Source organism: Oreochromis niloticus, linkage group LG23, assembly GCF_001858045.2.
Source record: "Oreochromis niloticus isolate F11D_XX linkage group LG23, O_niloticus_UMD_NMBU, whole genome shotgun sequence".
NCBI classification, from domain to species: Eukaryota; Metazoa; Chordata; class Actinopteri; order Cichliformes; family Cichlidae; genus Oreochromis; species Oreochromis niloticus.
In genome coordinates, this window is record NC_031986.2 from 12,733,530 (window position 1) to 13,016,814 (window position 283,285).

The 283,285-nt window shown below is 40.3% G+C and overlaps 19 protein-coding genes, 2 long non-coding RNA genes, 5 other non-coding genes and 1 pseudogene across 36 annotated transcripts; 11 read left to right on the plus strand and 16 right to left on the minus strand.

Annotated features, from left to right (window-relative positions):
* Positions 1-3,156: 3,156 nt before the first annotated feature.
* Positions 3,157-47,079, minus strand: LOC100703109 (semaphorin-5B). 2 transcript variants are annotated; one of them, XM_003455898.5, is made up of 23 exons: positions 46,951-47,079; positions 37,021-37,081; positions 24,957-25,145; positions 20,165-20,264; positions 19,664-19,709; positions 19,471-19,533; positions 19,218-19,316; positions 18,516-18,729; positions 18,139-18,424; positions 16,592-16,727; positions 15,265-15,472; positions 14,960-15,167; positions 14,273-14,390; positions 13,926-14,110; positions 13,556-13,699; positions 13,304-13,451; positions 12,260-12,485; positions 11,089-11,310; positions 10,232-10,402; positions 9,135-9,284; positions 8,786-8,821; positions 6,944-7,155; positions 3,157-6,844 (listed from the first exon to the last, which is right to left on the minus strand). In XM_003455898.5, the coding sequence occupies exons 3-23, from the start codon at positions 25,099-25,101 to the stop codon at positions 6,683-6,685; spliced, it is 3,279 nt and encodes a 1,092-aa protein (XP_003455946.1). In that variant the 5' UTR covers positions 25,102-25,145; positions 37,021-37,081; positions 46,951-47,079; the 3' UTR covers positions 3,157-6,682. The 2 variants fall into 2 exon arrangements, with proteins under 2 accessions (XP_003455946.1, XP_013119957.1); XM_013264503.3 differs by lacking the exon at positions 46,951-47,079 and having other exon boundaries at positions 37,021-37,193.
* A 2,299-nt stretch (positions 47,080-49,378) lies between these two features.
* On the plus strand, positions 49,379-60,310 carry kpnb3 (karyopherin (importin) beta 3). The gene is made up of 26 exons (XM_003455881.4): positions 49,379-49,456; positions 51,632-51,712; positions 52,925-53,117; positions 53,320-53,422; positions 53,504-53,600; positions 53,733-53,837; positions 54,374-54,496; positions 54,587-54,707; positions 54,795-54,882; positions 55,000-55,106; positions 55,241-55,365; positions 55,473-55,562; positions 55,644-55,817; positions 55,904-56,122; positions 56,231-56,314; positions 56,404-56,536; positions 56,895-57,016; positions 57,099-57,195; positions 57,443-57,615; positions 57,699-57,810; positions 57,954-58,009; positions 58,148-58,270; positions 58,359-58,578; positions 58,665-58,893; positions 58,978-59,119; positions 59,206-60,310. The coding sequence occupies exons 1-26, from the start codon at positions 49,379-49,381 to the stop codon at positions 59,290-59,292; spliced, it is 3,282 nt and encodes a 1,093-aa protein (XP_003455929.1). The 3' UTR covers positions 59,293-60,310.
* A 632-nt stretch (positions 60,311-60,942) lies between these two features.
* atg13 (ATG13 autophagy related 13 homolog (S. cerevisiae)) lies at positions 60,943-70,122 on the minus strand. 2 transcript variants are annotated; one of them, XM_005460641.4, is made up of 18 exons: positions 69,967-70,122; positions 68,882-68,962; positions 68,530-68,610; positions 68,304-68,423; positions 68,070-68,116; positions 66,901-67,041; positions 66,762-66,802; positions 65,662-65,758; positions 65,444-65,551; positions 65,020-65,113; positions 64,726-64,824; positions 64,168-64,251; positions 63,278-63,378; positions 63,005-63,146; positions 62,844-62,921; positions 62,612-62,719; positions 62,348-62,476; positions 60,943-62,233 (listed from the first exon to the last, which is right to left on the minus strand). In XM_005460641.4, the coding sequence occupies exons 2-18, from the start codon at positions 68,948-68,950 to the stop codon at positions 62,156-62,158; spliced, it is 1,617 nt and encodes a 538-aa protein (XP_005460698.1). In that variant the 5' UTR covers positions 68,951-68,962; positions 69,967-70,122; the 3' UTR covers positions 60,943-62,155. The 2 variants fall into 2 exon arrangements, with proteins under 2 accessions (XP_005460698.1, XP_003455930.1); XM_003455882.5 differs by lacking the exon at positions 64,726-64,824.
* A 123-nt stretch (positions 70,123-70,245) lies between these two features.
* harbi1 (harbinger transposase derived 1) lies at positions 70,246-74,773 on the plus strand. Its single transcript, XM_003455883.5, has 7 exons — positions 70,246-70,393; positions 70,920-71,085; positions 71,170-71,372; positions 71,528-71,615; positions 71,732-71,939; positions 72,021-72,196; positions 72,693-74,773. The coding sequence occupies exons 2-7, from the start codon at positions 70,921-70,923 to the stop codon at positions 72,891-72,893; spliced, it is 1,041 nt and encodes a 346-aa protein (XP_003455931.1). The 5' UTR covers positions 70,246-70,393; position 70,920; the 3' UTR covers positions 72,894-74,773.
* On the minus strand, positions 73,799-113,304 carry creb3l1 (cAMP responsive element binding protein 3-like 1). The gene is made up of 13 exons (XM_005460642.4): positions 112,937-113,304; positions 99,583-99,715; positions 96,553-96,639; positions 85,781-85,935; positions 85,601-85,682; positions 84,846-85,042; positions 84,029-84,175; positions 83,744-83,802; positions 80,162-80,230; positions 78,202-78,304; positions 77,430-77,616; positions 76,187-76,355; positions 73,799-76,098 (listed from the first exon to the last, which is right to left on the minus strand). The coding sequence occupies exons 1-13, from the start codon at positions 113,045-113,047 to the stop codon at positions 76,062-76,064; spliced, it is 1,536 nt and encodes a 511-aa protein (XP_005460699.1). The 5' UTR covers positions 113,048-113,304; the 3' UTR covers positions 73,799-76,061.
* A 7,290-nt stretch (positions 113,305-120,594) lies between these two features.
* Positions 120,595-130,935, plus strand: LOC112843888 (uncharacterized). The gene is made up of 6 exons (XR_003216426.1): positions 120,595-120,759; positions 127,139-127,268; positions 129,525-129,649; positions 129,828-129,994; positions 130,259-130,476; positions 130,699-130,935. It is a non-coding gene; the product is annotated as an uncharacterized LOC112843888 (long non-coding RNA).
* On the minus strand, positions 122,310-129,930 carry zgc:110699 (ras-related and estrogen-regulated growth inhibitor). Its single transcript, XM_013264512.3, has 7 exons — positions 129,833-129,930; positions 128,766-128,822; positions 128,570-128,643; positions 127,135-127,273; positions 126,743-126,836; positions 126,041-126,112; positions 122,310-125,592 (listed from the first exon to the last, which is right to left on the minus strand). The coding sequence occupies exons 1-7, from the start codon at positions 129,882-129,884 to the stop codon at positions 125,484-125,486; spliced, it is 597 nt and encodes a 198-aa protein (XP_013119966.1). The 5' UTR covers positions 129,885-129,930; the 3' UTR covers positions 122,310-125,483.
* A 290-nt stretch (positions 130,936-131,225) lies between the features above and the next one.
* ndufs1 (NADH:ubiquinone oxidoreductase core subunit S1) lies at positions 131,226-137,461 on the minus strand. The gene is made up of 19 exons (XM_003455884.4): positions 137,338-137,461; positions 136,368-136,444; positions 136,120-136,211; positions 135,410-135,517; positions 135,196-135,272; positions 134,991-135,072; positions 134,766-134,896; positions 134,165-134,350; positions 133,932-134,066; positions 133,697-133,811; positions 133,406-133,551; positions 133,182-133,310; positions 132,950-133,079; positions 132,519-132,679; positions 132,273-132,427; positions 132,005-132,180; positions 131,784-131,918; positions 131,622-131,694; positions 131,226-131,512 (listed from the first exon to the last, which is right to left on the minus strand). Exons 2-19 carry the CDS (start codon positions 136,438-136,440, stop codon positions 131,421-131,423), a joined length of 2,196 nt encoding a protein of 731 aa, XP_003455932.1. The 5' UTR covers positions 136,441-136,444; positions 137,338-137,461; the 3' UTR covers positions 131,226-131,420.
* A 466-nt stretch (positions 137,462-137,927) lies between these two features.
* On the plus strand, positions 137,928-142,280 carry unc50 (unc-50 homolog (C. elegans)). Its single transcript, XM_003455885.5, has 6 exons — positions 137,928-138,076; positions 138,921-139,186; positions 139,373-139,493; positions 139,601-139,740; positions 140,016-140,123; positions 141,591-142,280. The coding sequence occupies exons 2-6, from the start codon at positions 138,925-138,927 to the stop codon at positions 141,725-141,727; spliced, it is 768 nt and encodes a 255-aa protein (XP_003455933.1). The 5' UTR covers positions 137,928-138,076; positions 138,921-138,924; the 3' UTR covers positions 141,728-142,280.
* Positions 142,281-144,210: 1,930 nt separating this feature from the next.
* On the minus strand, positions 144,211-149,525 carry LOC100704193 (inosine-uridine preferring nucleoside hydrolase). Its single transcript, XM_019351343.2, has 8 exons — positions 149,443-149,525; positions 147,123-147,305; positions 146,855-147,034; positions 146,620-146,731; positions 146,368-146,504; positions 146,138-146,215; positions 145,852-145,944; positions 144,211-145,761 (listed from the first exon to the last, which is right to left on the minus strand). Exons 2-8 carry the CDS (start codon positions 147,300-147,302, stop codon positions 145,609-145,611), a joined length of 933 nt encoding a protein of 310 aa, XP_019206888.1. The 5' UTR covers positions 147,303-147,305; positions 149,443-149,525; the 3' UTR covers positions 144,211-145,608.
* A 23,912-nt stretch (positions 149,526-173,437) lies between these two features.
* LOC109196804 (uncharacterized protein in ribF 3'region-like) lies at positions 173,438-173,952 on the plus strand. The gene is made up of 2 exons (XM_019351225.2): positions 173,438-173,787; positions 173,869-173,952. The coding sequence occupies exons 1-2, from the start codon at positions 173,608-173,610 to the stop codon at positions 173,950-173,952; spliced, it is 264 nt and encodes an 87-aa protein (XP_019206770.1). The 5' UTR covers positions 173,438-173,607.
* Positions 173,953-175,234: 1,282 nt separating this feature from the next.
* LOC112843962 (5S ribosomal RNA) lies at positions 175,235-175,353 on the minus strand. Its single transcript, XR_003216529.1, has one exon. It is a non-coding gene; the product is annotated as a 5S ribosomal RNA (ribosomal RNA).
* A 354-nt stretch (positions 175,354-175,707) lies between these two features.
* On the plus strand, positions 175,708-175,826 carry LOC112844007 (5S ribosomal RNA). Its single transcript, XR_003216562.1, has one exon. It is a non-coding gene; the product is annotated as a 5S ribosomal RNA (ribosomal RNA).
* Positions 175,827-177,146: 1,320 nt separating this feature from the next.
* LOC102079245 (gap junction Cx32.7 protein) lies at positions 177,147-183,050 on the minus strand. Of its 2 annotated transcripts, XM_019352177.2 has the most exons (11): positions 182,861-183,050; positions 182,453-182,537; positions 182,193-182,371; positions 181,790-181,861; positions 181,604-181,684; positions 181,166-181,478; positions 180,697-180,869; positions 180,440-180,511; positions 180,035-180,112; positions 179,474-179,659; positions 177,147-177,375 (listed from the first exon to the last, which is right to left on the minus strand). In XM_019352177.2, the coding sequence occupies exons 2-11, from the start codon at positions 182,520-182,522 to the stop codon at positions 177,265-177,267; spliced, it is 1,335 nt and encodes a 444-aa protein (XP_019207722.1). In that variant the 5' UTR covers positions 182,523-182,537; positions 182,861-183,050; the 3' UTR covers positions 177,147-177,264. The 2 variants fall into 2 exon arrangements, with proteins under 2 accessions (XP_019207722.1, XP_019207721.1); XM_019352176.2 differs by lacking the exon at positions 182,861-183,050 and having other exon boundaries at positions 182,453-182,845.
* A 9,217-nt stretch (positions 183,051-192,267) lies between these two features.
* LOC102083259 (uncharacterized) lies at positions 192,268-194,122 on the minus strand. Its single transcript, XR_267296.4, has 3 exons — positions 194,030-194,122; positions 192,474-192,727; positions 192,268-192,388 (listed from the first exon to the last, which is right to left on the minus strand). It is a non-coding gene; the product is annotated as an uncharacterized LOC102083259 (long non-coding RNA).
* On the plus strand, positions 193,703-196,793 carry LOC100704461 (probable uridine nucleosidase 1). 5 transcript variants are annotated; one of them, XM_019352178.1, is made up of 9 exons: positions 194,168-194,184; positions 194,259-194,313; positions 194,444-194,624; positions 194,706-194,885; positions 194,949-195,060; positions 195,150-195,286; positions 195,981-196,058; positions 196,365-196,481; positions 196,580-196,793. In XM_019352178.1, the coding sequence occupies exons 3-9, from the start codon at positions 194,445-194,447 to the stop codon at positions 196,730-196,732; spliced, it is 957 nt and encodes a 318-aa protein (XP_019207723.1). In that variant the 5' UTR covers positions 194,168-194,184; positions 194,259-194,313; position 194,444; the 3' UTR covers positions 196,733-196,793. The 5 variants fall into 5 exon arrangements, with proteins under 5 accessions (XP_025759079.1, XP_025759082.1, XP_025759083.1 ...); XM_025903294.1 differs by lacking the exons at positions 194,168-194,184; positions 194,259-194,313 and adding an exon at positions 193,703-193,783; XM_025903295.1 differs by lacking the exon at positions 194,168-194,184 and having other exon boundaries at positions 194,198-194,313.
* Positions 196,794-199,612: 2,819 nt separating this feature from the next.
* Positions 199,613-199,731, minus strand: LOC112844044 (5S ribosomal RNA). The gene has a single exon (XR_003216599.1). It is a non-coding gene; the product is annotated as a 5S ribosomal RNA (ribosomal RNA).
* A 357-nt stretch (positions 199,732-200,088) lies between these two features.
* On the plus strand, positions 200,089-200,207 carry LOC112844033 (5S ribosomal RNA). Its single transcript, XR_003216588.1, has one exon. It is a non-coding gene; the product is annotated as a 5S ribosomal RNA (ribosomal RNA).
* Positions 200,208-200,986: 779 nt separating this feature from the next.
* On the minus strand, positions 200,987-209,343 carry LOC102079568 (gap junction Cx32.2 protein-like). Of its 4 annotated transcripts, none has more exons than XM_019352173.2 (11): positions 209,284-209,343; positions 206,243-206,327; positions 205,983-206,161; positions 205,407-205,478; positions 205,224-205,304; positions 204,786-205,098; positions 204,311-204,489; positions 204,053-204,124; positions 202,538-202,615; positions 201,963-202,148; positions 200,987-201,756 (listed from the first exon to the last, which is right to left on the minus strand). In XM_019352173.2, exons 2-11 carry the CDS (start codon positions 206,310-206,312, stop codon positions 201,646-201,648), a joined length of 1,341 nt encoding a protein of 446 aa, XP_019207718.1. In that variant the 5' UTR covers positions 206,313-206,327; positions 209,284-209,343; the 3' UTR covers positions 200,987-201,645. The 4 variants fall into 4 exon arrangements, with proteins under 4 accessions (XP_019207718.1, XP_019207717.1, XP_019207719.1 ...); XM_019352172.2 differs by having other exon boundaries at positions 201,951-202,148; XM_019352174.2 differs by lacking the exon at positions 201,963-202,148.
* Positions 209,344-212,509: 3,166 nt separating this feature from the next.
* LOC102079673 (gap junction alpha-3 protein) lies at positions 212,510-217,564 on the plus strand. The gene is made up of 12 exons (XM_025903231.1): positions 212,510-212,536; positions 212,660-212,740; positions 213,055-213,139; positions 213,221-213,399; positions 214,076-214,084; positions 214,191-214,271; positions 214,397-214,709; positions 215,005-215,177; positions 215,363-215,434; positions 215,762-215,839; positions 216,206-216,391; positions 217,246-217,564. The coding sequence occupies exons 3-12, from the start codon at positions 213,070-213,072 to the stop codon at positions 217,378-217,380; spliced, it is 1,296 nt and encodes a 431-aa protein (XP_025759016.1). The 5' UTR covers positions 212,510-212,536; positions 212,660-212,740; positions 213,055-213,069; the 3' UTR covers positions 217,381-217,564.
* A 6,517-nt stretch (positions 217,565-224,081) lies between these two features.
* LOC100704728 (interferon-induced protein 44-like) lies at positions 224,082-236,941 on the minus strand. The gene is made up of 9 exons (XM_019352215.2): positions 236,807-236,941; positions 236,645-236,692; positions 236,170-236,190; positions 236,016-236,049; positions 227,833-228,028; positions 227,435-227,587; positions 225,425-225,596; positions 225,225-225,325; positions 224,082-225,020 (listed from the first exon to the last, which is right to left on the minus strand). The coding sequence occupies exons 2-9, from the start codon at positions 236,679-236,681 to the stop codon at positions 224,817-224,819; spliced, it is 918 nt and encodes a 305-aa protein (XP_019207760.1). The 5' UTR covers positions 236,682-236,692; positions 236,807-236,941; the 3' UTR covers positions 224,082-224,816.
* A 16,232-nt stretch (positions 236,942-253,173) lies between these two features.
* Positions 253,174-254,070, plus strand: LOC112843873 (uncharacterized; the record flags this gene model as incomplete). The annotated part of the gene is made up of 1 exon (XM_025903084.1): positions 253,174-254,070. A coding segment is annotated over one exon (897 nt), but the record flags the coding sequence as incomplete, so codon positions are not given.
* Positions 254,071-265,238: 11,168 nt separating this feature from the next.
* Positions 265,239-265,345, minus strand: LOC112843991 (uncharacterized; annotated as a pseudogene).
* A 355-nt stretch (positions 265,346-265,700) lies between these two features.
* Positions 265,701-265,819, plus strand: LOC112844018 (5S ribosomal RNA). Its single transcript, XR_003216573.1, has one exon. It is a non-coding gene; the product is annotated as a 5S ribosomal RNA (ribosomal RNA).
* A 1,028-nt stretch (positions 265,820-266,847) lies between these two features.
* LOC100704999 (ETS translocation variant 5) lies at positions 266,848-274,904 on the minus strand. Its single transcript, XM_003455905.5, has 13 exons — positions 274,760-274,904; positions 272,372-272,437; positions 272,198-272,282; positions 271,848-271,895; positions 271,715-271,765; positions 269,622-269,730; positions 269,242-269,502; positions 268,811-269,088; positions 268,572-268,637; positions 268,426-268,494; positions 268,176-268,327; positions 267,959-268,060; positions 266,848-267,497 (listed from the first exon to the last, which is right to left on the minus strand). Exons 2-13 carry the CDS (start codon positions 272,417-272,419, stop codon positions 267,264-267,266), a joined length of 1,503 nt encoding a protein of 500 aa, XP_003455953.1. The 5' UTR covers positions 272,420-272,437; positions 274,760-274,904; the 3' UTR covers positions 266,848-267,263.
* A 3,671-nt stretch (positions 274,905-278,575) lies between these two features.
* LOC100705266 (gamma-crystallin M2-like) lies at positions 278,576-281,162 on the minus strand. The gene is made up of 3 exons (XM_005460671.4): positions 280,947-281,162; positions 280,266-280,508; positions 278,576-280,095 (listed from the first exon to the last, which is right to left on the minus strand). Exons 1-3 carry the CDS (start codon positions 280,962-280,964, stop codon positions 279,823-279,825), a joined length of 534 nt encoding a protein of 177 aa, XP_005460728.1. The 5' UTR covers positions 280,965-281,162; the 3' UTR covers positions 278,576-279,822.
* Positions 281,163-282,108: 946 nt separating this feature from the next.
* Positions 282,109-282,995, minus strand: LOC100705534 (beta-crystallin S-1-like). Its single transcript, XM_019351385.2, has 3 exons — positions 282,888-282,995; positions 282,488-282,730; positions 282,109-282,381 (listed from the first exon to the last, which is right to left on the minus strand). The coding sequence occupies exons 1-3, from the start codon at positions 282,930-282,932 to the stop codon at positions 282,109-282,111; spliced, it is 561 nt and encodes a 186-aa protein (XP_019206930.1). The 5' UTR covers positions 282,933-282,995.
* Between the last annotated feature and the right edge of the window lie 290 nt (positions 282,996-283,285).

Below are 283,285 nucleotides of genomic sequence, written 5' to 3' on the forward strand. Positions count from 1 at the left end.
CGGCGTTTTTTAGCCGCAGATTAAACTCTCAGACAGCAGAGCAGAACTGTTCACTGGACTGTGAACAACAAACACTGGAGTGCCATCTATTCGGGGCAGTGATGTGAAGTAAAGCATTTGGGACTTGATGGGTAGACGCTGGTCTTTTATTAAAAATGTGAGCTAATCAGCGGTTGGTGCCTTTTGTAAATAGTTATTCAATTATTTAATATATTTAATAAAAACAGCATATGTAAGTGCATGTATGTATTCAAACAGGCAGGTGTTTATCCTGGTAAGCATAGAAACAGCATGCATTTATTTAATGTGCACAAAAAGCACGCACATGTAGAAAACATCGTTGTATATTATGTGTTTTAAAGATTTTTCTTTCCACACTTTTAATCATGTGTCATGTACTTTGGGGCAGGAAGGTGTGGCTTCTCCAACAGCAGACATAGCTGTTACTGCCATGATCCAGCAGCACTGCTCTTACAGTGGGAAGCACAAACAGGATTACAGCCTCAGTCACAGAAAGCAGGATTTCTAAGAACTCGGCCTTGCGGCGCCTTTTATCTTACAGAAGCAATAATCCCACAAAGGCCGCGGTAAATTAGCGGTGGGCAAGCAACAGACCTGACTGGAGCTTTGAAATTTTAGCTTTTGAAATTTGCCACTAATCAAGAGCTCTTCAGCGGTGACTATTCCCAGACCACATTCTGCATAAATCAACATTATGAAGGCATGCAGAGAGTTGTGCATACTGTTTATTGAGTTAGTTACTTTTTTTGACATTGAATATACTAATTGTTCACATGAGTACCAAAGGATGCCCCAGTACATTTCACACTGTCTGCTTGTGTACATTTACAGCAAAAGTATGCAATAAAAAATAAAGTTCAAGTGCTCGAAGTAAAGGTAGTAATAATAGTACTATTTACAGAAGTGCTAGGTAGATAACAATGTCACACTATTAAGCATTATTAAGTTATTATCAAGTGCTCATCATTTATATATCATTACTCCTCCTTACTATGCCATTTGTAAATACAGATATATTTATAAACATATCTGTATTTATAAATGAAACACACAGGAGGTGTAATAACATATAAATGATAAATTAAGCACCTGCTAATGCTTAATAGTGTGGCATTATTATACAGTGCTACCCAGTGCTGAAATGGGTAATGCCACCAATTTACCACATTAAATGAAATTATGTCACTGAAGTTATTAACAGTCAGATTAGCAGTGCTAATTACTGGTTAATTACCAATGGTTAATACATCAGTATGTCCAGTTTTTGACTCACAAGGATTTTTTTAATGCTAAAATTTATTAATTGTTATCCATGAATTTACAAATCTACTGTTTTAAGAAAAAAGTAAAGCACATTATTATTATTATTTTTATTTACTTGCAAAATTACAGTCATTTACTTGCATTCGTGAACAGAGGAATTACTTTCAGTGATGAAACGTTATGCTTGATTAGTCCAGTAACATGCCCAAAACTGTAGATCTGGTTAAGTTGCACTGTGAATATGCTGGTGCCAGATATTTAATCAAAGCTAAAGTCAAAACCTTAAATCATTTCAAATTGCCCATTGTGAATTTTTTCAAAGTAAAAGTCTGCTTCTTTAACAGATTAGCAACGTGAGTAAGTAAACAAACAGAGGACATAGTGCAGGTAACGTTTTCAGCTTTACTGGCACCTGCACCTTCCCTCCCTTCTCCACCTGCTCCTGTTGTTTGTATTATTTATCAGTTATACTCTGTTGACCTGCAAAGATAGAAACATATTCACCCTGGTATATCAAATGGTAAAGTTACCATTTTGACTTACCTGTAAGCTCGTCTGCTCTCAAACAATGTCAAATATTAAAGACATGAGGGAAGTGGAGGCAGTGAAGTCGCTAAAAGAAGAACACCTTGTGACCCTTTGCAGTCAAACGACTTGAAGGAAATAACACCTGAGTGCACAGAAAAGCTATATCAGCCATTATTTTTATGCCTTTGAGCCCATTTGTTTTATTTCTAGTCTATTTTGGGGGCTGGATAGTGATGTCACACTGTTTTCATGACTGTTCCTCTCTTATTTAAGCTTATATTTATTTGCCCAAGCCCATGCTTGGAGTTGGAGTGATTTTGTGTGACATCAGAAAGAAAACAAAGTAAATACTAGCTGTGCTTGCTCATCACTTAGTCTTACCTCATGACTCTTTTTAGGTACCAAAATTGACCAAAATCAACCACTTCAGAGGGTCTAATACAGCAGGACACATAGAGACTGCCTGGTTCTGCTTTCTCAGCATTTGGCCTGGCACTCTGACAGCAGCATTTTTCCTAATAGCATTCACAGCTGAAGAAACAATCATTTTTAAAAACCAAAGTGCTGACATTTCAGTGGTTCTCCACACCTCTGCTGGGAATATTGATTTTGGTTTAATACACAAAATAAATGTTATTACAGTTAAATCCTTTGTGCAGTTTCCCCCCCCAAATTCCAATATCTGTGATTTAAATTTGCAAAATATGTCATCATCATGGTCAGTTTCTCCAGTTTGATCTCGTATCCTCGGGTACTACTGCCTGGACTTTATCTTACTCAGAAGCAAGGCTAAGGCTAGTGTGAACATCATATTTCTTCTGATCTGTTGGGCATTCAGCAAATTCTCTAACCTCTAAACTTAAAGCTCCAGCCTATGTTGACTTGTGCTCTATTCAACTTTGCTGTATCAGCTCAGTCTTCTTTAGTCCATTTGCAGACAGCTGTAAAGTCAACATACTGTAGAGTGGTGTAGAGACATCCAAGATATTAAATCAATCAGAAAGATCGACTGAATAAAATAGTTCATTTGATCTTTTTGAACTGAATAGAACGGCATAAAGAGTCTTAAAACTGCACAGTCCTGATCTTGTCGTCTGCAAGGTGTACTAGGCATTTGCAATTTTTACTTCCTCATCCTTAAAAATCCTAAAATCCATTGTCTCCGTTTTAAAAGAAGACATTTGTAGTCCAAAACGAGCAGATTTCAACATAAGTTTGAAAGATTTTTTGCCCTTATTTGATATATTTTTCAATAAATCGAGTGGTTGTTAGCATATAGCAGTATTGTTATTCGATTTTTACCTGCTGGTGATGCTGGGGGGAAAAAAGCAATGACAATCAAACTATTGGCACCAAAATGTATTTTTTTCATCTTCATTGTTTTTTTCAGTGTACATTATAGAAAAATATAGAGTAGCAAAAGTTCACAGTGTCCAAAAGGCAGTGTTAAGTCACATCAATCATATTTAACACAAGCGTTTTTGGGAGCAAAACAAATCAATTTCGGGGACTTTTCTTAAAATATGAGGATAAATTGTGTCCAGTGTGAATCAGATTTGACACCAAAGCGGCCTTTAAATACAAAACTTCACTTTCTCTGCCGCATACAGGGTAGGAACACCGTTTTTAAAAAGACATTTCCATTTTCTTGGTTAAATACATTCAAACATTTGTACACTTTACACAAACATGGACTGTATATTCATGAAAGAATGTCAGTACATGCAGTTACTTGTATATAAACACACATATTGTACTATCGGGGCTTTTTGTTTCATGCTGTGTAAAAATGCTGAGAAACCGGTGCATTCACTTCTTGGTATTTACAAATTAGAGACACAAAATATGCAATATACGTTTTATCATTAACAACACAGTGCTTGGATTTAACACCAAAAAAAATCACTTTACTTTATTGTAAAGTTTATTTGTTTTAAAATAAAAATATACAATTCAGTTCAAATTTGTTATGATTTAGAGGTTAAGGGTGCAAAGTGTTTTTGGTATTACTAGAAGCCAACACATTTTTCAATTTCCTCTCATAGTGACTTTTATGTGGGAAATTTTCAGCAGTGCAGTTTGAGGTTGGGCTTTAATTGAAATGTTTTCGGCAAATCAAAGCAGAATCTGGCACAAATCATCAGGAAACCAGAGCCAGTGATCAACCAGTGCACCTCCAATCCAGTTATGTTAACAGCTTTTTCAGCTAAAAGCAACGATTTTGTTTCCATGTTCCTTTCCGATAACAGTGGAAAATTAACCGAGCAACCGTGCCAAAGATGCCCCTGTTTATTTACCTAATAATTTCCCCAGGAAATGTATTACGTTATATTTTATATTATGTAAAAAAAATGGCACATTGTAAGAAAAATTACCCACCATTTAAAGAGATAAGCAACAAATAGCTGAAAAACACATTTATACAAGTGCCTGCAATGTTGTCCAAGTAATGAGACACGCCATCACGAGACAAAATGTGGCTAGACAACGTAAGTTACACTCACCGGCCACTTCATTAGATACACCTTACTAGCAATAAGTTTGACTCCCTATTGCCTTCATAACTGTCTTAATTCCTTGTGGCATAGACTCACAAAGGAGCTGGAAGCATTCTTCAGAGATTGATGGGTACAGTTTAGCGATGAAGGGATGAACACGGTCAGCAACATTACTCAGGCTATGGAGTTTAAGCAAAAGACTGTATTAAGGGGTCCAAAGTGTCACAAAAAATGTTCCCCACACAATTCAGCTACCTGCTGAGGTTTGATTAAAGGTAAATTCTGACCCTGCCATCTGAATGTTACAATACAAATTGAGATTCGTCAGATCAGGCAACATTTTTCCCATCTTTTGCCCCAATTTTGGTGAGCTTGTGTTAATTGTAGCCTCAGTTTTCTGTTCTTAGCTGACAGGACTGGCATCCAGTGGTCTTCTGCTGCTGTAGCCTATGCTCGTCTGCATACTTGGTTTGAGTTACTGTTGCCTTCATCGTTCTTCCTCATTCTGTTGCTCAGTTTGAACTTCAGCAGCCTCAAAATTTGATCAATATGGTTTGAATTAAGAGACGTGCAGGGAGAAACCAGTTATTTTCTATGTTGTCTTCCTCAATGGAAAACACCAACGTTTAAGCAAATTTTATCATCTTAAAGTTTTACATTTTAAATTTGTGCAGAACCAAAACATAAACCAAAACATTTTTGTATTTTTGGGGGCAGCAGTTGTTTCCCAGTCACTTCAGTATATGCTATTAAATAAAAACAAAAATTGTAGCCACCATAAGCAAGTTAATCACAAAAAAGTTACATTTTGTTGCATGAAATTAATATTCATTTGAAAAGTCTAACACTGACTAATGAATTATTCACATTCTGTGAAATATACATGAACAGCTGTATTGTTTTTGGTGATTTTTGAACAGTAGCCTTGTAAAATCGGGGCGGTACGCCCCCATATTTTTCCATAGCTGAATCAGCAGACAGAGACACCAGTACAAACAGTGACATCTGTGAACACCCCTAAAATAATTTGTTCATTCTGCTGATAGAAAAGTTGGCAAACATGCATTTTCTTTTTTTACCAATGTACAGTACGAAGTCAAGCGTGTCAAAAATGTCCTCTTCAGGATTCCTGTCCATCGTTTTGCCAGCTAACTATGAAAATTAAAGCAAATAAGCTGCAAGTCTGTTAATTTCTTAGCTTTATTCAGAGTGGAGATGTTCCTTAATACCCATCATTTCATGGATCTGTTTTTTTATCATGGAAATCAGTCTTTACAAACTTAGTGCCCAAGCCGTCTAGAGAAGGTGCTGGCCAAAATTGCATAAAGGCCTCATAACCAGCGTAAAAGTCCAGTGGATCCAGTTACACACAATGTCAGTGGAGTTCAAGCCCTGGAGGTTTGGGTTCTGCTTTCTGGCACCCTGAGCACGACCAGGGCACTTCAGGGAGGGTGAAGTAAGTAGACAGGGGGGATCCCTGTAATTGGTGGTTTCATCAGAGAACAAACGAGCCTTAATAAAAAAAAAAAACAAGTCCTCCTCTGGGAGGTAAAAGTTGATGCACTGTGGCTCACGAACAGATGCACGCACAACATCTGAAACAAGGGCCGGATCGATCGGACCACCCACAGCTCGTTCTTGGTGACTGGCTCATAGTCTCTGCAATCAGTAAACCAGTCACCTCTCATTCTGGCTCTAACAAAACAGACAGCTACATAGTGAAGAAAGGGAGGAAATGAAAAGGCTGCCGGCTTTTGTGGGATACCGTCAAAGTACCATCAAAATATAAGAATTTAAAGAACTTCCTATAGATGCGGAAAACTAAAAAGACACTCAAGATGTGCTCTCAGTAGCTTCTTTATATGTGAACTGTGATTTGGGATCACCTTTGTTTCGGTTCTTCCTTTATATTTACACAATTGACCTTATTTTGAAGATTATTAGTCCCCAAATCTGGGATTAATAAATTAAATCTTCCCTAGTTACAGCACCACACAGTCCACATTGACTGACTGCGGGGTTTTTGGGCTGACAGACATTTATTCTTGTTAGGGTAAAATGACAAATCGTGCAGGGAGATGATGCGCAGACGGGTCAGATTTTTAACAGGAATTTTACATCTGAGTGATTTATACTCGAAATCTTTATAATCTCAGTGCTATGGTCAATAATGATAATAATAATAATGATAAAGCAACGAAATAGTCCAAAACCAAAATGACTTGCATGGCCAAAGATTTGGGTATTTCATGAATAAATCTAATAGAAATCATTTTGGTGTTTACCTTAAGACTATTTAAGACTTTGCTCTGATTTTTGAATGACAAGCACATCATGGTGGATGAGTTTGTTGGCTGAAGCCCGGCCTCCTCTCAGCTGTGCATGTAGGTCCTGCAGGGCGAGTCTGGATGGAAGTCGTACTTGCTCAAACTGGAAGGGTAGTAGGTGGTGGCAAACATATTACCTGAGGGCACCGGGGAGGGGAAATGGTTGCACGTCTCATCGTTCACATGAATGTTGTTCTTGTTCAGCATCTGCAAAATGGCAAACCGTGTTTTTAAAAATCCTCACTTTAAAAGCTGTAGAGTCTATAAACCATTTAGAAATGTATTTAAAGTAATGTACAAGCCCACCTTGAACTCCATGGGGATGTACTTCTCATTCTTTGGCGTGGCGTTGCCCTGCTTGTTGTAGGTGAGGTGGTTGGGTGTGCTCGGGTGGATAACCGCTGACTCTGCCGATGGTCGGTTCAGGTGGTGACAGTATGTGAAGACCAGAGCTGACAGGAGGGCTGCTGCAAAGAAACTGGCTAAGCCCACAGCTGCCAGCTGGAACAAGGTAAAGGCTGTACACAGAGAGGCGGGGAGGGAAGAGCGCAGAAACAGAGCCATTGTTAAACCAGTGAGAAATGTAGCCTTGTAAGGGGATGGGCAATGATAGGCTGAGATGGCAAACAATCGAGGACACTAAATAACACTGATGAAGTTTGAAGTGAAGTTTGCCTCAAAATGTTACAAATGCACACGATATGATCCACAAGCATAAACTAAGTTTACGAATGTGTGCAATTTGTGTGTAACTATTTATGTGCACAGTCTGATCCAGATGCAAATAAGCTGTTTGACCACACAGGATCAAACAGCTGTGTATCATTATCGCTTGCAAAAAGCTTCCTTCCCTCCAAATTCGAGAACACATTGACCTGGATTATATTGATATTCAAAATATACAGAATTTATATTTCCTAGTTTTCCACTTCCACTTGAACGCAGCTTACATTTGTGGATCTGTGAAGAGCTGGCAGTGTGAAATTTGTTTCAAAAACCCAAGTGGGCATGTTGCGTGATCTGTGCGTATCGGGCGATTTGTATTTGTTCGTGAATTTAAGGTTTTGTAAGTGAGAGTAATAAAAGTCACAAATATTTTTAAAGATTTGTACAAACAGGAAGGTTTTTGAAAGCGAAAATGATCAGATTTGTGAAGCTGAACTTAAAATCATTGTGTGTAAATGATTGCGAAATGTGCGGTGGCCCTGAAAGGTCGAATGCATAACAAGATAACCAAACAACAGCAAGTAGAAAAAAGCTGCAAAAGCACACAAAACACAACAGAACAGAAATAGAAAAACTAAAATAAAATAACGGAGGTTGAATAAAATAAAACAGGTCGGAAATAAAAAAAAAAATTCTGATCCGATTCTAAAAAAAAGAAAATGACAAAAAAATGTGATAGAACAGCTGCGGAAGTGACAAGCTAACAGGAAACAGCTAATAGCTAACATGTATGTACAGTTTTATATGAATGGTATGATTAAAAGTGTTTTCTTCAGTTGCATTTGACCTCTCAAGGCCACCATATTTTTATTCACCTTTGGGTATACACATTTGTAAAATAGTTTTACATGAGGACAAACTGCTTTGCATTTGTGTCTGGCTCATTTATGAGTACACTGTACACATTTGGAAATCTTAATTTACGCCCGTGGGTCATGTCGTATGCATTTGCGGCACTTTTGAGGTCAATTTTTCATTGTAATAGGAAATAGTCTGTCTGTGGTGTAAAAAATTTGAGCTTTTGTTAGAAGGGAAAGAAAGCGAGGAACTAAAAGCAACTGAAAGTTGATGTCACTCCCTGAATGGGACCAATATCGATTCCACATTTTCGGCCAATCCCGTGCCACGCGGAACCGAAGTCACAAACAAAAGTCAATATGGTACCAACTGTGTGGTACACATCAGGAGAAGAAGAAAGCCAATAACTTTTACAAGAATGGCTAGCTGTTGCTACATCCTCCAATTAAACCGAGGAGATACTGATTTGGTTTGGATGCAACGCTGGAAGAAAAGCAGGAAACCCTGCAGATATTTCATGCTGGGAATTGAAGAGTGCAGGAGGTGTGTATGTGTGTAAGCTGGGAACAATGTGTAATTATTTGGGGGAGAGTGAACAGAAAGACATCAGTTGTTTTCACTCACTTCCACAGCTCTGGTCCTCCTGACCGGGCAAAATGACTGCAGAGAGACAGAAATGAAAAAAGAAAAGCCATCAATGTAGAGAAGAAGAAAAAAGAAAATCACAGCAGCTCCGAGAGATCAAACAAGACAAAAGTAGTTAATTTCTCACAAAGCCTTCCCTGTTCTCAAGGTAGGCACGCTGCTGACATCTCCGCTAATTCATCTTTTTAATTTTCTCCAAATGCAGAGTGAACAAGTCAGCATTTAGCGTGCCTGATTAAACTTTTCGTGTGGACGGAAGTTAACTTTTCCAGCTTATATCTGCAACAGTCTGCAGCGGTCCTGTTTACATGTACGATCATGCGCTTACCCGGCACCTCGTGAGGCTGGCACGGCCTAGATTGGGTGACGTTGCCCTGGCAGAGACTGACCTCAGCCTCTTGGTTCTCATCGCAGCGGCGGGTGCGATGCTGCAGGCCCTCATCGTCACAGTCCCCCCACTCTGTCCATTCACCCCAAACTGCAAACACAGGAATGAGGGAAAACGACAAACGTCCAAATGAGAAATGGGAAAATAAATGCGCATTTTTCCAATCACCAACAAACTCAACCTCCTCTGCAAGGAGAGGAACTGTGTGGTAAGTCACCAAGAGTGCAGCCTGAGGAGTTCTGGCCACAGTGCATCAGTGCAATGGTCATCATCATCAGTCAGCAACCTTGTGTGCCTCCCGGGATCGCTTTGTTTCCTGAACAAAAGCCTAAAATGGACGAGGAGTTGATTACACCGATTTGCCTCCCGTGTCTCTGCATTTTTTTCTTCTTTTCAAAGTCCAAGGGAATAAAGATATACAAGAAGCTGCTCCCATCCAAATTCAGGTCGATAGGGAAATTTGGGGCTATTTCATTAACTGTTTTTCCGTTCCTTCTCCGACCTTCAGGTGACGCATGCTGGGAGAGGCTCCAACAGCCACATTGTTTTCCTTCTCATCACAAATATTGATTGGCCTGTGTGGGGGAGATTTCCCATCAGTGGCCAAAGAAGAAGCAGTTATTTAATCTAGGTAGACTGAGAGAATCTAGAGAGTATTTTTAATGGTGTAATAATTGTAATGAATTTTAAAAAATGTGCATATTTGGATAAAGGGCCTGTTTGCAACAAAGTTATAAGCCGACTTTTATCTTTAACTTCACAACATTAATGTTCAAATCAGATTAACTCAGCAGAAACTGCAGTCCTTTGTAGTGAATTCCCCACCTAAGACACAGAAATTCATATTATAACTGCTGATAATATCTGTACCATAATTTACTCATCTTCACTTCGGTTAGAAAGCTTTTATCTTCAAACCTAGACACAGACAAAATCTGCTAGTGATGTAATATGTTCAACTGATCCATCTGTGACCATTACACATCTTTGGTTTGTCTGAAACCTTCCATAGTGCAGCTTCACATATCCCTTCATACCCTCACAGGCGTGTATATTACAAAGGGCCTCTTCAGTATGCAGGCCTATGCAGATATCTCCTCCGTTGGCAGGGGGTGGGCTGCTGCATGTCCGAGTCCTCTGGTAGTGCCCGCCTCCACAGCTGGACGTGCACTGGGACCAGGCAGACCAGCAAGACCAGGCTCCATTCACTAGATTTAGAAGAAAACCTCATAATAATGTAACACAATGTAATGCAAGCTAATGATGGTATATAAAAGTTGCATGTAGCTGGGACCTGTTTTTAATTGGCATTTTTTCCACTGGCCACCAGGGGGAGACTCATATGGTAGCAAAAAGTCTAACTGTGCAGAGGTCTATAGGAAAGGACACTATTGCGGAGGGCCATGAATACCAAAACGAAATAAATATATCATTAAATAATGAATCAAATGTGTCATTAATAAATTAAAATTGGGAAAAAATATTTATTAAATGTTTTATATTAAATGAATGAATATTCAATTATTTATATACTGAATTAATTAATGATTTCCAATTGTAATGAATTGAATATTTAATTAAACATACAACAATAAATGAGACATACAACATACATTCATCTTGTAAACGATCGTCCCCACTAGAATAAAGACAGACAGGAAATCAATGTATGCATGCTTCAGGATGTGGGTACCTAATGATTGTTAGCCGCTAACACATGAGCGTGCAGTGACCACAGTTCTGCAGTCAGATCCACCACCCAATCAATATACATGCTCAGCTCTAGGCTTAATGCTTAATGGGACCTCAGTGTCCAGCTGGTAATGTCACTGTGGTTGTGTCCATCATTTATATACAGTCTGTGAGGTACAGTGCACTAGAAGCTCTCTGTTACCTGGACACGGTTGAGTGTTGCAGTCCTGATACTCCACCGGCGATCCCACACAGGCGCTGGGGTTGATCCTCCCCTCTATCGTCAAGCAGCTGCGTTTCCGAGTTCGGAAGCCTCTGGAGCACTGCTGGGAACAGCTGGACCACGTTTCCCAGGATCCCCATCGGGCACCTTGTGGCTGGGATGAAGTTCGGACACTTGTCTTCATTAGGTCTTCAACCAAAGCTGGCAACAAATATAAAACACATTTTGTTCTCTATCTTAGAATCCAAACAAGGGAAACAAATTACACTAAAAAATATGCAAGCCGATCACAACATCTGCCACAATCTGCTGAACAAGTCAGAAATTTTCTCTGAATTCAAATCGGAATTGGATGGTTTTATTGCTAAACTCAGCAGCCAGCCTGTTATGAAACAACAATTAGCGAGGTACAATGCAGACACAAAATGAGCTAGATTTCCCTGTACGCTGACACACACATACAGTTGGTATACCCACAATTGCAAATTATTTACATATGAATCCGAACTGCTTCCTGAGGCTTTTAAATGAGGCCACCAGAAACATTTCATTAAGACTTTCTTTTCTGAGGATGACAACTTGAGAGCAGTCACACAAGCTATGAAAAACAATGCCATTTCCCACTTCCTCAGCTTTACTTATTTTGGAGTAAATACCCAAAGGGTGATACAATCCAGATTCTATGAAGAGAAAAAAAAGAAAAGCTTAGATGACTCTGAGGGATGAAGGAAGAGGACATCTGCTTCCCCACAACAGTTCAATGATGTTTAATCAATCTGCTGACTGATGTCCACAGACAAGGAACCAGCTGTGTTTAGCGTGGCATACTGGGAGATATGCCACCGGCAGTGCTGATAAAAGCTCAGACAGATACAGCTCTAGGCAGATAGCGTGTGTACGACTGCTGTATGGAGTCGAGAAACTTCACAAAAGTGATTCAAACCTTACAAAATTTACCCCCACTTACCCTCCCTGTGGAATCCGGGTACACCTGCACTCTAGCAGGTAATCACAGCAACAGCTGTGTTTGCACATTTACAATCAAGCACATCTGCTGCGACTTACAAACAGAAAATATGGCAACATTTCTAGTTTCCCTAAGTTGTTAAACTCGTTTTTCCACATCTCCCAGCTTATTTCCAGTACTCACAGTCAGTCTGGCAAGCTCCAGATCCGTCGTTGGGGCAGAAACGGGTCTCCACCTTCTTCCTGCCCAGCTGGAGCTGCTGGGGGTCCGGCAGAAGTGCCCGGCAGGTGTACCTGAATCTCTGCTCCTGCCGTGACCCGTCTTGGCTTACATTGACGGGCATCCACTGGGTCCAGGGGGTGTTACGACGAACTTCAGGGCAAGCCTCCAGGTTACAGGCTTTGTACTCCTGCAGAACAGGATTTCCATCCAGCAGCTCATCAACTTTAAAGGTAATGAAAAGGCAAATCCCAGCAGGCTACAGCTACTGCTGTCTATCCTATCACAGCTACATCTCCCAATTGATTGCAGAGAGAGTCTGCTGCATTATTATATCCTGCCAAACAACACAAACATTACAGTTTTCCTGGGAGGGGGCTCTATCATGCAGCAACTTACTGTATTTAATAGGACATAAACTTGAGCTTTATTGAATGCAATGAAGAACAAAACCCTTTTTAGACGTGAGATTTCCCCAGTTGCAGACATTAAAGTTTAATGCAGAAGGACTTCCAGCCCTTTAATTGGGTAGTGCTCGGAAAGTTTTTCCCTGCACCAGCTAACTTTGACTAGCACAATTTTTTTTTTTATTTTGCCCTCAAAAAAGTAAATAAATAAATAATTCTGACAATACAAAATGAAAAAAAATGTAGAAGCTTTGTAGAAATAGAATAGCAGAGCAGATAGACTGGGTTGGATCAGATTTCCCAAGTGTTTCCAAAAATTGGCGGGGCTTCCACCTATCAGAGTTCAAATGTATACCTAATAAAGTGGCCTATGATGTGGATAGATAGACCGATGTTTTTTCCCAAGTCTAGCAGACTGAGACTGAGCAGAAAGAGCGGGGACTGTGTGTACCTGCCGTACGATCTGAGGTTCTTGTGGGGAAAACAAACGTCCTTTATCTTGTTGTGTAATAAAAACAGACAAGTAGGTCACTCACGTCTGCAAATCAACTCGGATATTATTTTGCCTACTCTCTTCTCTTCACATATAGAGCAAAAATACCGTAGCACATCCAGGACAGCTGTTTCCGTTCTCACAGGTTCTGGTCCTGGAGTGGACCCCCCCACCACAGTCAGCACTGCAGTGAGCCCAGGGTCCCCACGCAGTCCACACTATGGGAAGTGGGCATGGCTTTTTCTCATTGCACAGCCTGGAAATACAAAGAGGAACGCACACATGCACACTCACTCACACACAGAGCTTTATAATGCAGTAATCGGGCCTGATCGCTAAATTCTGAAGCAACCTCCTCACCTTTCCTCCCGTCCCTGGCCAACACAGACTCTACCGCCGTGGCGAGGTGCGGGGTTATTGCAGGAGCGCTGCCTCACCTCAAACCCAATGCCACAGCTGCTGCTACACTGGCCCCACGATGACCAGGGAGTCCAGCCGCCATTCCTGAGAAAGAGAATGTAAGAAAGGATGTGACTGAGCCTGATGTTTTAAAATGAACGTCTCCATTTTTAAGCAAACTGTCTCCTTTTATGAGTGTATTAGTTGTTAGAATATAGTTGAACATAAAGGACTATTTTTAGATTTACTTACATAACAGTGCATTTTGTCAAAGATTGATTTCAAAGGATTAGTATGGGAATAATGGATGTCTGCATGAAAACAAATATACCTGGAGCAGTTTGCCACCTGGATCGTCGGGCCCTTGCATTCGATCCCTCCACATCTGGCCACCGGTCCGTCGCAAAAGCGCGACCGACACAAACAGCTGCTGATGGAGCCATCGCCATCATCGTGGTTACAAGGCTGCCAAGGCTTCCAAGGACCAAAACCACCATCCTGAGTCAGGTTCCTCACCTCCAGAGAGGATTAGAGAATCACATATGATAATTAGCATGCTATATTAAGCTAGCGATAATGAGTTTTTGTTTTTTATTATCAAACAGGGAACTTGTGATGAAATTCTTATTAGAAGTGAGACAATAAAGATCAATACAACAGACAAACCCAGTGTCTTACGGGGCATTCAGTGATGTTCTGCGTCCACTGGTTCATGTTGGAGCTCTCCTCGATGGTGGTGCACCGCTTCTGTTTATGATCCCAGCCACAGTAAGGGTCCCGGGCCTCCATGCAGGAGCTAACAGGTATTCAGACAGACTATCAGTGTCTGTAGATGCCTTTCTTTAGCAGTGTGCAGATTTTTAAGCTGACACAAAGTCGGACGATCTACTGATTTTTGTGTTTCTGCTCATAAAAGATCTCCTGTTGTGTTCTGAGTGAGAAAGCTGTCAACTATTCCAGCAGTGTACTTATTGTCAACAAAATTCATAAAAGCCTGCTTGATATGTCTGCTCTGAGTCTTGCCGAACTGTACCCTGACAGTTCAAAATGTGTCTCTTTGTAGGGAAGATAAATAGGGCTCTTAACATAATCATCTTTGTCAGCATTTGTTCGAAGGCCCTTCAGACTTGGACACCCGCGTGTGTTTGTTAGTAAATTTGCCCACTCATCACCAGCACCAGAAATCAATATAAAATCAATATATGAGCAGCCTCACACAGAGTAAAGGCTACAATTTTTAATTTGCTTCATACTAAATATTTATATTCAGTCATACTTATGGTTCTTATGTTCATTAATCAGTAGGTAGATTTGTTTCTATTTGGTATAAAGACTAAAAGCATTTTAGAAAATCTTGGACCAAACCGTTCAGTCGGGTAGCTGGAGCAGCGCTCTAATGGGATCTTCACCAATCTGTCATCGAGGCCCACAAACAATGATCTGTCATTGTGGAGGATTTGCAGACTCTTTATTGGCCCCACTTTCCCTTCGGGCAGGATCCTGAGCTCCTCCAGGTAGCAGTCATGCAGGCTTTTATTGGTTGTGGAGAGAGCCTTCAGAATGGTGCCATATTCTTTTAAGACAAGAGGAACAAGAGCAAGCTCTAGGATGGCAGATAAAAAGCCAGTTCGAGTGATTATTTTCTCATTTTTAATTAGAACGTGTCTCACCCGTGCCGATGTACATGACGTGGTAGAGAGAGTGTCGGCCCTGCACGATATCCACCACCAGCTTAGAGAAACGCAGGTTGTCCTGGGTGAGCAGGGGGTTGACGGTGACTGGCTGGACCACGTCGTTCATGAGGAAGAGCCGCTGGGCGTCCTGGAGGCTGCGCTCTGTCAGGTTTCCCCCATTGGCGCCCTCCTCTAATGTGCCACACTGAGCAGTCAAGAAGGAGGCAGCAGGAAGGTGTTCAGTGAAAGGGAAGATTCTTATACTGTGTTATTATGGACAGTCTGCATAATTCATAATCCAGAGAACTCTTATTTGTAATATACTGGCCAATTATGCAGTCTCTTAGTTCTTCGTCTAGCTGAAACATGCATTTAAACACATGTCTCTTAAGATTCTCCCCCTCAAAAGCCCATTTTCTTCTGATGAGCTGCTCCTCATTCAGTGTTTGTGCATTGCACCTCCACATAAGGCAGGAGTGTTAAACGTAAGGCCTGGAGGCCAGAACTGGCCCAGCAAAGATTAAAATCTGGCCCACTGGAAGGCGTTAGAAAATGTGGATGAGATAAATTTGGTACATTTAACTGTATTTTCATAAATTTTATAGCTTTTTCAACTGATAAAGACCTCCCCTACAGCCATGCATGCTACCCCAAAGTAATGAAGTTACAAACAATTAAATGACAGAAAAGTTCCCGTTTTTTACAGTGTGTCCACAGTAAAAAAAAGAGTAAAGTCCTCTGATAGATATCTTATTATCATTAGGCATGTAAATAGTTTTGTGCATGCTAGCTTAATGACACACTTACAGGCAACAGATGCTTCATAAGTTTTTTCTTGTTTTATATTTAAGGACAAAAATTCAGGCAAGATCATTACTGTTGCAAAAGGACCATTAGCGACAGTGTTAATTTATATTAAATAAATGCAAGTTTAAAATTACACATAGCAAAACACATGCTTATATACAGACATTATACAACAGGAAATGTGACTACAGTTTCCCTGTAGCTCAAACTGAATAGCACTTTGCAGATGCACTGAGAAATTTGCCAAGCACTTATTTTGGGGACATGTATTTGTTGGAGCTGAGCAAAAATTCTCTGCTGCACTGCATTTAGATATCTGCAATCAGCACAGAGTGATGAAGTGGATGTCAGTCTTTTGAAAATTTCTTTACAAGCCTTGGTGGAATTGCTCGGCAACTGTGGCAAGATAAAGCTGTTTGCTTTAGCGTCCTCACCAACCTCATGTTCTCAGAGAAAAATACATATGTATAAAGAAGTCTGAATTCTTTGTCATTGTCCATGTTTTGAAATGAGTTACCTGAAAGTTGGGTATAGGGTTTGGAGTGGACAGCCAAGCAGTGCGCGGGTTCTCCTGGTATCGAAATGGTCCATTGAAGGCTTGGGTGATGGCACTCAGATTAAAAGCACAGACAGCAGAAGCTGATATGCTGTTTCTAGAGAAGCACAGGAAATTACAATGCTCAGGTCTTAGCTAATGAATGTGAAGGAAAGCAAACATTCTTGAGCACATCTCTATAGAAAAGCACATATTTCCTGAATTGTTAAATTTATAACAGTAAAATACAAAGATAACCTTTTAGTTGCCTCAGTTGAAACTACTCTATGGATTAAACATTAGTGTAAAGGTGTGTAGTCTTAAAGCAAGCCCCAAAGGCACAGCTGATATGTGAGGACACATTTACCAAAAAAATACCTTTCATACAAACATGATAAGAGAGATTAATAGTTAGTCCTTTTGGTCTAAGTTTTATTAAAAAGCCTCAAAGTGCTGTCTAGGTATATTAGCCAGAAAAAGACTGATGTACTCAATAACACTGTAACTTACCAAACCAAGTGTTTTTTACGAGGCTTTAAAAAAAGGCAAGTGCCAAAATAATCCAGTTCCTTTAATGGCCAATGTGTTAACATTTATGACTTTAAAGACGAAATAAGCACATTTCTAGCACGGTATAATAACCTGTCTTGGTTTTTATAGACAATGACAAACTGGCAGCTGTCCAGGAACAAATGCTTATATATCTCACCATTTTAAAGTGACATAAGGCTTTAAAGCTATGCGTAATTAAGGTTGTGTAGACCTGGAGTGACGGGTAGGTGTACAGACAACTGTAGCTGCTAGCTATAGTCTCACCCCAGCTAATTTATGCCCATATTTTTGACCAATTGTGTGAAATTATGTGACAGACGGTATTGCCTTCTGGGTAGTTCATTGTACTAACAGGCTGTCTAACTCTTTTATTGAGTTTTGAGTCAATTCTATGCATTATTGATTGTATTTAGCACTAATTAGCTAATGATTACTGATGCAAAAGGACCATTAGACCATTAGCGACTGTTAATTTATATTAAATAAATGCAAGTTTAAAATTGAACATAGCAAAACACATGCTTATATACAGACATTGACAGTGTGTCAGTGTGGCAGAATGTGTGTCAGTGGAACACAATTTGCTAACCTAGCTAGCTTTCAATAGCTAGCTTAGCACTCCATCCTTGTGTCTATATTTAGTCACGTTAAGCAAGCTGGTAACAGCAAAAACACAAAATTTGTTGGTGAGGCTACAAGTTTCTTACATTGTAACTTTTTTTGTGATGTCCTGCCTATTTGGCGCTGAAAGAGGCCACCCAAACACGTTTTTGAAAACAACAGGACTTATCAGGTTACCTCAAATAAGTCAAAATATATGGACCAAAAACAAACATCCATTAAAGAGGACATAAATGAACAGACTGGTTCTCAGGAGGATATACTATATATATTTAGTATGCTCTGAGTTAACTGACTTTGGTATGTAAAGTCAATGAAATAGTTCTTTAATGACATTATTAACAAACAGAACTCACACATTAGTGGTAAAAATGCCATAAATCAGATCTTGCTCAGGTAAGTAGAAGGTGCTCTGGAGCTCGTTGTAGTAAAAGGGGATTTCTCCTGAGCGTGAGCAGTTGAGGCGAGCCTTCATGAAGGTGGTCCAGGTGTCCTCCAGTAGAAAGCGTCCACCCATATCATTCTTACAGACCCGAGCCACTCGAGAGAACACCATTTTCCCACAGTCATTTTCCACCGCAGTTTCCCTCAGGAAGAAGTAGGCAAAACGACCAATTTCATAAACGGACACAAAATGAGGCTCTAGAAGAATAGAAGAGGCAGAGACACAGGTCATGTGATGGATCAACAAAAGAACGATGAAAAGGACAAATCCGTGTGGTGCTTTGTTAACCGTTGAGCCATTTAGAGTTGTACTGGGCGGTGCGCAGGGGCGGCATGTTGCCCAGGCTCCTGTAGATCACTGGGTCACGTCCAGAGAAATCAATCACTGTGGCAGCATACAGCTCGCCCTTTTCTGTGATCATGGCAGTGGAGTTGTGACGCGGGTCGTAGGGACATCGGGCAACACCATTCACAGTGTCTAACACCTGACTGAGGTTAGAAATCTGACAGAAAGAAGGGAAAACTGAACTAAGCATTTCCTGCTATTTTAGGGGATTGACAAGCAATTTTGTCCTTACTGTTTTTATCGCTTTATTCACATTATTTCAAAACTTTTAATGAATTTCAAAACTTTTAATAATGTAATCTTCAGTTTCTACCATTTCCCAAATGCACAAAGCTGCTGAAGACATTTGAGGATCACAAAGGCGCCAAAACTATTTATAATTACTAAATATAATTACAAAATATATAGAGAAAAGATAAATTAGCTAATCAAAGTGACTAGAAAAAAATGACTTTTATTGTTAGATTTCTTGATTTTATCCTTTTAAAATTCCATGTCCTTTTTCCATTTTACATTGGGATCTAGCAACTTATAATTGCCTTTCTTTTAATTACCCCAAAAGGATTTTAGACTATAAAATATGTTTTTTCTTGTCATATAGTTTCATTAATTCTACTTAAGTGCAAAAACTGGCATTTTACTAACCTGCCTGGTTATGCAGATAGGGGTAAAAGCATTGGTCCCACATGTGAAGAGCGTCCTTCCGCTTATCAGCAAAACCCGTACATAGTTTTGGCATTCACCCTGCAGACAAATACACTGGGACTCAGTTTTCCTGTTTCATGAGATGCATCAAAATGTCCAGTATAATATAATCATGTAATAACATAATCCAGTCTAACGTAATATGTTTCTGAATACACAGACAAATATCTGTATTTCAGTCACAGCACAATACCTCCGATTTGCCTTTGCTCTGACATGAGCGCTTTGTGTCTTCATCGGATGCCCAATCTGTTGCCTGAGGAGAAATGTTTAATTGTAGAATTTTTTTTATATTGGAACTTTATATTTAATAGCAGATACTGTTAAAATGTTTAAAAATAAAATGTCTTTGACAGTAGTTCATTTTTATGTAGTCTTAACCTTACCTGTATGAGGGAGGTATTATTCAAACTCAGTCTGAAGAGGAAATTTCTGTAAAAGATATTTTATTTTACAGCTAAAACAACAGACTGCTCACAATAGCAGTGTACAGCATATAAATGTTAACCTCTAGTATCTCCCAACTTCTGTCCAGACACAGTTTGATCAAAACACATTTGTGGCGCCTGTGCAATATAATTGTATAGCTTGTGTAGCTGGATTTTTTCGTCTTCCTTTTGGGTCTTTTTGCTCCATTTAAGAACTGTCTTTACCCTTTAGTGCCGTCTTTGGGCTTTCAGGACTTTGTGTTTTTATTTAAAAAAATGTTGCTGTGTGTATTTTCCTTGTTTATGTCCAGAAATATCATCATTTAAGAATTGGGGGCTTGTCCAGGATATGAACTCTGGAACGCTTCTATGATGACACATCATGTATCCACTTTACACCACTGTATGCTAGTAACATGCTGTATGATTACTGTTTGAGTAATGCATGCTATTTGGTACCTTGCTCCTACAACAAGCTGGTTTCGTCTCAGGTCCAAAGCAAGTTGGGAGAAGTCCTTTGCACCTGGATGTGAGAACTCAGACACCCAAGACCTCAATGCTGGATGCACAAAGAATTAAATGATGAGGAGTGAGGGGAAAAAATAAGAAGGTGTTAGGAAAAAGTGTATAAAAGTAAGTGAAAACAAAAGCAGGAAAGGATAACATGAAATATGAGAGACAAGAGAAGAAGAAGATGAAAAAGATCCATTATCCAGTGTTTGCCTTTTGCCAGCTTTACAACTCATCTTTAATCTTAGGGCCTAAGACCAGAAAGGAGGCTTTTAAACAGACTGAAAGTACTGATTTATTTTCCAAAATTATAGGGTAGGACATAAAGATCTGGAAGTCTCCCAATTTTCATATTATATTCCTTGTTCTAATTAATTAGCAATCTCTTGAAATAATTTATCTTGAATTCAACAACATAAATTTACCATCACATAAGACTGCTCAATGTCAAAGTAATAAGATGAGTAAGGCATATCTATCAGGTCTTTACTTTTTTCTCAACTTGTGCAGTTGTCTCAGATTTTTTTAAGGACACACTGCATACCATACTGAGATATTACAGACTTTTACATTGTAGCTCTTTGGGACACACCTTGTTGGTAGAAAATTCAATTTTATGTCTTTCCATTAAACAAATGGGAACAAATTATTTGTTTTGTAACAGGTTGCTAGTCGCAAAGTGCCTAAAGATACACAAAGAACTACTTTAAATTTTGATCTTTCCTAAGTTGTCCATTGTGTGTAGACCCAACACTGGTTCATTGCTTGAGTAAGGTGCCTTTTTTGCCAGGTCAAGTACAAGAACTGAACTAAAAACATGTGAAAAAGACACCATCCAATCCTGAAGCAACATTGCTCAAAACCAATTTAAAAGATAACAAGTATGTCTGGCTCCCTTTAAGCAACACATAAAGAAATGAGGGGTGGCTTAAGACTTTTCCATCTTCTCAAGAACTTTGTTTTGAAAGTTTGTTTATAACTTTAGTTTATCATGGTTGACAGTACATGCCCTTAATTGAAAACCACCACCTGAGCAGTATGACAGCGAATCAGAACTGAACGGTAAATACAGTCGCTTTAGCTGTTTTACATGAGCTTCGGGGAGTGTGAACAAACCACATACAAATTAATGCTTCCTGCAATGTTTCAGAGCAAATTACCGCTGCTGCCTCTCAGGAATAAATGCCTGTTCCTCTCATTTGATAGCCAGCTTGTGGGAAAAAAATGTATCAACAACAAAAGCAGCACGGTTTGCCAGGCAAACACTTTGAGCTGAATGTAAACTGACATCCAGTCAAAATAATGACATCAAAGGCCCTTTCACAGTCATTAGACAGCTGAAGAAGAGCATTTAATGAGGCCATGCTGCAGACACAACATCAACACCTTTATTAATTTCACATAAATCTTTACATTCAATTATTTTGCAGAAATTGCCAAGCACAGTTCCAACTTTCAACGTGTCTTTTGTAAACCTCGATGCATGAGATAAACACAGTTCCAACAAATCCTTATTAATGCAAGTTAATTCCAACTAAGAGTTCATAGTGCTGCCAGATTTCACAACCTTATATTAAAGTCACGCTTCACACTTTGTATTGGTTAATCTCAATTAATGTCACATAAAACAACAAATTGAAAGGTTATGAGCAACCAGCGTGTCAAGATGCTTATTAGAAACTGAACTATCATTCTTGTCTGGTCTCAGTTCTGCTTTGAATAGCTCTGAAAGAGGGCAACAAAACAACATGAATACAAACCATCACTTGAACAGCAGTGATTTTCGGAGAGCTATTGAATCCAAATTGCTTTTGTGCACTTGCCTGTGCACATAATGAGCTGCTGCAAAGCGGACAAGTGCAGGCAGTCTAAGTCTCTCATTCAAAATACCAATCTGACAGCTGACGGAGAAACGACTTGTTCTAATTTCTTGGACTTTCTCTTTTAAGTCCAAGAAATTAGTTAACTACAGGGAATCAGAAATCGACACTCATTCTTGCAACAAAAAAGCCATTAACTAAGAGCGTCTAGTTTCATCGGCCTTATATTTCAGATTTCAGAACTGTCTACACTTTGCATTATGTAAGTTGGCGTCTGCTGCTTGTGAACTTCTTTGCATTTTAGCAATTTTATTTAACAAACTGAGCAGACACAGGAAAGAAAATAAGATTACAGCAATTATCATTGTTATTACTGAACCTGGATCCTTTATTAGGGATACCTTGCTGGTGTCAGGTCAGACCTGCTCTTGGCTTCAGAAGAACTTTAATTCTTATGGCATAAATTGAACAAGATGCTGGAAACATTCCTCACAGATTTTGGACGTGATCGAGTCATACAGTTGCTAGATTTGAAATCAGTGTCAGATGATATGAGCTTTATCCTGTTGGGAGCAGCCATCAGACGATGAGTCTACTGTGGTTATACAAGGACAGACATGGTGAGCAGCAAGACTCAGGTAGGCTGTGGAGTTTAAACAATCAACTGGTATTAAGTGTGCCACACCATTATACCACCATCAGTCTGACCCATTGTTACAAAGCAATGGGTCATCGTGGAAATGGAAATCGTGTTCACAATTCTGACCCTACATTTGAATCAATACGCATCACATCAGGCGATTTTCCAGTGTTTCCACCTGTTGTTAATTTTGGTGATAATTGTAACCTCAGTTTCCTGTTCTTAGCTGACAGGAGGGTTTCCCGGCGTGGTCTTCTGCTGCTGCTTCTGAGGGTGCAAAGACGCTGTTCTGCATGCCTTGGCTATTTGGGAAAATCCAGCAGATCGGCAGTTTCTGAAATAATCATCTTTCTCAATCATCTTTCTTCCCAATTCAGATGCTTGGTTTCTTTGGTCCATTTCTTCTGATTTACTGTGTATTTCCTGTGTATTCTGTGCTTCCTTGTCTGCTCTTGTGTCATTTCCTGCTTTACTTTATTGTTTGTTGTTTTCTTGTGTTCTATGTACCTCTTGTCTTTGTCTTTTTCCACCACTACAATGCCCTGATTGCTTCCACCTGTTATCGTTTTACCTTGCTATACATGGTGGCTTTTTGTGTCTCCCTTTGTCAGTTGTTACTTTTTGGTTTCTTTATAGATTTCTACAATTTCTATATCAGTTAAAACTCACCTTTTGCTTGTTATGTCATCTTCAATCTGTGTCCTGTGTTTTTCTCTTCTTTTCAGACGGAAACATAACTTGTCCAGGATAAGGATAATTATTAGCTAATATTGCTGTTCCTTGTCTATTTCCATTTCCAGTGGCATTTAACAAACATATTTTCTCAAAAGCTGTAGACTATTGTGGGTTTTATGGTAGGTTACAATATGGCCGTGATAGCAACAGAATAAGCCGTGCAACAGCGTTTAGACAGCAGTGATTAGAGCAACAAAAGTTGGTGAAATGACATTCTAAAAGTTTAAAGCTTTTATGGATTTGGACAAGACTTTTGTGCAAGCACCCAGGCTGCTGTGCTGATAAATTTTCATGAGAACATTTTTTGAATGCAAACTAATCAATCGCTGTTGCTGTGGTGGAGATTGTTGAATATACAAACCCAATAAAAATCAGTTTTTAAAGAGCGGCGAATGAAATGTTGAGAGATGGCATTGATTTAAAGTTGGTGGATAAGTGAAGATTGTTATACAATTATGCAATCGTTATTTAACTTTACAAAGGATCATAAAATGTTTGTGACCCAACCAAACCTCCTTCACAAAGATACCATTTCAGCTTCAGTGACTCTTTATTGCTTGTGTAGCAGGGTCTGGCCAGAGAACCTCCTTGTGTTTCCAAGAAAAAATTATACAAAGTTAAAGTAAACATTACCAAGGGATCTTTAGATCCATATATGTACGTTCTTATTCAATGAAGCACTGGAGTAAAGGCACTGTTTAGCAGCCATGGTTTGACATGAGAGTATGAACAAAATGTTGGGGTGATAAAATGAGACCACACTGTTATTAGAAGGGGCAGACATATATACAGGGTTTTTTTCATACTTTAATTTAAATCGAAAATGTATATCTTATGTAGCCTTTTGCATACAGTTGGTCCTCATACAACCCTTAACCCATAGCCTTTACGCCACTTATTCAAGCAAAAGATGCATTATGATTTACAATAAGGCTACCACACTGCTTGCTCACAACAACCTGCTTAAAGAGCCTGAATTTGAGAACTGTAGACAATCTAGGAAATGCATGCATGTCTACAACTTTGCCTACTTCTCAACATCAGCATGACAACCCAATCGTTGTGTGATAAGGTTAAGATCTCTGATCTTGATCTTGGTCTTGATCATCAATCACTTTAAAAGTGGGCTCAAAGAAACACGGCCTTTGTGTGCGTGACTCTTTTCAATTCGCCGACTTTCTCATATATTTGTGAGTGTGTATTCTTACATTAAAAAAAACGACACAAATTATGTTGTTTAAAAACAGAAATTGTCTTGTGGAAAATAGATACACTGACCTCTTTTCACACTGGGTAAATGCGCAAGCAACGCAGTCTCTTACTTCAGCTAAAAAAGTGTCTCCCTTCAGCATGAACTTTGGTGCTAGCTTGGGGCCTTTGTTCAGTTTGGCATGTGCACACGAGATGCTACGATGGGGTGGGCCTAAACTAAAGTGATTAAAATTTACAAAGTTCCTGATTTTGCAAGCGTGCCTTCATTTTTGAGCCCTAACTTCATTCGTGGGCCTCCCTCCCCACTCTATGGGTGGTGTGTTTCTTTGCTCACCTTGGTAGGAAACAACAGGATGTTCCTTTCTGCTGCAGTCTGCAGGCTTGATGTGAGGCTCCTCTGACAGACACATGGATAAAGAGATGACCAGCACAAGGCCACAGGGGGAGAGGGCCCATACCCCCCACCCTGATGTTACCATAGTTACAACCGCATCCAGTCTTCTATCAGGACCTCAGGAATCACCTGTCGGAGCAGAAGTGATATCTGTCAATCAACCAGACAGTAATTTCAGGGAGAGTAAACCAATCAGCCTTGTGACAAATAAATATCCTTATATTTTTTGGCATTTAGATAATCACTCTAGAAAACTCAATACATCAGTGCTGGACTCTAAAAATCCATATCCACTCAGTAATAGCTTACACTTGCACACACTCTCTTCTCTCCGTCCTCCTGCCCATTCATCTAAATTAATTTTGCCAGTCGACCGGCCCCGCTGTCCCTGCTCAGTTTCTGTCTGTCTGCTTTTGGTGTCCATCGCCTCAGTGTCAGCAGGACTCGGTCATGGCTAATTCACCTCAAAAGGCCAGAGCCGCCAATCTTCACTAAGGCCAGCTCTCAAACTTTGGGTGCCTCTTTCTGACTGAGGGGATCCATTCAGAGATGAGCCCCGGGCACAGAGCCAAACAGGAGGGTGTGCCACATGAAGGGTCGAATTCATTTTATATGAATCAGAATCTGCTCAAAGGTGATGATCTGATGGTGACTTTAGGCACAAAGATCAAAGGCTCTTTTATGTAGTTTACAAATTTCCATCCAGCTGGGTCAGACAAGTATCAGACTTTTGCTTTCTCGCGTGCAGCACACAGAGGGATACTGGAGGCAGCCTTCAAGATACTCTTTTAGGTATAAGTAAATGCAGCCACATACTAGCTGTAGCATACATACTGACGCTTTGCATACATACTGACGCTGGCAAGTTAGTTACAGGCTAACGTCTAATCCAAATGTGTTGGGTCTTTGTGTTTTCACGTGCACTTCTGTGGGGCTACGTCTAGAAAAGTTCACGGATGCCGCCCACGTGTAGAAATGGTTTACCTGTCCTGTCAGGATGAAGTGGATCAATGTAGGCATTGGGTCAGGCTGCTAAAGAAACAGCAGCAAGTCCAAAGAAGAGGCCACAATCTGACCCCCAGTGTCAGCAGATTAATTATTGCAAATACAGATAAATGTCACTTTTTGCTCACCACTGTGAGGTTGCTGACATGGGGACATCCAGGTCAAACATTCAGGTTTTCTACTCAACTTGAGCACTCAAAGCCCTTTACACAACATGCTTCATTCACCCATTCACAGAAGCTTTTTTTCCAAGTGCTTTCTATCTAACATTCACACTCCAATGGAGTGGACTTCCTGAGCTGCAGCCATCCAAAATGGAGGACCATACTGTAAAAAAAATGAATGCTTCCTATTTGTTTTTATTGTTTTAAAGGAAAAATGTCTGAATATAGAGAAATAAACTTGTTAGAAACCTTAAAAAGGCATTTTCTCATTTATTTAGAAATTCACAGACTGGAAACAGAGCAAGACAGGAGAGAAGAGTGACACCCACCAATAAAGGATGTTACTATCACTTTTCAGTAGCTGTATGCATTCATCAAGATATTTAACGTTTGCTAAATTTAAAAAAAATGTGGATGCAAACAAGGATAAAGACCTTTAAATGTTTTTGCATGTGAAATTACTCTGTGTATGAGCTCTGAAATGGAAAAAATGTCTTTTGAATCATCTAATAAATTTCAGTTTTAAGCTCCATTCCTGGACTGGCCAGTGAACCATTCGGATGTGAGCAAGCGTTTAAGTAGCAGCTGAAGACTAACTAAAGGAGACACCTTCACCATGAGAGCATGTGAAATGCCTGAATCTAGCTACACTGTCGCCTGAGGGTTAGGCGGTACTAGAGCACAAATTTGACTCAGAAAATGTCTGAGCTGAGTGATAAATGAGTTTATGGAAAAGGCCATAATGTTCCAACTATGTATTGAAAACTTTTGAACATCCTCAACACTACAGGGCAGCATATTTCTTGCCCATTCACAGTGGCTTCTTTTTCTTTAACCCTTAAACCAGTCTCAGTGCAGCTGCTACGCACTACAAAGAATGGAGGCGGTGAATGTCTGCCTGTCTACTGCTCACTGGGAGGACTGAATACGTGTGGAGGCAGAGGTTTTTCAGCCTGCTGGGTCTTACATTGCTGCTTAATGAAGCGACAGGAGCAGAGCCTCCACCGCTGGCCTCGCCTTTGTTACGGGGCCACGGTCCTCTCACCGCGCAAAGGCTGGCCAGTGAGAGGCCTAATGTTCTGGGGTTTGTCTATTCAGGCCAACGAGGGGGAGCGACAGTGGACGTCAGTCAGATTCTTCGGGGGCAGTAGGAAATGTGAGGACGCAGGCTCTCCCTTGGTGATTAGCCTTAGTTAAAGACAAAGAGCGCATATTCATCATCCTCTGTCTACATGACAAAGTGTGCTAGGACCTCTGTATGGTTTAGTTAAGTTTAGTCAAGTAACACCCAGACTCTTTAGACACACTATGAGCCCAACTAACTGCACTGATATTTTCCAGGAATGTTTTTAACTGTGCTTTAACAAAAGCATTGTGCTCCCTTCTTTGCTTCTGAGAGAAGGTAGTCACCTCTAATATGACCATGAAAGTTCACTTGTCGCCAACACTATTCCTAAGTACTGCCTCCCAAAGCTGTTTAGCTGTGGCTGTATATTTGTCCTGTTTGCACATCTTATATATTAAATGTACCCTGTAACAGGGAAATTTGATAAGTTCTCTCCAGAAATACCCTGATATTTTACAGTAAGCCTGCTAGTATCCACAATAAAACTTTCAGTTGATGCTGTGTAGAATATAAGCTTTACACTATGATGCTGTCAGCTGGTTGACTTTCATTAGAGTCTTATTTGAGTATTGCAATCTCCAACATCATAGCTGTGTGTCCAATCGTGTTTGTGAACTATAACAACATATTGCTAATACAGCTTCTATTCCTTGTACTGCCAGGTTACAGACTGTTGCTGCACCAACATTTTGACAGCTACAAAAGGTGGCCATACCAAATATTGACTGTACTGTACAGATTCCTTCTGTCTCTTATATACTGTAAATGTATACTGTAATGTTTAGTAAATCAGTGCGTCTCTTTCCCAATTTTCCTGAAAAATATAAAGGAATGAGTAGAAATGAGGGGTGGCTAAAGGCTTTTATTCAATACTGTATTTAAACAAACAAACAAATACTTTTTTTCTGAAATGTTTCAACATAAGTCATATGAATTTAACATAATCTGAAAAAAAAAGGTAAGCAGATTGCTGCCCCTCCCTGAGCCTGGTTCTGCTGGAGGTTTCCTGTTTAAATGGTAGTTTTCCTTCCCACTGTCGCCAAGTGCTTGCTCATAGGGGGTGGTCTGACTGCTGGTGTTTTTTCTGTATTATTTCAGGGTCTTTACCTTACAAATATAAAGCGCCTTAAGGAGACTGTTGTGATTTGGCAGTATATAAAAAACATTGGATTAGCTGAGTTTAATTGAAATCTGAAGTAAGCAAATGACCGCATCAGTACAGAGGACATATACTACACATAAAATAAGCAGATGGTCGTGTGATGCTTCTAAATGTGGTTTGAGTGATTAGATGTAATATTATGGACCCGACAGTGGCAGACGGACCTGAGCTACAGACTTTTGACTTTGTTATAGAAAGTTGGAAGTAAATTGCTTCAAAAATAAAATCAGAGAGCTGTTTTCCCAGAGACGGAGCGTGTCTGAACATTCATTCATTCGTGTAGCTGGCTGCGATAGAAAAACACCATATAGAAATAACAACTTGTGATGGGATTAGAAACACAGAGTCTGCAATTCATGTGACCGGTCCGTGTTTGGACTGTGTGGGAAAAAAATCCCCCGGGAACACAAAGTGAACATGTGACCACCACACTGGAGCAACACAGCCAGGATTTTAAGGCAGGGCCATGTCAGCAAATAAAGCTGAGGACTGGGCCGCCCTGTATCAACACAGCTAAGCATGACAGGTGTATACTCAAACCCCTGCTGCCTGCCGATTTGTCTCTCCTACTTCACTCTCTCCCTGTGATTCCTCTGCAACAGCAAAAGCTGATTCAAACATCTCGCGGACAAAACTACACACTACAAATCTAAGATGCTTGTGCGTCTGCTGAAACATGAAGAGAACTTCATTTTCCTGCAGCAACTCCAAAACCTCACACAAAGACATTAAACTGTAACCTGCACTCAAATTCTGCAGCAGTATTTAAGGCTGAATATTTTTTCTGTTTGCTTTTCATTTTATTGGGATGCCTTTTCACCATAGATATATTAGTAGATTACATTTGCTCTGGAATTGTTTCACGATTGCAAACTACTGTATTGATCGTTCTGCAGCTTGTTGAGGCAAGACTGAATGAAACTGCATCTGTTAAATATTTAAAGGAGATACACAGCAATGCAATCAAGCATTTGCTGCGTTATCACGTGACCATCTATATGGATCCAAACAAGCGGTTAAGGATTGTGCTCGTTACTAGCAAATGTGACATTGAAAGTAACTTCTCCTGACCAAAGTAGTCACTACAAGTGGCCTCAGAGTCATTAGCAGCACTAGCCTGGGAGACGGGTCTGTTGTCCATCACGTCCTGCGATGTAAACCAACCCTGCAAACAGAATCAGCTCGTGGCTACCTTCCACTTTCACATCTGTGCCCATATATAGACTCTTTATCTGCCATTGTAATTTACTTTGACATTTATTGCTGGCACTTGAGTTGTAGAAGTTTCTTAAGCTAAAAAAAAAAGAGCTTTATGTGGCAAAAAAGGTTAAACTAATTCCCCTTACACATTCACACCAAATGGCACTCAGAGTCAATACAGAGCTTATTAAATGTGCTTGAACTTTTCCTGCAGTACAGATAGTTTGATTCTTATATTAAAATCTATCATGATATATGCAGGCCACTTTAATCGGTATATCTTGGTTGGAGCCAGACTCTTACCACTGTTGGTTCCAGAACGGACTTAATTCTTCACGGCACAGATTCAACAAGGTGCTGGAAACACTCCTCAGGAATTCTGCTCCATATTAACACAGCACCATCACACAGGTGCTGCTGATTTGTTGGCTGCACATCCATGATGGGAATCCCCCATTCTACCACATCCGAAAGGTGCTCTATTGGATTGAGAGCTGGTGTGTGTCAGGACTATGAAGGCCATTTGAGTGCAGTGAACTCATTGTCATGTTCAACAGGTGATTTGAGCTTTTGAGGTGCTTCCAGCCATCAGAAGATGGGTACCCTGTGGTCATAAAGTGATGATCAGCAACAATACTCAAATAGGTTGTGGTAGATAAACAATGCTCGGTTAGAGTGTGGCCATGCACCATTCCAGCACTGATAGAAGGATGGATCCATGCTTTCATGTTTTTCACACTAAATTCTGAGTCTACCGTCCAAATGTCAAAGCAGACCAGGCAACATTTTTCCAATCTTGTGTTGTCCAATTCTGGTGAGACCGTGCAAACTGTAGCCTCAGTTTCCTTTTCTTCTGCTGTAGTCTAGATGAGTACCGCAACATTAACAGACAGAAACACAACAAAAATCAAATGTCTGGCACAGCAGAAGACCAAGAGCTTGTCCCTCAGAGCAAATCATCAAACGTTTGGAAATACTTTGGATTTAGGGCAAGTGATGTTAACTAATAATAAGTTACAGTGTCTGCACCATAACTTATTACAACTGCTTGAAAACGCACCATGAACTGCAGGATTATTAACGCATGAAGGCCAAGAGACACAACGCAATAGTTGCAAAAGTGAATCATCCGCCATGCACTCAGGCGTCCATAAAAGCAAGCCTGTACAGCGCGTCTGCATATCCATCCAGCTCACAAAGACCTATTGAAATCATCGAGGCAATCGCGTGCTATTTGGCCAAAGATATGTGTCCACTAAACATGGTGAGTAATGAAGGATCATCGTGGACAAAAGATGTTTTCCCCTCATGCAATTAATTTTCTAAATTGGCAAAACCGACATTGTACACAAACTATCATAATGGTTTGGAAAAAACTGGAGTGGAAGACTTTATATTTTGCTTCTAGGATGCACTCAATCATCAGTGCAAATCAAGTAAAAATAGGTTTTTGTGAAGATGTTTTAACTAACTGACTAACCAAGAAGTGCAGCACAATGTAAAAATGAAAGTAGTGCCTTGCTGATTTAATTTCATGTTAAGTTTTAGTAAAGTTCATTGTATTTACATATTTATGGTATTGAACATCAGCAGGATCGTACAGCACAATTAAAACATTTCTGTCACTAAAATGAAAGGATAAATAACTTAACTGTAATGTTAATATCAATCAGAATAACAGTGATAATCACAATCGTGCAGCTCTAGGTTATTTGCGTTACTGTTGCTTTCCTTTCAGGTTAAAGCAGTCTGGCCACTCTCCTCTGACCTCTGACATCAGCGAGGCATTTTCACCCAGAGACCTCCCGCTCATACTCAGAATGACCATGCCATGTTCAGAGTGAAAAATGTTGGGGAAAAAATTCCTTCTCAACAACTTTGCAGAAGTGACCCACACGGGGTATTATTACAAACCTTCAAACAGAGGCTGTGTCATGTCTTCAGAAGCCAGACAGTTTGTTTTCTTTCTCGGGTTGTTTGAAAATGTAAAAGTGACCCAGCAACTCCTTAGAAAAGTCAGGAAAAGTATATAAAAAAAAGTTCCCCCCCCCCGTTTTCCTTCCCCTTACACGCTACAGCTACACAAGTAGAAGCCGCTGATGTTTCTCCCCTGGTTCAACATTTAAGTGGAAATGTGTGTAGTGACACACTGACAAGTGTTTGGACAGAGCAGCAGTGCCTCTGCAGCACTTTGTCACAATTGTACAAACTTCACACAGCAGAGGCCTTTGTCAAATCCTCCATTTTTCTTTCTGGACTCTTTCCCTGCTGCTTTTTATTGTGAGATTTCTTGAATATAGTGATTTTTTTTTCTGTTTCTGAGCAACAACTACTTCTGCTGATGCCAGAGTGATTCGCAGTGGTGTTCATGCAAAATTTAAGAAACATGGAACTTCCCCTCGCCTCTATTTGAGGAGCCATGCAAGCTCACTTTGACTTTTTCCTCTTAGAAGAACTAAACAAGCGTATCCCGGAGAACTTAGGAGGACTCTGATAGAGGCCAAAGAGATGCCCCCTTCATGGAGTGTGGGCCCAGAGCTTGAGTTGACTCTAAGTAAAAAAACAAGTCATGGATGAACCTCTTTTGTGAGCCATGTGACCGGCAGGTTATTAAGCTTTAATACGTCAGCTCGGCAACTGTGAAGGGGCCGTTTCCTTTTCTGTCAGCATGAGTAACCTCTTCCCTCATTTCTTGCAAAACAGCTATTATAGGTAATTATCCATGTCGTGATCTGCCTACAAAAAGACGCACTACAGAAGACCTTGAAACTGCTTTTTAGCACTTCCGCTACACCGGCTACAAACCGAGCACCCGACAACACTGGGTGCGCGCGTTAAGTGTGCTTCATTAAAATCCAGACAAGTCCTCTTCACGGAGGAACTCTATGACAGCGAAATTAATTACGAGTAATTATTTCTTCATTCAGAAGCCCTGTAATTTGTTCCTGCGTGGCATCAAAAATAAAAGGAGGGAGTCCAGCATCTGACCCTTGTATATCAGCCTCTTGTCTAAACTCTCTCCACCCGAATTTTTGGACAGCGTCCAACTATCATGAAAAGAAAGAGTGAACACCAACCCCCCACCCCACCCCACTACACCCCACTACAAAAAAAACAACAAAAAAACTGGATTCCAAAGTCCAAATTCCTCCTTGAGTAAAAAAAGAAAGAAAGGACAACATCAAAACACTGAATCAGATTGCTAAAATTTTCTTTCTGACTGCAGCTCCTGCTCGCCCTCACCTATAAGGAGCACTGATATTGATTACCAATGAAGTCAGTTGATGGAGATTTGTTAGCTGGAGCAAATGGACACTGAGAGGGCACCCAAAGTCCCTCCATCAAAATATTCAGAGAGGACCATTTCCGAGGCAGTGTTCTCAGCTCCTTCCTACCGGGGTGAATGGCCTCTCTGTGCAACCTGCCAACTATCTGCCAATGGCTGCTCTCTTTTACAAGTGAATAGACTGAGTTTAGCCACAGTTAAAAAGACACACTAACGTGCCATGGCTGCGCCACAATGGCCGCCCGGGTAATTTGCCAAACCTAATGATGCCGGTTTGGCCCGGGCGAGAGGAGGTAGAGAGCAGGAATCCTAAAGAGGCACACAGCTGCACTGATCCCTCTCTTCCTATCTCTCTCCTCGCTCCTCCCCGTCTCCCTCCGTCCTCTTATCATGATCTCCATTTCTTTTGCTTTGCTTTTTTGCCAGATGACACGACTGGGATGTATAACCAAACACGTACAGCTGCAATCACTCTCTGTCAATACCCGCTGCCCCACTTGAAGGGAGCCGCTCTGTCAGTAGACATGATTGAAGATTATTGGTTGGACAGCTCATTCCCTGTAACATGAATTTCGATGTGAAGCCAGGGTGATGGAAAAATCACAGAAAACAAACAGGAAAAAAAAGAAAACGGCATCCCATGGCCTTAGCTACGCTTGAACGGCACAACAACAATTTATTTCACATTTTTATGCATCAAACTTGTAGTTTTATCCATTAAGCAGTTGTTGAAGAGTTGTGGTGTCACTGATCAAGATGTTTATATCAATAATTGGTTAAATTACAGCTACATTATAGCTACTTTAATGCCAACCGAAATGCCATCTGCTCTATCAAGAGATGCATTTTTTATATACTTAGCTCTGAATGGCAAAAAAGTTAGTTCATGTAGTATGCATGACTGCTAATGATTATCTCAGAGTGGATGATGCAGAAACGGAGCTCTGCTCTAATGCTTGTATTGATCTAAAATTTTTAAAAGACAGTAGTTGTGTTTCACTTCACGGCAAGACTGATAATCAATATTTAAGGAGCTGTGCAGAAGCTACAAACACTCTTGATATGGAGGAGATGGTTTGCAAAGGTGCCAAACTGTGCCAAGAGTGCTAACCACCACACAACAGGGGTATTCAGCTGCATGTTAAGTTAATTTGTGATTCTAAATTACATCTAGGGTTGAATGTGGGCGTCAGTGTTAGGCCTGTGACAAAGTGGTGAGCTGGCCAGGGTGTACCCTGCCTCTTGCCCTGTGACCTCTGGGACACTCTGAATTTGGAAGGCAGAAGATGGATGCATTCAACAAAAGTCCACCCATAAAGAAAAGAAATACATTAATTCACATGTTATAAGAGTGCAGACAGCACTGATGTGTTAAATTGTACACATCCTTTATGAGTGTTTTAACATTTGGTATTAAAATCTTTTCCTCCAGGTGTCCAGTTGAACTCTGTGTACAGATTTTCCTGCTGGATGTCAAATCAGCTTAATAAGGAAGGGCTAGATGAGAAGGTGAAGAGAAATGTGCCCCAGACCGCCTCGGCAAATAGTCTGAGTGATCTGATCACAGAGAGTCTTAGCGCTTGTTTACATTTGTATTGACTACTGTCCACTTTTGATCTGATCAGCCAAGATGAACTTTAAACTCAAGTGTTAACAGAGTTTAGATTACAAAGTGCAGCTGCCAAAACAAATCATAGAGATCAATCCCCATCTCTCTAATCTGTATTAAGAGTTCCTTCACATACTAAACAGTCATCTGTAGACAAAGAGCAGTATTCAGGCATAGAAAACATTCAGAAGAATTTCAGAAAGAACATTATTTGATGAACTTCCAGCACTGAAAATCAATCTTGCCCAACAAGTCTACCAGGACTGAAGCAGACTGCTGGTCACAGAGCTATAGTTGTTGTTATTATACTATTTCTGGCCTGGTTGGAGGAGATTTGTACAGTACTGGTAGTAGTAGTAGTAATTGTAGACACCATGGCCATAAGTGCAGTCAAAACAAACTACTGTCAGACTCTTCCAAGCAATGCCTAGTGATTTGACTGGTAGACGACAGATGGTGCACAACGATATGTTGGCAAATTAATAAAGTCTATCTAGATGCCAATCCACCCAAATTTTTCTCCCAAAAAAATCTTATTCATGCTGTAATGAAATACCAAATGACAGCCAGCCTTTATGGTCAAAAGATGTAAAATAACGAAATTAATATTATGTCTTGGACCTCAACTGATTTATGAATGGGCCGATATTAGCCAACAAATGAAATGAAATTTAAAAAGTAAAGAAGAGATATAAGAAACTTTAACCATGTTATGAGGATTGATGTTGCATAGTTTGTCCACCAGAGGGCACTCTGCAAACTACCCTGTAACACACGTGATTGGAACGCCACAAACACAATAACCAGAACATCTGAACAGAGTTGGGCAGAGTGTAACGCTTGAGTGTAGGTATTTGGCTACATAGAGGGGTTTGTCAACCTACGCAAAGGTGCTGGCCCTCCAAAAACCAAATTGGGTGTAGCTCAACTCTATGTCAGTCAAAAGTTGATTGGTTGACAAGCCAAAGGAGTGACAGGAGAAGCGTGAAAAAACATCAAAGACGGGTTTCACTTTGTTCGTTATAACCTTGCTCGTCTCCATGGCTGACCAATGGTACAACAACAGCACAAGCAATAGTAGCCCTTGTTGTACCACAAACTTGGACACTGCCTCCATCTGAGAAGAGATGATCTCTGCAGGTAGACGGGCAGCCTGTAGCTCCCTACAGTCTTCAGAGAGACATGCTGAGCTCATAAAGGAGTACATAAATAACTACACAATAATTTTAGGGAAATCTTTTTCTGTTTCATGTGACCTACAGATAAAAATATTGCCTGTTATATCTGACTTTTAAATCACCAACTACTGATATTGGTCCTAAAAGCCCTATATTGTTAAAGCTACTGCGTTCTACATATAAGCCCTTTACTGATAAAACTATATTCCTAATGAATCCATTTTGCAATCACCAACATTTTGATTAGCAACTTTAATTTCATTCATAGTAACTGATTAAAATGACTCGTAAATATCTTACTCCCCAAAACTGTGCACGGCAAATACAAACTGAGTTAATATTATTATTCCAAATACGACTGTCTTGGGTTTTGAATTTCTTGGGTGGCTGACAGTCTGAGCATTTTAATTACTAATCCACTGCACATAACCGATGCTGCTGTCATGGAAAATCTCATAAGACCTGGTCCTTATAACCCACCAGAACATATTTGTGAAAATTATCATGGCTACTATTTTCCACTAACGACTAATTTCCATAAATGATGCTCAAAGTGTAAAAACACCCCAAAGACATTAATCAGCAAACTGTTGGTGCTGTGATTAACTAGATGACAGCATGATGTCAGTAATTAATTGAAGAGTAAAAGGCGACTAATTGCAATTTTAAATATAAATAAATAAGAATGCTGCTCTGTGGGAAAACATCAAACAGGAACATTACACTCGCACACGTGCAACATGTGGCTTTTGCTTCAGAAAGGCTTCATTACTGAAGTGGAAAAAAAACCCCAAACCCACACACACATTCAGACATAATAACCCAGACTAAGGGTATTGATCCAGGGCTGGGAGTTTCCTCTGTCTCCCCTGCTTCTCTCCACCCCATTCCTCTGTCAGTTTTAGCACTTATGCCTTAACCAGAACAAAGGAAACATCCACTACACGTTACACAAACACATCCCCACATGTAGTCTCCAAAGTCACAGCTAGGGTGATGTACGCTGAAGATGAGCGAGGGGGGAAAAAAAGAGAGGAGGGGTAGGTGAAGGGTCATATTATAGATGATTAGAGAAGAAATGAGCCCGCAGTGACATGAAAACTGACAGGCAGGCAGAAAAAAAACCAGGCAGAAAAAAGTAGACACAAAGACAGAAAGGACAGGACAACACAAAAGAATAAGCAGTTGCAGTGATGGAGCCAATCTCCGCATGGGATACGTGAAAGCAATGCACACACGCCGCACAAATATCACACAGAAGAAAATAAACTTACTAGTTCACCATCAGCACCAGACAGATTCGGCAGATGAACGAGCGTGGCACAGATCCCGGCGCTTCACATGGTGGGAGAGAGCGCGAGACAGAGAGACAGAGAGAGAGAGAGAAAGGAAGAGGAATGAAAAACAAGAGAGGGAGAACTTGTTACACATCGGCACACAGTGGCACGCTGACCAGAGAGTGTGCAGGGAGGTGAGGGGAGGTAAAGGGGTGTGTGAGTGTGTGTGTGTGTGTGTTTGTGATGGGGGAAAATAAGGGAGGGGGGCAAAGAATTTCTATTTGTGCAGAGCAAACTGTTAACTCAATAGACAGAGATGTTCTGCCCTGTGTGAGATCCAGTTTTAGATTCTCTTAAAGAATTAGGTCACAGTATGGCGGGAGCCGGCTTGAGCATTTGAATTAGTTGTGGTTTGTCCCTATTACAAGCTCAGTATTGCTGTGCTTTTGCACTGCATTTAAGACTGATGACTTATCGACATGTCCTGTTATTTACTAATAGTCACCTCAGACTGATGCACTGATGGAGAGTAGCTGATTAGCAGACAAAGTAACTGCAGACCAACACTTCTTTATGAGTCCTAAAGAATAATCGAAAATACTGAGCTAGCATCTTGAGCATAGAGTGTATATAAAATATAGACATCATCACTGTGGTGTCACCTGTTGATTAACAACAGGAGTGTTTAAGGTTTTTCAAGCTGGGATGTATCTGACTGTGAAAATGAGAACGCCGCTTGATTTAAGGATGGGCATGTCGTTAGCCAATGAGCATGCCCGGGATAAACCTCCTTTCTGGCTCTGATAATAACCATAATTTACAAAATGTACTTGATGTTTTGTTCAGTGGTGGACCAACCAGAAACACAATCCTCTGCTTTTAAGGCAGATTCCACTTTGGCTTCACTTTTCAGACTTGGAAGCTACGTGCATGTTTTATTCAGTCTATAATCTTAAGCTAAAGCAAATGGCATGTAAATGCACACCTTTAATCTTGAGTTAAAGGGGCTGGCTTTGGATGAAAGCAGCCATACGCCAAATCAATCGATCATCTTATCATGCAAGCACAAATAACTCAAAAGCTGGTGAAAATCATGATTCCCAGATAGTATTGGTAAAATACATTAAAAGGCCAAAACAAGCAATAAGAAAGCTGAGCACAAGCCCACCATCGTGATCAATGGTAAATGGACTGGTACTTACATAGCTCTTCTTTCCTTTAACTGAGCACTCAAAGCCCTTTTGAGCACTTAAAACACTAGGAGTGCTCAAGAGATAAGAGTCCCGCTGTTGCACTTCTCTCCTTTGCCCTCTTTCATGTGTGCTCAGTGGAGCAGAGGAAATACATGTGGTGAAACGGTGAGCAGAGGAGAGCAGCAAAACATAAGCAGAGACCTCGCACGGAAATCAGATGAAAAAGGTGCACATAATGGGTGAGCAGGTAGGTTTCCAGAAGGCAGCAAAGCAGAAGGCAGACTTCCAGAATCTGACTGGGACACCTGTCAATCAATGTGACCACACCCCTAACTCAGTTATGAAGGTGGATAAGTTATTTAAAAAATGCCCTTTTATTGTTGTAAATTTGAGCATTTTAACATGGTTTGAAACCACCTTAAACACACACCTAGTGTTGCTGGGTTTGCTATATTATATAGTGTGGCAGAAACAATCAGCAACAGATAGATAATGGATGATAGAAAAATGTTTAAATCTGGATTTGTATGGTGAGTCACTTCTATCTGAGAAGCATTCTGAAGTAAAAGAAAATGTGTTTACGGCAAAACCTTTTACGTTAGTGCTAAGAATTAAAACGCAGCGACGCACGCACTCTCAAACTAACTATTTATGCTTTAATCAGCAGGCACAAAGGCAGACAAAAAAGAGGTTAAGTGCTCTCAGCTACATCTGAAATCATCTGGATACTAAAGTGAGACTTGGTGTTGGTTGAACACAGCTGCAGTCGCACCGATGTGTAAATGAATCAGGAGACAGAGTCAACACCAAATTCCATTAGTTCAGACAAACATTTTGTTTGCCTAAACAAAGAAATCCAGACTTCCCTCTTGAGAGACCCGATGCCCAGCAGAAAACTGTGATAACATCCGCTAATAAATTTAACTTACTGTGACCCATTAAGGGCAAAAAAGTTCAAACACAAGCACGAGTACCTTTTCAACTGAATACGAATACTTTAAATACTCTAAAGAAACTAGCTGTGGATTTTTTTGTTAGCTGTAGAATAATTAGAGATCAAGTCAGAAAACATGAGCCTAACTCTTTAACTCTTGATGCAGTGAATAAATTTGATATTGACAGCTGTGAGTCAGCCTCATTTTCCCATCAGGCTTTACAGAAACTTCATCCAGTGGATGTTAGAGGCGGATGGATCAATCCAAATATCGATAGTTGATACCACTGGTATCTTGTTGTCACTGGTCTCAGATCGATAACAGTGTGATAAGATTGATGCTTATCATACCCCGAACACACTCTATGAAAAATATCTGAACCTGTTTTATTAGTTACTTGTTAGTTAGACAGTTACTTGGTATCGGATCGATACCAGAGTATCACTAGTGGATACCTGGGAATTACACTTGCCTTTGGCAGCTCAAATGAACATGGAAGTAAGCAATGAGGAGTGGGAGGAATGTCCGGAGAGTAGGGCTGGGCCATATTATACCTTTCACGGTAATACTGGTACAATGTTAGGCAACGATAAAGAAATGAAATATTGCGCTAGAATATAGGTAAAATGTGCATGCGCAGTGCCTTTGTTTTCATACGCTTATATATAGATAGATAGATATAATTTATTTTGAACATGCAAATATAATTGAAATAACAACAGAAAAAAATCAAAAAACAAAACTTAAAAATCATCAAGTTTTCATGTATATATCTATGTCTACAGAATGTGTGTGCTCGAAAAGGAGTAGGAATTTTTGTATTGATGTACTTGTCTTGATTTCATCTGTACAGGTGTTCCACACACTAACTCCTCTGACTGTAATGCTCTGATATTTTACATTTGTCCTTACTACTGGCTTGCTGAACATAAGGATTCCTCTCAGGTCATGAGTATTTGGTCTTATCTGGAGCAAGTTCTGAATGATGTGGGGCAAAGATTTATTCACTGCTTTGTACATTGTTTGCGCAGTTCTGAGGTCAACCAAATCTTTAAATTAGAGAATATTTAATTTGATAAAAAGTGGATTTGATGGTTCTCTTGAAGTAGTTTTATTTATTATCCTTATTGCTCTTTTTTGCAGAATGTATATTTGATGGGTGTGTTTTATACGTGTTTCCCCACACTTCCACACAGTATGTCATGTACGGGAGTATAATAGAACAATAGAGAGTATATAATGATGTTTGATTTATGAGATCCTTGACCTTATAGAGAATTGCCAGAGACTTCGATATTTTGCCTTTGATATGAGTAATGTGGGGAATCCAGGATAGTTTGTGATGTATTATCACACCAAGGAATTTTATTTCAGATACTCTGTCTAATTCAGTGTTATTTATTGTCAGTTTACTGTTAGTAGAATAAGTGCGATTCCCAAATATTATGAATTTCGTTTTGCTCAGGTTCAATGTTAATTTATTATGGTCAAACCAGGTCTTCAGATTATTTAATTCATTTTCTAGTTCATTCAGAAGTTGTTCCAAGTTACTTCCACAGCACAGTAAGTTTGTATCATCCGCAAATAATATTATTTTCAAAGACTTTGAAATAGCACATATCTCATTAATATACAATATGAAAAGCAGCGGCCCCAAAACTGATCCTTGGGGAACCCCACACACAACAGGTTTCAGTTCTGACTCCATGGCATTTATTTGGGTAAATTGTTTATGGTTTTTAAGGTAACTGTTAACCCATGATAATGCCACCCCTCTGACCCCATATGTACATAGTTTGTTAAGTAAAAGGGACCAAAGAAGCTGACTCAACAAACAATCGGCGTAGCTTTAAATAGCTGCATGCCTTATGACAAAGTAGCAAAGGCTGGGAGGAACTAACTAACGCAGTGATGCACTGTTTAGCCAGGGATATGATGCTCATTCAGCATGTGGAAAGAGAAGTCAATTATATCGTCAGTTATATTGTTATCGCAAATTTTCAAATATATAATAAAAATTTAAAATTTAAAATATATAATATTGGCCATATTGCCCTGCCCTACTGGAGAGTATACATAACTGTTCAGTTACGAGATACAGGCTTATACAATTAATTACATTACCATAGACTATCGGCTACACACTCTCTCCCCTGATATTCCACCTGTCTGTCATCGATGCAAATCCACCACTGGTAATTTGGCTCATTCTTTCTGGTCATGTAGTTATTGGAAGAGCATTTTTTACTGTTGCTCTGAAGCATTTGTAAAGAGCTGGGAACCAGACACATTTACAGCTATCCTTGGGGTGACCAGCTCTTTGACGTGTGTTAATAAGTATGAACAGATTGCAATCCGCTTTGGAATGGGAATTGCAAGAAAGTTAATAGTACGGCAGTCGGGTGGAAAAAAAAAGACTCTGCACTCACATTTGAGCTTTGGATGGGAAAAATTGTAAATATGTTGCATCTGGAGAGACTGAGGCTTCTCAGTGATATGAGACTCAATATATTTGAGAGATCCCAGCATTTTAATGGCATTTTTGAATGGGGAAACTTAGTATGCTGTGTGTGTGTGTGTGTGTTTGCTTGTGTCTTTACTGGGAAATACTCGAAGAAATAAAAAGAGGTAAGGGTATTTGTTTGAATAAAAATGCAGAAATCTACATCCAGTGCAGGAAATAAGATATACATTTTCCAATTCAACACGCAGCGTCTTTAAATTACAACCTTAGAAATGGCAATGCAGTCCAATCTTTCTGTTGTATTAATTTACATCTAATATCTTTGATGTTCCACTCTCCACCGCTGTGTGCTTTATGATCTTCGCCCGTCCAGGTTCCTTCAAACTTAGAAGCATAATCACATTCTTTCTGTCATTCCTGAAAGGTTTTTTGCTTCCTTATACATGTGTGATATTTGCTTAAGCAAGCGAACACAGCTGCTGGCATGCTATGGACAACTTGCACCGTGCTGCCACTGACCACTGCTGAGTACAGGAAAGGCCGAAACCCACCCACCATAAAAATTCTGGGCATATCTAAGTACATCATGAAATTTAAGGACTAATAAATGGAATGCAAAAAGGCATAAATGATCGCAAATACTGTTTCTATCGTTAAAATGATAAATACAGAAATCTTCTGGCTGTAATGAGCCTGATCAGCCAGCTGTATGACGGACCAAGATCAAATAGCTCTCCTATGGATGCACACCATCATATCTGCGCAGTGCTTTACCAGCTCTGTGCGGACGCTCTATCAAGCCAGCAAGCAGGAAATATGACAGCTCCTCACACTGTTGACAGAGACAGCAGCCAGGCGCGGCTGTACAAGTGGTTGCCAATCTGATAAGGTGAAGGGGTGACCTCCTGTTCAGAAATTAATGGCACCAATAAATCAAACACACTGAAAAACGACAGGCTCGTTTAGCTTCTCGTGCGCCCGGCGGAGCCTAAGAGACAAATAACACTGTCCAGCCTCATCCCCAACTTTAACAGGGCAGGATATTCATCTCTCCCAGCCTCAGTCTCACCACAGCGGAGAACCAAACCCCCCACCACCGCCACCACTACCACCACCACCCCACCCCCGGAGAGGATGAATGGCTCGCTCCTGTGCAAACTTCAGGATGACCTCCTCCGGCTGTGTTTTTGCAGCCCCTCCTGTCAGCGCTGAGGCTGAAAGATTGCAGGCACAGTGAGGCGGCAGGGGCGCCCTCAGCGAAAGCCGAAGCAGCACCGGTGAAAAACGACCGGCTCGGAACATTATAGAGGACAGTGGGCTTTGGGTGGGGGCTAAAAGACAGCCAACAAACTGTCAGCTAAACAAGTGAATATGAACTTCTGTATCACCTTGAATATAATGGCTGAAAGCGCCTTCAGTGGCTTGGGATTCCCAGCATTCTTGAAAAGCATCTTAGTCTCAGTGTATTTGCTATATTAAAGTTTAGTATGTGGTACGTTTGAACATTTTTGCACATATTTGCTCACTTTTTACCCCCTTTGATGAACATTTAATCATTTAACCTGTTGTTAATTTGAAATTGTTGCATAAGTAAGTCAACTTGAATACAATTTTTAAATGCTATGCCATTCAGAATATGCATATTCTTACTTATGAATGTGTCTATTTTATGTCTGCAAAAACTTCAACTAGCAGCTTAGGTTGACCGAGCAAAAGTCAGTGGATTGATCCCCAACTACTACAATCCATGTGCTTCATTGGGCAAGATACTGAACCTCAAGTTGCCCTAGATGCATCCATCTGAGTGTGTGTGTGTGTGTCTGTGTGTGTGTGGGTGTGTGTGTGTATGAATGTTCGATAAAAGCTTGGGTGAATGAGACTTTGAGTGCTCAAATTGAATAGAAAGGCACTATATAAGTGCCACTCTGTTTACTGTTGGATAAATATGCGCTCATAAGTTTAGAAGAACTTTATTTATCCCATATTTGGAAATTCTGGCATCATTATGTCAAAATTTTTCTGAAGTTCCTGTTTAGAGGCGTCATCAGTGCTTGTGAAGTCAAGCAAAATGGTTCGATAACAAAATAAAAACCTATTTTTTCCATGTTTTTGTGTCTTTGATCTCAGAATATTTTCAGATTCTCTTCTTACAAATTGAATTTGTATTATTTTATATATTTTAACTTCATAATATTAGACAATATTCCATTTTTGTACCACTTTAATATCAGGGCAGCTCCAGGATGTTATTTCCTTGTGAATTTACAAAGTTAATCTCAGAAAATCTGAGTTTTTCTTTAAATATTACACAACTTTTTTTAACCTATGTTTCTGAATTAATGTGCTTTTATGCACTCGTTATCCACTCCTGTGTTTATGTGACCTGTGGTACTTGTAGCTGAACTCATGGAAATTAGATCTTGGCGTTGGTTACATTTAGTAAAATCAACTTCAGGAGCTCAAACTAGCAAACTTATTTTCCAGTCATGCACACTGACATCTGTCCCGCAGCTTGCCTGAGGTATTAGAAAGCATTATTTCCACTGTCAATTAAACTGCCAGTTATGTTCAAGATCAACTTATTGATCATTTTGTTGATAAGAAATCTATCACGGAGCAAAACTAAATTTGCCTATAATCACATTTCCTCCAAACTTATTAGCAAATATTAGCACTGAATATCACAATATCAACACTCTAATATTGTCACAATCAGTTCATCCAAACACTCCAGCCAATCCCCAATGGGCTCCATTAATCAAAGACCAGCTGCAGAGGAGGGCTACAGTGGTAACCCAACAACTCTTAACCCCCAAAACCAGCGCCACCGCCACCCCCCACCTCCACCACCACCACCCACGTCACCGCCTTCAATGGACTCCTTGTGCAGCACATAGGGCTCCACTGTGAAGCACGTCTGCGTGTCACAAAGAAATATTGACACTTCAAACATTCAGCTCGTTCCGTTTTAAACACTGGCAGTGTTGATTTTTGAAAACCCTGCAGTCACCGAGGTTTACCTTTCTACTGGAGCTATAAAACAAGACACACACACAAGAAGAAACGGGGGCTAGGTCCAGTTTAGAGGTTAGAGAAGAAACCCACTGACACTTACAGTGAGTCACTGAGCAACATTCTGGGAAATTTGCTAAAATCAGATCTCAAACACATGTAGATTAGCATAAATTGTGTTTGGGCCCAACCTAGATTAGCATGCAGCTGGTCTTGTTCTGTCAAAAACAGAGTCTGGCAGCTTTTAAAATATCATGTTTACTCTTCATATCTTGTTTATTTACTTGTGCAGAAATAGAAATGCAAAAATGAGAGATGGTTTTAGCAGCTGCAAACTTTTTTTGCTATTTATCGGGTAAACTTCGGGAGGGTAAGCATCTCTCACAGCGGCACGAAACCTCTTACCGAAATTCACATGTCATCCAAAGGTCGCTCCTTTCATTTCCAGAACAAGATAAAAATGTGTTTAAGAAAACTTTCTGCTATTCCTCATAATTACCACCATTGTCCTACTGTCCTACAATACAAGGCACAAAATGCAGAGATTTTTATCAAGGTTTTTTAAATAAATAAAAGTTAGGCACACAGACACAGTCTCAGTCTGTCCATCAGGGCCTCGGGAATAAACTTGCTCATTTGCTCTTTTTCCACTCCAGCCCAACCTCATGACACTGTGGAGGTCTGTGGGTAACACATTCAGGGATCCAATTTAATGATTTAATGCCACTTGCATTTCAGGGGTTATACATTAGCAGCAGAAGGGCTGTTGCATATAGTCAGGGATCTGAGAAGCCCTGTCTCTATTTAGTGCTGAGGCAGAAAGAAAAATTAATTAGCAACTAAAACTTATTTATTTGAGTATTATATAGCAATAAACACATTTAATACTTCCTGCACAGTCTAACTGTAAAGCTTGTCATAGATTTGACATGTTTGACTCCGCTGCCTGCTGTAAGTCACACATTTAACCCAGCAGTAATCATAATAATGATAGCAGCACGTTCATGTTTACCAGTTAAAGTATGGTAAACTTAGAATCTGAACAGTCTGTCTGAAGGAAATATCTGTTAAGTTCTTGACCTTTTTTCCTTCTTCTGTCACATGGATCTCTTTTTATTCGGTGCAGTTCGATTCAGTTTTATTCATAGCGCCAACAACAGTTGCCTCAAGGTGCTTTATATTGTAAGGTAAACACCCTACAATAATACAGCGAAAACCCCAACAATCAGACAACCCCCTAGGAGCAAACACTTGGTGACAGTGGGAAGCAAAAACTCCCTTTTAACAGGAAGAAACCATTGGCAGAATCAGGCACATGAACAAGTTTTTAGCATCACTCTGAAACAGGATATTTCTAATTTTAGAGATATTGTGCAAATTCAAAAAAGCAGTCCTATAACCTAACCTTATAACAACAACAATACAATAACCACCTTGTGTTTCTGCCCCATCTTCAATGACAGCAACAACAACAACAACAACAATAGTGCAGGCAAGACGGAAGTCATGGTGTGCTCTCCTCCCAAGGCGGTGCTACAAAAATTGTTTTAATGTATTTTTGCAGTGGTTTGCAGTTGTCTGCAGTTTGTTTGGCTGGTACTTTCATACAAATCAACTACTTGCAGAAGGCTGGATACACTCTGAAGCAAAACCCATTTGTCATTGTCCTAAAAGGAAAATATTCACTCACTATATCATCTACAAGCACCAGGTTCACAGTCCGAGGTGTATACTGACTGAACACCTGGAGGAAAATTACGGGCTGATGTGAAGCCAATCCATCATGTTATCCACTTGCAGTACAGTCACTGTAGCTTTACTGTTGCACATCAGTCCACCAGAAATGTAGTCTACTTCTAAAGTTTGGTTAACCGGTCAAAACTAAATCCTGCACCGACGACACTGTCTAATTTTACTTGTGTCCTAATCTTTCTGAAGATATTAAAATGCATTCACAGCAAGTGATGCAGTGTTAAGAAGTTCTGACTTACAAAACAAATAATGTCATCAAACTGTCAACTTCAAAGCTTTAGTACTTAATGCTTCCAACATGTGATTTAAATAAGAAAATGTTAGAGCCGAATTTGAGGGGGAACGCCAACTAAAGGATACTTCACGGTTTTAAATTGAAATGTGCTTTCCAGCTTTCCAGACAGCCCGCCAATACAAATTTTACATTTGTAAATGGAGTTCGGTGCTAATTCGTTCAACGCATTAACGACAGACGGGCTGATGAATTCCACGAGCTTGTCTATGAAATAAAGTTTAAAAATGGAACAAAAAAAGAAAAAAATGTTAATGGAAGCTCGAGCTTATCTCTCACCTTTGGGTCATCACAGGATTCACGGTGAGGGAAGTTATGCGGGCTCTGAGACAGATGCAGGACTCGCTGCAGACCCGCCGTCCACAGCTGTGCACTCTGCTGCAGCTCTGTGATGGCAGGGCGAGGCAGGCTCAGACCACTAGGGGCGCTGTGTGATAAACTGAGTGGTTTCAACGTTTAATACCGCAATAAGTGCGATTTTTACAGGCGTCTTTATGCATGACGGAAAAGAAAAAGAGAAAGAAAACAAGAAGAAGTTATGCTGCTTTTTTTTTTTTTTTATAAAAGTCAGTCTCAGGCCCGTATTGAGTCATTATTTGTCCAATGACTTCCCAGAGCCTCGCTTTTTAAAGAAACTTTAAAAAACTTTACAAAAAAAAGTGGATCCACTTAGCCAGGAAGGTTGTGCTAAAATTAGCCTTGGCTAAGGGTTCCCTTCTCTTTTTTTTATTTTATAGGTCTGAAATATCAAGAAAGAGAAGGCATGTGCCACTTTACTGGCACATGGATGAGCTCATTGAGAAAAAAGAAAAATATAATCAAGAAACCACTGAGCAAAGCTTGGCTGCCACCTAGCGGGAGAACATTACGCAATCCCACTGCAAAACATAAACCTAATCATGTACTCCTATGGAAACAATGAAAGGACTAAAGGACTACATTTTGCATTTCAGATAAGATATGAATATTTCCAAAAGCCTCAAACACGTTTTTCAATTAAAATAATCAATTAGATGTTGGAACGAGCAGCTGCAATGCAAAGTTCACTTACTGGAACTTCAACATTATGCACTCCATACTGTACATAAATGCCACTATGCCACTTGTTTTGCACATTTCCAACTGCCGACCTCTGTATAGTTTATTTTTATTTAATTTTATATATATGTATACACACACACACACACACACACACGCGTAGATATACATATTTACTATACATATTCAGTAATGCGCATACACTTTATATTTGCACATATATTTATTGTTATAATCCTCAGATTTACCCATTCTTATATTTTGTTTGTTCTTACGTTATTGTATTGTATTTTGCACACCTCTGTTGCTTGTGAAGCTTGTACACAAGAATTTTACTCGCATGTGCTGTACCAGTGTACCTGCACATGTGATGTGACAATAAAAGTGATTTGATTTGATTTTAAAAAATAAACACATAAAAACTCAGTCAGAAATAGAACAAGTTCAACATATAATACAGTTAATGTAAGATGAAAAATTAGACAATTTACCTTGCAATCTGTATTCAGGTGTTTCTTCTGATTAGACTATAAATATAAAAATGCAATTTTCAATCATAGTTTGGCTTTAAATCTAGAACAATTTCTTTCTTACCTATTTCTAGTTGCAAGATGTGAACGCTTTTGGATTTGTAATGGTAGATGTTCAACATAAAAAAGCATGTGAGCATATGACATAACTAAATGAATGAATGAATGGTGGGAAACATGACAGAACAAAAAACTAAACAACGACAAATCAGCTACAAATCTAATAGGGCAACAAGTGTATTGTTTTTCTGCCTCTTCTTCTTCTCATTCTTTATGATCTGCATATAATACTAATCATCATCATCATCATATTATAGCACTTTTTTCCTGAAATGACAACGTAATAAATAAAGCCTGAACCATAAAATAATTGCCAGAAAATTATTTATTTATTTATGGTATTTAAAAAAAACTGGACTGTTCCTTGAACCTTCTGACTAATAAAAAAAATGAATTAAATATTAATTTGCATTTATGAGTTATAATCTACATCTGGCATTGTTGTACAATTTATTTAGGTTTTCGTGAAGAAAAAAAATCATACGGATTATCCACAGGTCTCAAAAACTCCTGTATGAACTATGATGCATTTGGCTTCATATGGTTAATTCTAACAATATGCAGTGATTGAGGAAGCATTAAGTTCAATTTCTTTTGTAAAACTACCAAATCATGCCATTTCTAAAGTCTTCACTCAAAGCTCTACTTCACTCTTGTTATTTAGAAAATGAAGGAGAATATATTCATCGTTCAGTCCTATCTAATCGCAGATTTGAGTATATCAGAGTAAACCTGTTTGCTTTTTTAGCTGTGATAACGCGTATGTGTTGATGAACTGTTGCTCTGATTGTTTCAATTTTCTCAGCCATGACGTAATAAACTCCCGCGCTTTAGTAACTCACCGGCAGCTAATAGAAACAACGCGTTCACGTTCCCTGTGTCAATTTCAACCAATAGAAACAGAGAGTGCGTGCCAGCCAATGGCGAGTGCATGCCTAAGGTCTTCGATCCAATGACCTCTGAGTAAGGTCGATAAAGCTAGCCAATAAGACGCTAGCAGCATTGTGTGACCGAGGTAGGGTCTGCCGGGTTCATTACGCCGCTCCTCCACCCGGCTGCTCTTTTTGGATCTCACTGCAATGGCGGAACAGCAGCAGTTCTACCTCTTGCTGGGTAACTTGATGAGCCCTGACAACAACGTCAGGAAACAGGCAGAGGTAAGAAGAGAAAAAAAAACAGTTTTTAGTGGCTGACAAGTTCGGCGAATGCTGGAAGTCGTGTGGCCAAGTTAGCAGAAGCTAACCACTTAGCTGTCCAGCCTGGCCGCGCGCAGGCTCTCACGTCAAGCTCGGTAGCCCACGTGCGCTGTGAAGCCGAGTACTAGTCAGCTAACGCTAACTACCACCGTGTTGCGTAGTTATACGTGGACATAATTTCGATGTCACAGATACCAGCGCTGTCGTGACACCATGTAGCCGTACGTGTCTCGGCAAAGCTCGGGCTGTTCGGTAGAAAGTGAACGGACCCGTTTGTCGGAACCAGCCTCCAAACCTCCAGCTGACAGTGGCGCCTATAGAGTACAGGAAGTAGCAGTAAGCTAATGAGCTACCCACAGTGCTGCTAGGTTTGTTAGCTAGCACGCTAGGCTCAGCACATTGGCTTGCTAAAATATTAAAGCGGAATATTGAGACGGAACGTGGCACATATGCTGAGTTACTGCTGCGGTGATAAACAAACCCTCAAAAGGATAGGCTGTAGATGGTGAGATAGTTCATTCAAAGGGGCGAGTACTTATGCAATGGCCTCCGGTCGTGTTAACTAAAAGTCAAGTCTTAACCAGACAGTTTTAAACTAGCTGCCGTGTTTCCCTTCGTGAAGCTGATCATCTCAGTTTCAGACACGTCAGTAGCTAGGCTCGTCTCCCCGGATTAGTTTCTCTCAGAGGATTTGTTTAGGCTGTGTCTAGCTCGCCTATTCACTCTCTCCCCCCTCACAACCACCATTATTAGCCTCTTGTCGCCGCAGAGCATTGTTACCAACGTCCCCCCCCTCCTCTCTCCGGCACCCCGACTTTTGGATGAGGTGGTTGAATCTTATCACACACCACTGTCTCTCTACCAGTCAGCGTTTTTCTTTGATAAACTCAGACTGTCTGCCGGGATGCTAAGCTCATTGGAATTCATCCTTTATAGGAACTCCTCCCGTTCTGTTTTACTCACATAATAGGAATTGATCCACCTGTATGGGACCTAAACTCACATTTTAACAGTTGAAAGATACAGTTAGTCACCATTTTTTGTAGTTAATCCCATCACTGGTTCATCCAAGTGGTGGTATTGTGAGAACCCATGAAGTGCATTTGAATTTGTGTGGCAACCAAACTCATTTAGGCTTTAGGTGGACAAATGGATTAGTGCAGTAGCTCAAGTCAGGTTATAAGAGGAGTGGACTTCGCAGATTGATTTGCAGGTAATTCAAGGGTTGCTCAACGTGAGCGCTTGGTCATTCTGATTCTAATTGTTTGGGATTTGATTTCAGCCCAGTCTGTGCTCCTCCCTGTCTCGTTTTGTCAGTTCGGGAATCCATTGAAGGTGGCTCTCCCGTGCAGTTGTGTTAAGAGTTCGTACTCGATCCTTCCACATGATGGGAATGCTGAAACTACATGCACATAGTGACTTTTACCAGAGTGCACACCAGAGGTTTCACTGTATCCCTGTGGAGTCTCATTTAACTTGGGTAAACTAGCTTAACAATGGTAAAATAAACGGGTGGCTCTTGTGTATGAGTCCATTAGGGCTTATGTTCAATTTATATACATATTCAGTACACTTGCACACATGTCACTTTTACTGCTCATTAAAATACTGGTTATCTTTATAGCAAATGTCAGTGATGTACAGGGTTTTTCCTGGCTCAGAACTGGACATTTGGGGTGTGAAACACAAAGAAACACAATTTGAGTTGAGGCAGAGTCTGTTACCTTACCTAACAGATGTTTGTATTTTCCTGTGTTGTTGTTGTTGTTGTTGTTGTTGTGGTGTGTGTTTTTTTTTTTTTTTTTTTTTTTTTTTTTTTTTTTTTTTTTTTTTTTTTTTTTTGCCATTTTATAAGGAAAATATATTCATGGATCTGTAGCTTAACCCTCCGTAAAAAGGGGAAAAGTAAATATTCAGTCCTGCCTTTATATTTCAGGAAATCCCTGATATGACCTCACTGGACAGTCCTTATCATTTTGACCACAGCATCTGTTTCAGTTTGAATGTTGGGGGGGCGGGAATTGCATGTTTCTTTGTAACTGCAGTAAAGGGAACATGATGCTGTATTAGCAGTAGAAATTAATGTTGTGCATGGCCTGTCTGATCCTAACCACGGTGCTTTCATTTTCTTTTCAGGAGACCTACGACAATATTCCAGGCCAGAATAAGATCACATTCTTGCTACAGGCTGTCAGAGATGCGTCTGCTGCAGAGGAGGTTTGTACACGGACTTTGAACATATCTGTGGCATGACATGGTGAATTTTTTCAGCCTGAAGCAGGGGAACTGCAAAAACTTGGCGACTTAAGAGCCCATCTGAGACATTTATGATCTGCCGTATTGTGCTCGATGAAGTCTTGACACACCCAAAAGAGACAATTTAGGCCAAAGGTCAGACAAAGTTGACATAATTCTTTCACCTTTAGAATCTTAAGTTGTCAACAAATGTTGTGTATGAAATTTGTTTTTCACTCGTTCACATCTCCGTGGGTTTTCCAGGTGCTGTGTCACAGTTAATATGAGACATTGCATGCTAAATAAATGGATGACGTGCATTTTTGCCATATATGAATAATGTACTGAGTGGGTTTTAATACACATAATAACTTGGAAAAACAATCATCCAAAGTCATCAGGGATGTGCTCCAGCCTGTCAGAATCTAATAAAAGGATGGTGAAATATTAAATCCAAATATTCTAGCAGTGTTATTTTTTTTTTTTTTTTTTTTTTATATATATATATTTTTTTTTAAATAAGCTCCTCATAATCTTGTCAAAGGGATACTTTGCATTATACTAAGTGTAGTAATTATTTCCCATTCAGACAGCAGTACACATAGGAAAGAGTGATGCAACGCATGACACTGAAGCCTGCAATGCCTTTTATCTCTTTAAAAGGTGCAACATTGCTGGCATTTCAAGTATGTAGTCCGGCTATCACATGTGAGGGCCTCGGCGCTGCCTGACTACGGCTTGTTGTGAGTCACAGTTCTGGCATTCAGGCAGTCATGTTTACTCTGAATCCACCAGCTGCTTGGGCCCTCATGCTTCCTCTGCTTTACTTTACCTCAAGGCTGATATTTTTAGAGGCTTGAAATGGGAGCAGGCAGAGAGGTGCTTGGCCCAGTGAGAGTGACTCTGCCTTTCTAAGACACTCGGTCTGGTTTTATGTTTTTTTATTCCCCTTAATGACCACTCACGCTAAAGGTTTCGGTTTACCAAACGGGTAACATGTTTTTGCAGAAGGAAACGATTTGTTTCACAACACTTGTTAATGAGAGAGCATAAACTATCAAACTAGCTGGTCCAGTAAGACAACTGCCCAACTAAACTGAAAAGTGAACACTTGTGTATGGGTGTCTGACATGACTGTTTAGGTATGACGTCATGTTGAAAGCAGCATTGTATTTATCTTTTTTGCCCCCACAGGTCAAACAGATGGCAGCAGTGCTGCTGCGGCGGCTGCTGTCTTCCTCTTTTGAGGAGATCTACCCAGGCCTGACCCTGGAGATGCAGACAGCCATCAAGACAGAGCTGCTGTCGGGCATCCAACAAGAGACCTCCCCAACCATCCGCAAGAAGATCTGCGACATTGCAGCCGAGCTGTCTCGGAACCTCATCGGTGATCTATTTTTTTTCACTCTGTTCTGGTGGCTGTTGATTAAATACTGAGGATGAGCCATGACTCGGTATTTCCCATGTTATACAGGAATAATGGGCAAACATTCTCATGGGTCATTAATGAAATTCTCAGTTTGAATGTCATTTGATCAACATCGAAGTGGAAATTACTGAGGAATGTTTGGTATTTTTGTTTAATGTAGATGACGATGGGAATAACCAGTGGCCAGAGGTGCTCAAGTTTCTGTTCGATTCTGTCAACGCTGAGAATGTCGGCCTCCGAGAAGCTGCCTTGCACATATTCTGGTGAGCTCCTGTTGCATGATGAATTCAAACTCTTACTCAGGCGGATGCACTGACTAATGTCTTCCAATGATATCTTTCTAGGAACTTTCCAGGAATCTTTGGCAACCAGCAGCAGCATTATATGGAGGTTATCAAGCGCATGCTTGTTCAGTGCATGCAGGACCAGGCAAACCCACAGGTAAGGTTTTAGGATGGGGCGTGGCCTGGTAGCTGAAATGTGATGTCATTTAACTATGTGTGGATCTTTCATATCACACGCCTCTCAGTTCCCTTTCTTAGCTGCTTTTATTTATTTAAATTAATCTCACAGATTCGTACCCTGGCAGCTCGGGCTGCAGCATCTTTTGTTCTGTCCAATGAAAGCAACACAGCTCTGCTGAAACACTTTGCTGATCTCCTGCCGGGAATCCTGCAGGTAAGCTATAACACATTGGTGTCTTTGTGTGATTTCAGATCGGATCACTTTGTACTGTAGATACGGAACCCGTCAGTACTTATGTTTTTGCACCGGTAATGGCTTCTGAGCACTAAGAGCATCAGTCATTTAAGATCTATTAATTAAAGTTTAATGTCGGATATCTGCAAATGGAGGCTGGAACTTCAAAGTAAATGCTCTACTGCTTACTTGGAGTGACATAATGTTTTCATACTGTTATGATCGATTCTGATGACAGTCTCTGCATTGAGAGGTTATTGAAGTCATGTGAAAGCAAATACACATGCAAGTGTTTGGTAGCTTTTGTTCCTGCAGCTTATAATAATGCAGCATCATTATGAAATATTGGGCATCTTGGATCCTGTAGCAAATCTTCTATTGCAGTAGCATATTTTATGTTTGACTCATAAAGGTGGAAGAGGAAGTCAGGAGGTCAGAATGTGGCATTGAGTTTGCCACACCTGTTGAATATATTTGCATTACAAACCTACCTGTTTGTTTGATTTACCCATCAGGCAGTGAATGAGTCATGCTACCAGGGCGATGACTCTGTGCTCAAGTCTCTGGTGGAAATTGCAGACACGGCACCCAAATACTTGAGACCCAACTTGGAGGAAACACTGCAGCTTTGTCTGAGGGTAAGCTGCAACATCTAAATGGTGAATATCTCTTTACCACTGATTAAGACTCGAGGCATCGTTTCATGTGCAATTGTCCTGTGTCCTCAGCTGTGCGCAGATACCAACCTTACAAATATGCAACGGCAGCTGGCATTGGAAGTCATTGTCACGTTATCGGAGACGGCAGCGGCCATGCTAAGAAAACACACGGCCATTGTAGCACAGAGTGGTAAGCGTTTGATTCAGCAGCCCCTATATGATGTGCCCAAATAAGATGAGTGGAGTAGTTTTGATAGCAGTCTGTGTTGTTTATTAGTGCCTCAGATGCTGGCGATGATGGTGGATCTCGAGGATGATGATGAGTGGGCGATGGCTGATGAGCTAGAAGATGAAGACTTTGACAGGTACGTTCTGATGCACTAATACATTTCCATCTTTGAGTGTACTTAAAGTACTCTGAAGTTCAGTAAATGTGTGCATGTCCTTATTTAAGTTCCTGGATGTTTCTTGTGTTTCACCAGTAATGCTGTGGCTGGGGAGAGCGCGCTTGATCGAATTGCCTGTGGTCTGGGAGGAAAGATCATTCTTCCCATGATCAAACAGCATATCATGCAGATGCTGCAGAATCGTATGTCAAGCTGCACATTACTGCAGCACTAATTTAACTTTAATTACGCTACCATTTGTTTTCATAGAGCAAAATTAACAGCTGCTTGGGTACTAAAGTGCTTAAATTTGTGTCAATTATGCGTTTCCTGCTAGCTGACTGGAAGTATCGCCATGCTGGGCTAATGGCGCTGTCGGCCATCGGTGAGGGTTGCCACCAGCAGATGGAGGCCATCCTCCAAGAGATCGTCAGCTTTGTCCTCCTGTTCTGCTCCGACCCTGTAAGGAAACGGCAGCCGTCGTATAAAAGTGCCACTGAGTTTACTTAACTGTCTTAATGGGTAGTTGATCAGTGTTTCTTAATCATTTGCTCTTTTTTCCTTCCTAGCACCCAAGGGTGCGGTATGCTGCCTGCAATGCTATTGGACAAATGGCCACAGACTTTGCCCCCACCTTTCAAAAGAAATTCCATGATAAGGTATCTTAAGTGACTTAAACAGCTGTGCCAGCACTTTCATTTTCTTCATGGTTACAAAGACCGTTTGTTTATTTGTTTTAGGTGATCTCAGCCCTGCTGCAGACCATGGAGGACCAGAGTAACCCTCGGGTGCAGGCCCATGCCGCCGCCGCCCTCATAAACTTTACAGAGGACTGTCCTAAATCGCTGCTCATCCTTTATCTGGACAACTTGGTGCAGCACCTTCATGTCATCATGGTTGCCAAGCTACAGGAGGTACAGTAAAGTGTTCGAGGAGATCGTGCATTCACAAAGTCCGTGTGTGTGGTCTGTCTCATGCAAATCATTTCTTCAACCTTCAGCTGATCCAGAAGGGCACAAAGCTGGTGCTGGAGCAGGTGGTGACATCCATCGCCTCAGTGGCCGACACCGCAGAGGAGAAGTTTGTGCCATATTACGACATGTTCATGCCCTCGCTCAAACACATTGTAGAAAACGCCGTGCAGAAGGAGCTCCGGCTGCTGCGCGGCAAGACCATAGAGTGCATCAGTCTCATCGGCCTGGCTGTTGGCAAGGAGAAGGTATACTCTGACCATCAAAGCATACCATGTGCCAAGATCCTAAATCAAGGTTATTCCCTTTAAATGAAGCTTTAACACTCATAGTCACATATCTCTCTGCTCTTCTAGTTCATGCCAGATGCATCGGCTGTCATGCAGCTGCTCCTCAAGACCCAGACTGACTTCAACGATCTGGAGGATGATGATCCCCAGGTAGGACGACTTGAACAAAACTTAAAAAAAAATCTAGTTCAAGGTGGTGGTCACACGCAGTCAGCTGCTATGGTTTGTTCTCGGTTTAGATCTCCTACATGATCTCAGCCTGGGCGAGAATGTGCAAGATTCTGGGGAAGGAGTTCCAGCAGTATCTGCCGGTGGTGATGGGCCCCCTGATGAAGACTGCCTCCATCAAGCCTGAGGTGGCCCTGCTTGACAGTAAGTAACAGACAGCTGCCGCCTGCACCACCTTCACTGACTTCTGATGCGTGTCCAGTTTGTTCTATAAGCCTGAAATGAAAGTCTGCAGGCATTTAAATGAGCAAATACCAAAGCATGCTTTAAACCTAATCCAGTGGTGAATAAAAGCTGCAGCCATGTACCTTTACCCACATTGCAACAAATCAGTGTCCGTAGATTAGTAGTCACAAATCTCTCTGAAGAATATCTGCTCACTGTCATGTGTTCAAATTTAATATTGCAGTAATGTGCTGCCTGCTGGGACTTCAATATGTGATTCTTGTATGTGTAATGTAAAGAATTCACTTAAAACTCTTTCACTTTTCTTCTTTTAAAGCCCAGGACATGGAGAACATATCAGAGGATGATGGCTGGGAGTTTGTCAACCTGGGAGACCAGCAGAGTTTTGGAATCAAGACAGCCGGCCTGGAGGAGAAGGCTACTGCCTGTCAGATGCTGGTGAGAAGAAAATGAGACTGAAGAATGTCCTGTGAAGCTGTGGATGCGGTCATCACTCACTCTTCCTCTTTCTTTTTCTCAGGTGTGTTATGCCAAAGAGCTGAAGGAAGGTTTTGTTGAGTACACCGAGCAGGTGGTGAAGCTCATGGTTCCTCTGCTCAAGTTCTACTTTCATGATGATATCCTCTTGTTATGACATTTTGAACTGCAGTATAATTGAAGGGTCTGATTCTTATATAGCAATTTCCTATTCTCCCAGAGCACTCAGTGCTTCATGATTGGGGGAGGGGGATTCAAACATTCAGGAACAGGCAGCACGATCAGATTCCATGTTTAGATGGTAAAGTCTTCAGCATGAACCTCTCTGATGGTTCCACTGTTCAGATTATGTGAAAATACAGGCGACGTTGGCCTTAACTGTCTCACGTGTGCGGGTGGCGGCAGCTGAGTCCATGCCCCTGCTGCTGGAGTGTGCCCGGGTTCGAGGACCAGAATACCTCACCCAGATGTGGCACTTCATGTGCGACGCCCTCATCAAGGCCATCGGCACAGAGCCAGACTCTGACGTCCTGTCAGAAATCATGCATTCGTTTGCCAAGGTAGCTAAATTTTGGGCTTTTTCTTTACTCTCTCCCCATGAGCCATGTTGATTTGTGGACTGACAAAAGTGTGTTTGTTAAAGTGCATAGAGCTGATGGGAGACGGCTGTCTGAACAGCGAGCATTTCGAGGAGCTGGGCGGCATCCTGAAGGGGAAGCTGGAGGAGCACTTTAAGAACCAGGAGCTGAGGCAGGGTGAGACTTCACAAACACAAATATTGTTTAAGGTCTTATTTGTCATAAGACCATGACAAATGACACGTCACAAATGCCATGAGGGCATGATTGTTTTAAATGCTGGTACAAAATCCTAACACGTACTTCATTGTGTTATCCAGCTAAAAGACAGGATGAAGATTATGATGAGCAGGTAGAGGAAACACTACAAGATGAGGTAAATATTTTTGCTTTGTGTGTTAACCTTCAAAAATGATGATGATGATGATGATCATGATGATGATGATGATGATGATGATGATCATGATGATGCTGCAAGACACTTCAAGCCATCGTGGTGTTTGTTTTCTCCCAGGATGAGAACGATGTGTACATTCTGACCAAAGTATCTGACATCCTGCACTCGGTGTTCAGCAGTTACAAAGAGAAGGTGCTGCCTTGGTTTGAGCAGCTGCTGCAGCTCATTGTCCAGCTAATAGTGAGTGATTGCTGAGCACTGTTTTTTAGTATAATATGTACATGGAAACTGGAAATGAATACTACTAAACTGTCTCACTTGTCTTCAGTGTCCTAACAGGCCCTGGGCTGACAGACAGTGGGGTCTGTGCATTTTTGACGATGTGGTGGAGCACTGCAGTCCCTCCTCGTTCAAATACGCAGAATATTTCTTGCGGCCGATGATCCAGTCACTCTGTGACACGAGCCCTGAGGTCCGGCAGGCAGCTGCCTATGGCGTCGGCGTCATGGCTCAGTTCGGAGGCGAGAACTACCGCCCCTTCTGCACAGGTATGACCTGGTCTTTGCTTTACCTGCTGGCAGTTCAGTTGCTTAGCGACACCTACATGATGTGCTCGGGTCTTTCTTCGTCACAGAGGCCCTCCCCCTGCTGGTCAGAGTCATCCAGGCAGCTGACTCGCGCTCAAAGGAAAACGTCAACGCTACAGAGAACTGCATCTCTGCTGTGGGAAAGCTCATGAGGTTCCAACCAGAGTGCGTCAACGTTAACGAGGTCCTTCCCCACTGGCTCAGCTGGCTACCGCTCAAAGAGGACAAAGAGGAGGCAGTCCACACTTTTGACTTCCTCTGTGACCTCATTGAGAGGTAGGGTACCGTGACTTCATTTTCCTGACTGTCTATGAACCCCCTCCACCCTGCGCACCTGACCTCTCAATCCTTTCTCCACAGCAACAACCCGATTGTCCTCGGACCAGAGAACGCAAATCTTCCTAAAATTTTCTTCATCATAGCCGACGGAGTCTCAAATGAATCTATCAAGAGCGAAGACTCGTGCAGCAAGCGGCTCGCTAACGTGATCCGTCAAGTGCAGGTAAGCCCAGAAATGTAGACACAGCCTTCAAATCTACTTGATGTTTAAATGCTTTGCAGATTACCCATTCTTGTCATGTCTTCCAGACCTCAGCAGGATTGTGGACACAGTGCATATCGACACTCAATGAGACGCAGCAGAAAGCCATACAGGACCTCCTGAGTACTGCCTGAGCCTGAACCCCGCCTCCGTCACCTCCCTTCTCTTTAAAAATTAAAAATCAAGCCCATTAAGAAAAGTTGAACTCCTGAACCTCCTCCAAACACTCCCTCTTCTTCCTCCTGCTCTGATCTGTAGTGCATATGGATGCTGGCTTCACCCCATCCCCAACCACAACCCCCTACCAACTACATTACTCCACCTACATTCAGCTGACTTGGAGCAGGTTGGATATGAATGACGAAGGAGGACTCTGGCCATCCGCTTTGAAGACTTTTTACCTGTATTGACGGGAGTGGGATAAGAGGAAAAAGTTTTGTCTCATCACCGTTACAGTCTTCTACTCAGATGTTTTTGTTTTCAACCATTCCCTGACATGTGACCGGTCTCGTCACGCCCAGACTCAATCACAAAGTCGCCCTACACAAACTCATCGGACAGTCGGGCTCAGGAGGAGCTACAGTGGGGGGGGACGTGGGGACAGGACAATTCTAGTGGACTGAGCAATTGAACGAGGTGGAAATGCACACTGGGCAATCACTGCCTGTCTCCTGTGAAATTATTATTATTTTTTTTTTTTTGTATTTTTATTCTTTTCTCGTTACATCACCCCAGCATTTCCTGGGGGGAAATGTCCTCTGACTACTGCAGCTCAGAGCTTTCAAAAGTAATGGCATGTTTAAGTGGCTAACCCTAGAAAATATTCATAGTTAGGAAATTTACGTCATCGTTGTCTGGGAGAGTTGACATCGACTTTCCTCCATAGCCTTCCAGACAGCTGTTCACAGGAAGTGAAGCATTTGAACGGTTAACAGCCCTTTTTAGGTAGCAGCATAACGACTCGGGGCTCTAAGAAGTTGGTCACAGCCGTAAAGCCTGTGGCGCGTTGGTGAAATATGAAGTGTAGAATGAAATGTGTTTAAGTGCTACCTTACTCTTAACTTTACAGTTCTGACCCTTTGCAGTCCTGCAGGTATGTGATGGAAATCCAGAAACTACCAAGAATAAAACTACATTTGAGAATTCTGAAAAGTGGTCTTTTCATTTTAATTCTGCTTGCAACTTAGTCTTCGGCATCTTGGACAACCAGGGGAAACTGTCATCACATGTCTACACGTGCATATTTTGAAGCTTTGTCTAAACTGTCTTTAATTTTGCAACACATAAGATGTTGATTCTGCCAATGGTCTCCTGATTAACATTTTCTGTAAGCTGAAATTATCAGTTCAATTCTAACCAAAAGTAGAGTTTACAGCCAGGATTAAAAATTTAGTTCAAATGTGGAACAGCTGAAAGTAGTTTCTGTATAAAATCAATTTTAAAAAAGAAATTTCCTCCTGCATCTTGTGTCTCAGAGGTTTTGAAAGTTCCCCTTGAGGTTGTACTGCTCCAATTCAGGATACTTTGTGTCACAACTCAAACTCTTGCAGTGTGTTTACAGGTGCTGTTACACTGAAATGGCAAGAGAACTGCTACAGTTTATTTAAAAAATATATATAATTTTTTTTTTTTTAGTGTCTATCCATTATATTATGTACTTATTTACACAAGTGTGGGTTTTTTTTTTTAAAATATATAAACTCTTAAATTATGAATTATTGGGTAATTCTGGATCCTAGTAAAACATCCCAGCCACTGAAGACACGAGTCACAGGTTTTCCATGTAGTTTGTACAGAGCAGCCATGCTTTATTGGGACATCTACACCAAAAGAAAAGTTTAAAGCTTTCAACCAAACTGAACGGTCATGGATGTTTCCCTCTTTTAATCAAAAAAAAATATCAAAATATACATAAGCATGTTGAAGAGTGCACGGTAAACACCAGGCTACTGGAGAGCTCAAACTAACATCCTGCAATAAAATCCAGTATCCACGCGGGTTGTGTTGACTTCTTGATTAAACTGGGGCTGGTTAAACCTCATGGTCATTTTCAAGGCTGCGATTTAAGACGGTGGTAAATTTTATTGAACTGGGGGGGTCCTTCATTCCCCTCGATTCACAATTACCAACCTTCGAAATGATCGTTAAGTTTCAACAAAAACCAACGTGTGTTATCGCAGGGGTGGGATGCTGTATTAGTTTCAGCTAGGAGTACATGGTTTAACTGGCAACTGAGTGTTGTTGCAAAGCAAACTGAAGCGTGGAAATGTTTTCTGTACAGCAGTTAATTCGCTTTACATTCCACTGGGGACGTTTGCAAACGCTGAAGTTGGCAGTTTAAATCCCCAGACCAGCTGGGAAAACCTGCTGAGGGACATTGAAGCGAGCGCCGCCTTCACTGTAAAGCAGAGCACAGAAATCTTCTTGCAAGGCCATGTGCAACTTTCTTTGTCCAGACCGGCTTTAAAGAGAAAACTCGTAATGTGAAACGTACTCGTTCGACTTGTAGATCCGTCAGCTTCAGCTCAGATATGATCAGCAAGGCCGTGGTGAGTTTAGTGTTCGGCGGTGAGCTACAGTTCTCAAGAATGCAGATAGCCTGTCCTCGGATGTGGGCGGTTGTCTAAGTGACTGAAAACGCCACGATCATCTGATTTGATTACACACTGAAAACGAGAGCCGATTTACGCCACAGAGAAAATGAAGACCTTTGAGTTGGATCAACCCTACCGGACCACAGAGGGGTGTGTGTGTCAGTGTCACAGGAGATAACATAGTATTTACAGTGAAGATGTACAAGCTGTTAAGTGTACTCGACAGGAAGGAGAGGGAAATTTCACATTGAAACACGGTGATTTAGTCAGAGTAATTTTCACAGGACAAACAACCAGAGGAGCCTCCAGTCTGCTTCTTCCTTTCATTCATTTTTCAGTGTCCATTTCTTTGTCTCACAGGAAGTCCTTCTCTACTTTCAGCCTTCACCCCCTCACTCCTCGTCTACTGAAGCATGTCCACGAAGGCGTCAAACTCGTCGATGTTTTTCTCATAGACGCGCAGCTTCTCCGGCAGAGAGTCCTGCGGAGGGATAACGCAAACTCACGTGACTACTGATATTCATTTCCGTGCTGTCAATTCTGTAGGCGCCAAAAGCTTCGCCGTCAACACAATTGCAAATAAGAAGGTATTTACCAGGTCGTCAGCCATCGATTGGGAACTGATGTGAAGCGAGAGACTGGCCAGTTGTGGAGGATTCTGAAACTCTCTGTAGAAGGTGCCCAGATCCATCGGCAACAAGTCGTCTTTAGAGAAGGCCGGACGCTACGTAGACAGGGAGAGAAACCGCTTCAGCTTCACAATAAAACACCTTGAATCTTGTTTGCTTTAAATGACTTCTTTTGTTTAAACCCAGCTGTGCATTGTTTTTTTTTTCTAATAAAAAAAATAACTACATACAAAATCAACCATGACAAAGTCGTCCTGCTGCCCTGATCCCTCTGAGCCCTGAGAATGAAGGCTGCCCTGCAGGGGGGACGGGCAGGGAGGAGAATCTGGAGGGTGAACCTGAACATAAACACACACGCACAGCAGAAAAGGTGTCAGCCTTAAAGTGAACCTCAACTGTACTTGTTGTGCAAGGCGAGACGTTTGGGAGCATTATTTTTATCCACAATAACACTGAAGTTACCATAGGATCATTCTCCTCAGAGTCCAGGCCTCGAGGAGCAAACGCAGCAAATGGCAGGTCCAGACTGGCTGCTGTTATCTACATAGATACACACAGAGCAGGGTTCAGTGTGGTGGGTGAGAAACTAAAATTGGTGTAAAAAGCAGCTTACGATGACGTACCTGTGTGCTGGGTTTATTAACAAAGGCTCCGACCTTCCTTGTGAACGCATTGAGTGACTCCACGGGGTCCGAGGGGGAAACGCTCCTCCGCCCTTCTTCTTTGCGTCCTTCTCCGCTCTGCGACAAGCCATCATCATCGCCACTGAGAGGAGAGAGAGACAGGAAGTTTAAATTTCAAAATGATTTAACAGACCTACGGACCAACACCAGAATTCAGGGAATAAAAATAGGTTACAGTTTTCACTGGTTAATGCAAAGCCAGCGGACAATCACCTGCTGCTCGGTGTGTTGGGGGCATGCTCTACTGTCAGATGAACATCTGCTCCATGAGGAGGCATCAACAGAGCCCCACCTTCCTTCCCAGCATGCAAGACCTAGAGAAGAAAAAACAATGGGGCAGGGTTATGAGAGGACATAAACAGAAAGACATAAATAAAAAGAATGTTAATCAGTAAATAGAAGAAGTCATAGCTGCAGACCTTCATTAGGCTTTCTGGAAAACAGAATATCAAACTATGAAAATAAACCACCATCATTATTTATAACAGTCAGTGGTGAAGTCTTTGCTTCACTGATCACATCGTCCTCATCATGGTGGGACATTTTATGCATTTCTGCAATCACCTCAGAAATGGAGTTCCACAGGGTTTGATTCTTAGTCCACTGCCATTTCTTTCTAATCATGTTTATTTCTAGTCAGTGTTTCAGTGTCAGTTTTCTTTTTATCTGGAACTAATTTTATGAACTTATTTACACTTTAATCATGGACTAGTTTTAAAATGTTGCGGGTTTAGCCTTGCAGTAAGACGGTCCTCTTACTATGACCTACAAATATGTAGGAAGTTGGAAGATTCTTGTTCAACACCTGGCTCAAAAATTAAATATAAAACACGGCTTTTTGTTTAGTATAACCTGACCTCTTCCATCACAAAGAACTTTGATGTCTTTCCATGGCTGCTGAGATATTCTGAACTGGGATGCTGCCTCGGATCTTAAACCTTTATTTTCTGACACTTCTTCAGATCATTGTAGCCGCTGGTGATTCTTGTTTAATTGAGTTCTGTTGTTTCTGTCTTCCGATTGTGTTCTTGTGAAGGGAAAAATAAACTAAAATCTGGGCATAAAACATAATTAACTGCTGATGGTGTGAATGGCGTTATCACCTGGTTTGGATTGGAAGCAGGGTGACAAAACTCTGCAGCTCCTGCTAAAGCCGTTGGCTGGTAGGATAACCTGGAGGCGTACAGCTGAACAGGAAGAGACACACACACACACACACACACACACACACACACACACACACACACACACACACACACACACACACACACACACACACACACACACACACACACACACACACACACACACACACACACACACACACACACACACACACACCAGGAACGATTAAGCATGGTGGAGTTCAAGTTTATCATATACTGTGTGACTTTTAAGGGACATGCTGAACCGTCACAATAATAGATTAACTGAGGTGGTGATGTGGATGATCAAACATGTCTAGTGATCAGCAGCAAACTGAAGCTGTGCACTGAGTAGTGGAAATTTAAACAGAAGACGGAAAGAACAGGATTAGATGAACACACGCCCAAAAGCAAATGTTAAGTCAGAGAAAACAGATCTGTTCAGTGCAGCGTCAGGTTGTGTCTCACAAAAACACAAAGAGTCACACTCCCTCTCAATGGTCAGTATAGACTCACAGTGTGAGTGACAAGTCCAGGAGCCAATGGGAGCTGCAGACTATCCAGCGGAAGGGGCTTGGGCAGTTTAGAGGGAGACGGGCTCAGCGTACACACACACTGAGCCAAAGCACGCACACACACACACACACACGCAGAGACAGAACGCACAACAAGACAACAGGAAAAGAGAAAAAAAAAAAGACAAGGAGAGAAAAAGAGAAAGCGAAATGAAAAACAGGAGTGAAAATGGAGAGAAGAATCCACAGATTAAAGAAAGAGACGATGCCGAAGAGCGAGGGAGCGTACGCTCACCTGAGAGGGAGGGGAGGTGGAGAATGAGGTGGCGCAGACCTCCTGTGAGTCCTGAACGCCTGCAAACTGCCCTCCGTCCTCTTCATCGGGAGCCCTGCACACAACAGAGATATTTGTAGTTGAAGTGCAGAGGCAGGAAAGTTATAAGCTGATGGTGGACACGTATACATTTGTTTATATTACTGAAAGATAACAGAAAGCCTGAGGTCAAAGACACAGAGTGGTATTAGATTAAGGCGCTGTATGTTTTGCTTCTGATACACCGATTCGACTCTCACAGAGATAAAGGAGAGGGAGATAAAGTGTGACCTCTGAATGATGGATTGCATCACCTTAAATCTTACTACTCAACTTCTGCACTTGGAGGTCATTTAAACTTCTCTGCAGTTGTGGGAGAGAAAACCAGACTGAGTGGCGAAGCTACCTGTAATTGCAGGGATGGCCCATGTTTGCTGGACGCTGGCTGCTGCAAGGAGGATCCACAAAGTGATCCACGATGATCCCCATGATGGGAGCCGACCTTTCGAATTGCCTGAAGAGGAGGACGGTTAAACTGCTCATAAGATGCGTTTCCCATCGGAATAAATATATACAAGAACATTCTCTGAAGGACAGCTGTTGTGGCTTTGATGTGTTGGTTACCTGTTAGACATGAATGCCAGATTGGTGCGGTAGGCGCATGAAAGCGTGATTGTACCGATAGGGGTGCCAACAACTCCAACGCGCACCGTTTGGAAACCTTAAAAATAAGCACAACATAAGCAAATGTAATCAGCCCTATAGTGTGAAAGTACTTACCCCCATACTGTAGTGATGAAAGCTTACTTTTGACAAAATGTTTACAGTACAAGCAAATCAAACTGCTGTGTGCTAACTGGAGCAGAAAACATGAAGAGACGTGTGTTGTTCAGTGTTTCTGTATTGATTTAATAAATGTCAGTCATGGAGCCGAGTTAGGCCTGATTTAGACTTCTGTGGTACAGCATTGCAGAGCCAACATTGTAACCTATGTGACTGGCCGATGTTGTTGCAGACTTTTACGCTCGTTCAGGTGCGTTACGTGTTAATTACCATGAGTCCTTATGTTGATGCTATGACTATTGTTCCTTATATATCTCTGGAAGTGCAGGTCAGTTTTCATCATAGATTTCCCAGTGAAGCATAAATTGGTGATGCCTCAGTTGGAAAACACTGCGACATATGGCACAACCACAAACACCTCTGAACAACAGAAAATACAACATAACCTGGCGCACACCTCCCTAGAAATTTAACCACATGTCAGGTTGTCTGAGTAGGTTCTCAGTCACCCAGGTCATAGTAATCTAAGGAGCTTGGAAAGAAAAGTGACTGGACTTCTTTAAGTTTCTTGAAGACGTTTCAACCTCTCATCCGAGAAGCTTCTTCAGTTCTAAGTGCAAATGGTGGCGAGTCCCAGGTATTGAAGCCCTAGTGTTATTGTCCCTTAAAAGGATCGTTGACCCACTATTGATCATGTGCCTCATCACATGAGCCAAGGTCTGAAAAAGGGTCATTACATGTCAGGTTGCAGTCCACAACTACTGTGAATGGCCTGTTTAGCACCATCAACTCCTCCTGGGCATTTACAGTGACTTTTTCAACGCAGTTTTTGAATTTATCAGAGAAAGAACAGCAATCATTGTGTCAACATAAGGACTATTTAACTGTCATGGGCTCTACAAAGCTTTTTCACAGAAGCTTAAATCAGGTCTTAAACTTACCTTCTCCTAACCCACTCAGCTGGACCTCTCCGAAGTAGATCCTAGACAGAAGAAGCAACACGCAGTTTAGAAGAATGGACTGAAAACAGCACAAAGATAAAAAGTGAGATGATGCATTCTGGAAGTGAGGACAAATCACCTGTAGAGTATGACATAGTCGTGTCCCTGCTTTCTGGACAGTTTATAAGCAGGCGTGACTCTGGTGATGGCCAGCAGAGACTTCAGGAGGACAGACAGACGGTTATAGACTGCATACGACACCTTGATTTCCTTATCACACCTGCAGCAGACAGAAAACACAGCGATGTGTTACAATACAGCAGCTTAAGGGGATTTTAAATAAAGACCAATTGAATATAAAAATATCTCTGCAATGTAGCTTGTTTTCGTGCTTCCAGGTCTGCTTCTCCCTGACTACCTTTCTTTGATATCCCTCTCTAAATTTATCTTGTATGAATAAAGCAGTGTGGTGCCTGGGGAATGAAGCTTGGGAAATGGAAACCATTACTGATCATTTTGACTGTACTTTCAAAAGCACAGGTGCACAGAGTAATACCAAAATTAAAACAGTGTTTTGTACAGTACTGGTGGACCTGTCAGGGTGCTGACAGGCTCACTTTATCACCTACAGAAACAAAATAGTTCAGACACAGTTTTCAAACAGAAACACTTCAGCAATTAGGTCAAATTATCATTCAACTCTTCTAGTTTTAAAAGAAGTCTGTTTTTAAAGAGCTTTAAGGGAAACTAATACCACTCGTCACTGACCCACTTTACTGATGTGTTTATGGGCTCAAGCGCTGACTTCACATCTCACTGAATACAGCAAGACACTCATTTATTCTAAATTACGGTTCTCATTAGAGAAAAAAGCCATGGAGCAGAGTACGCTTACAGAGAACTCCCTTCTGATTTACAAGTTCCTACAATGAAATAAGCTTCAAGACACCAAGAAGGTGAGGGTCAAAATTCTCAGCTTGAGGCTTGAGGATGGGACCTCATTATCCATTAAAGTGGGTGATGTCCAGTTGTTTATATACGAATTATTTTACTCAAACTGCTGGTTATTACTGTATTTCTAAGCTTCTTCATGACTTGGATGCTCACAAAGGTCTACGTTTAGTACGGGTGTCTGACAGCCAAGTTTTGGCAGAGACAATCAGTTACAGTACTGACTCAGATACTATAGTTAAAAGATTTGTGGTCCTGCTGGCTGATACTGTGCAAACATGGAGGAGCAAAATCAGCAACCCTGAACCACATGGCCTACAGAAGACTTTTACTAAAGCAAAAACAAAATCCACTCACTTTTCATTCATCTCCAGGCACCAAGTCTCCAACTCCATCGAGTCCCCCTGAGGGAAGACAAAGCAAAGAAAAACTAATGAACACAGTGACATTAAAGCAGCTGTATATTTAGTTAATGATGTGGTCTGGTTGGTGTTGCAAATGTGTAAAACAATGATAAATCCCAAATCCCAGTTTTTACAAAACAAGAAAACAGGATGCAGGGTTGTTTTTTTTTTTGTTTTTTTTTTTTACCTCTGATGTCTTCAGAGAGATCTCAACACACATGGAGCGCCCAATGCCTGGAAGCTGGCCAGCCAGTGCCTTTTTGGCTTCATGGGTAACCTCTGGGATGTCTTTGATGGCCAAATTAAACTAGAAGGAACATTAACAAGGAATATCCATAATCCATGCCCTGAAAAGATCCACAGTTAACTTGAAAGCAAAACAATTACGACAGAGAATGATTAAGTTGTTTTACCCAGTCAGATCCAGTAGGCGATGATGACGAGCGAGTGCAGATCTTCTCTCCCAGCCTGGCTTGGACTATCACCTGGACAGTCTACAGATACACAAACAGGCTGCTCAAATAATGAACTGGTTTCACAGAAACAATCCATAGAAAACTGCTGACAAGCCTGTCCAAAATATAACAGGCACTTATGGTAAAAGACATATGCTGGAAAAGATTATTTTAATTCCAATGCTTTGAGCCACACTAATAAAAACCTGGCTTTCCATTGTTTATTTATTTATTCACTTCTGAAGCCTCAAATTTCCATTTAGAAACCTGCAATTACAGATGTATGGAAAAAGTTATGTCAGTGTCTCACCTTAAGTGCAAAGAACTTAATAAACTTGTCTAAGTCCTTTTGATCCTGGGGCTTCAGGTCACTCTCCATATTGTTAAAACCCTGCAAGATAGATGATCAATAGAAACTTATTGAGGCAACAAGGGAAATTATTGTGTTATAGCACAAAAAAAATAATACAGCCTACAACAAATAAGTAAAAGTGTAAAAGCATAGTGAGGGCCCTAAACCGAGGGAGTGCAAAAACTTTACATGTAAAACAGTGATAAAAACAAAGAAAGTAAAAGATAAGACTGAAATTGTACAAGTATTCCAAATTACATTAACAAATACAATAATTAATAAGTAATATGTGCACTATAAATCTAAGAAACAGCTGCAAGAAGGTAAAATACAAAAATACAGCTTTTTAAAACAGATTTACGGTGTATATATTCAAACAAACAAGAGTGAGAAACAAAACGTAAACTATTCATGTACATGCGCAATTACATGTGTAGTAAGTAAAAGTGACTGAAAAACCCAAACACTGGGGAAAAGCTGAATTCAACCCCAATTATCGCCCCCTTGTCCACGTGTTCGGGGGTTTTCACGCAACAAACCCCCATTTCAGGACTACAGTTCCTAAGAAAACATCTCTATTACTTAAACAAAATAAGTATTTTTCACCACACTGGCAACAGTTTAGCGTTTTTAACTGAAAAACGTGGACAATATAATAATATATAAAAGGTATTAACAGGAAAACTTTATCACCGTGGTCTCAGCCCTCCAAATAACAGCTGACTAAAAAAATAATAATAATAAAAGCAGGCTAGCAGGTTAGGCCTCCACGTTGAAATTGTCCCAATTATAGTTAGAGGTCATGTTACACAACAAAAAAAGCCTGACAGCCTCATTACCCTTTACACAACAACCGATGGTAAATTCTAATTCTACAGTACCGTCTTTTTTTGGACAACTACGAAAGGTTTAAGGTTCGCAAAGGCGAAGCTGTGAAGCATGAGGATACTGATCCACGGAGCAACTGGCGTTAGCCTGCAGCTAACACTAGCTGTCCAGCTCAATAACGTACTTTAACTTAATCGCGAAACAATAGTACTTACATTAGCTGTGACCTTAACAACGGAGCTTCAATAAAATGCAGGCCAGTTTAATGCAAGCGAGACCAAGAGCTGTGTTACACAGACATTTTATACGCCCATTTGAGATGTACACAACGTCAGCAGCTGCTGTGCCACTTTTCTGTTTATCTTCTCCATGTCGACGTGTTTGTGTAGCGGCGTGTTCACCGCAGCGTTTTCGTTAAAATACAAAACTGTTAAATTTAGAGTAAAAAACCCAAGCTTTTGATAAAATAATTAGGAAGTATTTTTTACGCGATTTGAAAAAAATTATAACCACACTGAACTTATATCTAAAACATAAACGACAGTCTGTGTGGCGAATCTGCGAATTGAGAGCCGCAGGTTAACATTAGCTATTTCAATGACTTGTTTTTGTGGTTCATAAATGCTTTATTTTTATCTGAAGGTAAGAGTGTTGTCCTTAATCGCGCAAAAATAATTTAACAGTGCTTTCAATTCGATTTGCAACTGTCCCACTACTACATGACAGTGAAGTTATCATCTCAAGTGAGCAAAGAAAAATAATAATAATAATAAAAACGCAAGCTAGCTAGGTAGCACGTTAGCACGCTGGCTTGACTTGGCTCACATGTACTGGAGCTATCCCTAAAGCTAATGATTGCTTGCTGATAATAACGTTTAAAACATCAGGACAGTACCCCCCCGCCCTAGTATTAAACTCTCAGTATCTAATGGGTTCTTGTATACAAAGAACGTGGATTTCCTGGTTCTCCTTAGCGAAAATATAATATCAACAAAATAGGACATTAATAATTGTAGCAATGTTTAGTGGACTAATATATGCTGTAAATTAATGTGTCGGAAATCTGCATGTAAAATTCCTCCCAGGCGTGAGGAAATAAGGCCATACCAAGTATTTAAATTGAGTTGCACTTATTAGCAATTAAATGGAAATGTTTTCTTATCCTCAGCATGGCCATCCCTATAGCCATCTTGGACTGTGATCTCCTCCTTCATGGTCGAGGCCACAAGACCCTTGACCGCTTTGACCTGGACTCAGTCTCAGACAATTTCCTCCTCACACAATTTGGCTTCCCCAGAGGCTTTATCTTGTATCTGGTGGAATTACTCAGAGAGGTGTGTGGGCCTTCATGTCGCATTAAGAGATCAGTTTAACTTTGTCTTTATGAAATATGCAAACACTATTCTGTTGTGTTCCAGGGTCTATGCAGGCGAACCCAGCGCTCCAGAGCCATCAGTCCTGAGGTCCAGGTGCTGGCGGCACTGGGTTTCTACACATCGGGTTCATTCCAGACATCTATGGGGGATACGATCGGTATCAGCCAGGCGTCAATGTCGAGATGTGTGTCCAATGTGACGAGAGCCCTGGTGGAGAAAGCGCCTCAGTTCATCACGTTCAACAGGTACGATGATGTTATGCCACTTGATGTCAGGCAGGAATGACAAAAAATTTGAAACTGTAACTTTCTGTTCCCAGAAACTTGTTTTTACTTCAAAAGAGCTTGTGTAAGCCTCTCAAAGTCTCACTTGAGTAATAATAATAATGTTTTCCAAACAGAGATTTATCCACCATAGAGCAGTCCTTCCGGGAGTTTCAGAGGGTCGCAGGATTTCCTGGAGTCCTGGGGGTGCTGGACTGTGTTCAGGTTCATTATATGAGATTGTGTAACTAATGTGTGTGTATGTGCGCGCACGCTCGTGCGCTCATTTGTTTCTACAGGAGGTAACCTAGTCATCTCTCTCACTTTACTTTCATTTCCAGGTGGCCATCAAAGCACCAAACAGCGAAGACTCATCATATGTGAATAAGAAAGGCTTTCACTCTGTGGCCTGTCAGCTGGTTTGTGATGCCCGAGGACTGTTACTCAGCGCAGAAACGCACTGGGCAGGTGGACTCCAGGACACTGTTGTTCTAGAAAGATCTGCTCTTTACAAAGAGCTGCAGGACACAGAGCAGGGCTGGCTGCTGGGTGAGCTCTGGACTTGTTATTCCTTATTAGAAGTTAGCTTGTGGCGTTGGAGTCAGAGGTTATAAGTTTTCCGATTTTCAGGTGACAGCCGTTATCCTTTGAGGAAATGGCTGATGACACCGGTTGACTGCCCAGAATGCCCTGCAGAGTTTCGATACAATCTGGCCCATGCAGCTACACGTGAGATCGTGGATCGAACCTTCAGAGCCATCCAAACCAGATTCAGATGTTTAGATGGCACCAAAGGATACTTACAGGTACTATATTCTATAGCAAATGTGTCACAGCCAATAATCAGGCCCAAACATATTAGTAGAAATAAACCATGAAACATTTTTTAACCTCCAAACAGTATAATATTTACTTGTTCACACTCTGCCCAGCAGAGTGCCCTCTGGTGGACAAACTGAAAAGCTGAAGGATCTTTCTCCAGTGTCCTCTTTATTTTTTTAATTTATCAGATGTCATAAAAGCCAATACTGATAGATCGGCAAATAGGTGATATCCGCTGATAACATCTGACAGTCTACTGAGTTCATGGTATTAGAATGATACTGGTGATACACCATCAGTACCAGAGTCAAACAGGCCACGGTCATAACTGAAAATGGGACCTTTACCTTATTTGTGAGTGAAATACAGCAATGCTTCTGGCATAGTATTGCCAGTAATGAGTTGGTTTTTGCATCTGATAGAATATTTGCAGTGAACTGATTCAAACTGTAACCGCTACCCCTCCTCTCCTGTTTACAGTACTCTCCAGAGAGGAGTTCATCCATCCTGCTGGCCTGCTGCGTTCTCCACAACGCCTCCTTGCAGTCTGGATTAGACGCCTGGACTCTGGAAAGAACAGAGCCTCTCGAGCAGCCAAAGAGCCTCAACCAGAGACCCGAGGACCGCGACAGCCAGGCAGAGGATCTTCGAAGGCAGCTCATATTCAAACACTTCAGCTGAAGCTGTGGGGGTTAAAGGGGACGAAAACTGGGACCAGTGCAAAGCAAGAAACACATTTAAAGCAAGAACGTCCACAGACACGCTGTTGCTGATGCAGTTTTTTAATATTTTGCTGGATTCTACTCTACTGACTATACTAAGATAACGTAGATATATTTATATATTTATGTATGGAGGAACATGCAAGACGCTATACAGCAAACCAAGGTGACATATCCATACACATTTCAAATAACTGAACACTCTGGAAATGCTTGATTATTCTCTCAGGACATTCAAATAGTTTCCAAATATTCATGGAGTGATTGGAATAATCAAGCACCTCCTGGTGTTTTACAACTATTCAAACTGTGTGCAGCTGTTTCGTCATCCAGGTTTCTTTACAAGTTGAAAAAAATTACCCGCCCCATTATTCCTTTTTTTAAATCCCACCCCGCTAATTTTCTTTTCCCCATTAGATTCCACAGGTTAAGATCTTGGACTATGTCACAATACAAAAACAAGACCCTTATTTACAACAACTGCACATTAAGTTGTCTTTTTTTTTTATGTACATCGGTGCATTAAGACTCACGGGTGAAAATGACAGGCTGCAGTCACATGATTTTCTTCTTTTTTTCTTTTTTTGGAGCATGTGCGGCATGACGAAACAGTCACAAAGTGAAACGGATACAGACGACGTGAGTAAGAAAAGCAGAAAATCTGTGGTAGCTAAATGTTTGGCGCTTAAAATTGATTTTGAAGTGGCAGAACGTTCTTAAAGGATTTGAATAATGGATAAGGCTTTTATTTTGAAGGAATACCAGTCATTAAGGGTGTTTTTTTTCACTGTTTCTTGAACCTTGTCAAAATAGTGGTGATGATATAATAAGGTTTTTTTTTTTAGTCAGTTTTCAACCAAGTTATGTAATTAACAAAACTAGTGGTGTTTTACTGCCTGGAATGTATTAGTCCTTTAAATGGCTTCATCAATATATACAAACTTTCTACAAACAGGAATAAATACAACATACACTGCTGTCGCACGACCACATTTTTATATCAGGATTGGTATACTTTTTGTGTTGTTTATTCAAAGTTTACTTTTTACATTTCATTACCAAAAAAAGAAAAAATATATAGAAATTAAACCTTTTTTTCCCAAATATTTTGTTTTCTTATATTCTGGAGATTATTTTTGGTCAAATTACTGGGAGGAACCCTCAGAGATTTTCATGCGACAGCAGTGGAACATAAACACTGTATTACAGTTAAAAGACAGAAACAGATCATGTCAAAGCTTTACACCTGATGAATCAGCGTGTAAAACTTTACATCATCCTAAATGCCAAAACACAACGTAGCACTATTTCCTCGTTTCCTTTTTTTTTTTGCATAAAATAAATATGCTCTTTTTTGATGCTCAGAATATATTATAAGTTGTATTTTTATGCTTTTTTTAAAACATTATTTTAAAAAAATGGAGACAATAAGATAAAGTAACTTTTTTTTTTGATGCATAAATTAAATATGCTCTTTTTTAATGCTGCAAATATATTACATATACATTTTATAATTTCATAAAAATACTTTTGTCATGTTTCCCCAACCTCTTTATGATCCCTCGGTATGAAAATATGATCTCTCTCCCAAAAGAAACAGAGCAGAATTTTGGTCAGAGCTGGAAAAAATAATTCAAATGTCAGATGTAAAAAAGCTGAAGCGTAATGCAAATGATTTTTTTCTTAAAGCCAGATAAAAGATCCACACCCTGTGTTGATTGCGCTAAGCTAAACTTTTTTTGATCTGTAAGAGAGATCTTTGTCAAACAAGTTGTGACTCTTGTGATCTCAAATGCGTAAAGGAATGTGAAATAAAAAGGTTTCACCCAGATTAAAAAAGATGATTCATCCATTTTCTGCAACAGAATAAACAAATAGTTTAGTTAGAGGAACATTTTCAGGTCTGTGTTTCCATGCGGGACTAGGTGTAAGGCCAAGTTGGTCATATTCAACCGAGCGAAGTGGAAGGCACTTTCAGAATGGCACGGCTTCCAAAAGCATATGTTGATGCCTAGTTTGTGTTGGTGCTTACACATGCTGTTATCTATTTCACACTTGGCTTAAATGTGTTTCCTATTACAAATGTTCCTTTTAGGTCAACTGCTCTGCTCCACTCTGTGTGTACAGGAGGGGCTTTCATGTATACGGTGAAACAGAGAGCAGAGGAGAGATGACCTAAAAACACAACAGACTGTGGAAAAATTACTATTTCTAAATGCATGTTAATTAATAAATCTACACACTGATGACATATTAAGCAGATGCAGCCCTTCGTGCTTTGTTAACCAACCTAATGTGGTACATCAGGAGCATCTTGGACAAGAACTACATGATAAAAACTAGAATCCCACAGTGGACGTCAATCAAGTTTTCACTGTTTTTAAATGTGCACTGCCTTTTTTTAAACATTTCTTTCAGCCACATTCCCATAATTCTTTCTGTTTGCTCTTGCAAAAAGACCGTGTTGCTTTGCTGTGAACAGGAATGCTACACTTCATTTGTTTTGGGGAGGAATTAAATATATTTCTGGAAACAGGAAACAACTGTTTTAGATGGTCATCTTTAGGGCTGTCTGACAAAGTAACACAAAAGGTCTTTACGCATGATCACAACATAAGTGGCTCATATACGCCTTTCATTTTAGCAGCTGTGGCTATTTTGTGCTCATGGCCTGTTTAAGCCAATCAAATCTATAAGCTCTGACTGCAGGTTCTTTAAAGTTTAGTAAGGCGACTGTGTTTTTAATGTTTTGTGGGTTATAAACTATTTTTTAATAACTAACTATAAAAAAAAGATTAGTTGAGTATTTAAAGTGATGCAAGATTCTTTTTTGTGCATAACAATGGAGATTCCAGCACGAAGGTCTATTTAAAATCGAGAACATTCAAGTACAACAGAGTCTGTTAAAGCAGAGAAGTGAAGCTGTAGATAAAGGCATGGTAACAGAGGTGTAGGATGGGAGCCTTAATCAAAGCTCACTAGAGGAGATGATGATAATGGATTTTCTAACAAACTAACAAAAAACGTTTTTTGGTCCAGCTGGATGTTGATTTCAGCAACCTGGAGCATCGGGGTGCTTTGGAGGGATTCAGGGCTGAGAAGTTAGATGAGGAGAGGTTGAGCTGTGTCAGAAAAACTCAGAGACTCCATCTGGTTTTGTTTCTCTGAGGAGAGGAGAAAGGCAGAGACGGCTGGTTAATGTTTGACAAGTGGCGTGTAAATATTGCAGCATACAGTGGAGTTTGTTTGTACCTCCGCTCTATCTTGGACCCGCTTGTCTGGTTGCTGTGGCCGTCAGCTGTGTATCGGCTGATCTGGTTGTGGGAGTGGCCTTCTGACTGTAGCCTCTCTCCTTCTGATGTCACTAAACTCTCCTCCAGTGGAGCCTCTTCGTTGTAGAAGAGCAGGCTGCGGGAGCGGACTACGACACAGAAACATGCACCGTTCACTGGACATCCCTCGTGAGCCATCTTTGCTTTTAATTATGTGAAACCAAAAGCCTTTTGTACATATTTCAAAATATCTTCCATTTCAAACAACATCCCTGTTACATTTTTTAGTCCTTTCTCACAGTCAGGGTCAGGGCCTGACTATAAGACCCTGACCCTGGGCCATTAGAAATGATCATATATACATATAAATAACATCAGTGAAATCCACATTACTGAGATACACACATCACTTTTTAAATTTCCAACAACTGTGAAACAAAGGAAATTCTATGCTGAGTTTAAAGTCAACTGGATGAGCTTTTCTCATATTTTTTGCTAATAGCTGTTTCCTATTGGTTGACTGCTCTGTTCTGTGTTTGGTGGGAGGGGCTTACACACGTGTGGTGAAACAGGGAGCAGAGGAGAAAATCTAATATGACCACAACTCTTAACACTGAATTGAAAACAGTCCAGATACTGAATTTTTGTGACTCCAGTTTTGTTTTTAATTATTAACTTATGTGTTTTCCGCTTTTAATTATTTGTATGGGGAACATATAACTGTGCCTTTCTCTCCCTGGACAGTTGCAGAGGAGTCTGGTCAACTTTAGGGGGTTACAGCCTATTAAACCTCACCACTTAGAGGATGGCTGCTGGCAGAAGGAAGCTGCACTTAATTTGATGACAGCCTAACTTCTGGTTTCAGTAGGGCTTTCCCAGGAGTGAGTTGTTAAAGGAAGTGAATTTATAGGGAAGTGGAAAACAGCTCGGAAGGAAAGTCAAAACCTGTATCCACTTTCCAAACTGGCTTTCATTTTGAAGAAAATTGTAACAGTATATATGAGAAGACAGAGAAAAATATATTTCTAAAATGTGATGCCGCTCTTTGTCTGTCTAATAATTGTAAATGCTACAAGTTCACTCTTACTATCCAGAGGAGAACATTGAATGCATTAGACTGGAGCTACAAAAGGAAACTTCAGCAAAAGTTAGACACCTTTAGATGATGACAAATCCGCCATATACACTAAGATGCTAAATACTGAACATATTTCTAGACCTACCTTGACTGGTGGTGTAGAGGTCCGCAGATGGAGAAGAATGAGAAGAGGGGGAGGACTGAGAAGAAGCGGGGGAGGACTGAGAAGAAGCAGGGGAGGAGGGCAAAGAGGAGGTGTGAGTGACCAGGGAGAGGGGAGAAATGCAGGGAGAGAAGGAGCCCAACACCAAGACAAAACACAGGGCCATCATCTGCGGAGAGAGGGGAACATAACACTCGTGTTAATAATAATCACCAGAGCGCTCAGACTGTGATGCTCGTGATGTATTGGACTCATGCAGACACTTCAAACTTATTGAATTCTGAATTTCAGCGCATATTCCAAATTAAGAAAAGAAAAAAAGAAGCAAAAAACATTTTTTAAAACTTCTTAGACGGTAAAAGGAAAAAGGGGGAAAAATGGATCCATTCGACAGAGACTGATGGAAAAGAGGAGATGCATGTGATATACTCGCTCCATCATCACAATCAATGAGTTTGCTTGATATGAGTAATATGACCACTACAGTCGTGCTTAGCATACATATAGTAATAGGATACGATCATTATCATTGACCGCTTTAAGATGATTTAGCATCTTTTTATTTAACGAGAATGCATCTTCTAAACTTCAAATGGGAGGCAGGTAGGCTAACTTCATAGAGACATATTAATTGTAATATTTATACAGTTACAATATATTCAAATGCTGTCCAAAAGCAAATAAAATCACCTCAATTACAACAAAAATATTAACATAAATGTGTGTGAACAGCAACAGCAGCAGTAGTATTTACCATGAGGCATGTTCCTGTCTGAGTTGAGGCCATTTTACACGAACGGGGGAGGACCTTCCCTGAAATCAGCGACTGAAGCTTCTGCAGCTGCTGTAGGAGAGACCTGGAGACAGGAACAGAGGCAGAGATTAAAGAACAAGAAGGGCAGTAGTCATTATTTAGTGGTACAGAGAAGACTTTGACTCTCACAGGTTGTGGCCTCAGCGCGTTTGGGAATTTCAATCTCTATAATATGTATATGGCTGCACCCACAACGTGCACGCATGACTTCGATCTCCACCCAACCCACAACAAAGGTCTCACACAAAAACTCAGACGTATAGTTTGTTTCCCCCGAAAGATGCGCGGCTCTCATTATCGGGTTTATTCTACATCAAAGAGAGCTGTAACCACCTGATTTACTTTTGTTTTGTGAGCTCAACAAAACAAGCAGAGAGCAGAGCTAAGCTGAATAGAGTGCATGAATAAAACCACTAGAAAAGAGCACATTAGTGGGATCTGGGGAGCAGGGCTCTGATGGTATGAGCTGTCTGTGGCTGTAAGGACACACTCTGACCACTAAGTGGAGACAGAGATCAAGTTTCTGACACACAAACACACACACACACACACGCAATGCAAACCAGAAAGTCAGTTAAACGTTTAATAAGTCAGAAACTAAGCCAGACGCTCAGTCATCTGTTGCTGCTTTTATAGTTTCAAATTTCCATGCTGAAATCGGTGACAGGCCCCAGAATAGAGGGGAAACTGCGACCTGTCAGCTGTAGTAAACTCATGGAGGGATGATGCTGACCTGCATCACTCGCACGAGTCTTTGATGTAAAACCACAGCTTAAAATACACGGCAGTGAGTGAGTAAACGTGTGTGAAAAAAGCAACAAGGACAATGGAAACGTTTGTCAGGTAATTAAAATTCAGTGCTGGAAGCTAAGCTAAACTAAACATATCCTAAACGTTTATCTGATGCGGATATGCAGACGTTAATCCAAATCCAACCCCGAGTGCGAGTTACGCGACTAACAAACCGGTAGTCCTAACCAAGTCCTGCGTGGATCCGACTAGACGGAAAGAAAACAGCACAGGGGAACAAAATGACCACTAATAACTGCATCTGGGACACTTTTAGGAACTGGGAGCTTAAATTTAGTGCGTTTGTTTAAAGCCTTTTTTTAAACTCACATTTACTCTTATGAGAGTGAACGGGGCTGTGTGCTGACTCACGTTTCCCAGTTTGCGCCAATTCATTGTTCCTCCCTGCAGTGGTTTAACATATTCATCGGTGTGCATGTGTGTGTGTGTGTGGCTGGAAGGGAGGGGGCTGCCTTCCATGATGAAAGCTGCTGTTAACTCGCCACTTTAATGACAGGCTGAGTGTGCCACAGACAGACAGACAGACAGACTCTCCTACCCCCTCCTCCTCAGCCATCCAACCCTCCACACCCACCCACCCTTCTAACCACCCACTCCAGGATAATAGCAGATTGGTTTCATATTGTTATAATAACAGAGGAGACAGCGGCACCTCGGTGAGTCTACGCTTTGCTTATAGAGCACAGATAAATTTCACTTCAGACTCCTTTAATTCTCTCACGCTGCATAGATATTAAAATCCCGTAAAGGTTTTACCCACAGAGTGCGTATGAGTGTGTGTGTGTGCATACGCTTGTGTATAAGCTACAGTCCTGTTTGTAGTTTTGCATCTTCATTCTGTCTGGGAGAAAAACGAGAACCATCTTCTTCAGGCCTTCTGCAGCTCGTCCGGCTCTCAGTTTACCAGGGTGCATTCTTTGCACACTTGTTGCTGCTCTCAGTGATCGCAATCCAAACATCATTACATGAATGGTGAGTTTGTATTACTGGTGTGTGGAGCCAGCATAAAACAGCTTCAGTCTGTTCAAAGCTGGAAGATAAAGTAAAGTATGCTGGCACACGTGTGCGTGCATGTGTGTGAAAACCTCACCTGTTGGCTGTCTCCAGGTGTTCTACTTTTCTCCACAGGTCGCTGTTTTCTGATGTGTAATTCTCCACCCTGATACACACACAGACAAAGATACACACATTGTTTTTATTGTCTTATCCCTGCACATGTTGCTCTAATGAAAAACAGCGCTATCCCCAAAGGCTGGAGTATCATGAAAGGTACATTTTGACCACTAATCCACAACATTTTGACCGGTAATTGTCTGTTATTGTTGAGAGGGCACAAAAACTAAACTAAACTTCAGCCAAGTGAAAAACTTCTTCTCTAGACTGCTCCCTTTCAGGTCAGCTGCTTCCATTTAACCCTATCCCGACACACCAACCCCCCTGCATGTCCTTCTACACTACATCCACGGATCCTAAAAGGTTTGTTCACCTGAACATAGCGTGTTCACTGGGAGAAACGTTTTGTCCCTCATCCAAGTGACTTCTTCACTCTCAGCTGACTGCAGGTTTCTCCAACCTTATAAACAGTACATGCACAAAGAGTGAAACTAGCTCCACTGGAGGACAATGGAAGATACAACCATGAATCTTCTTTCTGGGTTTCCTCTTTTCCTCCTGCCTGGCATCTCCATCTTAAACATACTTTGAGCAATATAGCCACTATACTTCTTCTGTTTATCCAGACCATCTCAGCTTGGCTTCTGTAGGTGGTTGAAGGTTGTAGTAGGAAGAGTGACTGTGGATCATCAAGTGACAAACTTCATAGCTGACAAATGAAGGCAATGCACAAGTGCCAAAAGCTGCAGTTCCCCTACTAGCCATGGCTGTTGAGCTCCTGAGCTTCCCCTCGTTGCTCATTTTAGTGACTGAACTCTTGATAATCTGATAACTTGGCTCTCCATCCTTGGATCCAAATGTGTCCCAATTAAAGCAATGGGCAGTCATCTTTTAGGTACAGTCTGTAGCTACGACATGATTTAACCTAGCCTAATCAGCTAACCTGACTTAAAAGGAGGTGAACAGCCGATTGCTGATTCATACCAGCTGTTCTAAGTTACTGTGCTAACAGCTGGAGCTTTGGAAAAACTACATGATGCGAAACATGAAGGTCCTGATTCAGAACTATGAGGTCAATAAGTTTATCGTAACCGACAAAGCCTCCCAAATTCATTTAACCAGCTCATCATTTCACAAGAAAAGAATCCTTTGCTCTGCTCAGATGTACTTTAACCACTCCGTGGGTCCCAGTAATGTCAACACCATTTTTTTTTACTTTGCACAGTGTCAAACTAACATCTTTGAGAACACAAAGATGTTACAAAGTTTAAGAAAAATGCCTCACTTGCAAGAGTTTCTCCCAACCCCATTTTCCTCCTCTGTCTGTCTTCTACTAATCCTACTGATCTCCATTATCAGGGTAACATCTCGCTAATCTCTCGCATTCTTTAATCCTCCCGATCTCCCGCTGTGTGTTGCTTGGAATATAACTCATTCATGCACACTCCTTTGAGGAAAGCATCCCGCTGTTTTCTTTTTTAAAGGTTCGTCCAATAATCCCCTCCTCATGTCCGAAAAAAAAATAGAAGGAGATGGATTTCTGTTTTTACGCACATCCTCTTATGTCTCTGCTGCTTTGGTTGCTTTGATTCAGTTAAAAGAGGCTGCACTCTGACACACCTCTCTCCCCTCGCTCTAATGGGATTAATGGGGCATTTTGTATACCTGTACAAATCTTTTTTGGCACTTGTATTTGTCGCAGTGGAAGCTGTGTAAAAGAAAACCCATATTTTCAACTCTATTTCACTGCCCCTGTCAGGAAAGTCAGTGAATCTGGCCCATGTGTTAAGCAGGTTATTGGAGTCCTGCCATAGCAAAGAATGGCTGGAATAATGGAAAGTAGAGAGGAGAGAAAAGCAGTCTCTGTTAAGTTTTGCTGTTCTTCAGTGAATCACAGTGGAGGAGACGAGTGCTGATTAAATGCTTTGCGTGTTTTGCTTGTTTTTAATTCTCTATCAGACACAAAGATATATCTATATATATATATATATCTATACATATATATATATATATAGATATATATATTTATCTGACCTCACAAGGACCTGCGTTTGCCTCCCATTCCCTGGCAGAGCTCTTGCGTCTGTTACTGCGCTCAGCTCCAGAGCAGTTAGGGAAACCTCTAAATGCGAAAAAAATAAAATAAAAATCTGGCTCTTGACTAAACTGCAACTGCCAAGCTCACTTTGGTGTTACACAACGCCACCGTTTTTTCTCTTTGGGCCCCTGAATCTTTCTGTTTTTTTTTTCTTTTTTTCTTTGCCAGTTATGCATGCAATGACCAAAGACAAGATTTTGCATAAAGAGACATGTGGTTAGAGTCATCTTGGGAATAAAACCCCACGAAGCTCACTAGCTAACATGGCTTTTAACACTCTCAAATACATTGTAAGGTGAAAGACGTGGAAGATTCTGGTTAGATGTTGCTCTAACTAACCGTTCAAAGGGGACCTGTTGTGCTTGTGCTAATGTTCTGTAATTTACACGATTCTAACATTTCAAATAATAAAACTTTTGGTTTCACATGGCTTTTTTTTTTATATCTCGGCTCTGTGCGATGTCATAGAGAGGGGATGTCCTCACATGCAGCTCTAGCCATGGCCACAGAAGCTTGGTGTGTCTGCCGTTTAAACCTTCTGTGTACAAGGGGAAGCCAATGATTAGAAAGCTGGCTTAAATGAGAAGGGGAAAGAGAACTAAAAGGTCTTGTTTTACACAAAGAGTGAATTGAGGTGCTGCACCAAGGGCTGGCTTAACATTACTAAGGATTATTCTTCCCCCAAAGGGAGGGAGAAGGTAATCGTATCCATTTGTTTGTCTGTCTGTCTGTCTGTTTGTTAGCAGTCTAGCATGCACAGTTTTCACATTATCATTTTCAAATTTTGTGTGATGGTGGATACCAAAAACAGCTTGAGCTGATTTAATTGTGGTAAAAATCGGGTCAAGGTCACACCATGCGAAACTCATTAAAAACGCAGCTTCTTATGGATCGTCTTCAAACTTCACAACAATAAACGAGGCCTTGGGGAACATGAGTGCCTACTGTAGGTTAGCTAAGTGTTTGACCTTCATTGTTAGGGCTCAAGGTCAAGTAAGAATACATTATATGAAAAAGGATGGAGAGAGGAGTTCAACACATTTTTTATTTTTTCAATACGACGCCCTGTGATTTCACAATGATGCCTTAACAGGCTGACGTCAGAATTTTGTAATAAAAACTCCATATAAATAAACGTTTTAGTAAAGCCCTTGCCCTTCGAAGGAAGCTGCACTCTCTGAGTGCTCTTGTTTTGAACTGTGAATCATGCTAAGCCAGTCTAGGAGAGTCATGCACAGCTGCTGGGCTGGCATGACAACAGCAGTCAGCAGTCGAGTCGAGTCAGCAGTTTAAGGTGTGAAAGTCTTCTAAACAATGACAACAATGCTCTTAATATAATTTTAAGGAAACTACAATGATTTTTTTTTTAAAGGCTTTGGAAAGCACAGACGACAGTTACAAATGTAAACCAAAGGAAATGTGCATGGAGCGGAAAGATAAAAGATTTTTTTCCAGCCTTACTTTTTCTCCAGACATTCCACATACTCTTTCTTCTTCCTCCGACTCTCCTGAGCTGAGATCTGGAGAAACGGGCACAAAAACAATCATTGCTGCACCACAAAAACGCATTTCTAATTGGAGAAAAATGACATTTTTGGTAAACGTGTTACTATTTCTGTTTGAAATAGTAACACAAGGCAGTCCAAGATTCTGGGAATAGCTCACGTTTTTGTTTTTTTGGTTAATTAAATGTTCAGTTCAGCCGTGCACACTAACAGAAGACAAAAAGGTGCAGCGCCTTCTTACCTTATTTTTGATCTTTCGTCTGACTCTCTTCAGTGCCTTCTCTTCACTCTTCGTGAGAGGAAGTTTGTTAGGTACCGGGTAACCCTCTGCAACCAGGGTCCTCTTCTCTTCTTCTGTTAGCATGAGGGGTCCCGAACCCTGCAGTTTCTGCACAGTGAAACAAGCACTTCATCAGCGCATAATGCTAATAAGCTCTCATAATTCAGTCTCTTATTTATGTCGGTCTGCTTTTAATTTGCATGTTGACAGCGAGCACACCAAAATCTCACATCTCTCTGTGCTTTCTGATGTTGAGTCAAGTCATAACAGGATTGCATTACACCCTGGTACAAGAACAACACTGTTGGAGTTTGTGCGATGGTTTAGCTGTTCACGTGTTCCATTAATAAAAATGAAAAAAAGAAAAAAGAAAAATGTTGCTGACACTGAACAATTGTGAGTAAACAAGATTGGGTCACGATGGCCTCAGTGCAAATGTGATTCATTTATTCTAAGAAAAGCTGCTGAATCAGACAAACAACGTCCAGACGGACGGATTTTCTGACTTTCTGTCCTTTCAGCAAATTATGGGATGTATTTAATCCCAAATTAAGCTGATTTACAGATCAAAAATCCCAACTCTACAGTGTCTGCTTTCACAATAGAAGGGCAGCCTATGAAACTCACAGCGCTATATAAGGACACAGTCATTTGAACATTTCTTATAGCAAACACCAAACCACTGACACATTTAATCACCCACATGCGCTGCAGAACGGGCACGGAGAGGAAAAAAAAACCAACAAAGGGCACAGAGGGTAGGCGCTCTTTAACTCACATGCGGCGCGGTGAGGAGGGGCGAAGAGGAGATGGCCGAAGAAGATGAGGACGAGGACGAGGCGCGACCTCCTGGCCTCTGTTGTGGTTGAGGGGAAGACGGCGGCAGAGGGAGGTGTGGGGAGGAGGGGGGCAGTGAGCCATCACTGTCGCCGTGGTTACTGCTGGGAGGGGTGGGCGGCAGCTGGAGAGCATCATCTAAAAAAGAAAGCAGCACGCGAAAGGAATCAGTGCTTCTACTTTAAACAAATGACCACTGAAGATATTCATCGCTAATGTAAGGCCATTCTCCCAGACCCCAAATATTATACTGCTGTGATTATTGTGGCATATGCATAGACAGCTGGGTGAGTATTTTTGCCCTGATTATGGTCTGTAAGGTAGTAGTGGCTCTAACGCTGGGGTGGGGTGGTTAAGCCCTCGTCATACTTAAAGTGAAGGCTTTTTTTTCCCAACAGATGTTTGAGGTCATTTATTTTGTAATATTTTAGGTGAAAATGTGCACTAACTCATTCAGCTGCTTACTTCCTTCACAAGGGGTCACCACAATGGGTGGCTCCACATATTTGATTTGGCACATATTTTTTAGACCAGATGCCCTTCCTGACTCAGCCCTCCCAGGGATTTGTGTCTCCTTCTGGTCTCAAACCAGGGATGTTAGGTAAATGTCTTAACCACTACACTATGAAGCCACTTCTAACATTGAAATATTCTGAGTCAGACAAACCACTATAGCATTGTGAGTGTGTCTGTTACCGCTGGGCAGGCTGAGGTACTGTCCAATCTCTCTGGGTTCATCTTTTATAGCAATGGGCTTCATATCCTCTTGACTGCGCTCCTGTAGAAACAACAAACGTAGCTGACATCAAAAACACCACCCATTTTATTTTTTTTTAAATGTTTCATCACTGAGACAAAGGACAGATGGATGCTAACCGTGTGTTTCCATGGTGAGCCTCTGTGTGGAGGGGCGGGGCTTAATATGAGAGGCGGGGCTTCCAAAGGCTGAGGATCTAACCTTTGGCCAACATCAGGCTCTTCCTGCTTCACCAAGATAGCTGATAGGTCCTGGCTGAAGCTCCACTCAAACTCTACAGAAAAGACAACACAGACACAGGCAGGGTCACAAGGGGCTGGAGTCTATCCCATTTATCACATGGTGAGAGGTAGAATACACCCGGGACAGACTGCCAATCTGTCGCAGGGCGAACACATAGTGACAGGCAACCATTAACACCTACGGCCAATACTGAATCATGAACCAACCTAAACCCCAGGCATCTCTTTGGACTGTGGGAGGAAGGCAGAGTACCTGGAGAGAATATTTCACACAGAAGGGCTTTCTTGCTGTGAAAGAACGATGCTAACCACCACACGATCATGTTCCCCTAAAGTCATCCTCAGCTTTCTTATACTGAAGTATTTAATCTGAACCAAATGGTTTGATGTGTGAGAACAACAAAAACACAAAGAAAAAGCTAAAGCAGAGCATAAAGCTGCAGAAATACCTGCAGATGTTTTCCATGTGTCACAACCGAAAGGGGGGAAGGGGCAGTCACATTGTTTTGATGTCATAGCAGTGCAACGTGGGAACACCATCCCATCACCACAAACCCTGGCAAACCCTAACCCTAACCCCATGACTCCAATACAACCATATACATACAACCACGACTGTACCCCAACCCTAACCCGACTATATGGCCCTGACTTTTGCATTCACAATTAAAGGCCACAGTGTTATTGTGTATTGGACCAGACAGTCCCAACTAAAGGTTCAATCGCTAATTTCTTCTTTCAACTATCAAATGAAATACTAGTGCAGGGCTCGCAAAATCGCTAGCCCGACGTCCCGGGGCTAGCGATTTTTCCAGTCGGGCTACCAAAATCTATCTCAGCCCTGCCCGTCGGGCTATCATACGAAGGAAAAATATGTGTCAATGCTTTTGCATTTTCTTTCGCAAATGTAGTTGAGTAAGTATGTTATTGGCATCGATGAGCCTCTGTCAATATGTGACATATTGAAATCGCGTTTGAATTTGTGCTTGTTTTTTGCTTTCACTTTCACTTTGCGATCGCGCGAACGGTGTATAGAGAGCGGCAGGACTGATTGGTGAGTGACGATTAATTGCGCACCAATTCCTCTGACATCGTCTTATCACTCATTAGCTTACTATTCAAACGTGACAAGTGAAATCTCCCACAGCAAGCTTAAACATGTGAGAGGTTGATTGCGCAGAGAATCGCTGACCGTTATGTAAGTACGTGTGTAAAAGCAGCAGGATTTACGCCGGTATTTTAGTTCTGCTGAGCCAAATAAGACAGGTCAGGGTGAAGAAGGGGCAGCCAATGAAAAGCCTACCACAAAACGGAAAAGTTATGACAAATCACACTGAGGCAAAAAGAAAGCTCAGCTTTTTTGGTTTCATGGACAAAAGAATTTATGTGGCTGGAATATGACGAGATAAATAACATGATGTTCTGCCAGGTGTGTTGTGAGTTTCCCTCGATATCTGAGTCGCCAAGCGCCTTTGTTACTGGGACCAGTAATTTTAAGAAAGACCCCATCAGAACCCATGAGAAATGCAAGAAATGCATTATTGCCCAGTCTGCAATATCTTTCCCAGAACAAACAGCAATTGCAAAAAAACATACTAAAAATAAACCAAGCACAAGAAGAAGTCCTGAAAAATCTTTCAAAAGGATACTATGTTGCAAAGAGTGAACTACCATTGTCAAAATTTAGCAGTCTTTGCAAACTTCAAAAAGCAAATGGCCTCGATCTTGGTTCCACTTGCCTCTTACCCTTGACTTCAGTGGAAATTTCAGATTCAGGATCTGACACAGACTGATTCATGTTCTACACAGTTCTTACAAGTTCATAGAAATTTCTGTTCAATTAGAAACAAGTATTCGAGTTGATGATTGTAATTTTTATACAGTTGTGATTTGTATTTTAACAATTTTCTGATTAATTTTTGTTTCCGTTACAATATTATACTTTAATGTATAATATTGTAAAGGAAACAAAACTTTAAAAAATTAATTGCTCTCTTTTTTATTCGGGCTACTTAAATTTATTTTGGGCTACCAAAAACTGAAGAGTGCCTGCCCGAAGGGCTACCAGAGATTTTGAAATTTTGCGAGCCCTGTAGTGGCAATAATGAAAAACCACCACCACCAACAAAAAGTGTCAAGAATTCAAGAAAAGTGTTCCTATTCTTTAGAAAAGAAGCTTCCAGTTATCTGAGAAACTTGAGCAAAGTTAACCTTATTTCTCTTCAGGGAGTCTTTGCTGTAGGTCTTCCAACGGGAAGTAATTGACAGCTTCCAAATCACACTTTGAAGGAGCTCAAAATATCTGAGCTCTTCCTGACAAGGCTGGACAATGTCGTTCTGGCAACTGCGGTGCATAATTTCCCTCCAGCTAGTGTATATACCCTGAAATAAAAGATGGGCTGAACCGGCAACTCGCCCTCATTATGCTTCCTGGGAAGAGAAACAGTCGCCGCCTTTAAACACTGAAAATATGCATAATCGAGTGACCCGGCAATGAGGCGAGAGTGCAATTTCAAAGGAGGGTTCACCTAAACACGATGTGGGTATATTTCTAGAGGAGCACAGGTAAATCGTTGTTTAGTCTGCTTTGAAGTCCAGAAAGTATTTTTAGGAAGTTTTAGTGTGTCCGCAGAGATGCCAGTGCATCCAACCTCCTGAAATGACCTGAGGCAAGACAAAGCTGACAAGGCCTGACTAACATCATGCTGCTTGTTAGTGACTGATGATAGCTAATGAGGAACTTCTTTCTTTCCACTCTGACAAGCCTCATATCTTTGCTGCTCTGTTTCGTTTGTCTAAAACGTCTTAAACAGTGGTATGAAAGCAGCATTCAAACCTCTGAGACTGTTTTAACTAAACATTGAAGATTTTGAGCGATCTTAAAAGAAGGGGATTGACAAGACTGTCTTCAGACGACAAGAAAAAATTCACTGGAAGCTTTGTTAGATACTGCCATGACTCATGAGGGGTGCTGAGTCAGAAGGATCCTGCAAAGAGAAGAACGAAGAGTGGAAAGGATAAATAGATAAACAGCTGTAACCTCATCGACCTGTTCCTCACGTCTGCACCCCCGGGACCAGATTTCACATTCTTACCAGTACCTGAAGCAAGATGATCTAAAATAGACGTTGACTTTTATTTTTAAAGCCTTTTCTAAGCACAAGTTCTGCTAACTCCCACACAGCACAGTAGCCCTCTGGAGATATTTTGTCCCTGAAAGAGGGTCGGAGGAAAATCCACAAGAAAGTGTCGTGTCTCCTGAAGCCTGTCTCACAAAACAAAATGACCAAGTTAGCTGGATAACTGCACAGAACAAAACCTCAAACAGCTGTTTTGTTTTGTTTTGTTTTGTTTGGCTACAGATTTGGTTGGTTCCAGATTTTCCAAGCTGGCCTATCCAACTAACAAGATTCCTATTTGAGAGTCAGAATCCAGATGCTGCAATCAACAGCATCATCTAATCCAAAGATACATTACTCGGTGGTCTTTTTCTTGCAGCTCAACTCTAACCTTTCCAAATAGGTGGCTTTAAAGTAGCGTTCCACCAATTTTGCACGTGGAGTTCAGTTTACTCTGAATTAGAGGCAATTGTGCCAGATTCATCTCAGAAGTGTGTGTGTGTGTGTGTGTGTGTGTGTGTGTGTGTGTGTGTGTGTGTGTGTGTGTGCAATAATTTATAAGTCATGTGACACTGTGGTTGATGAAAGAGAAATCCAATCGTCAGTTAAATGTTTAGATTGAAAAAAAAATGGAGCCATTCAATCAATCCACTGCCTTCTGTTTCTCTCATTCGCAATTGTATGGCAAGTTGGCAGCTAACATAGGGTGAGAGGCGAGGTACACCCCGGACAGATGGCCAATCTGACGCTAACACAGAGAGACAAACAACCATTCGCACTCACATTAACACCTATGGGCAATTTAGAATCACCAATTAACCTAACCCCACTAAGTGTATGTCTTTGAACTGTGGGAGGAAGCCGGAGTACCTGGAGAGAACCCACACAGTCACTGGAAGAACATGCAAACTACACATGCAAAATGCCACACCTCAGCTTATGAAGGTAAAGAAATAAAGAAAGAAAGATTAGGTTTTGTCACCTTTTATTTCACCTAATGTCTCAGAATGGACGCATTGGTGACAGGGACCTCCTGGCCTCCCTAGTTCTCGGGATGCTGATCAGAGCTTAGGAAGTATTTCTTAGCCTTAGAGGACAGGTCCTATTTGTGCCTTTTTCCTTTATCTTCACCTCTGCACATGCCCGCACCATCTTGTGCCTCTCTAACTTTGTCTCCAGACTGCTCAAACCTGAACTGTCCCTCTAATGTACCTATTTCTGAATCTACTTGTAAGAGTGAGTGAAGGTCTAAAAGTTCAAGTCTAAAAGGCTCCGCGAGCTTTCAAATGGAAATTTTCAATACAACTGTCCTGTTTATTTGAACAGCGCTTATAACCCTGGGACATACGAGTATGTCTAACCAGAATTAAAGGGTCAGCTGCACATGCTTTGAATTAAGGCCCTTTAAAGGTGAGCTGCTCCACGGGGCATAATTAGGTGAAAGTCACGCATTAAAAGTTTTCTTCCTTCAACGTTAAAAGCGAAACCACGACACAAGTTTTAAAGAGTTAACTGCGGGCAGACAGGGAGGAGTGAGGATGTTTCATTATGTCAGCACTGACACACGAACGCCACGCCAGTGACTTTGATGTTTGTCGCATCAAACACACGTCCTAAAGGCTCCCCTGGTGCATTGAAAGAGGGCTTTTGCTTTTTCGTGCGTGCGTCTGTATGTGTGAACGTCACGTTAATCACATCCTGGTTTCCTAGCAACATTGTGCTGGTAAAAAACGGTCTGAAGTTTACAAGCCGTGAGTGTGTGTGATTGGTGAGAGCAAAGAGGGGGGACGGAGGTGTATTCCCAATCAGACAGCTGCTTGCGTGCTTGTGTGTCTGTATCCTGTCCATTACTACAGCAGAGAGAGAGAATAAATCACATGGCTGCTGACTTTGGGCGTGTGGGTAACGCCCAAAGTCAGCAGCCATGTGAGGCATAAACACCGTCCCTCAGGGCAGTGAAAAACAATGATAAGAAGCATTATGAGCAACAATATATCTAAATCTACTTGCTGCTGATTATTTGAACCCAATACTTCAATCACAGTGGGCACAAACATGGATAGCCATTTGCTTCTGAAATCACAAGGGTCTCTCAACCCTATAAAAATCTGCCTTTGAGCCTATACTTGACTGAATGTTCAAAGCGATGATGGCAATAGAGGAAAGAAGCGATTTATCAGAATTATTGCCATTAATGGACCGTGCATCATCTCGGTTTGTACATCAGTAGGTAGTACATGAGCGTAGAAAATTGGGCTTAATAAGTCCAATGTCATCACAACTGCAGCACTCCCCCCTTGAGCTGGAAGAGCTGAAGTCCAAGGCTGCAGCTAACAATCGCTGCGCTTTTATTCCTAATTTATTCAATTATTCTACAAAAAAGAGGTCGTTAGGTCTGCGAATTGACCCAAAATGAAAAACATCCCTGTTATTACTTCCTGAAGGCTGAGGTGACATCTCAAAATGTGTTGTTTTGTCCCATCAACAGGCCCCTAACTCCTCAAAAGTCAGAAAAAAACAGTTAAAAGCAGGAAATCCTAACATTTTGGATTTTTATCTGATTGCAGTGAAGCAAAAAGCAAATGCCTAATCAGTTAATCGCATTTTTCCACGCCACGGCATCGCTGTAATAGACGTCTCTTTAGCAAGCGTAACTGCCATAGAAGTGATGATAATGTAGCTGGATAAAAACCTCCACTGGCAGTGCGAGGACCCCACCCCAAACAGCTCATTAGTCCCACTTTAGTATTTTTTTCCATGCTGCCCCGACTCCTGCATGATCTCACACTCATTACGGCTCAGCTACCTGTGAAAAATATCATTCGCCGCTAATGTTGCTGATTAGCAGCGTGAGCCTGAAATGTTTTAGGAAATCAACGAGCGCACAAAAGGCATCAGGAGGAAGACAGGAATCCAGTTTTGGGGGTGGATCCGACATTTACCTATGCCACACATCCTGCCTATCAGAAAGAGGCCTCTCCTTAATGAGGCCAGTCCTGCTGCTCGCCTGAGCCTCGTTAAGCCTCCTGCCCTCGTTAAGCCCTCTAACACTGTTTTTTAATGAATACCAGAAGCTCTTAGCTTTTAGCCAATGCATAAGAAAATGGTCCTGAACACAGAGAGGCCACTGTGATATTTCCACTGACATCACAGTGACACACTTGTCTAAATGTAAATGTAAGGTTTAGGACAAGTAAAACCAATTGTTTCACTATCCACGTTTTGGAATTTCGTTGAATGTTGTTAATTAAAAAAAAGAAAGAAAGCTTAAAAGGTCTTCCTGTGTGGGTAAATTGCTGTAAGCTCAGGTAAGAAATCCGGCGTTAATGACCAAACGGCTCCCGGCAGTCATCACAGGGGGTTAATGGAGGAGAGGTGGTGGCTGTGTTTGATCTCAGCGGGGCAGCAGTAGCATTAAAACATTCAATGGATCAGCGCAAAAAGGAGCTGCAGTAAAACACCGAATAAGAGGCACAACAACAACAACAAAGACCACACGCTGAGAGGAAGAAAGAAAGTTTAAAATGACCACAGACAATCTGTACGCTGTTGTGTTCTGCTGGCAGTAGTGTGAGTCCCGCAGTAACAACAAAGCAAGGCAGCCAAGTGACCCTTGAAGACCTCCAGGAACCACCAAACCACATTTGATCACTACTGATTTTAAGCAGCAGAGCTTTCAACTTTTAGGCCCCTCTTCTATGGAACCAGCTTCCAGTTTAGATTTGGGAGACAGACACCGTCTCTACTTTTAACATTAGGCTTAAAACTTTCCTTTTTGATAGAGCTTGTAGTTAGGGCTGGATCAGGTGACCCCGAATCCTCCCTTATTGATTTTCCAATAGCCCTAAGCTGCTGGAGACTTCCCATGATGCATTGAGTGGTTCTTCTTCACTCACCTCTTTTAACTCTCTCTGTGTTTATAAGTTAATCATTAGTTATTATTAATCTCTGCCTGTCTTCCACAGTGTGTTTTTTGTCATGTTGCAGATGACTGTCCCTCTCTGAGCTTGGTTCTGCCAAAGGTTTCTTCCTGTTAAGAGGGAGTTTTTTCTTCCCACTGTCACCAAGTGCTTTCTCATACGAGGTTATCTGAGTGTTCTGGTTTTTCTTGTATTATTGTAGGGTCTTTACCACCTTACAACAGGCGTTCCAAACATAAGGCCCAGGGACCAGAATCAGCCCTACAAAGACTTCAATCTAAATAATCTGGCCAAAGACAGCTTTGGAAAATGTGAAGGAGATAGTAAAGTTTGGACTTTTAACAGCATTTTTATGTATTTTACAGCTTGTCCTCCTGATAAAGCTGTCCACCACAGCCATTCAGATTAGAATAGACAATTAAATGACAGAAAAATTGAATTTTTTCACTGTCAGCTACATAAATTTTGAATTTTTACACTGTGTTCACAGTGCAATAAATAAATAAATAAAACAGGACATTTTTGTGAATTAACAGTCTGGGCAGTCAGCTGCCAAAATTTTTGCTGTAATTTTACACATTTATTTCTTACACTTTAAGCCCAAACAGTCGTGCTGACAGATTTCTTTTGTTTACTACAGCAGCATTTCTTTATCATGTACAAAAACTAAAAATGTGCTGGTGAAATCGCACTTCTGTTTCTTACATTGAGATAACTGGGAGATTAAATTGAAGTTAAACTTCTTTACACTGATCGAGAGGGCAGTTTCACCAGTGTGCCTCACCTAAAATCAAAGTGGGCCACGATGTAAAATGAGTTTGAGGTGACTGCTGTTGCAATTTGGTGCTAAATAAATAAAATAGGATTGAACTGACTTGATTTGTTGGGAACCGCCCACATAGGAGGACATCATAATCTTTTATTGTTACAGTGATACGTTGCTGTTGTAGACTGAGGCTAAGTAAGCACTAACTGACTTTCACTAACTGATAGACCTTCCATCTATTGTGTGCTGTGTTCACTGTATGTGATGGGTACTTTGAGACAAAAGTGGCCTGGATGCAGTTCATCTGGCCATTAATGGACACACAGGCTAATATCTGATCTCACTTTTATCAACCACTGTACAATTCAAGCAATGGAACATGGGTGATACTTGCTGAGGCAATAGGCGCAACTTTTTCTGTCTTTATCAGGACGCTTCTCGTATAAACAGCCCAGCAGTGGGTGTCAAATAAGTCTGATCTTGTCTGTGAGTGGTACATGATCCTTGCATCCACTGTTTTACCCATCATTGTAATTCTAATTGGACAGGACCTTCTTGTCCAACAAAGCACACTAAGATCCACAAATCCCTTCATTCAGAACTGACGGGCTTTCTGAAAGGTCAAGAACGTCTAACACCTCTTGGTGCCTAATTAACCTGACTCATCGTGACAAACAAGCAGCTGCTCTACTGCCGTGCTCTCGTTTGAAGCTGGAAAGGCCTGCAAGGATGTGCGCATCTTTGGCAAGGATGCAAGGATTAGAGTTTGATTCTGGGAACTGAGATACTAGGATTTATGACCAAGGCTTGCCGTCTCAGAAACATTTTAGCATGCATGCTAAATGGCCTGGAATCTCACAAGACACCACATGTGCATTTTTTTTATTATTATTATCAAAGTCCCCTTCTCCAAACTGCATAAGCAATACCACACAGCAATGGAACTGTGCACAGAAGTCCAACCCTGAAACGTCATTCATGCAGCGATACCGCAGAACTTCTCAGATGCAGCAGTCTTGTCAAAACACTGCTACATGCCAATATGACAGCTAATAGTCCAGGAGTGCCACAACATATCTGTCATTGTGAAAAGTGTCAAATCTAGAAGTGAAAACGGAGCATTCAACAAGTGGCCTAATCTGACATGCAGCTCTTTATTCAACAGGCACAGCACTGTGCACAAAACAGAGCCTAATATAATAGCTAATGCTAAAAAAAAACTTTTAAAAAGCTTCTTAAACCGCTGAGACAACATGTATAACCAGCTGCATGCAAGACAGCTTTCACCGCCGCTGCACACAGTAAAACCCCTTTTGGTCATCCTCTCCAGTATAACCACGTTAAGGTTAAAAGGAAATGCTGGAAAACAGAGACTAAATCCGTTTTATGATTATTTATAACACATTGCTGGGTTTGCCATTTGCTTGCCAGAGACGCTTTGGAGACCTTTTTAACATTCATGCAAAAGCAGAGAAGAAGACAAGATGTTGTCGTCCTAAAAGAAAAGCAAAGCAACATTAAAATAGTCTTGCAGCGTCTTATTTTTGTGCCAGTGTACAAGCGGAAAAGGCATGTTAGGACACAGTTGGTTAAACGATATTGTACCATTTCCCTTTAAAAATTTCGAACGCTGCCTCTAAAGCGAAATATTAAGGCACCATGCAGCAGATGCGGGTTGTAAAATGCATGCATGCACATGTCCAATAACAAATGCATACAACGTGGGTTTGTCAATGTGTGTGCGCACCATATGTGAACTGATAGTGCTCCAACTGCACAGTGAAGAAATAAAGAAAAGAATATCCACAAAGTACCATGAAATCAAAACTAAGCACATTTTTTAATTTATTGTGCAATATCAAATATTTAATGCTGTATTTCTTTTCCATTTTCCTGTTTGGGTTTGAATCACTGTGCAGATATTCATATTTTGTTTGAAGTTTGGACCGACCGGAGTGATTGTCACTGTAAACTGATTTATTCAGCCTGATATTACTTCATCCTTTGTCCCTCTCTCTTTCTCTCTCTCGGGAGCAAAGTATTATCTATCCATCAAGGATTGTGCTTTTTTTTTTTCAAGAAAATGTGGCATTTTGGCAGTGCAGGTAATCTGATATTTATACGAATGAAGTGGATTTTATTGGATTACAGGAGACAGAGAAGCAAAAGAAGATAAACAGGAATCAGAGAGACGGAGAAAGGGAGAGAGAACGAGAGAGATAACCTGACAGAAGAGAGAGAGAGAGTTTCCGCTGGCTCCGGCTAAAGCTGCAGACTTAAAACCATACGCTTGTCATAGTGTTGTGTGTGTCTGTGTGTGTGTGTGTCTATGTGTGTGTGTCTGTGTGTGTTAGGTGGGCAGGGCTTAGCTGGAGGAAAGCTGCTCATACTGGGTTCATACAGCAGGATCCCCGGGACAAACGGAGAACAGACAGCACGCAGACAGACGGCGCGAGAGCGAGACAGGTAGAGACGCAGACAGGGAGGAGAAGATAATGAGGAAGATGAGTCAGGAATAGACAGAGGAAGGTGAAGAAAGCAGGACTCGGAATATGCAACATTTCTCCTCCACTTGCACACAAAGTCTCATTAAGCCAATGATCGTGTATTATATATGACAGGCGGTGGATTGAGCCAATCAAAGTGCACAACAGTTGACAGGCAGCAGAGCGGGTCAGGCTGCCTGCTAAGTGTTATATCAGGCACAAACCTGAGCCAACCAGATAACCAGGGGACAGCCAGCGTGATAAAGAGCCAGACTAAACATCAGCAGGAGAGTTTTGCTTGGCTCTGAGCGGTTTAAAAAGAAGCAAGGCTAAGAAATAATGAAAAGATCAAACTTACCAGAGTCTTGGTCCATTTTGACTGACAGGGCTGGGCTCTGGGGGGCTGAGTCTTCACTCAAGGAGTAGCTGTGCTCTGCTTGAATATCTGTGAGATTAACAAGGCCGTCTCACAAGGATGGAAAATGTAGCAGTGCAAGCTCTGTGTGTGCAGATTTGAGAGCTTTTTCATCGACTCAGTCAATTGTTTTCAGTTCCAATTTTTAAAAATAATTCAGTCATACTCTCTGTCATGTAAATACAGAGTTATAACATGACAACACAATTACAGAAAGAAGCCACAAAGCCAGTTCAGCGCCCGACACCTCATGAATGAGCTGTGTCACTGCAGTGCTTTTCCGGTCTCTTGGCTGCATCAGTGATAGCTATTAAGACATATTTTGTCATTAAGGCCTTAATCGATGATGATCATGAGAGCATGGGTTCCTCATGAATGCTGCCCCTCAATATTCATGATTTTCTTTAATTAGACAGAAAAATCTGCTGGGAATTTCATTATGTCCAAGATTTAAGACTCTCACAATTACTCCCAGTGCTGTGCATAAGTCTCGAGCTACCTCTCATTTCTTTATAGTTTGCTTCCAAGGAGCGATAGTTCTCCAAGGTCTTTCAACCATTTTCCTTTGGCTCCTTTTTGACCCATTATCAGTCCAGTCCTGACCATTTTCACAGGAATGTTTTGTTTATTAAGCCATGTAACACTGACCAATGAATCACTCAACCACAAAAGGGCACTCTACTCAAAGGATGAACCAGTGTTGATCCTACAAATAAGAAAAAATTTAGCAAAGAACCCATTTTAAATTGTATCTTTAGGCACTTTGTTGCTAGGAGACTGTCACAAAAACACATCATTTGTTCCCATTTCTTTATAGTTAAATCTATGAAGCATGTCAACAATAACACAGGATTAAAAAAGTATTGTTGCACCAACAAGCTGAGAGCCATTAGCTGAAAATCTGCCATATCTCATCATGAAATTGAGTGTATCCTTAAAATCTTGAGGAAATAATTGAGGACAAAAGAAGAAGAAGCAGACCTAAAAAAAAATCACTTTGGATGAACAGTATCTGAAACTCATGTCCGTAGGAAACAGGAAAAATCCAGCAAAGACCTGACACAGGACCTGAGAGATGCAACTGAACTTTTAGGTGATCAGCTATTGTTCAGTGAAGGCTCATTACAAATTCTCACAGTGGAAGGATAACAAGGAAGTCATTAAGAAGTCATTCTTTAGAAAGAGAAATGAGGAGAAAAGGCTGACATATGCCAAATTACACAAGAATTGGACTGAAAATCAGTGGCAACAGGTCTGATGGAGTGATGAACTCAAATGTGGTTCGAATCATTGTCAGGATATGTGGAAGAGGTTATGAGAGAGGTACAACAGCGAGTGTCTGCAGTCATCTGTAAAACACAGTGGAGGCCCTATCATGGTTAGGGGCTGCATTTCAACCAGTGGTGCTGGAGTTCCTGCCAAAACTGATGCAATTATGACCACAGAAAGGTACCATCAGATTGTGATTCACCATGCAATACCATCTGAAAAGCAACTAATCAGGAACAGCTTCATTGTTCAGTATGACAATGATCCAAAACACACTATCAATGCAGTAAAAGCATACGGTACCAGTCATGGATTGACCTCCCCAGAGCTCAGACCTCAACATTACTGAAGCTGTGTGGGAACATCTTGACAGAGGAAAAGGCAGCCAACGTTCAAAAAGAGGTTTGAATGTCTTTCAACAAGCTTGGAGAAATATTCCTGAAGACTACTTAAAGAAATTAAAGGAAAGCTGACTAAAAGAGTTCAGAATAAAGGTGGTCATACCAAATACTGACTATCAAACTCATTAGAATAATCTTTTCCAGAGTACTAAAAGTACTATTTTCTGGATAAATGTATACATTCATGATGCTATGTACATATTCATACATAGCACATATTCATATGTCCCTACATAGTGAGAGTGCTGTTAAGACTTTAATGTAAAAGTGACTCAGGCGTTCTTGAGACATGATAATAACATAACATCCTGTTTTTTGTCCTTTCTTCTAATCATTCTAATGACTTTGTGACTATGGCAACGACTAACAGTGACACTCACTTGTCTCAAGTGATGAGCTGATGACAGCATCCACAGGCTGTGAGCGCCTATATTACAATAACTTTGAGCTGATAAACAAGATCCAGTAACAAGCGAGTTTAATCTGTTCCGTTCTGCAGGCAGGAGTTCTGGAAGTCAGACTTTGGCAACAGAAGCTGGCTCTCATATCATGAAATTTGAACTCTTGGGCACAGAAGGAGCCAGCGCTGATGTCAGTGAGAAGGCTTTTGAGTCAACCCAAGTAATGAGACTGGGGACTTTTCTCCCCAAAGGTTGGCTAAAGCCGGGTATGCAATGATATGGTTGCCACAGTTGAGCTAGTTCTGACCTTTAGACAGGTTTGAACGGTGAACTTCTTACAGTGGCTTTTCCCATAACTACTGATGTGACTGGTTCCAACTTTCTAACTTGTGCCCAGCAATTCTGGCCCTGGCGCCAGTCATTTGGTGAAAATGTATGAAACTGGTTCTAGAGTAGGCACCAGCATTGCTGCTTCATTGGTGAAAAAGAGGTAAATGTGCAGTTCTGGGCTGCCCTCAATGAACAAAGACCAACAAAAAAGAACTGCGGTGCTTTCTTGAGTCGCGGCTCCAGACATCTGTTATTACTGCGCCAAAAAAGAGGACAAAGAATGGAAACACACAGCAAATGAATTGCAGCAACTGGCCTTAGCTTAGAGTTCAATAGCTATTGTCATCGTACCAGCATACGTAAGTCCAACCTGGTGCTGTACCCATGTGTATTCGATCCAAGGACCAATCAGTGCTCCTGGCATTACTGGTGATTACGGAAAATAAGTGAGAAGTAAACAACTAAAAGGGATGATATGGAGCAAAAAAAAGCCCAGCCATAAGGAGCTGTGTGTGGGTTCGTGTGACAGGTGGATTCTGATTATCTCTCATAATAAAACAAGAGGAGCTCACCTGGGCTGCTGTCCATGTCAATGTGTAAAAATGAAGGTCTTTCTGCCAGTAGGGGTCGCTCTAATACATGGTCGTCGAAGAAACTGTTAAATAATTCACTGCTGAAGTCGTCCATCTGGTCACCTGAGAAAGGCTGGAAAACATATACAGAAACAGACACAGATAAAGGAGTATTTAGCTGACGTTACTTTATAAAACCACTCTGGTACAATCAACCTTATGCAATTCAATGTTCAATGAAAAACACAAGGATAAAGACAAGGGAAGATGGGCTCAAGGTATGGCGCTCAAATGCTTTTCTTTCTCCAACCAACAGTGCAAATCTGAAAACATCCAGCTTTCAGTGATATAAAAAGACAAAAGTGACAAACCTTAGATAAGCTGGGACAAGAAAATAGCTGGAAAATTACTTCATTTTCAGTAAATCGACTCATCAAATAATGGACCTATACTTTCAGTTCTACGACAGACTTATCTCTCAGTGTCAGAAACAAGACAACATAGGCTGTGTTGATGGCACGAAGAGTCAGTCAATGGGAAACAGCATTGACAGATTAATCCTCTAGTCTGGATGAATGAGTCACTGAGCAGAGAGAGACGGTGTTCTGGAAGCAAGGGACAGCACGGTGCTCTGATTTCACTGGTTCACTGGTTTATGCACACATAAATACGCATACACACACACACACACACGATATGAGTCACCCTGGTCTTCAGAAAACATGGGAAAAGCAGAGCCAAAGCCTATGCGCACATACACATGGGTTGGTTGGAAACCCATCAACACACTGCTTGGAGGCTCTTCAGACACTGACAGAAATAACTTGATTTAATTAGCAAGAAACACAAAAGTTGATTTACATGTTTTATTCCTGGAAATTAGCTTAAGCGAGGCTCCCAAGAACTGCCAGAAGTGTCACAACAGATAAAATCAGTCCAGGAGCAACAATAAAGACATGATTGGGATAATAAATACAAGGCTTACCTCAATATTTCAAATACTAACAATGGATCATATGCATGGAGGGAAAGGGCTTGTAAGAACTGTGAGAAACCAACTGAGGGCTACCAACGGAGCTGACATAAACACTAAGTTTTAGAGCACATTTTAAATTTGATAGGTAAACATGACTTTCTAAGCCTTCCTGTTATGATTAGATTCCCGTGTCTGTCTATTATGGGGGAATTTTTCCCCCCTGTGAATTAATACTATCAGATAAAGCTCACATGAGCAATTTACTTTTAACAGATTTAACCTCTTCAAAAGTATATCTGACTTTTATTAATTGGCTTTATTCAAGTGTTGCTAAATGCATCCATCAAAAAACATTTACAAAAAACCCCTGCAGAGCTCGCTTAATAACCATGACTGCATTTGAAAGTGGGGGTGGAAGTGTATTTGAACTTCGGGGTATGTGTCATGATCCTGGGTCCTTTTGACCCAGCGTTTTGTGTTTTCTATTAGTGTCATTTTGGTTCTGTTCTTCCTACTGTTTAGTGTTGTTCTGTTCTGCCGTCTACTCCTGTGTTAAGTCCGCGTTTCCTAGTCTGTGTCTTTGTGTGTATGTGTTTCCCGTTTTATTGTGAAGGTCTGCGTCTGATGTGAGTGTTTTCAGTTTGCCTCCCTTGTCTTGTCAGGTTAATCTCTCCCAGCTGTGTCCCCCACCTGTGTGTATCTCCCTGTGTTCTCTGAGTGTATTTTAGTCGTGTCTTTTGTCTTAGTGATTGCTGGTTCGTCTGTGTTGCTCCCCGTCATGTCCTGGTGTATTCTCCCTGCATCTACGTTTCTCACCTCAAGGTTTTAGGTTAGTTTTTGTGTAGCTTTTCCCAGTTTAGTTTATTCTTAGGGTTTGGTTTTCCTCCTCCTCGTTCTCGTTGGTTTTCCCTTTTGTTAATAAAGCTCGCTCACAACTGAAGCAGTCTGCATTTTGGGTCCATTAATATTCACACACGGCCTGCCTCGGCACCCCGTGACAGTATGTACTGATGAACGGATATCCTCCTTCAGGATTTTCTGGTAAAGCGCAGAATTCATGGTTGCATGAATTACAGCAAGTCGTCTGGAAGCAGCAAAACAGCTGCAGACCATCACACTACCACCACCATGTTTAACTGTTGTTATGGTGTTCCTTTTATGAAATGCTGTGTTAGTTTTATGCATACGTAACGGGACTCAAACCTTTTAAAAAAGTCCAACTTTTGAATCATCAGAATAGTCTCTCAGATCATTAGGATTTTTTCAAGATGAATCATGAACTTTGACCTTAACTGATGCAAGTGAGACCTGCAGTTCGTTAGATCTTGTTCTGTGTTCTTTTGTGACCTGGATGAGTCGTCGATGCACTCTTGAAGTCATTTTGTTAAGCGGTCATCTCCTGGGAAGGTTCACCACTGATCCAGGTTTTCTCCATTTGTGGATAATGGCTGTCACTGTGGTCCTGTGTCATTTCACTTTATCAGACATGTTCTATTTAAATGATTTCATGATTCAAGAGGACTGGCAGCAATCAGGACGGAGTGTGACTGGTGAAATTAAACTCGAGTTTCTAAGAAAAATGTGGTTAATAACTGTTAATTCATGATTTAACAATGAGGGAAATTACTTTTTTCACAGGGGGACAGTTAGGTTTGGATTCTTTTCTCTTTAATAACTGAAATCAACATTTAAAAACGGTTTCATATTTTATATTTACTCAGGTAATCTTTAGCTGATATTAAAATGTGTTTAATGATCTGTAACATATTGTGACATTGGAAATGGGGCAAATACTTTTTGCTGGGGGGTAAATTATGTAAGCGTAGCACATGAAAAACATCTGATCTTGTGAATTGTGTCGATTTCTAAAACAGGAAGTAGGGAAGAAGGTTTGGGATTTGGAGGTTCAGCAGACATGCAGCAGATGTACAGGTGCAAATGAAAATTTTAAAGATCTCTGCTACACTGAGGTGCTCCGGGTGGCCTTGACAGTAAGCCAGGAAATAGTCCTGCACACAACGGCAACTGTAATTATATGTATTTCTGTCCTATATCAACACATGCATCTTTTAAACCCACCTACGCATGTGTGAGTCATGGTCCACTGGAGTCAAAAAAAAAAAAAAAAGATGAAAGGAAGTCCGTGAACCAGATCAATCTTTGTACCTGAACCTCAAGGCAAAAAAGAAGTGTGTACATACGCAAGAACCCAAATGATATATAGCTCACACTATGATATGAAAAGTTTAGTTGGTTCCAAATCACCGTGCAGACAACAGCACAGTTTGTCCAGCACAGTGGCTCCAACTCCATCAAATAAAAACCTTTCTGTTCCATATTCACATTCTCAATGTCACTCTCTTTTAATCTTGTGTTTTGAAATCATCCATACTTTCACTTCCTTTACTACCTAACCACCTCTGGGTTTGCCCTATCCTAAGGCAAACGATTGGGTAAACCCTGGACAGGTTGCCAGAAAGGCAGACATGAACCCAGAACCTTCTAGCTACAGGGAGACAGTGCTAACCACTACACGACTGTGCTGCCTATTATAAACTCAGCAAACCCCTTCTGTTTATAGTCGTGCGAATTCCAATAAAAACGCAGTCGCTGCTTAGTGCAGTTGAAGCCAAGACAGCATAAGCCAAGCCTCAGGTCAAAAACATCTATGAACAAGAAGTAAAGTCAAGGTTTCTGTAGCAGTGAACCTGCGGGGTCTTGGCCACCCGTCGTCCTCCATGTGGCTTTTGTGCAGTTTTCCCGAGGCGCACAGTCTTTCACTGCAGACCTCCTGCGGTAAAGGACTGTGTTTAGCAGGGCCTGGCGGTTGCTCTTTTGACATGGATGGTCCAAAACACCCTCTAGTGTGAGCCTAACTCAGTGGTGAAATACAATGCGGAAGTGCAGTCATCTCATCATTTTCCCTTTTGAATATAACTCACGTATACAGTAATCCAAAATGACAAGATATTAGCTCATATCTTAGTATCAGTCTAGCATACACTCAGTGATCCTCTTTCACACGTGCATACTCGCCCATTCATACACACATACAGGAATAGCATATGCATCGTGACAAGAGAAGCCCTGTTCTCCTGTTGCACTAAATGCCATCAAAATATCCGTTTAAGTAACCTCAACACTGCCCCTTTAATACTGCTCCATTAGGGAATATAGGTCACATTTAAAACCGCCCTATTCAAAAACAAATCGAGAAAAGTTTCCTAATTGCGGTCATAATGGGAGTGATGTAGAGAGAGAGACAGAGAAAAAGCAGAGAAAGGTCCATAATTGAAGCATTATGCATCTAAAATTAGTTCTAGTAGCTGCATTAGCTCAACAGTGTCAGCCAATATGTGGTTTTCTCTTTATTCTGCTATACTGTGTTGGGTTTTACTTCATATTCGTCTATACTTGGCTTCAGTTTTGCATTCAGCTGCAAGAGGGATTCTATTTTTGGGGGTTGGTTTGTTTTCCACTTGCTTTACTCCAACACACCTGGAGCCTTCGATGCAGCTCTCACCCAATACAAGCACAATCCTGTGTGAGGTTAATCTTTTGCTTATCCATCACCTGGCATTGGGTTGATGTATGCACGGCCACGCTGACGTTTTTTTCCCCCCTGCACCCTGAACATTCAAGTATTCTGGCTGATAAGACTTTTTCCTCTTGTGACTGTGCAGACTCCTTTCACTAGAAAAACAATGGGAAATCTGCAGTTTCAAGACTCGACTAAGTTTCATCCTTCCATGTAAACCTTAAAGGTAAAAAAGGGTGAATTTCACGTGCAATGGAATAGGCTGCAAGAGGGGTGTGGCGATGATGGCTTTCATTTTAATGTTAATAAATGTTTTTCCAGTTTGTGTAGAGTGTAGATGTATGCACTACAATACTGAGCCAAATGTAATAACTGAAATAATCAGATGCTGCCAAAAGTCCTTGCATCTCAACACAGCGGCAGCAACAACCTCTTTTACAACCATTCATCTCTCACACCACCATGTAAAGAGCTGCTGACACAAATAATACTCCATGGAGAAAGCCAAGCTGTTGTTGTGGCAGCTACAGAGTTAACTTGTGGGCCACAAGTAAATTTATGCACGCAGATAAAGCAATGTTTTTGTGTCCCACCAATCCGTTTTTAGACTAAAGGTCATATTCAGTTGACAATTTCTCCGAGCTAAATGCACCGATGCTAATCTGCATCACACCTGCACTACCTGACATTCAAATGGCAAACGCACCGGCAACATTTCCCATTCCTAGAACTGCCTTCTTTGCAATTAATTTATTATCACAATGAACTGTTTTATCATCTGTACTGAGAACACCCTGTGTAGCGCAGCCACACTAGAAGCGTACTTTTATTATTGGGGAGCTTAATAAACACAGAGTGGCTTCGGGTTCGATGCTCAAACCTCAAAAAGCAGCATCCAGTGTGAACAGAGGAGCCAAGTCTGAACCTGTTATTACCTGAAACGCTTCCCCTCTCTGCTGGGAAAAGATCCACATTAGGGAAGAAAACAGTGTTAAAAAGCAGTTGACAGGTTTTATAGCTCATTTCAGGGCTGATGTGTCATTAGAGGGGACAAAGCTGAGAGATAAACCACACAAAGAGAGCTGGGAAAGACAGAGGTATGGGGTAATTATAAATGTAGAGTGCAGCTCTGCTATGCCTGTAATTAACAGTGTGGAGTCTTAACACATCTCTCTCTTCTCTCTTTCATTCAGCTACCTTGCTGGTTCAGGTGAAGATGGCAGAAAAAAAATGGACCAAACTGCCTAGCCACTAGTCAGTGGTAGTAGAGTTCACAGACAAGAAGAACCACCTCCTATATCTTTACGAGGACTGAAAGCACAGAGTTAAACTGGATCACTGAGGCCAAAAACTGTATGTCATTATGGAGGGAATATAGCAGTGGAAAGTATTGTAAAACTCTTCAGAACAACATGTAAAAGGCCAAAGGAAAATCCGCTGAAAGAAAAATATCTTTATGAAGTCATGTAGCCTTGTAGACTGTCACTGACAATCATGTGGATTTGATCACAGGCTTCATATAAAAGTTGGATGTAGCCGCTGTGACATCCCCCAGCGGTTTGTGGACTACTGTGTTGAGGCCTCGCATCAAGCATACTGGCTGTCACCATGAAATTTAGATGAAACGGTGGAGCGCTACGTTTCTGCTAACTTTAGTAAACTTGTATAGCAAGGTGCAAGAGACACAGAGACTGATACCCGCTATTAATATTGACAAAGGAGATTTACTTACTTTATAAAAGGAATGTTTTGAAAGCTTAAGCCCTTTTATTTACTAGATAATTGCATTCAAATTCACCAGCACCACAGACACGGTCTGTAGTTCTGTTCATTGATTCAAATTAGTGAAGCTACAGCTCACAACTGCAGCCACTTCTCAATCAAGTGGGCCACTACTCATTAAGTTAAACGCACAAGTCATATAGAGGTGGTGAGCTCACACTGGGGCGGTTCAGGGCTGAGTGTGAAGCAGCAGGTATGAGAATTAGCACCTCTGAGACCATGGTCCTCAGCTGTAAAAAAGTGGAGTCCAACACGTTGAGTCCAGAACAAATTGCTGCCCCAAGTGGAGAGGTTTAAGTATCTCGGGGTCGTCACGAGTGAGGGGAAAGTGGAACGGGAGGTTGACAGTCGCAACCAATCTGTTGTGGTGAAGAGAGGGCTGAGCCTAAAAACAATGGACAAGCCATGTTCCCATTCTCACTTTTCACCGCAAGCTCTTAGCAGTGACCGAAAGAAATCGTGATCGTGGATACAAGCAGTGAAAACGAGCTTCCTCTGAAGGGTGGCTGGAGTGTCTCTTACAGATAGCGCAATGGTTCTCAAACTTTTCACAATGAGTACCACCTCATAAAATATATGGCTCTTGAAGTACCACCCTTATGACCGACCTTAAAGTACAGTAGTATAGGCCTATTTAACACCACATACAGTTTACACGAGACAATTTTATTTCTTATATGAATGTTATTTAATTTAACTGTCATAAACAGGATGTGACAAGTGATAATAACAACAACTGTACTGCATTAAAACATTCACAGCAGGTGGGATATCCAATCTTTAAGGGATGACGTGATGAACCCTGCTTCCGGGTCCAAACTACTCTGCATTTATTAAGGCTGTTGTGTTTTCAACATGTTTTAATGCTTTGTATCTTGTTCTATTTAATCTGAACAAGCCCCTAAAAAAGTCAGTGATCATTGTCGGCCTCTCTCGGCTTTCATCATCACTATTCATTTTAAAGCTCAGTTTTTAAAACCTTACAATGTAACTACAGGCCAGCCCATGCAGCAGTATATTAATGACTAACCTTATATTGCAGTTGTTCTCCTGACTGAAGTTTGGCTGCTCTCAAGGCGCTGCTGCTGCAAAGCTACTCCCTCTCAAATGCAGAGCGGCCTGAAAATCTCTCTCTCGGGCCTGGGTGATGGTACTGCACTCGAGCTCATGGAGAGCACGCCGTCCTTGCTAGGAACGGATGACGGCGGATTCCGCTTCACTCACGCCTTCCTCCGACAGTTGCCGGTGCAAGCTGGCCTCGCCAACTCCCCGCTGCTGGCCGCGAAGGATTACCTCTCGCAGAAGAATCACATTCCAGGAGAATCACATTCTCCTGGCTACTAGGAGCTTCGGCATCCAGGCAATAGTTCCTGACTCACCGACGGCATCTCCCGCGCCCCCACCGATTCTCCTGGGGGCCTCCAACTGGCTGGGATCGCAACACGGCGGCACCAGCATGCCTTTGCAGTTTTAAGGCCGAGGGAAACAACCCCGCCAGCGCTCTGTAGCGGCCATGACCGCTGGTGATAAGGAAAAGCTACTCTTCATAGAGGACTCACGCTCGGGGAGACGTTTTCTGGTTGACTCCGGCTCCCAGAAGAGCCTCGGGAACTCTCGTATCATCTTTGCATACCTCCACAATGGTATATTATTTAATCTTAAAAAAAACTGGAGCCTTCCCACTTACCACCAGAGAGAGCCCGTGTACCACTAGTGGTACGCGTACCACACTTTTATAAAGACTGAGAATATGTAAGGAACTCGGTCATTCGAGAGGGAGTTGCTGCTTCTCCACATTGAAGGGAGCCAGTTGAGGTGGTCTGGGAACTTCACATCGACATTTCCTGGACGAGGTAGTTGGGGCATGTCTTACTGGGAGGAGGTCCTGGGGCAGACCTACAACACGCTGGGGGATTATATCTCTTGGCTTTCCTGGGAACAACTCGGTGTCTCCCAGATAAGCTGGAAGAGGTGGCTGGGCAGAGGGAAAGCTGGGAGTCTCTACCTAGACTGCAGTCCCCATGACCCAGACCCAGATGAGTGGCAGAAAAGAACAGATGGATAGATAGATGAATGTTATATTGAAATTCACTCCCATTCAGTTTTCCTGAAGGGGGAATTCAGCAAGAGAGACAAAAATCTTATTTTTTTACTGTAAACATGTTTATTTTGGCTCTAAATTTGGACATTTTAAAATGGAAGTCTATTCAAAGTCACATCTTGTACCAACCTCAAGTGGCCATCTGTGATGGCTCGACTTTTAAGCCTCGAGGTTAGAATAGAATAGAATAACTTTATTATCCACATCAATGGAAAATTGTCTTCGGTTCCCCAAGCCATAAAAAAATCAATCAGTTCATACATACACACATATAAAACTGACACTTGGATTTGATGAATAACGTTTATAATGTCCTATGCAAGAAAGTATTTCTTGTGTATCATAAGTAAATTAATAGGTAAAACATAATGACTACTTGTAATCAAAGCTTCCAGACTTCATTAATCCATGCTTTAGCTAATCATGAAGTAATACAACTACTATGAAAGGTATCAAACCTGCTGCATTCTGCAGGAAGATTACGCAGACCTCCTCTCCGATTATGCACTTCTGCACCACTGCCTCAGCGACGGTTGTTAGCATTAGCTCAAACTCTCACATACTTGCTGGCAGTAACCTGGACAGTTTTAGGTCCAAAACCTTGCAGGATTTAGGTCCATTATAATGAATCCCACAGTGAAATAAATCTGGTTCTCATACCCGACCATGCGCATGACTTATGCCTTCTAAAAATAAGAAAAAAATCCTGACAAAGTGAAGAAATAAATTCCTTTCTGATGCATTTGTTTAAAGCGTTTCCTATAAATGAGTTATATGAGCCGCACGTGTGTTTCATGTGTCTAGTCTATGTTTAGCTTTCTCTGATTTAAACCTCCTGCAGGCTCTTGATTTTTTTTTCCTTACGTAAAAGCAGGGATTATTTTGCATGCTTAAAAAAAAAGAAAAAAGAATTCCAAAAAATTCCTGGTTGCTCCAGTCTGTAGGAGATATTTCCTAGATTAAAGGAATTTCTTCCATCTTTATCACGAAACAGGTGAAATAATCCTTCACTGCACTGGCAGAGTTTTCAAACAGGTTTTAAAAGTCAGTAAAATACTGAATGACTGGCTGAGACCTTTTTTTTTTCGTGTAAAATGAAACTGCATTTTTGAGAGACCTGGAAACATCATGTCATTATCCTGTAACGCTGGCTGCCGCAGATAAGAAAATGGTAATGTTCTCTACTGTATTTGGCTTCATGTGCTGATGTGTGGCTGCAGTGGGTTGGCTGGATTTGGCCTCACTTGAACTACATTTGTGAGCAAGAGAAAAGGGAGCCGTGGTTATTGTGTGTGTGTGTGTGTGTGTGTGTGTGTGTGTGTGTGTGTCTGTGAGACAGACATGAAATGAGCTATAGTTCTCAATAAAACAGCAGAAGAGTATTTTTCCTTCTCTTCTCACACATACACACACAAATACACACATACACACGCACACACACACACTTTGCTGCATGCCTGCACACATTCCTTCTGGCAGCTGAGCGGCCAATGGGCAGCCAGTACGCAAATAAGTTGGGCGTGTCCTTTTAAAGCTGGAGTACAGGGTCTGAATGGAGAGTAGAATAGAATAAAATAAAAAAAAATAAAAAAAAGAATTGAGTGTGGATGGAGAGGAAGGTGAAAAGACGAGAGCAGGAAGAGGAGATCATATGGTCGGACACACAGTGATCACTTTACAGCCTGAATATCCAACAGTGTTGCTGCTTGAGCTCAATTTGTTTGCATTTCTACTTGAAAAAACAGCATATCATACTAATACTAAATATATATATATATATATATATATATATATATATATATATATATATATGTATCTATATAAAGTGTATATAGTGATTTCTATGTCAGTTTATCGATTACTCATTTTAGTTTTGTAATATTTTAAGTGATAAAGTTAAACAGCATCTCTAATGTGAGCACTTGTTGCTTCTGTTGTCATGTGTGAGAGTAATCTGGATACATTTGGGTTTAGGGACTGGTGGATTAACCAAGATGTATACTAGAAATTTTCCAACTCTGCTTTTGAACAATTTATAAGTAAAAGATTTAAAAAATTAATCAATAATTTTGATTTTATTAATTAATAGTAGACATAGTACAAAAAACCTTCCATGGCTTTACTTCTCTTTAGTCATACTTGAAGTTGTTAACAGGCTGCATTGTTGTTGCCATAGTTACAACTTCTTTACCCCTGCGTTATGTGGCTGTGGGTCATATGACTACAAAATAAAATAAAAGGCACATTAATCCATTCTGAGAAAATAATTAGCTGTGCCTCTAATCTCATTTCCTTTAGGATTAAGGAGAACATTTATGAGTTGCTGGCAGGTGGTAATTTGGTGCTCTCTACGCATGATCAAAGCATCTGTTCAGGTTTAACAGTAGCCAAAGGACACTCCCGTTTTACCGTGCCTCTTGTGTTTTAAAGTGATTCACGCTTAATGCTTATGTGTGTCTTAATTTTGTTTCTTGTTTCTATTTAGTAGTCATCGGACGAAGAGCTGACAAGGGTTTCTTGTACAAACACCTTATGTTTGGAAATTTGAGGAATTTGCTTGCGTCATGATCGCATTATATGAGTTCAAAATGACAAATCAATAAAACTCCACGTCTGTGCTCATATTTGGTCGCACTCTGCTCTTTGTCAGGCCCGGCAAATTCATTTCACGGGCAGTAATTTGCAGTAAATTGTCCCATTAGTAATGGCTGACAATCGATTTTTGTTTTGTCTTGCTGCCCACACCTATTTCTTTTACCCACTGGCTATTAAAAGCTATATACTGTAAAAAGGTAAATAAAAAGCAGAACAGAAAATGTTTAAACCCCTACTGGACTGGACCACAGTGCACAGCCTATTAAAAACCAAAGAGCTGAGGTATCCCAAGCAGTAAGCCTTCCAGCTTTTAACACATTGTTAAAAACTTGTTCATTGTGGTAATAAATGCCACTTAAAAAATATATATATATATAAAAACAGAGCTCTCTGCTCAACTCTGCACAAACCACAATCTCAAACAGTTCTGTACATAAACATAGAAGAATCATAATTTTTATTTTAAAAGAGGCTAAAAAGACAGCAAGTAACATGAAAGACTTGTTAACTGCAACTAAGTTGGTGGAGACTAAAATGGAGCCAAAAAGGAGTAAATATGCAATTTCCTACTATGGCTAGTAGGAAAGCAAAAAAAACAACAAAAAAAACAACAACAAAAAAAGCACATTACTGTGGGTTTAAACAAGAACTCATTTATTACAGAAAAGCAATAGAGTCATATACACCTGAAAAAAAGCTAAATAAATAAAAGGAAAAATGAACCAATGGCATGCAGAACTCTCAGCTCAGATTGCAGACTTGGGAGAGACTGAAACTTCGGTTAATCAGCCATCCTTTCCCATGTCCTCTGTGGTGCAGCCCAGGAGTGGCTTCATAGCAGAGTGGACTACTTTATTTAGAACAGTGTTGTGGGGTTTTAAACCACGAGCAGACTGCTCGGCTGACTCACCGACTAGAATAGAGGTCTGCCTAAAAAACCTGCGGTGTTCAAAAAAAGAAAAGCGGGGATGACACAAAGTGGAAAAAGAGACTGAGTGAATGAAGGGAAACAAAGACAAAAGATGCTGCTCTTAACAGAGTCTGCCCTCTGTGGTTTGCAGCAATTAAGTCCCTAAAGGGAAGGGTGCAGGAACTCTCTGGAGCACAGCGCACCTTCAGTGTACTTGGCGAGGATGAATGTGTCCCGCCATGCTCACGGGCTTTTATCGATCCTCTCATCACTATTAACTCTGACTGTGTTGTGCAGAACCAGAAACACGAGCTCGGCTGCCAGCGTTAAACAGACAATTTCCACATAACAACGATTCACTATTCATGGAGCAATTTGAACCCTTGATTCTTTATCAAATCCTTGCTTCCTGTCGCAGCACTTTTGCTACATCAAGAAATCTACTGTTGGTGCTACTGATGAACAACCATGATTCTGCACAACCACATCCTGTTGTTTGTTATAGTGACAGATGAGGTGTCTCTGCAAGGATGGGGATGTGCTCAGAGCACTGAGGGAAACAGGTGCCGTTGGACTCGCAGGTGGACGGGGGCTTAAGTCGCCATGAGTGACGATGACCAGCCCCAATCCTAACCCCAATGTTTCTGAGAAGCAAAAAATGTTTCTTTTTAAAAAAAATCAGAAAGATTCATTTTCCATCCTCTGATTGCCAAAAAATTAAATAAATAAAATAACAATACAAATAAAAAATACAGTGATAGCACAGAATTAGGGTTAGGGTTATCACTGATGACTCCACAGGGTTAAAAGGGATCTGTGAGAGATTGGAAATCTGTCTTTTTATGCAACCCTGAGATTATAAGATTATTTTGCAACAGAATGAAGCCATCAAGAGATAAATACAACAATAATTAGGTAGATTACAATAAAGGAGGGATTAGACTGTATATATAAATATATATATTAAGACTGTATTTTCTTTTTTTCTTTATAAGATGATTCAGATTTAATGAAATAAAAACACTTGAGAGTGTAGTGAAAGAGTTAGTACACTGACACACACAGTCACACAAACTAAATTAATAGTTAGGTGTGCTGGTGAATGCTGCAACATCTGCCAGCTGAACACACACACACGCAAGTTAACCAGTAACACCCCAGCCTGTGTGTGTTCCCGATCTTTCAAACACATTAGTTTACACAATTAAACACACACACACCCCTACACACGTACACACAAGGGGTTATGAGCACAGGTTACGAGCCCCGGATGTCTGTCAGGATCTAACAGCTACACCGCCCTCCTGAGGTCCGGCTCCGGGCGGAACAGGCAGTGTAGGTGCGTTTGATTTTATCGTAGATGGCAAAAAAAAAAAGAAAGAAAGAACGATAGAAAGAGAAAGAGCACTAAGAGTTTGCGTTAATAAAAATGTAATTAAAAAAAAGCCTCACCACATTAGTGAGAAAATCTCCGTCGCTGAGTTCCTCCAGGTCCAACAGGTTGGTCCCTCCGGACGGATAGAGTTTCTCCGCTGTTAAACTGTCTAAGATAGAGTCCATCATGACTGCCTGCGTCTGTCTGCACCTCACCGGACGGATGGACAGCTGTGCGTCAGACCATTAAAGTCAGACCATTAAAAAGCGGGCAGTTTGTTTTCACACGGCCTCGCACCGCCTGTGTGTGACTCCAGCTGCTGCTGCTGCTCTCTCTCACTGTCAGCGCTGACAAATGTCAAATTTTCACATCCTCCTCCAGTTGCCTGTCGCTGAGACGTCGGCGCTTCTTCCAGCTCTCTCCTCGCGTGCGCCGCCTCAGCCACTCGCCGATGAATATTCAGAGAAGCCCCGCCCACGTGACGTCCAAAAAAGAAAACGCCCACAAAACAAAGTTGTAGTCGCTTATTCGCTCATTAACAAAAAGGAAGAAAAGAAGAAGACCCATTTAGGGCTTTAGATCAGGGGTGTCAAACATAAGGTCTGGGGTCCAGGAGTGGCCCCACACAGACTCCAATCTGGCCCACTGGATGGCTGCAGAAGATGTGAAAGTTTTACTACTACATACTACACCACAGTAATTAAGTACTTATACATATATATACACATAGTTCTGTTCCTCTTCACCATCTACACTGCAGACATCTCCCACAACTCCACCCAGTGCTTCCTGCAGAAGTTCTCTGATGACTCTGCAATAGTCGGCCTCATCACTGATGGGGACGACAGGGAGTACAGAGAACTTACCCATGACTTTGTGGACTGGTGCCAGCAGAACTACCTCCAGATCAACACTAGTAAAACCAAGGAGCTGGTGGTAGACTTCCGCAGGCACAAACATCCTCCACTGCAACCACTAAACATTCAAGCTCTGGACATTGAGGCTGTGGACAGCTACAGGTACCTTGGTGTTTATCTGAACAATAAACTGGACTGGACTCATAATTCAGACGCCCTCTACAGAAAAAGGCAGAGCAGGCTGTACCTGCTGTGGAGACTCAGGTCTTTTGGAGTGAAGGGCCCACTCCTGAAGACCTTCTATGACTCTGTGGTGGCCTCAGCCATCTTTTACAGTGCAGTCTGCTGGGGCGGCAGCATCTCTGCCGGGGATAGGAAGAGACTGAACAGGCTGATCCGCAGGGCCAGCTCTGTTCTAGGATGCCCTCTGGACCCAGTGGAGGTCGTGAGTGACAGGAGAATGGTGGCTAAGCTGTCATCCCTGTTGGACAACATCTCCCACCCCATGCAGGAGACTCTGACAGCACTGAGCAGCTCCTTCAGTGGCAGACTGCGGCACCCACGGTGTGTGTCGGAGAGATTTCGCAGGTCTTTCTTCCCCACTGCTGTCAGACTCCACAACAAAGACAACTGACCAAACACACACATCCACACATGTGCAATAACACTAAGTGCAATACTCTTTTCTGGCATCGTTGTATTTTACTCAGTTGTATATAGCATTTGTATTCTATTTTATTCTATTGTATATAGTATTTTATTTTATTCTGTTCTATTGTGTACAGTTGTGTACATTATCTTATTCTTATCCTATTCCAGTGTTTTTCTAATTTTTGCTATGTAACTTTGCACTGTCCACTTTCTGCTGTAACAAACCAAATTTCCCACGTGTGGGACTAATAAAGGTTATCTTATCTTATATATATATATATATATATATATATATATATATATATATATATATATATATATATACATATATATATATATATATATATATATATATATGTATATATATATATATATATATATATATATAAATAAACCAAAAGTGATAGAAAAATTCCTGCTTTTTGACTAAATATTATCAAAATTTCTGGGGGATTTGGTTGTTTTTTATTTGTTTTGTTTTGTTTTGTTTTACAGTGGATTAACAGTGAAAATAAATAAAAACATGTAATTATGGATTTTTTTTTTGACAAAGTACAGAAACACACTAACTTATTATTTGAATTATTATTATTTTTTGTTCTGATTAAAAGTGATGCCCTGTCAGGAGTGTGTGGACTTCTACACAAGCTGATGGATGTTCTCCCTCACTTCTGCAAGTTTGGTTGCAAATCTACGTCATTCTTCTCCAGTAGAGGAGTTTGGTGACCTTATTGCTGTGCAAACCTCAACCTGAGCAGAGATCTGATCAGCTAAAGTGAAATCCTTTTCATTTTTTTTTTTGCACTAAATAGAATCTGTAATATTACCCAATTTTCATCTGAGTTATTATCCACTTATTTTAAGATCCGTGAAAGTTCTGTGAATACACGCAGCTACAGTATCAATAAACAAACAGTACACACAGTCCATGATCCACCTGCAGATATCTTTGAGCATGAAATACATGCAGAGATCCATGCCTATCCTTGAGAATGGGTATTTTTGTGGAGATGAAACTGGGAAAAAGACAAGTGACTATAAAGGCTGTTTTGACACCTCAAGATACTCCCTGCAGCTATTACACACACACACACACACACACACACACACACACACACACACACACACACACACGCACACACACACACACACAAAGTGGGAATGAAACAGATATTTCTCTTCACTCCACCATGATTGCTCAGGCTCGCCTGTCTCATTTCATCCCTCTCATTCTGTCCCAGATTGTTTCTCCTCTAAGACACAGATTGAAATACAGCATGGCAAGAGAAACCCTGTTCATCGTTTCAGAGGTGCAAACAATGTGTGTGTGCTGCAACTCCGACCTGTCCCATGATCTGGCTAGATTTTAAGTGAACTCGGCATGTCAGAAGGGCTTATCCATGAGTTTCATCACCTATTTTGTAGGATTAGTACCAGTAGTAGTAGTTGTTGTTATGGTTAGATGCCCTATGGACCGCTTGGTCATCCATGATTTAGATTCACCTAGAAATATCTCAAAACACCTTTTAGATTGGCATAACGATAAAGCCAACCAACGTTAGTGAAAGTGTTTTTGTGTGTGATGTCTCTACAGCTATTGTATGAATTGCGATGGTTGTTTTTAGGACAACCTTATAATAATGAATTTCAGTAGTCCATAAATGCATGAACTAGTTTTTACCATCACTCTGTGACAGGATGTTTCTAATTTTAGAGATATTGTCCAAATGCAAGAAAGCAGTGCTACACGTTTGTTTAATATCTGCATTGAAGGACATATCCTGGTTAAAAATGACTCCAAGATTCCCCACAGTATTACTGAGGGCCAAGGTAATGCCATCCAGAGTAAGCATCTGGTTACACACCATGGTTCTTAGACTTTTAGGCCTGAGTACAATAACCTCAGTTTTATCTGAATTTAGAAGCAGAAAATTAGAGGTCAACAAGTCTTTATGTCTTTAAGACATTCTTGCAGTTTAACTAATTGATATGAGTGTTATCTGGCTTCATGCATAGATAAAGCTGGGTATCATCTGTGAAAATGTAAACTATACCTTCTAATGTTACTGCCTAAGGGAAGCATGTATAGCGTAAATAGAATTGGGCCCGGCACAGAACCCTGTGGAATCCCATAATTAACATTAGTTTGTCATAAGTCTGTTAGAAAGATATGATTCATACTGTGGAGCAATACCTTTAATTCCTACAGCATGCTCTAATGTCTTTAATAAAATGTTATGGTCAATAGTACTGAGTGCTGTGCTGAGGTCAAGCAGGACAAGCACAGAGATGAGTCCACAGCCAGAGGCCATAAGAAGAATATTTGTAACCTTCACTAAAGCTGTTTCTGTGATGTGCTCTGAATTCTGGCTGAAACTCTTCAAACAAACCATCCCTCTTCTGACTCTCTTAAGATTTTTTGAGATTAAAGGAAATTTGGAGTTTGACCTATAATTAGCTAAGACAGCTGGGTCAAGTGATGTTTTTGTAAGTAATGGATCACTGGAATGGAATACTGACGCGTTTAAAGGCCTGTGGTATGCAGCCCATTAATTAGATAGATTGATCATATTTAAGACTGCAGCATTCGAAAATCCCATACCAATCTGAAACAAAATATGCCATTGAAACTGCAAACAAACAGAGCAGTATAATACAATACAATGTTTTTTGAGGGTACACCCCCCAGACCTCAAGTCAGATTTGGCACCTATCCACGCAGTGACTACTGCCTTATACGCATCAGCCTTTATAATTGATAGGAAGAGAAAGCTGAATATAACACGTCAGCAATTTAGTACATTTCCAGTGTCGTTTGGATTGTTTTTGAACCTAAACGAAGATTTGTCATTCATGAAAATGATAATTCACCAGAACTTCATGGGGCCCTGAGGATTATTAGCACAGATTTAGGACAGTGTTTAAATATGCTGTATTGTTCATATTGAGGTCATTGCAAAGGGTGTGGTGGAGGTTAAGAGACACATGCTCTTCAGAATGGACCACACTGATTATCATCAGGTATTTCTGTGTTTGTTTTATGTTCCATTTCAAACAATAGTTTGTTATGTAATGATCTCTTACTCTCCAGGCTTCTTTCACCTGACTCTGGTTTTCCTTTTTTTCCTGCTTTTTTCCTTATCTATAATTTCTTCCCTCTCTGCTCCCCTTCCTTATCCCTTCTCATTCTTCTTTTCTCCTTCCACATATCAGTTTACGGATGGTGTCCCACCCCAAGGTACAAGGTGTCTCTGTTTTTCTCTCTCTCTCACACACACTGGTGTTATATAACTGTGGTGACCTTTCGTTTACTCGAGCAGGGCCCTTTTAAACCTACAAATACCTAATTCACAATTGAAGCTATATTGTGGGAGGTTTTGACCACAGGTGGAGTTTTAATGCTCTTTGCAGAAGTTGCTCATGGAGCAATGCGCCAAAAAAGAAGACAATAAGTTGATTAAAATTGGAAAATGTAGATATTTTTGCAAGAGTATATATAAGCTCAGGTCCTCTTCCAGAGGCCTGGGAGCTTTACAGTCCTGTAGAGTAACTTTGGTGTTCCTAGGACTGCGCTCTTCTAGACAGGGATCTCGGATGTTGTTCCTGGGATCTGCTGGAACTGCTCACCCAGCTTCAGGGTCACTGAAGACTCACTGCCACTGGGACCACTGTTACCTTCACCCTCCACATCTTCTTGAGCTTTTGTCTCAGCTGTTGCTGTCATTTGCTCTAGCTACATCTATCACTACCACCGTCTTCCTCTGCTTGTCCACCACTGCTATGTCCGGTTGACTGGCCATCACTGGTTTGTCTGTATGTATCTGGAAGTCCCACAGGATCTTGGCTCGGTCATTCTTGGACCATGCTAGAGGGCATGTCCGATTTTGATACTGTTCCGGCCACCTGGTTATGGCGTTCCATGTATGCCCTGCCTACTAGCTACTTGCGCCCTGCTGTTATGCACTGGATTGTTTCAGAGGCATCTTCACACAGCCTGCACCTGAGGTCTTGCCTGGTGTGGTAGACCCCAGCCTCTATGGATCTTGTGCTCAGAGCTTATTTCTATGCTGCCATGATTAGTGCCTCTGTGCTGTCTTTCAGTCCAGTTTTGTCCAGCCACTTGTAGGATTTCTGGATGTTAGCCACTTCCTCTATCTGCCAGTGGTACATTCTCTGTGCAGGGGTCTGTTCTTCCCTGATGGTTCTTCTCCTTGCTCCTCTTCTTTCTTGGGTTTCTGCTGCCTGAAGTATTCTCTAAATTGTGGCCATCTTCCTGATGTACCCATGGATGTTGTGGCTCTGACACTCACCAGTCCTCTGCCTCCATCCTTTTGCTCACCGTAAAGTCTAAGGCTGCTGGATTTGAGGGTTTAATTAATCATATTAAACCATCATGGTGCTAAATCATCTAAAATCCAAATATTACAGGTGATTCATTTATATTTTTGTCTACTTAGATGGAGGATAACAAACTGAACATACTAGCATACTGTACTGTGCAAAAGTCTTTCAGCCTCCATGTCTTCATATTTTGTAAAGGAAATGGGAAATAAATGCCATAACTTAATGAAAAGTGGAAACATACATAAGGAAATGCAGTCTACAAGGCAAAAACAGAGTTTGTACAATTCTAGCAAATTTGAAAGTATGACCATTTTTATTCTTCAGCAAAGCCTGAACTCTCTGAGTCAGCTTTGGTACAAAAATACCATTTTATGTATGTCATATTGTCATGTCTTGTCTTTGGTGTTTTTCATAGATTTAACTAAAGAAATGGGAACAAATGATACATGTTTGTGACGGGCTGCTAGTAACAAAGTGCCTAAAGATACAATTTAAAAGGGTTCTTTGCTAAGTTGTCTGATATTTGTAGGCACAACATTGGTTCATCCCTTGAGTTAGGTAACTCAACACTTGAGTTAGATAACAAAACTTTGAAAGACCTTCGGAAAGAACAATTGCTCAAAACCACTTCAAAAAATTATAAAAAAAATTCTGATTTGAAAGCAGAAACAGTAAACAGTTGCCCTGCTTTGGCCTCTCCTGACAGAATAATCTGTCTCTTTACCTGTTAAACGGTTTTGTTTTTACCAGACGACTTTGCCTACCATGAATCTATATTGTGTGTTTTTCAGACCTTTTCAGTAAAATACAGCCGTCTGCCTGATGAAAGCGCTTAAACCAAAGCCTTGGGCTCTTCTGATTTTTCTATTTCGTGCCGACATGTCTCGTCTGCCCTCCGTCCACCAGCCTTTGAGTCTGAAATCGATTTCAGTGCCCATCTTTGAAGGATGTCTCAATTCCTAAAGTACATTTCCACTAGAGATGAGGAAGAAGAGAGGATGTTTGCCTGTTGAACTATCCATTCCAGGACTGTTTTTGGCTCCTGTGAAAGAGAAGCAAACAGCTAGACCCATTCTGTGACTTTCTGAATAGAATAAGGAGCATGCTTTTTTGAAAAAAATCCTTATTTCCTCTGTCTAAAACAAGCTGAAAACAAGATAACTTGCAGGGAATGAAAAGCCAGAGTCAATCTGCTGATTGACTCTGGCAATGAAAAAGACAAAGAAAAGAAAAGAAAAAACAACAACAGATGGGTGGAGGTTTTGTGTTCACAACCAGAGCTGTGTGCCTGAGATGACCTGGCATGAGATGACCATATTGGGGATATCCCCTCTCACTGGTGTCCTAGTGACCTAAGAGTAGAAAAAAACGCTGACACTGAACCTTTAGAGCAGCCTGAAGCCCGAGGTTTTGACTCACAAGGATTACTTGTATATACATTGACATCATTATTTATTTAAACTTTGGCCATATTTAATATTAGCAACCACTGTTATAAAAGTATACATATGACAGATAATAAGAAAAAAGAAGATAAACTGCAGCTTATGGATGTAAACAATCATTATATTAGCAAAGTCTGAAAAACTCGCTCTGATCAGCAGATTTGAGACATCTTTTGTGGATACAACGTGTTCACTTCACCTGGAAACAGCAGAGTTAGAGACAAATAAAGTTCAACATTTAATTTAACATTAATATATTCAAAGTAGGTGAATAATCTTACTTTGAAGGTACACATTTATATGTGATTAAAGTTTAAGTTGGTCTAACAGCAACACATCACAGTACAAACTTAAAAGAAACTCAAAGCCTGCTTAAATGCACGAGCTTCCCGATTGGCTGTCTATCTGCTAACGTATGTGACAGGCAGCTTGTGACTGGCTGTTTCTATAATGATGCAGGTATGACTCATCTTCTATTCTGAGTCAGAGTTGAAGAGGGGTCCTGACCTTTCATCTCCTTGGTGACCGTTGTGATGTCACCGCACCTCCTTGCTGTCATCATCCTCTTCTGGCTCCCTCTGCCTCTGTCACTAATCCACACAGGTTGGTTGGCATCACAGGCGAGGAGAGCAGTGACATAAAAGCTCAAAGGCTGGGGACATTCAGTTTATCTCTGCGTGAGTAAATGATGTGCCCACTCTCCACCACACAGTCACTACCAGGCAATTACTATTAACCCTGCCTCTGCTGACTCTGATAACAGGCCAGAGCGCATTCATTCATGGCCAGTAGACACGAGTGGCTGTCCACTGCTGATTTTCATGAATATCCATTCATACTTTTTTATCACTGACTTTCATATCCAAGCTCTGTTGATGTCAGAGCTGGTAGTAAAAATAATGAAAGCAATGAGTGAAAATAAATAAGGGAACATATATTTGGTACATAAACAAACAAATTAAATAAATTGTGCACCTGAACTTTTGCCCTATGCCAGGTGGGATACGTTCCATCCCCCTGTCACGATAAACTGCATAAGCAGTTAAGAATATGGATGGAGGAAAATAATACAGAAAAAAAATGGAAACAACAGGTACAAACAGGGAAAATAAATCATAACAAATGTATGTTAACACAAAGGCAACCTCAAAAAGCAATGCAGTGGAGCATTGGTTTGTACTTTTAGCTCACTGCCAGAAATTCCTGGGTTCAAATCCACCGTCTGACCTTTTTCTCTATGTGGGGTTTGCATGTTCTCACGGTGTCTGCGTGGGTACTCCGGCTTCCTCCCACCTGAAAACATGCAGTGTCTTTGGACTGTGGGGTTGTTTTGATTGGAGATTATAAGTGGGCCACATGTGTTAGTGCGACAGATCAGTGACACATCCAGGGTGTGTCCAGCCTCTTGCCCCATGGCAGCTGGACTCTGCTCCAGTGCCCCAGAATTGGATAAGCAGAAGAAAATGAATTATTTGAGTTAATGCCTACATTTGTTAATGCCTACAAAATTATTTTAGTGCACATAATGGCCTGATAATTTATCTGTTGAGATGATTATTATTTCTAATTTTGGCACTTTCTGTGCTCTGTACCCACTGACCAATATGTCACAATCTATGCCCAACTAGTGCCACAAGTAATGTATTGAGAGATGAGAGATGAGTATATCAGTCGTTTGGACTCACAATACCTAAAAATGAAAATATGTGCTCCTCCTTAGTTTACAAGAAAAATCCCAGGTGCTTCAGTTTGTCCCAACAATACCTTCTGTCATCTTGATCAGTAACAATGACAGAAATATAAACAGGTAATCACGGAATGATCATTAACTGAATATCTTTTCGCTGTAAACAGCATAACACTGAGGGTTTATGAGAAGAAAATCTAATTATAACTTTAAAGCTAAGATCTGTAATTCTCTGAAGATGTTGATCTCTGTGTTTATATATAAAGCGTATGGGGTTCTGTGGCTGCTTGTTGGTGGCAACTGGGTGGAGCAGTTGATGGTCACAGGGTGGACAGAGCGGAGTGATGGAGAGCAAGCACATATCCAATTTTCCATTATGTCTGTACGAATAGCCGGAGATAGATTGGTGAGTATGAGTAGCGAAGTCTGTAAGAAGCCCAGTATTTTTCCTCCCTGCTGGAGTCTGACTTATTTTCTGTCTCTCACAGTCTTGCTTTGCACCGTCTGCCTTTTTAGATGTCTCTCGCTGATCATAAAGTTCAGAAGTTCAGACAAAAGGGGAGATGCATAGGAAAAAGCACGGAGACATGGTCGAGTAATGCCAAGACTGTAATGAAAGCCACCCTCATTCTTCGCACACTGTTACATCATCCACACACTCCAACAACAAAGCCAAGTCGAAGTGTTTCTCACACACCGATGAGCTCTGCTGACTGGAAGGATTCCAGTGTTGATGAGTAAATTATAAATGGAAACATTAAAGCACAAAAATGACCTTGTAAAAATAAATATGTGATTTTCAATCGTCCTGTGGCAAAGATATTGGCATATCTTCTGCTATACTAGTCTTTCTCTTTTCAGAGAAGTTTTTTCCACAAGATTTTACAATTTACTGACAAAAAAACCCCGTAAAGGGATTGAGGTCAGGTCTTTGTGGAGGTCACTCAACTCCTTCCACACCAAAGTGGGTAGTTAAATATGTAATGTCCAAACTGCACATTTGCAAGACTATGATGTCTGCACCAAACCAAATGACTGTACTGCCCCCTGCTGGTGGATGAAACATATTTTAAAAAACCCAACATTTTTTTTTGTGAATAGAAAATAAATGCAAATGCTTGTGTTTGCAGCTAATAAACATACATACCAGACTAATAACGTTAACATATTGTATTAGTGCCTTCAGTCATCTTACATCATTTCTAGGGCGTGGTATCTAAAGTTCAATCTGATTATCTAGAGCCACTCCTAATGCCTATAACCACTGGGACCACTTTGGACTTTACCTTCCACATCTGCTCCAGTTGGTACTTCTCTATTATCTCATGCTCCTTCTTCCTGATGTTGCTGATAGATTGCCACATCTATCACATTTGTGGTCTTCTGTTCCTTGTCAACCATCACTGTGTCTGGTTGGTTGGCCAGTAGCCGTTTGTCTTTTTTTTAACTGGAAGTCCCACAGGACCTTAGCCCTGTTGTTCTCAACTACCTTTGGGGGTGTCTCGCATCAGGACTTGGGGACTTCTGGTCCATATGGGGCAGACATGTTCCTGTACACTATCCCAGCCACTTGGTTGTCCCTCTCAGTGTTCATGGTTCTTTTATTCTGCTACTTTATGTTGGATAGTCTTCATGGCACCTTTGCACAGTCTGCAGCTTGGGTCCTGCCAGATCTGGTAGATTTTTGACTCTATGAAACTGGCTTCTGAGGCCTGTTCTTGTGCTGCCATGATCAGAGCCTCTCTGCTGTCCTTTAAGCCACTGGTACCTACTTCCTTTATCTGTCAATGGTACATCCCATGCAGGGCTTGGTCATCTATGACAATTCCTCCTCCTTTACTTCATCGCCATCTGTCTTCAGCTGCCTTAGGCTTTCTTGGAGTAGCTCATCTCAGGGGGGTGTTTCTGATGTATTCATGGATACTGACACTTACTAATCCTCTCCTTCCCTCTTTCTGTAATGCCTCAGGCTGGACTTTAGGTGGAGACCTCTCTGTGTTGTGAGATGCTTTTGTGTCTTCAGATAAGTGGCATCCATCTCCTCCCGTGGCCAGATTCCAACTGAGTATCTGATGACTGGTAGGATGTATATATTGATGGCTTGGATTCTGCTGACTTCTCAGGGCCTGTCTTACCTTTTGGAGGTATTTGGCTGTGGCTAACCTTTGTGCATCTTTATCATTGCTTCCATTGGCCTTTGGGATACCCATGTACTTGTAAATGTCCTGTATATCTGCTATCCTCCCTTCTGGTAGCTCCACCCATTCAGTCTGGATCACCTCTCCTCTCTTTGCAACCCTTCGACCACATTTATCCAGTCCAAATCAAATCCTGATGTTCTTGTTGTAGATCCTCGTTAGATAGATCAGCGAGTTAATGTTTCGGTCACTCCTGGGATGCAACTTGATGTCATCCATGTGCAGGTGGTAGCTGACGGTCACTCCACTCCTGAATCTATAACTGGATCCACCCTCAGTAATGAGCTGGCTTACGTGGTTGAGGCCTATGCAGAACAGCAGTAGGGACATTGGAGCTGGTCTCTGGTGTTGTCTTCCACAGTCCCATTAAGTTCTGAATAAATGTTATTAGTGTACTATTAGCCTTTACAAGTATCCATATGTGGGGCACTGAGTCGTAGGCTTTCTAGCAGTCAGTTCAGACACCACTCAAGTGTATTGCAGCAACTCATGTGATTGTGTACATGCCTAGACATGGGCATTTTGATCTCATGATCAAAATGGGAAAGAAACGTGATTTTACTGATTTGAGTTGACAGGAAGGCAACTCAATAACCATTTTTTACAACTCTGAATTTACAATGCATTGAACCTTACAGCAGATGGGCTACAGCAGCAAAACTGAGGCTACAATTTGCACAGGCTCAAAAAAACTGGACAAATGTTACCTGGTCTGATGAATATTGATTTGGCCCAATTAACATGAATGTAGGAAAGGTACATGTACATTCTGCCTTGTACCGATAATTCAGTGGTAGTTTAATGGGGTGAACGATATTCCTTTTATGTATTATTTAAATACCACAGCAGATCTTAGTTGCTGCTAACCATTTCCGTGCCTTTATGACCACACTGAACTCATTTTCTGATAGCAGCATAACACATGATGTGTGACAGAGCTCAGATCATCTCAAACTGGTTTCTTTAACATGGCATTGAGTTCACTGTACTCAAATGGCCTCCACAGTCATCAGATCTCAATCCAACAGAGCACATTTGTGATGTGGTGGAGCAGGAGATTCACAGAGTTGACAAATTTGCAGCAACTGTGATGCTGTCATGTTAATATGGACCAAAAGAGTCAGTGAAGAATGTTTCCAGTAGCTTTTTGAATGTATGCTATGAAGAATTTAGGCAAAAAAGACTCCAACCCAGTAGTATCAAGGCATAACTAATAAAAAGTGTCTGGTGAGTTTATATTTTTTATATCCTGGTCTCATCACCCATAAATCCAGAAACCCAGACGTTGCACGATAACTCTCAATCTGGATGTGAGATACGGGAGATATCTGATACTAAAAGAACTAAAGTAAAAAAAACAAACAAACAACAACAACAACAACAACAACAAAAAAAACATTATACACTACAGTTTTTTTCCCATGGGGGTTTGTTTGCTGTTGTCACCACTGCATGGTCTTAGATCTGGTCAGTTTCCTGGTCAGAGCGTGACGAACAGTCAACATGTAGGAGCGACGGTCAGGCAGAGGGCGCTGCTGATCCAACACCAACCTGTGGCACACACACACACACACACACACACACACACACACACACACACACACACACACACACACACACACACACGCGCACACACACACACACACACACACACACACACACACACACACACACACACACACAATCAAACAGCACATGAAAAAGAATCATAAAATCCTCTGGGCTCTAATAGTACACATAAGAGAGATTTTGTAAATATTGTTTTTGCTTTCCAGTATCTTTCAGGAACTTTCTTATCACCATCTATAAGAAAATCTTTTGTACTATCTTTGTTTATTGCAGTATGACAGGGCGCAGTCCATCAAGAGCAGCACTGACTATTGTTTTGAGTATATTTAATTAATAAAAATGTTGCATTCAGTTTAGAAACACTGAAAACACGCTTAAAATCTGACTGGCATGGATATCACATGTCTGACAAAACACAGAAGAAACAAACCTGACGAGCTGAAGCACTGCTGCTTCCACTGCTAGGACTGCTTCAGCCACAGACAACTCTCTGAAACCACACCTAAACACAGAACATAATCAATGGCTCATTTAGTTAGCATGCAAGGAAATAGTTTTTACTTACTTTATTTAACACTCAGACTTTGCAGGCACCATATAGTGGAATTCAGGCTGAGCAGAATTGGTGTCCAATACATACACTACTATACATAAATATTTAATTCTGTAACAAAAATGTGAAATTCATTAATAAAATATTGACCATGTAGTCAAAAAACCTTGTTTCCATATAATTTATAGTAGACTAAATGCTGTGTGCCTCACCATCCCTCCATGTGTACATTATACATGAAGTCAGAGGGAGTAACAGCAGAAGCTCCAGCTCAGAGCACAGCATGAATCAGTGACAGCAAATATGGCATGGATTACGTCAGAAACAGCATAAAAGGAGGCGCTGGGGTTGCAAAGTGGTTTGCAGATGGACAGCAAAGACGGGCAGGCTAAAACAGCTTCAGCTGGGATTTACCAGCTGGTTGTGTACAAGAGTATCAGCTTACGATTACAGCCCAGCTTGACTGAACTAACATTATTCTTAATCAATGACAAAGTTATTTTATTATCAAGTATAACAAAGACAAGAAAAGCATTGTACAGTATTGCCATGGACATATGAAAACATGAGCACTCAAACCTTAAATCCTTGGCTAGTCTCTGTCCTTCGTCTGTTGTCACCTGCCTGCCGATTTCCAAATCTGCCTTATTGGCTACCAGCACCGCGGGAACCACTGACACAGAGACACACAAAGTGAAGTGACAATAAACCATCATGATGACCCTATGGCACGCAGTTTGGAGTCATTCTGTCAGCACACTACTAACAGAAGACAGGGTGGCACAACCAAACATGGAATGTACGTCCACTCAATCTGTGAATATGTGGGTGTGTTTATGTGTGTATGTAAAGGTGAAAATAGACACATATCAAAGAGAGACAGAACAGAGGCCTGATGTTTGTGTGGAGAACAGACTGTTAGTTCAGTTTTCAGCAGCCGTTTTCTCATACAGATCAAAATATCTCCCCACCCAGATTCTGCTTGGTTTGGTCAATGAGCGTCTTGAGTTGTGGGACCTCCAGGAAGCTGAAGCGCTGTGTGATGGAGTACAGCAGCAGAAAACCATCAGCCCAGCGAATGGAAGACTCCAGAGAAGCTACAGAGGTCTCCTAGAGGAGAATATATCATCAAAATGTTTTCAGATTTATTCATAAACAATAGACACAGCTGGATATATGTTAACAGGCTAACACTGTCACACTAACATCTACTTCACCATCTCACCTGACAAGCTTGTCTTCGAACAGGGCAAAACATTGGGTTACTTAACGTAATCCCTGGTTCTTTGATAACAGAGTGAGGTGTTTCACTACGCCAAGGCGATTCCCATAGTGAAATGAAGTTAGAAAAAGAACCTAGAAACTTCTTGCTATGGGGTGGCCAATACAATACCGGACTCCCTAGCTAATATTTCTTTATTTTTAAAAATTCTGTGTATAGTATTAAAAACAAGAAAACACAATGAAAGGCACAGTCCAATGAGAAAAACAAAAGGTGTAAGTACAATCCCTGAAGATTCTTAGACTCCATATACGACAATGTGAAATAAACATAAATTTATATATTATGAACATATTATACATACTATATCTGAATAGGAGGAGGTAGATGTTGAACACTTATTGAGCCCTACTCCTCTGATCGTTGGAAAGTTAGTTAGTGTTCTGTGTCCTACCAACACTTAGTCCATGGTTGATGGAATTTAACTTATATGATGTCTTTTTAACTTTTAGCTAGTACCTAAAGCACCTTTACACTCCAAGCTGCATCCACAGGTATTTTTATTTTATCACTCATACACGACAAAAAGGTGATCATCAGTATCTTTCCCAAGCACAACATACAGATGCAGGAGCTGGAAACTGAACTACCTACTGGAAGAATTAGGAAACAAGCAAGAAGTGTAATGGGTGTAACAACTGAAACAAATGGCCTTACTTGTACAACTACACTGCAGACTGTGGAGGACCAGGAGTGACAAAATGAATGAACTAAATACATAATTAAAAAATTAATTTAACATGGAATTCATTCATTAAAACAGGAAATAAATAAAACATTTTTCTTAAGTTTTAAAAGAAATAATTTGCTATTTAATTGATTAATTATATATTTAGAATTAAATTCAAATTCAATTACTTAATGACACAGTCAATTAATTATTTAATGATGCAATTAGTTAATCTATTTTGGCACTTTTGACCCTCCATACAAAGCCCTGTTTGCAAATTATTTAAAAACAAAAACAACAACAAACCCCCTCTAAAGTTGACTTCCACTCTGGAGATCAAAAAGCATTTGAAAATTTGCAAAATAAATGCTTTGATTTGAAAAACATAAAAAGTAATTTGGACACAGCAAAAATGTAGCCTTTAAAAAAGCTACAAATAAAAGGCAATATTTACCTTCCAAGTTAAGTCCAGAATCTCCAGATCGACAGCTTCCTGATCCACCACCCGGCTGCATTTGTAGTTCACCTCTGAAGAACACACACACACAGACACACAGAGAACTGTGTCACTTTTTAAAATCCTGCCAGTGAAGGGCTCAGGTAAGTTATGTTTACTCTCAGCAATGCAAAAATATTTATCCAAGGCTTACCCTTTTTATGGTCGTATTCACCAATAAATCGCTTGGTTATGAAACGAACACACAGCGCTGGAGACACAAAACAGACACAGTGGCTGAAGGCGAGAAGCATATTTCTAACACATTCTGCACAGTCGCACACACACAAAGTTCCTTTTAGCCATTTGAATCTGATCTAAAGCATCCTGTGCTCACGTCACGCCTCCTTATGTGAGTGTTGCCTTCAGAACGACCTCTTAGTGACTTTATTTAATTAAATGCATAAGTGCTTCCTTTGTGTTTGGGTGGAAAGAGCCCGAAAGGCTCGTGTCTGTTTGACTTTCATGTCTGCTATTTAAGGCCTTGCTGTATTTTAGCAGGATGCATTAAAAGGTTAAACACGCTTGTTTAAACCATCACTTGAGCCTTTACACCTGGAAAAACACTGAGTTTACTTTCAGGCATGCTGCCCACCACTGTCACAATGAAATCCCAGCATGCAGACTTTGTTGACATTGTGCATAGATGTTTTGTTCCCTGTAATTTACTCTGGTCCTTCTAATATGAAGGAAATTAATGGAATTTGATGTGTGAGCCGACAGCTAAATTTGGCAGTGCTATTTTGTAGTTTGCTATTCGCAGTAATCATTATACTGTAAGAATGTATGATAATTTTTACTCATCACACGTCTTATTTTTCCTCAGTTATTTACGTAGGAATATGTGTAATATTAAAATGTTATGGGTGTGTTGTAATGTCTCTATAACTGTGTCATGATTCTGTCTTCTCAGTGCACAAAAGCAGCTGAGCTCATAGTCGAGAGCACAAACATTTGAAATGAAAAGCAACAAGTTTGTCTATTACACTCAACTGAAGACGAGCTATTTTTAGAGCTGGACAAAAGTAGCAGGAGGAGGTACATGTCAGTATAGGTTTTCCATTTTTAGCAAAAACCTTTAAACCGTGGCTCGCAGTTAACCCTAAACTTAACCTCTTTCATGCACTGATGAGATGTTATCTGATTCAGAACTTACAAAACATGTCCCCCTCTCTGCGTGCCTGTGCTTTTCAGCTGCTTTGTGCTTTGTCTCCAGCTTACCTGTTTTCCCAGTGTTCTGAGCTCCCAGAATAAGAAGTTTAACTGGAACCATTTTCCTGTTGTAGCCAAGATTAGTCCAGCGTGTGCCCCGCTGTTTGTCCCTGATTGACGCCCTGCAGGGAAGAGCAGAGGATGCTGAGCCAGCTTTGGGAGACAACAAAAGTAAATGTCAGAATAATAAAAACCGCACACAGTCTCAAAGAACTGAGAAAGAGCACGGACAATGAAGCTATAAACTGAATAGAAAACTTACTACTGCAATAGTACTGACCATAAAGTGAAAATAAACTCCAGATATGGGGAGTAGTAAAAAAAAATAAATGAACTCGCTGCTCGGTCTTAGACACTGAGCAGGCAGAGAGTGGAGAGATGAGACTGTCTCCTCTTCTCTCCTGTGTCCCTTTCCCCTCTCTCTCTCTCTCTTAGGGAACGGCATATAACAGGAGCCATTTGTCTGTGGGAATGGCGTCCAACTCTGAGCGCAAATCCTATTTTGGATCCATTGAGAACACACACACAGGCACTCCTTTAACTACTTAATCACATCAAAAGCTCGCCTCTATCTACAGAACTTCTTTGACACCAGATATTGAGCCAGAGTCCAGAGTGATCTCAAGCCTCGCTATAATAACTTTGAGACTCAGGTGAGTGCCTCTGAGTGCACACACTTCAATTTCAGAATGTCAAGTGGGCTGGGGAGACGTTTTTGGAACAAGTGGGCCGAGACCATATTTTGGAGCTCAAGTGTTTCTTAGAGTTTATTTTTCTGTCTGTTTTAGAATGAGTATTAAAAAACTTTTAAACAGCTACATTTCAGAAGGAAGATGTGAAGCCCATCGTGCTTTTCTTTACCTTCTGCCATCCAGATATACTGCTTCAATGCTGGATGCTCATATAAAACATGAAGTCAACCTGTGAGCCAAAAGCTCAGGCTTCACATATTGTTTTGTGCACTTGGATTTACATGCCATAGAGATAGGACGTCCTTATATGGTCATCTCAGTCACAGCACCTGCAGTCTTTTGTTTGTGATGGGCAGCCAATCAGAAGAAAGGAAGGGAGACAAGCTAAAACTTGTTTTCAACAGTGGATCAAGTAAGGAGCCGCACCGCAAAGTAGTGTAAATAAGTAATAAATAAGGATTATTTTAAACTCAGAACATGCAGAGCTCCTACAGGAGTCCAAAGCTAAAACGAGGGTGTTGTAATTGAGCATAGTGTCTTCTTTAAACTACTCATCAGTATAAAAACTAATCTCTTTTGACAGGTATAAAATTAGCATGATTCTGACTTATTACTTCATTTCTAGAGTCTAATAATATAATACATATTTTTAAAAAAATGCAAACATAAAGTGAAAAATATGAGGAGAAAAAAACACCTTAAAACTGGAGTAAAGACATTTTTAGGATTTTATTTATATTTTGTATGTTTCTCAGATTTATTCCACAAAGCTGATTCTCAGCAGCGAAAACGATTCAACAGTATACACAAGCATCAAGGGCGACTTCAACTTATGGAGCAACACAAAGTTCAGAGACGTGTGTTGTCTCAGAGGAAAAAGGCAGAGCTGTTGTCATATCAGGTGTTCAGCAAACAGATGGCTCGTCGACGGCGGCGGCTCCTTCTGTGACAGCTTTGACGCACTTCGCCATTGTTTGGGAAGCCCTGCTGATGGAGTCTGAAGACAGAAAGAAGCAGCACAGATTATGATACATATTTGCTTGTCCATTATTTTGAAAGAAACAGCTATTAAATATATTAAAAAATTTAAAAATAGAGAAACATACCAGTCATGTAGAAGTCCTTTACTGTAAGCTGAGGCGGCACCAGAGGAGCTGCTAAGAGCTCCTGGTTCACAGTCTGAGAGGAACAGAGTGAGGAGATAAACAGCTGAATCAAGATGTCAGGAAAATCAGAGGCAAACCAACTAACTGTGAGTGTTTCTGTACCATAGCGAGCTCATTGGCTTGTTTGAAGTAGTTTGCCTCCTCTACATCGTCGTAACGGACCAGGTTAGGAGAGACCTCGGCTAGCCTGGATCGGATCTCATCTAACGAGTCGTAGGGCAGCGTTACACCTGTCAACTGTAAACGCACAGAGATATTAAGATGACTAGTTTTGTGTTAATAGTGAAGATCAGTACAGAATACTCGAAACGCTTTCTGCTTACTTCAGACAAAGCTCTGATGATCTTCCAGTCCTCTCTGGCCACTCCAGGAGCAGTGACGGCTATCTTGGTGTGCTGACTCCTGCCTTCAGTGTTGACATAAGTGCCGTTTTTCTCTGTGTATGCAGCACCGGGTAGGATGATGTCTGCCATTGGTGCTCCTGCGTCACCGTGATGACCTGAAGGGGTTGCAAATTGATGTGCATTCATTTCCCCAGATTAGCAGCATTTGTTTTGTCAAACCTGTGTGCGTGTGTGTCTGTGTACGTACCCTGGTAGATGATGAGGCTGTCTTTGGGCAGGTCAGCTCTGCTGATGCAGCCCGCATCAGCTCCCAGCAGGAAAAGCACTTTAGGTGGATTCTTCCTGATGGCGTCCACTCCGGCCTTGTAGCCTAGATCGAGGGCAGCCACTTGACTCGCCACCCTGCTCTCACACACACAGACACACACACAGTATGAGCATCTACTGTATCTCATTGCATTAGGGTTAATTGAAATCAGCTGCATAGCTGTACCTGTGCAGGACGTTAAGGACTTTCCAGCCGTCCTCCACTCCGCTGCTGGCTCGGGCGTTCTGAGCGATGGTGGAGACGGCGCTCAAAATTGCAACTCCATCTTCTCTTTGCAGAGCGCTGCTGCCCACAACCACAACTGGACGCTTGGCAGCTGAAAGGACCTGCCAGGAGAGAACAGAAAATAAGATATTCAGTCTGCAAATGACTGCCCCTCCCTGAGCCTGGCTCTGCTGGAGGTTTCTTCCTGTTAAAAGGGAGTTTTTCCTTCCCACTGTCTTCAAGCACTTGCTCATAGCAGGCAATCTGATTGTTGGAGTTTATTCTCTATATATTCAAGCGTCTTTACCTTGAGGTGACTGTTTTGTGATTTGGCTCTATAGAAATAAAATGTAACTGAACTGATCTCACCGGACGACGTGCATGTCCATTACCTTGCAGAAAGCATGTGTGCCATTGGCCAGCTGCTTCAGGACTGAAGTGTCTTCTCCTAGGTGATCGTACGTGTAACTCAGGTCTACCTTGTGGCCCACCATGGCAACCTGCAGCTCATTATGGAGCCAGCTGATGGAGTGAGATGATAACAATTACCAAACTTTTTAAAACAAACAAACAACTCAAAACTTAGACTTAAATAACAAACCGTTAACTGTGATATGGGTTTACCTCTTGCGGATTCTGGCATTGAACAGCGGGGCTTCATAGCGAGGGTTCGTTCCCACGAGCAGCAGCAGGTCACAGTCCTCAATGCCAGCAATGCGAGAGTTTAGCAGGTAGTTGGAACGCAGGTCAGTTCTGCAGAAAGCGAAAAAAGGTGTAAAAAATAACACTGTCAGCTAATAAAGCCGTGTATTTTTGCACCTAAAGGATGATGGGAGGCTCTTCCTTACCCTGCACCTGCCATGGGGAACAGCTCCTCAGTGCACAGGTTTTCTGAGTTGAGTCTGTTGAGGAGATCTTTGAGGGCAACCAGACCTTCAGCGTCCGCCATCCCTCCCACTATGGCTGCCACCTCACTCCCCTGCACACTCTGCAGCTGCACAAACACAAAAACATTTATGCATGATGACGGCCCCAAACTTCCTGACTACAAACAACAACAAACCTTAACGTTTCCCGGAATTTATTTATGATTAATTTAATTACCAAGCAAGAGCCAAAGAAGAAGCAAAAGCACTTACTGCTCCAGCAACACGAGTGAGAGCGTCCTCCCAGGTGGTCGGGGTCAGCTGACCTGATTCATCCTTCACCATTGGTTGGGTCAGCCTCTGCCTCTTCAACCCATCATATGCAAACCTGCAGATACAGTTTAGTTCAGATACAGTGGAATACATATATATATTTTAAAAAAACAAACACCCAACTGTTTTAAAGATGATTATAAAGTGTGAGACTTTATTTCCAGTTCTGTATTACCTGGTCTTATCAGAAATCCATTCCTCATTGATGTCATCGTGGAGCCTGGGCAGTATCCTCATCACCTCGCCTCCTCGTGTGCTCACAACAATATTGCTACCGACAGCATCCAACACATCGATTGACTCGGTTTTCCTGCAAAGACAGCGGAACAACATGACGTAAAACTGCTCCGGGAAGTTCAAGAGAACTCGTGTTAAATAAATACAATCGAGCATCAGACCCTTTCCTACCTAGTCTCCCACGGTCTTGCAGTGAAGGCATAGGGCTTGGAGGTGAGCGCCCCCACAGGACAGACGTCGATAACATTGCCCGACAGCTCCGACATGAACATCTTCTCCACGTATGTCCCGATCTGTAGGTCGTTTCCTCTTCCTGTCGTCCCCAGGTCTTCAACGCCGGCGATTTCGCTGGCAAAACTACAAACACATGCAGGCAGGGCAAGCTGTTTGAATATCCACCTCCACGCAAATGTTACAGGTCCATCAGAGCATGAACTGGTTTTAATTATTGTACATCAAATCTTTCAACACTGTTTTCAGTTATTTATTCACCCTTTATTACAGAAGTGCAATATTTTCTTGAATTACTGTGACCTTTCCCTCTTGAAGCACACATTGATGTCTAGCACTGTGCATGTATGTGCGCGTTTTAGATGAATAAGTGTGTTATCTGTCTTTATTATGTCCTTAAGTTTGGTTTCTAGGTAGTTTAAAACACAATTATAAAGGAATTGTGGACCTTCCATGAATGTAACGTGTCTTTAGCCACATTACATCGCTGCTAATGCCACATTATTACATTATTTGTGACTGACGTGTACGACACACTCACCGGACGCAGCGTGTGCACTGGATGCAGCGGGTCATGATGGTTTTAATGAGAGGACCTATGTTTTTGTCCTCCACTGCTCTCTTTCCTTCTGAGAAGCGGCTGCGGTCTGAACCAAACTGCATGGACTGATCCTGAGAAAAGAGGTGAAAAAGACGGGAAAAAAGCTGATCCCTTGATCTAAATGCACTCATGAGAATAGCTTAAATTACACTTCTGCAAGGTTACCTGCAGGTCACACTCTCCTCCCTGGTCACAAATAGGGCAGTCCAGCGGGTGGTTGGCCAACAGGAACTCCATTACTCCCTCTCTGATGAGACACAAACACATGAATACACGTCTTTAGTTTTCCTTAGTTTGACCTGATGTTTTCAAAGTGTGCCCAAAGTTTGAATAACATTAAGCTAGAACCAGAGACCGCTACAGTTTTTACCTGGCTTTTCGTGTTTTCTCTGAGTTGGTGAGGATGTTCCAGCCTTTCATGACGGGCATGGCGCAGGCTGCTACTGGCTGAGGGCACATGACACGGCACGCATACATTACAAATAAATTACTAATCATTTACACTGAGATTGGTCCCAAAGCATCTTAAACTCAGTCTCAGCTAAAATCCTTTTCATCAAGTATAAACAGGAGCCTCACGTTACCTTTGGCGCTTTCTCAATCTCCACCAGACACATGCGACAGTTTCCTGCCACAGAGAGGCGCTCGTGGTAACAGAACCTGGGGATTTGAACCCCGACCTTCTCACAGGCCTAGCGAGGAAAAGAAACAAGACAGTTTGGTTAATATACGTGATGTGAAATTACAATCCAGGCTTTGGCAAATAGATTGCCAGGTATTTTACGTTTTCTTGCTAATTTTGTGGTCTGCCTTCTTTAGAATTAAAGTGTGAAGATGACTAACAGATGAGTCAAAGCTTTGCTAAAATATGCACATTCCTATTGCACTAATATTCCTTTATGAAACAGGAAAGGGACTAAATGTCAGTTGAGCTGTCATTAGTGGTTACTGCCCAGTTGACTGGTGCTTCAAGGAATCATAAATCCAAACTGCGTGGTGTTATTTCATAGTGTTTGAAAACTAGGCCAAAACTTAATCCAGAGATTAGCTAGTTACCTAAGACTGACCCATTTGTTCATCACCCCATCCTCGCTACTCTACACTGGCTACCTGTTAGATACAGAATTAAGTGTATTTGAGCCCATTTTTGAATATGAAGCTCAGCTCCACTTTGATGCACGAAATTACTGTCATGAAAACACAGATATCACAAAGTACTACACAGAATGAGCTGGCAACACTAGGTGACATCTACAACAGCTTACAGTAAAATTGTGTGCTGAAGCTTTATTACCTGCAGCACAGTAGTTCCAGGCTCCACTTCCACTGGTTTCCCATCCACAAACACCTCCACCATGTTGCTGGCCGCACGCACTGGGGTACACACTTGAAGTGCATGCACATAGAAAAAAAAATGAACTGAAAAGATCCTACTCAATCAAAAGGCACATTTTTATGCCTGTTACATGCATACAGTAGGTGCTAAATTTAGAAACTTGCATTAACTGCTATGTAATCTCGACTCTAAGTCACAGACCATACCTGGGTTGGAAGAAGCCAGGCTGCCCTTGGCGGCTCCGGCTAGAGCCCGGCCAACGGTCGGCAGTCGCAACATGACTCTGTGAGAGAAAACATATGACAGCTACTCAACATGCTAATGCTGAAGTCACCATAATTACTTAAAGTCTACACAAGTGTTTCCAAAGGAGAAAGCAAGCAAAATGCCAGGTCTTTACTCGTGTTTTCATAACACAATCACTACAGTGCAGAAAAACGACTAAAGGGCTTTGCTGTTGCCACTTTTGTCCCCTTCTGAAAATGCTGAGGACCAATAAAAGTAACATGCAAAATCATGTCGCTCACAAGGCAAGTTACAGTGTCCTACATCTGTAAAACACCTGAGGTCCTCAGCAGTAGCGTCATGCACGTAATTAACTAGATATTTGAGGCGATATAAGTTTGTAATACAAGTGTCCTACTTTATTACAAACTGTACGAACTCTTCTCACGAGACTTTCTTTTTCGTAGGGTGGACAAATTACTACATAATCACATTTTTACACATACAAATATAGGATTTATTACATGGTTGTTATGTTGGATTCAGTAAGTCTAGTCTAGATGACAAACTCCTACTCCAGAGCTACGGTACCCAGTGCTTCTGGCTTTGCAGTTGTCAACAATAACAAGTGTTATTCGCCGTGATTTCAGTGTTCAGCATTTTAACAAAATAATGCAGAGAAATGAAGAATTTACAAATGATATCGAGACAACAAAACATCAAACAGCACAGCACAAAGGCTTTAAATAATACTCTGCTTATGTGGATGTGCTAATGAGCTGCGGGCTAACAGCGACAGCTAACAGTATTACTCAAGGACACAGAGACGCTGCATGTTCGTAGAGGGTAACGAAGTTATAAGCGCAAATATTTCCTTTTTCGTTTCCTTCCATTAAATTACACATATATGTCGATGCGTTCATGTATGCATCACATTTGTTTGGTTCTTACCTTTCGCTATTTGGCCTTCTTGACCAGAACAGCGGTGATCTTAGTTATACCACCAATTGAAACGGCTATGGCGTTAGCGGAAATAGCAGGATGTCGTGTTTCCGCTTGAATACGAGGTCACAATTTTCACAATAAAAGTCTTAAATTCGTTCAAACCAATTCATTGGTTCAAACACTAATATTCAGCATAAATTACAGTTTTTATTTACAGTCTGTAGCTTCAATATAGCAACAAAATATCCCCGACTTCTTTTTCCTTCCTTCCTTCGTTCTTTTTAGTTTTAAGATAATATTTAAAAAATAAGAAAATTAAAGTAAAGTAAAGTAAAAATGTAAAATACAATTTTACATCGCCTTTATTTAAAATATGACGATGTTTGGAAAAAAAAGAAACTGAACTTGGTTTGTAAATTTCATCTTATGGAGATAAAATGTATTAATAATATGGAACAAAGCATTGATATATTTCTGTGTGTTTTGAGAAAACAACAACAACAAACAAACAAACAAAAAACCCACTGATAACTACACGGCGTTTTAAATTGCCACACTGGAGACTTTCTCACCGTATGAAAGTTCAGACTTCACCTTTGACTACATTTCCCATGAGGAAGAGAACGTTACCGGAACTATCTACGTGTGCATTTTCGCGACAGTTCAGGAAGCATCATATGCAAACAGCTACAAAAAACGAGCAGTAGTTTGTGCTTTCTCATGTGAAGGACTATAAGAGAAACAGGTAATTTTGTCTTTAAGTGAGGAATTTCAGTCGTTTACCAAAAAACTAAACAGCTACTGTTCAATTTGCGTTATGGTTATTGCTGGTGAGACTTAACGGGCCGTCTCATCTTATTAAAGTAGCTAGCAACATGCTAACTGTGTCTGCTAGCAAACAAAGCGACAACGAGATTAAAACATATCAGTGTTTATGCAGGAAGTCACTATGATTAATCAGTATGTATCCTATTTAATTGATACGTATGAGATGACTTTACATAATGTGTAGATGTTTGATCCAACTTAGTGAAAATGCACCAGATAGCTGCTTCTGTGCTGTTCTTTTTAAGCAGTTGTTTTTTATTGAAGAAAGCCAAGAATGCTTATCAATCATAACTTGCTGTAGGACATATATAATATTACAGGTTAAGAAAATATAGTGTACAAGTTTGCTTTGCAGGACTATGCGCCAAATTTGAAACCTGAATTTACAGCTAAGGTACAGCTTATATATAACGTGCATTAGGCTGTAGGGCATCGTGTCTAGGAGTTAAGCTTAATGAACTTCTCTATGGCTGTCCATGGTTTTTCAAAATGGCTTTATTGTGGGTTCCTTATCAATTTTACAGTCACGCACCAAATCCTTCATACTAAGCATCTAAGCACATTTATATGGCAAATGTATCACACAGAGCATGTCAGGTGTAATAAAAACGAGTGGAAATGCATGTAAATCATCCACCATTGCTCTGGAAGCTTTGAGAGTAGGCATAAAATGGCATAATACAGTATAGTTATAAGTTCATCTTAATTTTGTCGCAGGTTAGAGTCCTTTTCACTTTTCACTCTTCTTATCTGATTTTCAGCACCATGTTGCCGACCACAAACAGCAACGGTGCCCTGGCTTCCAGGGACGCTGCACGCCACACAGCGGGCGCGAAGCGCTACAAGTACCTGCGGCGGCTGCTTCATTTCAGACAAATGGACTTTGAGTTCGCCCTGTGGCAGATGCTTTACCTGTTTACCTCTCCTCAGAGGGTGTATCGCAACTTCCAGTACAGGAAACAGACTAAAGATCAGTGGGCCAGAGATGATCCTGCTTTCCTGGTCCTTCTCAGCGTCTGGTTATGTGGTAAGTCAATACTCATTCCCTAAATAATTAAACAGCACTGTGGTCAAGGTTTAATGAGGATATTTGTGAAGTTTACCTCTAACCTAATCTGTTTGACTACATTTAAACAATCACTTGTTCTGCCAGTGAAACCCCGATGTTGGCTCTCTGCTATGATACCTAAACACTCCCTGTGTTATTGTACAGTGTCAACAATAGGCTTCGGTCTTGTGTTGGAAATGGGAGTCGTGGAGACGCTGAAGCTGCTGCTCTGGGTCGTCTTTGTTGACTGTATAGGAGTCGGTCTGCTCATATCAACTATAATGTGGTGAGCAGTAGGATTGAATAAATTAATGAGATGTCCTCTTATTTACTCTAATTAAGGCGTATTGTTTGTTCTTTACTGCATGCCAAATCTTATGTGTTCTTCTCCAGGGTGGTCACCAACAGATACCTGCTGAAACAACCCAGCAGAAACTTTGACGTGGAGTGGGGCTACGCGTTTGACGTTCACCTCAATGCTTTCTACCCGCTTTTAGTCATCCTGCACTTCCTGCAACTTTTCTTCATCAACCGTGAGTGGCCTGTAGATCTGTATGAGTTTAATCAGCATGTGTGAAATTAAATTATCTGATTCAAACAAACTAATGTTCGTCAGTACAGTTAAAATAAAATTTAAAGGGCTAAAGAAACATTTATAATGCTCTTGCTTCACTACATTTCTCTTTTTAATTTATTATTTCTTTAATTTTGTACCATGGTGGTTGCTAATATTTAGGTTTGATAATTTCTCCATAGATGGATTACAGCACTGATGACTCTTCTTGTGTGTTGTTTTGTGTGTTTTTAGATCTTGTGGTGATAAATTATGATTGGTTCCTGGGATATTTTGTCGGGAACACTCTATGGTTGATTGCTATTGGTTATTATCTCTACATAACCTTCTTAGGGTACAATGGTAAGTACTCTGCACATCATAATGCACACAACTGGTGTAAATTAAACTGCATGCACTTTATTTTTTTTTTATCTGTTGTTGATTTCTTGCTGAAAATTCAGTTTCATTGTATCTTAGTTACATTAGAAATGAAAACTATTTTCTTACTTTTTTAATTCATGAATTTGCAGGTTCATCATTTGTTGATTTTCTTAGTCTTAATCTGTGAAAATACTGACTGTTGATTTCTCCAACAATGTGTCACCTTGCTATCACTAAAAAGCTGCTGTAAATTGGTGATTAACGCCAAAAAGTGATCAGAAAAGTAGCATAATATTTTCTACTGCACATGAAAATGTTTCATAAGTTTTTGTAACTTAACAAATATAATTTTGCTATAATTTACAAAGTCCAATCAGCCCTAATTTTCAACATTATTAGTATTTTATGGGTTTAGGCTACGTTCACACTGCAGGTCTTAATGCTGAATTCCAATTTTTTGATCAAATCCGATTTTTTTGTCTGCTTGTTCACACTACAAATAAAATGTGACAGCAAACGCGCTCTAGTGTGAACCCTCAAAGCGGCCTGCATGCGGAAAAGAAGACGTCACACACAACGCGCTCTGTTTAGACCCAGAGCAAACAGTATTGTTTGACTGATGGCCCTTAATATAAAGACTTGTTTCTGACTTTACGTTTCCCAATTTTGCTTTAAGTTATAACGTTACTTTGTTATTTACATATGGCCTAATAATTATCCTTATTGCTGTTTTAGAGAGGAGCGGTGCTTCAAAGGATAGTTGCAGATTTCTGTAAGAATCTGCAGATTATACAGTACAAATAAAATGTTCACGTTTCTCCAACATTGTCTTCCCAACAGTTTCACTGGATGGCCAAAAAGCGTTCACGATGTCTTCTCGGGTGCTTCTCCGGCGCTGATAATTGGCCTCTGTCTCATGTCAGTGACGTAAAAGATGGATTTAATGCGACATGACCGTTCAAACAGCAGTCGCGTTCTAAAACCTCAGATATGTATCGGATTCAGTACCACATACGAAAGTGACCCAGGTCGGATTTGAAAATATCGGATTTCTGCTGTTCACACTGTCATACCATGATCGGTTGTGGGTCGCATGGGGTCAAAAAAGTCGGATTTGATGCGCTTTCCCCTGCAGTGTGGACGTAGCCTTAGATGTACAATGACAAAATGTAATGCAGCACTAAACTGTGATCTTGATTTTGCTACCATCTAGTGGCCATTTGGTGGCATTGACACAAGTGCAGCAAACTTTAAACATTTTCCACTAAAGTAAAGTGAGAGGGGTTTAACTTATTAAAGATTATTTTTCTTGTTGGCTATAAAGCAGCATGATCACCATGGAGCACGTATACCTTGAGAGAAATGTAGTTTGTGTTTCAGTGTGACTGCAGTTTTTGCTGTCTGTCAGTCGTTCATGTAAAGAGTCTTCTCTTTCAATCCTCACAGCTCTACCCTTCCTGAAGAACACCGTGGTGCTGCTCTACCCCTTTGCTTTGCTTGGCCTCCTTTACGTCCTCTCCATATCACTGGGCTGGAACTTCACTCAGGGTCTCTGCTCTTTTTACAAGTACAGAGTCATGTAGGACCGTCTTGCCTCTGAGAGTGGACACTAGCTGGCTCCAGGCTGACGCAAAATCTGTTTTCAGCTCATCTCTACGTGACAATGACTCCACGTCCAGCTGCTGTCAGACAGGATTTAGCTAAGAGGGACCTCTGGTGGACTCTTGGTAAACTGGTTGATTGATGCCGAGCTGGGTGACACTGCTCAGCTCTCTCTTGATTTTCTGTTTGGCTGTGATGTTGAGCTGCGGCTACAAAGTCAGTAAATGGTGATGTGTTCAGACTGGTGACAGAAACGACAGGGGGTGGGGATGAGACGCAGCTTTTACTGTTGTTCTTTTGTATGATTTGTAAATATGACTCTGGCAGGTTGTAATATAAACACAGAGGTTTGTTTCTGATGAGTTTGCTTTGTTTCTTTGAGTTTTCTTAAAAAAAATAATCAAATCCTGCTTATTGAAGAAGAAAAAAAAAGGAAAGTGGAGAAACATGGGATGCAAACTTTTTTCTTTCTTTTCTTTTCTTTTCTAGAAGTGTACATTCCGAAGCACTTTCAATAAAAGGTTTTAACTTAAAGTGCCTCAGTTTTATGTGCTGGCACAGGTTCAGCACGGATCAGTTCAAAGCTGTTCTCTGGAACGTTTTTGTAGTAGCACACTTCAGTCTCACGGTGTCGCTGTTGCAGTTGCAATCACAACTGAGAAACTGGCTGAAGCATGCTGATGCTTTTGCTTTCTGTGTAAATGAAGAGTGACTGTTACAAAGGCTGGAAGATCTTAGCAGATGTGTTCAGAGTGTCGCTTTTGTTCATACTGTTGATACAAAGTAAAAAAGAGTAAAATATCCTGTTATCCTCTGACATACTAAATAAAACAGAAAATTAATATAGCCTTATTAACTTTATAAAAGTTATGTTACCAGTAGAGATAAACAAATAGCCCTAAATGTAGAAAATGTATCTTAAAGTCCATAAAAAAATCTATTTTATTTAAGAAAATATCATATGCAACTTGCAAGCGTTAAAGAAATCATTCAAGTAATTACAATAATTATGGGATGTTTGCATGTCAGTGCAGCCTCACGTTAAATGCCAGGAGCAAGAAATTGATTTTCCCAAAAAGCGCACCAATAAACTGAACTCAGTTCTGCTTAATATTAATTTTATCTCTTCTTAAATGGCTGATGGTAAGAGCAGATGTTACAATTAGGTAGTGGAAAGGCAAAATAGGCATGTTAAAATGTTATCACTATTTAATCAACATTCACAGAACAAAATGTGCATATGCTTGCAAAAAAACTTTTAATTTATACAAAGTGGACCTGCTATTTTGCTTGTAGCAGAATGACTCCATCTGCAGTTTTTTCCCCCTTGTAACAGTAACAGATTTGCACACATGAAGGTAGCTCCAAGGAACATCTTCTCAGCATATCTAACCTTTCAGAAAAGATTAAAAGTCCAGCAGTGAAACTGGTGTGAAGTGCTCTGATAGTAACAAAAGTGAATAAATCACTTGTTGTCATCCGTTTCACTTAGTGCATTGCTGCCAGCTCCTCTGTAATCTCAAACTATTTTATTATCCCATGCTCTCATCGCTCACCACTGACTAGCCAATCAGTGGCATGCAGACTGACAATGCCACATTTTTGGATTGCCTTGGATCGCTTGGGACCCTGGCTGAATAGGTGCTAAAAAGGACTTGGTACCAGGTGCTGCCACCTATTAGAAAACCTAATGGAAACTAATGGAAAAGGGCTGAGTGAAGATAGTATGAAAGGTAGAATTCAGTCAGTGAATGTAATCGGCACTATCACTTTAAATATAATTGATGTTTCCTACTCTGGATCTCTCAGTGTGCACATTTTTTTTTCTCTCCCTGGGAAATAAAGTAGCTGTATCTTTATCTATGAAGAGCCTTCAGCTTTCAGGCCTTTCTTCTGTGGAACCGGTTTCCAGTTTGGATTCAGGAGAGAGCCTCTCCCTGAGTCTGGTTTGCTGGAGGTTTCTTCCTGTTAAAAGGGAGTTTTTCCTTCCCACTATATGATTGTTGGGGTTTTCCTCAATTTTCTTTGTAATATTGTAGGGTATTTACCTTACAATGTAAAATGCCTTGAGGCAACTGTTGTTGTGATTTGGCGCTGTATAAATACAATTGATTTAAAAAATTGAGCAAAAACTGTCTTTGTGTTTTAGATATTCCATTTATGTATTGCAACTTCAGCTTTATCTAGCCAGGACTATGATTAGAATACGGGAAAGACGAGGAAAAGAGGGTGAAGGGTATGGGCTGAACTTTGTGCCATCAGAAACTGAATTTGAATCAGTTAAATTTGGATGTGAATTGCTCAGATTGAATCTGAATTGCTCAACTTTGTATTTCAGGTATTTTTTGTTTAAAAAAAACAGTAATTAATCATACACTCAGTAACCCAAGAATTATTAATAATTATTATGGTAGTTAAACAGTGATAGTCATATATCATATCATATCATTTCAAACCAGGGCGATCCAGTAATGCTGCACTAATGAATTAGACCAACTATTCACTTTATCTAAAGTTATTAAGTTAGCTAAAGAGTTGGGATGCCGTGTAAGACATAAATAAACCTAAAATACAATGGTTTGGAATTCTTTTGCACATTTCCCTACTGTAGGGGTGTCTGCAAGCATACAGGGCTCTGAGAGGGTACAAGATGACAACTTTGGAATTCTACTAGAAACAGTCGATCATATTTGTCAAAGCTGAACCCAGGGCAAACTAAGCTAAAATAGCGTTTTTAACCCAACTGTTAGATTGTTATCGGTTTACAAGATGTTTTTTCTTATACTGGCAATTCATTTATTACCAACCTGAGAGTTTATCCGCCGGTCATTTGACATGATGAATGACTTCTGAATACTTAATCTGTGCCCCGCTCCAGCTCAAGATGCCGCAGGTCCGCAGGTACCACATAGCTCTATAGGTGCTTGATTACTCTGCAGCTTTCACAAAGGGCCTGGATGTATGACCCCAAAAACTGAATTTAAGAACTGAAATTGAATTTATGAACTGAAATTGAATGGCGAGAAGTGAAACTGAAAGCTTTCAAGAGCTACATTTAAAGAGGGATGGGATACAATTTCAAATTAAATTAATTCATTTTCAAAATATAAAATTCGGTTTAAATTTAGTGACCATCATTTTCAAACCAATACATTGGATTTCAAATTAGGCTAATTGGAATTCAGTTTTATAAGCTTTCATTCAAGTTGAGCAATTCATATTCAATGTGAGCAATTCAAATTCGAATTTAACTTATTCATATTCAGTTTCTGATGGCACAAAGTTCTGCTCATACACCTTTTGCAATTATGGCACAAGTTTTAGAGTGTTAGGATTAATAGGTTAGGGGTTAGGGTTTGTTTTTCAGGAGTTAGGGTTAGTGGGTTAGAGGTCAGAGTCTTGAATTGCATTAGCAATCGCACAACGTGGACATGGCATCTTGGCCTTGCAAAACCTTCCGAGTGAAATGTGCAATCAATCCCTTTTTGATTCATTGTAATTGTTTATTTGTATATACAAAAAAAATCTGTACTTTTTAATGTCTCTTAGTATGTTTTGTATCATCAAATTTATATTGCAAATGTAAATAAATATACGTGTAATGTGGCTAGCCTCATTTCATGGCTCTCAGGTATTTAGAAAGAATTAACTACCAGCTTCTTTATTTACCACCACACAGTCGACGCAAACTTGGCAGTAAACTAAGCAGTTTCTGTCAGATGGTGTTGGAGTGACTGATCTGTTTAACTTTTTCAAAACCAATTTGGACAAATTGTTTCTGAATGGTTTGTCCGACTGTAGCAAAAAGGGCATTATTTGTTATGATAAACTATACTCAGGCCTCAGAGCTTACAGAATCACTCTATTTGACTGCATTAATTAACATTTCCTTGAACTTCTCTAAGTCGACTTTCTTCATAATGAAGACTGTGTGTACTTTTTTCAGCTTCTCCATGTAGTCCAGCACCATCATACCTCGGGTATACATCCCCTCCAACTCCACAGTCACTGCAACCTAAATAAGGAACACAAGAATTCATTAAACAATGAGTTTAGCTCAAATGTTTTCCACTGCAACCGGACAAAAAAAGCATCAGTCACTTACCTCTTCGCTCTCAGTTATGAATGCATCGTCGATGGCTGCAGCCATGGCGTAGGCGTCACAGGGATCAAACAGATTCCCTTGTTCTTTAGCTTTCTGTTCACACAGTGTGTGAGAGGTATTTAGATATCTTGTAATATTCTGCAAGTTGCCAATGTCACCAGTGGAGCACCAAGACTTAAGCAAAGGTCTGCCAGTAGTATGTACGCAATACTGAAGATGGGTTAAACTAAATGCAAACTGGAGATTATTTTCATGTACAAAGTGATGACTTAAGACACACTCTTACCTTTCTTGAGTGGCGTGAAATCTTTTCCACAAAGTCTGATTTTTCAGTATGTAAGCAAAACCAGGTATCACAGAAAGACTAAGGGAGAAAAAAGGAATGTGAGATATTTTCAAATATTAATTGAAATACAAACTCAGTGTTAGCAGAGATCCTTTAAAACTTTAAAACTGTTCAGACATTATTCATTGCAACAGAACTGAAGCCCTCATTCAACTTGTTTCTCTCCTCACCCATGGCAGGCTGTTCCTGCAGGTGAACTCCCAGGTGGCGATGTAGGTTGGGCATGTGTAGCGGTCCAACACATTGTAAGCCGCCTCTGGGTCACATACAAAGTTAAACTCTCCACATATTGTGACGTTACCCCTGGCTGCACACAGACACAAACACAGACCTTATTGTTACATATTTCAGACATATATAAAACTAAAATCACAAATGGATCATGAGACACAGAGACAATACTCTCTGAGGAGACAACCTACATTCAATGTTTCCCCCCATGATGTAGAGCGCCTTCAGCTTTTTAGGCAAGGAAGGCTCCAACTGCACTGCAACAGCCAGGTTAGTGAGGGGGGCAGTGGCTACGAGGATCACCTGAAGGCCAGAGACAGAGTTGTATTGATGATTTTTGTGCCCCATAACCTTGTTAGTACACGCATATCACAGGAAAGTTAACATTTTCATTCATATAAAAAGCTTAATGGTGCAGAAACTCACCTCTCCAGCGTTCTCGTTCACAAGGTCGATAATGGCCAGTTCAGCTTTCTTCTTCTGCACCAGATCCAGGCCTGGAGCATGTGGATCGGGAACGTCCCCAAACCCGTCTGTCCCAAAGAAATCATTTGCATTGATTGTACGGGCCACCAGAGACTTTGAGCAGCCACGATACACTGGAATCTGTATGAGTATTATAGGCTGGATGTAAGAACAGATCTGCCAACATATTCATGTACAAAGGCTCTCTTACAGCGTCACACAAACTTATGTCCAGCCTGTTGCAGACTTTCAGGACACGCAGGACATTTCTGAGGACGTTCTTTACAGATGTGTTGCCATGGCAGCAGGTGATCCCCAAAACTTCCACATTAGGTGTGGAGAGGGCCATCATGATGGCAATAGCATCATCCACCCCAGCATCCACATCAATGATGAGCTTCTTCTTCATCCTGTGTTCAATCACAGGATTCAAACTTTAAGCGTGATTCTTTCTAATAATGCACACCTCATTCCTCTAAAAGGATCTGGCACCATCTATCCCTCCATTTTTTAACCGCTTGTCTAATTGGCGCCTATTTGAGCTGTCAGATGAGGGAAACAGGCAAACACACAGAGAACTACAAATATTTATACAGAAAAAAACACAATATAGTATTTTTCTTTTCACACTCTCAAAACCTTTCTCTTATAGCACAACCACATGTTTTGCAGCCATTCCTAAATATGAACATGAGGTTAGATTGAAAGGCTGCTTTTTACTGGTTTTTATGGTAGACGCAGGGGGAATATGTTTTAGATACAAATTTAAAATGCATTTAAAAATAATGCACAGGAAGATGGGTTGAGCAAGCAGACTCTTAAGGTGTAAACCTGTATCCTTTGGTAATCGCCTAATGCAGGAGTGGGGGAGGGCCGGTGTGATGCAGGTTTTAGACGTGTCCTCGATTCAACACAGCTGATTTAAATGGCTAAATTACCTCCCCGACATGTCTTGACGTTCTGCAATGAACTAATCTGATATTGAACTAATCATTTGATTCAGGTGTGCTGACCCAGGGTGATATCTAAAACCTGCAGGACACCAGCCCTTTAGGTCTGGAGTTCCCCACCCTGGCCTAATGGGTGTCTTTATCTTAGTATTAATGTGTAAGGAGACTGTTACAAAAAAGCTAATTGCTAAATAATTAAGATAATTTAGCAAGCTACGACGAACATTTTCATTTTTTAGTGTAATACAGTAAAAATTTAGAAAATTTCATCAACTGCTGTAAGTAAAATATGATGCCCTTTTACCTCTGCATTTATTAAGCATGAAGGGTCTTGGCCTTCTACTTACAATCTGTGCTAAACTGCAATCTTGATACTTTATTTCAGCAAGTATGTAAAGTAATCCTGCAGCATATTTTCCCACTCACACGTGTCGGTATAGCTGTGTTTGCTAAATACCTTGGTTGGTGTTAAGTACTGGATACTTTAGGTTAGGCTGGGTATCGATTTTGATTTCTATAATTGATTTGATTCCGATTCACACGAGGTCCCGATTGGATTCAATTTTGACTCAGACAGTCAGAAATATTATAATTCTGATCCTACATATCCATATTTTTGTATTATGTATAAAAACAAAGCTGACACTTCACAATTAACTGAGGATAAAACACAGAAAAACATGAAGGCCTGGCTTTTTATAGCAGATAACCTTAAAAATATTCTACAGTAGATCAAAAACGAAAAAAACAAAACATGAATGAACATATGAACTTTACCCGATGCTGCTGAAGTGAAGCAGAGCAAAGTGACAGAGGTTTTGTTAGATACACAGCTAACCGGTTTTCAATCTGGGATAATTTTAAAAAGTTTACATTTCTTCGATATTGAACAGCAGAAATGAGGCTTTCTTGTCGCAGGTAATTTCTGAAAACAACAACAACAACAACAAAACAGCAGCCGACAGCGCTGTACACAACGGTAGACTGTGCGCAATAAACGAAGAGATAATGCAGAAAATAGAGATTTTTTATTGGAAACTGGTGTCTGAGTACACTGAGAGACAGAGCTGTGCAGGAAGTGATTTTATGGGAGCAAAACTGCCAAAGTAAGAGGAAATTAATGACGATATTTATCAAACGTGAAGAGTAGTTTTGGCCTTCTTTTGCCCTGATTCAGTGAATTTTGGTCGGAGAGTGATGAAACTTGCAGCTTCACAATTTGCGAGATGTTTACATAAGTCCTGCGGGGGTTCCGCGCTTTGCGTTTACACCTTTTCCCGTGTACCTGCTCTCATTTGCTGTTTTAGCTGTTTGGAGGTTGTTAAAATAGTTTCGTGAGTTTTAACCGTTTCTGGGAAAATACATTTATATTTAAGAATAGATTCATTGTTTAATGAATCGAAATCTCATTATTCAAACTAAAATGGATTTGAATCGAAGTAATCGAGTTTTTAAACTCACCCCTACTTTGTCTGTTCAGTGGAATTCAATCATTCAACCTTTTAATATCTAAAAAGGGCTTTAACTTTTGCATGCAATGGCACAGAGTTAAATTTATGCATATAAATGAATTTCTTGCATAATATTTTTAGTTCTTACCTTGGTATGATGTGAGTTTTAAGCAAGCAAGTTCTGAGTTTTTGGCAGCTACTCGCTTACACCAATGAAAAGATCAACTGAGACACTAAGAGAAACTGAAACTTCAATATACCACTCGTGACTTGGTATTTCCAGTGTTTATATGTTCTTATGAAGCCGCATCAAGTTCTCTTGCTGGTTTGCCAGTTGATGGAAGATTTTCAACATCCAAATTACCTGCTATCAGCACATTTAACAATAATTGATCCAAAAATCAGAAAGGACAGTTTACTGATGGATTTGATGTGCCATCTTAAAAACTACAACTGCAATTAAAAAAAAAAAAAAAAAAAAAAAAAAGCGGTGGCAAAGTTTAAGATGAAAATAAAAACAGGCGGCAGTGACTTACAAGCCTTGTGAAACCACATTTTATTCACAGCGCGGCACAAAAACATATCTAATGTTTCAACTGAGAAAATGTACTACTGTACTGTACATCGGAGTCCGCAGGGTGGAGGGCACACCCCATTTATATCGAGGGGACGGAGATGGAGAGAGTCAGATGCTTCGGGTTCCTGGGGATTAACGTCAGTGAGGATCTGAGCTGGTCATATCGCGTAGATGTGATCACAAAAGCGGTCAAACAGTGGGTCTTATTTCTGTGATGGCTGAGGATGTTTGCACTACAGCCGCCAGTTGCGGTTTTTGATATTACAGGGGGGCATCATGCCATCGGCAAAAAAAAGTTGATTGCGCCTATGCTGCCCCAACATCATGGAAGCGCATTTTTGTGATTGCATGGGCACTGATTGGTATTCTATTGCCCATTTGCGGGGAATGAGGGCGGGGAGTAATTTACGAGGTGCGCCTGCTGCTTTCTGCACAGGGGGGAGAGGGGCGGAGCGGCGGGGGATTCGCTGGCTGGCTGGAGCGGCATGTAATAACCAGCTCGCAAAATAAGACGAAAAACAAACCAACCAACAAGCACAAAAGCACAAAAGCACAAAAGGGGGGCGGGGGGTGGCTTCCAAATAAACCACATTTCATTCATTATATTGTCGATCCAAGCCTATTATGTATTAATTATTCTTTCCTGAAGTGCAAAATTACTGATAGAAGATGGACAAGAAAAGGTCAAAGCCATCAGGTCCTCAGTTTAGGAAAAAAAAGAGAAAAGAAGAAGAGAAACGAGCAAAAGATAAATGTAAGCAGATGAGTCTTTGAATAATGGCAGGTAGACATGTATCCCGAAACAAGATAACATTCATTAGTAGGGTTTGGGAAAACTTCTGTTTAATTTTGTTAGCCACTTGGCTATGATCGTAAACAGTAGACAGACAGTAGACACTGACGTGGCTTACTGAATCTTTTGCACAATGTTAATTAGCCATTAATTGGAAGAGGTGTATTGTTGATTTGTCTCCTATTCTCAGTGTATGACGAATGTTTGTTAGCCGTTTGCTCCCCCCCCCCCCCTCTCTCTCTCTCTCTCTCTCTCTCTCTCTCTCTCTCCCAGTGCTACAGTAATTTTAGTAATCTGTATTTATTTATTTTACTTTTTCTTTCGTACATGTAATATTAAGGTGGCTCTGAGACTAAGAGTTTCGTTGCCGGTAGTGATATGCTCTTGTTACCTGTATATTACAAATAAAACTTGAAACTTGATTTCAGGTCCCTCTCCTCTTTAGTCTGGAGAACGCAGCATAAATGACTTGCAAAAACAATTTCAAGTTTCGATTTGTCCGTCCACAGAACAGTTTTCCATTTTGCTTCAGTCTTTCTTGAAAGGGTTTTGGTTGCATTTCTGGGTCTTGTTTCTTCTTCTTTTTTTCTTTGCATGATAGAGCTTTGACCTGCATTTGTGGATGGCACGGTGAACTGTGTTTCAAGAAGTGTTTCTGAGCCCATGCAGTGCATTTTTTTTCTTCTTATTGTGGTAGAACGTGAGCTTTGAGCAAGTGAGGCGTGGATTCTTGGCAGTCACTTGCTTGCACAGATAAAAAGATCATCTGATTAGACATCCAGAGAAACCCAAACTTCAACATACCAACTGGCAAGTTGTTGTTGCAAATGTTTATATGTGGCCACTATCCTCAAACCTTTGGTACATTCTTTTTAGTTTACAGTAATCTGATGCAAGAGCAGCAATATCCAAACTACCTGCTGTCAGACTTTCCCCGCAGGTGCATTTAACAATAACTGAGGTTAAAATGAGGAAAGACAAAGATATGCTGATGGTTTTGCTGTGGTACTTGAAAAAACAACTACACTTTATTTAGATAGAAAACAGCTTACACATTGGTTATAAAGGTAAGAACACCACACATGGGGGTGCACACTACATTACAAATATTGTTGTTTCATCCAACTTTTAAGTTCATTGTTGAAGAGCGTATAGAAATATATGGGGGCATCTTTCATTAGCATGATACACCACACTCCCCCAGGGATACAGTTGTGCCAAAACAGGTCCACATGTCTTAATGAAAGAGACTCATCCCTACATAAAGTCAGACTCCAAGTTCATTTGATCACCACAGATCATGTGTGGTTACATCGTTTGCAAAAACCTCAATCTAACTCTATCTTTTCACCTCTGCTTAGAGGAGTTTAGTCTGAGGACACTCAACAAAAAGGTGTTATTGTAAAGGGGTGTGATTTCTTACTCTTATGAGAAGCAAGAGTGAACTTGAGGATCAGGTTGGACGTGTCTATATCCCAACGACACTTCCTACAAACTGTTGTTGAACACAAATCTCTGTAGGGCTGAAGCATGATTGTGAAAGGTGTGTTAACTCATTATATTACAGGCTGTGCTAAACTGCATTCTTGACACTTGATTCGAGCAGGTGTGAAAAGTAATCCTGCAGTATATATCGCCACTCACACTTGACAGTACACCTGTGTTTGCTAATATCTTGCTGCCACGGTACAGTGTAAATATAAGCAAATGAATGAATTAAAAAAAGAAAAATGCATTGATAATTTTCTGCTAGGACTATGTGTTTTTTAAGAAGTTAGTTAACTGGATTATATTGCAGAAATACTTGAAGCTCCTTAACTATTTAATTACATTTATTTCTAAATTTAATTAAATTTTTTGGGCCATCTAGAATCCATTATAAAGCGAGCGACCGCTCCACCACAACCTGAGTTTTTACATGTTTGCATGAGGAGATTTGGGTGGGATATAACCAAACATAAAGGGTGATTCATATGGTTTTGAGGCAGACTTAAGAAAAGCTTTAGCCTTTATTTTTGCTTACATATATATGATTTAATTCAAAGGTGAAATAACTCTGCGTTATTGTAAAGTGTGGGACCAGATTTAGTAATTTAAAAGGTGGCTGAGTGCTGTTTAAGTGAACAATCTGCTCATTGGATTTCAATCATGACACCTTTAAATTAAAAAAAATAATAAAATCAAATCATTGAATTAAAAAGATTTATGTAGCTTTAACTCACACATGTGATGCCATAGAGTAAAATCCATGCATAAAAATGAACTTCTCACATAATTTGAGCTTTGAGCAAGTGGCATCTTGTTCCTTGACAGTCACTTGCTCAAAAAGGTAAGAAGATCATCTGATCACTTTCCTGAGAAGCCACATTGCATTCAGCTAGCCTATACTCCTAAGGACCCTGAACTTGTCATTGGGGTGCAAAAGCATGAAATTTACTCCACAGACATTTAACAATGACGGATGCTAAAACTAGAAAGGTCAAGGATGTGCTGATGAGATGTTAGTGGTACTTTAAAACTACACTTTATTTCAGAATGTCAAGGCATCCTTTATTTAGTAAGACTTTCTATTATATCATAAAAGTACCACCACAACGCATGAGTTGGAGATGACCTTATATTATATATAATATATGGCTATAATTAGGGATGCACCGATCCCGATACTGGTATCGGGTATCGGGGCCGATACTGTAAAATGTGTGCGTACTCGTACTCGTAAAAGTCAACCGATACCATGAACCGATACTAATGTAGCCCGGATGGGAATTTGGGAGTAGATACTCATAATTCCCATGGACTTGAACGCCACATAAGGTGTTCACAGTTCACAGAAGAGAACGGCATGGAGAGATGCACGAGGTTAGTTGAACCAAAGTGAGAGACTCGGCTAGTTTTACTGAGGTTAACTTGCACAAAAGAGTGTGTGACTAGAAAGCTAACCGTGTGAGAGCTTCGCAACAGAGTGTGGGTGAAGTGACTTTTTGTTTCAACAGTCGCACCACCGTGGAAAACTGTGTTTCCAGCCATGACCGCCGAGGCTAAAGGCTAGCCCGGACTGCTTGGCTGCGCCACGGAGGCAGCTGCTATGGACTGTCGGAGAGCTGGACAGTGACGGGCTAACGCGCTGTAGCAGAGACAGCATCGGGTCTGCAGGGAGTGGATTTAGTGTGGGACTGGTGAATGGCGACCTACCGAGCAACGGAACTGTAAGTCAGACTTTTGTGCTCTTACTGGGGAGAAGAGGATTTTTCTCCATCGTCCGGCGTGAGCAACAAACAGGCCTGCAACAAGTGTGAATGTGAGTGTGTGTGGGGCCCATGTGTGAATATTGTATGTTTAGTGGATTTATATAACGTGTTTTGGAGTGTATATTAGTGAGTCACTTACCAAAAGGTGATAACATAAGTTGGGTTGTTTAATATAATTTGAAAGGGAATTATTTCATTTATACAGTGTATTTCATTTGGTTAAGGAATTGGAATATCATTTGAGTTTAAAAAAGGGATGTGTTGTACAGTATTTGTCTCTGCCCTTACGTTCAGTAAACGTTTCGTTTGTGTTAAAGAGTTGTCTGGGGTCGTTTCTTTACTACTGGTTAAGTTTAACTTGTGTGTGGTAGAAGTATCGGTTTTTGTACTCGGTATCGGCAAGTACTCAGATCCAAGTATCGGTATCGGATCGGTTTGAAAAAATTGGTATCGTTGCATCCCTAGCTATAATATAACACATATATATTATATTCTATCACCTTACATCTTGTGAGTCAGGTTTTGGCCAGCCACATCTTATTTATCAGCTCCACTAAATCCTTGTTCAACGTTTTTTTTGTGCCCTCAATTTAAAAGAAAGGAAGATCAGATCATGTGAGGATCAAACAAACAATTTAAAATAATAATAATAATAAGAACTATTCAATATATACATTAAATAAATAACATTAAATATTATTTATATAACACAAAATCACAACAACAGTCATACACAGCAAAATGACCAGTGTTAAATGAACTCCCACAGAGTCATTTTCAACACTTTTTCAGGGTTTATATAGCTCTACACTCTTTAGAGTTAAATCAACATTTTTGAAATAGTTAGAATATTTAACACTGTGCCAGAGTTCATGTTTTAACTCTCAAAACAGAGTTAAAATAACACTTTAGAGACTGAATAAGTGACTCTGCTGAGATACAATTTTTAACCTTCTGGTTAGTGTTGGCTTCACTCCCTTTAGTGTCAGGCTTTCTACACTGAAAAGTGTTAAAATTAAACTCTGAGAAAGAATGACATTGCACACAATAAATGTTCCCAAAAAGGACATTTATTGTGTCATCAAAAAATTGTGAATGACGGTACAATGTACACTGTCTAATCTGAAACATTGTATGACCTTTTCATATCAAAAGGTTTATTAAACTTTATATGACATTTTCACTATGCATCTCTCCTCTGAATGCATATAGATGGTTATCAAAACACTCTGTAAACAACTTGTTTCCCATAAAAAATGTCATCTTCAACCAAAAGTAAATCACGTGTTTGACAAAAGACGGGCATGTCTTCTTCCACTGCACTGCAAATAACAAGTCCAGCTTTATATTAACTTGGGACAAATTAAACACAAAATGTGCTTTGAAAAGTTCATCAAATGAACCAAGTGAGTGGCTCGCCTGGCATGGAGAGATGCTTATCCATGCTGATGTAGATGGTGTCAATCTTGCTCTTCTGAGGGAGGTATGGTTGCTGACCTTTTTGATTGCAGAGATGCTCTTCCAGACTGCAGCATGACTGGGGTTGACATAAGGAAACTGAAAATTATTCACAGAAATGATGTCCAAATACAGAAAATAAATAAATGTAGAAGAGATTGCTCAAAGACTTTTATATTATTGAAATTTCATTAGATAATTACCTTTTAAAAGACTACGAGTCTCTGACTTGCATCACTTGCACTGATTTTTGGAGCCCTTTGTCCTCCTGGTGGTGGTGGAAGGACAACAACAACAGCGATGCCATTTCTTTTTCAAAGGCTGAAGATTAAAAGACACAAAATTAATACCATTTCATCAAATGTACTGATCTGTTTTACAATGAAAACAGGGAAAGTTAAGAGACTTATGAGTCTTTCATCTATTGTTGAAAGTTATCAAAAAGTAGATCAATTTATAGAGATACACAAGAAAAAATCTATAGGATTATTAGTTCAGGATGAACATACAAACAAAACAGACATTTATTGACTTTATATTAAATTCTAAGAGCAAAACTAGAGAAAGTGGACAAAGATTTAATTTGTCTTAATTGTATGAATTTAAATGTTAAAAAACACAGAAACAAATTAATATTTGCCACTGAATGCAGCTTTAACCTTTAATATACAAAAAAATACAACTCACTTGTAGAATCATCTTAAAGATTTTCTGGGTGACCTTCTGCTGACTGCATCAAGTGAAGCAACTTGAAGTGAGCTTCTTAGCCTCGTTTGTGGCATTTGGCCTGAAGAATGTTTTCCATTTCTGAAGCAACCTGGAGGATGTGTCGTCATCGAACAGGAGAGTGAAGTCTTGCTCCACCTTTAAGAAAGAAAATTGTTTTTGAAACAACTGCTAGCTCCAAATTCCAAACCATTTTAAAAAAACGAATTCTAACTTACCAGTCCTTTTGTATCTAGGAAGCTTCTGCTTGGGTCATTAACAAACCTCTGACGGTGCTGAAAGGTCTCTTTCATCTTCTGGAAAATCACAGAATGGTCTGTAGTATGTTTGAGCAAAGACATGGCCTCCTTGCAAGCATCCCCATCAAGCTGGTGTATAACATTCACAGTCCTTTGGAGATTTGGGCCACCTGAAGAACTGTCTGTCAACCTAATAGGTGGTGTTGGAGATCCACGACGAATCTTTCTTTGGACAGTTTTCAGACGCCAAGAAATGTATCCTGCACCCCTTGCTGCATCATAGAAGTGCTCCTGGATAAGTGAAAACACAAAATATTTTGTCAGATTTAGCTCATAACAAAATATCAGATAATTTTTATGTCCATCATTAAATAATTTTGTGTTGTATAAATATGGACTATTACATAGGCTTTGTCTGCATATGGATCCTTGAGCGAGGGGAACAGCATCACAATGCCCAAAGCATACTCCTCTCTGATTGATTTTGGGGGAAGGTGCCTGAGAGGAGATTTTGAGTTTTTTAAATTTAGACAATTAGTATGCATTTATTTGGCACAAGTATAAAGAACACAACATACTGAATACATACCCATGATTATCAATCATGTGAGCCACAAGCACAAAATACATTTTATAGCACAAGTTTCTAACTATCTTAGTAAGTTTGACATAATTCTACTTACCCTGTAGAACTGCATGCAGGTACCGTTCTTCCATGAGGCTCCAACCGATGAAGAAAAATGCCCGCACTGGGGGTGTCTGGGAGGGCTGGGCTTAACTTGATTTCAAATTAACTCTATGTAGAGTTAAAGCTGTTAAGTTAACTCATGACAGAGTTAACGTTTTTAACCAACCTCTGTGCAGAGTTACAGTATTTAGAATTTTCTCTTTTAAGAGTTAAATTAACACTGATGGAATACATTTTGTCAAATAACTCCAACATTGAGTACAATTTAAATCAGAAAGTGTTTAAATCACACTTTGAGGGTTAAAATCAACTCTGAGACATTTACTCCAGCACATTTTAACACTTTGTAGAGAGGGAGAGAGGGGCATAGAAAGTGAAAATAGGTGAATACAGGTACAGATGAAGGCAGCACGGTGGCACAGTGGTTAGCACTGTTGCCGCACAGCAAGAAGGTCCTGAGTTCAGTTCCACCATCAGGCCGGGGTCTTTCTGTGTGGAGTTTGCATGTTCTCCCCGTGTTTGCGTGGGTTCCCTCCGGGTACTCCGGGTTCCTCTCACCGTCCAAAGACATGCAGCTTGTGGGGATTGATTAATTGCCCATAGGTGCGAATGGTTGTCTGTCTCTATGTGTTAGCCCTGCAACAGACTGGTGACCTGTCCAGGGTGTACCCTGCCTCTCGCCCTGTGACAGTTGGGATAGGCTCCCGCGACCCTGAGAAGGATAAGCGGATGGATGGATGGAAGGTACAGATCAGGGTCACCTGATCCAGCCCTAACTATATTCTTTATTAAAAAAGGAACGTTTAAAACCTAATCTTAAAAGTAGAGCTTCTGTCTCCTGAATCCAAACTGGAAGCTGGTTCCACGGAAGAAAACTGAAGGCTCTGCCTCCCATTCTACTTTTAAATACTCTAGGAACAATGTCAGGAATAGAAATATTGTCCTGCTATTAGTTGCTGCTATTTTTATAATCATCATTAACATTTCAGTGTTAATAGTGATGTTGCTTTCCTAGATGCATTCAGATGTTCAAACATATTGGTATCATATTAGTTTTTATTACAGGTCCAGTAAAAAGAACCACTTTAAACTGTGGATGTTAATGTTAATGTTAATGTTTATGCAGACTGCAGGGTGAAAGAGTAACTCCAAGATGAGACAGGAAGTTATAGGCTTTTGAAGTTGCAGGCTTTGCAAAAGTGAAACCAAAACCAGAGTCTGAGTTTGTATAATGAGTTTATACATTTTACATAGAAGTTAAGATCATTACACACAGGATGGCCTGAGCCTGGTTGGTTGCCTAAGTTGAGGTCAACTAAGGTGCAGAGAGCAGATGCACACTCTGTGCACGCACAGACAGACAAATAGTGAGAGGTCATGACACGTACGCAGTACACAGCATGCACGCGCCCTCGCACGTGTACGCACAGACACACATACACACACACACTGTTAGGGTGTAGGTGAGAGTTGACTGATGAAGCAGTAGATGCACGATGCGAGAGCGGAGCTGGCTTACGGGAAACCACCGGGGAGAAGATGGAAGCCAGTGTACTTTTTAATTGTGCCTTAAGTTGTCAAATAGAACATTTGTGGTTTTGAAGCTGATGTATGTGATGACGCAATGAGGGGGCGTCACTAAATATACTCTGATGCATATAAAACTGTATTTTGATGTTAGGAGGATGAGATTGTGGGGCTGTCTGCTTACGGAGTCCGCTCATTCTCCCACGCGTGTCATTTCATTAAAATCATCGTCTTTACCCTTTGGACCAGTGTGGTTACTTGCATTCCTCCTGTGTGTCCTTCCCTATATTTTTGAACCTTAACAACAACAAGTAAGCCTGCAGTGTGAGAGTGAAGTGCTCTAATGGGGGAAATGGTACTATAAGGCCATCAAGATAAGATGGGGCCTGATTATTCAAGACCTTGTATGTGAGGAGCAGGATTTTAAATTTGAATCTGGATTTATCGAGAAGCCAGCATTGGAGAAATATGCTCTCTCTTTTTAGTCCCTGTCCCAACTGAAGGCTTTTCAGGGAGTATAAGTAGCTGTATGCACTGATACAGCTGTGAGATGGCCATGAATACTTATTTTCTCTAATGGTTAAAAATTTAATGTGAATATTCATGAAATCATTACTAATTAAAGTTAAAGGAATACTTGGCTCGATAGACCTCTGACTCTTCCTCAGTCTGTTGACAGTGCTTAATAAAAAACCTGAGGTTGTTGTTTTCTTTGATCAGTGATGAACAGTAAGATGTTTTAGCTTTGTAGAATTATAGGGATTATTTTATATAACCATCATCTTTGTCATTGCATTAATTATCATTTCATCCAAGCATTTATTGAAGTTGCTGGCATTATGTTATAATTTATATTATAGGGGTTATCCTAATCAAATATTAACATGTTTATTACAGGTGCAGTTATAACTACTTTAAAATGATTGAGTTAAATATATATATATCATAACTCATATGCTGAGTATATTGTTACAGTAAAATAGTAGCTGAGCAAAGGTCTGAATGTATTCAGCTTCTTGTGGTATTTGAGTTTGCTTAGTTACAGGTGACGGAAGGATGTCCAGTCCATGGTGACCTCAAAGGCCTTAGGTCATCACCATATTCGGAAGAGTATGCCACAAGGAGGAACCTCTGTGTTTGCATTTAATTCTTAAAATACATGAATGTTCTGTACATGCAAATTATGTGCTTGTAAACGCAAGAAGGGGCGTTACAATACCCTGATGTTATAAAAGCAATCTAGAGTGTATTTTGGGTAGAGATGTACAACTGTTTGGCAGTTTACACCTCTCCACGCTGCGTGCATTCATTAAAATCAATTGTTTGATTGACCTCTTCTGGACCATCATTGTTTTACTCTCGTCCTCAATTTCGAACCCGTAACATTTGGTGCATTGGCCGAGGGTTGAGGGAGAAAAGGTGGAGGTTGAGACTGAGAGGGTCCAAGGTGCTCAAACAGGCAGACACGAGTCAGTGGTCGAAGTGAGTGGACATAAGCCGGCTTATTCAAAGGTAAGGCACTACCTGTTGAATTATTTCCAAACAGTGCTGAATTGGTTCTGACAAAATTGAAAGTCTACTCACTGAAAATTACTGGTAAAGGTCTGTTTTGATTTTGGTGAAAATCTCATGAGAAGTTGAAGTTGAAGTAATGATAAGAAAAAGAGTAAAAGTGAGTTAGAGTCTCACTAAAGGTACCGGGTTAAAGTCCCAAAGGAATAAGAATAAAGAGAATTTAGAATAATAGGTAATTGGTGAAGTTTGTGACATTAAAGTCTCAATTGAATATAAAGCCGGGCTTGGACACCGATATGGTGGGTTTATGATTTTTTGGTGTCTTCAAAAGTAATTAAATAGTATAGAACGGAACTGTGGATAGTTCTAAGAAGTGCATTTCTCGGAGGTGACGCTCCAAATTTCCTGAGGACGCTCGGGATCTTCCTTGGATAGGGATAGTCCGACTTGGCATTTCGTGGAGAACTTGGGAAACTCCAAAATAGGCCACTGACTGGGTCAGTTTACCGTCCGGGACGGTGGTTTGCACTTTTTTGGTCAGTAGAATCCGGGTTTCGGGCGTCTAATTTTTAACTTAAAACTTCGGGGAAGCCTGGGATGTGAAATGTCCCCAAAACAGAGCTTTTCGGCAGGGGTTGAGTTGGTTGACGCTTTTAAATTGTGTAGGGTCTTAGATATTTGACCACGGTCCGGGGCCGAGACTGGTTAAATTGATCACAAAAAACTCAGGGAGTTTGTCCCTTGGAGGGTTAATTTAAAAATTGTCTAAATTGTGTAGGTTTTGGAATGAGAGGCCTAAAATCTGTGCAGTTGTAATCATAGGACGTCTGTGTAAATATATTAAGAGACTTGTCTGAGTCTGAGAGTCAGGCTGGTATTATTTTTAGATTGTGTGTGTGTGTGAGAATGCAAATAAGGCAGCTGAGAGGTCCATAGAGTATGAGGAAGTTTATAGAGACTGCTAGACATTGCTGATGCATGTACTTAAGACGCTGGTTTTGTTTATTACAATATGTAAGTAAAGTTTTATTTCTTGCCAGGACTGTATGACTTTTTGCGGGGTTTTGAGATAGGATACATAAACTGTTGATACTTAAGACCGTTACCTGGGTTCTGAGAACTGAAATTGAATTTGAGATAATTTAATTAATAAAGATGTCTGTAAGCGATGGGTGTTTTGGGGTGTCGAAGTAAGATGTTTTAGGATTTTAGATGGGTTTTGTTTCAGTTTGAGATAATATATACAGTTACATTTTCTGTGTGTGTGTTGTTGAGTGACAACATGCGCAGTTTAAATTGGGCGCTGTTCCTTCCTCTTTTAGTTTCAAAACACAAAGGCTGTGAGATTAAAATTACTGTGAGTAACGGTTTGACTTTTGACTAGGGAAATAATATGCTTACTTTTGGGTCTATGAAGATATTTGACCTTCAGTGATGTTATGAGAGGTTTCAGTTTTCTTTTTCTTTTTTCTTTTGACTTGCTCTTTCTGATCATGGAAGGCATGTCCAAAATACTCGTATGAAAGCGTATTTTGTGTGATTTTAACTGTGTGAATGCTGTCAGTATTTGATTTGAGTGACTGGGTGATTTGTCTGAGTAAGTGAAAAGGGGAAGTTTGAGAGAGAGAAAGGCAGTGCGTGTGAGACGATTTATGGCGTCTGAAAGAGGTTAGAGCATTTAAAAGGTGTGTATGGAATAAAGGAGTGCGAAATATATTTCTTGTGTGATGAAAAGTAGGATGTGCTAAAGTTTGAAAGTGCTTTTAAGTCAAGAAAACAAAAAACAAAGGAGTTAGATTAGTTTGAGGAACAGGAAATATGGCTCTGTGTACCGAGGCTGCTGCAACAGGAAGTATGTGTGTGTGTGGGACAGGAAATGCATGCCCATAAAAAGGGAAGCTCACGGTGACAAGTGTGCACCCAGAGTAGAGAGAGATTTAACTCTGGGCAGATGAAGCAAAAGGGAGGTTTTAAGATAAAAATGAATATATTACTAATTGTATGCTTTAGTGTGTCAATACAGGTGGACTCTCTCAACATTGCAATCTTGAGTTCAGCAGCAGAAAAGTAGATTAAAAGAATTGGGAAAATAAGCCAGTTTTTGGCTCGAAATTGTGCGGCTGGATCTCTCACTTTGTCCCTGAAGCGGAGAAGAAGTTCAATGCAAGATGTACTGTGAAAATACAGGCTGGGCAGTTGAACAGTGGGATAAAGAATTGTGGAAGAGCACTGGACATTGAGTGATATTTTGCCATGCTGGGACTTAATCTGAAAGAAAGACTGTAAAGAAACAGAGAAGAAGACAACAGCTGAGTTGAGACTGTGTTTGCTGGAGCTTTGAAGCCCGAACAGGACATTGTGCAGAGAAGACCAGTGAGAGATGAAGCTGGACGAGTTTGACTGCGAGAATATAGGATATAATTGGATTGAAAATTGAAACTTGAACTCATGAATTGTTTAGGGATGTCCACCATAGCATAACAAAGAGGTAAACATTAGAAAAGGTAAGAATAATGAAAGAAATAATTGTCATTACCTTAATGAATAGAAAACACACATATAAATTGTTACATGTGAGATATTTTTGAAATGAATCAGAAGTGAGATAGTTTGAATCTAAAGCTCAGTGGTGAAATGCATAAATTAAATATGAATATATAGGATGCAATGAAGAAACAGCTTACACGTAGTGTACATTAACATGAATACATAGAAATGCAATGAGAAACTCAATGAATTAATTTAATGAAGAAGCAGTTTACACCCAATTAACATAAAATGCAGGGAAGAACACGCTTACATGCCTGGCATAATTGGTGTTTCTGACCAGAGACAGAGAAATGGGTCATTTAAGCACTTGTGGTAATAATGAAAATGTCTTAGTTTTGTTATCTTTAGGGGCAAGCAGACCTGGACCAATTCTCCAGATCCAGGAGTCGGATGAAACTACAGGTTAACATGAATGGATATGTTAAGGCAAGTTTCTGGTTGAATTGTTTACAGTGTCCAGGAACCTGACAGCAAGCCCTAACTGGTGGTGGAAGACCAGCAGGGCTGTGATTTAAGGTGGGGAAGTAAAATTTGGGTTAGTGATTGGGGGACGGAGAAAACTGACTCTTTAACTGGAGAATGGGAAAGTGTCTGTGAGACTGTGAAGCCATATATGCAAAATAGCACACACAAACATACGCAATGAAGATCGGCTTGCTACTTGTATGAGTGATAGAATGGTGTGAATGTTGAATAAACTGATTAAACTAGTTTAAAAGGGTGACTTAGGAGTGCTTTTGCACTGAGTGATCAAAACAAGTGATTAGTATAGAAAGAAAATGAAAATAATTGAATAGTGGCATGAGGTTTAAAAAAGTATTTCTTTTGCCAAGTTAAATTGTTGAGATATGGCTGAGTATGGAAAAAGTTTGAGAGCTTGTGTGAATGTGGACAGAGGAGCTTGCTGTGTGTGTGTGATTGAGGCCTTAAAGGAGGGGTAGATTGTTCAGAGGTGCAAATTTGATTAGGAGGTGTATAAATTAGTGTTGACACATTGTTGTAAGGTGTTAGGCTGAATCTAAGTATGGTGAAGTGTCTAAGGGGACATGGTTGTGTGTAAAACGGTGCAGTTTGGACAAGGTTTTCAGTGCGTTGAATGGGTGAAATTTAAGATGGTTTAAGATTTTTTGGGGCTGTTGTTTTTCATTTTAATAGAGGGAGTTTTGATAAACATGGACATGTCTAAAAGGGCCCATAGTTTTTATAACGGTGCACTTAGAAAAAACCTGTCAGGTGATTTTGTTTTGTACTTTGATGAGCTAACAAGCAGCTCTCTTTTTTCTCATTTTTGCTCTAAGCAGGCCTGGAAGAGAGTGAACTGACGGCGCGGACAAATTACCAAGTAAGGATTGCAGCGTGTCAATCCAGTCAAAATATAGAGAACTATTTTCCTAAAAAGGAAAACGAAATAAAACAAATGATTGAGCTCATTTTGCTGATGTGGAGCATCTGATGACGTGCGCAGAAGGCTGCAGATCAAAAAAAAAAAAAAAAAAAAAATATCATGTGTGAATGCATGGGAGTGAATGTGAGTGATGGGACCAAGAGGGGAAATAAATAAAAGGTTGACAAACAGGACAAGTGGGAGACTTAAATCTGGGGATGCTGATTTTGGGATATTGATGTGTGCGTTGAGAACATTATTTATTGGGGTTGGATTATGTTATTACATTATAGAATGCTAAATGCTAAAAGGGAAACATTGATGTAACTTAAGTTACCATGAACGGAGGGGACACATGATTAATAACTGTTCTGTGTAAGTTTATTTTGGGTTATAACACAGGTTGGATCATCAGTGGAGAAAGTGAGTATAAAAGGTGATGTTCTGGTTAACACACAGGCTTTTGTTTATAGGACGTTTCAAGGATGCAGGCTGTGGATGGAGCCAAGAAAGGATTTGACATGATGATTAATTTGATTTCATTCCTTAAACACAGGTTTGAAGTTATGGAGCATTTATACATAATGTGATAGGACTAAACTTTTCTTTTAATTGCCTAACCTGAGTGAAGGATTTTGAGTTTGTAACACATGAGATGTGTCACAAAAAGGGGGGTGTTAATATATGCGATTAGCTACATGAAATGTGCTCTTTTAAGGTTACTAGGCAAATGTCTACGTGACCTTTGCCTAGTAACCTTTGTGATGATAAACTTGTTTACCGACTTGCTCTCTTGTAGAACATACAGACTTAGAAAAGGGGAACTTCAGCTTTGAGTTTTGAGAATAACTCTGTTAAGTTGACAGGAAACACGTCGAGACAGCAATATAGGGCAAATGTATTAGAGCTTGTAATTAAATGTGGGACTTGAAAAGAGGAAGCAAATTTGGTACAGGACGTACTTGAGATGATCAGACGAGAGAAGGAGAAGGTCAGGAATAGTTTAAACTAAGATTGAGAAAGTAAATGGGGTAAAAGGGGGTGTAGCTTCAGGGCAGTTCACAGCCTGGCGTAAACGCAAGGTGCTGTCACACAGCTTAAGTTATTTGGTTGATTTATTTTATGACAAAATAATAACAAATGAAGAACAATACAGAATCCAAATCTGAACCAAAGAACAAAATAGTGAAATGTGGATTATTGGGTTTTTCTCTGTATATATGAAGTATTTGTAATGTGTATCTGCTAATGAAGGCTTGTAGAGGCCAGTTTCTACTCACAAACAAGTGCTCACCCAGACTGAAAAACAGGAAGCTGTAGTGCACAAGGCATATTAATAAATATAGACACAAAAAGAGGAACTCTCCATATAAACAACGTTCAAAATGTGTGAAGTATAAAGTACCGAAATAACACTATATAAGTCACAGTTGATGATTCTAATGTTAGAGAGCTCTTGCAACTGGCGTCTGAGCTGTGCAGAGGTCGATGTAGGTCATAACAGTGATGTCTCTATTTACAGGTTGAGTTCATTTTATACGCAATGCATAACTGTGCTTGTTTAGAGTTGATGTTCCGTCCAAACAGGTTTTAAGCTTCACTGGTGAGAGTGTCCAGGTGATACATGTTGAGGGAAGATGAGAACATAGCAGGTGAATTGCATGCACGCTTACAAACACACATGATTTAAATATAGGCCAGGCCAAAGGCCTGGACTTGATGCAGCTTTTAACTTTACAGCTCCTAACTTGCAGGAATGGCGGGGAGTGTAATGAATGAATGCAAAACATGCTTACAGACACAAACATGATATGAGTTTATTTTACAGGGTAAAGGTGGACCACAGGTTGCTTTGTTTCTGCTTAGCAACTACTGAGGTAAAAGGTGTTAAAGATAAATATGCAATAAGTGAACAGGAAATGTGTGAAGGTGAGCCGGGTGAAATAAAATGTCGTAGATAATGGAAACTTGTTTAACTGGCATTAACAGTAACCTTTGCATGTTATGTATATGCTTGAAGCCAAAGGAGGCATAAATCCAGATAGAAAACTTTGAAGTGTGCTTTTTAGCGGAGATTTAGGCTGACATGGGGATGGTGTGCATTTTACTTGGGTTGTGTTTAATAAGACTAAAAGCGTTGCTCACACACATAAAGAGTATGGAGATTAAATAAAGTTAATATAATGGATAGAGCCCAGAACATGATAATATATAAGTAAAATCAAATGTAATGTTTGATTTCACTTTTATTGGGAAACAATCAGGCTAGAAATGTGAGTAACCTATGTTTAAACTGTGAAAACACTCTCCACATACATAAAAACTGTGCAACTCTGAGTGAGCCATGCAATCAAGCAACTGTTACATATCTGTATTAAACTAGCCAACATAGATTCACCACCACATGGTGTTGCCCTGCAGCGGGGGCAGAAAATCATTTGCAAACCAGGGATCTTATGTTGATTATCATATTCTTACTTATGTACACACACACACACAGAAGGGAAAAATTTCAAAACAAAACAAAAAACAACTTCGCTTAACCTGTCAAGCACAGGAGTAAAATAAAAATCTCTTTGGGCTCTGTTAAAATTTCTTTAGTAAAAGTGTAAAAGGCCAAACCTAGGAGGTTGGGCAAACAGGAAAGTCCCTCCAGTATCAGGAGTTAATAGTCAGGAAACATTCTTCACTTTAACGCCTTTTTTCTGAAAAACCACTGACTCATAGATGCAGATAGACATACAAGTGCACATACATCCAGATGTGCATTTAGACATTAAAAGTGTAGAGGCATGTACACACAGATTGGCAAACCGGTACAGAGTCTAACTGAAGAGCTTAACAAAGCAGACGTGGCAGTAGGGTTTGTGATTTTGCCTGATATGATATTGGGAACCAACTTTGAATAATGACAGGAACCTGAGATGAACACAGTAAGTTAGTAAGGTATAGCAGAGAAAGGTTGTTTGTTTTCTATCCCTTACAGGAGAAGATTTCCACTAGAGAGGGACCCAGAAAAGGAGCAGAGACCACTTAAGCATGAAGTGTTTTCAAGTGGGAGCTGGTGTTTTATTGCTGGACCACCTAGAGGACATGAGGTTGTTGTCGGATTTGCTGAGTCAGGGGGTGGCTAGAGAGGGTCAGAGCGAAGGTAGTGGACCTGGGAATGGTGTAGTGACGTCTTTGGAAGACGTCAAGAGAGGGAATTGTAGAATTATAGGGATTATTTTATATAACCATCATCTTTGTCATTGCATTAATTATCATTTCATCCAAGCATTTATTGAAGTTGCTGGCATTATGTTATAATTTATATTATAGGGGTTATCCTAATCAAATATTAACATGTTTATTACAGGTGCAGTTATAACTACTTTAAAATGATTGAGTTAAATATATATATATATCATAACTCATATGCTGAGTATATTGTTACAGTAAAATAGTAGCTGAGCAAAGGTCTGAATGTATTCAGCTTCTTGTGGTATTTGAGTTTGCTTAGTTACAGGTGACGGAAGGATGTCCAGTCCATGGTGACCTCAAAGGCCTTAGGTCATCACCATATTCGGAAGAGTATGCCACAAGGAGGAACCTCTGTGTTTGCATTTAATTCTTAAAATACATGAATGTTCTGTACATGCAAATTATGTGCTTGTAAACGCAAGAAGGGGCGTTACAATACCCTGATGTTATAAAAGCAATCTAGAGTGTATTTTGGGTAGAGATGTACAACTGTTTGGCAGTTTACACCTCTCCACGCTGCGTGCATTCATTAAAATCAATTGTTTGATTGACCTCTTCTGGACCATCATTGTTTTACTCTCGTCCTCAATTTCGAACCCGTAACAGCTTCTTTTGTTTAGCTTGTTGCTCTAAATGAAGCTAAATGAAGATATTCTAAATTTAAAAATATCTGCTATTATAGATAGAAGCTAAAAAGTGTAAAAAAAAATAAATTATGTTGTTTTTTTAAATCTAACATGTTACAAATCTCCAAAGAAATAATTGGCTAGCTCTGATCTACTGTCTGATAATGCATACGCTGCCACAAAACATAAGACAGACAAGCTGACCTCTGTGCTGACAGAGCAGTGCAGAGAGGGCAGGTTCCTATCAACATGCTTAATCAGGTACTGGAGAGAGATACCCACTGGCTGAAGGTGGATGATGGAAAAAAGCAAAGATGAATGGAGTGAGAAACACGTGGAAGAAGGGACGAGGAAGGAAGGAGAGGAGGAGGAATGATTATAGATCTAAGGCCTTTTTTAACTTGACTGTGAAAGTCTGGTGGGGTTACTCTAAATACAAACAGTCTTCCTTGTTTTAAACACTAACTCATGTTTAGTTCTATAAACTTTCCATTGCCTGATCAAAGCTTTATGTGTTCATGAGCTAAAACAACAGTACCATCTACTGCTAATGGTTCTAACGACTTCTATGTTTTATCTGAAAAAAGGTGATGCTCAGTGTATCACACATACTACCTAAAGAGGATTGGGAGAGGCAGTCTCTTGACATCATTATTCAGCAGGAACACCTATTTTACCTTCGCCATGACACCAGCATAAACCTTATCAGCTGATTTGTTCAGCTCAGCTGTGGCTGCAGGAGTACAAGAAAGCAAGAGTAAGTATTAAATAGTAAAAAGTCTGGCAAAGGTTTAGATGTTTGTTCCTGCTCTCTCTCAGGGAAGTGCTTGTATTTCTCTGCGTTTAGTCTCATAAAAGTGATTCAGATTATATGCTTAAACACTGCAATCTGTTATCAACAAACTGTCACGGCTGTAAGCTGTTGCGGAAGAAAAGGACTCACATGAAGGACGCAGACAGAGCACTGGTAAACGTTAAGTAATAAAGTTTATTTACAAAGCAAGTGAATATGCAACAAGACTATTACATGTGAACTGTGAGCAGTGAGTATTAACATGTGCCGTGAACAATGCAAAACTGGAGCACTTATGCAACTATGCAAACAACAAGAGAAACTTTAACAGTGGAAACTGCAGTTCTGCGATTTTGGGACCAAAAGGGGCATCAGATTGGATGGCAGGGTCCAGGGGATCAGAGTCACTGAAATAAGAGTAAACAAGTTCAGGTATGGTTCCAGGAGAATGCTGGCAGATATTGTTTCCCAATGTTCCTTTAAGCTGCTTACATGACACAGGTGGATCAATAGTGTGGAGGAGAGAGTGGTGAGTGGTAAGAAATCCAAAACTCCTGAAGCTGAGGTAGGCAGGTGCGTGGCGTGAGCAAAAGCCGTGGCCAGACCATGACTCAAACTTTCTTTTAGTGAGAGATGACCTTCTTCAGGGCTACCAAGTGCACGTCTTTCATAAATGTTGGTTCTAATGCATTTAGAGGTTTGAAATAAGCCAGCCAGCCATCCATGAAAGCAGCTGTAGTCAGAGGCTGGGACAACAGACAATTTCTTTACACTTATGCTATAAACTCACACCATCTTCTTCAGATTTAGCCTTGCGAAAGTAACATAAAGGCACCTGTAATATGTACCTGTACCAAACAAGCACACTTAATAATATAATTTCTCATTCAGTAATCATTTCCAGCGGACCAGCTTAAGATTTTAGCCTATATCACACATGCACATTACAGTTTGAGTGCACATTTTCAACATATAGGTGATAGAACAATGTTCCGGTCCTTTACAGAAACACAGAGACAAACTACACAGTCATGAGAACTTTGTGGCCCTGGACTCAGCCAAGTCACTGACAACACTCCTCTGAGATATAGTTCTTGTTTTTAAAATTTCTCTAAGCTTGCAAAGTCTGACCTTAGAGTGAATTTGTTGTTAACACACACCGGAATGCTCCAGAGCACCGAGGACTCACTGCAGCAACTGCCAAAACCTTTGTTTTTTATAGAGGGCTTCACACTTGCTGATGATCTTTAATAATGTGCATTTGATTAGCAGCTAAAACTCTATTTGCAGGACAGTTTAGGTGCAGACAGTTTTTCAAAACTGCAAGTTAGACAAAGTTTTGAGGGGTCTGAAAAATGCTTTTGCCATGATGTAATCTGTAATTTCCACAAAGTATGCTGATCAGTGTAATTTTCAATGATTGAACTGTAGTAGAGACGAGCAAACATATTGGTAGATCTGAGAAGAGAGAACTTTTGTTATGAAAATGATTTTAATCTTTTACACATGATTGCATTTGAGCATATTAAAGAGCTGTGGCTCCTGGTCAAGTGAAGGTCAGAAACTCTTGGCAGGCGTTAAGGATCAGCCAATACACGGTGAGGAGGACAGGAGCTCTGAAAGGAATGGCAACACACCTGCTTACATGACATACGCCTGGAGTGATTTTTTATCTTTTATTACTTATATCCTTTAGAGCTAAGATTTAAGTTTTTATCATTTACACCTTATATCCTTTTGAGTAAGTCTTAAGTTTCAGTTATGTTCAGTTTGAGTAAGTTTCCTTCATGGTTTGAGTGTGACATTTAGCCTAGAAATCACACAGAGTTCAGCTGTGTATGTGCACAGGCCTTATGTCTGGCTAAGACGAGAGGTGTGAGGTGAGCTGGCGTGCAGACGAGGTCATGACACATACATAGCCTACACAGCAGGCACCCACATACACACACACACTCACACACACACATACACACCATAATAGATCTATTTTGGTAGGTAAGAAGTGAAGATGTGTTTTTGCTGCAATTGCAAATTGTGCCGGCAGATTGTCAGATGCTTACAGGAAGTACACCTGATCTACGGGGAGATAAGGAAGCGTACGTGGGGCGACACCGGGATGGAGATGAGACGTAATGTTCTTTAAACTATGTTAAAGTTAGCAGGAACATTTTGTGGTTTAGACGGACGTAAGCTGTATTTTGTCTGTTTTTGCAAAAGAGGGGGCTTTGTTGTTGTACCCATATAAAACCTTTGTCTAATCATTGTGAGTTCAGTTCGATTGCTGACTTTGCCCAGCTTCGGACTCCACGCGTGTTATCAATAAATCTTTGCTTTGATCACATCTTCTGGACCAGAGTTGTTATTTGCTTGTGAGCCCTCCGTACTCCTTTTCTCCAACTTTTGAACCTTAACAGTTTGCAGTCCTTTGTTAATGGTGGAAAAAGTTAAAGATGCTAAAAAGTGGTTTTCAGCACTTTTAATACGAATATACAGGTGAAACGAAAAAAGATTTTTCTTTTTGCTAACAGTCAGTATATAGCAGCCTTCTTCAAGCCTATAAATGCAGTGCTTTTCATAAAATCCAGGTATTGATTACACAAAAAGCTTTAGAGACAGCCAAGCACCAAAGTGCATTTAACAAAGGTGTGGAATTTCTATTAAAACTCATCTGAAAGTGCCAACTATTGGTAATTTAACTCTCTGCTGCTCTCTGAAAGACGACACTTCTGCAACCAGTGGGAGTTTAAAAAAAAGATGCTATAAACAGCTCATCTGGAGAGTGTTCCTTTTACATAACAAACTCTTTTCAGAAGGCTGCTCTCTGGTACCATTTCACTCATGATTCAGTCAGCAGTACACGCTTGTCAAGATCCTCTCACCAGGGGCCCGTTCTTCGTACCTCGCTTACTACATCCAAGATCAAATGACACATCCAAGATCAAATCATCGCGCTAACTTTGAGCTCGCTAATCCGGTTCTCCGAACGCACCTGTTGTTGACGATTAGTATAGCTGGCTGAAGTAATCTGAGATCACTGGGTGGCTTAAAAGGGGCTACGCATCGATAGTAGAAACATTGATCGGCAACCCTGTGATTGGTCGGCGAAGATGTCGAAGGAGCGCGCGCAGTATCTCACGGCAGCAGAGCAAGAACTCTTGATTGAGGGATATCAGGAGTTTCAGAGTTTAATTAAAACGCAGGGGAACACTGCAAAGGCTGCAAAAGCAAGGAGAGAGGGCTGGCAGAAAGTTGCTGACAAATTAAACTCGTAAGTGATCCGTGATATTACATTATATCATGTGATATTATATTATACCACATTATATTATATTACATCATATCCTCTTTCACATTAGAGCCACAACAGGACCCACTAGAACATGGGAACAAGTAAAAGTGAAATATAGGAATATTCTACAGTATGGTAATATTTATCACTTATATTGCTTTTAGTCTATGACAAGAGACCCTGGAATAATCTGTTTGTTTATAACAGCAACCAAGAAAAGGGCAGAGCAAATAAAGACAGGTGGTGGTCCTGCACCCCCTCGTCACACCCCTTTTTGTACTGTGACATTTATTGACATTGTGGGTTTTTATGTGTGTAGTTTGAATAACACTCCATCACTTTTACCTGTTCCCATGCAAGGGGTGACTGAAGCATGCACAGTAAGTCGGGAGTAAGTATATACAGTACAGTAAGTGTATATATATATATATATATATATATATATGTACATATATATATATATAGAGGGAGAGAGAGAGAGAGAGAGAGAAAGGGGGAGGAAGAAAGTAAATAATACCCTCACGGGAGAATCGATATCTCTCTATGAGCACACCGTCGCGCTGAGCTAAAGGATCCCGTCTATCCCGCAATATACGCTAAATTCTGTAAACTCTCCTTATCAATCTTGCACCTTCCTTGCTCGCGTACAAACGGACAGGACATGGCTGCGACAGACTTCCCAAATCCACCTTCGCTTTTATAGCCGTGGTCTGTCATCTTGATTGCACGTAGTAATTTACTATTACTACTCTAAAATATGAATTACATCTGACATGATCTACTACATGTAATAGAATGGTTAATAGTACATTTCCCTTTTTTTCGGAAATGACCTGTATGTATCTGTATGCAATCAATAAAAGAATCAAATGCTGCATTATCTTTAGTTACATTGATAATATTTATTTATGGTAAAACAGTGGAGAAATGTCGCTCTTGCTTTCATATAACTGCAGCGGACATACCTGAGTGGCCGCGATCTAATCCTGTTTACATAAAGTAAACCTGCTCCCGAGCAGGCTTTAGTTTGATTAGTCTGATTAGTTATATAGTTATTGTTCCTGTAAATATGTGTGTGTATGCTGTTTACTAGGACATCATATTTTTTTAATAAAATACAACGCAAAGATCCTAGACCCGGAGAAATGTTTGCTGTGTGTTTTATGACTTTGAGAAACTCAAACAAAACTGAAGCTTCATGTAGTTTTAAGAATACAGGGACTGAAAAAAAACACTTACAGAGACCAGGCTAGCATGAGCCCTTTACGGGAAATTAGAGAACAGATGGTCACAAACAGAGCAGCAGCCAAAACACCATTGCTTAAAGTCATAAGACCAAACTGGATTCAGATTAGTCTGAAGAATGGTTTAATCTGATGTGGGAGTGGAAACAGGTGAGGTGATGAGGAAGTGGTTGCAGGTGAGGTGGCTGTGATGGGAGGGGGATTATAACTTCAACCTTCTTTAGCTTTGCAGCCACCTTGGGTCCAACAACAACTTTCTGTACACCCTGCAATTATTAAGTAAGTTTAGCTTTTTTGGAGCTAAACTCTGACCACCTAAATCCAGTATTTACTCCATCATTTGCCAAGTTTTTCACTGCAAAAGGTTGAAACATTAAAGAGAGCTGATCTGTTGTTCGGTTAACTACAGGATGAAGAAGAAGCTGATTATTGATGTGGACACTGGGGTGGACGATGCTCAGGCCATCATGGTGGCCCTTGCGGCCCCCAATGTTGAGATTTTGGGGATCACCTGTTGCTTTGGCAACACCCCCCTGGAGAATGCCCTCAAGAACACACTGCGTGTCCTGAAAGTCTGCAACAGGCTGGATGTAAGTTTGTGGTAGTTTTCTTTTCTCTTAACTAAATATACATAATTTAAAGGTTGATCTGAACGCACTGCTGTGATGCAGATCCCGGTGTATCGAGGCTGCTCAGAGCCTCTCCTGGCCAAAAAACGCCAAGCTGGGGATTATCTGTTAATGTACAATCTTTAATATGTTTTGTGGGGGGGGGCCAGAGGGAGTGTTCGCCCAGGGCGCCAAACAGGCTTGGACCGCCACTGGCTACACCAACAGACTGAGCTCAATTCTGCTTAGTGTTAACTTTTCTGTCTTTATCATCTGCTGCTGCTGGTAAGTGCTTTTGCTACATTGCTTCTAGTTTAAGTACAATATTTGTTTCTCAGTCCTTTTTTTTTTGTTTGTTTTTTTTTTGTTTAGTGAGAGAAATCTAGACTGTTGTGGGTTCAAACAAGTCGTTAAAGTCTGGAGTGTTTGAGGTGGTCAGGGACAGTCAGAGGAATGGATGTGGTCTAGAGGCCATATATTTCCCAGGTCTATCCTATACACTAAAAACTAGAAGAATAGTATAAAGGGTCGACTTCAGTGAGTCTAATCAGGATAAAAACGTGAGATATTTAAATAGAATTGATGTCTGCTACCCTGAATGTAACCTAACATTGACCATGAATACCAGTCTCCTGTGTACCAGTCCAACATAGTGCATCACTGTAATCTTCAGCACAATTCTGCAAACTAACTTCTTTTTTTTTTTTTTTTTTGCACTCAGCTGTAAGACATTTTACAAAAATGTAATTAAGCAACACGTCATGTAAAGGTCCAATATTGGATGTAAAACTGCACATGTGACATAACTTTAAAACTAGAATGGCACATAATGTCTTCTAGAAATTATTTGTCATCAACTTAGTTACAGAAGCCAAACATGTGATTAATTCCACAGAAGGCTGGGTTCATTTCTTTACCCAGAGTGGGGTTTGAACCCACACGGACACATGTCCTTTGAATCTGAAGGTCAATGGCTTCACCACTCAGCCATCCTGGTGCAGCAAAACTGAACTCTGTAACAGACACAGAGGTAATATTATTATTATGCTTTTCACAAACTTGCATATCAATAAAAATAAATCCTAGTAACGGGGCAGTCTTGCTTTGACAGAGAGAACAAAGTGTGCAACAGCTTTTATTTAACAACTAGATTTGTGCAGTTTGAAGACTACAAGTTAAAAATATAAAAATAATGCAGATTACAGCATCAACACGAGGCCTGTTCCTTTCAGCCACACTGACCCGAACACGCCTGTCAAACAACAGACAATAATTACAGCTTCAAACAGAACCGTAAGAGTTTCCAAAAAGCTGCAGAGATGATTGTTCTTTTCATTTTTGAAATCTACACAAGCAAAACATTAAAAGGTGGTATGAAGTTTTTCCTAAACAGCAGCGCCCTCTGCAGTTTGTGTGTGGAAGTGCAAAAAGCTTACAGCACCTGGTATTCCCAGGCGGTCTCCCATCCAAGTACTGACCAGGCCCGACCCTGCTTAGCTTCCGAGATCAGACGAGATCGGGCGTGTTCAGGGTGGTATGGCCGTAAGCGAAAGAAGAGCGGAGAAACGGCATTTTTGTACACGCTGTAACGACACACACGCTTACGTTTTTATCTTCTGTGTATAAATTAAAGTCTCCAAACGACAAAAATGTTTAACTTTCAAATCGTCCTAACACACTGTGTGCTCTCTGTCACTTTAACACTGCGCTGTATTAAACTAACATGTGTTAATGTCGAATTGTTCCTGCGGGGAAAGCATTTTTGCAGCTCAATGTTGAAGCTGCAGTTAATAACGAAGATTTGCATGTTTTGTTGTAACGAATGAAGTTTAGCACAATAATATATATCAAGCTGTGTGACATTTGCCACCGATAAAAGGTCTTTTTTACAGCTCTTCTTTCGCTTACGGCCATACCACCCTGAACACGCCCGATCTCGTCTGATCTCGGAAGCTAAGCAGGGTCGGGCCTGGTCAGTACTTGGATGGGAGACCGCCTGGGAATACCAGGTGCTGTAAGCTTTTGCACTTTGACACACAAACTGCAGAGGGCGCTGCTGCCCCAGTTAGTGTATAGAGGGATGAGCAGTTACATTTCTGGGTATTCGTATCTATTTTATATCTTTTGAACATGAGAATAACAGATTTCCATCGTGTGTTCCAGAGGAATTGGATTAATGCCAAGACAAACTTAAAACGAAGAGGCCAAGTGTCTGACTTATAAAGAAAATTGCTATTTTCTCACTCAGATAAACGTTTGCAGGGAATGAATTTTCCTTCAAACAAACATCACAGAGTCTGTGTTTCTCTTTATCGACTGTATTTCAGTAGAAGCTCAGGTTAAAATGACTTCAGTGCTTATAAAAGGATTTCAATGTAAAAGAAGGTGCAGTGGATCACTTTGTACAGATGTGGATAAAAGTGCAGAAAAGAATAAATTATTAAAAAACAAACAATTGAATAGCACAAATAAGCAAAAACTACAGTGGGTATTGAGCAGCTGTTCCTACAATGTAAATCTGAGATAAAGGCACAGATTATTTGTTTGCCTTTATTTCCTGGTTATTTCTTTGTTATTTAAATGGGAAAAGACCTCACTGACAGACCTCCAGACCTGCTTTTCTTTGTTCCCTCTGCCTTAATGTGTCGGCAAATGTTTCTCTGCAAACAAAATTCATCTCTGATTGATTTTTTTCTCTGACTAAATCTCAAGGTGACGACAAAACACAGAACGTGTAGAAAAGATTTTCTGTGGTATAATGTAAAAAAAAAAGAAAGAAAAGAAAAAGAAAATGAGAGAGGAAGTAAAAGAATAAACATTTATTCCAGTAGAAAAACACAATACATGAATATTTGCTGTCAATTATTTTTATAAGAGATAAATGAACATAATATCTTTGAGATGCGATTTGCTGTATACATGTGCTGAAATAAGACGACACCAACCCGTGTGGGACAACAGCAAGGTCCAGTATACAAAGTTTCAGTAATGTGCAATACAAGACGGCGTGCTGTTTTAAAATGAGGAACTTCATGTACTGTACTATGCAACCGCAAACTGTGTGCATCGCTTCATGCTGTGGCTTCTCCAAACACCCTTTTCCAAGCAGCTTCATCTGGACTTTTAACGGATTTTTGTGTTTCTCTCTGTTTTTTTCTGTTTAAGAAGAAAATCTAAGCGGCTAATGCGGTATTGCATGCATAATAAACCACTCTAATTTATAACAAGGAGATCTAGAAAAATACATGGAACTGGAGGTGACTGTGTTTCAGCCAGAACTTCAAGTAACTTAAAAATATTTCTTTTTCAAAATAAAAGGGTATTGTGCGTTAAATTGTTAAAAGTAATATTTCACACAAAAGTTTAGGAAAAAAACATTCATTATATCAGTTATATATTTGTGGTCACCTAAGAAAAATACTTTCATGAGGAAAATCACACTGAGTCAGTCATCTTCTTTTAAGCATCGCCTTCTTCTTTGTCGTTCGACATCATCTCAGTGCACGGGATGCTGTTCTCCCTGTTGTCCTCGTGCTTTTTCCAGGGCTTCTTGGTCTTCAACACCATGCACTGAAGACAAAGTACAACATGTAATAATTCATAACTCAACATACAGTAACATTTTTGAGTAGATAAACAAAATGGATAAATAGATAAACATAAACCAAATACATTATGTGTATGTGTGTTTTCTTGTGTAATTCTTTTTTAAATTTTGTAATCTAAACCAAACAGACAAAAAAGGCCCATTCAAAGACTCGACCTGTGAGCTCACCATCTCCACCAGGGTCAGCAGGACTGACAGAAGGGCCAGAACTAACATGATGAGCATGAACACTGACTTCTCAGTAGGTTGTGAGAAATAACATTTCATTATGTCGTCACATTGGTGTGTATACAACCCAAACATTGAAGGGAGAAGAACACCATAGTTCAAACACTGCCCCACTGCAAATCCCAGCTGGAAACGCAGAAAAGGAAGCAAAGAGTGAACGAGGCGTTTGTTTTCTGTTCACCACTCAAAGGTTAAGTCCTGTTTTTATAGCCATGTCTGATTATTTATGTGCAGTGTTGGGTAAGTTACTTTAAATTAGTAACTTAGTTACATTACTAGTTACTTCTATCAAAAGTAACTCAGTTACTTCAAGTTACTCGTTACTTTCAGAGTAACTAGTTACTAGAGAAAGTAACTTTGGTTTTACTCAGAATTCTCTTGTTAATGTGTTGCTTCTGTAACTGGATACCAGCCACACTGCCAGTCTTCTAGCTTGCTTACTTGCCACAAGTGCACTGTGCCACCTACCAATAGAAAGGAAAAAATAATGTGCACATTTCCACGAGAGAAATCCCACGCCTGGACCGTCGTTGACCGACGCCATGATTCTAGCCTGCTTTTTACATCTAACACAAAAACTGCAGTCGTGGTGCTTTCGATTGTACTCAGAACTCGGAAATTCTGCCTTCTGAATAGGAAGATGTAGGTAACACCAGACTGCAGATGAGCTGCATACAGAGCTGGACTGGGACAAAACAATCGTCCCGGGCATTTTGACTAGAGACCGGCCCACCATTATAGGAAAAATCATAAAGCCTTCGAATGAAAATAAACACTGTTGTGACAGTGATGTACACTGTTCTGATGGTATATATGTATCAATCTATCAATTGTTTGTTGTAAGACTCAGATAATTATTTTTTAAAAAGCTAGACATTTTAAATGAGAATAAGAAAGAAAAGTATTTCCTTGTGCCCATCTCTTCCTGTTAATGCCCTAACTGGCCCCCCTGGCAACACTTTGCTAGACCCGCCCCTGCACAATTACCAGCTGTCAGCTATGTAGAAAAGGATCCTGGTGTTATTTGTCTCTCAGAAACAGTTCATAACTTCCCTTCAACTCATTCATGTCACCTAAAAGGTAAACCTGTTTCTACATCACCTGTTCAGCTCTGATGATTCAGTAAGGACATCTCCTGGTTTCATCTTCATGTTTCCCTCTCACCAGATAACCAAACTGATATCATGACCAGCAGCTTTTACAGCTGTGGCTCCAGCAAACATCAGCTGATACTAGAAAATTAATATTAAATAAATTCTATCAACAGCTGATCAAGCTTAAACGTGCTGCTGTTGTTTAGCGCGACATCTGCTGGCTTCCTCTTTCTGGCGATAAATAAACAAGAGAGAAAAGCCGATCAGCTGATCATTGATCAGTTTCATGATTGAAGTAGAAACAGGAGAGGGGGGGGGAGAGAATGAGAGAAGAAGAGGCAGCTCGAGGGTGCTCCGCCTGGGGACCCTATCTTCTTAATGAGGGGACTTCAATGCTTATGTGGGAAAAGACAGTGAGACCTGGAGGGTCGTGATTGGAAGGAACGACTTGCCAGATCTGTACCTGAATGGTCTGTCACTGGACTTCTGTGTAAAACACAATTTGTCAATAACAAACACCATGTTCAAATGTAAGGGTGTCAGTAAATGCATGTGGCACCGGGTCACTCTAGGCCGCAGGTCGATGATTGAGTTTGTAATCGTATCATCAGATTTGCACATATATTTATATATGTATGTGTGGATAGATAGATACATAGATAGATAAAAAAAAGTGTATAAAAGTGTGCTAAGAAAATATCCCCATCAACATAAACCACCACTCGAACTGTGAACTCACCATCTCCACCAGGGTCAGCAGGCCTGACAGACAGGCCAGAACTAACATGATGAACATGAACACTGACTTCTCATTTGGTTGGGGGAGAAAACAGTCAACTGTATGTGGACATGGGGACACAGCCACATTGAACATTGGAGGCAGAAATAGACCAAACTTCAAACACTGCCCCACTGCAAATCCCACCTGGAAACACAGAAAAGGAAGCAAAGAGTGAACGAGGCGTTTGTTTTCTGTTCACACACTCAAAGGTTAAGTCCTGTTTTTATAGCCACATCTGATTATTTATGTGGCTTTCTTTGTTGCGTTATGTGGAACGACACCTTCACAGACACACTGCTCCTAGTAGAGGGAAAGAGATCTTCTTAACACTAAATTTGATCTCTCTATCTGTCATGAAACTACACTTTAACAAAAGACACCAGTATATTACAGCATATGGTCCACAGTAAAAAAACAAAGAGAAAAAAAACAAATTTATTTTTATATATTTTTTCATTTACAAATATTTCCCTGATTATTGTCTCTTTGGCATTAATTATTGACTGTGTGTTTTCTCACCTCCAGCAGGACGACAGCTGACAAGAAGCCCAAATATGCCCACAGGCTCTGACGTTTAATCACAGTTCCTGTTTCACTCTGATGGAGAAACAACGGAGACAAGAACCTCACAAATGGAGACAGAGCACACACGAGATACACTGACAGCAAAACAGTCCAACAAAACCATGTTTGTGATGAGACGATTCATTTACCAGACAAATCACGGTGCTTTTACTTTGGATTGAGCTTCATCATGATTCACATTAACTAATGATTCTGTTTAAGAACCTCGTGTTCTCCCGATGCATCCATCAGAATCAGTGTGTGTGTGTGTACACACTTAAGCATAGAAAAACAACACTTGCATGAACAGGATGAACTTGAATGAGGCTTGTAGTAAGTTAAGTCGAGTTTGTTATCTACCTGTTTTTGTGTCACCAGGAGGTGCACCAAGTAGGAGAAGTAAATCAGACCAGGAGCCAAAACAAAAACCACCTGGAGACAGAGCAAAGATTAATGAATGGCACTTGATTCATGTGTAGTAAAAGCTCTTTTTTAAGTAATCACAAGCTTCTCAGACATGGATTAAACCTAGTTCTAACAACTGAGGTATTGACTGAATTTCTCTCTTAGCTGGGCTTAATCCATGAACTCAAAACCCACGACATGTGTCTGATCACCTGTAGCGTCCAGTACCGATGCACAGAGAAGGGGAAGACAGCATTATAGCCAGGGCTACTGCAGCCCGGCTGAAGAGTGTTACAAACAAAGTAGTTGTTGCTCCAAACTGGCTGCACCGCGGCCCCGACAAGAACAATTCGGACCAGCTGCAACACTGGGAGGACTGTTTTACCTGAAAGGACAAGGATTATTACATACGCACATACATGAACAGAAAATAATGATAGTAATGATGTAATAATTGTTCATTCTTCAACAATGTTTACTTCTTTATTTGCATCATATGATTCATTTGCCTTTGTCTTTTGGCCTTTTACATGGTAGACAAAGCTAAACTGCACTGACTTATAACTATTGCTTAGTCTACTGCTCTCTCCTGAGCTCACCATCATGGTCTTTTTAAAGTTAATAGCTGTTTGACAGAACTACTCCTTCATTTCTATGTCTCTTAGTTTTTCTTTACAGTACCCAGGAAACCAGCATGTGAGTGCCACAGGGCCAGCAGCCGACTCAAGAAGCTCTCTTCAACCTGTGAACCGGACTGCAGGGTTTCTCCACCGTCTGTCCGCCTCAGCTTGGCTCTCAACATGCAAACTGCCTCCACTACATTCAGAAGGATGGACACGCTGGAGGCTGTGAACATAATACGAAGGAATACTGTCTTCTCCCATGCATGGGAAAGGAAACAGTCTACTCTCATAGGACATGGAGACCTCCCACAGCTGAAATCAGTAGATAACTCGAAACCATAGAGGCACCACTGAGCCGCGCTACATCCAACCTGCAACAAACATCACATTTCATCTGTTTTCATGCTTAAACAAACGAACAGATCAGAATGAGTGTTTCTTTCATTTGTAGAACAGCCTGTGTAAAAGTATAAATGAGTGTGTATTCATGCCTCACCTCTACTACAATTACAAACGCCATGCAGGCCCGATATACCGACAAAGTGTGACCTTTGACCTCATCATTCCCCCTCTGCACCTTTAGGACAACAGAACAGTTTCATTCAACTTTTTAATTTTTTCTTACATTTTTTTTCTATTTTAGAATTCAGCTGCATAAGATTTGAGCCAAGCTGTTCCTCACCTGGGTTTCCTGGTTGGTGAGGTGGATCAGGTAGCAGAGGAAAACCAGACCAGGAGCCAAAACGAGAACCAGCTGGAGAGAAATACATAGTGATGTCATTATATACACACTATACATACACAACAGAAGGTTTTAGAGGAAAAGAAGAAACTACAAATTATATGACAAAAAGCTTAGCAGAAAGCAAGAAGACCTCAATTTTACTTTTAACATATGGACATAGCAGGATGTGAGGAAGTTAAGTCTTCCTGTTATGTTAAGAGTCACTGACAGGAAATGTTATGACAGAAAGAGAATGGAGTAGTGGGCTGACCGACAAAGTATGGAACTCCTTTGACAGTTTTCGCTACATCAGAGTTTCACTGTGATAAACTATGAGAAGCTCAGTAATGTTTATCCTCACCTGTAGTGTCCATAAACGAGGTAAAGACAGAGGTGTGACTGCATCAAAACAGGTCACCTCACAGCCGGGCCGCTGAGTGTTGCACTGAAATTTCCCTTCATCGTTCAACCAGACTGTCTGCACTGCGGCACCCAGTATCACAAATCTGATGAGCAGCAACACTGGCAGCAGAGATTTACCTGGAAGAAACGCAAGTGTGACACTCCATATTAACCCCTGCATGCTGCTGTAAAAAGTAAAAGAAACGTGGGAGAATTTACCAATGACAGTGGCCTGTGCATGCCATTTACACAGCACACTGCTGAGGAATCCCAATTTCTGGCTCGTCATTGTGTGTGTTTTCTTCTGAGAAAGGAAGGAAGAGAAAATATCAGTTGGAGCATCATGGTGTGGAACAATGTGAAGACAGTGTGTGTCGTTGTCCCCTAAATCCCATCAGCAGCTGTCCTCCTCCAGTGTCCCATCCTCTCTGCTGGCGCTACATTTCTGCATACACCCACTTGTAGAGAGTGAATTGGAGTTATCCGTGCTAGTACTAAAGCATAGAAAAACTTTTTTTTTCCAGAAAACGCTGCACCACAAAGTATGAAACCTCACATAGAAGCCTTTCAAATCACTCTTTGCTCTTTATTAAACACATTAAAGAGTCTGGGAGGATTCAAAATGACCTCAGTTAGTTTGATCTTCGATCTTCTCTTATGTGGATAAAATGTCAAACAAACTTTGGCCACAGATGAAAGAACTGAAGCTGAAGAATGAGCAAAAGATGCTTAAAGTTTAGAAGTTAAAACATCCATCACAGATACATACACCCAAAGAACAACAACATGAAAATGTTAATGCAAATGAAAAGCAGCAACATGCAGCTCACCCAGCTTCTGATTGTTCCTTGCTGAAGTTAAACAGAAAGCTAGGAACAGTTTTGACTCCCTCGGAGGGAGGACCTTCCTGTCCTCCCTCTGAGGGAGTATACCAAGCTTTTCCTGAGTTCCCAGGAAAAGTTTGACTTCATTGTTCCCACTTTTATGACGAGGTTTTGATAAGGAACATGAACTCTTGAACTCATGCTTGTGAATTCATGAAAAGTTGACTTAGGAACTGGCAGTCCACACATATTCTTAAATAGTATATGAGGGATTTTGGTCTTTGCGATGCTTGGCATTCACATCACTCCACTCTTAGGGATTATTATTACTGGCTTAGACTATTTTTTATTTAGCAAGTCCATTAGAGGGAATATCACCAATTAGGAACTGGAGATTTAATGCATCATTACCTAAAGAATAACATTCCATACATTATTTCAAAAAGGAGTGGGCAATGTATTTAGATAATAATGACCTGCCAGGAATATCACCACGTGTGCTGTGCAAAGCTGGAAAGGCAGTAATGCAAGGCAAAATAATATCTTGCTGTTCTTATAAGAAAAATAAAGACAAAAACACTAGTGTGTGAGTAAGTAACATTTTATTTGCAGCAAGAGGACCTAAATGTTCCATAACCCTAGGCACATATTTTTCTGGAGCACAAACAAGGACTTCAGTTTTCTCCTCATTAAGTTGAAGAAAGTTGGCAGCCATCCAAGCTCTAATGGAGTCTATGCACCTATGCAAAATCTGTAGCTTGGAAACATCTTGAGGCTTAAAGGAGATATACAACTGAATATCATCTGCATAGCAGTGATAAGAAATGTCCTTCAAAGTGCTCAATAAGTGCTGAAGAGGGAGTAAATACAACAGGAACAATAAAGGCCCCAAAACGGAACCTTGTGGCACACCATAGGCCAGAAAAGTAGAAGAGGACCTATACTTAGAAGTAGCCACAGAAAATGATCGTTCATACAAGTAATATGCGAACCAGTCCAAAGCAGACCCTGATTTACCAAGTATTACAATTAGAACAAAAAATGAAATCATTAGAATCTGCCTATGCTGCCTCACCTCAAGAACATATAATCAACAACCTGAGACTCCACTCCACCACTCTGCTACAGTCAGGTAATATTAGATATCTAGGTATAGATTTTTCCACCAGGCTCTCAGACTTGATACAGTTGAATCATATTCCTTTACTAAAAATGGTAGAGGATGATCTTGCATGCTGGAGAACATCTAGATCATTCACAGGAAGAGTTCCCACCATTAAAAGATGATTCTGTCAAAAATCAACTGCTTGTTTTTACTGATCCCTAATAATCCCCCTCTTACTTGGTTTGAATCAATAGACTCCAACATTTGAATTTTTTATGGAACAATAAACCACGGATCACGGATAAGTCTAAAAACACAGTGGTGGTCTAAAACTACCAAATTTTTATCGCTACCTCTCATCCAATAGATATAGCTATACTAAATAGATTCAAATGGATCAAATTAAGCTCACTATACAGCCCATGGCTAGACCTAGGACAAGCACTCTGTAGAAAAATAGAAATCTCTAATCTAGCTTTCATAAACATAACTGCTTTAAAAGCCTTTACATAAACACCTGTCACCTTAAAGCCTGGTGAGAATATTTAAAAACAATGAAATCTTCACCTATCCCATTTAAACCACCCATTAAAACACCCATTTGGAACAGTCCAGATATCTGTCAAAGAAAATGCTAAATTCTATGACAAGGCACAAAAGAGGTTAGAAAATCTAGAAAACAGTACTGTGTTATGGAATTAGGATGTGGGGTTTGGGAGGCCTGTGGTGCCGGATGAAATTTTAGTGAACACTCACCAGTTAGTTTACACATTATCACGCTGATGTTTGTCACATGGACTGTAAGTGGAGTTGGTTCCAGGGAAAAGAGGCATAAAATTACTCATCGGGTAAATGACTTACCCCTCCCTCTTCTCACTGCTGGATTGGACACACAGTTGTCATCAGGATTTGCCTCACTAATTTGCCTCCAACTGCCTGTTTTTTCACTGCCATGCGTAATAGTTAGATGGCTAAGATTACACAACATTACCTCTGGGAACACTGGGTAGGAAGATAATGTGTTTGTTCAAGCAGCTCTTCCATAACCAAAACACACTAGAGACACTAGAGAAGCAGAAAGGCTTCAGACCCAAAATAGAGTTTACTGCCAGTGGTTCAGACCCTGAACATTTCCCTCGTAACCCCTTTATGCTCATGTTGATAAATTAGTAGCCATGACACCTCACATTAAATAGGGACACTCCAGTTTTTCAGCACTGCACTTTCATAAATTTGAAAGTATCACAAAAACAAGAAATGCAGAATTGTTTTCTGTTTCCTCAGAGGTCAGGGCTATGTTGCCTCCACATTTTTGCAGACTTCCTCAGAGGGAGTCTGAGGGATGAGTGTAAATCGTTTCCAGATTTATGTGGAACTGCAGCAAGGAACAGTCAGAAGCTGGGTGAGCTGCATGTTGCTGTTTTTCATTCGCTATAACATTTTCATGTTTTTGTTGTTTTGTGTGTGTGTGTGTGTGTGTGTGTGTGTGTACCTGTGATGGATGCTTTAAATCCTGAACTTTAAAGCATCTTTTGCTCATTCTTCAGCTTCAGTTTTCTCATCTGTGGCTAAAGTGTGTTTGAAATGTTGCTGTAACGTCTTTGCTTTAGTAGTAGCAGGGCGGGGCTGGACTTGCATTTTCCCGATGGCCGAAGGGTCGGCCTGAAGAGCCGTATGTCCTTTGCCATATACAAGAACTGACTGCAGCCCATTCGTTCATTTTCATTACTGACACTGGATTGGCCAATCAAATCTCTTAACCCGACCGGCCACTCCCTTCCCTTTGCAGTGCACTCGTGCAGCTTTTAGAAAAAGTTTACCGTGGAAGAAGCACTGAAAAAGTGGAGCTGAAAATCCAAGAGAAAACAATAAGAACAAACTAAAAACCGATGCAGCAAAATGTATCAAATTCGCCTACATGTTAACTGCTGCACTGGGAACAGTAATACCTGCAATAACTAGTAACAAGGATTCACAGTCACAAGAGGCTGCTGCTGCTGCCAGCACCAGCTGTGCAGAAGTGAGGAAGAGAAGGAGGAGGGGGAAATTCCTACAATAAGAAAATAGATGGAGGGACATAACTAGGAATTAGTGGTGTGCAATACTGGAAGATTTGGTATCGACCAAGTAAATACAGGGCCAGCATCACCAATACCGATACCAGTAGTAAGTATTAATACTTCGTTGCCGTCCAGTAGTCAGCTGATTTTTTATTTTTATATTCTTTTGGGTCCCAGTCCAGAAATGTAGAACCAGCAGAGAGGAAGCGACATAGGAGGAGGACAGCTGCTGATGGGAATTAGGGGCCAATGACACACTGTCTTCACATTGTTCCACAACTTGATGCTGTAACTGATATTCTCCCTTTCTTCCTTTCTCAGAACAAAACACACAATGACGAGCCAGAGGTCGGGATTCCTCAGAAGCGTGCTGTGTAAATGGCATGCACAGGCCACTGTCATTGGTAAATTTCCCCACGTTTCCTTTAGTTTTTACGACCTGTTTTAATTCAGTCACACCTCTGTCTTTACCTCGTTTATGGACGCTACAGGTGAGAACAAGCCTTACTGAGCTTCTCATAGTTAATCACAATTAATTTTTCGTGTAGTCAAAGCTGTCAATGGAGTTTCATGCTTTGGCGATCAGCCCACGACTCCATTCTCTTTCCATCATAACATTCTGTTACATAGACCCAGAAAATGAACATCGAGGGATCCTAAATTACCCGTCTGGTTGATGGGGGTTAGTTGAAACTGCAATGCAGTGCCTCTAAGGATGGATCTGCGTGTTTGATCTGGATTTGGAATCTTCGGCTTTCTTTAGTGAGCTGTCAGTATAAACACACTGAATTCCTGATATATTTTTATATCAGAAAAAATTTTCAATTTCTGCAACACATCTCATTTTTAATCTATTAAAGGGGATTACAGTTTTTGCCCGTTGCTTGAACACATTTTGCAAAACTTCGCTCATTGTGCCAAAACTCTAAACACAAGTAAACATGACACAACACTGGGAAATATACCATTCACATCTGTGCCAAATTGAAACACTACTCCCAAAACCTAAACTCTGCTATCAAAACCTAACATTCCTTTGTCAAAATGTAACTCTGTTGACAAAATGACACATACTTGCATCATATGCAAACACTTTCAGATCAGGGGGAACACACTAGTCTACTTTATATAAAACACTGCAGTCTTTGATCGTCATTGTTTATTCAGAAGGCATATTTGCAGGAGACACATTTTCAAACAACCAAAAAAGCAAATAGGCCTACTCAATATTGTACATTGCAGCAGTGTACATTGCAGTACCAGGAAGTCAGATAAAGCAAAAAAAAAACAACAACAAAAAAAAAAACAACCCATCCATTCGCTTCCGCTTATCCTTTCCAGGGTCGCGGGGGGCGCTGGAGCCTATCCCAGCTGTCATAGGGCGAGAGGCGGGGTACACCCTGGACAGGTCGCCAGTCTGTCGCAGGGCCAACACACAGGGACAGACAACCATTCACGCTCACATTCACACCTAGTGACAATTTGGATTATCCAATTAACCTATCCCCTCAAAAAAACAACCCATAATACAGTAATAGAAAAAACACTATACTGTAAACACAAAAAATCATGACAATTGTGCATACGTGGGCTCATGGATTCCGCCGTCTGTTGGGGTCTGGCCACAGGACCTCATTGACATCGCAAGCAATGTCTTCTCCCGCTAGGCACCGGGGAAAATATCCCCTTTCATGTCGAAACCATCCATGGATTGCTGTCACCTGAATGTCGCCGCAGGCCTGTTCCATTGCCTGCAGAAGAGGCATGTGGGCATGTGGTTGGCGGTCATATACATGCCATCTCCAAGCCGAAAAAAATTCCTCTATAGGGTTTAAAAATGGTGAGTAAGGGGGCAAGTATACCACTTCAAGTTGATTGTGGTTGGAGAACCAGGCCTGGACCAGAGCAGCCCGATGGAAACTGACATTATCCCATATCACCACAAACCTGGGCTGTTCTGTACAACTATATTATGGAGAGCATCTAGAAATGTGAGTATATGTTGGCTATTGTATGGACCTAGTTTTGCATGATGATGCAGAAGCCCTCGAAGGCTTATGGCGGCACACAATGTGACATTTCCCCTGCGCTGCCCTGGGACGTGCACAATTGCCCTTTGGCCAATTACATTACGACCCCGTCGTCTTGTTTTGCACAGGTCGAATCCAGCGTCATCAATGAAAATGAATTCATGAGGCTGTGCAGCTCCATCCATGGCCAAGATTCTCTGTAAAAAAAAAAAAAAAAAAAAAAAAAGAGAACATATTACTGTACTACAGTGCTACACATACAGAACCCTCACCCCATCAGGAAGGTGCCTGAGAGGAGATTTTGAGTTTTTTAAATTTAGACAATTAGTATGCATTTATTTGGCACAAGTATAAAGAACACAACATACTGAATACCCATGATTATCAATCATGTGAGCCACAAGCACAAAATACATTTTATAGCACAAGTTTCTAACTATCTTAGTAAGTTTGACATAATTCTACTTACCCTGTAGAACTGCATGCAGGTACCGTTCTTCCATGAGGCTCCAACCGATGAAGAAAAATGTCCGCACTGGGGGTGTCTGGGAGGGCTGGGCTTAACTTGATTTCAAAATTAACTCTATGTAGAGTTAAAGCTGTTAAGTTAACTCATGACAGAGTTAACGTTTTTAACCAACCTCTGTGCAGAGTTACAGTATTTAGAATTTTCTCTTTTAAGAGTTAAATTAACACTGATGGAATACATTTTGTCAAATAACTCCAACATTGAGTACAATTTAAATCAGAAAGTGTTTAAATCACACTTTGAGGGTTAAAATCAACTCTGAGACATTTACTCCAGCACATTTTAACACTTTGTAGAGAGGGAGAGAGGGGCATAGAAAGTGAAAATAGGTGAATACAGGCACAGATGAAGGCAGCACGGTGGCACAGTGGTTAGCACTGTTGCCGCACAGCAAGAAGGTCCTGAGTTCAGTTCCACCATCAGGCCGGGGTCTTTCTGTGTGGAGTTTGCATGTTCTCCCCGTGTTTGCGTGGGTTCCCTCCGGGTACGCCGGGTTCCTCTCACCGTCCAAAGACATGCAGCTTGTGGGGATTGATTAATTGCCCATAGGTGCGAATGGTTGTCTGTCTCTATGTGTTAGCCCTGCGACAGACTGGCGACCTGTCCAGGGTGTACCCTGCCTCTCGCCCTGTGACAGTTGGGATAGGCTCCCGCGACCCTGAGAAGGATAAGCGGATGGATGGATGGAAGGTACAGATCAGGGTCACCTGATCCAGCCCTAACTATATTCTTTATTAAAAAAGGAACGTTTAAAACCTAATCTTAAAAGTAGAGCTTCGGTCTCCTGAATCCAAACTAGAAGCTGGTTCCACGGAAGAAAACTGAAGGCTCTGCCTCCCATTCTACTTTTAAATACTCTAGGAACAACAAGTAAGCCTGCAGTGTGAGGGTGAAGTGCTCTAATGGGGGAAATGGTACTATAAGGCCATCAAGATAAGATGGGGCCTGATTATTCAAGACCTTGTATGTGAGGAGCAGGATTTTAAATTTGAATCTGGATTTATCGAGAAGCCAGCATTGGAGAAATATGCTCTCTCTTTTTAGTCCCTGTCCCAACTGAAGGCTTTTCAGGGAGTATAAGTAGCTGTATGCACTGATACAGCTGTGAGATGGCCATGAATACTTATTTTCTCTAATGGCTAAAAATTTAATGTGAATATTCATGAAATCATTACTAATTAAAGTTAAAGGAATACTTGGCTCGATAGACCTCTGACTCTTCCTCAGTCTGTTGACAGTGCTTAATAAAAAACCCTTTGGTTGTTCTTGTTTTCTTTGATCAGTGATGAACAGTAAGATGTTTTAGATTCTTTTGTTTAGCTTGTTGCTCTAAATGAAGCTAAATGAAGATATTCTAAATTTAAAAATATCTGCTATTATAGATAGAAGCTAAAAAGTGTAAAAAAAATAAATTATGTTGTTTTTTTAAATCTAACATGTTACAAATCTCCAAAGAAATAATCGGCTAGCTCTGATCTACTGTCTGATAATGCATACGCTGCCACAAAACATAAGACAGACAAGCCGACCTCTGTGCTGACAGAGCAGTGCAGAGAGGGCAGGTTCCTATCAACATGCTTAATCAGGTACTGGAGAGAGATACCCACTGGCTGAAGGTGGATGATGGAAAAAAGCAAAGATGAATGGAGTGAGAAACACGTGGAAGAAGGGACGAGGAAGGAAGGAGAGGAGGAGGAATGATTATAGATCTAAGGCCTTTTTTAACTTGACTGTGAAAGTCTGGTGGGGTTACTCTAAATACAAACAGTCTTCCTTGTTTTAAACACTGTAACTCATGTTTAGTTCTATAAACTTTCCATTGCCTGATCAAAGCTTTATGTGTTCATGAGCTAAAACAACAGTACCATCTACTGCTAATGGTTCTAACGACTTCTATGTTTTATCTGAAAAAAGGTGATCCTCAGTGTATCACACATACTACCTAAAGAGGATTGGGAGAGGCAGTCTCTTGACATCATTATTCAGCAGGAACACCTATTTTACCTTCGCCATGACACCAGCATAAACCTTATCAGCTGATTTGTTCAGCTCAGCTGTGGCTGCAGGAGTACAAGAAAGCAAGAGTAAGTATTAAATAGTAAAAAGTCTGGCAAAGGTTTAGATGTTTGTTCCTGCTCTCTCTCAGGGAAGTGCTTGTATTTCTCTGCGTTTAGTCTCATAAAAGTGATTCAGATTATATGCTTAAACACTGCAATCTGTTATCAACAAACTGTCACGGCTGTAAGCTGTTGCGGAAGAAAAGGACTCACATGAAGGACGCAGACAGAGCACTGGTAAACGTTTAAGTAATAAAGTTTATTCATAGGGATGCAACGATACCAATTTTTTCAAACCGATCCGATACCGATACTTGGATCTGAGTACTTGCCGATACCGAGTACAAAAACCGATACTTCTACCACACACAAGTTAAACTTAACCAGTAGTAAAGAAACGACCCCAGACAACTCTTTAACACAAACGAAACGTTTACTGAACGTAAGGGCAGAGACAAATACTGTACAACACATCCCTTTTTTAAACTCAAATGATATTCCAATTCCTTAACCAAATGAAATACACTCTATAAATGAAATAATTCCCTTTCAAATTATATTAAACAACCCAACTTATGTTATCACCTTTTGGTAAGTGACTCACTAATATACACTCCAAAACACGTTATATAAATCCACTAAACATACAATATTCACACATGGGCCCCACACACACTCACATTCACACTTGTTGCAGGTCTGTTTGCTGCTCACGCCGGACGATGGAGAAAAATCCTCTTCTCCCCAGTAAGAGCACAAAAGTCTGACTTACAGTTCCGTTGCTCGGTAGGTCGCCATTCACCAGTCCCACACTAAATCCACTCCCTGCAGACCCGATGCTGTCTCTGCTACAGCGCGTTAGCCCGTCACTGTCCAGCTCTCCGACAGTCCATAGCGGCTGCCTCCGTGGCGCAGCCAAGCAGTCCGGGCTAGCCTTTAGCCTCGGCGGTCATGGCTGGAAACACAGTTTTCCACGGTGGTGCGACTGTTGAAACAAAAAGTCACTTCACCCACACTCTGTTGCGAAGCTCTCACACGGTTAGCTTTCTAGTTACACACTCTTTTGTGCTAGTTAATCTCAGTAAAACTAGCCGAGTCTCTCACTTTGGTTCAGCTAACCTCGTGCATCTCTCCATGCCGTTCTCTTCTGTGAACTGTGAACACCTTATGTGGCGTTCAAGTCCATGGGAATTATGAGTATCTACTCCCAAATTCCCATCCGGGCTACATTAGTATCGGTTCATGGTATCGGTTGACTTTTACGAGTACGAGTACGCACACATTTTACAGTATCGGCCCCGATACCCGATACCAGTATCGGGATCGGTGCATCCCTATTTATTCACAAAGCAAGTGAATATGCAACAAGACTATTACATGTGAACTGTGAGCAGTGAGTATTAACATGTGCCGTGAACAATGCGAAACTGGAGCACTTATGCAACTATGCAAACAACAAGAGAAACTTTAACAGTGGAAACTGCAGTTCTGCGATTTTGGGACCAAAAGGGGCATCAGATTGGATGGCAGGGTCCAGGGGATCAGAGTCACTGAAATAAGAGTAAACAAGTTCAGGTATGGTTCCAGGAGAATGCTGGCAGATATTGTTTCCCAATGTTCCTTTAAGCTGCTTACATGACACAGGTGGATCAATAGTGTGGAGGAGAGAGTGGTGAGTGGTAAGAAATCCAAAACTCCTGAAGCTGAGGTAGGCAGGTGCGTGGCGTGAGCAAAAGCCGTGGCCAGACCATGACTCAAACTTTCTTTTAGTGAGAGATGACCTTCTTCAGGGCTACCAAGTGCACGTCTTTCATAAATGTTGGTTCTAATGCATTTAGAGGTTTGAAATAAGCCAGCCAGCCATCCATGAAAGCAGCTGTAGTCAGAGGCTGGGACAACAGACAATTTCTTTACACTTATGCTATAAACTCACACCATCTTCTTCAGATTTAGCCTTGCGAAAGTAACATAAAGGCACCTGTAATATGTACCTGTACCAAACAAGCACACTTAATAATATAATTTCTCATTCAGTAATCATTTCCAGCGGACCAGCTTAAGATTTTAGCCTATATCACACATGCACATTACAGTTTGAGTGCACATTTTCAACATATAGGTGATAGAACAATGTTCCGGTCCTTTACAAAAACACAGAGACAAACTACACAGTCATGAGAACTTTGTGGCCCTGCACTCAGCCAAGTCACTGACAACACTCTTCTGAGATATAGTTCTTGTTTTTAAAATTTCTCTAAGCTTGCAAAGTCTGACCTTAGAGTGAATTTGTTGTTAACACACACCGGAATGCTCCAGAGCACCGAGGACTCACTGCAGCAACTGCCAAAACCTTTGTTTTTTATAGAGGGCTTCACACTTGCTGATGATCTTTAATAATGTGCATTTGATTAGCAGCTAAAACTCTATTTGCAGGACAGTTTAGGTGCAGACAATTTTTCAAAACTGCAAGTTAGACAAAGTTTGCAGTCCTTTGTTAATGGTGGAAAAAGTTAAAGATGCTAAAAAGTGGTTTTCAGCATTTTTAATACGAATATACAGCTGAAACGAAAAAAGATTTTTCTTTTTGCTAACAGTCAGTATATAGCAGCCTTCTTCAAGCCTATAAATGCAGTGCTTTTCATAAAATCCAGGTATTGATTACACAAAAAGCTTTAGAGGCAGCCAAGCACCAAAGTGCATTTAACAAAGGTGTGGAATTTCTATTAAAAGTCATCTGAAAGTGCCAACTATTGGTAATTTAACTCTCTGCTGCTCTCTGAAAGACAACACTTTTGCAACCAGTGGGAGTTTAAAAAAAAGATGCTATAAACAGCTCATCTGGAGAGTGTTCCTCTTACATAAACTCTTTTCAGAAGGCTGCTCTCTGGTACCATTTCACTCATGATTCAGTCAGCAGTACACGTTTGTCAAGATCCTCTCACCAGGTGAGGATTGAGTCTTCGATACCAGGAATTAGTTTGATTAGTCTGATTAGTTATATAGTTATTGTTCCTGTAAATATATGTGTGTGTATGCTGTTTACTAGGACATCATATTTTTTAATAAAATACAATGCAAAGATCCTAGACCCGGAGAAATGTTTGTTGTGTGTTTTATGACTTTGAGAAACTCAAACAAAACTGAAGCTTCATGTAGTTTTAAGAATACAGGGACTGAAAAAAAACACTTACAGAGACGAGGCTAGCATGAGCTCTTTACGGGAAATTAGAGAACAGATGGTCACAAACAGAGCGGCAGCCCAAACACCATTGCTTAAAGTCATAAGATCAAACTGGGTTCAGATTAGTCTGAAGAATGGTTTAATCTGATGTGGGAGTGGAAACAGGTGAGGTGATGAGGAAGTGGTTGCAGGTGAGGTGGCTGTGATGGGAGGGGGATTATAACTTCAACCTTCTTTAGCTTTGCAGCCACCTTGGGTCCAACAACAACTTTCTGTACACCCTGCAATCATTAAGTAAGTTTAGCTTTTTTGGAGCTAAACTCTGACCACCTAAATCCAGTATTTACTCCATCATTTGCCAAGTTTTTTACTGCAAAAGGTTGAAACATTAAAGAGAGCTGATCTGTTGTTCGGTTAACTACAGGATGAAGAAGAAGCTGATTATTGATGTGGACACTGGGGTGGACGATGCTCAGGCCATCATGGTGGCCCTTGCGGCCCCCAATGTTGAGATTTTGGGGATCACCTGTTGCTTTGGCAACACCCCCCTGGAGAATGCCCTCAAGAACACACTGCGTGTCCTGAAAGTCTGCAACAGGCTGGATGTAAGTTTGTGGTAGTTTTCTTTTCTCTTAACTAAATATACATAATTTAAAGGTTGATCTGAACGCACTGCTGTGATGCAGATCCCGGTGTATCGAGGCTGCTCAGAGCCTCTCCTGGCCAAAAAACGCCAAGCTGGGGATTATCATGGGAAGGATGGACTGGGTGAAGTTCCCGACCCAGATGCTCCAGGCTTGGAGCTGGTGCAGAAGAAGAAAGCTGTGAATGCTATGATCAAGACTGTCAATCAAAATCCTGGAGAGGTAAGATGAAGTTTATTTTTATGATATGAAGAACTCTCTTTATAATTTTTGCTCTGTATGTAGGTAAGCCTGGTCGCCACCGCTCCCCTCACCAACCTGGCTGTCGCCGTGCAACTGGACCCATCTTTCCCAAAGAAGCTGAAGGCGCTCTACATCATGGGAGGAAACACTGACTGTATGTCCTCCACGTGATTCAAAACATTTACTCGGTCTGCTTGCTTAGACGCGAACACTGCCTCACTGTACTTGTTAATGTGTGCGCAGCCAGGGGGAACACCACAGTGTGTGGAGAGTTCAACTTCGTGGCTGACCCTGAGGCTGCCTACATCGTGTTGGATCGCTACAACTGCCCCACCTACATTGCACCCTGGGAGTTCAGCTGCTCCAACAGCCTGCCCTGGGTGAGGCTGAAAACAAAGTTCACTTCAACCTGTCTGCATTGAATCATTACTTATTATTAATCTCTGGCTCTCTTCCACACCGTGTTTTTTTTTTTTTTTTTTTTTTTTTTTTTTTTTTTTTTGTTCCATCTTCCTCCCCAAACCCCCAACTGGTCGCGGCAGATAGCCGCCCCTCCCTGCGCCTGGTTCTGCTGGAGGTTTCTTCCTGTTAAAAGGGAGTTTTTCCCTTCTCACTGTCGCCAATGAGCTTGCTCATAAGGGGACATGTGATTGTTGGGGTTTTCTTACTGCCTTATGGTGGCTGTTGTTGTGATTTGGCACTGTATAAGTAAAAGTGAATTCAAGTTTCAGCCACTAGTTTGATTATCAACAAAAGAGAAAACTCCAGAAAGCTATTGGATTTGACTAGTTTAACCCTGTTGGTGGATTTGAATAAATGGGCCTTTGGGTATTTCTGTGTAACTCTTTGTTTGGATTTCAGATATTTTAGTACCACAAGGACATTTTATGGACCTATTATTTGGGCACCTGTATTCCCAGCTACTACATGAAGTTGTTAAACTTAATTTTCCACGTTTTATCTTCTGTTCACTTTGACCTTATTGCTAGCCAAGAAATAAAAGGCATTGTTTTATATATTTTCAGACAATTTGGTGCAGTATAACAGTGCGTTATTTACTTTCCTCCCCATCAGTCTTTCTGTGAGCAGTGGCTGTGCCAAAACACAGAGAAGGCCGCCTTTATGAAAAAGATCTCAAGCTTGTCAATGAAGGTAATTGTTTGTGCTGGGAAAACATGCTGTGCACTGTTTAACACAACAGAGTAGATAGACTTCTGAAATGATGTGATGTGTTGCAACATAACCCTTTCATAGACTTTTCTATAGCTAATGGGAATAATATCCATATGCTGGTTGCAGGATTAAGGTTGATTTACAAACAGTCAGTTCAGTTTGTAACTCAGTGATTTGAGAAATATTTGGGTGATGAAGCCAGAATGGAAGAAAGATGAGAGAAAATCAACTAGATTATAGTTTAAAGACTGGCGAACAGATGTAAACCTCTGCTTGTTTCTGCAGAAAGCTCAGTCACCTGAATATCAAAAGGAGATCACAGAGGGAAAAGGGTTCAATTCCTGCGACACCTACGCTATGGCTACTGCCATTGAAGATGCATTCATAACCGAGAGTGACGAGGTTTCAAAAAAAAAAAAAAAAGCTCCTTTAATCGGTTCAAAGTTCAAACACTGCTTGCAAAAAATGTTACTGAACAAATCCTTGCATCCCTCCTTCAGGTTGCTGTAACGGTGGAGCTGGCAGGGACCTACACCCGAGGCATGATGGTTGTGGACTACATGGAGCTGCTGAAAAAGAAACACAAGGCTATCCTGATGAAAAATGTCGACTTGGAGAAATTGAAGACTCTCTTCATGAATTCCCTTAAATAGAAAAATGTGGTGAGCTAAAGGTGTGACTGTGCGTAACAAATAAAACAGCTTTTTTTTCATATTTCTTTGGGGTGTTTTCTGTCAGGATTAAAGCAGGAAGTATTAGACTCGTATACATCACAGTGATGGTGTAGGCTGTAAAGAAGAGGCGTGTCACTCATTTTCTCAGGAGGCCACATGAGAAACTGGGGATACACCCAGTAGCGGTTTTTGATACGTGCGACATGGGCGGTTGCCCGGGGCGGCATCGTGGTGGGGGGCGGCATCACGGGCATCGGCAAAAAAAAAGAAGAAGAAGAAATTGCTCGTACTCATGCTCCCCCGACATCAGCCAGCGCATATTGGGAATGGCATAGGCACCGATCGGCTTTCTATCGCCCATTTGCTGGGAGTAAGGGCGCCCTCCGTTTGCGAGGTGCGCCTGCTGCTTGCGGCACAGGGAGGAGAGGGCGGGGCGGCGGGGGATTCTCTGGCTGGCTGGAGCAGCATCTAATAACCAACTCGCAAAATAAAACAAAATAAAAACAAAACAACAAACACGAAAACACCAGACATTATGATACAGACTTATAATTTGCACCGATGTTTTTTCGAAATTCTGAAGTGAGCGCGAGAGCCCTCGGTGCGCCTGCTCGCTGCTGAAGTCAAAGTAAACTTTATTGTCATCTCTGCTACATACAGTCCAGTATATAGAGAGACGAGACGACGAGGCTCCAGTTACAGCAGTGCAAGTAAACAAACAATAAATATAAGAAGAGTAAGAAAATAAATATACACTTTAGGACCAGACAAGGGATCAATAACAATTTAAAATTTATAATTTACAGTTTGATGATTAAAAGTCTCAAACACAACCTGTCGAAAGGGGAGGGGCCAGCTGCTTCCAAATAGAGCACATTTCATTCATAATGTTGTAAATCCAAGCCCGTTATGTATTCATGATTTGAATCCTAGGTTGTGTGAAATCCCAGAAATACACCTTAGACAAAGTGAACCTGTGAACTAAGGTGTAGGTCTGTTAGGTTATGTTGTGGTGATCCTCGGGTTGGGGGATGGGTGTTCATACTGGAGTGCAAAATTAAAACCAATGGAAGATGGACAAGAAAAGTTCAAAGCCATCAGGGGCTCAGTTTAGAAAAAAGAGAAAAGAAGAAGAGGAGAAACGAGCAAAAGATACAGGTAAGCAGATGTGTCATTGGATAATGACAGGTCATCCTGAAACAATCAGAATCAGAATACTTTATTAATCCCTAAGGAAATAATGTGGGTTACAGTTGCTCCAAAAAGAAATGGTAAAAATAGTAACAGTAACAGACTAAACTCCAAACAATACATTATGTTACAGATTTTAATATTAATTAGTCAGTGTCAATTGTTGATTTGTCCTGTTCTCATTGTATGACGGATTATGATGGCTGTTTGGTAGCCGTTTGCATACTATGCATACTCTGTCTCTTCATATGTGTGTGTGTGAGTTTCTCTGGTGAAATTCAGTATGGTTCTGACAACCGTTTTATGTTAATGTACAATCTTTAATATGTTTTATATGTGTGTGTGTGTGTGGTGTGGTGTGGTGTGGTGTGGTGTGGTGTGGTGTGGGGGGGGGGCGCCAGAGGGAGTGTTCGCCCAGGGCGCCAAACAGGCTTGGACCGCCACTGGCTACACCAACAGACTGAGCTCAATTCTGCTTAGTGTTAACTTTTCTGTCTTTATCATCTGCTGCTGGTAAGTGCTTTTGCTACATTGCTTCTAGTTTAAGTACAATATTTGTTTCTCAGTCCTCTTTTTTTTTTTTTTTCCTTGTTTAGTGAGAGAAATCTAGACTGTTGTGGGTTCAAACAAGTCGTTAAAGTCTGGAGTGTTTGAGGTGGTCAGGGACAGTCAGAGGAATGGATGTGGTCTAGAGGCCATATAATTCCCAGGTCTATCCTATACACTAAAAACTAGAAGAATAGTATAAAGGGTCGACTTCAGTGAGTCTAATCAGGATAAAAACGTGAGATATTTATATAGAATTGATGTCTGCTACCCTGAATGTAACCTAACATTGACCATGAATACCAGTCTCCTGTGTACCAGTCCAACATAGTGCATCACTGTAATCTTCACCACAATTCTGCAAACTAACTTCTTTTTTTCTTTTTTTTTTCTTTTGCACTCAGCTGTAAGACATTTTACAAAAATGTAATTAAGCAACACGTCATGTAAAGGTCCAATATTGGATGTAAAACTGCACATGTGACATAACTTTAAAACTAGAATGGCACATAATGTCTTCTAGAAATTATTTGTCATCAACTTAGTTACAGAAGCCAAACATGTGATTGCTTCCACAGAAGGCTGGGTTCATTTCTTTACCTAGAGTGGGGTTTGAACCCACACGGACACATGTCCTTTGAATCTGAAGGTCAACGTCTTCACCACTCAGCCATCCTGGTGCAGCAGAACTGAACTCTGTAACAGACACAGAGGTAATATTATTATTACAGCACTAAAAATGCTTTTCACAAACTTGCATATCAATAAAAATAAATCCTAGTAACGGGGCAGTCTTGCTTTGACAGAGAGAACAAAGTGTGCAACAGCTTTTATTTAACAACTAGATTTGTGCAGTTTGAAGACTACAAGTTAAAAATATAAAAATAATGCATAACAGCATCAACACGAGGCCTGTTCCTTACAGCCACACTGACCCGAACACGCCTGTCAAACATCAGACAATAATTACAGCTTCAAACAGAACCGTAAGAGTTTCCAAAAAGCTGCAGAGATGATTGTTCTTTTCATTTTTGAAATCTACACAAGCAAAACATTAAAAGGTGGTATGAAGTTTTTCCTAAACAGCAGCGCCCTCTGCAGTTTGTGTGTGGAAGTGCAAGAAGCTTACAGCACCTGGTATTCCCAGGCGGTCTCCCATCCAAGTACTGACCAGGCCCGACCCTGCTTAGTTTCCGAGATCAGACGAGATCGGGCGTGTTCAGGGTGGTATGGCCGTAAGGGAAAGGACAGCTCGCAAACGGCCTTTTTATCCATGCTGTAAGGACACGTACGCGCTTACGTTTTTGTTTTCTATATTTAAGTTAAAATGTCCAAACGACAAAAATGTTGGATTTCCAAATCGTCCTAACACACTGTGTGCTCTCTGTCACTTTCACACTGTGCTGTAATCAACGAACATGTGTTCTTATCGTGATGTTACTGCGGGAAAAGCATGTTTGCAGCTCAGTGTTGAAGCTGCAGTTAATAACGAAGGTTTGCATGTTGTCGCTGTAACACATGAAGTTTAGCACAATAATATATATCAAGCTGTGTGACATTTGCCACCGATAAAACGTCTTTTGTGTAGCTGCGCCGTCGCTTACGGCCATACCACCCTGAACACGCCCGATCTCGTCTGATCTCGGAAGCTAAGCAGGGTCGGGCCTGGTCAGTACTTGGATGGGAGACCGCCTGGTAATACCAGGTGCTGTAAGCTTTTGCACTTCGACACACAAACTGCAGAGGGCGCTGCTGCCCCAGTTAGTGTATAGAGGGATGAGCAGTTACATTTCTGGGTATTCGTATCTATTTTATATCTTTTGAACATGAGAATATCAGATTTCCATCGTGTGTTCCAGAGGAATTGGATTAATGCCAAGACAAACTTAAAACGAAGAGGCCAAGTGTCTGACTTATAAAGAAAATTGCTGTTTTCTCACTCAGATAAACGTTTGCAGGGAATGAATTTTCCTTCAAACAAACATCACAGAGTCTGTGTTTCTCTTTATCGACTGTATTTCAGTAGAAGCTCAGGTTAAAATGACTTCAGTGCTTATAAAAGGATTTCAATGTAAAAGAAGGTGCAGTGGATCACTTTGTACAGATGTGGATAAAAGTGCAGAAAAGAATAAATTATTAAAAAACAAACAATTGAATAGCACAAATAAGCAAAAACTACAGTGGGTATTGAGCAGCTGTTCCTACAATGTAAATCTGAGATAAAGGCACAGATTATTTGTTTGCCTTTATTTCCTGGTTATTTCTTTGTTATTTAAATGGGAAAAGACCTCACTGACAGACCTCCAGACCTGCTTTTCTTTGTTCCCTCTGCCTTAATGTGTCGGCAAATGTTTCTCTGCAAACAAAATTCATCTCTGATTGATTTTTTTCTCTGACTAAATCTCAAGGTGACGACAAAACACAGAACGTGTAGAAAAGATTTTCTGTGGTATAATGTAAAAAAAAAAGAAAGAAAAGAAAAAGAAAATGAGAGAGGAAGTAAAACAATAAACATTTATTCCAGTAGAAAAACACAATACATGAATATTTGCTGTCAATTATTTTTATAAGAGATAAATGTACATAATATCTTTGAGATGCGATTTGCTGTATACATGTGCTGAAATAAGACGACACCAACCCGTGTGGGACAACAGCAAGGTCCAGTATACAAAGTTTTAGTAATGTGCAATACAAGACGGCGTGCTGTTTTAAAATGAGGAACTTCATGTACTGTACTATGCAACCGCAAACTGTGTGCATCGCTTCATGCTGTGGCTTCTCCAAACACCCTTTTCCAAGCAGCTTCCTCTGGACTTTTAACAGATTTTTGTGTTTCTCTCTGTTTTTTTCTGTTTAAGAAGAAAATCTAAGCGGCTAATGCGGTATTGCATGCATAATAAACCACTCTAATTTATAACAAGGAGATCTAGAAAAATACATGGAACTGGAGGTGACTGTGTTTCAGCCAGAACTTCAAGTAACTTAAAAATATTTCTTTTTCAAAATAAAAGGGTATTGTGCGTTAAATTGTTAAAAGTAATATTTCACACAAAAGTTTAGGAAAAAAACATTCATTATATCAGTTATATATTTGTGGTCACCTAAGAAAAATACTTTCATGAGGAAAATCACACTGAGTCAGTCATCTTCTTTTAAGCATCGCCTTCTTCTTTGTCGTTCGACATCATCTCAGTGCACGGGATGCTGTTCTCCCTGTTGTCCTCGTGCTTTTTCCAGGGCTTCTTGGTCTTCAACACCATGCACTGAAGACAAAGTACAACATGTAATAATTCATAACTCAACATACAGTAACATTTTTGAGTAGATAAACAAAATGGATAAATAGATAAACATAAACAAAATACATTATGTGTATGTGTGTTTTCTTGTGTAATTTTATTTTTAAATTTTGTAATCTAAACCAAACAGACAAAAAAGGTCCATTCAAAGACTCGACCTGTGAGCTCACCATCTCCACCAGGGTCAGCAGGACTGACAGAAGGGCCAGAACTAACATGATGAGCATGAACACTGACTTCTCAGTAGGTTGTGAGAAATAACAACTAATTATGTCGTCACATCGGTGTGTATACAACCCAAACATTGAAGGGAGAAGAACACCATAGTTAAAACACTGCCCCACTGCAAATCCCACCTGGAAACACAGAAAAGGAAGCAAAGAGTGAAAGAGGTGTTTGTTTTCTGTTCACCACTCAAAGGTTAAGTCCTGTTTTTATAGCCATGTCTGATTATTTATGTGGCTTTCTTTGTTGCGTTATGTGGAACGACTTCTTCACAGACACACTGCTCCTAGTAGAGGGAAAGAGATCTTCTTATTACTAAATTTGATCTCTCTGTCATGAAACTACACTTTAACACTTTAACAAAAGGCACCAGTAAATTACAGCATATGGTCCACAGTAAAAAAACAAACAGAAAAAAAGATCTAAAATATTTTATATATATTTACATATATATTCATTTACAAATATTTCCCTGATTTTTCTCTCTTTGGCATTAATTATTGACTGTGTGTTTTCTCACCTCCAGCAGGACGACAGCTGACAAGAAGCCCAAATATGCCCACAGGCTCTGACGTTTAATCACAGTTCCTGTTTCACTCTGATGGAGAAACAACAGAAACAAGAACCTCACAAATGGAGACAGAGCACACACGAGATACACTGACAGCAAAACAGTCCAACAAAACCATGTTTGTGATGAGACGATTCATTTATCAGACAAATCACGGTGCTTTTACTTTGGATTGAGCTTCATCATGATTCACATTAACTAATGATTCTGTTTATGAACCTCGTGTTCTCCCGATGCATCCATCAGAATCAGTGTGTGAGAGTGTTAAGGCTCCCACAAATGATTATTTTGACAGTCAACTAGTCACCGATTATTTTTGCGAATAGTAATCAGATCATGCATCCACTGGATGTAAAACGCACAGCTTTTTGCACCAGCATGCGTTTGCTCTTATATAACTATCATTAGCTTACAGCTGGAAGTGTTTAAGGTATGTGCTAACTAAAAATAAAGACAAGATGATAGTTTATTAAACTTTTAATGAAATTTGCAGATTGTCTCGGTGGAGTTGAATAAACTTAGCCGTCTGCTCCTTGCTATCTGAAATATAACAGGACACTGGAGTAAATTCTTTACTATCTCACACTTCTGTTTAATCAGTTTTCTGTTTGACGTTTATTCAGCTGTGTAAAAACTATAACTTTAATCTCAGCCAAACCAATTTACTCAGGGACAAATTAAACACTGAAAAAAGCCAAACAACAGCATTTTTAAGCTATCTAAGTGATTATATATCACGTTTAACCGGAGTAGCGAAAGACCGCGGGGGTCTGAAAATGATGTGGCGGGAGGTCGCTGTTCTCGCCGGCTCTAGTGAGCGTTGAACGCCCGGCTAGCTATCGAGCTGGTGGGTAACTTTCTGGTTTTGTGACCCAGAAAGAGTAATGTTAAAACTAGGTAGCTGCTGCCATTGTTGGAAACTTGGCTGAGCAGTCCTATGAATTCTGGGATAGGTTGGACAACAAAGGATACACCCGACCCATCCTTCAAATCTGGGAAAAAGCACGACGCATTTGTCGGTCACATTTAGAGGAGTCTTCGAATTTGGACAACCTTCGTTGCGTTGCTGTAACGTAATCGGCCTACAAATGCGGCTTCCGAAGGATGTGGCCCTTGAATTTGGACACAGCTACGATACCGGAAACTGCTTCTTCTTCTTCTTTAGTGTTTAATGGCAAATGGCATCCTTGTACATGCAGTGCTGCCATCTTCTGTTTCAGTCCATTATTACACTCTTAAATCCTACTACTTATTCCTGCGTCTTTCAGGATCTTAAAAAGCTTCAAATGACGCATCGACTATTAAATTAGTCATCAACGATTTTGATAGTCGACGTAATCGTGACTAGTCGACTAATCGTGGCAGCCCTAGTGAGGGTGTGTACACGCTTAGGCATAGATAAAAAACACTTGTATGAATGGGTGAATGAGGCTTGTAGTAAGTTAAGTCGAGTTTGTTATCTACCTGTTTTTGTGTCACCAGGAGGTGCACCAAGTAGGAGAAGTAAATCAGACCAGGAGCCAAAACAAAAACCACCTGGAGACAGAGCAAAGATTAATGAATGGCACTTGATTCATGGGTGATAAAAGCTCCTTTTTTAAATAATCACCAGCTTCTCATACATGGATTAAACCAAATTCTGACAACCGAGGTATTGACTGAATTTCTCTCTTAGCTGGGCTTAATCCATGAACTCAAAACCTACGGCATGTGTCTGATCACCTGTAGCGTCCAGTACTGATGCCAAGAGAAGGGGAAGGCGAAATTATAGGCTTCCCTACTGCAGGCCGGCTGATCAGTGTCACAAACAAAGTATTTTAAGTCATGGCTCCAAAGTGGCTGCACCGCGGCCCCGACAAGAACAATTCGGACCAGCTGCAACACTGGGAGGACTGTTTTACCTGAAAGAACAATGATTACTATACATGCACATAAATGAACATAAAATCATGATAATAATGATGTTATATGTGTTCATTCTTCAACAATGTTTACTTGTTTATTTGCATCAAAAAACTTCATTTGCCTTTAGCTTCATCTGCCATGTAAAGGCCAAAAGACAAACTGCACTGACTTGACACTATTGCTTAGTCTACTGCTCTCTCCTGAGCTCACCATCATGGTCTTTTTAAAGTTAATAGCTGTTTGACAGAACTACTCCTTCATTTCTATGTCTCTTAGTTTTTCTTTACAGTACCCAGGAAACCAGCATGTGAGTGCCACAGGGCCAGCAGCCGACTCAAGACGCTCTCTTCAACCTGTGAACCGGACTGCAGGGTTTCTCCACCGTCTGTCCGCCTCAGCTTGGCTCTCAACATGCAAACGGCCTCCACTACATTCAGAAGGATGGACACGCTGGAGGCTGTGAACATAATACGAAGGAATACTGTCTTCTCCCATGCATGGGGGAGGAAACAGTCTACTCTCATAGGACATGGAGACCTCCCACAGCTGAAATCAGTAGATAACTCGAAACCATAGAGGAGCCACTGAGCCGCGATACATCCAACCTGCAACAAACATCACATTTCATCTGTTTTCATGTTTAAACAAACGAACAGATCAGAATGAGTGTTTCTTTCATTTGTAGAACAGCCTGTGTAAAAGTATAAATGAGTGTGTATTCATGCCTCACCTCTACTACAATTACAAACGCCACGCAGGCCCGATATACCGACAAAGTGTGACCTTTGACCTCATCATTCCCCCTCTGGACCTTTAGGACAACAGAACAGTTTCATTCAGCTTTTTAATTTTTATCTTTTTTTTTCTAATTTAAAATTCAGTTGCATAAGATTTGAGCCAAGCTGTTCCTCACCTGGGTTTCCTGGTTGGTGAGGTGGATCAGGTAGCAGAGGAAAACCAGACCAGGAGCCAAAACGAGAACCAGCTGGAGAGAAATACATAGTGATGTCATTATATACACACTATACATACACAACAGAAGGTTTTAGAGGAAAAGAAGAAACTACAAATTATATCACAAAATGCAGAAAACTATATCAGGGATTCAGTGTGTTTACACTGACAGCTCACTAAAGAAAGCAGAAGATTCCAAATCCCAATCAATCACGCAGATCCATCCTCAGAGGCGATCCCTTCAGAGGAACAGATTTGTTTTTAAACCAGTGCAGTTTCCACCAATCCTCATCAACCAGATGGATAATTTAGGATTCCCTTGATGTTCATTTTCCTGAACTATGTAACATTAGTCAGGATTTTTTTAGAGGAAGTTAAGTCTTCTGTTATGTTAAGAGTCACTGACAGGAAATGTTATGATGAAAAGAGAATGGAGTAGTGGGCTGATCGACAAAGCATGGAACTTTGACAGCTTTGACTACATAAAAAATGTATTGTGATTAACTATGAGAAGCTCAGTAAGGCTTGTCCTCACCTGTAGCGTCCATAAACGAGGTAAAGACAGAGGTGTGACTGCATCAAAACAGGCAGTCTCACAGCCGGGCTGCTGGGTGCTGCACAGAAATTCCTCTCTATCGTTCAACCAGGCTGTCTGCACTGCAGCACCCAGCATCACAAATCTGATAAGCAGCAACACCGGCAGCAGATATTTACCTGGAAGAAACGCAGGTGTGATGTTCCATATTAACCCCTGCATGCTGCTGTAAAAATTAAAGGAAACGTGGGGGAATTTACCAATGAGAGTGGCCTGTGCATGCCATTTACACAGCACACTGCTGAGGAATCCCAATTTCTGGTTTGTCATTGTATGCGTTTTGTTCTGAGAAAGGAAGAAAGAGAGAATATTAGTTAGAGCATCAAATTGTGGAACAATGTGAAGACACTGTGTGTCCTTGTCCCCTAATTCCAGTGTTGGGGAGTAACGGAATACACGTACCGCCGTTACGTATTTAAAATACAAAATATGAGTAACTGTATTCCGTTACAGTTACCGTTTAAAAAGTGGTATTCCGAATACAGTTACTTTGTTGAAATAAAGGGATTGCACGGCGGTATTTTTCTGTTTCATATGTTCGGCTATGCCCTCTCTATTTTTGGTAATTCCATGCCGGTGGAAACCCAAACAAAACACGCATTAAGAGGCTCAAATGCCTGTGTCTCAATCTCATAATGACATGAAGAAATATTTTTTTAAATGATTTAATATGAAGGCAATAGGCAGAGTGTTACATGCATAGTCCTAAAGAATGTAGCCTCATGGGCAGTGTAGTCCGTGCTGCAGGGAGAATGGACTGCCATACCCGTTATCTGTCTGTGAGCGAGGGAGGGAGAAAAAGGAGAGTGGAAAAGTACGAGCTCCGAAACAATAAGTTCCGTTGGAGCAGCCTTTCAAATCCTCTCTCTGTCTTTCGTTAGCAAAGTTGACCAGACAACAAAGTAAAGCTAGTTTTCGGCTACGAGCCCGTATTAGCCAGAGGACCCTTTACTACGGTTCGAAGCCGCAGACCTGTTTTATATACGCGTGGAATAATTTGCTATACGAGATGACTGCAAAAAGTGCAGCCTTACCTAATGTCCACCCTACTGTTACTCTTTTTATATATGATTTAAAAATCTAGTTACTATTGGTCAGTGATGGGATTTCCGGATCTTTTTTAGAGAACCGGCTCTTTCGGCTCGACTCACTAAAAAGAGCCGGATCTTTCGGCTCCCAACCAGCTCTTCAGGTTGTTTTGTTGCTTTAATGAATTTATTATTAACAACAATATAAAATTATGCACAAAAGGAATTACTAATGTAAAAAAAACCCCTATGGTTTTATTTATATATGTTTATATATAAATATATAAAAATATATACGGTGGCCCCTAGAGACAAAGCACAAAGCACAAACTCCAAAAAGCATGTACAAATTCCAAAACACATTTCTAGCGTTAACTGAACTTCCAAAACAGAGCTACCTAGATCACTTAAATTACACAACTGAAAGCATATGTGTATTGTTTGTGTATTTATACACAAGCACTCATATATATTCAAATAATTTAAAATTTTTTTCATTTACCTGTTACTACCACACACCAAATCCTGTCGTTGGTACTTCCTGGCTTGTGTAGCCACTAGGTAACAAAAGCTCAATACTGCCCTTCTGTTGTGTTTGTATGTGTTTTGGAGTTTGTACGTGCTTTGTCTCTAGAGGCCACCGTAAATATTCTTTTATTTATTCACTCCACATAAAATGCAATAAATAAATCATATAATACAAAAAAACAACTATTTACATTTCAACTTTTAACTGTTTAAATTTTCAGCTTTTTTCTTTTAAACAAATTTAAAGTGAAACAACACAAAACACTGCAAACCACAACACAATTAAATATAAATATAAAAAAATATGAAAATAAAAAGAAGATGCGCATTCTCTGTCATATGGGCCTGCATGAATAAACTTTCTGAATCCTTCATCATCCGCAACTGAAAATAATTGTGGATGATTACTATACCTTTCTAATGTGACATTGTTGTCCTTGGCTCTCTTTCCCGCCCTTTCCCTCCCGCTCTGTTCCTGTGCTACTGCGAGTGTAACTACCGCCCCTCCCCCCTCTTCCCAGCGCAAAGCACAAGGCTCACGTGCGGAGGGAAATGGAAAAAAAGTGCGAGAGAGGGTGAGAGAAAGAAAAAAAAAAACCCACGGCTAGCGATAAGGAGCCGGCTCGCGTCGTTCATGTCAAAGATCCGGCTCTAAGAGCCATTTCGTTTGTGACCAACACATCACTACTATTGTATGGAGGACCACAAGAGCCACGCGCATCGAAATAAAAGGACCACAAGAGCCATGCGCATCGAAAAAGGTTTTTGAAATACAGTTTAATAAAGTGCAATTCGAAAATGTTTTTTGAAATGAAGACTTAAAAAGCATTTTAAAAATCAGTTTATTAAATTGGAATTCAAAAATGAATTTACAAATGCAGATTTTATTCTACAATTCATTAATTAAACACAGAATTTTTTATTTTGATGCGCGTGGCTCTTGTGGTCCTCCATACTATTGGTATGGCGAGTAACCTTCAGTAATAAATCACACAGCAATAGTACATTCATGTAGTTGTAAAAAGGCATGGTAATATATTAAGTAATCCAAAGTATTCAGAATACGATACGATACTCTCATTGAGTAATGTAACGGAATACGTTACAAAATACATTTTGGGGCATTTATTCTGTAATCTGTAGTGGAATACATTTTAAAAGTAACCTTCCCAAGCTCCTTAGTCTACGATGACCTGGATGCCTGAGAACCTTCACAGACATATCTTCCCAACACTGCCTAATTCCCATCAGCAGTTGTCCTCCTATGTCTCTTCCTCCCTGCTCTACATTTCTACATACACTGACACGGAAAGAGTGAGTTGGGAGTTACCTGTGCTAGTACTAAAGCACAGAAATTTTTTCCCCCAAAAAACTGTGCACCACGAGGTACGAAACCTAACTTAGAAGCCTTTCAAATGACTCTTTGCTCTTTATTAAACATATTAATATCAGGCCAACCCTTCGGCCATCGGGAAAACGCTAGTCCAGCCCCCCCCCCTACTAGTAAAGCAGAGACGTTACAGCAGCATTTCAAACACACTTTTGCCACAGATGAGAAAATGGAAGCAAAAGATGCTTAAAAGAATTTAAAGCATCCATCACACACACACACAGACACAAAAACAAACAAACAAACAAAAACATGAAAACGTTATTGCGAATGAAAACAGCAACATGCAGCTCACTTAGCTTCTGACTGTTCCTTCCTGCAGTTCCACAGAAATCTGGAAACGATTTAAGGTCTTTACAGGAAGGTCCTCCCTCTGAGGGAGTGGACGGGAGGGAGTGGGAAAATGTGGGCAACACAGAGGAAAGAGAAAACAATACTGCATTTCTTTTTTTGTGCTACTTTCAAATTTATAGAAGTGCAGTGCTGAAAGATTGGAGTGTCCCTATTTAATGTGAGGTGTCATGGCTACTAAATTATCAACATGAGCATAAAAGCTATGAGGGAAATGTTCAGGGTCTGAAACGCTGGCAGTAAACTCTAATTTGGATCTGAAGCCTTTCTGCCACACTGGCAGCCAAATGTTTTCACCAAAGCTGCCATTTAATAAGTCTCTAGTGTGTTTTGTTTATAGAAGAGCTGCTTGAACAAACACATCATCTTCCCACCCAGTGTTCCCAGAGGTAACATTGTGTAATCTTAACCATCTAACCATTACACATGCCAGTGAAAAACACACTAGGCAGTTGGAGGCAAATTAGTGAGGCAAATCCTGATGACAACTCTGTGTCCAGTCTAGCAGTGGGAAGAGGGAGGGGTAAGTCATTTACCCGATAAGTAATTTTAAGCCTCTTTTCCCTGGGACCAACTCCACTTACATTCCATGTGACAAACAACAGTGTGATAATGTGTAAACTAACTGGTGGAGTGTTAAGTGTTCACTAAAATTTCACCCAGACCAATGTTCACCCAGATCTGTGCAGAAGAGGCCAGACACCCAGCACCTCAGGCCTCCCAAACCCCACATTCCAAGATCATTACACAGTGCTGGCCCCAGCCCCCCCACCACCACCAATCAAGGCAGCCACACAGATGCCCCAAAACAGCAGCCGCAGCCCTCCCAACTGGGTATTTCAATTGACTTGGATTAAGTTCTTGTATGATAGATTTCGATTGCTGATATTCAAAAAACATACTGTTATATTTTGATACAAGTTCCTGAAATAAAATGAATTTTCAATCTTAAATAAGATAAGATAAGATAAGATAAGATAAGATAAGATAAGATGACCTTTATTAGTCCCACAGGTGGGAAATTTGTTTTGTTACAGCAAAAGTGCAAAGTTGTGTAGCAGAAATTAGAAAACACTGGAATGCAATAAAATACAATAAAATAAAATAAAATACTATATACAATAGAATAAAATAGAAATACAAATACTATATACAACTGAGTAGGAAAATACAAAAATACAACTTCGTCAGAAGAAGAATTGCACATATAGCAGTCTTATTGCACATGTGTGGGTTTGTGTGTTTGATCAGCTGCAAAAGTCTTTGTTGTAGAGTCTGACAGCAGTGGGGAGGAAAGACCTGCGAAATCTCTCCGACACACATCGTGGGTGCCGCAGTCTCCCACTGAAGGAGCTGCTCAGTGCTGTCACAGTCTCATGCATGGGGTGGGAGATGTTGTCCAACAGGGATAACAAATAACATTTTCTAGAGTTTTTAACCTCTTTTTGTGCCTTGACAGAGAATTTAGCATTTTCTTTTTTTTTTGACAGATATCTGGACTGTTCCAAATGGGTGTTAGCTGTTAGTTAGTTGTTTTTAAATGTTCCCACCAGGCTGTCAGTTGAGAGGTGTTTGCGTAAAGGCTTTTAAAGCAGTTATGATGCTTAACACTAAAGTTTATGAAAGCCAGATTAGAGATTTCTATTTTTCTACAGAGTGCTTGTCCTAGGTCTAGCCATGGGCTGTATAGTGAGCTTAATTTGATCCATTTGAATCTATTTAGTATAGCTATATCTATTGGATAAGAGGTAGTGATAAAAATTTGGTAATTTTAGACCACCACTGTGTTTTTAGACTTATCCATGATCCGTGGTTTATTGTTCCATAAAAAATTCAAAATGTTGGAGTCTATTGATTCAAACCAAGTAAGAGGGGGATTATTAGGGATCAGTAAAAACAAGCAGTTGATTTTTGACAGAATCGTCATTTTAATGGTGGGAACTCTTCCTGTGAAATATATAAATGTTCTCCAGCATGCCAAATCATCCTCTACCATTTTTAGTAAAGGAATATAATTCAACCATACCACTTTTAAGGACATTTCTTATCACTGCTATGCAGATGATATTCAGTTGTATATCTCCTTTAAGCCTCAAGATGTTTCCAAGCTACAGATTTTGCATTGGTGCATAGACTCCATTAGAGCTTGGATGGCTGCCAACTTTCTTCAACTTAATGCCTTAATGCTGGTCAGTCACAGGAGCACGTTCAGTGAAAGACTGAGATTACCGAAAAGCACCACTGAACGTCACAGGAAATCATTCCTGCCTGTGGCCATCTCCCTGTATAATGCATCTGCTTAACATACTGGTTACTGCCACAACTACACGTTTCTTTTCCAGCTATTTATTATTGTGTGACTTATGTATATATATATATATAGATGTGTATATATATATTGTACTATTCTTAGTTAGCGTGTTGTCTGTTTTGTTAATGTTGGTGTATAATGGAGCACTGTAACAAAGAAATAATTTCCCCCAGGGATCAATAAAGTATTCTGATTCTGATTCTGATTCTGATTCTGAAAACTGAAGTCCTTGTTTGTGCTCCAGAAAAATATGTGCCTAGGGTTATGGAAAATTTAGGTCCTCTTGCTACAAATAAAATGTTACTTACTCACACACTAGTGTTTTTGTCTTTATTTTTCTTATAAGAACAGCAAGATATTATTTTGCCTTGCATTACTGCCTTTCCAGCTTTGCACAGCACACGTGGTGATATTCCTGGCAGGTCATTATTATCTAAATACATTGCCCACTCCTTTTTGAAATAATGAATGGAATATTGTTCTTTATACAATGATGCATTAAATCTCCAGTTCCTAATTGGTGATATTCCCTCTAATGGACTTGCTAAATAAAAAATAGTCTAAGTGAATAATAATAATAATCCCTAAGAGTGGGGTGATGTGAATGCCGAGCATCCCAAAGACCAAAATCCCTCATGTACTGTTCAAGAATATGTGTGGACTGCCAGTTCCTAAATCAACTTTTCATGAATTCACAAGCATGAGTTCAAGAGTTCATGTTCCTTATCAAAACCTTGTCATAAAGGTGGGAATAGTGAAGTCAAGCTTTTCCTGAGAAGTCAGGAAAAGCTTCCTCAGAGGGAGGACCTTCCTATCCTCCCTCTGAGGGAGTCAAAACTGTTCCTAGCTTTCTGTTTAACTTCAGCAAGGAACAATCAGAAGCTGGGTGAGCTGCATGTTGCCGTTTTTCATTTGCATTAACATTTTCATGTTGTTGTTCTTTGGGTGTATGTATCTGTGATGGATGCTTTAACTTCTAAACTTTAAGCATCTTTTGCTCATTCTTCAGCTTCAGTTCTTTCATCCGTGGCTAAAGTTTGGATGACTTTTTTATTCACACAAGAGAACATCGAAGATCAAACTAACTGAGGTAAATTTGAATCCTCCCAGACTCTTTAATGTGGTTAATAAAGAGCAAAGAGTCATTTGAAATGCTTCTATGTGAGGTTTCGTACCTTGTGGTGCAGCGTTTTCTGGAAAAAAAAGTTTTTCTATGCTTTAGTACTAGCACGGATAACTCCAATTCACTCTCTACAAGTGGGCGTATGCAGAAATGTAGTGCCAGCAGAGAGGAAGGAGGAGGACAGCTGCTGATGGGAATTAGGGGACAAGGACACACACTGTCTTCACATTGTTCCACAACTTGATGCTCTAACTGATATTTTCTCTTTCTTCCTTTCTCAGAAGAAAACACACACAATGACGAGCCAGAAATTGGGATTCCTCAGCAGTGTGCTGTGTAAATGGCATGCACAGGCCACTCTCATTGGTAAATTCTCCCATGTTTCTTTTACTTTTTACAGCAGCATGCAGGGGTTAATATGGAGCGTCACACCTGCGTTTCTTCCAGGTAAATATCTGCTGCCGGTGTTGCTGCTCATCAGATTTGTGATACTGGGTGCTGCAGTGCAGACAGTCTGGTTGAACGATAAAGGGAAATTTCAGTGCAACACTCAGCAGCCCGGCTGTGAGGTGACCTGTTTTGATGCAGTCACACCTCTGTCTTTACCTCGTTTATGGACGCTAGAGGTGAGGACAAGCCTTACTGAGCTTCTCATAGTTTAGCTGTCAAAGGAGTTCCATACTTTGTCGGTCAGCCCACTACTCCATTCTCTTTCTGTCATAACATTTCCTGTCAGTGACTCTTAACATAACAGGAAGACTTAACTTCCTCACATCCTGCTATGTCCATATGTTAAAAGTTGACACTTTTTAGAAAATATCCAAGATTCCTGTTGGTACAACAACACGATAAAAGAGACACTGGTTACATAAAATCTCCCTGACCAAGGCCTGCATGTCATACTGAGGCTGGAGTCTTCTTGTAGGTTAGACGTGATGATGCCACAAGACTGTGTTTATTGTCAGCTTTCTACTTTTATTCTGTGTCACAGTGTAACATATGCCTTTCAGGCATGTGAAGTGGCTGGAGCTGTCCAGATGGAATCCCCACATGTTATCAGGGTTTTATTTAAGTATGAGTAAATATGTCCAAGCTGATAAGTAATTATTAAAATTGAGGTCTTCTTGCTTTCTGCTAAGCTTTTTGTCATATAATTTGTAGTTTCTTCTTTTCCTCTAAAACCTTCTGTTGTGTATGTATAGTGTGTATATAATGACATCACTATGTATTTCTCTCCAACTGGTTCTCGTTTTGGCTCCTGGTCTGGTTTTCCTCTGCTACCTGATCCACCTCACCAACCAGGAAACCCAGGTGAGGAACAGCTTGGCTCAAATCTTATGCAACTGAATTCTAAAATAGAAAAAAAATATATAGAAAAAATAAAAAAGTTGAATGAAACTGTTCTGTTGTCCTAAAGGTGCAGAGGGGGAATGATGAGGTCAAAGGTCACACTTTGTCGGTATATCGGGCCTGCGTGGCGTTTGTAATTGTAGTAGAGGTGAGGCACGAATACACACTCATTTATACTTTTACACAGGCTGTTCTACAAATGAAAGAAACACTCATTCTGATCTGCTCGTTTGTTTAAACATGAAAACAGATGAAATGTGATGTTTGTTGCAGGTTGGATGTAGCGCGGCTCAGTGGCTCCTCTATGGTTTCGAGTTATCTACTGATTTCAGCTGTGGGAGGTCTCCATGTCCTATGAGAGTAGACTGTTTCCTTCCCCATGCATGGGAGAAGACAGTATTCCTTCGTATTATGTTCACAGTCTCCAGCGTGTCCATCCTTCTGAATGTAGTGGAGGCCGTTTGCATGTTGAGAGCCAAGCTGAGGCGGACAGACGGTGGAGAAACCCTGCAGTCCGGTTCACAGGTTGAAGAGAGCGTCTTGAGTCGGCTGCTGGCCCTGTGGCACTCACATGCTGGTTTCCTGGGTACTGTAAAGAAAAACTAAGAGACATAAAAATGAAGGAGTAGTTCTGTCAAACAGCTATTAACTTTAAAAAGACCATGATGGTGAGCTCAGGAGAGAGCAGTAGACTAAGCAATAGTTATAAGTCAGTGCAGTTTAGCTTTGTCTGCCATGTAAAAGGCCAAAAGACAAAGGCAAATGAATCATATGATGCAAATAAAGAAGTAAACATTTTGAAGAATGAACAATTATTACATCATTACTATCATTATTTTCTGTTCATGTATGTGCGTATGTAATAATCCTTGTCCTTTCAGGTAAAACAGTCCTCCCAGTGTTGCAGCTGGTCCGAATTGTTCTTGTCGGGGCCGCGGTGCAGCCAGTTTGGAGCAACGACTACTTTGTTTGTGACACTAATCAGCCGGGCTGCAGTAGCGCTGCCTATAATGCTGTCTTCCCCTTCTCTGTGCATCAGTACTGGACGCTACAGGTGATCAGACACATGCCGTGGGTTTTGAGTTCATGGATTAAGCCCAGCTAAGAGAGAAATTCAGTCAATACCTCAGTTGTTAGAACTAGGTTTAATCCATGTCTGAGAAGCTTGTGATTACTTAAAAAAGAGCTTTTACTACACATGAATCAAGTGCCATTCATTAATCTTTGCTCTGTCTCCAGGTGGTTTTTGTTTTGGCTCCTGGTCTGATTTACTTCTCCTACTTGGTGCACCTCCTGGTGACACAAAAACAGGTAGATAACAAACTCGACTTAACTTACTACAAGCCTCATTCAAGTTCATCCTGTTCATGCAAGTGTTGTTTTTCTATGCTTAAGTGTGTACACACACACACACAGATTCTGATGGATGCATCGGGAGAACACGAGGTTCTTAAACAGAATCATTAGTTAATGTGAATCATGATGAAGCTCAATCCAAAGTAAAAGCACCGTGATTTGTCTGGTAAATGAATCGTCTCATCACAAACATGGTTTTGTTGGACTGTTTTGCTGTCAGTGTATCTCGTGTGTGCTCTGTCTCCATTTGTGAGGTTCTTGTCTCCGTTGTTTCTCCATCAGAGTGAAACAGGAACTGTGATTAAACGTCAGAGCCTGTGGGCATATTTGGGCTTCTTGTCAGCTGTCGTCCTGCTGGAGGTGAGAAAACACACAGTCAATAATTAATGCCAAAGAGACAATAATCAGGGAAATATTTGTAAATGAAAAAATATATAAAAATAAATTTGTTTTTTTTCTGTTTGTTTTTTGACTGTGGACCATATGCTGTAATATACTGGTGTCTTTTGTTAAAGTGTAGTTTCATGACAGATAGAGAGATCAAATTTAGTGTTAAGAAGATCTCTTTCCCTCTACTAGGAGCAGTGTGTCTGTGAAGGTGTCGTTCCACATAACGCAACAAAGAAAGCCACATAAATAATCAGACATGGCTATAAAAACAGGACTTAACCTTTGAGTGTGTGAACAGAAAACAAACGCCTCGTTCACTCTTTGCTTCCTTTCCAGCTGGGATTTGCAGTGGGGCAGTGTTTGAAGTTTGGTCTATTTCTGCCTCCAATGTTCAATGTAGCTGTGTCCCCATGTCCACATACAGTTGACTGTTTTCTCTCCCAACCAAATGAGAAGTCAGTGTTCATGTTCATCATGTTAGTTCTGGCCTGTCTGTCAGGCCTGCTGACCCTGGTGGAGATGGTGAGTTCACAGTTCAAGTGGTGGTTTAATGTTGCGCGGGATATTTTCTTAGCACACTTTTATATACTTTTATACACTTTTTTATCTATCTATCTATCTATCTATCTATCTATCTATCTATCTATCTATCTATCTATCTATCTATCTATCTATCTATCTATCTATCTATCTATCTATCTATCTATCTATCTATCTATGTATACATACATATATGCAAATCTGATGGTACGATTACAAACTCAATCATCGACCTGTGGCCTAGAGTGACCCAGTGCCACATGCAGTTACTGACACCCTTACATTTGAACATGGTGTTTGTTATTGACAAATTGTGTTTTGCACAGAAGTCCAGAGACAGTCCATTCAGGTACAGATCTGGCAAGTAGTTCCTTCCAATCAGGACCCTCCAGGTCTCACTGTCTTTTCCCACATAAGCATTGAAGTACCTTCATTAAGAAGATAGGGTCCCCAGGTGGAGCACCCTCAAGCACCCCACACAAGAACTCCAAGAAGGCCGGGTACTCTGAGCTGTCATTCAAAGCATAGGCGCAGACAAGAGTCTTGGACTGAAGGCATAGGGAACAAACCCTCTCGCCCCCCGTGAAAAACTCCAACAAACAGGCAGCAAGCTGGGGGGATACTAAGATACTCACACTTAAAGAAATGATTTCCTGACTGATTCACATTACATGCCTTGCAGTTACATTATATTACATTATTCATTTTCTCCATCTTTATTTAATTATTTTTGGTGGCAGATCAATACTGGAAAATGTATCTATTTATCTATCCACATAAAAATGTTATTATTTGTTAAGTTATGAATTTTTGCATGTGTTATTCTTTATCTTTAGTGCACGGTGATGAAGATGGAGAAGCTCAAGAAAAAGTGCGAGGAGAACAGGATTAATAGCATCCTGTGCTGTGAGATGGTGTCAAACGACAAAGAAGAAGACGATACTGAAAAGAAGTGGAATGTCTCAGCGTGACACACTGACTTTCCTCATGTGTGTTCATGAGATGAACACAAATATACAACTGATATGATTCATTTTTCTTTCTAATCTTTTGTGTGAAACAGTATTTAAACAATTTAAAGCATATTTAGAACAACTCTTTTATTTTGAAAAATAAATATTTTTAACTCTCCCACCAAACAATAAAAATAGTCATTTGCTATTTGAAAGGCATCAATCTACTGTGGTGCTGCAGCAGTCAGTACTCTACATCATTTTTGTCACACACGCATTCCCACCTTCATACACACTTTAAACCAGGGAACCCTGGGGTAACTGATGGCATGACCATAGCTGGACATGGTGATTTTTCGTTTTAATGGGCCGATGATTTTTTTTTTTTGTTTTAGTAACGGTATAAACAATGAAAGGTGGTGGATTGACCAGATGCTGGCAGATGTGTAAAAATAACTCCATTTGGTGGTGGCTATGGCGGAGCTTCCACAGAGGTCAGCAGGTGGATGAGGGAAAGGGGAGGCAGGAGGAGGAGAGACCGCCAGTCCGAGTGTCAGGTGAACTGAACTTCAGGTAAGAAGTTATGACCTGCAGTCATAACTGCTGCCGACCTTGTTTGTTTATCGCCCACTTTGCGCCAGAAAGAGGAAACCAGCGGATGTCGCGCTAAACAACAGCAGCACGTTTAAGCTTGATCAGCTGTTGTTAGAATTTATTTAATATTAATTTCTAGTATCAGCTGATGTTTGCTGGAGCCACAGCTGTAAAACCTGCTGGTCATGATGTCGGTTTGGATATGTGGTGACTGAGAGGGAAACATGAAGATGAAACCAGGAGATGTCCTTACTGAATCATCAGAGCTGAACTGGTGATGGAGAAACAGGTTTACCTTTTAGGTGACATGAATGAGTTGAAGGGAAGTTATGAACTGTTTCTGAGAGACAAATAACACCAGGATCCTTTTTTACGTAGCTGACAGCTGGTAACTGTGGAGGGGCGGATCTAGCAAAGTTATGCCAGGGGGCCAGGTAAGGCATTAACAGGGAAAGGGGGGCACAAAGAAATACCTTTCTTTCTTATTATCATTTAAAATGTCTCGCTTTTATTAAATAATTATCTGAATCTTACAACCAAAGTTTTAATCTGATGTAAAATGTATAGAAATCATACATATACCAACAAGACAGCGTACATCGCTGTCACAACAGCGTTTGTTTTCATTCAAAGGCTTTATGGCTTTCCCTATAATACCTGGTGGGCCGGTCTCTAGTCAAAATGCCTGGGCCGATTTTTTTGTCTCAGTCCAGGCCTGGACATAGACATGCAGTGAATTAATCTGAGAAGGTGCATTAAAAACTAAATGGCCGGGCCAGCAGTGCACATCGCAAATTAGCTCGCATAGACACATTAGTTGTGCCGCTTCTCAATGACGGTATCTTAGCTAACAACCCCAACTACCAGATTCAACTTGTAATTGGCTAAAAATAACTTCACCTACCGGTGATAGGGACATTGCTAGCTGGCAGTTTTTTCAAGCGATGTTGAAATTTCCACATTCCAACACTTTAAATGATTCAGGAGCTGGCCGCTCAGCGCAGCATCAGCACCACGGAAATACATGGATACATCCGTAGACTCGAGACAGAATTCACAATGTGTTTTCAGGACTTTCAGGTGTATGGACCAATGTTTTCTTTTCTCATCAAACCAGAAAGCTTTAATGAGCAGCTGGATTTGTCTCGCATTAACTGGCTGAGTTAATGCCAGTTAATGCAACATCGAAATGCAGCTGATTGAACTGAAAAGCTCGACTCTGTGGGGGTCAAAGTCTGCAGAACTATGAACGCAGCTGGAATCTACAGCTGTGCGTGTTCATGGAGCTTGCATTTTCACCTGCTGGACGTCACTACCTGACAAGTTTAACTGTCTTCAGAACATTGCCTTATTGACAGTATTTGACTCTACATATCTGTGTGAGCAGATTTTCTCTCACATGAGTGTCCTCAGGTAGCCGTCTGAATGCTGGACACTCGGAGACCTGTGTCTCTGAGTGGGAGACCAGAGATCACATTAACATGTGTATCCCTGTATTAACCAACATGCCATATTGGCCCAGTTTATTTTTCTTATCATTGTTGTGAGGAGACCATAAATAGCATTTGCATTTTCTGTTGTGCAGTTCATTTGCTGTTATGGATAAAAAGTTTATTTTTTTTGTTTCAAAATAGCTGATAACTATTCGCTGATAGCTGCCAACATCTGCGAACAAATATAATGTTATAAAGTTGTTGTATATAATGTGTTACTGTTAGTATAGAGCGTTATTAAATTTATTGCTAATGCAGTCATATGGCACATTGACTTCTGAGGAAATTTTAGATGGCACTCATCATCAGAAAGGTTGCTGACCCCTGCTTTAAACCATCTAGAACAAAGACATAAACAGTGTACTGTCAGTGTAGAGGATGGAAACCAGCCAGGACAACTCATGAAACATCTGCAGACATCTGGTTCAATCCAGTTGTGTAAATCCACAAAGAGCAGCAGGTCAGCTGATCACAGCCTGTGTACACTTAGAAAATCAACTCGAGCTCTCAATAGAAATTATTGTGAGTTTTCATTCTGTTCTCCACACTGAGCCACTACAACTAATTTAGGGTCCCCCCACCTGCTAAAACCACTTTGATCCCTGTTTTTTTTTTTTTACTTGACTAAAGAAGTTGAATCAGTTCTTAAAATTTAATTACAGTATTTTATAGCAGTACTATTTGCACTTCTACTTACACATCTGCACTTTTGCCAACTCTTTTCATTCCCAGAATGTGGGCTGTGAAGGTACGAAAGGTGAGACAAGAGAAAAGAGTAAAATAGTTTATTTTATCATCAAAGATTTACAGAACACAACAATATTAGAGTTAAAATTTGAGCATGACAATTTTCACAAGAAAAAGCTGGAATATTTAAAGAATAATATAAATACAAATAACTAAATAATAATCACAGTCAAGCAATTTTATGTGCAGAAAAACTTTTGCCAAACCCTTAACGGCTGAAGGAACAAAGAAAAGCAGGTTTGGAGGTCTGTGAGTGAGTGTGGCATTATTTCATTTTTACATTTCTCTTCATAAAGAAAGTAATGGTGGGATGCTGGTCAGGAAATCCCTTCTGATTGTCTCAAGCAACATATCTCAGCATTGGTTGGTTTGATTTCGAATAGTAGATGGCTCGCTGTTCAATCAACCAATGGATTTTATGCTATGGGGCACAATGAGATAGATGAGCTGCTTGTAGACAGTTTTATGCACTCTTTTCCCATTTGGATAACAAAGAAATAACCAGGAAACAAAGGCAAACAAATAATCTGTGCCTTTATCCCAGATTAACATTGTAGGAACAGCTGCCCAATAATCACTGTAGTTTTTGCTTATTTGTGCTATTTAGTTGTTGTTGTTGTTTTTTTTAAATGTATTCTTTTCTGCACTTTTATCTAGATCTATGCAAAGTGATCCACTGCACCTTCTTTTACATTGAAATCCTTTTATAAGCACTGAAGTCAGTTTAACCCGAGCTTCTACTGAAATACAGTCGATAAAGAAAAACATCTGTGATGTTCGTTTTGCAAACCTTCCCTGCAAATGTTTATCTGTGTGAGATTATTCAGAAAACAGCAGTTCTGTTTATAAGTCAGACACTTGGCCTCTTGTTCCCTTGTTTTATTTTTGTCTCTGCATTATTCCAATTACTTTGGAACACAAGACGGAAAACTGATATTTTCATGTTTAAAGGATATAAGATAGATGCAAATACCCATATGCTGTAACTGTTCATGCCACTGAGCACAAACAGGAGCAGCAGCACCCTCTGCAGTGTGTGTATATATCTCCATAATAACGCGTTAGTTTATTGCAGCACAGTGTTAAAGTGACAGAAAGCACACAGTGTGTTAGGACGATTTGGAAGTCAAATATTTTTGTCGTTTGGAGACTTTAACTTATATGTAGAAGATAAAAATGCAAGCATGCATGTGTCGTCACAACATGTATAAAAAGGCTGTGTCAGAGCTGTTCTCTTGGAGTTTATATGTGCTTTTTGGATTTTTTTGTGTTTTGGTGTTTGTACCTGCTTTGTCTCTAGGGGCAGTGTTGGAAAGGTTACTTTTAAAATGTATTCCACTACAGATTACAGAATCCATGCCCCAAAATGTATTTTGTAACGTATTCCGTTACGTTACTCAGTGACAGTAAGGTATTCTGAATACTTTGGATTACCTATTATATTATCATGCTCTTTTACAACTACATGAATGTACTATTGCTGTGTGATTTGTTACTATTACTGAAGGTTATTCGCCATACCAATACAAACTAGATGTTTAAATCTTAATATAAAACGAGTAACGGTAGGGTGGACATTAGGTGAGGCTGCACTTTTTGCAGCGATCTCGTATAGAAAACTATTCCACGCGTATATAAAACAGGTCCGCGGCTCCGAACCGTAGTAAAGGGACCTCTGACTAATACGTCGGTGTCGGGCTCGTAGCTGAAAACTAGCTTTACTTTGTTGTCTGGGTCAACTTTGCTAGCGAGAGACAGAGAGAGGCGTTGAAAGGCTGCTCCAACGGAACTTATTGTTTCGGAGGAAAACACGAACACAGTGTACAGTCGAGTCTTAATAGCTTACTTACAACTGGGCTCATCAGGCACTCTTCTTGGCTGCAGTGGTTATTATTATGTTTACATGCTTCCAGCTCCCGTTTTTGCTCCGTGACAGCTCGGACTTTCCCTTTCTCTCCCTCCCTCGCTCACAGACCCATAACGGGTACGGTAGTCCATTCTCGCTGCAGCACGGACTACACTGCCCATCATGCTACATTCTTTAGGGCGATGCCTGTAACACTCTGCCTAATGCCTTCATATTAAATCATTTTTGTGAGTAATTTTTTAAAATATTTCTTCACGTCATTATGCGAGCTGCAAGTAGGGGTGACATGGGCCGCGAGATTGAGACACAGGCATTAGAGCCTCTTAATGTGTGTTTTGTTTGGGGTGTGGAAACCAAAAATAGAGAGGGCATAGCCGAACATATGAAACAGGAAAATACCGCCGTGTAATCCCTTTATTTCAACAAAGTAACTGTATTCTGAATACCACCTTTTTAAAAGGTAACTGTAACGGAATACAGTTACTCATATTTTGTATTTTAAATACGTAACGGTGGTACATGTATTCCGTTACTCCCCAACACTGTCTAGGGGCCACCATATATATTTATATATAAACATATATGTTAGCAGAGATATGAAAATGCGCAGGAAAATCTGACGTGCATGGCAAACTTCACCGATGATAGTTAGGGAGGAATAAACACACATCAGCCTTTGGCCTTAAGCTCACACCCCCTGGAAAGCGCCAACTTTATTAACAGCCACAAACATGTAAAACACACATCAAACATAAATAAACCATTTGGCTGTCTCCATAATTGAGAGCACTTTCTCTCTTCATGTCAACAATATATAAATAAAAAACACGTTTTTTAAAAAATTAATAAATCCTTTTGTGCATAATTGTATATTGTTGTTGTTTATAATAAATTAATTAATGCAACAAAACAACCTGAAGAGCCAGTTGGGAGCCGAAAGAGCCGGCTCTTTTTAGTGAGCTGAGCCGAAAGAGCTGGTTCTGTAAAAAGAGCAGGAATTCCCATCATTGGTATGGGGTATGAGAATGAGCCAGTGTAGACAGTAGCATACAGTCCAGCAACATCTCTGCGGTGGTCTAGCCGATCCTCCGTCTGCATTGGACAGGGAGCAAGCTTCAAAGGCGTTGGGGGGGAGGTGGGGGGGGATCTTTCAGCCCAATTCTACTTTTTATGCATAATCCATCATATAAAATGTAATCAAATGAAAAAGTCTCTTTTTAAAAGTTGTTTTATTAGTTTTAACTTTTTTTACTTCATGCATCGAGCAAAAATTAAATTATATGCAACATTCTCTGACTGGAAGAAATTTGTTTAACATTTAAACGTATTTTCTGCAGATTCCAGCATATAAAATAAAATAGTTTATTTCAAATAGATGCAAGTAAAACACAGCAGAAAATAAATAAAATCAAAGACTCAGCGGTCCTGTTGCTCTATTTTCACCTGCTTAACAGGAGGCGGGGGTTTGCCCTGGTGCAGGTGTGCCGCAGCGGTCATGTCAGTGGAAGTATCCAGGAGTTCCTCTGTGAATTTCACATTCCCGTGGCAGCGTACTCTGTGCTTGCTCGGAAGTTTAGGGTTTTTTTTTTTCGCTGTAAAGTTTTCTTAAAGTTAAGTTTTCTTCGCACGCAGTCAACAGCGGACGCTAACGTTTTTGTCACTTTTTACGGAATCAAACTCAATGTAAGGTCAGTACTTCCACGCTTTAAACGCTGCACGGTTGTACTCTCTCCCACACTCGATATTGTTGATCTGCACACAGCTGTTGCCATGAACCTTGCACTTGCTTACGTCATTGACATGAGACTCTCTCGCAAACAAAATCATGGTTTAGTAACGCAGTAATGTAGCGTGCTTACGGGAAAGTAACAGTAATCTAATTACCTTTTGTGCAATAGTAATCCCTTACTTTACTCGTTACTTGAAAAAATAATCGGATTACACGTTACTCCCCATCTCTGATTATAACTACAGCGAAGGAATAAACGCACACTCTCTGGTCAGCCATTATTTTAAATAAACAGATTTAATCACAGTTCTGGAAACAAGAAATCAACTCAACAGATCACAGTCACCACCACCAAAATCATCACACCTCCATTCACCCTCCATCTGTGCATGTGTGTCTTTTTAGCTTTTGATCTTTTCTCCTTTGCAAAATTAGAATTCACTGTGTTAATGCACTGATTCACAGATGACAGTCTTACAATGATTTATTTGTTATGTATTGATTTTCAAGACAAGACAAAAATCAGTACGATAAATTTTCTGATGAAATTAACTTTTTGTGTGACAGTAATTGTAAAAATGGCAAAGCAAAATCACCCAAAGAGTAACTGAACATTTTCATTTTCTATCCCCCTCACATACTGATTACAGGTCAGGATCATTCTGGTCATTCAGGTAGTCCTCTCCATAGTCAATGATCTTTTTCAGTACACTCAGTATCAGTGAATCCATGTTGTTATGTATGTCTTTTTAGCTTTTGATCAACAGGTTACAGGCATATATCTGTCATCATTGCTGCAGTTACCATTTTGAATGTACAATAAATAACAAAAAGTACATGTATTGATTTTTATAAAATAATCAACTTGAAGTTTGTTTGGATTTAATTTGAGAAAGAAAAAAGTTACAGAAAATACGAACAAGATAAAATTCAGTAGGTTAAAGTTTCTGATGAAATTAACTTTTTGTGTGACTGTGATTGCAACGATAGCAAAGCAAATCACCTGAAAACTAACTGAAAATTTTCATTTTCTTTCCCCCTCACACATTGGTGACCGGTCATGATCATCCTGGTCATTCAGGTAGTCCTCTCCATAGTCAATGATCTTTTTCAGTACACTCAGTATCAGTGAATCCACATCGTTATCCGTCTCGATTTCTTTGTGGTAGTTCTTCACAAGGAAGATGCAGTTCAGTGGAAAACCCAGGTTCACGTTCACTTTTTGCATCTAAGTTTAAACAATATTACATTTTAAAAACTGAAACTGTATTGTTGCACTAGTGACGTAATTATAAATTACTTATTGAATTATTTGCACTGATTCCAGTTGAGGTTTCTGTACAAATATACTGAAATGTACAGCTGAATTACAGACGTTACATTCATGTGTAAACTGTCTACAAACTCATGAAAGTTACTTCTTTGAACATACCAGCTGATTCAAGTGCTTGCTCCTGTAGGCGTTCTTTATGTCTTTTTTGACTTCAGGACAGGCTTCATCAATTTTAGTGATGACAGCTATTTGTGGGATCCCTGCCAACACAGAAACCAATGCAATCATTTTATCTCATGTTTTTCTAGTATTTGAAATTGTTACATCATACATGCTCGTAGAACAACATCTGCTCTCACCTTTGTCACGAGCTGCTGCTCTGACAGCTTTCATCTTTCTCCAAGTTTCACCATCAATTATGCTCACTGAGTCAGCACGAATGACAAAAACCAGAATGTGGGCTTTGTCATCTAAAGTGGAGGAGCTTCTGTAGTTAGGATCCGTTTCAGGCAAGGGACATTTGGGATTGAACTGGAAAAAAAAAAACGCAAGAGCAAAATGACTGAAAACAGGAGAACTGTTGTAGTTAGGATCCGATTCACCCCTGGCGTCGTTGCCCACCTCTCAATTTTAAATACACGTAGACATTGAGGGCTAGCAGGAGGGGCTATACGCTTACCTGCTGCTCTGGCAGGTAGCTCCATGCCCTCCTGGGTTTTAAATGCACCTTAGAACACACATACATCAACACTACATATGAGCGGGTGGAGGGAGGTTTGGAGTCTTCCTACACCCCCGTTCTCTGCGGCCTGCTGGAGCGGGGGGGCTAGGAGGAGGAGTTGGCCGTCCGACTGGGGTCTGGAATGTGGGGCCTCCCTGCTGCTGCGGAGTCGGGGCGGTCTGCTTCTCCCCACCGCAGGGAAAAGGGTAACACCACCTGGGTCTGGGCGCAGTTTCCCCCTCCAGGGGCAAGGGTACCTAGACCCGGGGCTTAGAGTACGCTTGGGGAGTGTGATTGTGTGTACAGTGTCTCTCTATGTCTGTCTCCACGTTGGGTGAGTGTTGAGTAATTGTATATGAGAGCATGAGGGTGGGAATAGATGTTTGTATCTGTGTGTGCCTGTTTGTCTGTGTCTATATGTCAGGTTGGGTATCAGACGCCACCTCTCTGGGGACATCTCAGGCCCTCCAAGGTTTGGAGGCCCATCTCCCCCACCACTTCCCCTGCCAGTGGCAGACGCCCTCAGACATCGGTGCGTTGGTGGTTCTTTGTGTCCGGGGGTGGGCGCCCAGGTACCCACCGGCTCACTCCTTGGCGGCTGCTTATCGGGGCATGGAGCCTGGGGCTCGCTCGGGCCACTTCGGGGATGGGGTGCCCTTGGCCTCTCGGCCCGGGGCTCGGTCGCTCAGGCACAGCTGGCTGCCGGCGGAGCTCACGGGCACGTCACTGCAGCCCCCCCGGCTTCTGCTCCGCGGCTGCTGAGTGACCCCTCATCTGGGACTCTCCTCAGCTCTTTCTGGGATAGTGGCGCGACTGCCCCTCTGTTGGTCTTCCTTGGTCTCTTGTGTTCTGGGGGCCTCTGGATGTCTGGAGTTTTGATCTCCTCCATACCTGCTTCATGCCCTGGAGGATGGGGCAGTGGCCCCCCACACCCTCTAGCAGATCATTACATGAAGGAACCTTTTAAAAACAAGCGCGTTCATGCTCACAGGTGCACACACGGGTGATCACACACACAACTACACCCTTTTTGGCTCCTACCTCAAAGCACACACTGCGCTGTCGATCTCACGTGCTGCACAATAATGTTTAATATTTAGTATTTACTGTCATATTCCCATATATCATTGTGATGTTGTTTATTACTCTCGTTTTCTTCTGCTTGCTTTCTTTTTTTCTTAACAGGTGATCCAGGTGATCGATATATGTATTTTTTGTCTGCTTATTCTGTTGGTTTTTGGTTTTTGCCCTTTTTCCCCGTCCCTCTTCTCAGCTGTTTTTCTTTCCCTCTTTCTTTCTCCCCTTTTCTTTCCACCAGTCAAGTCTGTCCCGTATTCAGCAAGTGAAAATAAAATAAACAATAAAAGGTGAATCAAATGGACCATTACGGCAAGGCTGGGATGGTCCATTTGGTAAAGTAAATCCGTTGGGCATCTTTCTTCGCCTTTAGACAATAATTCTGATGGCAAAAGAACCAAACGGGACAGGTTAAAAAAAAAAAAAAAAAAAAAAAAAAAAAGGATCCGATTCACGCAAGAGAGATGATGGTTTGAACTGGGAAAAAAAAGCAAAATCACTGAAACCTTTTTGCATGATACAGTTTCTTTATCACAGACTGTGTACAAGCATTTGAATGAAGACATCATACCCTGTAATCTTCTTTTACATGTCCACTAATAGCAAGTTTGATGTCTTCCACATGAATTCCTCCCTCGGTGCCTTCCTCAAGCCCCATGGTGTCAGTGAAGACAAAAGGGTAAAACGTGTCTGGATTTCCTTTCTGAATTTTATATGTCCCGTACTGTAAATAAAAAAATTATAGTGTTGTTATATTAGTGCCAGATACTAAAGACCCTTAACAGTTTGGCATTTGCAGAATAGTTTACACTCTAGTTGTACCTACTATCCTACTTTTCTAGTTCAATTTCTACAAAGCAGTTACCGCTGCAGTGCTCTCCTGTAGTCCTAAAAAACTTCAAAGGAAATGTGTTTTTGTAACCCTCTAACAGTAACTATGATAAGAATAGATAAAATCCTCATACATACTGCAATGGTGAAACTGTCACCAAAGGCTGCTGCTGCCAAAGCTCGAGTTGCGATTTTGCCTCTTAAAACACTGTCGACAGAGTTGATGAAGCTGGACTTTCCAGCACCTGGTGGTCCATAAAGCAGAATTCTGAGATGCTCAACATCTTTGTGAGGCTTGTAATCTCTGACAAGCTGCAGTTCTCGCTCTCTTTCACTGTTCAATAAAAAAATTAAATAGGATTGAGTATGCACATAAAGTTTACACAACAGTGGTATGAACACACACAAAATAACACAATAAGCAAAAAAACACTTGAGTGCTGTACTACCAAGTCAGACTGACACAGTCATGTTTGCATTGGCTGGCATGATAATACTAAAAACCAGAGTCACACAAATTTAGCATCATGATGGTGGTTATCACTGATAACTCAGGCTTTCTACCTGAGTGTGCGATGTTATCTTAAGGTATGTCATTGCATGTTGGTTTGGTAATTTAACTGTAAAATCAAAAGCTCAGATTTCAACTTTGATAAGACAGCAGGGAGAATTATGGGCACCACTGCTCCTATAAACACTCAAGAACTACTAGAACAGACCATCCTTAGACAGGCAGATGCTATTTTAACAGACCCCTCACTATCTTTTACTAAACTTGGGGCGAAGGTACAGAATTTTTCTATGTAACCATAACTGGCACAAGCATTTATTTCTTTCCTTATCAGTTAAGGTTATTAATGAACACAGAGGACGAGATGAACAGGTCCAGAAAACTAAAAAACTTTTGCTGTTTAGTTCATTAACAATTTTAATCTTGTGGTTACTGATATATGTGTTGCTCTAAACCAGGGGTCGGGAACCTTTTTGGCTGAGAGAGCCATGAACACCACATATTTTAAAATGTAATTCTGTGAGAGCCATACAATATGCTTAAAAGTAAATACAAGTAAATGAGTGTATTTTATGTAAGACCAACACTTTTAAAGTACAATAAATCTCTTTGTAGTCCGGTTGATATGTGGTGAGGCTAAGCTTCATGCAGGTGTTGAGACTTCCATCCATTAAACTTGATCCTAGGTTGGTCTTAATGTTCTTTAGATGTGAGAAAGACTGCTCACATGCATACGTAGAGCCAAACATTGTCAGTACAGCAATACTCAGACGCTGCAGCGTGTGGTATGTGACAGGAAGTGCATTCCAAGTTTTGACAATCAGCTGGTCCGCGGGTTGAAGTTTTTTCATTTTTCCCCACTTGTGTTAGCTCACCAACTCTGCTTGCTGTCGTGCAAGTCTTTCCAAATCTTCATTCAGTGACTTGAGCTTATTCACCCACATGTCTGAGGCCTTCAGGTCAGCAGCTTGTAGCTCAAAATCTCTGACGGAGACATCGGGGATGTAACTCAGGTCGGCGCTGTTCACTGCACACTCGTGTGGTTGGGTGATGAACTTAAAAAGACTAGTGCGCTCACGAAATTCTACAAAGCATGCTTTGAATGACTGCAGGAGATTAGACATGAAGCCCGCTAGCTGCTGAAGATCAAGATGTTGAGCAGGGTTTTTTCAAAGTGTAATAAACGACCTGTTTCAATGTCATTGACAAAGAGTTCTAGCTTGTTTTCAAATGCAAACACTACTTGTTGAAGGGTGTTAGGGTTCAATATTGAGAGAAGAATCCATAAAAACCACAGATCCAGGCGTGTGCAATTTAGACGGCATTTTAATAAACACATGTGTGAGTTCAACAACCCAATCAGTGTTGAACTGAACTTACAATCATGAGACAAGGTTTTATAATAACAAAGCCCCCCCTCTTTTACAAAAATAGACAATAGTACAGCTTACGTCAATCCAAACCACAAAATGTTCCATGACCTTTAACATTGCTCTAAAAAACATTGTCTTCGGGTCGGTGCTTCCCCTCTTCGCTGTCGCTTGTCGGGTGCACTTCCTCTAAGTACTTCGGCACACTTCTGCATTTCTGCCCTACCAAAATAGATCTGTTATGGTGTGTGTGTGAGTGCGTACACGTGCGAGGGCGCGTGCATGTTGTGTACTGCGTACGTGTCATGACCTCTCACTATTTGTCTGTCTGTGCGTGCAGAATTTGCATCTGCTTTTCTGATCCTTAGTTGACCTTAAACTGAACTTTCCCCTATCAGTGATTCCTCTAACTAAGTGTGTGTTAATCAACGATACATGCATAACACCCTGCTCTTTGGCTTGCAGTCACTCTGCTTTCGGTTTCACTTCTGCAAAACATGCTCTGCAGACGCGTTTCGTTTCCTGTCTCATTTTAGCACAGAGAGTATTTTCCTGTCTCTGCCCTCTACACAGAGATCATAAAAGCATTAATAACATTTAAATTATAGATTCAACAGAACCATTTAAAATGGTTCTTCTTTGGACCTGTAATAAAGACTAATATAACACCCATATATTTGAACATCTGAATGCATCTGAATGTAACATCCCATGAAATGGTAATGATGATTATAAAATAGCAGCAAATAATAGCAATAAAATATTTCTATTCCTGACACTCCCTCTCTTGACCTCTTGACCACAAGAGGTCACCATACTGTGTGTTGGGTCACTCCTTGGCCCATTCAACTGTTTCCCTGTCCACCCCTGACGTCATGGACATTTAGGATCACTGTTCTTAGCTCTGACCCTCTCTTGGCATCCTGTGACTTAACAAATCAGACAACCCCATGTCATCTAGGTGGTCTTAATAATAAAATGCCCGCTCCCACTTGAGAACACTTCATGCTTAAGTGGTCTCTGCTCCTCTTCTGGGTCCCCCTCTAGTGGAAATCTGGCCACCTGCAAAGGAAACAGAACACTTCCTCCCTAGTACGGCTTCCCTGCCTTATGTCCCTCAATTGTCTTCTTTATTCAAACCTAATGTTACTCACCCTAATGTTACTCAAAACATGAACCTAATTACGTATTTGGTTTTGACTTTTATTCCTATATAATCTTAAACATCACTCATCTCAATCTACAGCTTTCTAACAGTCTTACAGCACTGCTGTCATACGTTTCCTGTTTTTCCTTATCTGATCATCAACATCCTGTGCACAAAACTGTCCCTGCTGCTGCAAGTGCCTCTCATCTAAAGTCACCTCTCACCAGCAAAATCATCATAAAATCATTATAAGGGCTTATTCTACTAAAAGGATCAAAGAAAAAACAACCGCTTTAATCACTCAGTGTAAGCACATAGTTAATTGCTCCTAGATAAACTTCATCATAGCTAAAAACTGAACTCTAACTGTATTTTGAACTCCCATTTTCTGGGTGATAACCTGTTTGAATATATCATTTTATTTCATTTTGCTGCTTTTAATGTAATGACTCCTTCTAACTTAAACTTTATCAGACTTAACCAAAATATATGAGCTTTCTCCCTTTGCTTCTGTTTTAAACAACAACTTTTCTTTTTTTTTTTTTTTTTACTTCAACAAGCATTTGTTATTCTGTAACTGCATTTTATATAAGAGGACTAAGTTAGAGCTGCATCTGTTATCTCAATATTTTATATGTCACTCAGTTTAGTTACAAGCAAAACTCCTATTCAGTTCCTCTTTCTGTCATTTGTTATTGGGCCAACTCAAATTCAGTTAAAAGCTAAAGGAATTTCAGGCCCTAGGCCTCAAATCAATACTGTCCTGTGTGTTGATGAACTCTGTATGTCTGTAAGCGTGTGCGATCCTTCAATAACTCAGGTCATTCTCACAGTAGATTGGCTAATCATAACGCTAACCAAAAGTTTATGACCCTCAAGAGACGACTCTCTGAGCCACAACTCCGTTAAAGGCACCAAAATGCAATGTGTATGAAAAAATCATTTCTACATATATAATCTCCAATATTATTCATTTGAGTCAGCGAGACTTTTAACATCCTCATAAAAAGCCTACCTTATAACAACATTCTAGCATTATGTCACTGTTACAACTTATCCTAAAAATCAAAAAGAAATCCCACATTTTCTACTCATAAAATCTTCACTATTTTCCCCAAAGCATATCCTTTATTCCCACAATTTCCCCTTTAATTTGGTGTACAACTTCTTTTTAACCCCAGCAATTTATCTTCTAAACAGAATTCAGTTCATTTTACTCCTTTCTTTAGAATTAACAATCTCTGCCTCAGTTTTACCATATCTAAATTATCAAACAACCCCAATCGTTATAAAATCCTAGTAAAACCCCTTTCACATTAAACAAATTAAATCTTAAATCCCTCTCTTTTTTGACACATCTCATGTGGCAAAAAACTCAACATGCTTCACCCAAGCTTAACAAATCAAAAGGAAAAAAGGTTAGTCATTTCATTTCTCAGAACAGCTCAGCAATTCTCCTCTCCGGTGTTTTGCTCCAGCCCTGAAAACCTGTGTTTAAGGAACAAAATCAATTTAATCATCATGTCAAATCTCCTCCAACTCGTTGCTCCATGCAAAGTCTGGATCCTTGGAACTTCCTGGAAACAAAACCTGTACTTTACATTTCATACTCTCCCTTTATGATCCAGTCTGTGTCATGACACAAAATAAACTCACACAGAACAGTTATTAATCATGTGTTACCTCAGTTAATGGCAACTTGAGTTACATCAATGTTTCCCTCTTAGCATTTAGCATTCTATAATGTAATAACATAATCCAACCCCAGTAAATAATTTTCTCAAAGCACACATCAATATCCCCAAAATCAGCATCCCCAGATTTAAGTCTTCCACTTCTCCTGTTTGTCAACCTTTTATTTATTTCCCCCCTTGGTCCAACCACTCACATTCACTCCCATGCATTCACACATGATATTTTTTGCTGATCTGCAGCCCTCCGCGCACGTCATCAGATGCTCCACATCAGCAAAATGAGCTCAATCATTCGTTTTATTTCGTTTTCCTGTTTAGGAAAATAGTTCTCTATACTTTTGACTGGATTGAATCGATACAATCCATTTTTAGACAGAGACTTGCCGCCAATCAGTCTCTGATTGTAATCAATTATAATTCTGTAAAGCCCACCTGATTTTCGTACTTGGTAATTTTGTCAGCGCCGTCGGTTCACTGTCTTCCAGGCCTGCTTAGAACAAAAATGAAAAAAGAGAAAGCATGCTTTGAATGACTGCAGGAGATTAGACATGAAGCCCGCTAGCTGCTGAAGATCAAGATGTTGAGCAGGGTTTTTTCAAAGTGTAATAAACGACCTGTTTCAATGTCATTGACAAAGAGTTCTAGCTTGTTTTCAAATGCAAACACTACTTGTTGAAGGGATAAGACTGTATTTCCAATGCCTTGCATTTTCACATTGAGCTGGTTCAGATGTTCAGTCATGTCCACGAGATAGCAGAACTTCAGGAGCCTCTCAGTGTTAGCTAACTCAGGATGCTCAACGTTTTTCATTTCAAGATAAGTCCGGATTTCGCTCAGGCAAGAGGCGAAATGGCTGAGCACCTTCCCTCTTGACAACCAATACACATTGCTGTGCAGAAGAAGACCAGGATAATTATTCCCAACTTCATCCAGCAGTGTTTTAAACTGGCGTTCATTTAAAGCGCAGGCAACAATAAAGTCGACCACCCGAATGACCAGCGACATCACCTCACCAAACTCCCACCACACATCTGAGAAAAAGTGCCTCCTTAGGATGGGTCTCTTTTCATGTTCACGAAGAAGCGCTATGAATCCTCTGTTTTTCCCCACCGTGCACGGAGCACCATCAGTACACACCGAGATAAGTTTATCCATCGGTAGATTTTTTTCTTTGGTGAGCTTAGTGACTTGAATAAATCCTCCCCTCTTGTTGTCCCTTTCATGGGCAAAACAGCAAGACTCCTCACGTAATGTGTCACCAACAACATACCTCACGCTGAACTGGGATAAATGACTTGACTCATCCAAAGCGAGAGAAAAGACTACAAGTTTGTTAAGTTAACATGTTATTTATTTCAACTGTTAATTTGTATTGTTTAAACTGACCTTACCTACCTGTCTTCCAGAAACAAAAGGAGGAAAAGTAGTTTTACTTCTTGCTTTATAGTTTCTGGGTTAATCTGAGGTCACAGGAGGAGACCAAGTGCAGAAGGGGAAGAATTCTTGTAATTTAATAAAGTTGATTTTAGAGGGTTTATGGAGAAATAGATTTATTGTTGTAATATGTATTGATTACACCACAGAGTTTATGTTGCTAGTAAAGAGTAGCAGTAGAGGTTTGTGTATGATAATGTTCATCTTACCTACTGAATGGAATAATCCAGAGGAGAAATTGTTTGGTTAAGTGGACTATTTAAGCAGAAGAACTCAGGTGTTTGGGGAGAAAGGTTCAGGTCAGTGTAGCTGTGTGCAGTTTGACCTTAATTTCTGTTGATTTAAGTTCAGTTATGTTTATTTGAATTGAGTTAATTATGGAGTTGAGTTTCTTATTTGTTTTTGTAAATATTGTTTGGGTCACAAAATGGTGAATAAATCACTTGCTACACTGGACAGTATCAGTCTCCTGCACTTCTTTGGCCGCTTAAGTCAAGTCCTACCACACTCCCCATCTGTGAATGGCTTTCCGTTTCTTACAACTGCTAAAGCATCAGCAAAGCTAGCCGAATTCCAGTCACCTTGTTGGGTCCAAACATGGAGTTGCTGCTGACTAGCTTGCAGTCTGCACAGCAGCTCTTGACATGTTTTCTTTCTGCTGTCCCCGCAAGATATTTCGATGCAAAAGTAGTATGGCGTGTGTTGAAGTGCCGCTTTATATTTGACAGTTTCATCGATGCAACTTTATCATTGCATATTATACACACTCCAGAACCACTCTCTCCACAAAGGCGAATTCCCCTGTCCATTCCTGCTGAAAGTACGATATTCCTCATCTCTTTTTTCTTTTGGCTATCTTCTTCAATAAAAGGGTTTCTGCAATTAGCTAGCTGACTACTTGGTTAAAAGACAGGAAGTTTAATCCAATAAAAATTTAGTGTTATCCTGGAGGACAGCTGTGATTGGCTCCAGCCACCCCCAGCCATGAACATGAGCGGTAGAAAATTAATGGATTGAAATATATGAGAATGTTCTATATTTTTAATGTTTTTTTTTTTTATTATTAAAGATTTGTCTGTGAGCCAGGTGCAGCCATCAAAAGAGCCACATCTGGCTCACAAGCCATAGGTTCCAGACCCCTGCTCTAATCATTCTTTTTAATGTTTTTGTTATTCTATGTTTATATTTATCGGTTTTGTGATGGTATGGAGGAGTACAATGGGTCTGTGTGCTGTAACCCCTCTGTCCAAAGCAAATTTCTTCCAAGGGAGACAAATAAAGAGACTTTTATTTTGTTAATTAGAATTTGTTAAGGGTATTTTATGTTTTCCACTGACTACCTGTAAATAAAACAGGTAGTTGGGAATATATGCCAGGATATTGGACTATATGCCAATTCCATTTAATCACTGTTTTTCCTACAGTATTTAAATGATAACACATTGTTAGCATACCTGAGTTGTGCCGTAAAGGTAGGGGTTCTCTGGGGTTGCCTCCACTGATGCAGATTGAGTATGACTGTTTTTTTAATATAAGCATGCTTTCAGTTTCATTTGGGTCATCTGGCTTCCAGGAATTTCCCCCTCACTTGTCCAAACTAGTCTGTTATAGCTTCTTTGTTTGTATGTGTCTGTCATGATCTGTGTGCGGCAGGCAGGAATGTAGAACCCGAATGCAGACTCTCGGAGATGAAAAGTGAACTAAAAAACAGCTTTATTGCTGGACATGAGGGAAACTAACTAAACCAAGGAATATAAAATAAACTAGAAAGGCAAGGCATGTGATTTTGTTAAATAAAAGGTTGCTTTGACGTATCATGTAACTCATTGGCCTGATTGTCAGAGACATAAGAGGAAAATGTGATGGGGATCTCTAAAGATTATAAGAAGTATAACACCAAGAGGCAAGTGAGAAGCAACAGCAGAAAATAACTAATCCTGTGAATTCCTAATTTAATACCTTTATTTCAGCACTCATTGCACAGTCAGCACTTTGATTAATTGCCAACAAGACAGCTGCACATTGGAGGTTTGAATCTCTCTACTGATACATTTACACATTATATAATCCGGTCTGACACTGACATCAAATGGCAAACGTGTTAAAAACATAACTCACATTTAAGTTCTTGAACACAAAGAATGAACCACGCCTGTAATACTCACGTCCATGGTATGTTCCTTTCTTCTTTCCGTAAAACTGTAAAGTGAACATGTTAATTGTGTGAATCACAACAGAAGGAAATTGTTTTAAATTCATTATACACAACGTTTAATCTTAAAGTTTAAAGAAATGTATATTATATTTTAAATTTCTTACGAGGAGGTGAAGGGGGAGTACCTGCAATTAAAATATGACAATGTAGCAATATATTAGCAACACTGTTCCATATTCAGTGTTACTTGTATATTTTACTTCCTTATGTTAAATGAAATGTTACCATTTGCTATGTTCAGATCAAAAGTACTTGATGGTATTTTTTCCATTATAAAATCACTTAGCAAAATTCAACGACTGATCAAGCTCAAGTTAAGATGAGAATCCAGGATCTTTTTTTAGCAGCTTTGCTGTACACACCTCAAAAAGCTATTCGGTATTTCAGTCAAGCAAGTTTTATTTGTATAGAGTAATATTATATGAAAAAGCCGAAAGAGCTTGACATGCATGAAAACACACTGAGAGCAAAATTTAAAAAAAGAAAACAAAATTTCTGAACTTATTAAAGCACAAACAAACAAGCAAACCATCACAAATATGTAAGCCATAAACATGTTACATAAAAAAAACTGCTTACCCCAAATAGATTTTATAAGTTTCCTAAAGAAGCTCATGTTTTTTGCACCTGTAAATAAAACAGGTAGTTGGGAATACATTCCATGATATTGGACAATATACCAATTGCATTTAAGCATTGTTTTTCCTACTGTATTGAAATGATAACACAAAGTTAGCATACCTGAATATCCAATTGTGCCGTAAAGGTAGTGGTTCTCTGATTTTACCTCCACTGATGTAGACTGAGTATGACTCTTTTTTTATATAAACATGCTTTCAGTTTTCAGTTAGGACATGTGAGTTGTAGGAATTTCCCCCTAACTTGTTCAAACTAGTCGGTTATCGCTTCTTTGTTTGTATGTGTCTATCATGATCTGTGTGCAGCAGGGAGGAATGGAAGACCTGAATGCAGGGTGTACCCCACCTTCCTATGACAACACGTGTCATTAAGGTAATAATAATAATAATAATAATGATAATAATAATAATAATAACAACAGCATTTTAATTAGATTCGCCTTTATAGACCCGAGAAGGTCACTTTACATTAATACAACAAAATCAAAACAAAAGAGGTAAATGAAAAACAAAAAAACAAGTATTAAAGTATAAAAGCTAACCAAGGTAAAAACAGACAAAAACGGAATCATGATGAAGGGTATGTAATTCTGAATAGACGGGTTTAAAAGTAGAGAGAGAGAGTTTGTAGTCTGTAGATCTGGTGGAAGTGCATTCCAAAGTCTCGGGTCAGAACAGCTAAAGGCTCTGAGTCCCATGGTAGTCTGGCGAGCAGGTGGAACAGACAGAAGGGAAGCTGAAGAAGAGCGGACCGTATGATGGGGTGAGTATGTATAAAGAAGATCAGATAAATATGGGTGTAGCGGCAACCTTTGGGCTCTTTTTGCCGCTTGTGCAGGACGTAAAGTTTCTGACTCGTGCTTTTGTTGAATTGCTTGTATGCCTTTAAGTAGCAAAAAACGAGGCGAAGGTAAAAAGGGCAAAACATTTATTCTCCATACAAAGAGAAAAGTACAAAACAAATGCCTCTAGTGGGAGCTCCGTTTACATTCCCTTTATGTTACAACGAAAAGAACATTAAACGGCGACGGTCAGAAAACTGTTGCTCCACGTCCTGCTTACTTGCCTAACCTGTCTTCCCCCCCCACATGCGGGCAAAATACACACCCCCTTTACGAAATCTATCAACACTTTACAACAACACAAAAGACTAACAAAGCAGGATTAATTTATGGAGCACAGCATATTACATTATAACATAAAATAATGAAGATTATAACTAGAAACTCAAAGATCATAACAAATACTTAAATATGGCCTGACGTAATTGAGTAAAATATTGGCCTGAATTGTCTAAGCTCCAACATCCTGGCCCCTAATTGTTCTTGTGAGCCACAAAACAGTTACTCTTATACATATATATATTGTTCAGAACAACAAATCAAACTTCCAGATAAAGAACAGACAAATATACAAAGTACTTGAACTGCCCATATGGCACATTTATGTCCTTATTCCAACAGAAACTTCGCTCTGCCTTGTTACAGCAGGAACTCTTCTTAAGCTGGAACATATCTTCGTGGATGCGTGTATGTGTGTGTGTGTTGGGGAGATTAGGGAATGGAGTCAGAGGTTCAAGCACATGACTCACCGTAGGAGACCAGCCTTTACCGCTGTCTCTTGAGTGATATGTAGAAGGGGCGCTACATATCACGCTCTAGCAGCACACAAAGCTTCGTCACAGGTCGCAGGAGAATGTTTTTGCTGGTTTTCACCTTGGCCTGACGAACCCGACCTTTGGCATCCTCAAACGTCTGAATCACTCGACCCATTACCCATGAATTTCTTGGAGCGGAATCATCCACGATGAGGACAATATCACCTTGACTGATATTTTTTTGTGGCTGGGCCCACTTTTGTCTCTCTTGCAAGTCTGGCAGATACTCCTTAATCCACCGTCTCCAAAACAAATCTGCCAAGTACTGGACTCGACGCCATCTACGCCTCGAGTACATGTTGCTCCTGCTGAATACTCCGGGAGGTAGCGGAGTTTTGGCTTTCATCAAAAGCAAATGGTTTGGCGTCAAGGCCTCCAGGTCATTCGGATCGGTAGAGACTCTTGAGATAGGGCGGCTATTGATAATCGCCTCTACCTCACACAGCAGCGTGTGCAGACCCTCCTCATCAAGGATCTGCTGCTCCACAACAGAGCTGAGCACTTTGCGTATTGACCGTATCTGCCATTCCCAAACTCCTCCAAAATGCGAGGCAGCTGGTGTGTTGAATATCCATGTGATGCCTTTAACCCTTGTATGGTGTTCGGGTCTGTGAGACCCATGCCATTTAGAGGCCGTTGCCCCTTTAGGCAGTATATACCATCAAAACCTGCAAAATATGGTATAAGGATATGTACACTTGATTAGAACTGATTTTATTTTTTTTTATAACATTTTATTTACAAAAAACGAGAAGCACATTAATTCATAAATGTGATCAAACAAAGGTAAAAGGAAAAAATTAACCATGTTTGCTGTTCACATGGCTCGTAATTGGGATAAAGTAAACATCTGTTGAGTAATTTAACATAAAATTGTTTGATAGTGTTAGTTGGAAAGCCAAAACTCTAGTGGGTCCACCAGACCCATGAACACTGGCTGAGTAACAAAAATACGAACACCATACAAGGGTTAAGCTTCTTCTCAGGATAAGGCCAGAATGAGAGGTGAAACTGTCAAATTTTAAGCCAAAGCCTGGCCTGTTTTCCTCCCAATTCTGTTAATCTATCATTTTGCCGCTGTACTCATGTTCTCAGGTTGAGAAGAGTCCACCTGTATTAACACACTAAAACATTTAATTAATATCATTTTCATTACTATTCTTAAGACATCCATTCGCTTCATCTACTTAGATTTTAACTCTTCTCTCACTCTCTGGGTCCCCACTTAACACATCAGCCAGTTTCCTTTTATGGGCATGCAAACATGTTCACTTCCTGCCAGACACTTCCTGCCAGACACACACACACACAGCCACACACACTCATATTTTGATCTGTTTCTCTCTTTTCTCTCTTTTTCTGTTTCTACAGCCTAATCGAACTCTTTTTTTTTACAGTCTATAAACCCTCTGTAACTCTGCTAAATGTTGATATATAAAAAAATGCTCTCAGTACACGCATACACACACTTAAATATACTAAGCTCTTTGGATTTGCAAGGATTCACATCAAAATCTTCAGCGTGCTTAGCAGAGCTCTTTCATATGTCAGGACAATTAACAGGTTTTTTTTGTTTTTGTTTTTTTCCACACATATCACCATTCTTTAGCTCAGTTTTGCAGCATCATTCACACACTACTTTCATCAGCATTTTACACACTTCCCTGGACTTCGTCGTCTCACACACACACACACACACACACACACACACACACACACACACACACACACACACACACACACTTTTCTCTCAACACAATGTGCACCTTTAATCATTCATCCAAATAACAATTTTACACTTCATTTATACATTCACAGATTTATATATATAACAAAAGACTGCCACTGACTGCCAAGATAAATTATTTCCATTTTTACAACTTCACTTCATCTTCCTCTAGTACTAGTCATCCTATCATTTCGACTAATTTAAAAGCCTCTAAGCCCAGGTTCGCCCACCTTGCTGGTCAATTCACCCTTCTCTGTCCGGGACAAAGGGGCCAGATTTCTAAGTCCTATGTTAATTTATAAGCGCTCCCCGCAGGTTGACCAATCACTCCACTTAACTAGCGTCCAGTATTGAACTGCCGCTTGAAGTTTTACTTAAAGTTTTACCGGTCAATCCACGTTGAAGTGGTCACGCCTGAAGCCCCCGCTTCTTCACTCAAATAGCGCACTAAAGTGGTCCCTGACCACTAACCATTAACCAAGGTCCCAAGTCTTGGCAGTGTGGTCAACTGAAATACCCTGACGGCGCAGGACCTTGCCCCGCGTCCGGAGCTAAGGAGGAGATTCTCACCTCTGAACTTGTGTGCACTCATAGGGGTCCCACCCCCATCCTAGATTAATTTAAATAACTTTTAAAACATCACTGGGGACTCTAACACCCAGTTTGCTGATGTCCAGGCCCAGCCTTCTGACCAAAAGGGAGTCCAACCCTGAAACCAATGTCCAATTACCTACTCTCTGATCTCTTTTCACTTGGCTGAAAAGATTACACTCAACACATCAACTTTAAACTTCACTTTATCATTATCAACAATACGTTTCCATCAAATATTCCCAGACTTTACTTTACTTTACTTCACTCAAAATTGCCATGGACATGTCACCCGAAATCTACTTAACAGATTTTATAATTTACTTGAATTTCACCACTACTGAGCCAATTTGACGGTGACGATCATCAACTCAGCGGACAAATAATTTAGAATTCATCCAATATGCACAAATTTGCTTTTTCTTTGAACAGGCTTGTGCCTACCTTTAAATCTTTTAGACCGGTCTGTTGTCCGCCTCATATTAGATCGTACCTTAAGCTCCGAATTAGTCCCCTCAGCCGCAAAAGAATCTGGGTCACTGGCACCAAGTATTAAATTCAGTTCTTTGTATTCTTTACGGCCAAGAAAGACACGGCTCAAAGTGGTCTAACTTAAAAAATGATCTTTAAATTTACATATTCCGGAATATGGAGACGAGCAGGCTCACAGACACGCCAGCTGAGGTCTCAAGCAAAAACAGGAAGCCTGGTTATTTATATAGACGTCACACACACTTTAAGTTTCGATCAAACACTCTACTTAGTTTCACTTTCTGCTCCTGTGCTCTGCAAAAGCATGCAGTTTCCTGTCAGTACTTTTGGCACAGACTCTACTCAGAGACGGCCCTTTTAGACTATATTAAAAACAAGTAACAATAAGCACTAACAATATATTTATTTTATGACACATTTGTGACAAACATGCCAGAGATTCTCACATTCTTCTGACAGTATCCATTGGTTAACTTTCAGATCTGTAAAGTTCAGCTATCTAAGTTATCTATGTTTTCATTTTTAGTTTCCATTTGTATTTAGATAGGCTGATGCACGGCCGATTCTCTGATGTGTATCTGTTTCTACCTGTGCTGATGCTAGCATGACTAAAGCTGATCAAGCAACAGTAAATATGTGAAGCAAGGCAGAAGGATGTACTGATAAAATGAAGAGAATCATAAGAATATAACAGCACGAGCACTGCAAATGCAACAAAAACATGTTGACATCAAATGGTATGTTATTTGAAATCTATATGAAACAATGACACGTCTATGTTTTCCAATTTTTTATATTTATTTATTTTTTCCACAGTTGTCTAAATCAGTCTGTCTGTGGACTGGTACAGCTGAAAAGCCGAAGCAGCCAGTTCCTCTTCTTCATCTTCTTTGGTTTTTTCTCTGGCACAGTCTTAGTTTCAGTTTCCACTTCAGCCAGCTTGGTAGTAAACATTTAGTGTCTGTCTTCTGTTTGTTGGAAATAGTCATGTAGAGACACTGTAGTCTGTGGCAGAGAGTCCTGTTTTTCTTCCTTGTCCTGTTCTCCAGTGTCTTTTTCCACCAGAAGCTCAGATTTTCCATTTGCAGTGGTGGAATTTTGTTTATTTCGCTCCTGCGTGATGTTAATGTAGGACGCTTTGACTTCTTTCAGCTCTCGGTCAAGAGTCTCTACTTTCATGTCATGAAGGGCCTTGTTGGAGCAGAGCTGGGATTTAAGCTCACTGATTTCCTTTGGAGGCAACTATAAAATGTATATCTTGGCCTCAATGAGACTGTACTGGAACTGTTTGTATGTCATTTCTCCAGGCCTATAGGGGGCGCAGGTTTGCACAGTTTGCTATGTTGAGCCAATTAGTTACTAGAAGAAGTGTGATAGGAAGTGTTTGCTCATGGGTAGTGATGGCCAAATGAAGCTTTCTGAAACATTGAAGCTTGTATTGAAAAACGGTTCATTACTCGAAGCTTTTCAACACAGTCCTCTCTGGTGACATCTGGTGGCCAAAAATATGAAGAGCAGCTTGAATCCACAAAATAAAACCAACTGCTTCATAATGATTGCTCACTATACAGAGTGGAACTCTGTCTGATATTAGGCTGCTGTTGTGTTGCTTTGAACGCGTATTTTTTGGTGTTAAAAAAATGTAGTTTATTTGTTTAATAAATAATTTTGACCAGTAAACTTTCCTGGTCTTTCTTTGCTTGTGACTTCTTGATGTTGGTAAATACAATAATTGAAAAATACCACGTTACATATAACATACATATAATAATGCACATTATGGAGTATGCTTCTGGTGTGAGGTCCTGCCTCCATGTACTTATGCAGTTAATCGCAGGAGGGGTATATTTATAAATAATATTATATTAGGGAAATTTTCCTATACATATTTTTGACCTGGGGGCAGAATTGATTGTGAAATGGAAAGGGAAATGCTTATGAACTTGCAAATTAAAAACATGATGCATTTAAGGTAACCCTTTTTCATTTTTATTTAAGAAGAGAATTAGTTCCACTGTGCGATGGCCGAACCTGTTCCTTTTAGTGGAGATAATTTCTCCTGCCTTAAGGAAAATCCCTTCACATGGCACAGAAGAGGCTGGAGTGCAGAAAAACTGGTAGAGATGCAGTTATACAGTCTACCTGGGCTCCACAAACTATCAGCTAAAGAGAATAAATAAATTAAATTGCTGCACATTTTGTAGACTAACATTTTAAGATTATTTTTTAAAATAAAATATATCTTTTTATAACATTAAATGTTATGAGTCAAATGGAAGTTTTACTAAAGTTATTTAATGATATTTATATTATGAAAAGCACATTTTTGACATTTTAAGTTTGTCCCGTTTTCAGATAAAATAAACACGCACAAAACAAAAGCAAACACCCAGAACACAAAGCTGGAAAACCCACCGACCAAAATCAACTCAAAATACTCCCACACAACAGAACCAAATCTCTCAGTAGAATGATCAGTGGTTCGCTATCTGTCACCATCAAAACACTCCACAAATCCCGTGAATGATTCACTTCCTTCCATTTGAATCAGGTACCGAAGCAGTTACGTGCGTAATGAAGCTTCGGACGTCACTGGTCACGTGACTTTTGCCAAACAAAGCAAGCCTCGACACAGTGCTTCTGAACCAGTGTGTTGTTTTTTTCGACACACGCTCCGGAGCGTCAGCTTCAAGCGAGCCATCACTTCTCATGGGTGAAGTAAGACATGGTGTGTTTCTTCCGATCCAAAGCCATCCACTCCGTTAAATCCCTTTGAGTGGCAATATGAGTAAGTTTCTTAATTGTGTTTACCTTTAAGACAGGGTATATGACATTATTGAAGTGATTTGGAAACGTTTGATGTGTTTTATATATCCACATAAGTCCAACCCAAGCTAATGTTTATGTGACATTTCTGTATTCTGTATCATTTCAGTTTCACACTTTTTTGCATTAAACCCTGTCCAAATACAACACGTGCCTGTTCCTTGGAGGAAGTGATGCAAGAGAGAGTTTAGCTGGCTGTGAATCTCAATATAAGAGAACACTTCCTCTGGCGCCCCCCCCCCCCCCCCACACACACACACACAAAACATATTAATGATTGTACATTAACATAAAACTGTTGTCGGAACCATACTGAATTTCACCAGAGAAACACACACACACATATGAAGAGAGAAAGAGTATGTATGCAAACGGCTACCAAACAGCCATCATAATTCGTCATACAATGAGAACAGGACAAATCAACAACTGACACTGACTAATTAATATTAAAATCTGTAACATAATGTATTGTTTGGAGTTTAGTCTGTTACTGTTACTATTTTTACCATTTCTTTTTGGAGCAACTGTAACCCACATAATTTCCTTGGGGATTAATAAAGTATCCTGATTCTGATTGTTTCAGGATGACCTGTCATTATCCAATGACACATCTGCTTACCTGTATCTTTTGCTCGTTTCTCCTCCTCTTCTTTTCTATTTTTTCTAAACTGAGCACCTGATCCAGTATGAACACAAATCCCCCAACTCGAGGATCACCACAACATAACCTAACAGACCTACACCTTAGTTCACAGATTAACTTTATGTATTTCTGGGATTTCACACAACCCAGGATTCAGATCATAAATACATAATGGGCTTGGATTTACATCATTATGAATGAAATGTGCTCTATTTGGAAGCAGCCGGCCCCCTCCCCTTTCGACAGGTTGTGTGTGAGACTTTAAATCATCAAACTGTAAATTATAAATTTTAAATTGTTATTGATCCCTTCACCCCTAGTCCTAAAGTGTATATTTATTTTCTTACTCTTCTTATATTTATTGTTTGTTTACTTGCACTGCTGTAACTGGAGCCTCGTCGTCTCGTCTCTCTATATACTGGACTGTCTGTAGCGGAGATGACAATAAAGTTTACTTTGACTTCAGCATCAAGCAGGCGCACCGAGGGCTCTCGCGCTCACTTTTCGTGTACAGAACTTCGAAAAAACATCGGTGCAAATTATAAGTCTGTATCATAATGTCTGGTGTTTTCGTGTTTGTTGTTTTGTTTTTATTTTTGGTTATTAGATGCTGCTCCAGCCAGCCAGAGAATCCCCCGCCGCCCCGCCCTCTCCTCCCTGTGCTGCAAGCAGCAGGCGCACCTCGCAAACGGAGGGCGCCCTTACTCCCAGCAAATGCGCGATAGAAAACCGATCGCTGCCTATGCCATTCCCAATATGCGCTGGCTGATGTCGGGGCAGCATGAGTACAAGCAAATTTTCTTTCTTTCTTTTTTTTGCCGATGCCCACGATGCCGCCCCGGGCAACCGCCCGTGTCGCCCGTACCAAAAACCGCTACTGGACAGAGCAGCAACACAGACGACTCGACTAACGTACTTGCCACCTGCTGGCATAATGAGACACAGCAAGAAAAAAACCTGGAAACTAAACTTCATTTTCACCCTTGACTATTGTATGACACGCACACATCAACGAAAACTAAACACATTTTTGCTATAAATTCAGTTAATTTTAGTGAGTTTTGTGAACACTCATTACAGTTTTAGTTAGTTTTCCTTTTTTCACAAAGTCTCGTTTTTATTTTTATTTCCGTTAACGAAAATGTTTTTTCACTTCTAGTTTTCGTTATTTCGTTAGTTTTCGTTAACGATAATAACCTTGGTTCCTATTTGCTCTTGTTGAGTCCTGCATTGGACCTCAAATTCAGCCTCCTTCAGACCTACAGAGTCAGTGTGTGAAACCTCTGTGGTTTGGTTAGAAGAATCCACACACTGCTCTGTGGTAGGGTCACTGACGTCTACATGCAGGACACGGATCATGTCATCCAGTATGACAACTGTTTGGTTGTCCTTTGTTTGAACCTCTGTTTCGCTGTTATCAGGCTTTTTATTATTAGCCTCCTCCAGCTGCTCTATGAGCTCTTTAATTGTTTCTTCATGCTGTGTTTTGTCGGCAATCATCTGTCCATGAAGTTTGTTCATCTTAGACTGGTAATAAGAAGCCCTCTTATTAGCAGCTACCAGTTTCTAGTAAAGCTCGTTATGGTGGTTTTGGGAGGCTTGCAGTTGATGTCTGAGAGCAGCAATCTCGCAACATGGATCATACTGGACTCTGCCCTGAAGGGGTCTAAATCTGGGATTGGGCTGATGTTGCCAAGTCCCTCCCTTTGGTCCAGGGTTTTGTCCACTGGCGTTATTCACGTTTGCCTCTGTCTCCATATTCACGTCCTCCTTTGCTTCAGAAATAGGGAGGGATTCAGGGTTTTCCCTTTCAGAAGTTCCTTCAGGGTTTTCTGGCATTTCTGCATTTAGCAGGTTGGTTCGATCAGCCACGTTGTTTTGGGCTTCTAGAAGAGCACGAGCACACACCCAAGAAATTGGTCTTCTGGGTTCTTCAGCTACTCTTTTCCGTTTTTAGCTCCTGTTCTCTTCATTCTAATTCCGTAGTTTTCATTCAACTTCTGTTGTTTTCACTCTAATTCCAGTGTTTTCATTCAAATTCCGTTCTTGTCATTCTAACTCAGTTCTTTTCATTCTAATTCCGTTATTTTCATTCAAATTCGGTTCTCTTCATTCTAATTCTGTGGTTTTCATTCAAATTTCATTTTCATTTTAACTCAGTTCTTTTCACTCTAATTCTGTTTTCATTCAAAATCCGTTGTTTTCATTCAAATTCCGTTCTTGTTATTTTAATTCTGTTGTTTTCATTCAAATTGTGTTGTTTTCATTCAAATTCCGTTGTTTTCAGTCTCGTCCAGCTTTTTTTATTCAAATTCCATTGTTTTCAGTCTAATCCAGTTCTTTTCATTCAAAATCTGTTGTTTTCATTCTAATTCCGTTCTTGTTATTCTAATTCTGTTGTTTTCATTCAAATTGTGTTGTTGTCATTCAAATTGTGTTGTTTTCATTCAAAATCCGTTGTTTTCATTCAAATTCCGTTCTTGTTATTCTAATTCTGTTGTTTTCATTCAAATTGTGTTGTTTTCATTCAAATTGTGTTGTTTTCATTCAAATTCCGTTGTTTTCAGTCTCGTCCAGCTTTTTTTATTCAAATTCCATTGTTTTCAGTCTAATCCAGTTCTTTTCATTCAAAATCTGTTGTTTTCATTCTAATTCCGGTGTTTTCATTCCAATTCCGTTCTTGTCATTCTAATTCTTTTGTTTTCATTCAGATTCATTTGTTTTCATTCAAATTCTGTTCTCGTCATTCTAAATCTCTTGATTTCATTCTAATTCCGTCATTTAGCTCAAATTCCATTCTTTTCATTCTAATTCCGTTGTTTTCATTCTAATTCCGTTCTTGTCATTCTGATTCTGTTGTTGTCATTGTAACTCAGTTCTTTTCATTTAAAATCCATTTTCATTCTAATTCTGTTGTTTTCATTCCAATCCAGTTCTTGTGATTCTGTTTTCATTCAAATTCTATTCTCTTCATTTTAATTCTGTTGATTTCATTCTACTTCCGGTGTTTTCATTCCAGTCCAGTTCTTTTCATTCTAATTCTGTTGTTTTCATTCAAATTCTGTTCTCTTCATTCTAATTCTGTTGGTTTCATTCAAATTCCGTTGTGTTCATTCTAGTCCAGTTCTTTTCATTTAAATTCTATTGTTTTCACTCTAATTGTGTTCTTTTCATTCCAATTCCGTTGTTTTCATTTCAATTCCATTCTTGTTATTCTAATTCTGTTGTTTTCATTCTAATTCCGTTGTTTTCATTCCAATCCAGTTCTTATCATTTTAATTCCATTGTTTTTATTGAAATTCTGTTGTTTTCATTCTAACTCAGTTCTCTTCATTCAAACTCTGTTGTTTTCATTGTAACTCAGTTCTTTTCATTCAAATTCTATTGTTTTTATTCTAATTTCGTTGTTTTCATTCAATATCTGTTTTTTTCGTTCAAATTCTGTTCTTGTCATTCTAATTCTTTTATTTTAATTCAAAATCCGTTGTTTTCATTCTAATTCCGGTCTTTTCATTCAAATTCTGTTCTTTTCATTTAAATTCTGTCGTTGTCATTCTAATTCTGTTGTTTTCAGTCAAATTCCGTTGTTTTCATTCAGATTCAGTTGTTCTCATTCAAATTGTCTTTTTCATTCAAATTCTGTTTTTTCATTCAAGTTCCGTTGTTTTCATTTTAACGCAGTTCTTTTCATTCTAATTCTATTTTTTCACTCTCATTCTGTTCTTTTCATTCAAATTCTATTGTTTTCATTCTAGTGCCGTTATTTTCATTCTAATTCTGGTGTTTTCATTCAAATTACTTTCTTGTCATCCTAATTCTGTTGTTTTCATTCAAAAGTCCTTTGTTTTTATTCTAACTTAGTTCTTTTCATTCAAAATCCGTTTTCATTCAGATTCCGCTGTTTTCATTCCAATCCAGTTCTTTTTTCATTCTAATTCCGTTGATTTCATTCTAATTCCGTTGTGTTCATTCAAAATCTGTCTTTGTCATTCTAATTCTGTTGTTTTCATTCAAATTCTGTTGTTTTCATTCAGATTCAGTTGTTCTCATTCAAATGGTCTTTTTCATTCAAATTCTGTTTTTTTCATTCTAACTTTTTTTGTTTTCATTCAAAATCTGTTGTATTCATTCAAGTTCCGTTGTTTTCATTTTAACGCAGTTCTTTTCATTCAAAATCCAGTTTTTTCATTCAAATTACTTTCTTGTCATCCTAATTCTGTTGTTTTCATTCAAAAATTCTTTGTTTTTATTCTAACTTAGTTCTTTTCATTCAAAATCCGTTTTCCTTCAAATTCCGTTGTTTTCATTCCAATCCAGTTCTTTTTTCATTCTAATTCTGTTGTTTTCATTCTAATTTTGTTGTTTTCAGTCAAATTTCGTTGTTTTCATTCAGACTCATTCAGATTGTTTTCATTCAAAATCTGTTGTTTTCATTCAAGTTCTGTTGTTTTCATTCTAACTCAGTTCTTTTCATTCTAATTCTATTTTTTTCACTCTCCTTCTGTTCTTTTCATTCAAATTCCATTCTTGTCATTCTAAATCTGTTGTTTTCATTGAAAATCCATTGTTTTCATTCAAACTCTGTTGTTTTCATTGTAACAGTGATTCTTGTGTTTGTCCGCCAGATAAAACACAGTTTTGGGGTTAAAAATATGCATACAAGTGTTAACCCAACTGACTAATAGACAAATCAAGGCAATGATTGTCAACACCATCAGTTATTGTGGGCAGCTTACTCTCTGAGGACCCCTTTACCACTTCCTTTGTGATACACATGCCATGAGGTCACTGCTCTGGTAAGTTTTTTATTTTTATTTCATTTATTGCATACCTTTCTAAAAAAAAATCTGTGTCACAACCATAGTGCGTCAACACCACAGTCGATGAAATGCAGGATTTAATTCTCTTTTTTTTGTAAACAGAGCTTCATTTAGGTAGATTGTAGAGGCCATAAGCAGCTGATGAAAAACAAGATGGCGTCTATCAGAAAAACATGTGTTATGAGAGAAAGTAGGGTATTTTGTCAGCACCATCAGAAGTCAACACCATCAGGATTTTTGCCTGACGGTGTTGACCCTTTTTCTAATGGTGTTGACAAATGCCACAAAAGTGTGTCATTTACCAATTATATAAAAAAAAAAATTAAAAAATATTTCAGTTATATTACTTCCTGTGTATTTTACTGATATTTCTGCTTTACAGATGTGTTGAATATTACTGAATTTGCCTTATCTTTAATCTCATTGTTATCCGGTCTTTAAGTGATGATGTATGAACACTGCTTTCCAAACAACTCTGTGTTTATTAAGACTGTTGTGTTTTTAACATGTTTTAATGTTTTCTATCTTGTTCTTTTTAATCTGAACAAGCCCCTAAAAACCCTTAAAAAGTTACCGTTCATCTTCCAGCTTCAGTGTGCAAATGTGTTTATGTTATGCTAACATAGCTGTGTCGCTATTGATCATGTAGCACATCATTATATACCAGCTAGCCCAACTTCAGTAACCCTACAAACGTCACTGCTATTTAGTTTTCTATCTTCATTTATGTTGGAAGTGATAGCAGAGCTGTACGTTAAAATTTTTTTTTAATCATCTGTCAGTCAGAACAATGTATTTTATGGTTGGGTGGAAACAAGCGAGCTAACTTCCTGCTAACTTCTAACTCTGTTAAACTTCATAAATTCTTTTTTCATGCATTCCTGGATGTTAAACTTAAGAAAGAGAAAAAAGGCAGAAGAGAAGGTTTTGGAGACAAGCACAGAGAGACTCGAGAGAACGGAGGAAAAAAGCAGAGAATGTCCAGCAAGGTCTAAACACACAGCCACAGAGTAGTTTAGACCTTAATTTTGAGGAATCAAGCAGTAGTAGGCAGCTACTTGCTGGTGAACTATTAAGATGCAGAAATAGAAAAAGGCATTCCAGAGAGATTAAAGCACTCAGAGACAAACTTGGCAAGTTACAAAAAGAGAAAGATAAGCTTAGAAAGCAACTTGAACGGAAAAGGCCCATTCCTTGTGAGATGACGGAAGACTCATCTCGGACTCAAACGCAGAAAATGATTCAAGGGAGTGAACTCAGAAACCCTTTTATCAAACGAGCACTGCTTTTCCACCATGCGTTGAATTCTGAGCTGAAAAAAAAATGCTCATCATGTTCACAAACAAGGTAAACATACATCACAGCAACCAAAGTTGTCTTTATCTGGCAGAATACTCAAGAAAAATCGCATGATGCACAGGGTTCGGGAGTTTGGCTTGAGTTACAAAACACTGAGAGAAAACATACCAAAGCAAAGAAAGCCTAATTTCCTCCAGACTATTTCTTCAAGTGTCCACAGTTTTTTTTTAAAACAATGCAAGAATAACAACAGATAAGAAAGACACCATCACCAGAGGAAAAGTAAAACGTCAAAGAATGATTATGAGAGACACTATGCAAAACCTTCACAATGCATTTATCGAGCAAAACCCAAACATTCAACTTAGTTATTCATCCTTCTTATCATTGCGTCCATTCTACATCACATCGCCAAGAGCATCAGATCGAAAAACATGCCAATGCCAGTACCACGAGAATACAAAATTGATGCTTGAGGTTCTGAAGTCATTCAAAGCTGTGTCACCAGCAAACTTGAAGAGTCATTCCAGCTTGTGTGTTGTTCTCCAGCTAGTGAATCTTGTCTTCTACGTACTTGTTCAAGATGTCTAAACAAATGTTCAAGTCTTCCTTCTGGTGTTTTTATTCAAATTACGTTCTTGTCATTCTAATTCTGTTGTTTTCATTCAAAAATCCTTTGTTTTCACTCTAACTTAGTTTTTTTCATTCAAAATCCGTTGTTTTAAACTCTGTTCTTTTTATTCAAATTCTTTCTGTTGTTTTCATTCTAATTCCGTTGTTTTTGTCAAAATTCCGTTGCTTACATTTTAATTCCAGTGTTTTCATTGAAATTCCGTTCTTTTCATTCAAATTCTGTTGTTTTCATTAAAATTCTGTTATTTTTGTCTAATTCTGTTGTTTTTATTCTAATTTGGTTCTCTTCATTCTAATTTCTTTGATTTCATTCTAATTCTGTTCTTTTCATTCAAATTCTGTTCTTTTCATTCAAATTCTTTCGTGTTCATTCTAATTCTGTTGTTTTATTCTAATTTTGTTGTTTTCGTTCAAATCCTGTTCTTTTCATTCTAATTCTGTACTTTTCATTCTAATTATCTTCAGTGGCGTGTCTAGAAAATTTTTGTTGGGGGGCCAGGTAGGGGCACAGATTTGGAGAAGGGTGGCAGATGTAATTGGCAGATAATGTTAAAAAAAAAAAAATCTACCAACCGTTAACCATCATTCAATAACCCTGTAAAACTAATAACTGAATTTGCTTTTGACTCTTATTAGAATGAGGTTTTAACCACTACGGTGCAAAGTTTTTAGATACTGCGTTGATGAAGTACAAGAGATACAATCAGTGCTTTGTCAGTGTTTACTCAGCATTCAAGGACAGCAATATTTGCGTAGTATTTTTACTGACATATAGGGCACATATGTTTTTGGCAAAAACATTTTTGAATATTAAAATACAAACATTTTTAACATACAATTGCCAAATTAGCCAATGCAAAACTTTATCTGCCTATTAAAAAAAGAAGATGATCTTCTTACAAACTGGTGTTTGATTTTGAAACAGGGAAAAAGTGGGGAAACAAATGAAAAGACTAACATTTGAATGAAACCTGAAAGCAAGTAAATACTTTCTATGCTGCCTTATGGTAAACTTTGGTAATACTGATGTATAAAGAACAACACTGGCTGATGATGAAATACAGCTGGCATGGTGACACTGCCAGTATTAACCTGCAGGGCTGGACTGGTACAAAAAATTAAAAAAATTGAGTTAACTTCAATAATTAATTCCTCCAAACCATCAACGTGTCTTTTAGACCCCATTCCTACAAAACTGCTCAAAGAAGTCCTGCCATTAATTAATTCTTCGATCTTAAATCTGATCAACCTATCTCTAATAATCGGCTATGTACCACAGGCCTTCAAGGTGGCTGTAGTTAAACCTTTACTTAAAAAGCCATCTCTAGACCCAGCTGTCTTAGCTAATTATAGGCCAATCTCCAACCTTCCTTTCATATCAAAAATCCTTGAAAGAGTAGTTGTCAAACAGCTAACAGATCATCTGCAGAGGAATGGCTTATTTGAAGAGTTTCAGTCAGGTTTCAGAGCTCATCACAGCACAGAAACAGCTTTAGTGAAGGTTACAAATGATCTTCTTATGGCCTCTGACAGTGGACTCGTCTCTGTGCTTGTCCTGCTAGACCTCAGTGCTGCGTTCAATACTGTTGACCATAATATCCTATTAGAGCGATTAGAACATGCTGTAGGTATTACAGGTACTGCACTGCAGTGGTTTGTATCATATCTATCTAATAGACTCCAATTTGTTCAAGTAAATGGAGAGTCCTCTTCACACACTAAGGTCAATTATGGTGTTCCACAGGGTTCAGTGCTAGGACCAATTCTATTTACATTATACATGCTTCCCTTAGGCAGCATCATTAGAAGACATAGCATAAATTTTCACTGCTATGCAGATGACACGCAGCTCTATCTATCCATGAAGCCAGGTAACACACACCAATTAGTTAAACTGCAGGAATGTCTTAAAGACATAAAGACCTGGATGGCCGCTAACTTTCTGCTTCTTAATTCAGATAAAACTGAGGTTATTGTACTCGGCCCTGAAAATCTTAGAAATATGGTATCTAAGCAGATTCTTACTCTGGATGGCATTACCTTGGCCTCCAGTAATGCTGTGAGGAACCTTGGAGTCATTTTTGACCAGGACATGTCCTTCAATGCACATATTAAACAAATATGTAAGACTGCTTTCTTCCATTTGCGCAACATCTCTAAAATTAGAAATATCCTGTCTCAGAGTGACGCTGAAAAACTAGTTCATGCATTTATTACTTCCAGGCTGGACTACTGTAATTCTTTATTATCAGGATGTCCTAAAAACTCGCTGAAAAGCCTTCAGCTGATCCAAAATGCTGCAGCAAGAGTCCTGACAGGGACTAGAAAGAGAGAACATATTTCTCCTGTTTTGGCTTCCCTTCATTGGCTTCCTGTTAAATCCAGAATTGAATTCAAAATCCTGCTCCTCACATACAAGGTCTTAAATAATCAGGCCCCATCTTATCTTAATGACCTTGTAGTACCATATCACCCCATTAGAGCACTTAGCTCTCGCTCTGCAGGCCTACTTGCTGTCCCTAGAGTATTTAAAAGTAGAATGGGAGGCAGAGCCTTCAGTTTTCAGGCCCCTCTTCTGTGGAACCAGCTTCCAGTTTGGATTCGGGAGACAGACACTATCTCTACTTTCAAGATTAGGCTTAAAACGTTCCTTTTTGCTAAAGCATATAGTTAGGGCTGGACCAGGTGACCCTGAATCCTCCCTTAGTTATGCTGCAATAGACGTAGGCTGCCGGGGATTCCCATGATGCATTGAGTTTTTCCCTTCCAGTCACCTTTCTCACTCACTATGTGTTAATAGACCTCTCTGCATCGAATCATATCTGTTATTAATCTCTGTCTCTCTTCCACAGCATGTCTTTATCCTGTTTTCCTTCTTTCACCCCAACCGGTCGCAGCAGATGGCCCCGCCCCTCCCTGAGCCTGGTTCTGCCGGAGGTTTCTTCCTGTTAAAAGGGAGTTTTTCCTTCCCACTGTCGCCAAAGTGCTTGCTCATAGGGGGTCATATGATTGTTGGGTTTTTCTCTGTATTTATTATTGTGCTATCTACTGTACAATATAAAACGCCTTGAGGCGACTTTTGTTGTGATTTGGCGCTATATAAATAAAATTGAATTGAATTGAATTGAACTACTGTCTAAAAGCAGCTCATCTATCTCATTGTGCCCCATAGCATAAAATCCATTGGTGGGTTGAACAGCGAGCCGTCTACTATTCGAAATCAAACCAACCAATGCTGTCTTTATGAAGAGAAATGTAAGAATGAAATAATGCCACACTCACTCACAGACCTCCAAACCTGCTTTTCTTTGTTCCTTCAGCCGTTAAGGGTTTGGCAAAAGTTTCTCTGCACATAAAATTGCTTGACTGTGATTATTATTTAGTTATTTGTATTTATATTATTCTTTAAATATTCCAGCTTTTCTTGTGAAAATTGTCATGCTCAAATTTTAACTCTAATATTGTTGTGTTCTGTAAATCTTTGATGATAAAATAAACTATTTTACTCTTTTCTCTTGTCTCACCTTTCGTACCTTCACAGCCCACATTCTGGGAATGAAAAGAGTTGGCAAAAGTGCAGATGTGTAAGTAGAAGTACAAATAGTACTGCTATAAAATACTGTAATTAAATTTGAAGAACTGATTCAACTTCTTTAGTCAAGTAAAAAAAACAGGGATCAAAGTGGTTTTAGCAGGTGTGGGGACCCTAAATTAGTTGTAGTGGCTCAGTGTGGAGAACAGAATGAAAACTCACAATAATTTCTATTGAGAGCTCGAGTTGATTTTCTAAGTGTACACAGGCTGTGATCAGCTGACCTGCTGCTCTTTGTGGATTTACACAACTGGACTGAACCAGATGTCTGCAGATGTTTCATGAGTTGTCCTGGCTGGTTTCCATCCTCTACACTGACAGTACACTGTTTATGTCTTTGTTCTAGATGGTTTAAAGTGTGTATGAAGGTGGAATTCAGTCAGTGGATCTAAACATCATTAGCTAAAATTCCAATGAATCTCTGCTACACTTGATGTTACACGTGTCATATAATCATTTATTTTACAATAAGCTGAGTTTGGTCCCAATCGCTGCAGATTTCGGCACAGCTGGAGAAAAAACACTTTTAGGAAATTACCGTATGTACAGTAAGATTGGGAATGCGTGTGTAACAAAAATGATGTAGAGTACTGACTGCTGCAGCACCACAGTAGATTGATGCCTTTCAAATAGGAAATTACTGTTTTTATTGTTTGGTGGGAGAGTTAAAAATATTTACTTTTCAAAATAAAACAGTCGTTCTAAACATGCTTTAAATTTTTTAAATACTGTTTCACACAAAAAATGAGAAAGAAAAATGAATCATATCAGTTGTATATTTGTGTTCATGTCATGAACACACATGAGGAAAGTCAGTGTGTCACGCTGAGACATTCCACTTCTTTTCAGTATCGTCTTCTTCTTTGTCGTTTGACACCATCTCACAGCACAGGATGCTATTAATCCTGTTCTCCTCGCACTTTTTCTTGAGCTTCTCCATCTTCATCACCGTGCACTAAAGATAAAGAATAACACATGCAAAAATTCACAAGTTAACAAATAGTAACATTTTTGTGTGGATAGATAAATAGATACATTTTCCAGTATTGATCTGCCACCAAAAATAATTAAATAAAGATGGAGAAATAATAAGATAATAAGATAATATAATGTAACTGCAAGGCATGTAATGTGAATCAGTCAGGAGATCATTTCTTTAAGTGTGAGTATCTTAGTATCCCCTCAGCTTGCTGCTTGTTTGTTGGAGTTTTTCACGGGGGGCGAGAGGGTTTGTTCCCTATGCCTTCAATTCGGACTCTTATCTGTGCCTATATGTTGAATGACAGTTCAGAGTACCCGGCCTTCTTGGAGTTCTTGTGTGGGGTATTTGAGGGTGCTCCACCTGGGGACCCTATCTGAGGAGACTTCAATGCTCATGTGGGAAAAGACAGTGAGACCTGGAGGGTCCTGATTGGAAGGAACGACTTGCCAGATCTGTACCTAAACTGACTGGCACTGGACTTCTCGGCAAAACACAATTTGTCCATAACAAACACCATGTTCAAATGTAAGGGTGTCAATAAGTGCATGTGGCACCGGGTCACTCTAGGCCGCAGGTCAGTGATTGAGTTTGTAATCGTATTATTATGGATTATTCAAATGAATGATTAATATATTATGCTAAATCTATACAGATTTGTCCACATTGGATATAATAGTAAGAGTTAGTAAAGCTCTATTAAAATTTCCTTCTACAGCCTGTTGTTAATTAATTAATTAATTAATTATAATTTAATTCAACATATACTAAAAATAAAAGCCTTTCCTTACAGTAGGTTTGTGGACATTTTATTTTTAAATGCATCCAATCACAGCACTTCAAAGGCACAAAGCCTGTGATGTCATCACATTCTGTCTTCAAAATCCATAAAAAAGGAGGAATTCAGCCAACTTTAGCAACTCTCCAATGGCAGAAACACAAAGCAACTTGTTTTGTTAAAACCAAGATAAGGAAGATGCAGAGAAACACAGATGCCGACGCAGACACAACTAAAATGGCAGAAGCAGAAATGGAAATGGTCGTCAGACCAAAAATAACAATTTTGCAAAGACCGAAACATGAGCTTGAAAAACCCAAAACACCACATCCAGAAACATGTCCTGTGGCGCAAGCTCAAATAGAAGTGGTTGTGAAAGCCAAGAAATGAAGAAATGGCAGAAAACCCTGAAGGAACTTCTGAAAGGGAAAACCCTGAATCCCTCCCTATTTCTGAAGCAAAGGAGGACGTGAATATGGAGACAGAGGCAAACGTGAATAACGCCAGTGGACAAAACCCTGGGCCTAATGGAGGGACTTGGCAACATCAGCCCAATCCCAGATTTAGACCCCATCATGGCAGAGTCCAGTATGATCCATGTTGCGAGATCGCTGCTCTCAGGCATCAACTACAAGCCTCCCAAAACCACCATAATGAGCTTTACTGGAAACTGGTAGCTGCTAATAAGAGGGCTTCTTATTACCAGTCTAAGGTGAGCAAACTTCATGCACAGATGTTCACCGACAAAACAAAGCATGAAGAAACAATTAAAGAGCTCATAGAGCAACTGGAGGAGGCTAATGATAATAATAAGCCTGATAAGAGCAAAACAGAGGTTCAAACAAAGGACAACCAAGCAGTTGTCATGCTGGATGACATGATCCGTGTCCTGCATGAAGACGTCAGCGACCCTACCACAGAGCAGTGTGTGGATTCTTCTAACCAAACCACAGAGGCTTCACACACTGACTCTGTAGGTCTGAAGGAGGCTGAATTTGAAGTCCAATGCAGGACTCAACAAGAGCAAATAGGAACACTCCAACAACAGCTGCTAGAAGCTCAAAACCATCTCAAGGAACAGGAAGGTATTCATAGGGCTAGGAGACACTGAACATGGAAATCAGTGAGCTTAAATCCCAGCTCTGCTCCAACAAGGCCCTTCATGACATGAAAGTAGAGCTTCTTGACTGAGAGCTGAAAGAAGTCAAAGCGTCCTACATTAAAATCACACAGGAGCGAAATGGACAAAATTCCAACACTGCAAATGGAAAATCTGAGCTTCTGGTGGAAAAAGACACTGGAGAACAGGACAAGGAAGAAAAACAGGACTCTCTGCCACAGACTGCAGTGTCTCTACATGACTCTTTACAACAAACAGAAGACAGACACTAAATGTTTACTACCAAGCTGGCTGAAGTCAAAACTGAAACTAAGACCGTGCCAGAGAAAAAAAAAACAAAGCAGAAGAAGAAGAAGAGGAACTGGCTGCTTCGGCTTTTCAGCTGTACCAGACTGATTTAGACAATTGTGGAAAAAATAAATAAATACAAAAAATTGGAAAACATAGATGTGTCATTGTTTCATATAGATTTCAAATAACATACCATTTGATGTAAACATGTTTTTGTTGCATTTGCTGTGCTTGTGCTGTTATATTCTTATGATTCTGTTCATTTTATCAGTACATCCTTCTGCCTTGCTTCACATATTTACTGTTGCTTGATCAGCTTTAGTCATGTTAGCATCAGCACAGGTAGAAACAGATACACATCAGAGAATCGGCCGTGCATCGGCCTATATAAATACAAATGGAAACTAAAAATGAAAACATAGATAACTTAGATAGCTGAACTTTACAGATCTGAAAGTTAACCAATGGATACATAGTGCTAAAAATCAGGTATCGTGAAAACACATTGTTTTATATTTTTCTGAAGTCAGTTGTTATCCAATTTTAAAACTATATCATATAATAAAGTCTGTTTTGAAGTTTACTTTGGTAACAATTAATCTTTTTAGGCTTTTCAGAAACACTATAACTTCATAGGTATGAACCAACAAATCATTTTACATCATGAAAATACAAAATAAAGCTAAAGGATATAAACATCACAACTAGAAAAACTTGACTGTATGTTCAACCAAGCATTAAGTCCATTTTGAAACAAAGAACGATGTACACTCAGACAATCACATGGCAGCAACTCAATGCAGGGTAAAAGGTAAGATGTAAAATAAAACAATTAAAAATATTAATTAATCTTAATCAATCTTAAAATTAGAGATGGCACGATACCACTTTTTAATGTCCGATACTGATTCTGATATCATAAATTTGGATATCTGCCGATACCGATATGAATTCGATATTTTGTAATCAATAAAACAGTTTTTTATAAATATCTTGCTGCATTTTGTATAAGTTCATAATCAAGTTTTAAAAAACAAGAGACTGAAGCTAGGTCGCCGGTTCGATCCCCGGCCTTTCTGTCCTGGCCTTTCTGTCCTGGTCGTTGTGTCCTTGGGCAAGACACTTTACCCTACCGCCTACTGGTGTTGGCCAGAGGGGCCGATGGCGCGATATGGCAGCCTCGCCTCTGTCAGTCTGCCCCAGGGCAGCTGTGGCTACAACCGTAGCTTGCCTCCACCAGTGTGTGAATGTGAGAGTGAATGAATAATGGCATTGTAAAGCGCTTTGGGTGCCTTGAAAAGCGCTATATAAATCCAATCCATTATTATTATTATTATTCTGTCATACCTGTATGCAAAAAATACACTGCAGCCAAAACATTTTATAGTTCAGCAACACTGATCAATCTACTAAATTTAAACCTACACCATCCCCCCTATTCTGGTATTTTCTGGTATTTTAAAGAGTACTTAGTGGAAATATTAAGCAACCCAACTAAAAGGGTTGCCAACTCCCAGCAAAAATATTAGGGAATCCCCCCCTAAGGAAAAAGTACTATAGCTTACTAAGGTGTATATATGACTTATTACTTACTATATACAATAATGGATTTCTATACATTTAATCAGATGACCACTTTTGTTCATAGCCTGTACATAGCTTGTACTCACTACAGCCTGTACATACTTATAGTTATAGAATATTCATAACATACTTCACACTGTGTACATTATAACATACCATAATAGACCCATTTCTGTAATATACTTACACATCTCTATTATTGCTAATTTATATTGTAATATATCTATATCACGACTAAAGCACTTTCTGGATGGATGCAAACTGCATTTCGTTGCCCTGTACCTGTGACATGTGCAATGACAATAAAGTTGAATTCTATTCTATTCTATTCTATTCTATTCTATTCTATTCTATTCTATTTGTTGTAAGATTCAGATAATTATTTATTCAAAGTTTTCAAATGAGATAACAAAGAAAAGTATTTCTTTGTGCCCCCTTTCCCTGTTAATGCCCTACCTGGCCCCCTGGCAAAACTTTGCTAGACCCGCCCCTGCACAGTTACCAGCCGTCAGCTACTTAAAAAAGGATCCTGGTGTTATTTGTCTTGTTTATGTCAAACTGAGTGATTTATGACCCTAGGAAGTAATAAAGGAAGTAATAAAACATATGGTAGCCATAAAATTATGATATTAATAAAATATATAATATTCATAAAATTATCATATTTAATCTCTCATTAATTTTCAATAATTAAAAAATTATTTGATTATTAAAAATAACTATTTTTATCATCAATAGCATTTTTCTCATTTTAAGCCCCCAATTATTTTTTTTTTACTTTTTTATCGCCATCTGTTCTGGTCCAGGGCGTGTGCACGTCTGCGCGCCCGCGCCTGTGCCTGGGCCCATGCGTGTGTGTGTGTGTGAAAATGTGTTAAACCAAAAGTGCTTAGTTAAACTTGTGCTTTTGTAACATTCAGTATGGCGAGACATACAGGTTGCATGCCCTGTTGGAAAACTTTATTTCAATTTATTTGCATTTGTTTAATACGAACCAGGAAAATTAGAATCAAAGTCCGAGTCACAAACTCTCACGATCCAAAAAATCCCCCCAGCGTCTCTCCCCTCTATCCCCAAAACCTCAGACAAGTCAACAGGATTCTCCCGAAAAAAAAATTCCTACGTCTTCACCCAAAACGCAAAACAAAAATCCCCATAGGATATCTTCCTAGGCCCTCCCTTCTATCCCCAAATCCTTAGGCAAGTTAACAGGGATCTCCCTAAAAATAAGCCTTAGTCTTTCTATACAGGACCCCTCTTCTCACAATCCAGTGCTCAGAGAAAAGTGACTGTCCTACTCCCCGTCTCAGCTCCCGAATGCTGCTTACCTCTTTCGAAACTTGGCGCCCGAGACCAACTCCGCCTCCGAGGCGTACCTACCTTCATGAGACATGTTACCTTTGAGAACACTAACATCTAGTTTAAGGTGTAAGAAGTAAATGCATCACAGAAATTAAAAAGGAGTTGCTTGTCCCTTCATTTGTTCAAATAAATTACAACTGATTTGCATAATTTCATAGTTTGATGCATAATTAAACAAAAAAAAAAAAGGTCCATGAAATAGTTCACATCATCTAAGCAAGACTCGATCGATTGATTACAGATGGCGGTTATTTCCTGAAACAAACAGCACTTGCATTAGATAACTACAGAGCACTTTATAGGCCAACCTGCTTCTTTAATGAGCATTTGGGTTATTTGTATTCAGTGTTCACTGATAATATGCTCATTAAAGGGGGAATCCACTATGTCCTCCTTCAAAATCCTGTCTGCCAAGAAATTAGTTAGAGTGACACAGAAGCTTTAAAACAGTTGAGAATAATCAGTGTTTTGTTTATCTGAACTGATGAAAGATAAAGTCACTTTCTTTACACAAATTTACTCCACATGAGGTTAGATCTTGTTTAGGGGGTGACTTAAGGTGATCACCAGCAGGAGAAGTTGACAACTCGATGTCTGATGAAAACCCTGTTTAAAAGAGAGCTTGGAGCTCAGTAAACACATCAATCCCCACCGCACACAAACAAATCCTCCACATGTACTGTACCCATTCACAACCCTGCACGTTTTCATTACCTCTGTGGAAGCCCAACATGGATCCAGATACAGGAAATGTTTTGTTTCTTGTGAATTTCTCTTTCTCTGACCCTTTCTGCATTTTTCTGAGATAGATAATCTAAAGAGTTTATATAGCACAGGTTAAATAGGATTCATGCTCAACATCTTCCACCAAATTATCAGTTATTTGTTGCAGAGTTGGAGTAAGAGCTAGAGTCTTTAACAGCATCATAGTTTTTCTTGCTTTGCTGTGTGGGGATTTCTCCCAGACATGTGTGGATCACAGTTATTCATAGTTTGGTGTGATAATTGCTTATAACTGTGGAGAGCTTGTTTGTTTCTGTCAATGGAAAATTTTACTTAGTAGTCAGTATAATCTTTTAATGATTTCCATATAGTTTCCATATATGCTTAGAGGTGTATAATCGATTGTGTAGTGATAGAGTGTGTGATCTTTAGTGGGCTGCAGGGGCTTTGTGTGCATTCCAGAGTGTTCTGGCATTCACACCCACATCCTCCAAGCATGGGAAAAGGGCATACCTTCTCTTATTGTTTTATGATAGGATAAACGTATCTATGTCTGTTTTTAGCTAAGTGCCTTTTGTTTAGATGAACTGTTGGACTTCCAGACCAGCAGGTTTAGGGAAGTCTTTATGGGGTCACACTCTGAACCCACACACACACACACACACACACACACACACACACACACACACACACACACACACACATACACACACACACATACACACACACACGCACCCACTGATGTATATAAATAAAGACTAGGGCAGTGGTACGGCGCGAGTCTCAGAGCCCTCACTTCCATGCGAGTGTTTCTGTCACCGCCCTTGCTGCAAGTAAAAAACTGTGTGTTTCTCCTCTCTGATTCGAAGCTGAAGAAGTGTCTTAGAATACATCTCTTGACAGTTTCAATTGTTTCACAGATCATTATTATCAAGATGTGATAATAGGAAAAGTGCCCAGGTGTCCCTGTGGAGATTGGTTTCAGATTGTTTCGTAGCCTTGATACGATTGCTTCAAACATTTCAGTGTTTCACAAAACCTCGCTTTCCCCATCAGTAGAAAATATGAACAGGAAACAAACAACGCAGGCAGAGAACAAAAGACCCCCAGAAAACCAAAACTCTGACCATTTCAAACACTTAAACACTGAAAATGAGAATATAGAAGCAAGCAGGCGGGGTATTTACAGGAAACAGAGCATTTTTGATGTGAAATATTCAATTTTTAAAATGATGTCCTGGTATTTATAAAGACAGCTTTTATCCTGTCTTTTATTCCTGCTACATTATTTTATACCAGTAATATCCAGTGAGGTTGGAGTGATTTGTGTTTGTATACATGTGAATTTTGTAGTATTTTTGCAATATTTCAGAGGAGTAGAATTAAACAAATAAAGAGATGATTTTAATATTTACCTGCAAATATTGTCCTACAACAAAATGCATGTAGTCTTTGACCCAATGATTCCTCTTTTACACCATTCCCTCTGTGGTTTTGGTCTTTCTGGCTAAAACTGGAACTGGTTTTACTTGCCATTAAACTTAATTACCCTTAAATTTAGGATCATTCGCTGCTTTAAATTGGAGCATTACATATACAAATATTAACAAAGTTAAACTGAACACTATGGCAGGGTAAATGGAAACATTGTCAATGAAAAATTAAAATGAAATAAAAATTAAAAACTATTTCACCTTCCAGATATTGCATTATATGACATCTTCAGCTGGTGAACTTTCCTCTTTTGTATAATTAATTTGCATATCTCATATAGAGACGACTTGCACTGATTTCTGTTCAGATAAATATTCACATTCATTAAAACTGATCAGATGTGCAGGTGCTGTTTAGTCACCTGGCCACTATATGAACTCACTGCAGCCAATCTGACGTTTCACAGAATTTCCTTCACTGACCATCTTCAACCTTCAATCTCTACACTTGCAATGTTGCTGTTAATGAGAGCAGCTGTGTACTCGCTGTGATCTTTAAAGATCATTCTCATGATGTTGCTTTGGAAATGCTTCTTAAGAATTTGTTGAGTTTGTTTAAGTAATATAACAGTAATTATAATAATGACGGAACATGGCAGATTTCAATGAATGTGGAAAATTATCACAATCACAGCAGTTATAGCAGCATCCTTTAGATCCTTTAGCTGCTGCTCCAGAGAATTTTATTAACCTGAAAATGAAGCACTTGTGAAACCACACACACTTGTTTTAAAATCTGTGACAGAGAGAGGAGCTTTATGCTCATTATTATCTGGAAGATTTAATGATGTGATGATAATATATGTTAATGCTCTGTTGACACAGTCTTAGAGGTGATGATTACATTTTGTCTGAGGTCATAGCGATGGAGTTGATCTGGACTGCATTATTCTGCCCCATGTGTGGAAACAAGTAGAGAAAAAAATACAAAAATTTTTCAGAGTAAGTCTTTCAATATAGTAAACAAACCACATGAACTATTATCTCAGTAACACATAGAATTTCTGCTATTTATTCAAAGAAAAAACAGAAAAACATAAGCCTCTGTAATAGTGAGGGTAATAAAATCCAAATATTTCGATCACTTTAGTGCACATGATGAGTTAAGGCTAATAAGTCTCAGTAATGTTTAACGTTTGTAAATGTTTTGTTCCTACAACAGTCATGATTGCAGGAGCTATCCGGGGTATTTGACAGAGTTCAGGATTTCATCATAATCCTTGTAAAAAGTCTACTTTTAACAGGACCTTTAGTTTAATGTTGTGTTTCTAACAGTTTAAGAGTTTTCCTCTGAGCTTATTAAATACCTACAGCATCATTCAGTCATCACCAATGACGATCATGTCCAAAGTGAGACGTAAAACCAGTCATGTCACAAAATACTCATAATCATTAACTGGAGACAGAATCTGTTCTGCTGTTCATCATCTAAAATGATTCAGTGAGAAAGTAGAAAGTGTGGATCTCTTTAGTCTTAAAAGAGATCAAGTAACTTTTATACTGTCGGTCATCACCGTCATGAACATCTGTCTGTTTATGTGCAGTGATACTGATCGTCTGCTTACAGCAATGATTAAATATTGGAACTAAAATTAGTTACAACAGTCAGACAGCTGTGGAGGTTCAGGATCAGTAGAGTTGACATCATCACTGAGGGTCATTGTACAGAAGTGAAAACAGGATGAAGCTACAGACTGCTTCAGTGATTCAGGACTTTGAGTCATTTGCATTGTAAAGATTTTTTCAAATTGTTATTTCAATTTGGGGGGTTTATATTATTTTATTTCTGTATTTAGTTATTAGTTTTACAAAAAAAACTAACAGCATCACCTTTAGAAGTGTTGTCACTGAGTAATTACTGAAGCTGTCTCCGCTGAGTGAGAAGTAGCGCCCTCTGCAGTTTCTGTGTAGAATTGAAAAAGCCTACAGCTCCCAGTATTCCCATCCAAATACTGACCAGGCCCGACCCTGTTTGGCTTCCGAGATCAGACGAGACCGGGCGTGTTCAGGGTGGTATGGCCGTAAGCGAAAGAAACGGAAATAGCCTTTTTATACATGCTGTGACGACACATACACGCTTACATTTTAATCTTCTATATATAACTTAGTCTCCAAACGACAAAATTTTTTTACTTCCAAATCGTCCTAACACACTGTGTGCTCTCTGTCACTTTAACACTGCGCTGTAATAAACTTAAATAAATGTGTTATTATGGAGATGTTACTGCGGGAAAAGCATTTTTGCAGCTCAATGTTGAAGCTGCAGTTAATAACGAAGGTTTGAATGTTTTCGTTGTAATGTGTGACGTTTAGCACAATAATATACATCAAACTGTGTGACATTTGCCACCGATAAAAGGTCTTTTATACAACTGTTCCCTCGCTTACGGCCATACCACCCTGAACACGCCCGATCTCGTCTGATCTCGGAAGCTAAGCAGGGTCGGGCCTGGTCAGTACTTGGATGGGAGACCGCCTGGGAATACCAGGTGCTGTAAGCTTTTGCACTTCGACACACAAACTGCAGAGGGCGCTGTTGCTCACTCAGTGGAGAACACCGTTTCTCTTTTCTTCACTGATCTCCACCTGGTAGTGGTTTTGAAATAATCAACTGTGAGGCGAGAGAAAAGAGTAAAATAGTTTATTTTATCAGTAAAGATCAACAGAAGGCACGAATAACAGTATCCAAGGGCAGAAGAGAGACCAGTGTCAGTATGTTATACAACCATGTGATCAGATAGCAAAATATACCTTTACATCCACCATCTAGCTGCAGGAGTTCATGAGTAAATCCTTGGAAGGCTGAAGAAATACTTTAGCAGGAAAAAATCGCAGCCTTTTGCAAAAATATATCCATATATAATTATACACTTTTTCTACACATCGAAGCAAATAAACTCTACAAAATGCAGAAAACTATCCGAGGACATAAACTGCTGATGCATTCATAAGAAAGTCCATGCTTATTATTCGCATCAGAGTATCACTGAATCAAAAATAGAAGCAGTACCTTTGTCAAAAACAGCAATAGGAAAAACTTACGAGTCCATAGAAAGCCAAAAAATATCAGCTTTGAAAACAAGAAGAGGTACACAAAACATTTCAAACTGATGTTTATAGGAGAATTCATAGGTCTGAAAATACAAGTCAGTCCCTTTCAAGCAGAAACAGTAAAGGAATGCCATGGCTTTGAGATACTTTTTGGTTGTAATACAAATCCCAGAGTTCACAAGCAAGAGGACTACAGAGATGGCCATGCTACAAAAAATACAACTGGCATCAAGACCACTGTCACTAACAAAAAGAAGTTTAAAGATAAAAATGGAGCATTTTGAAAAAAAAAAAAAAGCTTTGGGGGGAGAGAAAAAAAAAAAAAAAAAAAAAAAAAAAAAAAAAAGCATCAATCCTACAATAAAAAGTTGGAATAATTCAAGAACCAAAAAACCCCCCCCAAAAAACTGTCATTGTAATTTAACCAGCCTCATTTTGCTACAACTGCCTATTCCATACAATAAATCTGACTCAATACCATTTCACCCATCACAATTTTTCCAATAGTAAAGCCTTCTCCTTCTAGAAACATGTTGTAATCTTATTGACTGCTCAAATGCAAACTAATCTTAAAATTCCAGGTATTTTTAGAATAATATAATACGTGAAACCAAATCAGAACTTCAATGAGTTTGTGTTCATTTTCTGAGTTTAAACATCTCAGTTATTCTCTTTTTAGCTTTCTGGCTTAACAATAATTTCAAACAAAAAAACAAAACAAAACAAACCAAACAAACAAACAAACAAACAAAAAAAAACACTTTACTTCTCCAAATCTTGCGTCTTTGTGACAGATAACGTAGGTATACATACAAAAAAAAAATTCTCAAACACTGCTCTGTAAATATAGGTTACATCGTGTTAAAAATAACTTCAGCTGCCAGGCTGTGGAGTCTAGTACGGGTAGCCGTCAGGGAGGCCCAGTCTTTGGATGCACTGCTCCGTTCCTTCAGCCAGATAAGGCCCGTCATCTTCATAGCTGGGGAGGTGTGGGCCTTCGTCCTCGCAAGGAGGTAGGACAGCATCCGGGTCAGGCTTGAGACTTGGCCTCTGATTGTCTGGGAAAGCCATGGAGAAAAGCGCCTCGGGGTTGCACACAAACTTGTAGACATACCGCTCACCGGCCACCTGCAGAAGGAATTAGAGTTGAGAAATCAAAAATCAAACAAAAGTAATCCCTCAAAAATTTGGAAATAAATGACAAAATGTTGAGGACGGAAAACTGCAGTTTCTCTAACGGCCACTTGAGGCTGGTTTAAACAGAGAGTCAGTCTCCATGGACTTCAGTGTTTAAATGCCCAAAACAGCAGAAATAAACACTGATGATGTTTAATAGCCTGGCACAAATAAATAAAATATAAAATACTGCCTTTCATAAAAATTATAAAAAATAATTTCAACTCCTTTTTAAAACTCAAAACATTAAACTGGATGGCTTTCAGATGTGCTTTATTAGAGGCTAAGATTAGATACCAGAGGTCACAAACTCAGTGCTTCAGTGTATGAGCCCATTCACTAGCATCTTTTATAGTTTGTGATTACAACATAGGAGTAAAGGAAGACTCAAGTTGAACATGACCTGCCTTTACCTTCTGCATAATGCCCTTTTCATAATAGTACCGCAGCGAGCGACTCAGCTTATCGTAGTTCATGGCAGGTCGATTCTTCTGGATCCCCCAGAGCCGAGCCACCTAAACACATGATGGGGAGGGGAGGGAAAATTAATATATTGCTTTAAAATGTTGTTTTTCAGTCTTAAGAATATTAAGCTTCTCAAAGTTCCACATTAGGTATGCAGTAGCTGACCTCTTCGGGGTCAATCAGCTTGAACTCCATGTTTCGCCCCGTCCAGATGATCAGGTGTGCATTGGCTGGGTTGTCCAGGAGTGTGAGCAGGAACTGCCACAGCTGCAGGGAGCCACGGCGCTGGTATGGTAGACCCTCCTGTTTCACTTTACCTGGTGAAGACACGCAGAAGTCACCTAACTGCTTTTCTGCCGTTTTGCACACAATACCACCAGCTCACAGCACATTGTTTTGGAAGTCCGTGTCTTACCTTCCAGCCTTTCCGGCACAACACATGTGTCATCATAGTACAGACACGGCTCTCTGTCTGGACCAAATCCTGTGGAGCAAAGAATAGAGTAAAAAGGCTGTGGAAGCATGAAAAGGCATTTTTAAACCTAGGACACACAAACTCACCTGCACTGTTATTTTGGTACAAAGCAGAAGACTTCTCAAAGGATGACGACTGGCATGTTTGAACCTCTGAAAGGCACAAAAGTCACAAATCTTCATAAACTGCAAGCAAATGTAAAGTGTCTGAGCCTAGGCCTGTAGTTATTTGAGTGTTTCACTTATGGTAAGACTGCCTGTTACCCTAACAGACATGAATACATTTTATTCAGATGCCGTCGCCACACTAGGTAATGGTAACATACCTGAGTCATAGCCAAAGTCCCTTGGCTCTTGTTTAATTGTGACATGGTTGAAGGCAGTCTGAGGACGTGCCAGACCTGAAGTAGGAGGCCCTGGCTCTGGATATCTTGGGTCTACCAGTTCTTGTTTAAAACCCCGGGGAGCGTGGGGAACCAGAGGCTCTGAAAGGTGGCGCTGATACATCGGCCTCCCGTCACGGATGGTGGGATGGTACGGTGTGTTTGCGGTCTTCTTTGGAGGAAGGAAAGACAGGCAGGGATCCGACAGCTGCCGCTGGAACCTGAAGTGTGGAAAGAAGTGGATGTTTAAAGGTTTAAGGCATGCATGCACACATACATACATATTTTTTTTATATATATGTATACGTACATATGTATACACACACACACACACACACACACATATATATACATATAGTTTTTTTTAAACTTACCTTTGTTCTGCGTTGAATGACACACTGGAGGAGCCAATGGGAGGATGTGGCATAGCAAACTGCTGGCTTTGATTGGCCTGTGGAAGGTTGCGGAGGTGGGAGGGGCTGAGGGCAGGAGCATGGTTTGGGGAGCAGCTGTTGGTCAGCTGGGGGGTAGATGGCTGTAACTGCCTCTGTAAAGGTGGAGGTCCAGTAGGGTGGATGGAGCCACGTTGTTGTACTGCAGGTGTGGAGGCTGGAGTCAGAGCGGGCTCACAGGCACTGAGGAAACCAGATAACACCACATAATCCAAGAGTCAGTCTGCCGTGTGTGTGTGTGGTGGCGGTAGTAGTAGTATTGCAGTATACCACACACAGGTTTAAAGACATGAACGGGTTACCTGTAGCTGTAAAGGCACATGTCAGCCTGAGGCGTTCTGCAGGGAGAGAAGTCTTTGGACGGACTCTGTTCACGCTTCACTTTGCTGGCGGCCAGTCCATGAAACATCACTGCAAAAACAAACAAACAAAAAAAAAAACCAGACAGGCAATTACTACATGCATGTTTGCAGAGCATGGAATGAACGTCCTTACTTTAGACGGCCAAGTGGACTGCTTCAAAGATTAGTCTTAAAACTTTCCTTTTTGATAAAGCTTATAGTTCGGGCAGAATCAGGTGATAAGCTTAGGCTACTCAGGGCTTCCCATGATGCAGTGTTTCTTCTCAACTCACTGTGTGTTTGTACAACACTTTGCATGTCCACAGTGTCTCTTCTGTCCTGTCTCCCTCCCCTCAACCCCAATGCCTCAGTGCAGATGGCCACCCCTCTCCAAGTTTGATTCTGCCGGAGGTTTCTTCCTGTTAAAAGGGAGTTTCTCCTTCCCACTGTCACCAAGTGCTTGCTCACAGGGGGTCATCTAATTGTTCAGTTTTCCCCACCTGTGTTATTTCAGTTCTTTAACTTCCAATATCATAAAAATAAAAACAAAATAATAATTAAAAAAAAAAGTTCACAAAACACAGACATGATTTTGAGGGAGAAAAAATGCAAGGCAACACATGTTGTAATTACACAAATCATAATATTGTACATATGTGTTTAGCATTAGTTTTCACAGCAGCCTTTCCATCGTAAGCTTTATTTTTGCCTGCTTCTGGGGGGTTTTTTTGCAGCCCTTTTTTTTTGGCTGGTATTACAAGTATATCAACATCAGTCTTTATCTCAAAACAGTGTTTTTTGCTGTTCGGCAGCTCAAAAGAGTAAAATTGAATGTTCTGTAACCCTATTCAGTGCCAAGTCCTTTTAATTGACTTCATCATCAGTCTCCTCTGCCACAATCATCTTTTGCACAGTTACGCAAGTCTCACACTCCTAATTTGCCTCCAACTGCCTAGTGTTGGATCCCTGGTGAGCGTAATGGTTAGACAGTTAGGATTACACAACATTACCTCTGGGAACACAGGGTGGGAAAATAATGTGTTTGTTGAAGCAGCTCTTCCATAACCAACACACACTCGAGACTTAAATGGCAGCTTTGGTGGAAACATTTGCCTGCTGGTGTGGCAGAACGGCTTCAGATCCAAATTAGAGTTTACTGCCAGCGTTTCAGACCCTGAACATTTCCCTCGTAACCCTTATCTGCTCATGTCGATAATTTAGTAGCCATCACACCTCGCATTAAATAGACAAGCTCTGCATGTCTTTAAGTTGCGCTCTTCCAGTTTGCAATGCAGGCTTGCCATTTAGCAGAAAGTTTTTCCTTCATCGTCCCTTTCAGTGTTTGTTCCCCACTCCTGCGTCTCTGAAAGAAAGGAAGCCCACCCCTATCTGATCTAAGCTTTCCAGGAATCTGTAGAGATTCTCATCAGTATGCTGCGCAGATGACGCCACGCCGCTAATGTTTCCATCCACGACATGGTCTCCGTCAGCTTTATTGTCCGCACGGGGAGTCGTTGTGTTGAAGGAGCTATGATTACGGCAGCAATAAGTATATGCAATACGTGTTTGGCAGGAGCACTAAACGCACCATTTCCTCACCGCCTGCCTTATCTGTAACACTTTTAAGTACAGTATTTTTTTTATTTTTTATCTCGCCTCATTTCCTCTGGCATGTGATGACTATCATTTAACTGGCAATGCTCCAAGGTGAGTGGAAACACCAGCGAATGCGAGCGCTGTAAACAACTGGTTTTACACCAGTGACCTTTGAGATCACAAGTCACAATCTGGTAGTTCAGCTGGGCTTATCCATTTGCCATGAAAGAGCAGGAAACTGCACAGATCCTCAATGAGAGCCAACAGCTGACAGTGCAATGTGATCGCACGTGCCACCCCTCTTATATCCAACTCCACTTTAAAGACCAAATTCCAACGCTCAGTTCCAGACCAATCATATAGCTCTCACAAAAACTCTGGTGCATAAATAATGTGCACCACTGCTAAAATCTGAAATGGCGATCTCTCCAAACATCCAAGAAGAAGCAGGTACTCACAGTTATTGGACTGGAAATCGGGGACAAACTGCTCGTCATCAGTAGCTTGAGCTGAGAGGGAGGAAAAGACATGCCGTTTAAGGACCCCTCTCATCAACTATCACACATCATTTGTATAATGTGGGATGCTCACCTTCGGCGATCCATATTTCTTGGAGCTGACTCAGGTCTTGGAATAGCTCTGGAAGATTGTTTCACATTCATTTGTTAGAATGTGTGTGGGCGCAATTATTTAACATTTCACATGTAATTAATGACAACAAATGGCCTATATAAGATTGTGAGAGAAGTATGACCTATTAAAGAAATACCAAAGACCACGAGGGGCACTTGAAAGAACAGGGGAGGGAAAAAAATAATCCTATTAGCAAATTTATGAATATGATTTCTCCCCACATTGTTTGTATCCAGCAGACAGATGTTATCCTGGCACTCACAAGAATTTAACTGCAGTTTCATAGTCAGTCTGAGTTTTATATGTACCTTCTGTGTCCTGAGCCAGCTCGGTGTCCATGAACTTCCTCTTCCTGTCGCTGAGACACTTTGCTGCTTCCTGTGTGTGACATTTCTGCAGCAACGGAGAAAGGAATGAAACTCAGCACACATGCAGCAAGACAACAAAAAGAAGAATATAAAATCGTAATGTTTCAAACTCACACTCTCAGGGACCACAAAGGGAACCTGCTGGTCATAAAAGCCCTCCATGGTGCAGGAGTCTTCACCCTGGAATGAGCAGTGAAGAAGTGATATACTTTGAACATACTGGAGTCATTAAGCAGACTAATTCTAAGTGTATCGTAGTCTATTTTTCCCCTACCAGGACTAGCCCCTCCATCCATACTACCATCATCCCTTTCACATGACTTGGCATGTTTGTATTTTTCTGCCCTCTGTGAGCCCAAAAGAGTGTTTACACTGGCTATAAAAGCCCAGTTGTCACAGAAGGCATTATGCAATCTGCAGTATGCAAATCTGACGTGAATAAACTGACGTGAAGCTGCGGAAGGAATCGCTCTTCCAAGGCTGATTTGAGGCAATAAAGAGAAAGCAGCTGAATAGTCAAATAAAACATGACGTCTTTTACTTTGGCTGTGCTGTGCCGACTTTAATGACGTACAGAGAAGCATATGTACAAAGAATGACAATGCTATGTTTGAAAAGACAGCAGTTAAAATGGTTTGACACTTTGCTTGCCAAGAGCTGGGATTAAAGAAGAAACATTTAAAAACAAACAAACAAACAAACCAAAACACACTTGTTCAGCTAATAATGCTAATATCTAATAACATTGCTGCAACTCAGTGCATTTAGTCACGGTCAAGGTGACCAGCTGAAGTTCAAAGTGAACATTAGAATGGGGAAGAAATGGAAGTTAAGTGGCTTTGAATGTGGCATGGCTGTAGGTGCGAGTATGTCAGAAACTGCTGAACTATAGGGTTTCCCCACACAATCGCCTCTAGAGTTTACTAAGGCTGTTTATGCTAGAGGTCAGAGGTGAATGACCAGACTGCTTCAATCTAATAAGGTGGCAACAAGTAAATCAAATAACCACTTGCTACAACCAAGGTGAGCAGAAGAGCATCTCTGAATGCACAACACCTCAAACTGTGAAGCAGACGGGCAACAGCAGCAGAAGACCACACCGAGTGTTACTCCTGTCACCAGGAAACAGAGGCTAAAATTTGCACAGGTTAACCAAAATTAGACAAGAGGAAAAAACAGGCTGCCTGATTTCTTCTGTGACATTCAGATGACGAAAGCACGGCTCCATTTCGCCTTGCTACCACCTGCTGTAGTGCTGCAGTTTGTACCAGCTGAGCATTGTTAAATGCCACACTCTACCTGAGCATTATTGCTGGCCATACCCATCCCTTTATGACCGCAGTGTACCCATCCAGCAGAACAACACCACGTCATAAAGCTCAGATCGCCTCAAACTGGTTTCTTGAACTCGTCAATGAGTTCACTGTACTCAAATAGCCTCACATGTCACCATTTCAATCCGGTAAATCACCTTTGGGGTGCGGTGGAATGAGAGATTCACTTGCATGTGCAGCAGTACCATCAATATGAACCAAAATCTCTGATAAATGTTGAATCCGTGCTATGAAACGCTAAGACAGCTCTGAAGTCAAAAGAGGCTCCAACCTAGTACTAGCAAGGTGTACCTAAAGAAGTAGCCGGTAAACGTATATGTGCGATAAAGATATCTGGGACATTATTTTAACAATGTTTTGCACCTCTTAACTACACCAAATTTCAAAGCTTTGTAAATTTCTACATTTGTAATGTTTCTTCAAAAAAAAAAAAAAAAAAAAAAAAAAAAGTGGTATTGACCTGGCTCAAACTGCTCAAGAGTCCAACTAAAGCTAGCGAAATATGGGGTAAAAGTAAACAGTGAAAAACTATTTCAAGAGATAAAAGGTCAGCCCCCCCCCCCCCCCCGTCATTGCGTAATTGTTTGTCTAGTCTTGGGTTAAAGTAACCTCCACAAACGATTTAATATGCGTTTTGGGAGGGGGCTTTGCTTCAGTGACTACAAACACCACCGAGGAGAAATCACTCCGACTAACTCCGCTAACGTTAGCAGCAAATCCTCGCTTAAAGTGAAAGATTTGTGAATGGAGTTTGGCGTGACGCTCACTGAGTCCTCCTTGTTTTTCTCAATGAAGTGAAACACGATACTGGCTGAGGCAGGAGGAGAAGTAGGAGGAGGAGGGGGGAGACACCCGCTCACCATTGAGAAATTTCGCCACAGACAAACAGTGAAGGATTCCCGGCGCCAACAAGCTGAAAAAAAGCTGCTGCAGACGGAAATGCCGCACTGCAGGCAGGTAGACGGTCGCGGGGGAATAAACGCAGCACTGCGTTAGATTTTTAAGAAAATGGCGTTCGCCTCTGAACGCCTATGTGCTCCCCTCGGAGCCCGTAGCAAAAAAAAAAAAAAAAAAAAAAACCGCAACCATGCATTTGGCGTTTATGTAATCAAAGGCAAGCAGGCGCCAGCTTTTACTAAAGCTGTCAGATAAAAAAAGAAAGACTCACTTGGTAAGTGAAGTTTCTTGGCAGTGTGAAAACAGAACTCGTCGCAGATTTCCTCCCCTACATCCCATGCAGCTCCTCGATTAATCACTCGGCTGTGGATTTTTCTCAATGAAGGGCTCTGATAGCTGCGGCTAAAACGAGCGCTCTCCTGCCCTGCCATTGGCTGGAGCTCAGAGTCAGTCAGAAGGCGAGCCAATCGTCGTCGAGGCTGCTCTGTGGCCCGGCCCCCGGTGTTTTTTATGAATGGCTGCGTTTCATTCATGAAACTAGGACGCTCTTAAAGGGCCAGCGCTGCAATTAAGGTCTTACAAAGTAAACAGGTAAATAAATAACCAAATTCAAGGTCATCTGTAACTTCTACACGGGAACAATAATGATGAAAATAGCAATAAAAAACATGCTTTTGCTAGTTTATTATATAGCCTACGGATTTCAACTAAATCAGGGGCGTTAAACATAAGGCCTGGGAGCTTTGGAAAATGTGAAGCAGGGCATATATACGTACACACACACACACACACACACACACACATATATATATACATATATATATATATATATATATATATATATGAACAAACACCCAGCACGCCCCTGCGGGCGGTTTTATCCTTCAAGCTCGGGTCCTCTACCAGAGGCCTGGGAGCTTGAGGGTCCTGCGCAGTATCTTAGCTGTTCCCAGGACTGCGCTCTTCTGGACAGAGATGTCCGATGTTGTTCCCGGGATCTGCTGGAGCCACTCGCCTAGCTTGGGTGTCACCGCACCTAGTGCTCCGATTACCACGGGGACCACCGTTACCTTCACCCTCCACATCCTCTCGAGCTCTTCTCTGAGCCCTTGGTATTTCTCCAGCTTCTCGTGTTCCTTCTTCCTGATATTGCTGTCATTCGGAACCACTACATCGATCACTACGGCCGTCTTCTCCTGTTTGTCTACCACCACTATGTCCGGTTGGTTAGCCACCACCATTTTGTCCGTCTGTATCTGGAAGTCCCACAGGATCTTAGCTTGGTCATTCTCCACCACCCTTGGGGGCATCTCCCATTTTGACCTTGGGACTTCCAGGTTATACTCATATATATATATATATATATATATATATATATATATATATATATATATATATATATATATATATATATATATTTCCAGTGATAAAGACCATGCATGCTATACCAAAGTAATAATGTAATACACAATCTACTATTTTTAATTTTGCATTTCATTATCATGTAGAAAAACTGTTGAAATTGCATTTAAAATGAGTGTGACACCCGAACTAGGTTGTATTCATGAGATCATCTTTCCTGCCATAGATCATAATAAACACTATAGCAAGAACAGAGAGAAACACTTGCCATGTAATAATAATTGATGTCCTTAATTTTATTGTTCTCTTATGATGTTACAATTGGAACTACAACGACAACCACCACCGAGTAGATCATATATTTAGTGTTACTATTATTAAACCTCACAGTTAAACTCCATGGGGTTATGTGGGTTTCCTCCCAGTACTCCGGATTCTCCCAAAAATGCGCATTTTAGGTTAACTAGTGATTGTAAATCGGCCATAGATGTGAATGCAAGATAGATAAAGCACTTGAACATGTATGAAAAGGTTAAATGTGGCTTTGAGGGTCAATAAGACTAGAAAAGCTTTAGATCTTTGTTCCTTAGAGCATTTCTCACATTTCTTACTCAGGACTGTGGAATAGCGAAAACTGTACCAAACCCTAATGCAGTTCTTTCACATGTTCCTCCTCAGCTACCTGTATTTCTTTTTTGAAGGCACATCCATCAGTTTTTGGAAGCTACAGCAGAATATGTGTTTTTGTGGGGATAAGACATCAAAAAGACTCCCGTGACCTGGACTGTATTTAACACTGAGGATATTTAAGTAGTCCTGTAAAAACTGGGAAACTGTCAAATGTTCGACGGGTGTAATCCAGCGTCGCACATGACTGTTTGAAGAGTATTCATCTCAGTGGGTGGCAGAGCCCTTGCTGCACTTTTAATTCCACTCTGATCTCATTCCACTTCATTACCTGCTGCTGCAGAGTGATCACCCAAAAAATTCCACATGATTACAGGGTAAATCCCCTCATACAGTACCTCCACAATAACAGGTGGCTCTTTACTATGCTTGGAAAGCTACAGCGCTGCAAACCCTGCAGTTATCAACATGTTGCTCTAAACAAATGCAGTGTTCCTGTCTACCTAAGAGAAAAATCAGTGCATATTAGTAATCAACTAATGTGAATCAAGGTGTTTGTGCGTTTTTCTATTGAGATTTCTGCAGACTGCATCACCCACTAAATATAGATTTAGTAATCCTTTTATTCCCCTGTGCTCTTTTTGTCCCAAATATATTATTTATGTATTTATTGAAAAGGAACCTGACAGAGCTGATGATATAAACCCGACTGCACGATTATTGCATCCAAACAGGAAGCAAAGAGCAGCCATTCAGCGTGGAAAGGGTTTATGTTGATATGCTAGCAGTGAAAATGAATTTAAATGTTTATTTTATGGCTTCATACCGAGTGACCTCTTCAGGTGGATTTTTTTTTTTTTTTTTTGCAGGGCTGCACCGACTGTTTGCATTTGACTTAGAAAGTGCTCGATCAGCGTGGGGAGATGCCAGAACGGATCTGTGCGTGTGATAAAAGTTCCAGTTCAAACATCAGCTGAGCTCAGCAGCTCTGTTACTGATTTGCAGTGTCTCCTGTTTGCTCGGCCACCGCACGTCTACGACTGTGCACAATATCACATCACAGATTTTTTTTTCTTTTTATTCTTCCGTTCCGGCAGATATAGTTGAACATATCCTGGAACAGGAAATTACACACTGCAGTCCTAAAGCTTCTTATCAAATGTTCCAGTTGTGTGTTGATGTCTTTTTTTTCTCCTTTTTATCTTTTTATCTGTATATTTATTAGGGAAACAGAAGTTTTCACATATGATAAATTATCACCCCCTTTTGACCTACAGCAACGGGTAAGTATTATCAGTAAAATTACACCCGTACAATAATTATTATTTTGACTACCTCTAAATATGGGATCAGTTACTTCTCAGGGATTATGCTGATTTACAATTTCACTATTTAGTACATTTTACATAAACAGATCAGAAGGCAAAATATCAGGATTAAAAAAGACAGAGATGTATGAATATTCTTTTTTTTACTAAATCACACAGTTTTAAAGCTTTTTTACCACTCTTATTTCCTGTCATGTAAAATGCAATTGTTAAACCACTGGGTGGCTCTCATGCCTACATCCTTTAGTCCTCATAGAGGGATAAATTACCTCAGCTCTCATAGAACCACAGATCTTAGATCACATTGTTTTTCCCTCCATAGTTTTGTGCTCCCCCTAAACTTTCTAACGTTTGCACACGAACACCTAAAAGCCAGCTCTGCACTGACCACTTATTAGCAGCTGTTAGCTCAGATTCACCTTTAACACCATTGACTTTGCACTTTAGTAATAAATTAATTCAGAGATTACAAATTCAAAGACAACCCCACTTCTCAAAAAGTCAGAACACTGTAAAATGTAAAATGAAATAAAAATGTAATGACGTGTAAGTCACGTAAACCCATCTTTTAATTACAGTTGAAAAGAAAACAACACACTGAAATTGAGACATTGCACAATTTTAAGAGCAATATTAGCTCATTTTCAGTTTGATGTGATCTGAATGGAGCAAAAGTTGATCTAAAATCTGTATATGCCGGTTAAGGTGTCTTTCCAGATGTGCAAGCTGCCAGTTCCACAGGCACTCATGTACCTCCATACCACCAGAGATGCAAACTTCTGAACTGAGCACTGATAACAAGGCAAATGGTTCCTTTAGTCTTTGGTCCGGAGTATTTTCCAAAAAGAATTTCAAATGTTGATTCATCTGACCACAGAACAGTTTTCCACTTTCCTTTAGTCCATTTTAAACAAGCTTTGGTTCAGAGAAGATGGCAGTGTTTCTGGATCATGTTTTATGGCTTCTTTTTTGCATGATACAACCTCAACCTGCATTTGTGGATGCCACAGTGAACTGTGCTCAAAGACAGTGATAAAGAAGTGTTCCTGAGGCCATGTATACCCAATCATGTTCCTGAGTTGTTGTCAATTAACCTAATTAGTTGGTATTATAATTAGTTGTTAACCCAATTTAGCTTTGTTTCTTGTGTTTGTTTGTTTATTTTTTATTTTAAAAAAGTTTTAATCGTCATCATGTACATATGCTGATGTTAAAGAATGGATTTAGACACAAGCTCATTTTTCCAGAATGTCAAAGGTCATAAAGTCCATAAAAGGCTGAAAACACAATGTGAAAAAGAATGAAAAATACAGGTTGGAGAGGGACAAACTGTCCAAAGCTTATCCCTACCTGGCAACCCTAAAGGTATCGTTTAATTATTATTAAAAGGTAATAATTGAACTATAAAGGATAAGTAAATCATTCACTATTATTAGAGCCATTAATGTAAACCATTACCAGTGTTACATTAGAGCACTGTATCAAACGTGAAGGCACTATTTTGAGCCCAGGTCAGGCAGATGTTGATGAAGTTAAATAAATCGTAAAATCAGAGTCCTGCATCATATCTACAGTACTGTGTATCAGTGAACAACTGTAGCTGTCTGACATCGTGACAATATTTTGCTGTTGTTGTCTGGGCACCTGCTGGGCAGTGGATATTGTTGCTCTGCTGTATCATTTCTGCCATCTGTGGCACAAATAAACAATAGCTGGCTGCTGGCATACCACTAGTCCTTGTTGGTGAACCCTCCTGAATTACCAGCAGGCTTTTTTCAGCAGTTTTATTTCTAGGCTTTACCACGAGCCGCCAGCTGTTGGCACGCTAATTAAAAACCTCCCGCCGGGCACCGCAAAGTAGAACTTATCCTGTTTTCATGCTTTTTTTTTTTTGGTTGGTTTAAAACAACAAGAAATAAAATCACAGCAGTTCATTATTTGTCTATGCCTGCGGGTTTATTTGCTCAGTTGAATGAGCGACGGGAGGAAAGCGAGAAAAGGGAAGTGAGCTTTTGATCTAGAAGTCCACGACGCGTCTAATGGAGCCTACAGATGGATGAAGAGCTCCCCACTCCGAGTGTCGTCTGTATTCGCCCTTTTCCAGCAGGTACTGGCGCCCCCTGTAGCTCGGATGCTCATAGAAGACCCAGGTGCCGTCCTGGACGTGGGCCGAGTGGATGTCGCGGTAGCGCCAGCGGTCCTGCAGGTTGGGCATGTCTTCGCTAAACTCTATCATCTGGCCACTGAAGTCTGGACGTTCGTAAATGCGGATCCTGTGCCTGGTGGATGGCTTAAAGATTTAAAAATAAGAATATGTTAATAATTGATAGGAATTTAACTTTAAGCAGCTAAGACCACATTTGTCCATCCTGTAAGAAGGAGAACAACACAAACACAAAAAATTACAGAGAAGAAAGTATACATAGTATTCTAGTTCTGTGGTTGTTTCCTGAGACTTACATATCTAATGAAGCGACAGGAGCGAATGGTGTCATTGAAGCCGTTCCAACTCTGATAGTTGGGGTACTCCCCTTTACAGAGGATGTACTGGTAGCCCATATACTGGGGTCTCTCATAGATGACCCAGGCTCCACTCTCCACCCGAATAGAGTTACAGCGGCTGAAGTGGGAACTTAGCTCGGGACAGTCGCTACTGCATTCGTAGTAACGACCCTGGAAGTTCTTGTCCTCGTAAAAAAAGATCTGCAAGCAAGAGTGTGAATTAAAAGCTGTAAGTTGTAAGTAAAACAAACCCTAAAACTCTCCACATCTCTATGGACAACATCGCTAATATAACTCTTTTGACAGAGAATTTGAGTTATACGTTATAAAGTTTGTTGTACTAACGCAGGGCAAATATTGGACTTTCACTTTTTTGTGCTGCTCCCTAGTGACTAAAAATGAAATAATTCAGCTTTAAGCTTTTTGTCAGGGTTACCATCTATATTTATTTGTGCAGGAACATTCATGCACTTCAGCTTATATCAGGTTATATCTGACAAAAGCCTCGCCCGCTCGTCACACTAACACACTAACATTTGACAGGACATCAGCTCAACTCCATTTAGCAAGAAGCAATCCACCCACAGCTTAGCGTGAGGTCATTACGGCATTATCATATCGCACAGTTGTGGCACTTACCTTCCCTGTGCGCTCCATAATCGCCTCGTGTTCCTCCTCACCCAATCAGATTAAAGCCCCTCATACACACTGCATCACCGGCGGTCCACTTTTAAATAAAGGCTGATGAACTGCATTGCCAGGGGAATCATTGTCATTCAAATGAGCTCTCCATTAACATCAGCACATTAGCTGATTCTGCAATTGTTTTAGCACATGACCTATATATGTGTTGATGCAGAAATTTTGACTGAATGCTGTTTAACTCTAGAAAAATAGAAATAATGTTGCTGAAAAATCAGTTCTTCATTCATGTCACCTCCCATATCCTCCAAAGAACCATCCTAATCATTTATGTCCTCTGTAATGGACATTGATTTTTGGTACTAAATACAGGACATCCTGGGCTTTCCATTGATATTCATATGCTTGGGTGGTTTCTTTTAGCTCCATTATATTACATAACATATACTCTTTTTCTATTTTTCTGTTATTGTTTTTTTTTTGCCTAGTCAAGTATAACTAATCCTCTTGTTTATTATTATAACTGTTCTTATTGTCACATGCACAGTTAAGAACAAGTTTCCTTGAAATCTCTTTAACAGCCTTCCCCTCTGAACACTATTCACTAATAGAATTAGATAGAAAATATTTATAAATATAAACCATTGACCATTACAACATGTTATAAATATTAAATAATAAAATTTTGTGTGTATCCTCCTGTTTTTGCTTAATAAATATACTCATTTATATAAAGAATAAAAAGCTTGGACATAAAAAAAAAATCTCTAATATATTTGTTTTGTTTAATGCAAGTGCATGCGTAACGTGCACATGAGTTTATATACTGGTGCAAATTTTAAACAGTGTTTTCTGAAAGTTCTTGTAGTTATTTTACTATGATTTAAAATGACTTTCACTATTTAAACATTGCATTTTTCCAGTTTAAATCAGTATTTATTATTTCTATATTAAGTTTTAATCTCAGTAAAGTCTAAAAAAAAGCTTTAATTTGATTTTTTTTAAATGTTGTGATTAAATGTAATACAATATGGATAATGAGTGAAAAGGATCATGGGTAATAAATGACAAGCAATGTTTAATTTTCTATCATGACTTTATTTTAAGCATTTTCAGCCATTTTCCTTGTTTTTATTTTTTTCAAAGATTTTGTCAGTGGCTACTGCTCTTTAACCCGGCGGATGGATCCAACGCTGGGCTGCATGCCCCCCCACTCAGCGTACCTCCTGTATTCGCCCCTCTCAAGCAGGTACTGGCGGCCCCTGTAGTTTGGGTGCTCAAAGAAGATCCAGGCTCCTTCGAACACCTTGCAAGAGTGGACATTGTTGTTTTTCCAGTGCTTGGGGAAGGCAGGCAAGTTGTCTGCCATCTCCATCGACTGACCTTCAAAGTTTGGCTTTTCCCAAACTTTCAGCCTCCATGAATTCCCCACCTGGAAGGAACAAATGAAAGAATGGGAATGTCTGCATTGTTGGTTTCTAACTGTATTATATTGTGAATTGATTATACACCATGCACACACATATATAATCACCTACATTTCTAATAATTCGACAGGACCTGATGGAATCGTTGATACCTAGCCAATACTGGTAGTCTGGATACTCTCCTGGGCTTAGCACGTACTGGTAGCCCATGTAGTTTGGTCTTTCATAGACTACCCAGAATCCTCCCTCCACTCTGATGGAGTTGCAGCGGGGGAAGTAGGTGTGCAGGTCACTGGAATCATTGTCACACTCGTGGGACTGACCCTGGAAGTTTTTGTCCTCGTAAAAGATGATCTGAGAAAACAAGTTTTGATGAAACATTGCACTCACTGAACTCTAGGAAGTGGCTGTTTTGGTAAAACAAACACATTTTGTACTCATTTATCTCAAAATACGGTACAAGCATGAATCATATTGCCACAAATATGTGCCTGTCTTAAACATACAGTACCTTCTCCATTGTCGATATCAACAGGTTTGGTGTGATATAAAACATTAAAGCAGCCACCTCCTATATTCACTTTATACAGAGCAAGGACAATAAAACTAAGCACATGGCTTGCTTTCTGTGAACTGGATTATTCAATCACTGATTCAAATATTTATCCAGGCTTATCACATTGTTCTGAAGCAGTGAATCCTGTTTCCCTAAACAATGCAAACGCACAGTGCAAAGCATCCCAAAGCCACTGGATGCAGCAGAGCGTGCTGACAAAAACAAGGGCACTGCAGGACAGTTGATTTGATATGAAACGCTTTGAGCTGAGTCAGTGATACAGCAGGAAGGCACCAGAGATATTCATACACACTTTATAACTAATTCATATTATAACAAGTAAGCAGTAATTT

Bases quoted from the DNA above. Each gene is read 5' to 3' on its own strand.
- creb3l1 (XM_005460642.4), bottom strand. From the start codon at position 113,047: ATGATGGACTCTATCTTAGACAGTTTAACAGCGGAGAAACTCTATCCG. The intron at 99,716-112,936 runs GTGAGGCTTTTT...TATGTTTTCCAG, and splicing joins GAGATTTTCTCACTAATGTG to CCTTTCTCAGGTGACCAGAT. The intron at 85,683-85,780 runs GTTAGCATCCAT...TTGTTTCTACAG, and splicing joins GCTCACCATGGAAACACACG to GAGCGCAGTCAAGAGGATAT.
- LOC102079673 (XM_025903231.1), top strand. From the start codon at position 213,070: ATGACGAGCCAGAAATTGGGATTCCTCAGCAGTGTGCTGTGTAAATGG. The intron at 215,435-215,761 runs GTAGATAACAAA...TTTCTCCATCAG, and splicing joins TCCTGGTGACACAAAAACAG to AGTGAAACAGGAACTGTGAT. The intron at 215,840-216,205 runs GTGAGAAAACAC...CTTCCTTTCCAG, and splicing joins CAGCTGTCGTCCTGCTGGAG to CTGGGATTTGCAGTGGGGCA.
- kpnb3 (XM_003455881.4), top strand. From the start codon at position 49,379: ATGGCGGAACAGCAGCAGTTCTACCTCTTGCTGGGTAACTTGATGAGC. The intron at 51,713-52,924 runs GTTTGTACACGG...TTGCCCCCACAG, and splicing joins ATGCGTCTGCTGCAGAGGAG to GTCAAACAGATGGCAGCAGT. The intron at 54,883-54,999 runs GTACGTTCTGAT...GTGTTTCACCAG, and splicing joins GAAGATGAAGACTTTGACAG to TAATGCTGTGGCTGGGGAGA.
- unc50 (XM_003455885.5), top strand. From the start codon at position 138,925: ATGTTGCCGACCACAAACAGCAACGGTGCCCTGGCTTCCAGGGACGCT. The intron at 139,741-140,015 runs GTGAGTGGCCTG...GTGTGTTTTTAG, and splicing joins GCAACTTTTCTTCATCAACC to ATCTTGTGGTGATAAATTAT. The intron at 140,124-141,590 runs GTAAGTACTCTG...CAATCCTCACAG, and splicing joins AACCTTCTTAGGGTACAATG to CTCTACCCTTCCTGAAGAAC.
- ndufs1 (XM_003455884.4), bottom strand. From the start codon at position 136,440: ATGTTGCGACTGCCGACCGTTGGCCGGGCTCTAGCCGGAGCCGCCAAG. The intron at 133,080-133,181 runs GTAAACCCATAT...TCACTCCATCAG, and splicing joins AATGCCAGAATCCGCAAGAG to CTGGCTCCATAATGAGCTGC. The intron at 132,181-132,272 runs GTACGTACACAG...CAACCCCTTCAG, and splicing joins CAGCCTCATCATCTACCAGG to GTCATCACGGTGACGCAGGA.
- LOC102079568 (XM_019352172.2), bottom strand. From the start codon at position 206,312: ATGACAAACCAGAAATTGGGATTCCTCAGCAGTGTGCTGTGTAAATGG. The intron at 205,479-205,982 runs GTGAGGACAAGC...ATTTCTCTCCAG, and splicing joins CTCGTTTATGGACGCTACAG to CTGGTTCTCGTTTTGGCTCC. The intron at 201,757-201,950 runs GTCGAGTCTTTG...CTTTGTCTTCAG, and splicing joins TGGAGATGGTGAGCTCACAG to TGCATGGTGTTGAAGACCAA.
- LOC100704193 (XM_019351343.2), bottom strand. From the start codon at position 147,302: ATGAAGAAGAAGCTCATCATTGATGTGGATGCTGGGGTGGATGATGCT. The intron at 147,035-147,122 runs ATAAGTTTGTGT...ATACTCATACAG, and splicing joins AAGTCTGCAACAGGCTGGAC to ATTCCAGTGTATCGTGGCTG. The intron at 145,945-146,137 runs GTAAGAGTGTGT...CTGTGTGAACAG, and splicing joins TTTCACGCCACTCAAGAAAG to AAAGCTAAAGAACAAGGGAA.
- LOC100705534 (XM_019351385.2), bottom strand. From the start codon at position 282,932: ATGTTTTATATCACACCAAACCTGTTGATATCGACAATGGAGAAG. The intron at 282,731-282,887 runs GTACTGTATGTT...TTGTTTTCTCAG, and splicing joins TGATATCGACAATGGAGAAG to ATCATCTTTTACGAGGACAA. The intron at 282,382-282,487 runs GTAGGTGATTAT...TGTTCCTTCCAG, and splicing joins CCTGTCGAATTATTAGAAAT to GTGGGGAATTCATGGAGGCT.
- LOC100703109 (XM_003455898.5), bottom strand. From the start codon at position 25,101: ATGGTAACATCAGGGTGGGGGGTATGGGCCCTCTCCCCCTGTGGCCTT. The intron at 19,317-19,470 runs GTATTGTGCTGT...ATTTGTCTGCAG, and splicing joins AGAGCAAAGGCAAATCGGAG to GGTGAATGCCAAAACTATGT. The intron at 18,425-18,515 runs GTTAACAAAGCA...CTATTCTTCTAG, and splicing joins CAACTCTAAATGGCTCAACG to AGCCTCATTTTGTGTCCGTT.
- LOC100704461 (XM_025903294.1), top strand. From the start codon at position 193,740: ATGATTCAGTCAGCAGTACACGTTTGTCAAGATCCTCTCACCAG. The intron at 194,886-194,948 runs GTAAGATGAAGT...CTCTGTATGTAG, and splicing joins TCAATCAAAATCCTGGAGAG to GTAAGCCTGGTCGCCACCGC. The intron at 195,287-195,980 runs GTGAGGCTGAAA...CCTCCCCATCAG, and splicing joins GCTCCAACAGCCTGCCCTGG to TCTTTCTGTGAGCAGTGGCT.
- atg13 (XM_005460641.4), bottom strand. From the start codon at position 68,950: ATGGAGAGTGACCTGAAGCCCCAGGATCAAAAGGACTTAGACAAGTTT. The intron at 68,424-68,529 runs GTAAAACAACTT...TGTTCCTTCTAG, and splicing joins CGCCTACTGGATCTGACTGG to TTTAATTTGGCCATCAAAGA. The intron at 65,114-65,443 runs GTAGCTTCGCCA...TGTTGTGTGCAG, and splicing joins GGCCATCCCTGCAATTACAG to GGCTCCCGATGAAGAGGACG.
- LOC100704728 (XM_019352215.2), bottom strand. From the start codon at position 236,681: ATGAGCTTCTTTAGGAAACTTATAAAATCTATTTGGG. The intron at 236,191-236,644 runs GTAAGCAGTTTT...TTTTAATTGCAG, and splicing joins ACTTATAAAATCTATTTGGG to GTACTCCCCCTTCACCTCCT. The intron at 228,029-236,015 runs GTGAGTATTACA...TTTATTGAACAG, and splicing joins GAAAGGAACATACCATGGAC to TGAAAGAGAGCGAGAACTGC.
- LOC100705266 (XM_005460671.4), bottom strand. The intron at 280,096-280,265 runs GTAAGTCTCAGG...TAAATCTTTAAG, and splicing joins CCTGTCGCTTCATTAGATAT to CCATCCACCAGGCACAGGAT.
- harbi1 (XM_003455883.5), top strand. From the start codon at position 70,921: ATGGCCATCCCTATAGCCATCTTGGACTGTGATCTCCTCCTTCATGGT. The intron at 71,616-71,731 runs GTTCATTATATG...TTTCATTTCCAG, and splicing joins GGGTGCTGGACTGTGTTCAG to GTGGCCATCAAAGCACCAAA. The intron at 71,940-72,020 runs GTGAGCTCTGGA...TCCGATTTTCAG, and splicing joins AGAGCAGGGCTGGCTGCTGG to GTGACAGCCGTTATCCTTTG.
- zgc:110699 (XM_013264512.3), bottom strand. From the start codon at position 129,884: ATGGTTCCAGTTAAACTTCTTATTCTGGGAGCTCAGAACACTGGGAAA. The intron at 126,837-127,134 runs GTGGGGAGATAT...TCTCTGTGTCAG, and splicing joins CCAAACCAAGCAGAATCTGG to TGGTTCCCGCGGTGCTGGTA. The intron at 125,593-126,040 runs GTTTGTTTCTTC...TGTGTGCCACAG, and splicing joins GCAGTGCTTCAGCTCGTCAG to GTTGGTGTTGGATCAGCAGC.
- LOC109196804 (XM_019351225.2), top strand. From the start codon at position 173,608: ATGAAGAAGAAGCTGATTATTGATGTGGACACTGGGGTGGACGATGCT. The intron at 173,788-173,868 runs GTAAGTTTGTGG...GCTGTGATGCAG, and splicing joins AAGTCTGCAACAGGCTGGAT to ATCCCGGTGTATCGAGGCTG.
- LOC100704999 (XM_003455905.5), bottom strand. From the start codon at position 272,419: ATGGAGGGCTTTTATGACCAGCAGGTTCCCTTTGTGGTCCCTGAGAGT. The intron at 271,896-272,197 runs GTACATATAAAA...ACAATCTTCCAG, and splicing joins GCTGGCTCAGGACACAGAAG to AGCTATTCCAAGACCTGAGT. The intron at 269,089-269,241 runs GTAAGTTTAAAA...TCCACACTTCAG, and splicing joins TCATTCAACGCAGAACAAAG to GTTCCAGCGGCAGCTGTCGG.
- LOC102079245 (XM_019352177.2), bottom strand. From the start codon at position 182,522: ATGACGAGCCAGAAATTGGGATTCCTCAGCAGTGTGCTGTGTAAATGG. The intron at 181,862-182,192 runs GTGAGGATAAAC...ATTTCTCTCCAG, and splicing joins CTCGTTTATGGACACTACAG to CTGGTTCTCGTTTTGGCTCC. The intron at 177,376-179,473 runs GTGAGTTCACAG...CTTTGTCTTCAG, and splicing joins TGCTGACCCTGGTGGAGATG to TGCATGGTGTTGAAGACCAA.